This window comes from Andrena cerasifolii, chromosome 15 (genome assembly GCF_050908995.1).
Source record: "Andrena cerasifolii isolate SP2316 chromosome 15, iyAndCera1_principal, whole genome shotgun sequence".
NCBI classification, from domain to species: domain Eukaryota; kingdom Metazoa; phylum Arthropoda; class Insecta; order Hymenoptera; family Andrenidae; genus Andrena; species Andrena cerasifolii.
In genome coordinates, this window is record NC_135132.1 from 6,742,686 (window position 1) to 7,019,123 (window position 276,438).

The 276,438-nt window shown below is 47.4% G+C and overlaps 25 protein-coding genes and 5 long non-coding RNA genes across 47 annotated transcripts; 14 read left to right on the plus strand and 16 right to left on the minus strand.

Annotated features, from left to right (window-relative positions):
- Positions 1-11,301: 11,301 nt before the first annotated feature.
- Positions 11,302-14,368, plus strand: Dila (centrosomal protein dilatory). Its single transcript, XM_076827724.1, has 10 exons — positions 11,302-11,744; positions 11,818-11,914; positions 11,998-12,100; positions 12,425-12,863; positions 12,936-13,153; positions 13,215-13,374; positions 13,436-13,692; positions 13,757-13,928; positions 13,986-14,149; positions 14,220-14,368. The coding sequence occupies exons 1-10, from the start codon at positions 11,463-11,465 to the stop codon at positions 14,356-14,358; spliced, it is 2,031 nt and encodes a 676-aa protein (XP_076683839.1). The 5' UTR covers positions 11,302-11,462; the 3' UTR covers positions 14,359-14,368.
- 128up (GTP-binding protein 128up) lies at positions 14,368-17,431 on the minus strand. The gene is made up of 8 exons (XM_076827732.1): positions 17,191-17,431; positions 16,949-17,114; positions 16,744-16,874; positions 16,433-16,672; positions 15,392-15,560; positions 15,200-15,329; positions 15,003-15,125; positions 14,368-14,770 (listed from the first exon to the last, which is right to left on the minus strand). Exons 1-8 carry the CDS (start codon positions 17,230-17,232, stop codon positions 14,668-14,670), a joined length of 1,104 nt encoding a protein of 367 aa, XP_076683847.1. The 5' UTR covers positions 17,233-17,431; the 3' UTR covers positions 14,368-14,667.
- Positions 17,432-18,548: 1,117 nt separating this feature from the next.
- Arp8 (Actin-related protein 8) lies at positions 18,549-22,206 on the plus strand. Of its 3 annotated transcripts, none has more exons than XM_076827726.1 (9): positions 18,549-18,573; positions 19,210-19,324; positions 19,394-19,561; positions 19,622-20,113; positions 20,177-20,521; positions 21,076-21,222; positions 21,286-21,505; positions 21,568-21,696; positions 21,768-22,206. In XM_076827726.1, the coding sequence occupies exons 2-9, from the start codon at positions 19,295-19,297 to the stop codon at positions 21,938-21,940; spliced, it is 1,704 nt and encodes a 567-aa protein (XP_076683841.1). In that variant the 5' UTR covers positions 18,549-18,573; positions 19,210-19,294; the 3' UTR covers positions 21,941-22,206. The 3 variants fall into 3 exon arrangements, with proteins under 3 accessions (XP_076683841.1, XP_076683840.1, XP_076683842.1); XM_076827725.1 differs by lacking the exon at positions 18,549-18,573 and adding an exon at positions 18,636-18,955; XM_076827727.1 differs by lacking the exons at positions 18,549-18,573; positions 19,210-19,324 and having other exon boundaries at positions 19,420-19,561; positions 19,619-20,113.
- Positions 22,176-23,384, minus strand: LOC143376941 (uncharacterized). Its single transcript, XM_076827745.1, has 5 exons — positions 23,235-23,384; positions 22,778-23,168; positions 22,573-22,708; positions 22,444-22,500; positions 22,176-22,381 (listed from the first exon to the last, which is right to left on the minus strand). The coding sequence occupies exons 2-5, from the start codon at positions 23,113-23,115 to the stop codon at positions 22,229-22,231; spliced, it is 684 nt and encodes a 227-aa protein (XP_076683860.1). The 5' UTR covers positions 23,116-23,168; positions 23,235-23,384; the 3' UTR covers positions 22,176-22,228.
- Positions 23,385-24,719: 1,335 nt separating this feature from the next.
- On the plus strand, positions 24,720-26,516 carry Gem2 (Gemin 2). 3 transcript variants are annotated; one of them, XM_076827741.1, is made up of 6 exons: positions 24,720-24,865; positions 24,937-25,190; positions 25,256-25,340; positions 25,571-25,729; positions 25,791-26,075; positions 26,375-26,516. In XM_076827741.1, the coding sequence occupies exons 2-6, from the start codon at positions 25,084-25,086 to the stop codon at positions 26,465-26,467; spliced, it is 729 nt and encodes a 242-aa protein (XP_076683856.1). In that variant the 5' UTR covers positions 24,720-24,865; positions 24,937-25,083; the 3' UTR covers positions 26,468-26,516. The 3 variants fall into 3 exon arrangements, with proteins under 3 accessions (XP_076683856.1, XP_076683857.1, XP_076683855.1); XM_076827742.1 differs by having other exon boundaries at positions 24,721-24,865; positions 24,991-25,190; XM_076827740.1 differs by having other exon boundaries at positions 24,743-25,190.
- LOC143376943 (ubiquitin-like protein 4A) lies at positions 26,168-27,722 on the minus strand. The gene is made up of 3 exons (XM_076827747.1): positions 27,358-27,722; positions 27,052-27,157; positions 26,168-26,982 (listed from the first exon to the last, which is right to left on the minus strand). The coding sequence occupies exons 1-3, from the start codon at positions 27,403-27,405 to the stop codon at positions 26,684-26,686; spliced, it is 453 nt and encodes a 150-aa protein (XP_076683862.1). The 5' UTR covers positions 27,406-27,722; the 3' UTR covers positions 26,168-26,683.
- Positions 27,723-27,824: 102 nt separating this feature from the next.
- On the plus strand, positions 27,825-30,261 carry LOC143376934 (ribonuclease H2 subunit A). Its single transcript, XM_076827734.1, has 2 exons — positions 27,825-28,127; positions 29,003-30,261. Exons 1-2 carry the CDS (start codon positions 27,978-27,980, stop codon positions 29,846-29,848), a joined length of 996 nt encoding a protein of 331 aa, XP_076683849.1. The 5' UTR covers positions 27,825-27,977; the 3' UTR covers positions 29,849-30,261.
- LOC143376937 (uncharacterized) lies at positions 28,861-138,655 on the minus strand. 2 transcript variants are annotated; one of them, XM_076827739.1, is made up of 6 exons: positions 138,493-138,655; positions 35,272-35,477; positions 34,719-34,854; positions 32,576-32,715; positions 31,841-32,108; positions 28,861-31,087 (listed from the first exon to the last, which is right to left on the minus strand). In XM_076827739.1, exons 1-6 carry the CDS (start codon positions 138,497-138,499, stop codon positions 31,020-31,022), a joined length of 825 nt encoding a protein of 274 aa, XP_076683854.1. In that variant the 5' UTR covers positions 138,500-138,655; the 3' UTR covers positions 28,861-31,019. The 2 variants fall into 2 exon arrangements, with proteins under 2 accessions (XP_076683854.1, XP_076683853.1); XM_076827738.1 differs by lacking the exon at positions 138,493-138,655 and adding an exon at positions 76,851-77,249.
- On the plus strand, positions 117,644-138,421 carry LOC143376936 (uncharacterized). The gene is made up of 6 exons (XM_076827737.1): positions 117,644-118,154; positions 132,618-132,823; positions 132,886-133,021; positions 133,105-133,238; positions 133,440-133,707; positions 134,994-138,421. Exons 1-6 carry the CDS (start codon positions 118,064-118,066, stop codon positions 135,065-135,067), a joined length of 909 nt encoding a protein of 302 aa, XP_076683852.1. The 5' UTR covers positions 117,644-118,063; the 3' UTR covers positions 135,068-138,421.
- Positions 138,656-139,285: 630 nt separating the features above from the next.
- On the plus strand, positions 139,286-140,727 carry LOC143376935 (nucleoporin NUP35-like). Of its 2 annotated transcripts, none has more exons than XM_076827736.1 (3): positions 139,286-139,423; positions 139,583-139,690; positions 139,766-140,727. In XM_076827736.1, exons 2-3 carry the CDS (start codon positions 139,583-139,585, stop codon positions 140,615-140,617), a joined length of 960 nt encoding a protein of 319 aa, XP_076683851.1. In that variant the 5' UTR covers positions 139,286-139,423; the 3' UTR covers positions 140,618-140,727. The 2 variants fall into 2 exon arrangements, with proteins under 2 accessions (XP_076683851.1, XP_076683850.1); XM_076827735.1 differs by having other exon boundaries at positions 139,310-139,465.
- Positions 140,650-144,279, minus strand: Hou (GID complex subunit 8 homolog protein Houki). 2 transcript variants are annotated; one of them, XR_013087202.1, is made up of 5 exons: positions 144,020-144,279; positions 143,816-143,940; positions 143,306-143,700; positions 141,255-142,364; positions 140,650-141,214 (listed from the first exon to the last, which is right to left on the minus strand). XR_013087202.1 is itself a non-coding variant. In XM_076827743.1 (4 exons), exons 2-4 carry the CDS (start codon positions 143,934-143,936, stop codon positions 142,188-142,190), a joined length of 693 nt encoding a protein of 230 aa, XP_076683858.1. In that variant the 5' UTR covers positions 143,937-143,940; positions 144,020-144,279; the 3' UTR covers positions 140,650-142,187. The 2 variants fall into 2 exon arrangements, 1 of the variants encoding a protein (XP_076683858.1); XM_076827743.1 differs by having other exon boundaries at positions 140,650-142,364.
- Positions 144,280-144,962: 683 nt separating this feature from the next.
- Positions 144,963-145,958, minus strand: LOC143376944 (uncharacterized). The gene is made up of 3 exons (XR_013087203.1): positions 145,765-145,958; positions 145,578-145,654; positions 144,963-145,157 (listed from the first exon to the last, which is right to left on the minus strand). It is a non-coding gene; the product is annotated as an uncharacterized LOC143376944 (long non-coding RNA).
- An 18-nt stretch (positions 145,959-145,976) lies between these two features.
- Positions 145,977-148,809, plus strand: Hyx (cell division cycle 73 hyrax). Its single transcript, XM_076827730.1, has 4 exons — positions 145,977-146,137; positions 146,503-147,770; positions 148,216-148,357; positions 148,443-148,809. Exons 1-4 carry the CDS (start codon positions 146,007-146,009, stop codon positions 148,477-148,479), a joined length of 1,578 nt encoding a protein of 525 aa, XP_076683845.1. The 5' UTR covers positions 145,977-146,006; the 3' UTR covers positions 148,480-148,809.
- A 126-nt stretch (positions 148,810-148,935) lies between these two features.
- Positions 148,936-153,112, minus strand: LOC143376933 (doublesex- and mab-3-related transcription factor A2). Its single transcript, XM_076827733.1, has 3 exons — positions 152,313-153,112; positions 150,993-151,226; positions 148,936-150,607 (listed from the first exon to the last, which is right to left on the minus strand). The coding sequence occupies exons 1-3, from the start codon at positions 152,514-152,516 to the stop codon at positions 149,975-149,977; spliced, it is 1,071 nt and encodes a 356-aa protein (XP_076683848.1). The 5' UTR covers positions 152,517-153,112; the 3' UTR covers positions 148,936-149,974.
- Positions 153,113-153,486: 374 nt separating this feature from the next.
- LOC143377348 (GTP-binding protein Di-Ras2) lies at positions 153,487-162,362 on the minus strand. Of its 2 annotated transcripts, XR_013087299.1 has the most exons (5): positions 161,693-162,362; positions 160,544-160,760; positions 158,262-158,480; positions 157,436-157,965; positions 153,487-157,346 (listed from the first exon to the last, which is right to left on the minus strand). XR_013087299.1 is itself a non-coding variant. In XM_076828525.1 (4 exons), the coding sequence occupies exons 2-4, from the start codon at positions 160,679-160,681 to the stop codon at positions 157,732-157,734; spliced, it is 591 nt and encodes a 196-aa protein (XP_076684640.1). In that variant the 5' UTR covers positions 160,682-160,760; positions 161,693-162,362; the 3' UTR covers positions 153,487-157,731. The 2 variants fall into 2 exon arrangements, 1 of the variants encoding a protein (XP_076684640.1); XM_076828525.1 differs by having other exon boundaries at positions 153,487-157,965.
- A 153-nt stretch (positions 162,363-162,515) lies between these two features.
- Positions 162,516-163,476, minus strand: LOC143377349 (ARL14 effector protein). The gene is made up of 3 exons (XM_076828526.1): positions 163,149-163,476; positions 162,810-163,075; positions 162,516-162,744 (listed from the first exon to the last, which is right to left on the minus strand). The coding sequence occupies exons 1-3, from the start codon at positions 163,227-163,229 to the stop codon at positions 162,660-162,662; spliced, it is 432 nt and encodes a 143-aa protein (XP_076684641.1). The 5' UTR covers positions 163,230-163,476; the 3' UTR covers positions 162,516-162,659.
- Positions 163,477-164,614: 1,138 nt separating this feature from the next.
- On the plus strand, positions 164,615-170,213 carry Kz (putative ATP-dependent RNA helicase kurz). Its single transcript, XM_076828523.1, has 15 exons — positions 164,615-164,850; positions 164,917-165,096; positions 165,168-165,461; positions 165,992-166,597; positions 166,662-167,013; positions 167,087-167,321; positions 167,384-167,570; positions 167,844-168,076; positions 168,140-168,606; positions 168,666-168,855; positions 168,920-169,060; positions 169,130-169,333; positions 169,576-169,794; positions 169,858-169,955; positions 170,029-170,213. Exons 1-15 carry the CDS (start codon positions 164,776-164,778, stop codon positions 170,106-170,108), a joined length of 3,561 nt encoding a protein of 1,186 aa, XP_076684638.1. The 5' UTR covers positions 164,615-164,775; the 3' UTR covers positions 170,109-170,213.
- Positions 170,214-171,181: 968 nt separating this feature from the next.
- Positions 171,182-173,127, minus strand: LOC143377347 (thioredoxin-related transmembrane protein 2 homolog). Its single transcript, XM_076828524.1, has 5 exons — positions 172,460-173,127; positions 172,209-172,389; positions 171,953-172,139; positions 171,691-171,886; positions 171,182-171,617 (listed from the first exon to the last, which is right to left on the minus strand). Exons 1-5 carry the CDS (start codon positions 172,601-172,603, stop codon positions 171,519-171,521), a joined length of 807 nt encoding a protein of 268 aa, XP_076684639.1. The 5' UTR covers positions 172,604-173,127; the 3' UTR covers positions 171,182-171,518.
- A 1,095-nt stretch (positions 173,128-174,222) lies between these two features.
- On the plus strand, positions 174,223-179,945 carry Rrp5 (Ribosomal RNA Processing 5). The gene is made up of 6 exons (XM_076828316.1): positions 174,223-174,348; positions 174,492-174,554; positions 174,622-175,180; positions 175,917-179,096; positions 179,173-179,338; positions 179,762-179,945. The coding sequence occupies exons 2-6, from the start codon at positions 174,492-174,494 to the stop codon at positions 179,928-179,930; spliced, it is 4,137 nt and encodes a 1,378-aa protein (XP_076684431.1). The 5' UTR covers positions 174,223-174,348; the 3' UTR covers positions 179,931-179,945.
- Positions 179,946-180,327: 382 nt separating this feature from the next.
- On the plus strand, positions 180,328-196,356 carry LOC143377259 (uncharacterized). 6 transcript variants are annotated; one of them, XM_076828317.1, is made up of 8 exons: positions 180,328-180,521; positions 186,531-186,893; positions 187,350-187,433; positions 190,784-192,170; positions 194,051-194,146; positions 194,216-194,568; positions 194,648-194,973; positions 195,080-196,356. In XM_076828317.1, the coding sequence occupies exons 2-8, from the start codon at positions 186,607-186,609 to the stop codon at positions 195,394-195,396; spliced, it is 2,850 nt and encodes a 949-aa protein (XP_076684432.1). In that variant the 5' UTR covers positions 180,328-180,521; positions 186,531-186,606; the 3' UTR covers positions 195,397-196,356. The 6 variants fall into 6 exon arrangements, with proteins under 6 accessions (XP_076684432.1, XP_076684437.1, XP_076684435.1 ...); XM_076828322.1 differs by having other exon boundaries at positions 180,329-180,521; positions 190,784-191,621; XM_076828319.1 differs by lacking the exon at positions 180,328-180,521 and adding an exon at positions 180,528-180,922 and having other exon boundaries at positions 186,534-186,893.
- A 15,178-nt stretch (positions 196,357-211,534) lies between these two features.
- LOC143377149 (uncharacterized) lies at positions 211,535-213,281 on the minus strand. The gene is made up of 3 exons (XR_013087250.1): positions 212,831-213,281; positions 212,043-212,751; positions 211,535-211,981 (listed from the first exon to the last, which is right to left on the minus strand). It is a non-coding gene; the product is annotated as an uncharacterized LOC143377149 (long non-coding RNA).
- Positions 213,282-236,016: 22,735 nt separating this feature from the next.
- Positions 236,017-238,749, minus strand: Ets97d (DNA-binding protein Ets97D). 2 transcript variants are annotated; one of them, XM_076827622.1, is made up of 6 exons: positions 238,477-238,749; positions 237,978-238,275; positions 237,759-237,867; positions 237,608-237,684; positions 236,773-237,007; positions 236,017-236,710 (listed from the first exon to the last, which is right to left on the minus strand). In XM_076827622.1, the coding sequence occupies exons 1-6, from the start codon at positions 238,512-238,514 to the stop codon at positions 236,193-236,195; spliced, it is 1,275 nt and encodes a 424-aa protein (XP_076683737.1). In that variant the 5' UTR covers positions 238,515-238,749; the 3' UTR covers positions 236,017-236,192. The 2 variants fall into 2 exon arrangements, with proteins under 2 accessions (XP_076683737.1, XP_076683736.1); XM_076827621.1 differs by having other exon boundaries at positions 237,759-237,906; positions 238,477-238,744.
- A 455-nt stretch (positions 238,750-239,204) lies between these two features.
- LOC143376836 (uncharacterized) lies at positions 239,205-240,821 on the plus strand. The gene is made up of 3 exons (XR_013087175.1): positions 239,205-240,188; positions 240,563-240,625; positions 240,711-240,821. It is a non-coding gene; the product is annotated as an uncharacterized LOC143376836 (long non-coding RNA).
- Positions 240,822-242,723: 1,902 nt separating this feature from the next.
- LOC143376834 (uncharacterized) lies at positions 242,724-245,868 on the minus strand. The gene is made up of 4 exons (XM_076827568.1): positions 245,586-245,868; positions 243,390-245,475; positions 243,111-243,312; positions 242,724-243,028 (listed from the first exon to the last, which is right to left on the minus strand). Exons 2-4 carry the CDS (start codon positions 245,349-245,351, stop codon positions 242,751-242,753), a joined length of 2,442 nt encoding a protein of 813 aa, XP_076683683.1. The 5' UTR covers positions 245,352-245,475; positions 245,586-245,868; the 3' UTR covers positions 242,724-242,750.
- A 1,981-nt stretch (positions 245,869-247,849) lies between these two features.
- LOC143376915 (solute carrier family 35 member E1 homolog) lies at positions 247,850-249,835 on the plus strand. The gene is made up of 3 exons (XM_076827705.1): positions 247,850-248,334; positions 248,821-249,029; positions 249,127-249,835. Exons 1-3 carry the CDS (start codon positions 248,007-248,009, stop codon positions 249,628-249,630), a joined length of 1,041 nt encoding a protein of 346 aa, XP_076683820.1. The 5' UTR covers positions 247,850-248,006; the 3' UTR covers positions 249,631-249,835.
- Positions 249,836-250,513: 678 nt separating this feature from the next.
- Positions 250,514-254,583, minus strand: Grip (Glutamate receptor interacting protein). 2 transcript variants are annotated; one of them, XM_076827699.1, is made up of 5 exons: positions 253,342-254,583; positions 252,431-252,954; positions 252,029-252,348; positions 251,020-251,238; positions 250,514-250,944 (listed from the first exon to the last, which is right to left on the minus strand). In XM_076827699.1, the coding sequence occupies exons 1-5, from the start codon at positions 253,862-253,864 to the stop codon at positions 250,626-250,628; spliced, it is 1,905 nt and encodes a 634-aa protein (XP_076683814.1). In that variant the 5' UTR covers positions 253,865-254,583; the 3' UTR covers positions 250,514-250,625. The 2 variants fall into 2 exon arrangements, with proteins under 2 accessions (XP_076683814.1, XP_076683816.1); XM_076827701.1 differs by having other exon boundaries at positions 251,020-251,229; positions 253,342-254,579.
- LOC143376919 (uncharacterized) lies at positions 251,228-251,624 on the plus strand. Its single transcript, XR_013087199.1, has 2 exons — positions 251,228-251,559; positions 251,595-251,624. It is a non-coding gene; the product is annotated as an uncharacterized LOC143376919 (long non-coding RNA).
- A 1,436-nt stretch (positions 254,584-256,019) lies between the features above and the next one.
- Positions 256,020-267,776, minus strand: LOC143376910 (uncharacterized). Of its 2 annotated transcripts, XM_076827693.1 has the most exons (7): positions 267,520-267,776; positions 261,011-264,369; positions 259,618-259,719; positions 258,661-258,794; positions 257,229-257,723; positions 256,804-257,058; positions 256,020-256,733 (listed from the first exon to the last, which is right to left on the minus strand). In XM_076827693.1, exons 1-7 carry the CDS (start codon positions 267,600-267,602, stop codon positions 256,527-256,529), a joined length of 4,635 nt encoding a protein of 1,544 aa, XP_076683808.1. In that variant the 5' UTR covers positions 267,603-267,776; the 3' UTR covers positions 256,020-256,526. The 2 variants fall into 2 exon arrangements, with proteins under 2 accessions (XP_076683808.1, XP_076683809.1); XM_076827694.1 differs by lacking the exon at positions 259,618-259,719.
- Positions 267,777-267,950: 174 nt separating this feature from the next.
- On the plus strand, positions 267,951-273,549 carry LOC143376918 (uncharacterized). Its single transcript, XR_013087198.1, has 2 exons — positions 267,951-271,333; positions 271,392-273,549. It is a non-coding gene; the product is annotated as an uncharacterized LOC143376918 (long non-coding RNA).
- On the minus strand, positions 273,117-275,817 carry Ranbp3 (ran-binding protein 3). 2 transcript variants are annotated; one of them, XM_076827703.1, is made up of 5 exons: positions 275,668-275,817; positions 275,354-275,434; positions 274,949-275,029; positions 274,190-274,878; positions 273,117-274,106 (listed from the first exon to the last, which is right to left on the minus strand). In XM_076827703.1, exons 1-5 carry the CDS (start codon positions 275,681-275,683, stop codon positions 273,795-273,797), a joined length of 1,179 nt encoding a protein of 392 aa, XP_076683818.1. In that variant the 5' UTR covers positions 275,684-275,817; the 3' UTR covers positions 273,117-273,794. The 2 variants fall into 2 exon arrangements, with proteins under 2 accessions (XP_076683818.1, XP_076683819.1); XM_076827704.1 differs by lacking the exon at positions 275,354-275,434 and having other exon boundaries at positions 275,668-275,704.
- Positions 275,818-276,438: the final 621 nt, after the last annotated feature.

Consider the following 276,438-nt stretch of genomic DNA (forward strand, 5'->3'; position numbering starts at 1 on the left):
ACATCCACTCTATTTTCCGCTCCCTTCCCCACATAACCCACTCATTTTTCCATTTCTGCCTCATCCCCCTTAGTCCCTCAAAACTTTGCATTTGCATCGACTAACTGCGCGGCTATGCACCGTTCCCCTTCATCAGCATCGTCATTGTCCCTCCAGAGCCCCTCACAGTAGCTCCATCCTCGTCAGTTCCCTTTATCTTGGTCCCACAGATTCTGTATTGCCCCACCCATGCTCCCAAGTGGTCTCCGTCCCGTTTCTTTAATGCCTTTCATGCTCTCTGTCCCCCTCTTTGCATCACTGCCTCTATTCCTTTCGGCCCCCCTCCTTTGGTCCCTTGGAACCAACGTCTATCTCTGTCTTCATCAGCCAGCCCCGTTTCCTAACCCATCTCCCTCTGGTCTTCTGGTCGTTAGACTCTGTCCTTGTCGGTCTAACCTGATCTGGTGACCTCTCTCTGTCGCTGCATTCATTCCTCTATCCTCTCCCTCGCTCTTATCCCGTATCATCTTTTACCTTTATTTCCTATTTGCACTCTCCCTCTCGCTTCCCTGCGACGCTCTTTCCACCCCTCCCCCCCCCCATGTTCCTCCTCGGCGCATTAAATTGTGCTGATTGATACATTCTCATCGCTGCGCATTTCCTCCTTCCTCCCTGGACAACTGGTTCTGTTTCGCCGGCCTACTTTAGGGGGAATTCGTCTGCCGAACCACTCTGAACCAGTCAAACTGATCGATAAAAGAAAGTAGAGAAAATTCAGAAGCTTGGCAGCAACTGTGTGCTCCTCTACCCGATTTGACGAGTTTGCGGAAAGTGGAGCTAATCAGTTTGGCTTCTTTGAGGCTCAGTTACTACTTCAGTAGTCCCTCATGCGTCTCTGACTCTGTCCTTTCTGTTATGAGGCCCTTCCACATGTAAGCCAAAGTTGAATGTTAGGTTAGAGTAGAACTTCAGACCGTCTCCAACATCATTGGAAACTATCTTGCATTAGAAATTCAATTGCAAAGGAACTGCAGTGTGTAAAATAGTATCTACACTCCCATTAGCTCCCTCTAATCAACCTCTACATCCCGTTTACAAATTTCCGTACAGTTAGGTCTACCACGAGCCCGCATATATTTCACAGGAATACTTGCGAACCAGATGTGCGGCCCATTACCCATAACCTCTAACATTTCTGTAGTCGCTCAAACGGTGAGCAAATTGCTCTGCAGGAACGACAGATCCCTTAAGGTCACTGCTACGCTCACGTGGTTCAAGGACTCCGCGATTATGACCGGTTCAAGATTGACGGGGCCCTGAAGTGTTCAGAAGCGAGAGCTTGTCTCTAGGTCTCAGATAATCCTCCCGATGCAAGCGATCCAACGGGCGATAATCTCGCCCATATATAATTCATAGAACCATAGGGTCGGCTGCGTATAATGCAGTAGTTGACTGCACTATCGACCGTGTGCAACCGTTGCACCGCGTCGCGGCGTCGTGACGTCACAGCCACTAATGCCCGAGTTACATAAACCCCCATTGCGTGCACACTCTCTCTCTCTCCTTCTCGCTCTCCGCCACTCGACTCGTACTCGCCTATCGCCCCCTCTTCCTCTCCCTACGCGCACTTCACGCCGCGGCCTAAGAACTTGCCTCCGGAGCGTCCTAACTCCTTCAGAGGCAAGAAAAAATAGACACCAGATACCAGTCGAAGCCATCCAACGGCAAATTCTCCACGCGCACCCACGTCTCGAGTGTCGGAAAGCATTCCGCAATCAAAATACAGAGCCATCTATGAGAAAGCAGAAGTTTAAGGAAGCTTCACGTTCCGGACACTGTGTCGATGATCGACACACACTTTCTACTGTGAATGAAGTTGAAGTAGCCTACAGGAACAGTCCTCGAAAATCCAAGGCCCGTCAGAGTTTAGTCGAACGATCCGCGAAAGGATTTCACCCGATCCTAATTAGAATCGCCGAACGGCGCGTGATCCTAGACCTGCGGACGCTAATGGATCCACCATTCTGTGTTGGAATCGATTGCAGCTAATGGCCACGCTGGTTCAAGGCAAGCCGCTATAAATTTCTGAGAAGCACGGGCATTTATAGCATGAAAAACCCGCGTGGCACGGCAAGGGTCAACCTGATGCAACATGTACGACGAGGACACGCGAAATGTGAGGTTACCGAGCGGCGTGCAACAGCATTTCCACCGCAAGGTGGAATAAGTGTGGCGTTCCACCGCCAAGTACCTACACACTTTGTCGCTTCAAGTACCGGTTGACAACACGGTCGTCAAGCTATAGCAACATTCTCATTCATTAGGGCGAAACCGTGTCCTTCGTCGAGTCTCCTTCAAGCCATCTTACACACTGGGGAACTGTCTTATAGACGTCCACTTGCCCCCTCTCTCTCTCTCTTGCCTCTTTAATTATACAGGTTGGTATATAGGTAGATATACAGGTTGCAACGAATTCGCGGCTTCAAGAGGTTATGTGACTGGCGTTAACGTGACTATAACTGTGAATGGTGAAAATCGCGAGGGCAATTAGTCAACCTCGCGACGATAATAATCTGTAGGTGCTCGGAGTTATTCTCTAATTATATATCAAGTCGTTTGACTTGTCTGGGTTAGGTGGTACTTTCGCTCGCTTTTTAATTGGTAATATGGTGGTATAGGATCGTTGTATGTGCACGAGGATGATTGTGAAAGGAAAATTGTGATTTGTGAATTGAAAATTGTAGTTTTGTTAAATATTAATTGAGTAATGAATAACGATGGCGAAGTATGTAGTTCTAATTAGTGATCCGGCTTACGGAATTCTACGGTTGGCGAGAGGTTAAGTTTTTGAATTATTTATTTCCGTTGTCTACGCTAATGGTTTTATTAAAATTTAATAAGAACTGTAATATTCAATCCCTTGGATCCACTTTATAAATTTTCACAGGAATAATTGTCAATTTAGCGGGAAACAGAATTCAAGAGCCATATCGAATACTTAATATTTGATTTACCAAAAAGTGGAGAGCAACAGGAATAAGTGGTAAAACTCTTTCTCCTGCCGAATTTGTTGGAATGGACTTTTCCAAAGTTACGAAAATTTGTCACGTTCTACTTGCAAGTCTAGTTGCTTATTAAATGCAAAACGACGCGGTGCAATGATGTGCTTAAGGAAACTCATTATTTCCGCAAAAGGAAAAAGAAAAATTCAAGTGGAAAAGGTCAAATGTAACGACCTCATCGAGCCAGTCGTTTCGTGATATAATTCGAGTCCTGACTTTAAGGCTGGCTCACAGGCCTCGTAAACTTGCACCGTAATTACGCGCGCGCGCGATAAAGCGAGACTTAAAATATACAATGAACCATGACAAACAGTTGAGCAGCACGAACTAGGAACGAGCGATATGCATCAAATATGTTCACTATTTTTCGAATAAAAGCTTCATGAGTGAAATCGCAATCGACTTTCTTTTCATTAAGAACTGGATTAACTAAAAATTGAGGTAGAATCAAGATTCTTAGGGGCATACCAGAATTTTGAAGATATGAAATGTAGTATTGGATTTTTTACTGGGTACTAGTATGTCAGTGACTCTGCACACGATAGAATATTAAATGTATGAAGTATATTTTAGGCATTGAGAGCAAAAACGGACTAACCCACATTCAAAAAATTTTTTTTCCAATTTTATATGATTAGTACAACTTATTAAAATACACTATTGCTACTAACTTAATTTCGCAAAAAATGTGGGTTAGTCTTTTTTGCTCTTAATGCCTAATTTCAAATGGGGTGCTGGAACTGTGATATGACTTTAAATTTAATTTGCCAATCAAATCAGTATAGTGAAGTGTTTGATGTAAAAAGTGGTATTTTTTAAGAACTAGTTTATGTGTTTTTAGAATAAAGACGGTTTTCCTTTTATAGTGGCCAAGTTATCGACGCAAACACGGAACGAAAAATGGAACGTTGCGCTATCTGACAGAGAGTGGCTGACATTGTCAAAGTATATTGGAACGTGAATTTTCATGTGCAGACAAAAAAATGAATTCCCTGTACTACCAACTTTTAAATGAAGTCAGAGTTACTGAAAATCTGAAATCAACTTTGTTAGTGTAATACTAAATCGCACATGTAGTGCCCGATGCTAAATATCCTAAGTTTCATCGATTACCATTTGTTGGCATGTTACGCTCGACATTATCGACTAAGAATCATGGGCGTCCGGGGGGGGGGGGCGGTGCAAAAGGCCCCCCTGGTTTTTGAGAGAAACTGATCTTTATTAAGTTTATACTAAAAAAGAGAATATTTTTAAATTTGTAATTAAATTGGCACTAATAAAATGGGTTAAAAAAAGCAAGAGGGGTATAATTTTCTTTACCATCATCCCAAAGTTTCCCCCCTCCCCTTGAAAAAAAGTCTCCAGACGCCCTTGCTTAAAATTGAAGAAGGCCACAATAACAGACGAGGTATAGACGACGAAGTATAAGATAGACCACGCAATGTAACCACAGACGAGGTATAGAATAGACCTATCAAGCAATGTATTTTTGTGTCGCCGGTTTAGGGGGTCCTAGGACCCCGTTGCTATTTTAGTGTCGCATGCAACGTTACCGGTGAAGTCTCAAAACAGATTGTAACGCTACGCGTGGTAGGAACTAGAATTAAGCACGAGTAAAACTAGTTTATGTTTTGAGAGTCAATGCCCGCGATTTACAAATGTTTCTGTTAGAGTAACAATTTAAAAATCGTCTTATGAACATATTTCGTTCAACGGAAAAGAACGGAGGAAAAAAATAAAACGATATCACATTCGTCTTTTAACCTTGTTGTCCTATTCCGGTTTATTTAACGCAAAACAAATTTATTTAACATACAAATTTATATGAACAACAACATTATTTGTGGAAGACATGCTTTCATGATGTAACGTGGAATACCTCGCAAAGGAATTGTAACTTTGTATATTTCAATAAAATGCTGAAGCAGAGAGGACTTTAATAATTGTGAATAACTCACCAGTTCCAGTATCTCGCTGAAATATTCCAACTTGCACTTATTCTTCCATTTTAACACTATATTCGTATTCTGGGGTTCGGTAGGAACAATCGAACAACATTTTAAGTTACATATTTTATTCTTACATTCTACCATAGTATTGCAAGTTAAAGAAATTCTTATATACGACTAGAATATTTGACAATCGCAGCCATCGGCTCGGATCTCACCGACTACCAGGTCTCACCGCGAGAAGGTTGCTGCGCTTGGAGACCCGTAGAGAGATAGATGGAATTTTTGTGTCGCCGGTTTAGGGGGTCCTAGGACCCCGTTGCTATTTTAGTGTCGCATGCAACGTTACCGGTGAAGTCTCAAAACAGATTGTAACGCTACGCGTGGTAGGAACTAGAATTAAGCACGAGTAAAACTAGTTTATGTTTTGAGAGTCAATGCCCGCGATTTACAAATGTTTCTGTTAGAGTAACAATTTAAAAATCGTCTTATGAACATATTTCGTTCAACGGAAAAGAACGGAGGAAAAAAATAAAACGATATCACATTCGTCTTTTAACCTTGTTGTCCTATTCCGGTTTATTTAACGCAAAACAAATTTATTTAACATACAAATTTATATGAACAACAACATTATTTGTGGAAGACATGCTTTCATGATGTAACGTGGAATACCTCGCAAAGGAATTGTAACTTTGTATATTTCAATAAAATGCTGAAGCAGAGAGGACTTTAATAATTGTGAAAAACTCACCAGTTCCAGTATCTCGCTGAAATATTCCAACTTGCACTTATTCTTCCATTTTAACACTATATTCGTATTCTGGGGTTCGGTAGGAACAATCGAACAACATTTTAAGTTACATATTTTATTCTTACATTCTACCATAGTATTGCAAGTTAAAGAAATTCTTATATACGACTAGAATATTTGACAATCGCAGCCATCATCTCGGATCTCACCGACTACCAGGTCTCACCGCGAGAAGGTTGCTGCGCTTGGAGACCCGTAGAGAGATAGATGGAATTTTTGTGTCGCCGGTTTAGGGGGTCCTAGGACCCCGTTGCTATTTTAGTGTCGCATGCAACGTTACCGGTGAAGTCTCAAAACAGATTGTAACGCTACGCGTGGTAGGAACTAGAATTAAGCACGAGTAAAACTAGTTTATGTTTTGAGAGTCAATGCCCGCGATTTACAAATGTTTCTGTTAGAGTAACAATTTAAAAATCGCCTTATGAACATATTTCGTTCAACGGAAAAGAACGGAGGAAAAAAATAAAACGATATCACATTCGTCTTTTAACCTTGTTGTCCTATTCCGGTTTATTTAACGCAAAACAAATTTATTTAACATACAAATTTATATGAACAACAACATTATTTGTGGAAGACATGCTTTCATGATGTAACGTGGAATACCTCGCAAAGGAATTGTAACTTTGTATATTTCAATAAAATGCTGAAGCAGAGAGGACTTTAAAAATTGTGAAAAACTCACCAGTTCCAGTATCTCGCTGAAATATTCCAACTTGCACTTATTCTTCCATTTTAACACTATATTCGTATTCTGGGGTTCGGTAGGAACAATCGAACAACATTTTAAGTTACATATTTTATTCTTACATTCTACCATAGTATTGCAAGTTAAAGAAATTCTTATATACGACTAGAATATTTGACAATCGCAGCCATCGGCTCGGATCTCACCGACTATCAGGTCTCACCGCGAGGAGAATGCTGCGCTTGGAGACCCGTAGAGAGATAGATGGAATCAAAGTTCCATCGATCTCCCTGTACATGAAGCCTACTAAACCAAAGAGATGGATGGAAACAAAGTTCCATCGATCCCTTCGGTTTAGATATAGAATCTAGGGAACTGCCAAGCAATCACTCGATTAAAAGAAATTCAGGAAAGAAGGAAAGGCGAAGGGTAAGCGTGAAACAAGTATTGCACGGCGCAGTTCCTACCACCCTGCTGTCCAAGTCGAAAGGGAAAAGCGCTCGGCGCCTCCCAGACGATTCCTGTTGCTCCGATGCGACTCGTCAGGAGCAAACACTTGACCTGACTCAAGCCGTCCAACACGGAGATTGGGTAATCGAACCGGGTGACTTACGCAGGCAGTGTACCAAAAGGTGCACCCCCTACGCCCGAAACTTTTCCCTTTGGACAAGAACACCAAGGGATGAAACTGATCCACCCATACCGATTCCATGCTCAGTCACTTGCTTCCGCAAACGGAAGCAGCGGTAACCTCCTCATCGCAGATGAGGAGCCAATAAACGAACATCAAAGTTAATGATTTAGTGACTGCTTGGCAATTTTACATGGGACCTTAAATACTTCATACTATAATAAATTAGCCTAGGCTTCCTTAGATATCTTCTTTCACTATCACTTTTCACTATCACTTTTCACTATCACTTTTCACTATCACTTTTCACTATCACTTTTCACTATCACTTTTCACTATCACTTTTCACTATCACTTTTCACTATCACTTTTCACTATCACTTTTCACTATCACTTTTCACTATCACTTTTCACTATCACTTTTCACTATCACTTTTCACTATCACTTTTCACTATCACTTTTCACTATCACTTTTCACTATCACTTTTCACTATCACTTTTCACTATCACTTTTCACTATCACTTTTCACTATCACTTTTCACTATCACTTTTCACTATCACTTTTCACTATCACTTTTCACTATCACTTTTCACTATCACTTTTCACTATCACTTTTCACTATCACTTTTCACTATCACTTTTCACTATCACTTTTCACTATCACTTTTCACTATCACTTTTCACTATCACTTTTCACTATCACTTTTCACTATCACTTTTCACTATCACTTTTCACTATCACTTTTCACTATCACTTTTCACTATCACTTTTCACTATCACTTTTCACTATCACTTTTCACTATCACTTTTCACTATCACTTTTCACTATCACTTTTCACTATCACTTTTCACTATCACTTTTCACTATCACTTTTCACTATCACTTTTCACTATCACTTTTCACTATCACTTTTCACTATCACTTTTCACTATCACTTTTCACTATCACTTTTCACTATCACTTTTCACTATCACTTTTCACTATCACTTTTCACTATCACTTTTCACTATCACTTTTTAAATATATCGTGTTATTAACTCCATTCCCCGAGTAACGGTGAACCTGAAAAGCTGAACCAATCAACTACTATATGTTAGTAACGGTGTGGTCGGCCTGGAAAGAAATTAAGGAAAAGCTTATTGAGTTGGAGACGATCGAGATAATTTCGACCAACAGTAGAGCACGCACGAGCATGCAAAACCACCGCAGAGATAAGTACTTGAAGGAAAGAGCAGAGAATGTAGACCCATCGATGAGATGCATGACAGAGTGACAGAAGTCACAAAAAACCATCGAAGACATAGACGAGATGAAATGAATCAGGGAAAACCATCGAAGACATCGACGAGATGATATGAATCAGGGAAAACCATCGAAGACATCGACGAGATCAAATGAATCAGAGAAAACCATCGAAGAAATTCACGAAAATGAAATAAATCATTTAAACCCATCGAAGAAATGCATCAAATAAAATAAATCATGCAAACCAATCGAAGAAATACACAAAATAGAACGACTCGCGCAAAATTCTCGAAAGTATGCATGGAAATAGGACAGATGATGGAAAACGACCGAAGAAATCAGATTTGACATTCGCAAAACAATAAAATTTTAAATGACTTACCGAACTCCAAAATTTCATCAGCACCAAGCGAATAAACGAACCCAGGCCAGAGGGGCGAGAGGCTGGCGGAAGAACCAGGGTTGAAATCCTGACCAGGTCCCCAGCAAGTTCAGCAGTTCCGAATGGTCCACGTGGCTTGGCAGCTCCGGGTGGAGGGGGAGGAAGAACCAGGTCCCCAGGAAGTCCAGTGGATCTAGGTGGCTCGGCAGCTCCAGGGGGGAGGGGGAGGAAGAACCAGGGTTGAAGCCCTGACCAGGTCCCCAGGAAGTCCAGTGGATCCAGGTGGTTCGGCAGCTCCAGGGTTCCCGGAGGTCCTTCAAACCCGGAGGACCGACGACGACTGAGTACATGAAGATCTGTGAGCTCCTTATGTAGACTTCGAGGAATGATGTCCCCCGATCAAAACAAGGTCGACGGTTAATTACTGTTGGAAATTACTCCGCAGAGGTTGAAAATAAATGTTATTGTATAGATAGACAATACACAGTGTGTCCACGTATTAATGTTAGTTGGTTATATATAAAAGTATACAAGAAAAAAGAAACTTTAAGAGACGGAACGCGATCTGCACGGTTTGGTCACAATTTTCAGACTGGCTACGGTCGTCACCTTATGCCCCGGTCAAGACCCTTCGCCCCTCTTCTCCAGAAAAAGAGAAACGCAGCCCCTTAGTTCTAACACTGAGACTCGTTGAACTCCAACAGTTACAATTGCGAAATCCAGCGAATTCTTCGGCAAAAATGGATTTTCGGCTAAAATATCCATTCCAGTGGCTATTGCTGTGACAAATAATGTTAACAACATTTACACTAACCGCCCAGTATAAATTATTATTAACTATAATCGATAGAACTCGAGATATCAAGCAATTTGTAACATTTGGCCTTGGATTTGCAAATGATTTTCTGCGCCGACTGAATTCTCTTTTATTCTCAATGTTTAATCGTTCGATACATTAATGTTAATGCTTGTACATATCACGTAGTATTATTTATAATGTATAAATACGTTTTAGTTGAACTTAGTGTAAGTGAATAGTTGCAGGAATATTTGGAGAAATATGAGTGAGATACTTGTTTCTCACCCTTAGTTACTAACATCGGCGAAGTATAGGCTAAAACGATAGACCTATCACCTTATGGGAATTCGCGTTCACATCACTAACACGTAGAGGCACGGTACTCTATGAAACACTTTTTGGCAGGCACAGGCACTGACTCTACAATCGCATTGCACACGATTACAAAATCATTTTCTGTTTTTAAACATCCATCAGTTTCTGAAAAAGTCTTCTAAGTAACGGGTATATCTGAATGGAATCCTGTTAAATTAAAAGGCCTCCCACATGGTCCAGTAATCGATGAAATTGATGCGCGAATTGAGAAATCACGAGATAATATGCACTATGCCATGCACACACTTCACTGAACCGATGAATTTCTCAGGGCTAGACAAACTTTTATTTCACAATGCGGGTTTCAAAAGTAACTCGATTTGCAGTTGCATCCATGCACCACAAGACACTCATGCATCATGCAACTTTCTGCGAGACTTTTAAAATTAGATTTTACTGTAAATTTCAGTGTTGGCGGTAAACTAATATTAGGGGCAAATGGAATCCAATTATTATTACTTCACTGGAATGATTAAACAGTGCATTAGAAACTTGTGGGAATATCAGTAACAGCGTGAATTTTTAATACTTTTTTCGGCGTACGATACGTGAAAGGGTTCGCAAGGGTACGCAAAATGGATTTTCGGAGAGAAACCCGCGTGAGTCGTTGACCAACCGAGCCAAAGCATACCGTAACAAAAGCCTACCCTCTTATGTCAAACTCTCTCTCTAAACAAGTCACACGTATACAAGTACGCGCAACACCTTTCAGCATTTCAACACATTTCAGAGTAGTTGCTGAGTTGGACGCTGTTCATGAACAGAGGTCGCTAAATTCAGTCCTGAAATTATGGGTCGGTAACACAGATTGGGTGGCGACACGAAGTCCTATAAGGTGATGGGTCTATTCTATACCTCGTCTGTGATGTAACTTTGTATCACACGCTCGGGTGGACTAGCGAGCCTCCTTATCATTTTCGTGTCGCACCCAACGTTATCGATTCAGTCTAAAATTAGATTACAATGCTACGAGTGGTAAGAATTAAAATTAAATGTTACCGAAAACATTTAAGCATCGACGAAGTATACCTGGTCTGTGGCACGGTGATTATTTGTTTTAAGAGGTTAGCCCTATATTGCGTCGGTAAGGTAGGGAATGACATTAAAATGACAAAAAATTATGTTCTGAATCGCCGAAAATCCTCCTCCAAACATTTCTATGCAAAATGAAAATATTTGTAAAATGTTATCCGAATCAGAGCATGGACGTTTTCGGAAATTTAGCCGGGCCCCTATCGTAGGCAATCCCAACATATGGTCCCAGGGGTGGATTTGTGTATAGGGTAAATTGGCTGCAAACTTTGGGCGATAGAAATTGAAAAAGATTTAAACTCACAAGCTTACTACACTCGTCAAATCTCCGCTTCCCTCCTACATTGCCCCATGGTTAGTTTGGAAACAGCTGCCGGCTGTTTCGCATTCGTCACGTTGGTGTTGCCATGGCGACCGTAACACGTAAACGCATTATAAAATAACAGCCAGGAATCCCAGGCAGAAACGTTCGGCACGTAATCGAAAGCGCGAGGATCGAGTATGATCAACATCAGCCACCCGAAGATACACGGGAAACCCCCCGTCAACAGACCCTCTCCCGCAAAAGATCAGCATGCTTCAATGAAGCAGCATGGAATCGCAGTGGAGAGTACCGTCCCCAAAAACGGATATATCGACAGTAACGCGGCGGAGGCGGAGAAAGCAGACTACAATCAAAACATCATCGAATCGACCACCTGCTCGTTCGAGCAACTCTGTAGCATGATTAGCGACCTGGAGAAGAACATTACCAGCGGAATGCCTGAGCTGGATCGGTTGCAGGTTCGAGGCAGGACATGTCGCTAGGTCTGCCGTACCGAGGAGAGAAATTTACCTCTGTGTCTGTCCACTGTAGCTAGAGCCGGAGAGAGACGACTCGAGAGGGAAGCATGGATCGAATGGGGGGACGACTTACGACGACATAATGTCCTTTTTAGCGAAACTCGAAGAGGGTACCTGGCAGCAATTTTATTGGTATATTAGAGTCTTCGTCGGCTATTTCTCTCGTCTATATTAATCCCTTTGAACCCGACAGGTTCCCTGGACGAGACGAAGGTGAACGTGCCCGAGGTAGACGCCGCGATGCTTCAGGAGATGCTCAGTAATTCCCAAGCGTTGCCTTGCATTGGCTACGACAGGTGAGAAATCTGCGCTCGAGTATCCAGAGGTGGATTCGGAGATTTCGCGCACCTAGGCTAACAAGCACCCCTTTTCGTGAAATATTAATATTCCTAATTTAAGAAAGTTGAGACGATTTTAAAAATAATTCCATGTGGCAACTCACTTTATTGCTAATTTGCTAGATGAAGAACGAAGTGAATTATTTTTAAAGTCTCTGCGTTCAAACCTTTTTCAATTTATTTCGCGGGAAATTCGCAGCCTACTTAGCCTCCATACAAATCCACCCTTGCATGTATCGTATATATATCCGGCGACCCTGTGAAAGTCTCTTTCGTGTCCAGCATTGTCGAAGTGGAAAATGCGCCTCTCGCGTTTAAAGAGGATCTGATCACCGCGCGGCTGCAGCTGGAAGAAAAGAGCGCGGCTGTAACGCTTCTGAAGGAGCAGCTAAAGTCCGAGAGGAAGCTGGCGTGCGAGAAGCTGGAGGCTCAGCGGAAGAGCAACGCGTCCAAGTCGCAGGCGCAGGAGGACAAGTACAAAGTTATCGTGAAGAGACACCAGAAGTTCATCGAGCAGCTGATCTCGGAGAAGACCGATCTGACCGAGAAGTGCAACTCGCTCGCCGAGAGGGTCAAGGAGATCGAGATGAAGATGCAGAGGGACTTGAAGGCCGCCGCGGACAGGCACTCGGTGGAGTTGCAGAGGGCGAAAGAGCACTACGCCGCGGCTGAGAAGATCAAGAGGGAGCGGTGGATAGAGGCTAGAACGACGAGGATCAAGGTCTCTGTCGCGAAGGGAGCTCTGTTCATGGCTGTGTTAAGCAAACCTCTAGACCTTCGATAACGCTTTAAGGAGATGACGGTGAAGGGTCTGGAGCCCGAGCTGCGGCAGATGATGGGGCAGCACGCCGAGGAGGTTCAGAACCTGAGGAACGTGCACATGAAGGAGCTGCAGGACGCGGAATTGCGGATAATACGCCGGTCGAACCAGCAGCTGGAGCAACTGCGACTGGAGCTCTCGGCCAGCCACGAAAGGATGTTGGCTAGCGAGAAGAATATCTTGTGGACCAGGTGCAGGGCGATCTTTACAACCACGTTCTAAGAACGATTTTTAAAGCTCAGGCTTCTTCAGGTACAAGGAGAAGTTGGCGGAGCAGGAGAGTCAGTTTAAAGAGCGAGAAATACAGCTCGTGGGCGAGATGCAGTGCGACAGGGAGAAGTTTGGTAAAGAACAAGCGAAGCGGGACGTTGAAAGGGAAGCCGCGTCGCAGCGGATGCACCTGCAGTATCAGGTAGAATTGGGATTGGAAGCTTGCCGGTGTAAGTGTCGATCTAAGAGGCCTGGGGTTTTAGCAACAAGCGGAGGCTCTGAGGCAACAGCACTCCGCTGAGAAGAAGACTCTGCAGGAGTCACTGAAGGCAGAATGGGAGGCTTGGCTGGCAGACTACAAGAGGCAACAGAGTCAGAAGGTTGGGCAAGCAGAGAGCAGGATACGAGACGAGTGTAGGAGAGAAAGGGATCGACAGATCGAGCTGGCCATCGAACGCCTCGAGAAAGATTCCAGGGACTCGAAGCTGAGCCTTCAGCAGAATTTCGATTGCAAACTGAGGTAGCTAAAGTGGCTGTAAGGCGCTAAATTCGTGTGATTCCCTGGTACAGCCTCGTTGTTCTAGATCTTTGAGAGAGAAGCTCGAGACGGACTTGCAAACTGCGATCGATAACGAACAGTTTCATAAAGGTAAGTCAATGCAAGCGAAGGAAAAGCTCGACAGAGCGGAAGCTGAATTGCAGAAGCTGGAGAACAGACTGCAGGAGTGTGTGTCCGACTTGAGGAATGCAAATGAGGTAGAGTATCGCGCGAACGCTTCTCAGAGGATCCGGGATAAGAGGAAAGAGTTTCAGGTGATCGAACGGTTAAGCGAAGAACGGGACAGCGCTAAGAAATTGGCGAGGAAAGAAATCGAAGCGGAGAAAAGGGAACTCGAGGAGAAGATCGCCTCGCTTTACCAAGAGATCACTCAAAATAATGCAAGCAAAGACACCTCGATGGCTCAGCTGCATAGCAGGTCCTATATCAATTTCTGCCGAGTACGATTGCTTCTTCTGCTTATATTCGTAATTGCTTTTGCGTTTCAGAATTAAACTGATCATGACGCAGAAGGTTCTAACGATAAAGAACCTCACCAAAGACTTAAACGACACGAAGTCCAAGTGCGAACACTTGGAGAAGTTAGTGGATCAACAAAGAAGGGAGTATATCTTGAAGGGCGTATAACGCGATGCGTTTCGGTTATGAGTTTTATTCTTTCTTCCTTGTGCGCTCAGTTTCATGCAGAAGACAGTGTCCTCGAACGTTTGCGCAGCTTTTAAGTAATTTATACACGATAGAAAACTAATTTCCAACCACTCATTCGTACTTACATTCCTCCGATACGTGTAACGAGAGGCTTCTCGTGTTGCTTTTGCCGCGCATTCGGTGTTAAAATGAAAACGTTGCGTGTTCGTAACAAGCAGAGGGGAAACCGATCGAGTGCCGATATCCTTAATCGTAAAAGATCGTTTTCGTGCGGAACTTCGAGTAGAATTACACTTTCTTCACAATCTGCACTACGTCCTCGTCGCACAGCACGTGATCCTTCCCTACTTTTTGCGGCTGATGCTTGACGGACTGTCCCCACACAAGAGCGCTGAAAGCAATCAATGAAACAACGTTTTAGAGCCAGTAGAAGCCCCGTTTCACACATTCACGGCACGGCCCCGTTTTCGCGGTAAAAAATGCGAAGATCATATAGAAGCTTTCCGTCTATGCGGCGACGGCAAGTGTGAAAGATCTCGTTCCTTTTACCGTATAAACGGTGCCGTGCCGCAAATGTGTGAAACGCGCTAACGATTTAATTCCAAGCCAGAAAGGAACCTTACTATTTAAACTCCTTCGCAATGGACCGATGAAGTTTATTGCAGAAATCCTCGACGGTTCGCTTCTCTCGGTTCAACACCACAGGAGAACTGTAATCCGGAAGCTGGCCCTTCGGTTTGGTATAGCTGCGGCATAACACAGCAGACTAATTAAATCGAGAATACGTATATAAGCGAGGTCGATCGTTCCGGGGACTTACATTCTGACCAGCTGCAGATAGTCCCACATTTTTTCCAGCAGATCGTCGAAGTTCCATTTGTGATGAGCAGAAATAGGCACACAGTGCGGTATTTTGTAAATAATGTCTAACTCCTCGATACTGATCTGATCTGAAGCCGAGAAGAGAGACTTAGCTCCAGGTTGTCATCGGGAAATCGAACCGAATAATTACCTATTTTGTTGAGCAAGTAAATACACGGTACGTAAACGCGATTCCCCTCGATAACGTCGATGAGATCGTCGGAAGTGGCGTCGTATCTCAAAGTGATATCCGCGTTGTGGATTCTGTACTCGGACAGGATGGTTTTAACAGTTTCTAAGTCGAGCTCCGACTGCAGGCACTGAAGATAAACGAAAGCTAGCGACGTAACGCCGAACAAGCCGAATCGCGCGTTAGCCCGAGAGCTGGCTACATAGGGGTCAACGTGACTCAATGCAGTCGGACGGTTAAACGGGTAAAATTTCTAGCGCAATAACGTCATTCTTGCAGTTCTGAAATTTCATATACTTATTGTTTACGCATTTAACCCCTGGGCCTACAGCATCGAGTGAGACTCGTGGTCTCCCGATCGGGTCAAAGATGGAAAGCACGAGCGCGACTCGTGGTACGTCGATCGGGCGAAACGTAACCACCAAGGGTCAGGCTCGAGGTTAGTAAATACTACGACTCAACTTTTCGCCGATGTCTTTTCATCTCAGTTATTACTGGCCGCATACACGTGTATTTACTTTGTTGCAACTGCGTAACGGAACTCAGACGTGTGCGATTGACAACTTCGGACGCTGAGCCGAACCGTGAAATAGCTCGACGCGTGGCTCGCCGCTGGTCCTGATTTGGTGCCGGCGGTCGGAATTTAAACGGTAGGCCAAGGGGTTAACGAATGATATGCAAAATGGCAGACCTCCAAGTGGAGGATAAGACCTTGGCAGACGTCGATGAGAAGCGCGATAGGTGGCTTGCGCGCTAGTGCAAGGAAGAAGTATACATCTGTTTCTCCCTTGCACTAGTGGGACCGCCGCCGCAGCGAGCCGCGCATTGGAAGTCCCAGCTTTAGTTCCCCGGACTGACGCGGCAGACCAGCGATTTCGTGTTCGGCAACACTAATCCAACATTTTTAAATAAGAACTGTGACTGCATTGAGTCACGTTTGACCCTTATGTAGCCAGCTCCTAGACTATGTAGTTTTATTCATTGTTCCCGTTACTCAATTACCGTGGTCTGAAAATTCACGCCACCTTTATCCTTCTTTCTGAAGGTAATGTTTGGCGGCTGCTTGTTCAATCGCAGCCCGAAGCCTTCCAATTCGTGCTCGATCAACCTTTTGTGTCCGAGTGGTTTCAATACATCCAGAACGATGAATATTAAACTACAGGTTCTCGCGACCGCTATAACTTGTCTTCCGCGACCTTTACCGTCTTTGGCACCTTCTATGATACCTGGAAGATCCAGCAGCTGAAAGAGAAGAGGAATATTCACGAAAGTGCTCGGTACGCATTCCTACGTAAGGAGACGAGTCAAGGGACCTGTATCTTCGCGCCCTTGTACTTTATACACCCTGGAACAGTAGTGAGGGTCGTGAATTCGTAGGCCGCTACTTCCGAGTAGACCCCGGCCAGGGTGCTCAGTAGCGTAGATTTACCCACGGATGGGAAGCCTGCAATTGTCATCGAAACAAAGTTAAAAAGGGCTGGCTCGCTATAGTTTAAGACTCTGTATTCCGACGCGTACCGACAAACCCTATTCTAGCATCGCCAGTCTTAGCCACCTCGAAGCCCTGCTCGCCGCCGCCTCCGCCGCCTTTGGGGGTTATAAGCTCCCTCCTCAGTTTGGCCAGCTTGGCTTTCAACAAGCCCAAGTGACCGGAGGTGGCTTTGTTCTTCTGAGTGCGAGCCATCTGTTGAAAAAAGGATCTTGCGAATAAATGCGCGCAAGGTAATTGTGGATGATTCCGGCGACAGAAGAAAGGTTACCTCGGCTTCGATAGAAGCTATTTTCTCCAGTATCGTGCTCATCTTGGATTAACGAAGTTCCAGCGACGCTCTTTAATATAAATATGTTCGAGATACGTCCTTACTGAGATCTCTCACTTTCTTCCATCACAGATTTCCGTGCGAATAATTCGCTACGCACTCTTCCACGTGCTAACAAGTTAAAAGCACATGTTACCCGCAGATCGAAGCGACAGAATGGCCCTGTAATTTTTAGCCGCGAAACAAGCCTCTGACTTAAAGCTAGTTCTCAAATATTTAATTTAACGCACATAAAATGAAAAAGGAGATATAAAACCGAGAAGAAGGGGACGGTGGAGAATGAAGACGGAAGACAAAATAAAGATACACATAGGAAATACGGTTAAACAAGTAGACGGAAAGACTGATATGTAATGTAATGTGATATAGAACCTAGAAGGGGCTGTGAGATAATAAGTATTGAATAGAATGTTGGAGCTGCGATAATAGCGAAGAAAAAGAAATATTTCTTTCTCGATGCTTTTATCGTTGGTCATCTATGTAGTCGTCTCGCTCTGATCGTTTATCGCAGCTCCAACATAAACGTACCCTTAGAAAGGGAGGGTAGTTATAGTGGGGATGGGAACAGGGCGCAATGTGGGGAATTATGAAAAAGAATTGGTGGACGAATGAATGTGATAAAATAATTGTATTTAGAAATAAGTATAAGAGACTAGATTATAGGTTGTTGGGCAGAATAAGTTTGTGGGGTTATTTCCCCACTCTACATTACTATGAATGAGTGCAGCGTGAATTCGGCGTACAGTAGGATTCTGACTCAAAAGAAATGACTCGTGGTTTTAGGAGGTAGAAATAATGAAAATATATATTTTATCATTTACAAACTAATACTCAAGACGCTATACGTGGCGTTCCTTTTACATCTCTATATAGCGTTCTCTAGAATCTTCTTCTTCAATGGTCAACCCCGTCTATCTAGGTGGTAAACCTGACGTGGCGACGGCGTGCTTCGCACGTCGCTAGGCTGGGCGCCACAAATTATGACTTGGAATGCCATCTTACAGACTGTAAATTAACCTGTAAGAAAACAATAAACCTAAACCTAAAGCGGTTCCGAAGCTCTGGCTTTAAATATCCGAGGGAAACTCGGTCGGATTTAATTCGTTTAATTATGATTCGATGGAATGTTTTATCAGCAGTTGCAAATGCAATTCGGGACTCGATTAAATCGGATGCAAACGTTGGCACTGCAACTTTGACTCGACTATAGCGAATAATAATGAATTATAATGAATAATATGAATTAATGAAATACCAATGTGTCTGGGTTAAACAAAAAGGTTATTACATTCGAGGAGCTCAGGCTCAGAGGAAATGCAATAGGTACTCCTTTTCTGGAAAAACTTTTTTGCACCGTAAATTTATATTCATCGAAAGCGCGTATCAAATAACAGGCCAAAATATCAATTTTGAGTTTAGGAATCTATCCATTGAAAAGCTATATTATAGACTCGGAAATTTGAACATATTTTCTAACCTCTAATGTGACCAACTACTTAAGTATATTTACGTATTTATATACCGTAACACGATAATTCTTCTAAAAAGTAAAACAGCAATGCTCGAATTCAATGTGAGAGGTGTTTGGAAAATTTTTAATCGATGCATAAGATCTGCGACGCAAGGCGGCCGCAAAAATATCTAAATAAATCAAACCTAACCTCATTTATCTTTCTAAAACCTACATATTGAAAAAATAAACACAGTGGGTATTTAAATACATAATATATAGAAAAACATTTCTTTTCGAAATCTAAAAAACGGTATTTTTACAAAATACTTTTATTAATTTTTAAAAACAGCCATCTCTCGCCTCAAAACGAAAACATTCCTAACCTCAAAATTGGTATCGCTAAACTCTATTTCGACTCAAATAAAAGGTTTCCCAGAGGAAAAGTTACACATATTGCAATTGCTTTCGTTAATCCGTGACAATAGCATTTCATTTATAAATTTCAGATTTCATTTCCAAATCGGGGACCTGATGGACGAAAGAAGCGTGTAAGCTCGCAGTTTGTAAAGTAGCACAAGGGCCCACGTAATCATGCCAGTGTTTCAAGAATCATGCGCCGAGGTAATGTTCGAATGCCTATATCAAACAACCAAGCTGGCGCGACTGTGACGAGTGCCATTTAAATTTCAGCAAATCCAGGCGCAGACGATCGTCATCATCCACCCTGGCTCGATGTATCTCAGAATGGGTCGAGCGTCCGACCTGAATCCGTGCACTATATTGAACGCCGTTGCGAGGAGACGCTTATTCGGAGGCTTAGAGTACAAAGACAGTTTGCTACCACCCACCGTCCCACGAGTAAGCTCTCGCGTCGTCAACGTCCCGCCAAAGATGTCTCATTCCTGTTATTTTTAGTAGACGAAAGAGCTGACACAGGCAATGGAAGAATCTCGCCTCCAAGTGTCCCACACCTTGCAGTCCTGCCTTCAGTCGGACGGCAGGAGGAGGTACGCTACGCCTCCTCAGCAAATCGCCGCTTTCAATCGGAGATCGAACCCGGAGGTGTCGTCGCCTTGCAGCGTGGAATGGATAAGGACCGACAAGGATATAGTCGTCGGCGACGACATATTATCGCTGAACCCAGAGGATAATTTCAACGTCCACTTCCCGTACAAGAGAGGAGAGCTTAACGTACACTCGTCGCCCGGCGGCAGCTTGCGAGCCGTCATGGCTGACTTGAAGACTATTTGGGAGTACGTGCTCGCGGAGAAGATGGATATCCCTCTGAGGGACTTGAAGCATTACAGAGCCGTCCTCATTATACCGGACATCTACAACAGGCAGTACCTGAAGGAACTAACGACGCTGATGCTCTGCGACATTGGGTTCGGAGCCTGCTTTCTGCTACAGGTTGGTAGATGTCGAGGGAAAGTTTGAAGATGCGAGGTGCGAACTGTTTTGATTCTTCGGCAGGATCACGTGGCAGCCACGTTCGGCGCGGGCTTAGGGTACGCGTGCGTCGTTGACGTGGGCGATCAGAAAACGTCAGTATCTTGCGTGGAGGATGGGATCTCCCACAGAAACACCAGAGTGCGCATGGATTACGGGGGAGGAGATATCACACAGACGTTCTTTTGGCTGCTTCAGAAATGCGCCTTCCCGTACAAAAGCTGCGAGCCTGCTAACAAGCTCGACGCGCTACTGTTGAACCAACTGAAAAAAGACTTCTGTCACGTCGATTTAAACATATGCGGCTCCCAGGAAAAGACGTTCGTCGTTAGGAAGCCCAAGCAACAAACGGAGAAGTATACTCTTCAGGTATAGCCTCCTCCACGGTATCGTAGATCGATTAAGGAACGCTGGTTTAGGACCCTGAAAACACGGTGATTTTTAAGAATTATTTCCTCAACAAATATAAAGCGAATCTTTCCAAAACTTTAAGGGTGTTTTACTGTATATTCAAGTAAAGAAGTTCAAGTTTAGAAAACGTGGTTTCGAGAAAAACGCGATTAAAGTTTTCGACCGTATACCTATATCTGCGCGACACGCATCTGTTACGTCAGCTGTATCTATGAAGCTTCTTCGAATTTCTGTCTGCAACTTTGGGAATAAGAATTAGAAAATAAAAAAAAATCGATTTTTTCAGCGTCCTAAACCAGATTTATGGGCTAAAAACAGCAAAATTTAGGATTTTTTTAAAGAAACTATCATTTCGATTGATCTGAAATTTGAACCATGTTTTTATGCATCCTTGAAGAAGTTGCAGTTCTTTGTATTCATATTTAATAATTAATATACGAGTGTAGCTCTGTCCTGGTTCATCTGAAATAAAAAATTCGACTAAATTTAAGTTAACTGAGTGTTCCCCTTAGGTCGGCGACGAATGTTTAGTAGCGCCGCTGAGTTTGTTTCAACCGGAGTTATTCAAGGTGACTGGGACTCATACCGTGCACATACAGAAGAGATCGATGGGGGACCCGGAAGATCCGCACGATGAGAACTACTTACGGGAAACGAGCGTAAGTACGCGGAACGCCTTCGTCTACTTACATTCCCACCACTGTTAGGTTACTTTCCCGTAGAGGAGAGGCATGAAAGAGAACCTGGAGCAAACGTCCGAGATGCAGGAAGAAGCGATCGCTCCAACGGCCGGAGCGGAAGAAGAGGTAGTCGTGGATGCCGTTGACTCGGCTCCGATTACCTTGTCGAATCGCGATCTCGATGCACCGCGTGACTTCGTGGTGGGCCCCCAGCAGCTTCTGGGCCTGGATCACGCTGTGCTGCAGAGTATCGATCGTTGCCGTACGTGTCTAATTGATCGCGATTGAAGCGGGTAAGGTGAATTTATCGTTCCTGTTTTACAGCCACGGAAGATTTGAAGCGGAAGATGTACAGCTGCGTACTCGTCGTCGGCTCGGGCATGAAGTTCCAAGGTATTGGAATGTGGCTGCACAATCGGATCTCTCTTCAAATTCCCTACATGTACAGAGCTGGTACGTGTACTTGTGTACTGTACTCTTCATCCAGCGACAGATATCGAAGTGTTGCTTTCTATTCATTGCAGAGCAACTCGACATCATTACGCAACCTAAGGAAATGGATCCCGGCATGACAGCGTGGAAGGGTGCCGCGATATTGAGTTGCTTAGAGTCCGCCCAGGAATTGTGGATCGGGCGGCAAGAGTGGGAACGTATCGGTGTCCGAGTGTTGAGAGAGAGAGCGCCGTTCATGTGGTGAAGTTTCAAGGAACCAAAGAGTATTATGAGGCCGTTCGTCCGAGCAACGGCGTCAATCAACCCTCGTCAACTCAATTTTTTTCCCGTTAATCTCTTAAGAAAAATCTGACGAATTTTCTCGAGTTACATCCGCGAAGTTTTTCGGGGACGAGCGGCCTCAATGTAATTCGAAAGAAACATCTCTCCCGCGCATCTCGTCCACTTGTACGAGTGCGCATATAAAATTCAGGGCTTCGTTTTAAAAATATAAATATCAGTTTTACTATACATGTACAGTTCTCATAGTATCTCATAACATATCCATCAACCTAACTTTAGACTTATCATTCCTGTGAAGCACGGCAATGTCGGCTTCGACCAAAAAATTTACGAAATCAAAGACGTTCGGCGTGACGTCCACGTACAAATCATTTCCACCCTTCCGGTATGCGGACGTCAGTGACTAAAAACGTATGTATCTAACTGTATTCTCAAAAGAATCTCACCGAGGCATTCGATACTTACCGCTAAGAAGTCTTTGAAGTCCTGGTTCTCCGGGAAAAGCGTGTCCACCACGATGAACTATGAACATAAGCGGAACTGCAATAAACGAAATGCACGCGAAGCGCTATTGAACTTGCGCATTTGTTATACCAGATCCTCCTTCACGTCCTGGAACATCTTTTTCGCTATGAGATGCTCCTTGGCGTAGGTTGTATTCGCTACCAACTCAGCAGCGCCCGTGCAAGCTTCCTTCATCTTCTCGAGGCCCATCTTCTTCTTCTCCAAGCTGGAACAAACATAGCGGATGCTACACGATCAAAGCGGAGTGCTCCGACACGCCTATCTCTCTACGCACTAGGATATGTCTTCGTTAATGTCCTCAAGGTGTGCCTTGGTCTTCTCAAAAAGCTGCTGCGCGTTCCGCACTTCCTCCTCCAGCTCTCTCAAAGCTTCGACGTGCAGGTCGGAGGTTTCCGGGACAGGGTAATCTCTGGGCACCTCCTTCAGGACTTGATTCAGTAAACACTGGCGCATCCTCTGTTGCTTGCTCTGTGTTTCCTCGGGGGTAACGGATCTGCTCACAGCGACTGGACCGCTGTTCAATATCACAGCTACCAGATCATCTAATTCTTGCTGGCGCTCTCTTTGCGTGTCTTGCAGCGCTGCAAACGCATCCTCCAAAGTGTACTCCATCTCTCTACTTTCAGAGCGACAGAGCTAGAGCTGTTCGATAATAAGTCTTGGACCTAGAATGCATAGTGCAAGTAGAAATTAGACTCCACGTTAACCATACGCAGATAAATAAAGCTTACCTGAAGACAGTGAATTGGTAAATTCTGTGGTTGTAAGGACAAACGCTGTATGTCACATGTTTCCGGGGTTCACAGCGATTAATTGCAGTGAATGGAGGGGGAAACACCTACAGGAGTGATGGTAATGTGTGCGTGAATTGGCGCCAACGCGAAGCCAGCCACGGCCAATCAGTGTTGCCAGAAAATAGGTTGTCGACGCTGATTGGCCGCAGCTGGCTTCGCGTTGGCGCTGGCGTCAGTTCATGCACACATTACCATCACTCCTGTAGGTGTTTCCCCCTCCATTCACTGCAATTAATCGCTGTTAACCCTGCATGTTTCCACTTTCGAGATATTGTCGTTTAAAGTTCTAAACATCAATTTTTAATTTATTTGCAATGTTTCCTTGTTTTTTTTTACGACATGAACGTATAGTTCCTTCACTTCGCACAATATTCAATATTCATAAGTAAATACATAAATCCTGTATTCTACAGCTAAATTATGCATGGACTCAAATTTTTTGAAATTGTGACGGGTCGTTTTCCCTTACAGCCACAGAATTGTTTGTTATTATTAACCTTTATCGCTGTTTGGCGGGTGGCGCGAAACTCTGCTGCCGCCTGGCGGCCGTACAGTGAACTGAGCCTGGCTTCCATTTTGACCAGGAAATTCTGAAAAGTCAGCAGGGTCGCAGGATTACCGAGGAGGTGTTAGAGAGAGAGGGGGATAGTGTACGAGAAGCGCAGAGATAGGGCCGAGCTTGCCGGAGAAAGAGGGGTGTAGTGTGCGACAAGGAGGGAGACAGAAACATGGCGTAGCGCTTGTAAATTAACGAATCTCTCGCTTTCTCCGTTTAACTATACCGAAAATCCGCACAACTATCGTATAAAAAACTAACCAACAGTCTATCCTTCAAGATCTACTCTAAAAGTTCACATAATATTCGCAGAAACTGAGAAATTCGTTAATTTTCATTCGGCAAACATATTTCTATCCCCCTCCTTGTCGGATAACTACACCCCTCTCTCTCGCACACCTCCTCGTTTATTGGTAAAGGAAACTACCACCACGGGAATGGTGGCGCTAGTGTGGCGCAACAAATTTCAACGACGCAGATATACATTTTACTACATGTTTATATGGAACCAGTAGCATAAAAGTTTCTTTAAAAGTTATTTCTTACAGTAAAAATTTTGACAATACATTTAGACACAATATTGAAATATGTAAAAGTATGGAATGTGGACAATTTTACTTGCTCCACTTTTTGGCACTTTTATGAAAACTTAAATTGAGATCATTGTTCATGGTAACGTTACAATTTGCTACACAACATTTTTTTCTGCATACAGTTCGTCGATGCTGTAAAAATTATATAGTAGACCGCAATAAATTGTATACCTGCGTCGGCCATTACTATTAGTTCGCGTACCAACCGCTAGTGTCGCATACTAATGTTCTACACCCAATCCTGCGAGCCGGCTAACATTTCGAAATTTCCTGGTCAAAATGGAAGCCAGGCTCAGTTCGCCGAACGGCCGCCAGGCGGCTACAGACTTTCGCGCTACATGTCAAACGGTATTTATATCCGATTAATCTCTCCTCATGGTACGCAATATCCAATTTTCAATAGAATGCTCGTCACAAAGGTGTGTAAGCAACATTTAATCCGCCGCTAGCCTTATCACCTTTAAATACACTTACGTGCTTTCCTCCACAGTTCCCTTCGAACTGACCGCCGCTGGCCTTCGCAAATACGCGTCTTAACCTTCAGAGATGTTGACCATGATTCTGGGTACCCGTTGAACAGTGGAAGGGATACTAACAACAAGCCGTTCACTGTCTCAACGTAACATTCGTCCACGCGATGACTGACTACTTGAGAGCGCCCGCTTTCTCAGTCGGCGAGATCGACGCAAATGTTAACTTGTCCCTGCCGCCCGCCTCCGGGGAAGAGTACATCAAAAGGGTGGTGTAAGTAAACGAGCGAATTCGCAGCGGTGCGAGGATTAATTTAATTTCAAGCTACTTTATCGCAGAATAGAAGCACGACAATGCGCGGACATCGTGGTAGCCGACATCGATCAGAAGCGATTGAAAAACCCGACGATCGACGTCGAACCTGTAAGTTTCTGCATCGTTCTGCAGCCTCTCGCGAAGCGGCGCGCTTGTTAACCAAACGAAGTATGAAACGTTCGTAGAGTGTTTAGCGGAACTTCGCCGAGTGTATTCCGCTGCTGTCGGAAGGAATCTTACGCGATCGTAGATCCGCGATTACGTAGCGGAATACACTGACGAGGTTTGACGAAACATTTTAGGAACGTCCGACGTAATAATGAGACCAATGCGCCAAGTTATCAGGATGCGTGGAGGCGCCGTCATGGCTCAGCCCTACACTCGACTGGCAGCTGTGCCAGGTCTCAGATTTCTCCCACGTCCGATTGTACATAAGCCAGTTGAAGAATGAAATTCTAACAGCGAAGCGCAAGTGGAGACCCACGAAAATCGACCTGGTGGGTATACAAGCATTCAGAGGGCGAGCATTTACCCGCTGTTAACTTCTCGCGCTTGCAGCCGAGCATGGACGACGAGAAAGGTTGGATCACGTTCTGTTCGAATCGAGAAGATAGGACAAAGATCCTCCCAACGCTGAACACGGTGTTCTGCTTGAACCAGCCGATGGTGGAGCAAGTACTGGAGTACTTGGCCGAGCATGTCGCCGTGCAGAAGAAGATCGAATACGAGCTCGGCCAGTGGATTTACGCGCTGCTGGTCGTTCTGGAGATGCCCTTGACTCCGGACGTGTGCTCCTGGCTGCGCACTTTGGCCCGAACGTGCTCGGTGATTCGCGCAAGCTCGGTAATGCCCGGCGTCGAACTATACGTACCGTAGACACAGCGACGAAAAGTTCAGCTCGCTTTATCGGCTGTGAAGCAAGGAACACACGCAGCTTTTATTTTTTAACAAATCAATTTTATTCCATAAATGTGTATTAAACTTGCCATTCACATAGGTCTGAGAATGATTTCGGAAAGTAGTCTGAAAGGAAGATAAATAAAGCCGGGATTCATATTAAAAGATACAAAAAGTCGTTCGGCTGAACTTTTCCTACGGGACCTCCGCGCCGAGGTGTTTAATTTCGCTCGCTCTGCTTGCAGGAGAACTTAGAGCTACAGGAAACGAGGGCGCTGAATCTGTTTATATGCCTAGTCGCGAGATACTTCCGCCAGCTGGACTTGGCAGACCCTTAGCGGCCGGCTACCATTGTACGCTCGTCTGTTTTAATAAAATTGCTCGTTGCATAAGTTTCCTCCCTCGACGGAGCGCCCTCTCCCACCCACCCCCCCCCTCTCGCGCTTGAAATGTACTACCGGTCACGGGGGTGTACAATGAGGCAACGGTTTAATTAAATAAAAGTGTATTACAATAATCGAAATAAGCAGAAGTAGGAGAAAATCAAAGTGTCCTTAAGCTATGTTCTCTTGGTCCTGGAGCAGTGCTGTCGCTAATCGTTCTAAATCGTCATAACTAAGGTTGTTCACTTTGTTCTTTAGGTCTTTTATCAACTCGTTTACTATCGACTGTGTCTCGGACTCCGTGTAATAATGCCTCAGAACTTTAGAGATCTCATCGCGCAGGAGATGCGTGCCCGACTTTCGCAGCGCGGACTTCTCTTTGCTAGACCCTTCCTCCGACTTCTTAATCACCAGCAGGTTCAGCTTGCTGCCATCCTTGATCCCCGGGTAGAAGCTCAACGGGTTCTCGTCTGAAACGTTAAATTACAATCGAAGCGATCAGAAACTCGGGCCGAGCTTCCTCTCGCGGGGATCCTTACCAGCGAGCGTCTTGCCCGTGAGCAAGAGTTTCTGTTGTGGAACATCTATGCCCAGAAGATCGCTGACTTTGTGCTTCAGCTGCAAAACTGTCTCCGAGGGCATCATCTGCGGACAGAAGAACCACTTGTTAAGAGGAATTAAAGAGAGACTCGCGTGGTAAGCCGCGGACGGAAGAAGGTTCGAGAAGCACCGCGATGCGTCAGCGAGATAAATCCGTTACGCGACGTTCCCGTAGGAAATCGAAGGGGGAGAGGACGGCGGGGGGGGGCGACGGAATGTGCATCGGGCGACGAAGGGCTACTCACGTCAACAACACATTCTTTTCCTTGCAGCTTCTTTACGATCACTTTCATGTTGCGACGTGCTCGGGGAGCGGTCTGCGGAACGGCACGAGAGCGTGAGAATCAAATTCCTCGCGGGTACAGGGCCTCGAACGACACCGATAAGAGCTCGGGCATTTTCTTTGCGAGGTTATGTTGTATTTCGCGACGGCACAGAGATATCGGTACTACAGCACGGCGTCATCAACTATTTTCACCGAGGGCACGCGTATGCGGGCACACATGCACACAGGTAGCCAGGAATCCTTGGACTGGCAGCGCAGAGGTCGATACCGGAACGCTCGTTTATCGATAGGCCACTCGCTATTCAGATCTTTCCTCCACGAGCCGCTCGATCCTCCGGGTATCTTGGTTCTCTACGAGCTGATAGCACCTCCGCCGATGGGTCCCTCGTGCAATCGAGAGAAAACGATCGAATACGATGTTTATTTCCGCGGACCGTAGAGAATCGCCAGCGGCTGGTCGATACAGGCGCGACCTATCGATACGCGCGCCTTCGGTTTTTGGCGGTTAGTCCGAACGGTGACGTTTGCGGAGGAGGTTAGGTTTCGTCGGTTTCAGGTTCGAGAAAACACAAGAGCATCATGGAGAGCCAGAGGGAAATCGCGGGGGAGGCTGATTCAGAGACGAGTTGCAATAATCTGGAGGAAGATACGCGGATAACCTGCAGGGGAGAGCTGACTCCGTATTTCCGGGCTTGGGATAATGCCGTTAATAAAGTTCATTTGTCGGAGGTATGGCGAAAAAAATGGGGATGCAATTGGTTAGTTGCAGCAGCGAGGTTCTGCTTCCTTACTCGGCGCTCGCTTCGATTATTTCGTGACCTGAGAATTAATGACGCGATTGGAGGTTAAAAGGTTGGATGCATTATGGGTAATGATGGGATCCGACGCACTTCGAACCGCTTCGAATCTGTCGTGACTAATTCGAAGCACTTCGAACATGATTCGAAGCTTAAAACTCTTGAAAATAAGTATTGAGTCTTGATTGGTCTTGAAAGTCTTGAAACTCTTGTGCTTCAAAGTCTCGGTAGGTTTTGTACCTGTATGTACGTCCGTCGCCGACTCGCAGGACAATAAGTAATAAATCGCAACCCTGGCGAGTTCTTGGCAACCAGATGGTCACTTTCAAGACTTTCAAGACCTATGAAGACTGAGAACTTAAAAAGACTTTTAAAAGTTTTAAGCTTGGAATTATATTTAAAGTGCTTCAAAATTTTCGTCCTATATATAGATTTGAAGCGCTTCAAAGTGCTTCGGATCCCATCGCTAATTATAAGCTTGACTTGTTAAGGATCAAGGATGCATAAGGAATGGTTCTGACGCAGCACGCGGTTGTCAGATGGCTGTGCAGCTTTCGGAGTTCTGATTTAGGGACAATCTTGATGTAGCATGTGAAGCTATGTAGGAGACTCTATTGCTAAAGAGCAATGTGTAGTCTATAGTATGGGAGTATAGAGTAAACTGGTTACAAATAAACATCGTTTAATCAGAAGCCATTGATTCCCACCGTAATACACTTTAAAGTAATCTGTTTTCCAAACGAACGAGATACCTAACTCTAGCGCCGCATCTTCCTGGAGCGTTGAACAGTTTGGATTTCCATTTAGGTACCGCAGATATGCAAGGACAAGCCGTGCCAGCTTGGCATAGACGAGGCTGGACGGGGCCCGGTCCTGGGACCCATGGTTTATGGGGTTTCTTACGCACCTGTGTCTGAAAAGCAGCTTCTCGTGGACCTGGGCTGCGCCGACTCCAAGAGCCTGACGGAGGAGAAGAGGGACGCTATTTTCGACGAGATTTGCAAGCACGGCGATCGGATGGGATGGGCCGTGGACGTGATATCCCCTAACGTTATCGCGAACTGTATGTACCGTCGCAGCAAAACGTCCCTGAACGAGGTGTCTATGATCTCGGCGATCGAGCTGGCTAAGCTGGTGATCGAGGCTGGCGCACGCATCACGGAGATCTACGTGGACACCGTAGGCAGGCCGGAGAAGTATCAGGCCAGGCTGGAGCAGATATTCCCGGACTTGAAGGTGGTGGTCGCTAAGAAGGCGGACTCGACGTACCCTATCGTCAGCGCAGCCAGCATCTGCGCCAAGGTGTCGCGCGACCACGCGATACGGGCGTGGCAGTTCCGCGAGGGTTCGATCAAGTCGGAATACGGAAGCGGCTACCCGAACGATCCCGAGACGAAGAAATGGCTGCCGGAGAACGTGGACCCCGTGTTCGGGTTCCCGCGCATCGTCAGGTTCAGCTGGGCCACCGCTGAGAAGGTCCTGGATTCGCGGGCCCTGCCGGTCGAGTGGGAGGATGTGGAAGATGCGGCGAATCCTGGGGAGCAGAAGATTTCCAGCTTCTTCGCCAGATCGCCTGCGAAGAGTTGCCAGCCGCAGAGGCAGCGGCACCCTTTCTTCAGCGAGAGATGCCTCTTCAGTACTTCCGCCTTATGATGCCCTTATCTTAATACATAAATAAATCGAGATCTCCACGAATGGCACGCGCGTCGCGAAGATTACAGAGACCCGTCTCTCTCGTTCGTCGCTTTATTATCAGAACGTTAAGTTAAAGATAAAAGTCGGTTCGATTTTATGTACATATGTACAGAGTGCTCTTACAGATATGTATACCGTACGGTTCGTACACAAAGTGGCGGCAGTACACGAAGATGCCTCTACACACCCTATGCCTCACTTGTAATTAACAATTAGGAATGTTACAGCGCGAAATGTTCTTTGGTAAACAGACGCCGCTCACGCACACACGCACACGCTCACGCACAGCTCACGCAATAACTCTAGATTAATAACATATCTTTGAGGCTGATTAATAGCGACTAGATTGATAAAAGCTACGATGAAAGAGAGCATTCTTTCTCACTGGGCTGAACCTTCCTCGTTCTCCCTCGAATGGACGATAGAAACACTCGTGTACAATTAGATATAAATATGCTAGGCATTCGATCTCGCGCTCTCTGTCAGACAGGCATCAAAGTGAATAAGTACTCATTCGCACGTGCTCGAGATCCCCTTAACAGTAAGAAGATTGAAGGAGAGGAAAAGAATGTACGCAGATTCGAAAGCCTCGTATCCTCGAACGCCGGATGCGTTTCGACGTTTTCCACGATAGACTTATAAATTTTACCTGCCCATTGGATTGTACCAACGACTGAATAAAAACTTTGAAACAACCACGATCGATCCAGTTCCCGCGAAGTCGATCCATAAGTTTGTGCGGTACGTGTGTGCTCGCGGCACGTACGTAGTCTTCAGTGGTAGTACAGTGGATTAGGAGAGCGGCGCGTAATGGGCCGGACAGGATGGTAGATTAAAACGTTATCGAAGATACGCGCAGACTTATGGATGAACCCAGTACTTAAGAATTTACACGTCCCTCCACCGCTAACACCCTAACTGTCGTATGTACTCCGTTAAGTATATTCTGACTCTTGTCTATGTCCTCGCCCTACCTCCACTAACTGCGATTATAAAAAATAGAAACAACACGGTTAATTTAGTACACAGTGATCTCCGCAAGACTCTCGGTTTGTTCTTTGTTTTTCCAGGAGGCCTGAAATGGATGAGCACGAAGGACTGGGCGTCCACGGTGTGTGACCCCCTTTCCTTATCGCAGTATCAATAGACTGGTGATCATCGGCAAGATGCAGGGTGCCAGCGTGCCGCTTCCGCTTCCTGCAACCAACAAATTATCTCCTCGGTAATTTCGGCTGACGAGAAGGAACGAGGTGCGCCGGAGGGAGAGCTCCGGGCGAAAAATCAGGACATATCGCGGCTCTAATTCGATCGATATTGGCGAGGGAATTGCTTCAGCAGCTGCACGGGGTGCCTGACATTTGTTGGCCATGCAACGTAAGTCAGCAAATTGTCGGCAAACGAACAAAGACGATACGTGTCGACGCCGCTACGTGCCGCCGACACGCCGTCACAGTTTTTCCAACGATATTCCGCTGAATCCACCTGGAAGGCTAGTTCTTTCCCCTCCGCGTCGATATCACGCCGACGATTAATCTTTCACGGCCGCGAGATATTCGAACCTCGGGGAGAAGAGGGCTGCTGCTTGCAGGCAGAGGTTCACGGTGCTATATTCTCTCGCGGAGTCCAAAAAAGAGGAATAAGGAAGCATACAGGAGGGAGCCTGATTCTTCAATTAGAAAATAACTCGGGCAGCTTCGTTTCTGAGAAGCCTCGCATGAAACTGAAATCTCTCGACTCGCTTGTGGATGGATTTTAAAGAAAGTGTTGAGAACCACTGGCAACGAGACGTCGCCGCCAAGTGCCGAGTACTCGAGCGACCTTCAGGGAACAGAGGCTCGGACGATAAGAGCGTAATTCTACATAGTCGACGCATTTCGCCTACGAAGAATCACCCCCCTCGCGGCGCTCCCGCGAATCACCCGTAGCTATATCCAATTTTTACTTTGTTACCTCCTAAGATATGTTCCGCGTGCGTGTGGCCTTGCGCCCTTGTCTCCCTGCTCTCCATTACCGGCATTTTGAGGGGCCTTTCACCCTCTATGCTGAGCTCGTTCGATTTCCAATAGACGGTCGCTATCGTGGCCAGGCATTTGATCTTCAAGTCTCCCCTCTTGAAGTGCTTCGTACGCAGACGGAACTCCAGACCGAGCACGGCCGTCTCCAGACCCTCGCGATCCACCTCGGTGATGTGGGGCCCCCTCAAGTATTGCGTGTCGACCTGATATGCAACGAAAAACCGCTGCACCTCACGTACCTGGCTACAGCGCCGCGCGTCTAGCCGCGGACACTTCCTCCCCCTCACTTTTTGCGCGTGCGGGGGACGAGTTTGCAGTTGGACGTGGATAAGCGAGGCGTAGCGGATAAGTTACAACGCCGTCACCCTTTCCGTCTCCTCCCGTGGGAGTCTAGAGTTCGGGGCGGCGAAGGTGCGGACGAGGAGGGAAATGCTAACTTATTAATAGAAGGGCGCCGGGGATAAGGAACCGGCAGGAAATTGCTCTAAACAACTACTTGGCCGGGCGTCGTTCTCTTACGTCGATAATAGAGGAGCCGTTGATCAGCGGAGGGGGTTTAATTATAGGGTGCAGGGAAGGGAAACGTGACTCGGTTTTCCCACGGAATTTCATGGCTGGTGACAAGTTGAAATGTTACCACGGCCAGCCTCGTTCCGCGTAAGTCACTTACAGGCTCCCCGTTGATGAACCAGCTGAGCATGGCAGCTGGCTTCGACTTCGCCGAAGTGCAATTGAACCGCACCACGTCACCGACCTGATAACGATGCCTCCCCGGCCGCCCGGTGATAACGGGGCCGTCTTCCGGCAGGGCTGAAAGTTTTCACGATTCATTCAACGACGCTCCTTTGGGTAAGTGCTCGCCTTCGGAAAGGGAGACTTGTGGGGCCTGGGAAGGCGCTATCGGAGTTAAGGCGCGCTCCCACGGCGGGGCTTATAGGCTCGTCAAAAATCGGTTTACCGACCGCGAAGCGGAAAACCAGAGGGCAGTGTTTTCTAACCTTTTTCGAGTCGCGATCCCCTCTTATAATATTCAAACAACCTGCGACCTCCTCACCATATAAGGTAAAGTAAATTTAATAAGGTAAAGAAAACGTATTAAAAATAGGTATTTCAGAATATAATTCTAACTTAATAATATTATAAATAGAACTAAAAAACGTGGCGACCCACTTGAGGCACGAACCACCGGTTGAGAACCACTGCCATAGGCTGGTCTAAGCTGAGTCCCCTGAGCGCCGTGGAATCGCACCTTTACTGTCATAGACGAGTGTAAGTCAATTTTTACTCCAAGCTTAAACAGTTTCTTTTTTCTTCCTTTTGGCGGATTAAAGTTAAAAATGCAAGTTTCTTTTAATGCATACGTTCTCAACTTTCACGTCCAAAATTTAACACCTGATTTTACATAGCACTTTAAATATTCCAAGTGTTTTCCTGCAAAACTAATAATTCTGACTTATACTCGTTTGCCCGCCCACGAGAGATATGCTAACGCCGACTGCTTTACGGGGTTGCACCACTTTGGAGACCCGAGGAGTGAGGTTAACTTTGCAATTTCTGTGAGGGGAAAAGTACATTTCTATTTGGGATTTTAATAATACACACTTTTGACAGTATATGGAAAAATATAAACATTGCAAAAACACATTTCAGTGAGGACGTAGGTGGCGTTAAAAATATGCCGTTCGAATACCTGGTCGACAGAATTTCTCCACTTTCACGTATCCGAAATAAAGAAGCCAATCATATTTTTAAACTAGATGCTTGTCGCTATGGTATGACGTAGAGGATTTGAAAAATATTGCGACTTTGGGTTCTGACACGAGGTTGAATGAAAAGGTTAACAAATTTTGACAGGTCTTTGTGTATAAAAACCGCTCGTGAATAAAAAAAAAATCCCGGTGGTAGTGCGATAGACAATGCATTTTTGCATAACCGCGCGAAATTTGAAGGCCCTACGACAGTCTGATGTCGAGTTACGCTGTCAACCAGGTCAACAAGTGTTTTCAAGAGAAACGCGTTTAAAGCTCGTCGGGCATATTTACGCTCGTCGCTTTATGGGCCATATTTCTCTTATTATAACGAATTTTCCAGTGGGACCTTTTCCACATTGTTTTTAAAGCTGCAAACCAGGGGAGGGGATCTTGTGACCCTTAGGTCCTTAAATTCGGCCTGTCGACTGAACCCAAATTTACAGAACAAACCCTTTTATTTTCATTCATACATTTCTGTTCGTCAAATGACCTCCAAGCTGCAAACAAACATTCAAATGCTTCCCAACAAAAAGCTGACACAACAAACTCATTAAAAGATTAATTAACTTTCATCTTAACAAAAATAGTTTTCATTTTTTGATATTATTAATAGCAGTTAGATTCTTACAACATAATGTAGTACATTCTGCACAATGCGGCATTATTTGATTACAGCTAAATTAATGGGAGTTTGATCATGAAAACGTTCCCCACCCCTGGCGCAAACTATAATTTCATGGGAAATATCTGTTTCCGATCTCGTGAAACTGTCAAGGTGGTGTAAATACCTCTTGAGTTGGGTGCAAAAGGGGCAGTGCCTCCCCTGGTTTTTGAAAAAATGGCTTATTTTTCAAAACTGATCTTTAAGAAGTTTACGCTGACAAAGGAAATATTTTTAATTTTGTAATTAAATTGGCACTACGAAATGGGTTGACAAAGCAAGAGGGGTATTTTTTTTTTACTGTCATCCCAAAGTCTCCGGGTGCCTTTGCTCTTAACGAAAGCATCCACCCCATTTAAAGGGCAAGATCTACAGCGAGGGATTCGCAGACGATTTCTTACCTACTACCAGCATGTCCGAGTGATCAGATACCGTCTGGAAGGACGGCGCCTCGGCTGACACCTCGCATCTGTATCTTCCCGTGCTCATTAGGTTCACGGAATAGAGGACGACCGATCTCTCCGTGGAATTGTGAATCTGGAAAAGAAACGGAGGAGGCCTCCCTCAAGTACCCCGGCCAATTAACCCTGCGCAATTAACCCGGCCGACCAGCGTTCCCCGAATCCAGTTGGCTATCCGTGCCGCTACCCCGCCGTTCCATGAGCGACTGATTGCTATTGATGCGTTTCGTCGCGAGGATTCATGGAAGCGCGTGGACCGCCGGGGACGGGAGCGCGACGCGATCAGCCGCGTGGCTCGTTTGATATCTGCCCGCTCTATACCATTTCCTCCAGCTGTGGCCGGGAAAGTGGGGCCGGAGCGGGCCGGAAACGAGCCGGTCGCGGGGCCGGGCAGGGAGGGCGAAGAGGGCAGCGCTCTTTAAATAGCGAAAGCTGGCGCATTGGCGCGAGCCTGCGAGGAAAGAAGAGGATCGATATAGCAGGTGATTCTTACGTTGGCGGTGACACCTGGCAGCTGGAAGACGAGCACGGGAGGCATGTCCTGCGGCACGTATCGGTAGAACTCGTTCCCGTCTTTGTACCACTTCACCGAGTACAGTGTCTCGCCGTCCAGGTTGAAGTTGCACTCGAGCCTGATGTTCTGGCCGCGGACCACGTGCTGGGGGACCACCAGCTCCAGCATCCTCAGGGCATCCGCGTCTGCAACGGCGGATCGATCAAGGTTTTCGGCGAGCCGAAGGCGGGCAGGCCCACCCCGGGTGGACCTGCTTTCAACGGGGCGTCATCGCCGGGTCCCTGATTGGGAATTTCGCGTGATCCCCGGGCGCGAGAATGCCCCGCTAATTACGCGCTGCCGAGGATACCGTTAGCAAACTGTAATTATCGCGAGTAATTAGCTGTTTTCCAGGCTCCAGCTAAACAGTGATTGCCGTTTCTGCTGCGATCGGGTTCTGCGATTAAGCGCGCGGCGATTTCGCTTCGCTTTGATTTCGAGCTGGCGAAGAATTGGGGAGCGGAGACTTTTTAGCGTCGGTTACCGCTGCTGGCGTCGAGTCGGCGGAATCGGAGGGAAGTTAACGGCGCACAGTGGTCCGAATCGCCGAAAACGTGATAAAAAATCCTTATGTTCACGTTTCACCCTTTATCGTTATGAAGATGGTCTTGATGACGTAATTAACTTCAAATAACGTAATCAAATCAGACAGTACTGTTAAACAAAACATAACATTGTTTTATCGACACCCCCCCCCCCTACAAGGCTTAGTTTTAATCTAATAAAAATTTTGACCTCGGAATCAGATTCTGCGACCCCAAAAAACCCTGGAATGACCATCTTCATAATGATAAAGGGTGAAACGTGAACGTGAGGATTTTTTCTCACGTTTTCGGCGATTCGGACCACTGTGCGGCGGCGTCTGCGACAAAGGGAATTATCTCGGCCCACACTGAGACCGAGGATCTTTACGACTTCGCGAATCCATCACTTCCGATGACAGGCTTGTCCCCTCGCCGCCAGAAGAATGTTTTTCAGCTGCGACAGTGGGGGAGGGGGGGAGCAAAGTTTGCGCCAACTAGTCCCTGTTTCACCGAGTTATCCATTGTGAATTCCGCCTTTCAAACGTCGCGGAATCGCGCGAGGGTGGCTGAATTAAAAAATGGGGGAGGAAGGGAAGAAAGTGGCTCTCCTCGGAAGATAAGGGTGCGGAGGGTGGCGGGGAGGCACCGGAATATGTATCTGGCTTGGAAAAGCCGCGAGGGAGAGGAAAAAGTCTTGTTCCAGCGATTGTCGTGGCCCGTGTGATTCACAGCTGCAAAAACCGATCCAATTATTCCGTGAACGCCCGCGGGAGCCGAGCGGAGGGGGTGGTTTTATCGGCGCGGTTCCGCTTCTGGCGCATCGACCGGTGCATCCACCCCGCATCTGTACAGCGGCGCGGCGGTACGAGGGGAATTCCTCTGTTAAGGTGAATGTCCCAATTTCTGCTCGTGTCCCCATTTCTGCTCATTTCGTATATTTTTTTTTTATTATTATAAGCGTCACGTTTGTACTACAGTTACAACAAAATAGCTCTAAATTATTTGAACATTTACGCGAGCGTTGCACGAGCTTGGCACTATTGGTATTCGATAATTGGGCGGAAAATAGCTTTTGCGGTAAAAGTTCTTATTCAATAACAAAAACATATACCGCATTGTGCTCTGGATGTAGATTTTTTTACTATTCTTGATTGTTTTAAGTAGAGAGCAGGTTTAGGGTCAAGTGAATCATCGTCGTGTCCGCATTTCAGTAGAAACTCACCTTAATTTTAGCAACATAACCTCACAATTCAATATATGCTGTAACCTCTATTTCTATTCGAAAGCATTTTATTTTTTGTTTATCATTATTTTATGCTTTAATGTTGGGTTATGAAACATCTCCATAAAAGATGTAACTTAATTTAACCCGAAAAGGCAACACATTGTGCGAGCAGAAATTGGTACAAATGGTGAGAAGGAATACGTACATCGCTATTTTTCGTGAGCAGAAACACGGACATTTAAAGCATTATATTTAATTACAAATTACTAGTAGTTAAACATCTTGAAATATCTTTCTTAAATAGCTTTCGACTGGTTGGTTTGTTATTAAAGAATTAATCAATTACTCTGCAAATTTTGATCACAAACAAATTTTTTACACCTGCTTTCTGACGAGTAACCTCTTAAATGAGCAGAAATTGGGGCATTCACCTTACGCTCGCAGCTCGCGGGGAATCGCGGCATTGTTTCCGCGGCTGATGCGCGACAGAAATCTCCTTGCCAGCGTGCTCGTTCGTTTTTCCTTCCCCTTTCAGTGTCAGGGCGAGCGGAATAATTGCAGGGAAGGGGAGCGCTCTGCGAGTGGTTCTGCAAATTGTTCTGGACCTTGCGTGGCGAAATCGACGAGCCGGTGAATATCAGGAGGAATCTGCAGCGATACCTCGCGAATCCACCGCGAGATGGCGTCTCGACCGGTCTCGCTCTCTCGCAAGTGCTCGCTCATGTGCCGATTCATATATATACAAGTTTCAACATACTTTTTAACGACAGGTCCAGAACGAACGCATAAGACTGATTATAAGACTGATCATGTGTACACAATTAGGTCTTGTGGAACAAAAAAGGAAAAACAAACTAATTTGGTTTATTTATAGTAATATATTTTCTAAAACCCGACTCTGCCATAAATAAACAATCTACAAAACGAAAAGAAGAACGAACGCAATCTTCCTTGTTGTCTATCCTGACGGCCTACCTAAAACAGTTCCACGTACGTGTCTCTCTCTCTCTACAAATCTCCTCATCGAATTCCACCGCCTCTCTCTCCTCGAGGCCAACAGCGGGATCCGCTCTCCACTCTGGGGCGTATTTTTAAAATCCCCGAGGATGTTTCCCGAGCAAATATTTCCCCCCACCCCACCGGGGCTGGATGTCGCTTGTTACCTCGCGTTGGGGGTTGCTTCGCCCCGACAAAGAGGGGTTGCTTTTCGCCGGGGTCCGGGGTCGAAGAAAAGGAATCGCGGCGGGGTTACCGGGGGTGTTGTCCGAGGAAGATAGCGGACGGGACGGGTTATTAAAGGAGGCAGAAAGGTAAGGGAGAACGATAAGAAAGGGGGGCGCGTGGGACGTGAATGGGCGATGTAAATGGCGCGGCCGAGGAGCGTGAAAGAGGAGAAAGGGGGAGGGAGACCGTGATAAGTGTGAAGACGACGGACCGAGAGAATGAAAGAGAGATAAGAAGGCTCGATAACGAGAGCGTTGCGAGTGAAAAGAGGGGGCGAGATTAGAAAAGGAATCTAAAAACGCGCGCGGATCCTCCGCCTCGCATTCCAATTTACCAACCCCCGCGATCCAGAAACACGGCATCGCGTAAGCGTGTTCTGCCGGTACAAAACTCCCACTTGCCGAGCATAAAGCGGAGTACAGTCTTCTCCTCGGATTATTGAAATGCTTTTTTCCCCGGATTATCGGGCAAGACCTACCCACCCCATAGTTTTGCTTCCTTGCTGCGATCGAGGGCCTGGCAGTCCCCGGTAGGCCGCCCGTTAACTGCCGAGAGCAATAAAACTATTGGGGCCAGGTAAAATACCCAGTACCGAAAAATAAAATGTTCATGTTTTTGATAAATGTTCATGGATTTTTTATGGCTTCTCGCTACGTTCACTAAATACATAATATATATTTGCTTACTTATTTATAATAATTTTTAAACAATTTGGTTACACAGAGCAATCTATGGTTGTAATATGTTGTGATTTCTTTTACTGTAAAATTCTGTACAATCGTTACAAGAATCTTAGAACTTATATAGAACCTAAAAAAATAAAAGTTATAGAGCTATATAGGAACCGTAACTTATACTTATATAGTCTGATATTTAGGTTCTTTATAACGGTTATTCCGAATAAAGGTTCTTCATAATTCTTTCAGTCAGAACCTTTATACAATAGTTTGAAACAGTTATTTTCGAAACCTATTCAATCCCTGATCAAGTCTCCTTGTCAGACAGTTCGAGCTTGTGTCCTGACAAGGGTCAATTCATTAGGTGCTAACTACTTCCACCGCCCCGGTTTATAGAGAAATCCCCGATCCCAAATATTCCTCGATAATCCGGGGAAGACAGTATATCGCAGCCCTTGGAACGAAAACACTTCGCCGCTCGTTGGAGCCCACCCCTGTTTCTCCGTCAAACAACGCCCATCTCCGACCCGGCCAATCCATCAGCTAAAGGAAATGAGCGGGTAGAAAAGGTTTTCCCTGGTCGGTACGACTGCGGAGAGATCTCCCAAGTCGATTCTTTCCCTCGACCCTGGGACAGAGACCTTCCCGCCCAACAAAAGCCTCCCCCCATCAGAGAACAACCCCCTGTCCTCCACGCGGCAAGAAGTCGCTGGCGGAACGTCGTGCGGCTGAAAGGCCTACAGCGGTGGATGTGGGGCGGGTTCGCGGGAGTCGCAGCCGGGGCGGGGTAACGAATAACGAGCGCACGAGGTCTGAGAAGAGCGAGAGCGCCGCGGATATGATTCATTCCCGGCGCGTTACGAATGATAACCCATGCATATTGAACGGCAGGGGGTCTGATTTGTTCCCGTGAGTCAGTGGTTGCACGCGTCCCGGCGCCTGCACCGCGTCACGTCCCCGTCGGCCCTCCCGGCCCTGTATTGGTGGCCGCGCGGCGATGAATAAGCGCGCACACGGCCCGCTTTTATCGGGCGGGATCGGCGCCGGGTACTTTAACTTCCAAAGAGAATCGGGCGCTGGCTTCCAAAGTCGACGTCGCGTTAATTAGGTCGACGACGTCGTCGCCTTCCTCGTCCACCCCCGCCCGATATTCCTCTCGATAATGAACGCGAAGCAATTTCGATTTGCCTGGTAAACCGGGAGCCGCGCCGAAATTCTCCTAATTAAGCCTCTAATGGCACGTATTGTGCGCGTACGCGCGCCGCAGTGGGTCAGATTTTTCATGCCCAACCCCCCACTCTCGCGATCTTTATTGTCCCCTTTATCGCGCACGGAGCGAGCGCCGGGGGAGCGTGAATTATTCAGCCCGAGACCTCCTCCAACTTTCTCGGTCCTCGCTCCTGACTCCGGGCTGAGCCGTTTCGCCGACGGGGTCGCGGATCATCCCCATCTCTCCCTCTCTCTTGAATAAATGTATCGCAGGGGTCGCGGGGAGGACGAGCGCGTAACGCGTGTTCCGTTTCGGTTAATGAATCGCGGAATACCCTCTTTGGCCGTCGGGGATTAATTCTCAGCGAATTAATTCGAAGAAAGCGAGTTTGCGCGAGCGCCAGGGGCCGCGGACAGGGTGCCTTTGAGGACGGAGTCGTCGCCAGGCGAAACTTCTGTCTGGTCTAATTAGGATGATCTGTATTTAATCGAGAGCCCCGGGTCGTGCAAAGGCAAACCGACCGGAGTGTCGCTCCCCCCCCGATATTTCGGGCGCGGAGGGTCCCTTTTGACCCGAAACTAAGTCCCGATGCTTGGCAAACCCACCCCTTGTAGATCTCTTCAGCTACTTCTCGAATGCGTCCACTGGAACACCAATTGGGCCAGTTATGCAGAAGGCTACCACGCCTCAATGAACTGAAGCTGAGTAAAGTTAGTTTGAGGATTTTAATTGTTAACGAAAAGTAGCTTTATTTCTACTGGGTGTATTTTAATTCTTGTTATTGTTTCGCAATGTTTTTTAATGGCTTATGCCTAGTCAATTGGCGAAAAAGAGTGCGATTTTCAGGAATTTTTTGTGGAATATCTACTGTATATTTTTTTTATAACTAATCGCTTATTTTAAAATTACATGTGTACTGCAACTCTCGGTAATTTTGTTATAGAAAAATATTGAAAGATGGACAAATAACAGCCATTCTCGCGGAAGCTGTTTTGAGACGATTTCTCTGAGGCGGATCGTCTAAAATTAAAAATTCAAAAAGATTCTGTTAATATATGGTTGAATTCAGTAGATGAACCAAGGGTTTTTCAAAAAGTCGATTTTTGACAAAATGGCGGTCGTTTTAAGGTAGCATTCCGGTTAGCGATTAAATAATTATGGTTATGAAATAAAACTTTTTCCTATTTATTAAACTATATTTCTACAGTAAATAGAAAATATAAAAGTAATAAAATTATTGCTATTAAAACGCTTTTGAAAGCGATCTTGATGACATGTTTAAAAACTTCAGCTGTTAGACTTATCTGAGCCCAAAAATCCAAACAGATTCTTGATCAGTAAGACTGTCGCTATCGCTCGGACTATAATTATTGATTTATCTTCAAAATTAGCACAACGGCGGGGCGAAATGGAAGAAGAAGGTTTTCAGCTGTTTTCTATTGCTATTTTCGATTTTAAAAGTAGGTTAGACTCAATGAAAATACTTGTTTGTAGTCCCTACGAGAGTCATAGGGGTGCAGAATAAGCAGTAAAAGTTATAAAGCAATCGGTTCGATAGATTTTAGGATTGTATTTTCACGGCTGTGAAAAAATGCCGTTCCGAGAAAAACGCGTTCAAAGTTTTCATTTATAGAACCCTCGCCTCGCGCTCCCGGTACAGCGGTTTCCGAAATAGGCTGTTATTCGTTCATTCTTTAATGTTTTTCTACAACAAAAATACTGGGAGTTGCTGCATATATGTACTGTTAAAATACGCGAATAGTTGTACAAAAATATACAGTAGATATTCCACAAAAAATTCCCGAGTATCGCGCTCTTCTTCGCCAGCTGAGTAGGCATAATCCCTCAATGGGTTATGTAATAGTGAGTAGTACAATTAATATTTTAAATTTACCGTGGCTTTTGTTTCTTAAGCCCAAAGAGTAGGGTTGCTAATTCTTTGCAAAATAAAGCTCCCGAAATTATGATATCCGTGGTGTGTTTAACTAATTTTTCTGCCAATTTTGTGACCAAGGTGGACCAACTAGCCGCGCCAAGTAGCTACGAGCGGGCATGTCGCGGCTGCTATTCCGCAGGAAGACCCATTAGCCGGTCTGCGATTCCGAGTCCGGCGATGCTAATCCGCGGGAGGCTTTAAAGCGACCAGACAGCGATATCAGCGCGAACCAGAGAGAGAAATGCACCTTGGGGAGACAATTGGATCTCTCTCGCGGAGGAAGCCCTTTCGCAGGGTCTAATGCGAAATGGAGAGGGCAGGGTGAAGCTGCGCCGGCGAAGAAGAGCGAGAGAGACGGGGGAGGGAATCTCGCAGGTGTCATCGCCGATGATCCCTGCCCCTCGGCCTGGTGTCTGGACAGTCGCTTAATTTCGCCCTGCCCCCGGTATTGCTTTACGGCGGAAATCGTACACCCGCGGGCATAAACGAAGCCAGCTATCTGCTACCTGCTCGTTGCCCATCGTGGAAAGGGCAAACGGTGTCGTGTGTCGAGCAGTTGCGGGGGTCGCGACCCCGATGACAAAGAAACACACACGCGACACCCCTTCCCCCCCGCCAGGGGCCAGTGCTCTTCAACCTGGTCACCGTGGCGCTGTACCACAGCTGATAAACCCTCCACGGTGTCGCCGGACTCGGGATTGAAAGAGCCGAGGAGAGACAAAGGGAGAGACCCTCCCGGGGCTGGGGAATAAAGCACTCGAGCCGCCCGCTCCCCAGAAGCGCAATAAACATCGCGGAAGGAGAAAAATAGATCATCCCCCCGGGTTTCACGCGGCGCCAATTAACAGCTTCCTCGAAGGAGTCCGCGGGAGGGTTCTGACACCCACGGGTCTCTGACGCAATTAGCAGCCCCTAATTGTCGTAGCGGCAGCCGCAGGCCGTTGGCAGGTTGGGAGGCACTGATCGGCGGATGAGGCGGCTGGAGTATCGATGGGGGAAACCATAAGTCGGGGGGAAAAACGAGAGAAGCACCTCCGGGACCTTTCTGCCCCTCCGTGGACTCGTCTCGCGCGCCCTTGGGTCACGCGTGCCCCTCATCCCGCAAAAACGAGACGTTTTAATAATAGTAATAAAGGGCGGAAGGGTCGTCGGTTTCCTTTCGTCGGCGGGATCGATGACGGTGCCTCGTCCGGGCCATCATGATTTATGGGAGCACCCTCGTGAGTGCGCACTTCCCGGGCCAAATAAACAGGTACGATGGGGTGCAAATGAATGGGCTGCTTCTAGGCTGGTGTTTTCGGCGACTCTGGGGTTTGCTTCCCAAACAGGGATTACGCTGATCCTCCCCTTTGTGCCGGCGGCTTCTGCTCGCCCCTGACGTATCGACTCGCGGTGTAATACAACGAGGCACAAAGACGCTCTTCTTGCTCTCTAATCGCGAGCATTGCGCCCGGCTGGAGAACGGGCTCCTTCCCAGGCTGAGAATAGGCTTCCACGATTAAATAAGGGGAATAAAGGCGGCCGAGTATAAATATAAAAATTGCAGCCGGGGTTTAATTAAATAATGCCCGGGAAATTTATTGCGCGGCGCGATTCGATACCGACCCTTGTAAAGGGGATGCAGAATCCGAGGGAAGGGAGAAAACGGACGCGGCCCGGGGGAAAAAAGCAACGCGGATCGAACCGGCGGATTTGCCTGGCTTAAGTCTATTTTCCATATTTATTCGCATTGAAACGCGCGACAATCGCGCACGCTGCTACCCCCTTTTCTTTATTCCTGTTCCCTTGCAACCCAGCCAGCAAGCTTGGAAAAAGTCGAACGGAGCGATTAACGACGGCACTGGAGCGGAGCATACCGATTAAGTAGCAGGAACAAAAATTGTGGGGCATCTCGAAATGCGGCACTAAGTCCTTTTACAAAAATATCGCCATACTGCACATTTCTTTTACAGGTAGGTGATCGCACATTTGGGGCATAATGCAGCATGATTGTTTTTTATATTCATTAATTTTTAACGCCACTGCGCGGTTTTGAAGAGGACAACCTCGAAATTCTTCAGAACTAGTATTATTATTTATAGTTTTGTTGTTTGCTGGTAACATTCACTCTTATAAGTCCAGGATTTACCAGTGTATCTTAATATATAAAGCAGAAAATATTTGTGTCTTTGTCTGTCGCCTAAAAAACATTCGAACGGTAAACTCAGGGGGGGGTCTCGAAATTTCTCCCAGCTCATTCACAAAAAAGATAAATAAATAAAAAAACGTTTTTTTTTTATAAAATCAGAATCAAAATTCAGGGTGAAAAGCTGAGTAGCAAAAGCTAGTATTGCATACGTCGAGCAGGTGTGGATGGATCTTGACAAATTTGATCGCATCCGGGGCATAGTAATATGCACACGGGGTACACATCAATCTGCAACAACAATTGGTAACCGTACGATCATTCTAACATATATGTACGAGGTAATCCACTTCTCTAGCGAGAAAGCGCACGAAAGCTTTGCCATCTGGTGGTGACATCACGGTACTGCTACAGGTGAGGTATCGCGCGGGCCGAATATGCGCATGCGCGCGCGATACCTCGCCCGCAGCAGTACCGTGATGTCACCACCAGATGGCAAAGCTTTTCGTGCGCTTTCTCGCTAGAGAAATGGATTACCGCGTACATATATGTTAGAATGATCGTACGATTACCAATTGTTGTTGCAGATTGATGTGTACCCCGTGTGGATGTTACCGGATAAGATCGGTTCAATCGGTCTTGAGTTTTCCACGAACATAAAAATGGGCTCTCTCTTTATACAATAGTATAGATTTTGAACGAGAGTTCAGTGTTCTTACTGGTCGCATTGGAAATGGCGAAAGCTTGCTTTTAAGGTACAGGAAAAATTGGATGCTACTAGGGTTTTTAAAAACCAGGTTTAAAAACTGCTTTTTATTTATAAATTTGTAAAATTTGAAAATCGGTGTTTAAATTTAAAAACTATTAAATTTGATATGATTTCAAGCATTCCCCAAAAATTTATTTACAAGTACAGTTAAATAAACAAATTTCATTAATTAGTCTGTGTCAAGAAGACCACTAATATAGGTCCCAACTGAATGAAATGAAAAAATAACCGATAAATATATGATTTCAGTCAGAAAATGTTTACTGCTGCGTTTCGACCCGAAATGTCCCACTGTTCTCGCAAACAGAGTTGTCCAGACTCGTCGAGATTTGCAACAGTGCTGCCAATCCCGGTAAAAAAAATATCGAAAATGTTTTTCACTTTGAACTTTGAAGCTAAGTGCTTTTTTAATATGATACGTTTAAAACGTAGACGTATGTAACTCATTATAATGAGTTAATGTTTTTTAAAATGAGGAAGGTAGGGAAGCAGTGAGAGAAGAATGGAATTATTTATTTTTCATTTCCATTATCCGGGGGAATAATAAAGATCAGGGTCAATGGTATACTTTTGCCCATTTGGCCATTATTATCGCAGCACCAAACCCTAGCTAATAATAAAACCAAGCTAATAATGAAATCTGCATTTAACGACGCAACGTCCTGCAAATGGGGCCACGAGATTCTTTGGCAATTTGGCGGGGGGAGCACACCATTCGCAGATTCTGCTACCAACATAAAAAGTTGGAACGTACAAATTATAATCAGCGTAATTAACATTCAGTCGCCGAGCTCGTATAAGCGTGTATCTGAATATTAAATTACACTGAAATTGTTCTAAATAGTAGATATAATATTTTAAAATCTATGAATCCTGCGGTTGGGCAGGTTGAGTCCAATCAAAATCCGCAGAATTTCAAACCAATATCGGCCATCAGGATCCAGTTACTCGGATTTGTAATTGTTTTAGGAAATCTGATTATTATTTGTATACTATATTTTCATTATTATTTGTGTTCACTTATTTGTTATATACGTTAACAAAGTTAAACGTTAAGACTAGTATTAAGTTAGCTTCTAGTCAGTTTTAGTTAGCCTTTGCAGGCAAAATTCACTCGAAAGGGGTGAATTTAACCCCTGAAAATTCGGCTATTTTTCGATTTCGTGTTATAACTCGCGAACTGTAAGAGATAGAAAAAAATTTCAAGACCAAAGTCACCTCTTTTAATTACATCTTTCGTTTGGTAAACAAATTATTTTACAGTTCACGAGTTATAACCCGAAATCGGAAAATAACCGGATTTCAGGGGTCAGTTACTCCCCCTTTACAGTAAATTTGAGCAGCAAACAAAAATTGCGTTGTAATCAGGAGGAAATTCCCTACACATTCACAAAGATTCAGAATTTTTCGAATTTTCGATTTCGGGACCTTCCCTTGTAAGAGGTGGCATATTACAGTGTTTCCTACAAATGCAATCAATTTCTTCACGACTTTGGACTACATTAATTCAAAACCCACAAAATTTTCTGATGCAATTGTATTTTTATAAATGCCGTAATAAAGACGTTTTATAATTATTATTATAAAACTCACCCAAATTTTGATAAATCGCCGAGCCTGGCAACTCTGCAGAAAACTCATACCGAGAATACCAAACGACCAGTGTATTTCACAACAGAAGACACCCCAATAATGTAAATACAGTTGTGTACAAGGTGCACATGGTCCAGCGATGACCCACTTGGCCAGAGGCGCATCAACCCCCGAACGACAAAAACGTAGCTGGCTTTTCGAGCAACCAGTTGATACGCCTCATCCCGAAATAGCCACCCTCATCCCCAGATACGGTGTGTCGGAATTGCTGCTTTTTATTCGACATTATCGCCGAACGCCCGAGGGTCCCGGTGAATCGCAGAGGCGGGGAGAAGGGGCGTCGGCTGAGTCACGTCTTTTTTTTTTCCCCCCACCCCATAAGGGAAGTATCGAGTGAGTCATTTATACCGCGATAAAAATCGCGGGGATAATAAATGTTGCAGGGAGAGCCGCGACTTAGTATCGTACGCGACCGATCGAAATCGCTATTCCAGCGCGAAAACCACCCCCAGCGCGTTCGTGTGCGTGCGTACGTGTACCGCGGGGGGGTGGTGCTTTTAAGGCTAGCGCACGCTCGCGATAAACTCGGGCGTAATGGACGACGACGGTTCACTTGCTAGCGGGTTAACCTGCCGGAATTTCGGTCGGCTGCCCGCGTATTCATGGGGCAGCGAGTCGCCCGGGCGGGGTGGCATTCTTCCCGTGGACCAGCGTCGCACCGCGGCCGCGAAGACGACACAAATTTCTCATCCGTCGCACGTCCCGGCGTCTCCGCCGGGACGTCTCGCGGTAATAACGGGGGGAGGCTTCGCGTCGCGTGCCTCGCGCCGTTTAAACGGTGACGAGTAATAAAGGGCGTCGCGGGGGTGACAGGTGGAGGGTCGTCGACACGCGGGACGTGTCCTCCGTGGGATTTCGAAATATCTGGAGAACCCCTGTCTTCCTTGAGCCGCATTCTGCGTCTGCCGGAAGAATTCCACTAGACCCGCTCGTATTTCAGAAGGGAAACGGGGGTGAAACGTTTCCGCGCCACCCCGCCGAGGGAATCGAGTCACGGCGGGGGCACGCGGATCACGATTTCGCATTCCGGGGCCATAATTAACTCTTTAAGGAACATTTCACCGTGACTTGCGATTCTTTCAAATCTTTCAGGAATTTTTTTATGGACTTAATGAAAGATTTTTATGTCCAACTTTTTACTGGCATAGTTGTTAGGGTAAAGTAGCCGAATATGACGACCTCTCCTAATATGAGACCCCAGCTTATGGAGATAGGGAGGCTACGGAGTACTTAACTCTTGAATGTTCTAGTGTAGTTGTTGTTTTGTCCGCACAGTGGCGTTGTAAGCAGTTAAGGGTCTTGGGCAAGCACATACTTCTGAAAATTGATTTTTTTCCCTATATACTCGTTACACTGTGGCAATGGGTGAAGTCGAATTCGAGATACCGTGGTCGCCAATTCCTAAAACACCGTTTTGATAAAACAGTTTTGCAAACAGTTCTCGCGAAGAAAATTCTACTTGCACTTAATCAGCCACGCGGGGTCCGCAATAAAAATCTTTCATTAAGGGGAGGTACCGGTCTAAAAGACGATTTTTTTTTTATTTCATTTTTCGAATTTCAACCTTTTAGGAATGCGTGTTTAAAAGGATTTGTTGAAATTCGTAAAATTCCCGAAGTTATAGGCATTTGAGTAGCGGCAAATGCATGGGTAACACCCGGCCACTCGGCACTCACGTAAAACTTTAAAAGCGTTTTTCTCGAAACAGTGTTCTCAAAACGGTGGGACCTTTATCTCCAAAAGTTATTATCCGATTCGACTGAAACTTTTTTTACATTGAAGAATATAGTTCTGGCTAGGAGGGAAAGCAGAAAAAAATACAAAAAATTGAAAATTTATAATTTTCAAAGGCGTTGAAAGGGCGAAAAATATAGGGGGAAAGTGATTTCAAACTTCAAGTGTCGTTATTTTCTTAAAAAATGTAATTTTTGTATATTTTTTTCTGGTATCCCCCCTAGCCAGAAATATATTCTTCAAAATAAAAAAAGTTTCAGTCGAATTGGATAATAAACTTTTGGGGATACAGGTCCCACCGATTTGGATGAATTTTTTGACGCCTTAACTTTAACGACTCCCCAGTGCCGTCTGTAACGATTAATTATAAAACAAAAAATATATTTCTATAAACTAAGACATGCTTAATACAATGCAAAAAGTTCCATTAAATTATATATAGTAGTTTTCCTTTAATTAATTCCTAAAGATCACCTATTTTTTGGGGGCTCTAGACCTGAACCTCCCCTTAAGTCCATAAAAAAAAGTCCTGAGAAAGGTTAAGAAATCGTATGTCAAAGTAGAATACCCCCTTAACCGTGCAATTAGTTCGCGAGTGCAGTAAGGTACTCCGGCGGGGTTGCGCGTCCGCTTCTACGTTGGGATAACGCTTCATATGCGAGGTGTTAAAGGCTGATGGGATAAACGAGCGGCGTGCTCGTTCGCGAACGAGATCTGGCTGTGGGTATCCGTCGCCATCTTGGAAGCTGGCTTCGCGAAAACCTGCGGCGCAATTCCACCCCTTTCTTAGCCTCCTGACTGGAAGAACGGGTGGAAACAAAGTGCCCCGGGGAGTTTCTTCGGGCCGGCTTTCCATGCAATTACGCTCCAATTAATCCAGCAACACGGCCGGGGGGGAAGATTGTTTCGAGCTGGCGCAACAGCCCTCGAAGTCGTTCGAGGCGCCGAAGATTTTCTGTCGATGCACCCAGGGGAACGGCCAGAGCCACTTAAGATCAGCCCTGGCGGAGGGATCGATTTAAATGTCAAATTAAACTCGACTGCGAAACCGTCTTATCGGCTGATCCCCTTAAGCGGACATTTAAATCTCCTGGCAGCGCTGGTATCGGGGCAGCTGGCTGGGTCCAATTGTTCGGCTGGCCGTCCGTTGTTAGCTCTTAATCGTGCAGTTCGATGGCTGGCACGACTCTAAATCCCTCCGACTGGGGGAATTAAACCGCGACGTTTCCTTGGGAGACCGATCGAGCAGCTTCCACCCTCAGCAACTTTTATCACGGACAGTGTCTGGCGAATGCGAATTCCGTGGATCTCTGACTGCAACTTTTTCCCGCCCGTGGCGCCACCAGCGCGTGTGCCACTTGTCAGCATTATTTTAAAATATTTTATACGTTCGACCTTTGGTTGTCACTTTAATTTCGACATCAACAGTCAGCAAAGCTACGCGCGCTAGTGGCGCCCTCTGCGCCAAGCTTTGCGCGAGCTTCTCCCTTCCCGAGTAATGGGACAGTTTGGAGTTCTTGGACTCCGTTTTGACAGAGTTTCCTTCTGCGGACAGCATATCGATATCGGAAATCAAAGGCGCGTCCTCAGAGGGAAAAGAAGCAGCGAACGGGTGCTCATAGAGCGGTGCAAACACGGGGTGGGTGGGCAGGATCCTCATCGCTAGCGAGAGGGAATCGCTGGCTGGTAACGGGATTCAAACGAAGCGACGGTCCTCGGCAGGACCAAGGAGCCTGGGGGGATCGATATAGCGCGGACGGAGGCGGCCAGGATCAAACAGACGGTGTAATGGAATAGTCTCTTTTGTTTTTCCTCGGTCCGTCCGCGGGCGTCGAGGCGGAAAAGCTTTGCCGGCTGCCTGGGAAACACCGGGTCCGGTCGGTTTAATTACCGATCCGATTGCGGGACTGCGCTGGGATCTCCTCTGGCCGCTGGCCCGACGTGCCAACGTCGCTGTTGGATCCTCTGTCCGGGGCGAGGGTGGGTGGGTGGAACGGTTGAGGGGTGAAAAAAGTCGATCGAGCGCCGGGGAACGGATTAAACGAGGCTGAGAGGGAGGGCGGTCGGAGAAGGGGCCACTGTAAATAGATACGTGGCGGCGAGAAGCGGCATTCTTTCCCATCGACGAGGGAGTCGAGCCTGGACCAGAGCTGGGGGTGAGTGCAGCTCTCCTGCGGTTGATTTTCGGGGTTGTCGGCTCGCGTTCCTGGGTGGGCGACAAGCTGCTTGGCTCTCCGCTCTGGAAGCGTTTTGGCAGGGCTACTGCCGACGGATGTTGCATATGCGGGGTCATACATTCGCTTCGTCTTGACCGACACACCACCACCGTCTTTTGTTTTTCCGGGCGAGACGAAGCGAAGTGCGGAAAGGAACAGTTCCATTCGTGCCTGCGAGTTGTTCTTATATCCTAAATACTATATAATATAATCTATACTAGTATTAAGGAACACAGTCTCATATTATTTAACCTAAATATCCCATGCACGCAATGGGGTCTGGACTAGACTATACCCACGCGAAGTTTTTCTCAAGTACCACCTTATATATATTTTATACGTCCGGAACCGCCGTGCCAGGGCGAGAAAGGGTTGAGGAGGACTCGGACATACATAACCCGTAATCCCTAAGGCCGGTTAAGTGCAATGGAGTACTTTACTTTACTACAACTCCTCTTCTGTGCAGAGGCAGGGGGGGATTGACGTTTTAAGGTGAAGTTCCACGGCGCGAGCCATTGAACGGTTCCCGCTCGCCGAGCCACGCGCCGTGGAGCTTCACCTTTAAGGATCTAGAAGGAACCGAAGAGAGGTGCTTTTTTTCGTCTCGGGACCGTCAGCTAGACTTCATGGGTACTGCTACAGCCGCCGGACCCTGCCCCAACCGCACAGGGGCCGAGTGGAATAAACTTGGAACTTGTATATATACGAATGAGACTGGGACCTGTCACTTTCGAGAAAGAGCTTGAGAGGTTAGACCTCTGGTGGCGCTGGCGCACACTAACAGTCGCGATCCCACGGTGAGGCTGGTACGTGACACCCATCATCCCTCAATTCTTGCACCGTGAGTCCTCACTACTCTACTATCCTATCAGCTAAAATCAACGGGAACCCATCAGCGAGACACCCCTCAGAGGGAAGCTCAGAAGAAAAAGCTTTCTGGTACCAATTTCTCCGAGGACAGCCAGTGGCAGTGGCCTCCACCCGATGTCCATTCCCCCGCGAGACGACCGGCGCCGTAGAAAGGAAACCCTAGACCTCACTAACAGGTTGAAAGAACAGAAGTCGGGGAAAAGTGATCGAGTCGGAAACAATTTTCCCCCGCTGATGAAATCTCGCGTTTCCACGGGTCGAGCGATGGTTCGTCGACCCGTATGGCGGACCTCCTAATTCGATTCCGCGCTCGCCCCTGCAGCGCGGCCGGCGGGGAAGGAAATTCCGGCTGGCGAGCGATAAGTTTCGCGGATGCAACGTATCCGGTGATTTGGCATTGTTTGAGCGGTGATTCCGCCGTCAATGGGTGCACGCAGGTAGAACGACACATAACGCTGCTCTTCCGTCCCTGTCTTCGTCGATTTCCGATCGATCCTCATTGTCCAGCCACTCCAACCTTCGACGGTCCCTCTGGCTCATTTTTTTCCACGTGGATTAATTTAGAGTTGGGCCCCTTTCGAGACAAGATTACAGACTTCGTGAACACCCATTACTCAGCAAGATCAATCATCGCCTCGAATCCTCTGTCAGCATTCAGTCTCCGTAACGAAGTTACCATAGCCGTCCTGAGTGTGCTTCATTAGTCTACCCACCTTGAACTTTTCTCTTGGCCAATAAAACTGGCCTTCCACTGGAGTCCTCTGCTACCAGAGCGAACCTTTAATCGCAGAATCGGCACGAACGATGCAGCGGGTTTTTCTTGAGGAAATCTCGCGGCCTCCGGCCACAACGCGCTGCCGGGCGTGTCAGTGAATCCCCGTCTCTCGTCTCTTCACCGCGTAGTCTCTCGGATGCTGTAAGATATTCCGAGCGTCCTTCCCAAGTCTGAATGCGTAATACCGGTGGAAAGCGCAATTAGAGTGGGAACGTCGTGAATAAATAATAGCGAGTAGCCAGCCGAGAGAATTTCATCGCTGGAGCGGCTGTTGTGATAGAGGAGAGCTGGGGGAGAGGTTCCTCGATCCTTGAGAGGAAGGAAACGGGACCAGAAGACCGTCTGGCCAATGATACGAAGCACCGAGCAATAAATGAACTTTTCTGTCCCCCAAGTGGCTTGAATATTTAAAAGCCGCTGAATAAACCGAAGCTGGTTAGCTGAAGCTTCGAAAGATGGCGAAAATACCTGTTTCCCTTCCGCGTTACGCGCGCGAGGATTAAACGCTTTGAGCCGGGTGGAGCTTCCTTGTAGCGAGCGTGATTAATAACCTTTGCCATTTGGTTAATGGAAAGTGTAGCTTGGAGGAGACTCTCGAGGGCGATATTTCACAGCTTTCGTTTACTCTCATTCTCTTGTGGCAATGGAAAGAGCGCCTGGCTAAAGAAATATGCGGGTAAGTGGCACGGAAAAGTGGTGGCGAAGAGTGGCCAGTGAAGTTGGCAGCACTGGCGGAGTAGCTGCTCGCGGATGGTAGGCCTGAACTCGATTTCTCTGCACCAGCTGTCCCAGTTTTGTAGGAATAAGTTTTACAGTTCCTTCGTATTTGCGGGAGCCACGAAAAAAATGGGCCTAGGGCGACGGGGCTCGAACCCGCGACGCACAGGTTCTCTGCTTACTGGGCAGCCGCCTAACCAACTTCGAGCATCCTTTTCGGGAACTTCCTGATTCCACATTTTCCACTAACATTAAGGTGAATCTCACAATTCTTGGACATTTAAGGCACGGAGGAAACACGTTGAAGAATTTTTCAAGTGTATAAGTCGATTTATATAAAAACGATTTTGCAATTTATCTTAGCAGTTTGGACGTTTTCTAGGGGAATTAAATAAAATAACAAACACAATAGTTTTTTCTTTTGGCATATTTCTTTTGTATAAGTACTTCATGCAAATCAGTAAACAAGATTGAGTAAAAAGAGTCTATTATTGAATGATTAATTTTAAGGTTATGTTCGCATAAGAAAAAGCACTTAGAGATGGTTTAGCAAATCAGATAAGAGCAATACTAAAATGGTGTAAACCGGGAGAGTCCACGAACATTAATTTTATTTACGAATTTTGTAAAAATTTTGTTACAACTTTACTAAGAAAAATATGTATATGAATAAATTTTATTAAATATTTGAATAATTGTATAAAACAGTTCTTTTCTGGATAAAGCAAATATTAAATGCGATGATCATGATTATTTGCACTAGCAGTGGCGGATTTAACATAGCGGTCGATGTGCAGTTGCCACCTGGGCCCCTGCACAGAGGGCCCTATCTTAAAAAAAAAATCATAATTATATCCAAAGTATATTTTTTCCTGTATTATTACAGTGATCCTATTTTTAGTAAACTACCGCTTTATTTTCCCGAAAAATGGGCCCCTGTTCAGAAGGCCCCCTAGGGCCCTGTCTTAAAAAAATTAAGATTTTATTCAAAAACTTTTCTGTACACTTACCCCCTTTTAGCAAACTACCTCTTCATTTTCCCGAAAAATGGGCCCCTCAGAATTTTTGCCACCTGGGCCTTTTTTCTTAAATCCGCCACTGTGCACTAGTATCTAAGTACTGTGACGTGTCCAGGTATCGGGACATTTACCATATTACACGCTCGGACTATAGTCCAGAATATCGTCTGATTTCCATTGACGACGAAGGGAATACTAGTTGCAGACGTGTCATTTACAAGACACCACCCCTTGCGCGGTGCTACCGCCGCGTCCCAGTTGCCGGGGACAGTGTCTGGTAGCAATTGGGAATCAGTTAGCTCGCAAACAATACTGATTCACTGGAAAGTGGCGGTTGGGAGCCTGACGGGGATGCGACCCTCGAGTCTATCCTGTTTCACTGGCTACCTAGTACTCCATGCAAATACAATTATTCGATCCAGACAGGCTCATAAAAAAACGAATCGAGTCCTCGTCAGATCTATTGCATCCAGAACCGATTTGCCGGTGGCAAAAAAATAGTCAGCGAAGCTCCGCTATTAAAACCTACCGTCCCCTTTTGTTCGGGCGAGCCAACAAGCCCGCGATGCACGCGAATTGCGGCGGGCACCCGGTGCTCCGGTTGGTAGATCTCCGTGTTGAAGAGCGCTACAGAGTAAAACCCCCGGCGAACTTTTAACGACGATAATTGCTTCGCTAAATTTTTCCGCCCGTCGTAGTCACCCTCCCGCTTTTTTTCCGGAGGTGGTCCCGAAAAAGGGAGCTCGCTCGTTTATCCGCCGAAGTGAGCTCGACGAGAAAGCCGTCGTAAATATCCAAAAGACGACCACCCATCACCCTGCGACTCCAGCCATCCCGAGCGATCGATCCACCCCCCCGGGGGCCACCGTCGAAATCGAAGCTCGATCCCTCCGCCACCCCGAAACTTCATAACCCGGGCTGGATATTTACCAGGGAATATTTCACGACGATAATCGAGATACGCCCGAGATTCTGATCGAAACGTGGTCGAGGGCCGCGAACAATGGTGTTCCGAATTTATTGGCAGCCACGGTTAATCCCTTCGAATGAGACCGCGACAAAGAGGCGGAAGATTCCCGGCACCGGGAATTAATTTATTCCTAGGCTCCAGTTGATTGGAAAAATCGCATCGACGGATGGATATTGCGGAGATCGGAGAGTTCTAAGAGACTCGGGAGACCACCTCCCAGGATCCAAACCCGGCCAATTAGCTAATTGATTTCTGCTTCTCCGGGTAACATTTCTTCAGCCGCGCACCCTCCAAACTTGCCACGCCGCTTCAAAGCGGATATCAGCTTTGGAAGACAGTTGCGATAGCCCCCATTGATATCGAACCCTCCTCCTCCGCGCTAATCATCCCTGTCGAGACGCATGCCTGACCAAAGGACCTTGCCAGATCGAAGCAGAGCGACCTCCGTTTCCAAGCTCGCCCGTGTTTCGCGCGGGCCGCCCATTCCTTACGGTTTATCGAGAATTCTCCAGCCAGCGGGGATTTACGAGCCGCGTTTTTTCCCAGACCCAATCAGTGGACGTTTTGCTTCACAGCCGCGTTTTATAGGCGAGCTAGTGGCCCGCTTTCGTTTGAATTTTTTCCCATCGATCGCCGCCGGGAAGAAAGGAGTCGGCCCAACGGCGCGGGCCGGACGAATAAACGGCCGTAAGCTGTCGTTAATTAATCACCCCGCCAGCTACCCGGCTAGCCGCTCTACACCGGGTTATTCGGAATTGAACCTGAGCCGCGGAGAAAGTGGCGACCCGCCCTGGAAATCGCCAACTCGATGGGAGTCCTTCCTGGGCTGACCCCCGCTTTATTTATCCGGACCAAGTAGCTCGCCGGGCGACACACACGGCGAACTTCCGGGATCGCGGTTCGTTTGCACGATAAATACGACGCGCCGAGATGCCCGGCCAAAGGGAACCGATGCCAACTCTGTCGCGCAAATATTGGCGCCCGTGTTAAACGTGCGTGCCGGTCGACGGCGACGACGTCGGGGCCTCCTCCTCTCCGCCCTCGCAGGGTCTCTTCAGTGCGGAGGAGCCACGAGGGGCAGGGGTTTATTTATGCGAGGACAAACCCTTCGGTTGTCGGGTTCCTCCCTGCGCGGGAGAATGATGATGATGCGGATAAACGGGCTCGAGTGGATCTGGGTTAGGTTTGCAGCGAGTCTAGACGGGGTCTGGGTTAGGTCTGAGCGACTGCTCCCAAGATCTTCATCAGGACTTACGCGCGATTCGGTTCAGAGCGCGCGGAAAAGCCAGTCGAGTGCCAGAAATGGCCCTTTCCGTTCTCTGGAGCGACGAGCGCATCCCCGCGTAAATAACTAAAGAAGACACTAGCAGTCGCGACGGATAACCCGGTCGGGGCCTCGGCTCGGGTTTAAATAATCCCGAGGTGCTCGATGTCCCTGTCTTACACAGGCACTTGCGCCAAGAGTTCCCGGTGGAAGTTGGCTAATTTAAGGGACCGGGGTATCTCAAAAATTTTCCGGGCAGTTTAATCGAGCGGCGATCGCTGGCAGTACCCCCCGGCCCAGGCACGTCCAGCCGCTGCTCCCTCGGCACCCTTTCACGCGCGGCCAAAGTTTCGCGGAACGATGACTGATGCGCCGTCGCAACTTCTATGGGTTGTCGGATTTTTTTTAAACTCTTAAGAAGCTTTCTGTGTCGAGTCCTCGGATCGACTGGCCGGGAAATTGATTCGCCTTACTTTTCTTCTACTCTTTCAGCCTCTTAAAGGGAAGGAAATGCTGCGTTCTATCGACTCGAATCCAACCTCCTCTCGCTTTCCGGCAGAGGAGATGGCCTGTTCTTTTGCCAGAATGCCATGTAAATATTATTATATCGGAGAGTTTGAAATATAAAAGTTTATTAGCTTCCCTGTGATATTATGCAGTTGTATTTGTTCCCATACTCTACCGTAATTTTTTATTAGTCTTCAACAAACTGGTATTCCAAATATACTGTACTTCCTCTATGAAGATAGAATTACATTCTGAAATACCTGTTTTTAATGGGTTTTCTTTACTTTATTAATTTTACCTTAACTTTGTGATGGGACATTCCACGCGAAATCGGACACTTTTTGCTGAAATTTGAATATGTTGTAGTCTTTAGGGATAGATAAACATATCTCGAAGGATCTTTGACAATTTTGGAAAATGTCGATTTTACAGCTTTGATGTGACAAATATAGTAAGGATTCTAAAGATTAGAACAATATTCCAATGAACATCCATTAGAACAGAATTCCATTAGAACAACATTATGCGGCATTCTTATCTTGAGTGACTTTCCTTGTGTTGATAATAATAGAACTGAAAATTTATTATTTTGTTTCAGTATGTTGCCCTATTGAGACTTGAAAAAAATATTAAAATAATGTAAACCAATTACTAATTTACTGTTTCTTTTTTTCTGATATCTAATTTGCATATAACCTTCATGTTATGAAGAATGCAGAAAAATTTATTGAACCTTGTTTGTTTACCGATGAACTAAAATTTAATTTTCTCGATAAAGCTGTTTTGTGACATCCCCTTACCCTTCAAACATAGTACCTATCATTTTTCCAAAAGCAACCTCCACCCACACAGCTCACAGTCCCACAACCCTCCACTATCACCAAACACTTGCTCCCGCAATCAGGAAAAGATCTACGTCCCACGATCCATCTGCCAGCAAAGCCACACGCTTATTTCGTGTGGGAAAGCCTGGAAAGGCGACGGCGGCTGCTAGTACACCCCGCGCGGTCCTCCCAGGCTACCCCTTCTCGCAGATAAAATCCTCTAATGGCGGGGACGTGAATTTCTTCATTACGAATCCCCTTGGCGGCCTGTTATTAGAGGAATTCATTAGGCGCCGGTTTCCATAAGCGCGTTATCGGGCCATCTGCAATTAGGGGCGGGCATTTGCATCGCAGAAGCAGCTGCTCCCGCGGGCGGCCAGCGGATACATCGCGATCGAATGCTCACGCGCGTCCTGGCGCTCAAGAATTCCGCGCGGGCCTCGATGTCCGCGGGAACAATCTCTCCAAGGGTCACGCACACGGTGTCCGGTTGTCGTTTCGACGGTGTACCGGGAACGTCACCGGAAACGGCGATTGAGTGGGCGTCGATAAGCCAACGTTTCACCTGCAACCGGCTCCGTGGAAAGCGGCGTTCCCTAGCTGCGTGTGGCCGGCACCTTTCGCGCGGCCAATGGGAGGTTAGATTGCGGATATCTAGCTGACTCCGTTGTGGGAATCCTTCGTCAAAGCCTCCAGTGCTCGTGCAAGTAGCAACGCGGAGATTCCGCGATAGAATCTGAATTTTCACTGAATGTTAGGCGATGCTGGGAGGGGTTGAACGGGTTTCGGTGATGAGAAACCTGTCGCGATGCTTCCATCAACTTGTGCTTCGCAGCTGGTGTTATTACTTGTTATACAGTGTTATCGTAGGATCTACACGAAATGGGAACTCGCTCCTCGAATCCTGACCCGCTGCAGGCAAACGCAGTGATTTCTACAGCCGGCGAATCACCGTTCCTAGCTACCACCCCTCCCTCCCTTTGTTATTCCAGCTATTTCTCTCGTGATTTTTCGCGGCACGACCTGTGGAGCCTGTGTTATTCTAGCGAGGACTTTGAGGGGCCATTTAATTACACTCTTATTGAATAACTGCGGGGGTTTAAAGATGGTGTTTTTTTTTTTATTGTTTTCCTGTGTACACTGCCACTCGTGATACACAGAATGGCGCGTTTCTAGCTATTGCTGCTTATACTGTTTCAACGAACTATATAGTCAATTTTTTACCCCCACTCTTTTTTTCTCTCCAATTCTCGGGTTTTCCAGACCCATATCCTTTTAATACTTATACGGTGGGGTAGCACACAATCACCCAATCATCCATAGGGTCCCAGCAGCAAGCGGCGCTCCAGGAGAAAAACGGTCACCCATCCCTGTCCCGAACGCCGCGCCTCATGCTTAACGTCGGTGATCGAATGAGAACCGGTGTATCTATCACTCCATCGTAATTTGTGTTAGTAGGGACGTGGCTTAAGGAGCCATGTGATTCCCAGCGCAGTGGCGCAGCCAGAGGGGGGCCAAGGGGCACTGGGAACCCTCGAAAAGAAAGGAAAAAAGAGATTAATGTGACCACGACTGAAGTGACTCGAAAGCTTTGTAAAAGGAAAGAAAACTGGATTTTATTCTATAAATAAATTTTTATAATTGCCTAATGAATTTAATATTTTTCTCCGCTCAACTCGGCTCCCCCGAAAGTTATGTCCTGAGTGCGTCACTGCCCCAGCGTGAACGGGGCATAACGCTGCAGACGAGCTGTGGGAAACTCCGATATCTCGGGACGGCGAGGAAATTAAGGGATAAAGAGGCGATCTCCGGGCTCACCTTTTGTCGCGTAATATTTTCCGATAGGTAGCGGAAGTATTGAAAGTAAATGTTCGGGAAATAGAGAGACGAGGTGTGCTGATAAGCGGGTGAGGCGGGATATACAGGAGCGAGCAAATCCGGCGGGCAGAACTTTGTCAATATCTCTGCCTCGCTCGTGGCTGACGAAACGAAGGGAAATGGTGAAGTGAATTAGACTTGCCAACCGCACTGTAATATATAGTATTATACCTACTATATTCTTGTCTAGTGTACTGTTAGAACAAGATATAAAAATTCTACAATTTTTGTGGTCGTTTTAATGTAGTTTTATTTTGTACCACTTTCCTCTGAAAAATACTATATTTTTTTATCACCTTTGGCCTTAAAGTAGATACTATACCTATTTTCGCGCGAAAAAGTTAGCAACCCAAAACTGAATTCTGCGTTAAAAGAGGATCTATTTCCACGACTTTTTTTTTAATATTATTAAATTGGAATTATATTCTGAAATACATATTTTCAATGTGGTTTCTTTACTTTATTAAATTTACTTTACTTTATATGCGGAGGGGGGTTGTCGCAGGTTATTTGAATATTATAATAGGGAATTGCGACTCAAAAAAAGGTTGGGAACCACTGATCTGTACAAATTACTCATTTCAGAGAATTGTGCAGTGGTTTATTACAGTTTCTTCGACAGCAGTGACACTACTTTTGGAAGAGCCTGTACCCAACCCCGTGAGACTTAACGCCGTAATGCCTCGGTGGAAGCGATACAGCAGAGAAGTCGTGAGAATGATTTCCAGCAGGATTCGTGACCAGCCTAATCGACGTCGCGCCCACCCTTTGGCTGGGTTATTAAAAAACGAAAGGCGAGCTTCGGTACAGGGTCAATAAAGGGGCGTGGTGCGTTAAGGTCGCGAGGGAAAAAAAAAAGAGAGGAGAATGAGAAATCGCTGGAGGAGAGTTTATCGGCCACTCGTGTTGTTCCTCGGTGTAGCCCTTCAGGCTCGAATTTGGGCCCCGGTCACGCCAATGTCCTGGCCCGCGACGACAAATCGCTGGTCGCCACGCGAGAGCACTATCGAGATGATGAAGGCGGCGACCTTTCATTAGCGCCGACACCGAGATAATTCTCGCTGAGGGTTGTAGGGCTGGGCGTAGATTGCAGGCTACGCATAAGGCCGGCGATTGTTTTCAGGTGTTTAGACAGGGGGGAATGTGTGGCGCGTTGTGAGTTAATCGATGGGGGATATTGAAACAGGCCACGTAGCAGGTGGACACTTCCCTGAAGAATTGACTTTGACGCTGTCTTTAATAAATAATGTCCTCATAGATCCTCAATTTCTAAGAAATTAATGTGGGATAGAATCCATATAAGAGGCAACTTTGAATAACAGATCTCGCAGAGTCGACTTTGGCGCAGTTGGTTAGGCGGCTACGCAACGGATCCGAAGATCGCGGGTTCGAGTCCCGACTCCCGAGGTCCATTTTTTTCCGTGAGTTCCACAAATAAATTTGTAGGAATCATAAATCCCATTCGCACATTAAAAAGAATGGGATGTCAATTTGAATGCACCCTCATAAAACTACCCCAAAAAAGGAGTCCACAGCGGAGTTATTGTATTCTGAGAGTCCGGCCATCAACCAAAACCATCGACAGGCCTCGGCATATTTGAAAACTGGCCAGGAAACGCAGTAGTACTCCACATCATGGCGGCCTATTCGTCCAAACCCCCCCATTCATCACCATTTTACGAGGCCACCACTCACTTAACGAATTATGAGCCATCAGGCTCCATTCGTTGTCATTAGGAGGGCCATATTCTGCTAATACTTGGCCTAAGTACACGCGGCGGAGTGTCTCGACACGATTATCGATGGCGGCCTAATGAACGGGCCTAACGAGCGGCTAATTAACGCCTAAGCATCCTATCTGCTGCTCCCTCTCTCCACTGTCGATATCCACCCCTCCGCGATCCCGGCTCAGAGACGCAGAAAAACGCTCGACGTGTTCGCCCGGGACGGCGCGGGGGTGAGGAAGAGCGGGCGGTCGGAAAAAAAGGAGGAGAGCTACCGTCGCGATATTGCGAACCTGACAAAGAAGCTCGGGGGAGGAGATTTCTAAAGATTTCAATGGCCGTGGAAAAAGGGGGAGAGGACGTTTTAGCGCTGGAAGGCTGCCGGTATTTCGATATTTGCAGAAAACGAGACAAAAAACGGAAGCGTATTTAAAAGCACGCGGGCTCGCCCCGCTCGAATAAATCGCCCGGGGGACAAAGGCGCGGGCGGATCGAATGGCGGGCGTTCGTACACGTTGGAACACGATTGAATCGGCGACGGTAATCGATTGTAATGCCCGCGATGCGCGGGCCGATGAGGCGGAATCGCGTCCACCGGGTAAGATACCGGACACCCTGCGCTCGATGCGAGAATTTATGGCCCCTTAAGCGACCCGGATCTAAAAATCTGCCAGACGAAATCGATTACTCGAATGCCACGCGAGATTCGCCGGGCGCACCCCAATTGCTTTCGAACGCATAATACACGATTCACTCGGGTCTGCTCGAGAGAAAATGGGGGGGCAGGAGGGGTAAGACTCCGAAAAAGGAAAACGACGCGTGTCGCATCGTCGATGACGCGCTCGCGAGTCATTGTTCGACGGAAATAATAGCCGCGGGGGGTGGCGACGTTTTCCAAATCCAGGAAAATAATTAAAGCCTGGACGAGGGGTGTAGAGCTTGGGTGATCGAAGCTGGAGGAGAGAAAAAATAGTGAGAGAGCACAAGACAGAGAAACGAGATTTTCCATCGCGCGTGTGCTCGCGCGGGTGGGCGGGTGCTTCTTCGTTATCATCCTCGCTCCTATTTCGTGATCCACATTTTATTCCGGCGAGCTCGCGCAGAGATGTAAATTTGCATTATCCTCCCTTGCACGCCCCCCCCCCCCGCTTCTTGCAACCCTCTGCCACCTGTCCGGCGTGATGGTAAATATTAAATTTAAAAAAACAGACAAATTCCCCATGGCCACTCGCCGTGAGAAACTCGTGATTTATTTTAATACCGTTTTCCACGGGATCACGGTAATACGTTTCGCAATATCGCCTGAATAATGCTTGGCGTTATCGCGGCCGGCGATGACGATGCATCGGCGCGATGCGCTTTTTCTCATTAGCGTTAAAACACGCGTTCATTTTATACATCCGCGGAGCTCTCGACGTTTCGAGGGCCGCTCGGGAGGAGCGGCTTTTCCGCCCCCCCCTCCCCCGGCCCTCCACCGGCCGCGGGGTTGAACAGGAAGTTTCTTCTAATGGCGCTGCCGGGAAAATTGCGCGCCGACAACTCTGCCGAGCGGCGCTGACAATTTCTCCGGGGGGTGAAAGTTCGGAGGACCCTTGCGAGAGCGCGCGCTTTGCTCGGCTCTTTGAATCGGCTGCCGGTGATTGATTACTGATGGCCTCGCGGATTTCGAGGGGTGGTTTCTTCCCGAAGTTTCGGCTCGATTTACGGGGCAATCCTAATGTAGGGTAATTCCGGGAGAGATGGACAACGGAGATGTAGAAAGGTGGTATGAATTTCCTACCAGTGTTTTCATATTTTTTTACTTGAATAAGAATTAAAAAGGGGGTAATTCTTGTTTAATGTGCAATGCTTTTCTGGTACGTTTCTGAATTTTTCAATGTTCTGGAATCTGGAGGATAAATATTGTTAAATTTTTTTTAAGCAAAAAAACGATTTTGGATGAACTCTTATTGCTGCAAATTATTTTTAAGCATGTTGACACTTTAAATGTCGACTTTCAAGAATTTTTGAATCTCAGAATTTTTGAGACTCAATTTAACAAATAGTTTTTAAATAACAACTAGTTGAAAATTGGCAGGGTCAAATTGACCCAGAGTGACAACCGAGGGTTAAATATGATAAGGTTAATAATAAACTGTAGGTTTTGTCAATTATACACTGACTAGTTGCGCGTGGCTTGTGGTTGCTTTTACAGTGGGTGGTCAAATTATTATACTCAAAACATCTTCGTCAATCTTTGGGATCATTTTAAAATGCATTTAATGCGATTAAAAAAATCTTTCTTAGCTTTCCAAAACACTCATGAAAATTTATCTACGATCATGAGTTCGCAAGTTATAGGTGTTCAAAGTGAAAAGTACCTTTTTTCCTTTGATCGCGAATAACTCGGCCAATAAGAATCATACAACGAAACCAAAAAATAATTATAATTATATCTTATAATTATTTTTATATATGTAGGTACATATGTATATAGTACATAAGTTGTAGGTATATTTGATTATAGGTATACAATAAACAATTGACCCTTGAAACTTGAATTTGTCTTGCTTTACAGCTCCAAAAAATTAACAGCGATACAAAGTTTCTACAAGTCGAATTTTCGTTTGTTGAACCTCGCTTACTAGAAAACTCGATAAGCCGAAATCTCTAGAATTCAAATATTTTTTCTCTTCCCTTAAGATCCGAGTTATCGAGGTTCGACTGTATTAAATTAGGACTGTTCTCCTTCTTCTAATTATTATTGTACACTATTCTCCATACGTTACGTTTTTATTAAATAAAATAAATAAACCGAGTACACTGTCAGTAATTTGGACCCTATCTACTTGAATTTTTACCCTATCTATTTGATTTTTTTTTATTTACTTTCATCTAGCTGACCCGTTACCCAGTTTCACCGGGCAATTAACTACGCTGTTCCCAAAATAAATATCCTACAATCTAATCTGTGACGTTTACAATATATATTCAAAATTTCATGGAAATCCGTTTAGCAGTTTAGGGGTGAAAGCAGGACAAACCGACAAAGAGAAACGTTTCACTTTTATACATTAGTAAGAATAAATTCAGTAAATGGTGAAAATAGCCAAATCCTGCCCTGGGAAAGAGCCTCTACTTTCCCCCCTGATATTCCAAATCTGGGCCGAGCGTAGGAGAGGGCCGTGACAGAAATGAGACAGCATAACAGGGGCAGATGAAACGGATCGCGGATCCGCAGTGATTAGGTGACGTGTGTCAAAGGGCTGGGCCGGATGGCGTATGGAAACGTCCCAGCGTTACCAGTTAATCTGGCCAACCGGCGCGCACCCCCCGCCCCCGATCCCGGCCACCCCCTGGCCGCGGGGGAGGGGGTGGCGCAATTATCCCGGGCGATATTACTTTTACGATTATAAATTCCATTAATATATCAGGGCCGTTATAATGCCGTTAAAATCGCGCTAATAAATTGCCCGGCAAAGCTGACCATTAGCGTGTTGCTGGTTTTATCGACAACGTTTGCCTCTGCGGCTAGGCCCGACCTGCCGCGTTCGCTCGCGATGCAACCGATCCTCCCCGAGCGAGAGTATCGCGACCGTCCGATCCGAAACGCGAGCCGGAAAAGTTCCCGGCGTCCCGGCTGGAAAGGGGATTTTTCAAGCCGCGGGATTTTCCCGAAGGCCTCGAGATTATTCGCGTAATTCCCGCCGGGGCTTCGGGACGATCGGCGGAAGAAAATAAGCGCGAGTATGTAGCCTGCTTCGACGGGGTTGGTTTTGTTATTCCGCAACGGCTAATGGACCCAGTATTTTCTCTGCCCGCCACTTCTACCTCTCCGTCTTCCTTTTTTTAATGAAAATTCATACGCGCCTGGCGGCGCCGCTGCCGCAATTTGTCCGCCAGTTTCCGCGGATCAATAACCTACTTTTCTGATTAATATATATCGTGTGTGTGTGCACCGAGCCCCGTGCGATTGTCGAGTGCTCGAGAAGGGCGCAACTTGCACCGCGAGAAGATTCCGCAGCTGTTATCGAGGGTTGAAATTGACGCGGAGAGGGATCATCCCGTTTCCACCTTTTACCTACTTGTCATCCAACTTCCACGTTCCGAGGAGCCAGTGAATTTACAACAGAGTTGATAATCTTTGAATAAAAATCTCGAATGAAATTTATTTAGGGGAGACCGGGGCAAAGTGGGACGAAAAATGTTTGAAGTCGAATAAAATTTTTCCCTTTCAATGAAAATGTGTGGAAATAGATTTATAATATAATTTGAACATTATTATTGATAAATGACGAATATCGATACTTAAAATGAACTTAAAGTATATTAAAATACAACTTGAAAAGAAAATGCAAAATCGACCACTTTACCCCATTTTATTTAATTTATTCTTTAATTCATTTATTATTATTATTTTATTTATTTATTATTTTTAAATTTGTTTTTTATTTTTCTAATCTTTTTTTTAATTTTTAAAATTTAAAAAAAATTTTTTTTTAATTTTTTAAAATTATTATTTTTTTTAAAAAAATGATGGGGTAAAGTGAGCTACTCTCTGGGGTAAAGTGAGCAGAAATAAAATACGTGTTTTAATGAAGGATATAATTATAAAATCAACTTTATTAGAACTTTTAAACTATTTAAACTATTTTTTTTAAATATATTTCATTAATACAAGCTTAATGTCAATAATTTGTACTTTGTAACTTTGTACTTTGTGTTACTAACCTAAACTCATTTTCTTCTGAAAATGTGTTTTTAAAGGAACTTTGTTTACACGAACAGTCTGACATATTATAAATAAAACAAATGCACACATAATTTTTAATAAAATACGTACTTATAATATCTAAAAAAATTTAGATATCACTCGGGCATCTTTTCTTTGCAGCTCAGTTTACCCCGGTCACTCTGCCCCGAATGTGTAGGTACTCAGTGGAAAATTAATTATTTAATAACGTTAGGATTAATGTTTTCTCAAACGCGTGTACATGTATGTTTATAAGCTTGTTATAAACACGCAGAAAAAAATCGAGTTAAAATAACACATTTCAGACTCATTCATCCAAAAAGCTAAATTGAAAAAAAAAACAATTGGAAGCCTCCAAACCTTCATTTTTAATTTTTTAAATGAATTTCCATTTTTCGATACCTGAATGTGCATAATTATCATTGTCGTATTACATACATTTATTACGTCACCAAAATTTCTAAATACATTCTACTGTTAAAGAATAAATTAAGGAAGCTGATTTTACCCCGGGGTTCACTTTGCCCCGGTCCCCCCTACTTATTTAACGTGACCTACCCTTCGGTAGGAATAAAGATTTACTCGAACAATGCCCAACTCTGATTTAAGTGCAGCCTATTACAATAGCTGACGCGGCAGTCCTTAATGTGTCATAACTCGAAACGCGAGGCTTGCAGTTCCCCGCTCCGCGATCTAGATTCGCCCTCCGAAGATCAAAAACACCCCCGCGGGTGGCCGCACACCGCCTCCGCGACGTTTCTCCTGGAAATTACTCTTCGACGTGGGCAGCGAATTTTCTAACGAACTCGTCCCGGTCTGCCTCTGCAGCCTTAATCACGGGATATTACTTTCCACCCCCGTCCAGCGAGCCGCGGTATCGAACCTCCCCATATTCCCCCAGCTATCGAGCTCCCATCCGAGGGCGAGCCTCGCCGAAACACCGATTCTTTCGCGGCGGAACAGATGCAATCGAAGCTTCAAGGCACCCCCACCCCCGCGGCCTGCCTCCGCTTTTGGAGCCGCGCGAGAAAACGCGCTGAGAGGGTCCGGGCGCTTTTTATACAGTGGAGCTGTCTGCCTGTCCGCCGCGGTCTGCGTTTCCTCCGAATCGGCACGGGGCTGCCAACCCCTCGACTTACTTCCGTGTTTGGAGAATAAACGGGTGGGTGGAAGGGCCAGTGGCCACCACGGGCACGTGCCGCACGCGCACGTGCGCCAATGAGTGTTGTAAATATTTTCTTGGAACCAGCCCTTCGAACCTCTCCTCGCGGTTTCAAGCGGAGATTTAAAGGCGGAGCGGTTTGTTTTTGTAATTAAGCCGTGGGTAACGGGAATCGCGCGGCTTTGGGGAAAAAGGCTCCTTGTGGTGGAGGGAGGAGTTGCGGGACTCGAGACGGGTGGAGGAAGGGTGAATTTCGTTTGTTAATGAACAGTGAAATTTGTAAACTCTGGGAACAAACACCCGCGCGGAATTTTATTGCTCGATGCAAGAAGTGGGCGGAAAGTGTTAAAAGTCAGCTTCGAGGAAAGTATCTGTCGACATTACGCAGTTGGGGATTTTTTGTGCGAAGTGAAGTTGCTGTAAAACTGTATATAAAGGCGGATTCAGGCACGACGAGTAATTTAGTCGAGGGCGAGGAATTTAGTAACTTACTATTGTTAAACAGTTTTATTTTTACTAAACTGTTTGATGAAATTTTGGTGTCCACAGTAGGGCAGGCTTTGTTTGCATGTGTTGAAAATTTTTGTTTGTATTTCTTGGCTTTCATCCCCCAATATGGTGCCATTTTATGGAAAAATAGTCCCTGAAAAAGTTTATTGCAATCGGACGACGGGAAAGGGTGCCGACCAGACCTTAAGTTCATTAATGGTTTGAATTTGAACGATTTCTCAAAAACCGTAAGTCCTATCGAAATTTTGTTCAGATAATATTAAAAGAGCATTCAATTTTCTACAATTTTTGTATATATCATTTTTTCATGCTTCCAACTGTTTTTTAGATAATAGCGTTTGAATATAGAGAAATCCGCACTGCGCGCGTATAGACAGTACGTCGCGGCGCACAAGTGTTGTATATTCAAACGCTATTATCTAAAAAATGGTTGGAAACACGAAAAAATTATATAAACAGTAATTGTAGAAAATTGAATGCTCTTTTAATATTATTTGAACAAAATTTCGATTGGGCTTACCATTCTTTAGAAATCCTTCAAATTCAAACAATCGCTGAATTCTAAACTTTAAGGCCTGGTCGGCACCCTTTCCTGTTGCCCGATTGCAATAATCTTTTTCAGGGACTATTTTTTATGAAATGGGACCATGTTAGGGGGTGAGAGCAAAAGAAATCGCCGGTTGATAATAAGGGCCACACACGGTAAATTACTCAATTACTCGTTACTCGACTAAATTACTGGACGTGTCTGAATCAGCCTTAATATTTAAAAATTCGATATGTCTCTTTTTGGATGCATTATTACAATCCTAATTACGTAATAAATTAATCAGGGAAATTAATTCTAATTATACCTCCCCTCTCAGGCTTTTCTTGCATAAAATGGCGAAACATAGAAAAAATGTTGTGTTATATTTGAAAAAATATAGAGTATTGTAAAAACATATTCATGAAAATAGTCATAAATCGTGCCATGTTCATGTTGATGTATGTTTGGTTTAAAAGGGAAATTCGGTTATCCGGAAGTTACGATTTTTTCGACACTGTGTAGGTTTGCAGAGGACCTCAATAGGCAATTTTTCGTTTGTGCCCCTTTTCGATTATTCAGGGTGAAAACACCCCTTAAAGGTTTCGATTGAAGAGTCGGATGCGATAAGGGGACTAGCGCTCGAAAATGGGAAAAATTATTGTCTAAACGCTAAAAAAGATTGGAAAATTAAATATTGTTAAACTGTATTTTTAAAAATATAGTGTTGTAAAGCTGGTCACGCCACGCATTTTTTTTCTATTTACAGTTTGTTTATCCAATCATTACTATTCGAGCTAAAAATGATAAACAAAATATTTTGCTTAGACTGCTAAGTGGCACATTAGGTATACGCGGCTGCTGACTTGGTGGCGCGCGAGATTTATATATATCGCCATATCTTCCACAATTATTTATCAATCAGTGTGAAAATTTGTGAAACTCATCCTTGTATATTAAGGAAAAACTTTGTCGCTGTAAGTTACACGTACCTCAAAATTGCCTCGATACTTTTCAACGGCGAACTTTGAAAAACATGGGTTCTGTCAAGTACTACTTTTTAATGAAATATTATCCAATTTTTTAACACACAGGTTTCGTGCATACGCTTTACGGCTCCGCCAGAATTTCCTGAAATTACGTTTTAATTCTCATAACGATCCGTTAATATTTACTCGACTTATCGCAATTTCTGTTTGAAGAAATATTGACTTTGGACGCTGAACATTATTTTGTTTATAATTTTTAGCTCGAACAGTAATGCTTGGATAAACAAACTGTAAATACAAAAAATGTGTGTCATAACCAGCTTTACAACACTATATTTTTTAAAATACAGTTTAACACTTAATTCCCCAATATTTTCCAGCGTTTTTCTAGTGCCCATATTGCACCCCACTCTTCAACTCTTACAGCTTATTTAATGGCAACGTCCTCTCGTGCCATTAAAAGGAACCCCAAAGGGTTGTCATCCAGTTGAAAAAAAATAAACAAATACAACGCTTATTCCTGAAAACGTACCTATCAGGAAGTTCCAACAAATTTCCACAGTGCGCTAACAATAACACCTCCACTCCCCAATACGCGGCGCGTTAATTTCGAGGAGAGCGGAGGAGCCGCGGTGCGTGAAAAAAATTCGTTCCACGAAAACACAACGGCCATGATGACCGGATGTTAGGATAGTTGTCCCAAGGACGACGGGCGGTTAACAGCGGAGCGCCCGGCGTCGGTGTCTCGTGTTACGCGTAAATTGACTCATTTTCAATTAACGACGATTTTAAGCGATTAAAGCGGCCCGCTGCGGCACGCCCATGTATGACGAGGGCCATCTGCCGGCTGCGCTTCGGGCGCACGCGGTGCACCGTGACGCTGGAAAAATTTCACGCGTGTCTCTGGCGCAGCGGTTCCCAAATTCCCCCGCGCTCCGAACGAATTTCCGGAAACCCAAAAGGAAGCAAAACAGTCGAGCTCGAAGCTCGAGGAGCTTTTTCAGGTCGACTAACGTCGCAGGCTAAGGAACCATGCGCGACGCGGCGCAATTGGGACGCAAACTGAAATTTGTCGCTGGCACAAGGCGGAGTTTGAGAGCCACTGAGCCACAGAAATTCGTGGCCCATTCAGCGGCACACGCTCCAGCTCGTGGGTGTACACACCGCTTAAGCGTCATCAGATATGTTTAGGTAGCCCCTGCCAGTGGACCAGGTGAGGGTCAGAGGTGTCGCCATATGGGAAAAGTCCTGACGGTTTATTAATAATGGAAGCCTCGTCAGCTAGCGCGAAGCTGCGGAGCCTCCCGTTAGGTCACGTTCATTTGTCAGCCATTAAAAATTGATTTGGGAACACGTCGGTGCAGCAAAATTTGGCGCAGCGGAGGCTCGATGACAGCCCGTCAAACCGGACAGATAACCCGACAGGACTCTCGAACGGGGTGCGCGGACGCGATAGAAATGAAATGTCCCTTAACGCGAATAAATGGTAATTAAGGGACATTAAAGGCAGTCGAGTATCGCTATACACTCTGGTAAGCGGAATTGAGGACAGCTTCATTTCGAACAGTTTCTGAATTTCTGAGAAAAAAATTACTGCCAAGGAGGTGATATAATTAATAACAAAAATTACGGGTGTAATGATGTTAATACTAGCTTTAAAAAAAATTTAAAAGAAATTATTATTATATATTATTATTATTTTAATTATTATTAAAATTTAAAATAATAATAATAATTTCGAATAATTTCCAAATTCTATTTAATCCTTTCGCTGCGGATTTCGACTATAGTCCACGCATTAAAAAAAGGGAATCTCTTGAAAAAAAAATTTTTTTTGTATTCTAAAAAAGTTGAAAATTAGAAACTTTTTTTATTGATGTAAAATTGCCACTTTTCAAGAATCGTCCGGAAATTTAAAGACGCAGCGAAAGGGTTAAATAGAATTTGGAAATTATTCGAAATTATTATTATTATTATTTTGGAAATTATTATTATTTATTTTGTAATTTATTCGAAGTTGGTAAAAATAGTGCTGCAACGTCCCCAATTACTCTGAATCCAACGGAAAGAGCAACTGTTTGGCAATGCTGCGTGTACCGTGGATTTTCGGTGGCGAGCCCCGAGGGCTGTTTTCCCCCGCGACGAGGGTGTGCGCGTGGAACGGCTGGGTGCGTGCGGCGTGCAACTTCCACGAGGACTTTACGCGGCCATTACACGGCGACCCGTTGCACAGCCGCCCCTGCCACCTTCGACCACCGTAAGATAATTGTTCGTTCGGAGGGGGGTGGTGGAGTGTCAGGCACGCGGTCGCGTTAATGCCACGGCACGCGAAACGCCGGCGCTGCTCCCGGCTTATCGTGTCGAGGATCAATCCGAAATACGAGCTCCCGCGTCCCAATTCTCTCCATCGTCAGTTTCACCCTTCTCCTCTGCTCGTCTACTGTACACCCCTACCCTATTGCCACTCCCGAGGACCATTTCTCGCCCCATGATCACTTCTGGCTCTTCCGCCTTGGAAATCTCTCGTACCATGCGAAAACGGTGGGCAAAGCCGATTTTGCCAAGAGCACAAAGTGTATTCGAACGGACTTTAATCGCGTTACGGCAATTTCAATTCAGGTAAGGGAGGGGTGAAATGCCACCCGGAAACTCCGTTTTGCAAAGCGAATGAATATGTGTTCCTATGTTGCGATTAACCGCGGCGATGACGAGCGATTCATCGAGATCGCAGGTAGGGGGATCGATATATAGCGGCACTTGTTTTTCGCTATTATCGTTAATGCGATGTCGCGCGAGAGAAGCATCGGGCCGATGATGATGGCGCGGTTAATAACCAACCGGACGGTTTCATGGATTTTAATGGAATTGCGCGCGGAGAATGGAATATACGGCATCGGTCGAATGAATTCACTCCCTCCCCTCCCCCCGGCCACCCCGCTTCGGCGGGGCTGTGTTCGAAAGGGAATTGCGTTTTGAAAAGCGACACGCAGGAGAATTGCGCTATTTCAGGTCTGTGCTACTTTTATGTAGGCGAAAAAAACGAACTGAGGTCGACGGGATTCGAACCCTGACATCCCGTGGAGGCCTCGGATTACTGGGCGGCCGCCTTACCGACTGCCCCAAAGTCGACTGCCCCAAAGTCGACTCCCCGATGTCCACTTCTTTCCGAACTCTACAAATGGCTAGAGTTAGCATACGTCTACGAATAGGTTTTTAATACGACCGGGTATTCTTATTTCTGGATTTTTGACAGAATTCTAGGAATAAATCTGTGGCGGATTTAACAGGGCGGCTGATGAGCAGTTGCTTCCTGGCACAGAAGACCCCGCAGGGTCCCATCTTAAAAAAAAAAAAATTATGATCGAGTATAGGTGTCCGAACACTTCTCTTTATTTTCGTACTACTACACTTGACCCGTTTTAGTAAACGACCTCTTCATTTCCCCCCCAAATGGGCCCCTCAGAACGTTTGTCATCTGGGCCTTTTTTCTTAAATCCACCACTGGAAGAAATCAAGAATAATCGTAGGCTTTCCGGCCGAAGCGTTTTTTTGTCAAACCGTTTTTTTTGTGAACTCCAAACGTGAAATTTAGTCCCAAATCTATACCGATACCTCGGAAGCGATCAACACAGGTGTAATTGGTTCCGAATAAATACCAAAACACTTTTATGAATAACTCGAAAACTAGAGCCGAGCGGCGGTAACATGTATAGGAGAAAGTTGTTCAGAATGATGAACTTTACAACATATTTAAAGTTCATCAAAATCGGTTTGGTGTGCCCTCTTCTACGCATATAATTACCCATATGAGTTCTCAAATCGTACTGGTACGATTTAGGAAACATGATAAATTCATTTATAAATATCGATTTAAACTTTACAATAAATGTAATGTGTGCATAAAATGAATGTAAAATATTCTACGACCAACCCGATTTTAGAACAATACAAAAATACAGGATAAAGCTGCATTGTTAGATTATTATCAGCTAAAATAAATTGGTAGAAAGTTACATCAATAATCCCTGACTCTTTTAAATGTTTATAGCCCCCACAAAATAGGGTGTAAGCTCGAAAGCTTTTGTTTCTATTTCTCATTTCACATTTACTTGATATTTTTACCGTTACGTGTCGTTTATATTCATTAATTATTGAGAAATTCACGAGGTACGATTTAGGCGACCAGTATTTATTTATTATAGAAAATGAATTAAACAGACCTGCCGCGCATTAACGTTAAGCGCCGGTTCTTGAAAGACAAGTTTGTGCTCGAAAGAATGTCAACAACGTGACAGAACTTATTGTCTAAGTTGCACGGGCGGTCAATGGAATTATTCTCACCGAAAACAGAGTTGTGGCGTGACAGATGAAAAAGCGGAAATTTCTCGAGGTTCCTAGTTGGAACATTAAGTTTAAATAATTCTAAAATCTTAACCCTTCGTGGTCACACGGGGTGTATCGCACCCAAAGAGCAATTTTCGAGTTAAAATGTCGCGCCTTTACGACTTCCAAAGGGGATATATCCCAAAAAAAAAAAAATGAAAAAGAATAAAAAAATTTAAAAATTGCTTTCTTCCACAACTGTCAAAAATCGCCCATTTTCAACTACAAATTTTATCATATAAAAATTTACATTTCTAGAAAAAAACTATAAAGACCATGATTGTATAAGTATTACGAATATACAATTATCACTGAAAAGTTAAAAGCCTTAAAAATACGAAAATGGCAACTCAAAAAATGACGCTAGGGTACAGTGAACCCTGTGTGACCAATTTGTGATGATAAGAAGGTGTGACCACGAAGGATTATAAACAATGATATTGGCAACTCTCCCCTAAGCGCCAATCGCACCACAGGCCGTTCCCAAACGCCGAATGTTTTCTTCACTTCTACCTCTCTTCAGTGCCGGCGTGGGAGTTTGCGGGTCTCCTATATCTTGAACCACATTAGACCCAGGTTGAACCCCGTTCCACCTAACTCGTTTACGCACCGGATCCGCATTAAATCCAAGCCGGATCCGTTCGAGGAGATCCGTTATGCCTGATCGGAGCCGCTCAGCCCCCAATTACCCCGAAGCGGACTTGCCAAAGCCAGCGACGCTGCCCTAATCCAGCGGGCTTGCGCGAAGCAATTTTCCAGCGCCTCGGGGAACAATGAGCCATCCAGAACCAACAATCTCCCCCGAAACGCGCCATTAGAACGTTTAAAACGCGACGTCCCCCCCCCCCCCCCTCGCCAGACGTTGATCGCGGTCTGCCAGACGTTGGGGTGCCGCAGTTTCAGACGTCGCGGCGCGATAAAGGCGGTAATTGAACATTATTACGAGTCGTCTGTTGGCCCGCGCGGACTCCGTAATTCTTGAGGGGTCGGCGAACGGCAGGAAAAACGCGGCTGGTGTTGGGAAAATAAACGTAGGGGCGGGGAGGTTTCTCGTTTGCGTTTCTCATAAGCGGTGGGCCGCTGTTTCCCCCGAGACGGACCGTGAAGTGAGAAGAAAGCGGACCAGGTGGAGAGAGAGAGAGAGTTTTGCGACGAGAGGAGGTGTGTAGGTTACAGGGGATGGAGGACGCCTCTTTAATATTTGCCCCCTGCATCTCGCGGGCTCCTCCGCGGAAGATCGATGCGACTGTGACCTCTTTCTCCGGCCGAGCGTAAAATTAAATTATTATGATCGTTATCGTTAAGCAGTCGAGACGATCACCGGCGATCGCGCGTGTCAAAGCGCGCCTGCCGCGTCCCAGGAAAGGATGGGTGACCGCCGCTCTGCTTGCTGCTCCCTCTACACTTTTACAGCTTTGCGTTTGGAGAGATATGGCAGCTTTTCGCGCGGCAATTGGCCTGGCTCTCTTTGTAATGGAAGACGAGTGAGTGCGCTAGAGTTACGGCTCTAATTTCGACGTAATTGGCGCCGCCGGGAATGCTTCACGCAGCTGCCGCGGATCCACGAGGCCCGCGCAATTTTCACAACCGGGCGATTGGTATCCGAGTGAGTAGTTACACCCAGGTAAAGAACAACCTCTACCGCCGAAATTCCCTAGGCAAACTATACTAATTGTAATATTAATTGCAGGTGGGGTGATGGTACTACACTGTTGTATACCCGAGGCATGCGACGAGAACCCATAGCCGCCGGCGCAGCGTACTATAGTCGCAAAATAGTATGATAGTATAGTGTATCGCACGGCGATAATTGGAGTGTAATTCCGAGCACACATCCGCGTACTATAATCCCACAATATTCGACTGTATTACCAGCATATATCCCCAGCTCCGCGGAGGCTCGAGGAAGCCCGCTATCTCCACCCCCGAAAGGCTCCCTCGCGCTCGACTGAAATATCTGCGTGATCGGCAAGATTCCCCGAGCCCATCGAGGCGCATTCCCATCGAATTCCGAGCGGCTCGGGCGTAATCGATGCGACTCGAGGCCATCGCTGGCGCGCGAGCCGTTTCGCAGGAAGATCGCGCTACGAGATGCATAATTCTCCCGGGGGGCGCCATCAAATTATATTAATCCACTTCCATCAGGAAATTGGAGCTCGCTACGAACGCGGTCGGCGCGTGCTCTCCTCCACACTCCTCTGGCCCTCCCTCTGTATCGATCTAACCAGCCGATACGCTCTCCTTATCCCGCCGATCGAATCACGCCGCGAATATCCGCGCGATCTCGATCGGCCGTCGGGAGAGACGACTCGCGGAGGGAAACTGGCCGGAGAAAAAAAACCGAAAGCCGGGGTAGTAATTGGGTCAAAGAGCGGAGCCCCGGGGCTCGAGCCTCTCCTGCCGTGTCGTTGTTTATCCCGTATCGCGAAATGAGTTTCGGAACGAGCAACGTGGGAGCCAGGGGGGTTGCACAGCCGAGAGGATTGCTGGCGAGGATATCGCGAGATGCGGAGGAGACCGGGGAGCACAGTCACTTAGCCGTCACGAGCTTGCTCCGAGCGGAGCGCATCCCCTTCCTTCAGGAAGCGTAACACGCGTGCTCGGAGGTACTTCTGATTATTTATAGCAAAACCTAGGCATGACGTCTGTTAAAATGAGGATTGACGCGAGGGTGAGAATTTTTTTTCACATTTAGACAGGCTCCGAGGGTTATAGTACCTTGGAAGATCTTTAAGGCGGTGGTTTCTCCAGCCGCCAGGTGTTCGCGAAAGAAGGGTAGATCCATCAATTCAACGGAGCTCCGCGCAAAAAATAGAACGCGCTTAAAAGAACAGTATCGCAACTTCGCTATCCATTTACCCCTCGATCCAACTCCACTTCCTTCCAACCCATCCATCTACCGAGCGGACTAGCACAAGACTTGAAGGAACATCGCGATCCATAATGTATACCCAAGCCGCTGGAAACGCAGAAAAGAAACTCGGTTGGAAGTAAACGCAATCATCTTCCTGCGACCTGGATAGTCGAACCCTAACACACCGCCGGAAAGATTCGCCTATAATTCCCCGCCAACCGCTCGCAAGCACACCCCGCTCATGACTCTATAGTAGCCAAGTACCAGCAGAAAATTTCGCCAGCCCTCTGCCGCTGGTTATCGAACAAACGGGCGTCCCGAGTGCTGGCGGAATTTTTCATGCGGCCGGACGCACGCCACTCTCGCTGCGCGGCTGCCGCATAGGGTGACACAGCGCGTCCGTATTCCACCGTGCGGCAAAAACCGTTCTGCTGGCACGCGATTCCCCCCGGAGGAAGAGGAGCCGTCCCTCGGCCGTCGTCGAGTGTATATGCGCGGCTCTAAGGCACTAGCGTCACTCACCGTCGACGACGAGGCAGATGAGCAGCAGGCCCAGTCTCCAGTCCATGTTCGAGGGGGTGGCGGGCGAGCGCCAGGACGAACAACAAGTCCCAGAGTGCCCGCAGTAGTCACCAGTCACTGATCTCGCCGCGATAGCAAAGTCTCAGGGCGCGACGGGGGTCGCTCGTGTCTCACTGCACGCGGGGGTAGAGCCGAGGGCGGCCTGTCCGCGTCGGTGAAGGAGCAAAGGGAGGAGACCGGTCGGCCGCGGGGTCGAGGGGTCCGCCTGACTCCCCTTGACCTCCCTCACGAGGAATCGCACGCGTGAGGATCGCGCGAGAGGCACGCGTCGCGAGGAAACAGCCGCATTTGGCGGAACGGTGTGCGCCGCGCGGCGATCGCGTGTACAGTGCGCGAGTGCGGACCTGCCGCAGCCGATGGTAGAGGACGCCCTCGCGCTCCCCCCACCGCGCTGCCCAGTATAGGCTTCGCGGCGGCGAGGCACGAGCGCTGCCGGGAACCGCCGAGCGAACCCTGCGCGGCTGTGGAGGGGGAAACGGGAGCGTGGGTGGCCCAGGGGCGGCTGTTGCCGCGCTAGGGGCCCCCGAAATATATTTCGCCGCTGAATTGATCGATTTTAGATTACGGGAGCTCGCATCGCGGGACTGTGGCGCAGGGGACGAGGGGAGGTTTCGGCGAAAGGGAAAGGCGCGAGTAGTGATTGCGTTGGAAGGAATGGAGTGTCACTGATTAAGGGGTGGAGTATAATCACCCACTTTTTCTAATCGCTTTATCGCTCTACTTGCGGAGGAGGATCTTGTTTTCCTCGGGAGGGGGTCGTTAAGAGGGTAAATTGGAGGGCTTGTACTGGTAGTGCGCTTGTAATTGCTGAAGGCTGCTTTTTCTTGTCTTACTCTGGGAGGTGGTGTTTTCGAGAGGTTTGCAGGGACAGTCGTAACGATTACTTCGCCCTGTATTTAAAATACCCGTGGCCTGGTTGGCGGAGGGTGGAAAAATTCCGCGGCGAGTGGGGGCAAGTTTGTTTCCCCGCTGTTCGGACCTCTGTTATTTACCCTCAAACAAGAGAGCGCCACTCCTGATGAGTTAATTAGATTTTTGTTGCAGCGGAAAATTAAAACGCGGCGACTTCTACGCGGGGCTGCCACAACACTTGGCCAATTCTCTCCTGCTCTCCCGCTCGACAGTTTAACATTCTCTGCTCCGGCCAGCTTGAGGACAATCGAAAGGGGGCTTGAGGCATTTCCAGCGAGAAATTGTAACAACAGACTGGAACTGAATAAAACTAATAGGGTTTGTACAAAAAACAGGTTTTGAAAAAACCGGTTTTTGAATCCCACTACTCCCAAACAACCGGTTTAACCGGTTTCCGAATTTTCACGAAAAAAACATAATTAAAATGGTAAATAAATATTTCTACTTATTTTAAAAATATTCAGTTTCCTTAATATTTGTGGAATTACAAAAATATAACAAAATAAAATATACTTTATCTGTACAAAGCCAAGTAAATAAAAAAATTCAATTAACTAAAATCCGTACAAATCCGTACTATTCTTGAGTTCATATTTATGGATCTCTTTCAAATTTAAAACTCGGTTTTCGAATTTTACAAATGTATATATACAAACCGGGTTTTGAACCCGGTTTTTAAAAACCGACAAACCCTAAAAACTAATATTCTCTTCAAATGCCGACCATTTCCACAAAAATGAATATTTTGACAAATCGCTATGCATTTCTTATGAGCTACGCACGTACTTATATGTATTCGTTTTTAAAAACAACGACGTCTACTTTATGCACTAAATTGAACATTTACTCTTGTATTTTATTTAAACATATTATTTTTATAATAATAATAATTTACGCACCTATTGAATTTTAATCATTTCCATATAATTTTAATATTTTATTCTCACCGTGGCTCCCCTAGAGCAGTGTTTCCCAACCTTGGGCAACGTTTCCCCATGTTCTGCCGCACCCCTTCCTTCTCACTTTTACGACGATAATTGCGGAGAACGCGAGGCAGAGCACGATCCGTGAGAAAATCACTGGAGAGAGTCCATCCCCCCCGTGTTTAATCGGCAGATTACTCGGCCGAAATGTCGCGGAAGGAGGGACGGCCAGATAAACGCGTAAACAAACGGGATCGCGTTAAACCGTGGAAACCGCAATAACAAGCTGCCGCAGTTATCGTCGCGTGTGCATGCAATTATGAGCGCAACGGGGGTTGCGCTAGCTTCGTCCGCTCCGCGATTGCACTATCGCCGCGTGTTCGGCCCCTGGCACGCGAAAACGTCCGCCTGTAATTCCGGAGAAAGCCCCTTGCTTTACCCGAGAAACCCCTTCGCAGAGTTTAATCGACAGTGGCGTTGATCGATGATTAATTGACACCGGACAGCGGACGATAAATTCCGAAGTCCTGCCCGAGGACCGCGACAGGTCAGAAGTTCTAACAACTGAAAATAGGACGAGGTGGGGCAACGAGACGTCGAGATCCTCATTAAAGAAGACGGTAATTGTATAGGATCGATCCGCGAAGTCGAAGTCGAAGTGGAGACCACGCGGGTGACCTTCACCCGGTTCTAAAAGCCTCGAACAAGAGGGCGCGTGGAATTAAAATCCCAGAGGGTAGAAGCAAGCGGAATGGGCGCGCAATTAAGCAACAAAAAATATCATACCGCTACCGAATCCTCTGAGAAAGCGCGCGGAGCCTCTCGATGCGGCCCGAGCGCCTGGAAACAATCGAGAGGGAGGAAAAAGGCACCCCTCTAAATCTCGTCGAGCGGCGTACTCCCCGGCCAAAAAGCAACAGAAGGAAAGAGGAAAATAAAAGTGAAACCGAGAGGGTTTCACGGCCCACCCCTCCGCGCACCACCCCCCCCCCGGAGAAGCCGTGTTTCCCGGTGGCGGCGAAGGGTGGGCGATTCAAAAGGGGTGGAAAAATTGATTAAAGCCGTGGCAGGAGTCGCGGTGGCCGCGATTTTTCAACCGAGACGCGGGACAATGTGTCGCTATTTCGGCTGAAAAGCGACGGAGGAATCGGCGCGATAAATCTCCACCGGATGCTCCCGCAGGGGAGAAGCAGGGTTGCTCGGCCAAAGGACACGCGCCTGCGCCACTCTCGCCCGCATTTTCGCCGCGCGAAAACGCTTCTCGCCTCCATTAGCGACTGGTGAATATTATTTATCCGCTCGATTCGCTTTTCGTCCGGCCCCGACCGGGGGTAGCAGCCCCTTGGAGCAGCAGCGGACCTGGGTCGCCAGCCGCGGAGGCTGTCTAATGAAAATTCAACGCTCCTACCGTCATTTCAACCTAATTTCGCGATCGATGAAGGGGATGCTTGAGTCCTCTGGGCAACAAAGTGTCCCGCCCCGGAATTGTTTGAAGTTAGCAGTCTGCGGGGGCGGCCCAGAAAGGATAATAATTGCTCGCGGGAGCTGGTTGCGGGCGGGCCAGCAGAAAGGCGGTAATTGCGGGGCGCAAACACTTACCCCGTTGAACGTTCATTCTTTCGGGGTAATTACAATTTTTCCCCATTCAACTAAATAAGATAACTGCACGGGGTGCAGTTCACGCGTCGCTGAGCTCCCGGGGAAAGCAGCCGAGCTAATTCCTCACAGCACCCCGTAGGAACTTTCGATTCGAATGACAGCGGACGTTGACTGTGCGCTTGAATTTTTGCGCGACCCTTGACCCCGTTTGATAGCATCCATGGGATGCTCCGGCTGTGTTCTCGCCCCCGCGCCAACGGGGGGTGATCGCGGGAAGTGCAGTGTCGAGCAACTTGTCCAACCAATTAATCAGAATTAACGAGCTTCTGGGTTAGATGCGTCCGGAGGAGCCCTGCCGTAGTTGGGGATATTGCTTCCCCGCGGAGAAGGTACCGGAAAAATCCAGCGTCGTGAAAGTGGTTGGAGGTGATTTCTAACAGATTAATCATAATTGAGGGCGCTGTGACGAACGCGGGCACCCATTAAGGGGTTGCGCCACACTGAGACACTCCAAACAGCACCGAATTAGAGGATTCTTTTTGTGATAGTACGAGGTTGGAAATTATTTATATACCCCTTGCGTTTAGGGCATGGATTAATGGATGTATTTTATAAATATTGTAGAGATAGGTATATTAAAAAATGACCGAGTTGTGTGGTGGCACTTTTTTCAAATTCGCTGGCAGCGTCACTTGAACAATTTTTATTCGATTCACTTGAAGGGTTAATAGTATCTTCTGTTATTTTAGGCTTAAATTTTGGGCAAATTTTTCTAGTAAAACTGATATTATTTTCAAATGTTCACCATTTCCGCAAATATCAGGGTTTATATTTATTAAACCTTCAAGTGAATCGAATAAAAATTGTTCGAGTTACGCTGCCAGCTAATTTGAAAAGGAATATAAATATATATATATTCGTATTAAAAAACAACGAAGTTTACTTTATTTAGGCATTAAAGTGAACATACTTTTGTATTTTATTTCAATATAATATTTTTATGAATTTATATTTCTGTAATAATTTATTTACCTATTGAATTTTAATCGCTTGCATGTACTTTTAATATTTTATTCTGACTGTGACTCCCCTGGAGCAGTGTTTCCCAACCTTTTTTGAGTTGCAATCTCCTTTTATAATATTCAAATAACCTCTGACCCCCCCGTATAAGTTGAAGTAAAATTAACAAGGTAAATAAAACCCATTAAAAAGAGGTATTTCAGAATATAATTCTAACTTAACCCTCGTGTCAATTTGACAGTTTTCCCGTAAGAAATTATACTGTTCTATTATGTATGATTCGTGTAAAAAATCTAAGATGGAAATGTTAACTAATGAATTTGAATAAAAAAATAACGAAAAATAACTGTTTACCTTATCATTTCATCGATCTTATACCACTGTGTCAATTTGACACCGAGGGACAGATTCAGTTCGTGAAATGAGAAACAGATGAGGGTTAATAATATTTAAAAAAAAAACCCAAACCGTGGCAACCCTCAGAAAACACTTCGCTACCCACAGGTTGAGAATCACTGCCCTAGAGCTTGCTCTGGCTCCCCAAAAGTTGATTTTTGGCCTCTGACTCCCTCGAAATATTCTGTGACCCCCGGATGAGAACCACTGCCTTAATTGACCAACGAAGCCGTCATCTTTAACTTTCTCCTACACAATGACGTTCGATTTAAAAGCTACAAAACATTCCGGACGCAGTAGACACCCCCTTAGTCTCCAGAAAATTTAAAATCTAAAGTGATCCCTGCAACCCCCTGCACAACCTTCGCTTCCCACTTTCCTAGCGCCTCGACTATCCTCCGCGGGAAAAAAGGTATTCAAGGAGCCTCGTCCCCCGTAGCGTTCGACCTGAAAGGACCAATAAACCTTCCTGGAGAAGATCGAGAGCCGAATTCAGCCCGCCGCGCGGGTGGAGCGGACAAATAAGGGGGATGGAATCGCGAGGGGTAATACACGATAAATCTCCCGTGATACTGCTACGAGGACGGGCAGGACACGGTTCATCCTGGAAAGAAGGCATGCGCGCGACGAGCCCTCTTGCAAGCGTTGCAACCCTCTTCAACCCTTGCGCAGGGAGGGCGGCGAGTTCCCGCGGACCCCGGCCGGGTGGATAGGAAGGAAAAAGAAAGGAGCGGAGCGGGAACAAAACTGCCGCGCATTAATCCTTTTATCGCGCTGGCATGAATGTTTGTAATGGCGACGAACGCTCGTCGAGGGCTGTTTGTACTTTTAATAAAGCGATATTTTTCCGCGAGGGATGCTCGACAAATTCGTCCAGTCCTCGCGGCGTTTCTGGAAGCGACGTTGCATTCGAAGGGGCGCTATAAACGAACATTTCCCAACATCTTGATGAATTGCAATAGTAGGTATAGCACAGTGACTCTCAACCTAGGGGTCGCGAAGTGTTTTCTGGGGGGTTGCCACGGTTTCTTGGATTTTTTTTTTTTTTAAACGTTATTAAGTTAGAATTGTATACTGAAATACTTCTTTTTAATGTGTTTTATTTACATAAGTAATTTTACGTTGTCTTATATAAGGGAGGGGGTGGCGCAGGTTTTTTGAATATTATAATAGGAGATCGTGACTGGAAAATGGTTTGGAAATACTGGTAAAGGGTAAGGGACTAAAATTACAACCCACGAAAGTTTTTTTTTACCACTTATCCAAAATCAAATCAATTTTGTAATCTGAAAAAATTAGTATGGGTAGTTAGTTTGAAAACTTAGTAACGAAGCTTTGTAATTAATTTTTTATAAAAGTTCGCACACACAAATAAAAAAATATGTATTCTAAAAGAATGTGTTTTTATATTGTTAAAAAAATGTTCCCAAATTCATCTCAGAATCGCGAAAATTCCCTGAATTTTCGACCTTATTCTGCGATCTTTAAACGTTTGTAACTCGGAGCAACGTTAACCGATTTTCATGAAATTTTAAGCACGTATACAACTTACTGCGATCTACAAACGCTTTTTTTTAATTTTCATTACAAGCTCACAAAAAAAAGTTTAAAAATCGACCTTTACTATTCTTTTCGCTATTCCAACCAAATACATTTTTTTTCAAAACGACGAAACGCGTCAGTTAGCAAACTAATCCTTCTAGCTTCTCAAAGAAAACTCAAGTCGTTTGGACGAATTCTAAAAAAGTTATGCGATTTTAAAAAATGTCCGAATATTAATGCGAGTCACTGTATTACCGTCGAAATTGTAGTGCAAGAAAATAATTATTTTTTAGTGCACTTTTAGTAAAATCGTTTAACATAAAACGTTTTTTTTTTATATAGTTTTCTTCCCCCTAGACGTCCCTCAATAATTGCTTGCCACGTCGAAAACATAGGATCCACCTAGCGGACGAAACTCGGCACAGTGCCATTTTCGAATATAATTGCCGGTTGCAGTGGATAAATGACAGAACGAGATCGTCACTTCGGAATATAAAAATAGAAGGCGAACTATCTACCTCTCTGCATGTGAACAGAAATAAATGGTACCAATTACATAGCTTAAATACTGAAATACGACTTCAAATATAAAAAAAAAAAAATCACACCGCAGCAGAAATAAATTTGAATGCTCCGAAATGACTTATTTCTTCAGCCGGTAGCCGGATGGGACACTTAACAATAGAAATTGACCAGGGGACCAAAGAGTGACCCAAGAAATAGCCCTTTTTGGGTCCCACGATTTTGGAACTGAATTTTGTGCCAAATGATGAGCTTATGGTGAGACATCAATCACTCGAAATTTTCAAGTTGAGGTGACAATTAATTTCTGACATATGAGAGGTGAAAGAAGTGAAAATTCATTAACGCGTCAGCCCACACGCTTCGATGTATAAACCTTTATGTCGTTCCGATAATTTAAACAATTATTATATATATATTATATATATATAACGAATTTGAACTTAGATTTTCAAAATTCACGAAAACAAAAATCAAGAAATATAAATGTCTGTGTAGCAGGTGCGTTTTTAATATATCGTCCACAATGTTGAATCGGCCACTTGATTTTTTCTTCGTGAATTTTGAAAATCTAAGAATTTTCACTTCCTTCACCCCTCATATCTCAGAAACTAATTGTCACCTCAACTTGAAAATTTATCACAATTGATATCTCATCATAAGCTATCATTAGCCACCAAATTCAGTTGCAAAATCGTGGGGCCCAAAAAGGGCCTGAAAAAGGGCCTCATTTCGGGGTCACTCTTTGGCCCTCACCGAAATTACTTCGAAATTACTACGAATCATTTCACAAAGCTGCACAATTGTTTACCGCTCGATAACTCCGCGCAAGGCCAACCCACGGAGAGCACGGATCTGCAATTACTGTTTAATAAATGATTTAACAAGTTCCCTCGCGAATCTGATTTTCATCTGGATTATGCAGTTGTAAATTGCCAGGACGGTGGTTCGTTCTTCAATCGCAGCCGCGGTTGCCGCCGGTTTGTTTATCGATTCGGTGTAACGACGTTTCAATATTTATAAAGTATCGATTCCAAGAGCGACGGCGTTAATGGGCGTCCGAGCCGACGAGGAATTAATAGAGCAATTCGTCGTTCCCGCCAATTTCACCAGCGCCCCGCGGAATATCGTTACCGTACGCTTTGCTTCGTCTATCCGCAGCAACAAACTCGGCGGAGTTAGAGTAACACGTCAGCCGAGGGGTAGCGAAGTACCGCGCGGCTTCTTCGACTCGCCGCAGCTCAGGAACCAAGACCGGTGGCTGCCACGTCCGTCCGACCTCTTCACCCCCAGAAATTTTCGAAACGCTGCCCCAGAGTTTCCTCGAGGCTCCATCGCGGTGGGGTTGCGCGTAAAAATTAATCGAACGGCACACTTGCGGCCCCAGGCGCTCGGCCGCCCCTGGCGCGGGGGTGGCTGATGCACGGGCCAGCTTCGCCGCCTGTCGCCCACCCCTGGAGTCGGGGCGAAAAGTTAGGCGACGACAAAAAGAAGCGGCCGCGCCGGCGGACTTAATGAGAAATAATTGAGTTAAGGCGAGTTATTTTAAGCGGAAAAGTTGGCGGCCCGAGCAAACCGATTGGGCGGTCGGGTTAACTCCAGAGAAAAAAGGAGCCGCGCGACGCGAGGAGTTAACCGATCGATCGGATCGAACGTCGCCGCGCACTGCTCGCCGATGAAATTTGACGGAATTAACGCGACCGGTCCGCGGCCGTGTTCCCTTAATGGACGGTTAATTCCCTACCCACCCTGCACTGTTCATTGAGTTATGGGCGCCCGGGAGGGCCGCAGCGCTCGCCACGCGGGCACGGAACCTCGGAATGCGAGGGGGTTGGTTTTTAGAAACGATAAGGACTCGTGAAGTTTTCAAATTTCAACTGCTGCGTTGGTGGTGGTCCTTGTCAAGAGATTTTGTAATTCATTATTTCTCGAGAGATACTGCTTTTCTCGAGAAACTTAAGTCTAGGGAATCGCGAACGTATAAACGCGTCTACAATTTATAATAAATGTTAGTTGGAATATTAGAACATTTATGAATTATAATAGAAAATCTTAGTAGAGGAGATTAGACTTTATTGACTGGAGAAGGTGCTCTTAAATTCTTATGTAAGAATTTTATAAAATTACAAAAATAAGGGACAAAAACTTTTACGAAAAGAAGAGACAAAACTATTGTATAATAGTTTTAAAATCTTATATAGTTTATAAAATACTCGCATAGGTAACTCAGAATTTTTTAAAAAATATTCAAAAGAGGCGTTTTGTTTTTTCATTTAATATTCAAGATGTATGAAAGGGAAAAACAAAATCTGAGGAAGGTGAATGTCACAATTTTTGCTCATTTAAGAGGCAACTCGTCACAAAGAAGGTGTAAAAAATTTGTTTGTGATGAAAATTTGCAGAGTAATTGATTAATTCTTTAATAATAAATCAACCAATTGAAAAAGTATTTAAGGAAGATATTTCGAGATGTTTAACTATTAGTAATTTGTAATTAAATATATAATGCTGTAATTAAATAAATGTTTAAATAATTTAGAATTATTTTGTTGCAACTATAGTAGAAGTGTAACGCATATAATAGTAAGAAATATACGAAATGAGCAGAAATGGGGACATCAGCAGAAATTGGGACATTCACCTTAGCTACTTTTCGGAAAATATAACAAAAACCATGATTCTCCTGAAAATACTGAAAAACTTACGAATCCTCAAAATGAAGAATTGCCATTAAGATAACAATTAGAGTTAGCAATCGCAGAGAGCCTCGAAGAGTTTAGTATCGACCAAGAAGAAGATAAATTCCGGAGTTTAACAAAGGAATTTCATATTTTTCAATTCACTGGAAGAAGGACACACAAATTACCATAACTTTTGGAGGAAATAAATTTTTCCACTACTACAGATTTTATCACAAAAAAAGGAACGAAATAGATTAAAAGCCTATTTTAAAAAAAAATGTAATGTTTCGCTTTGCACAATTTTTGTATTAAATAAATAAATTTATCAATTATATTTAATATCTGTTTTTCATTTATAAAAGTTTTGTGCAAATTAGACAGGAATGAAGAATTGGATAAAGTTTTCTTGTGTTTTTGATAAATATTATCAACATTATGCCAAAAATATAATTTTTGCAATATTCTTTTCAATTTCTCGAGAATTCTCAAAAAGTATGATCTGATTGCTGATTTCCCGAGGAAGAAAAAATATCAAGGTATCAGGAACACAGTGCGTAGGTAGAGGGTTGCCAAATTATTATACTCAAAAAAATTTCGTCAAAATCTGTGAAAGTCGTGGCTGTAATTAAAGTAACAATGCATGAATGATATTGTTTTTTCATTTATTGATTAGCTACAAATATCAATTATTACATATAAGACAGAAATAGTAGAGAATATCATCAGAGTATGGCAGAGCACTGCAAACCTGCAGGAAGTAGCCACAGCATGCATTGAAAGCATGCCACGCCGAATCCAAGCCAATAAAAGCTAAAAGCGGAGTCACCAAAATATTGAGTAATTGTATTTCTCGTACAATATAGTCTTAAACCTATATAAATATATTTAGTTTGCATTCTTAATATATATATATACTAGTATTAAAAAATAATACATATTATCACATTTAAAACGAGACATCCATTTTATTCCATCCCTTAAAATTATAAAATATAAACCTTTTTGTTTGAGTATAATAAGTTGGCCACCCACTGTAGAGTCCTCTGTTTTGCGAGCACCGAGGTCATTCTCCTAGGATTCATGAATGTTTCAGAGTTAGAGTGAACTAATATTAGAACTACTAATACCAGTCGAAACGACTGGTTTTAAATTGTTATCTAAAATAAATTGCTCATGACTTTGCATTTCGGATATTTTTTTAATCATTTTTGTTGCAATATCTACAGAATTCTCAATTTATCTCCCGCTCACCCTCACGCTTTTCAAAGTTACATACATGCTATACCTGGATATACCGCTACCTGTTATTTGGACATTTTTTTTCGTTAGATAGAATGTCGGCAAATACGGCGGAAAATTCGAATAAACGGAACTGGTGTGAAATTTGATATTGCAGAAATAATAAAACCAGTAATACTTGCGATAGATGGAAAAAAAATATGTTTGCTGGAAATATACATGCAAAAAGGCCTCTGCCTTCCTCCATTTGTAAAAATTGTTTTCGGTAATAATAAATATACCATTTCCAAACCTTTGTGGTCACGCGGGGTGTATCGCACCCTAGGAGATGTCGTTGCCAATATTTCTGTAAATTCGTAGAGCTTAATAATAAAATTTAAAAATTAGGTGAATTTTAACAACAAAAAAAAAGAAAATATCACTTTTATCCACAACTATTTTTTTTAACAAGAGTTAAAAGATTCAAAAATACAAAAATGGTAACTAAATATTTTTAGTTACTAAATATTTGTAGTTACTCAACATTTTTAGTTACTAAATATTTTTAGTTACTAAATATTTTTAGTTACCCTTTTTGTATTTTTGAATCTTAGAACTCTTGTTAAAAAAATAGTTGTGGATAAAAGTGATATTACCTTTTTTTGTTGTTAAAATTCACCTAATTTTTAAATGCTGAGGTGCAGTGCACCCCTTGTGCCCAATTTGTGATTCTAAGGTGTGACCACGAAGAACTAAGAAGGGAATATCCCGAACCCGAAAATTCCAAAAATTCTGAAACTTTGTGAATATGTAGGGAATTTCCTCCTGATTTTAACCCAATTTTTGTTTGCTGCCCAAATTCACTCGAAGGGGGTGAAATTAACCCCTGAATATTCAGCTATTTTCCGATTTTGTGTTATAACTCGCGAAGTATAAGAGATAGAAAAAAAGTTTCAAGACAAAATTTACTTCTTTTAATTAGATCTATCACTTGGTAAAAAAAATTATTTTACAGTTCACGAGTTATAACACAAAATCGGAAAATAACCGGATTTTCCGAGGTCAATTACATCACCTTAGAGTGAATTTGGGCAGCAAACAAAAATTGGATTGTAATCATGAGGAAATTTCCTACATATTCACAAAGTTTCCGAATTTTTTGAATTTCGAATTTCTTGAAAAAAGTGTATTTCCACGTAGCATAAATATGTATAACATTACATACATACTCTTTAACAATATAAAAATTAAAAAAAAAGAATAAACGTTTATTTTCCACGCATAACATATTTTATAAGTAATAACCACTCATCTTCACTGTTCTGGTAGAAATAGGCATCCATTAATTGTCAATAGTTCTACCGTTAATTATCCGACGCTTCGAAGTCGGAGCTGCCGCCAAACAGCCGCGTTATTTAAAATCAGCAGCCCGGATCGACGGGGCGAGACATTCGCGAAGCTGCTGGTCCGTTTCGCTCGCATCAATTGCCGGCTAATTGTCGAGAATAATTAATGTTTTATTCCAGAGCGGTCGCGAGGGGCGCCCTGCGCGCAACACGTGGACGCGCGAGGCAACAACAATAGGCTCCGGCGTTAATTAATCGAGCCGTCCGCTCGTTTATTCGATAAACATTTGTCGAATCAACGGCGCCGATGCCCGCGGCAAGGGGCATGAATTAATCATGATCGGTCGCGGGGCTTCCTCGAGACGTCACGCGGAAATCATGAACGTCCACTTAATTAATCGTCGGGTGTCGATATCGCGAGGGATGTTGGGAGGAGGATTCCGAGGGACCCAAGACCCCTGCGCGACGCGCGCCGAAGCGCGTCCACCCCCCCGGCAGGGTAAGAATTGAAATCCAACCCCTCCGGAAGATCTGGGAGGTCCGGGGGTCGCGGCTAATGACAAACGGCGAAGATACTTTTCGCGAAACGATCGTGGGGGGGCGAGGGCCAGCTGGTGGAACGTGCCGTGCATCGATAGCGTAACGATCGCGTGCTCATTATCCTAGCAGGGCGGCCGGGCCGTATGTTGCGCATTCCGGCCGCCAACAGGACTCCATATTTATGCCGGCGGCCGGCCATATGCGTTTAAATACCTTGTACGTTACACGGGCACGTGTGTGCAAACGCGCTATCAAAACGGAACGCTCCGAATCCGTGTGCTACGTGACTGGCCCCGGCAAACAGCCGCTAACCCCTAATTGCTTCTAGGGGGTTGCGATTTTTCCCCCGGTCTTCCTTCCAGACACAGGGCCGAGTGGCGTGTCGACGAAATTTTTGGGGAGCTCGCTGTGGGTCCTGTCGCTTTGAAAACTGGGTTGGACCCGGAATTATGGAATTTTGTTGGGGAATGATTATATGTGTATCTCTGCATGGGGGCGGGAGAACGAGGGTGGGTTGAAATGCTTAGTTTCCAGGAACAGTGGCGGATTTAACGGGTTACCGAAAAGGTAACAGGAGGCCGAAAAGAGGCGAATGTTTGTGAATTTTTTTTGAAAAAGTGGAAGCATATATTTTTGCAGAACTTTTTGCATTTCAAAGAGCAACGTTTCAAGAACATTTAGTATTTTTTTGGTAGAAAAATATGTAAGTTTACAATGAAATTAAAAGCGACATCCAAGAAGCGTTTTTAAAAAGTTGTTTTGGGGTGAGCACTGCCATTCGGAACCGGATTATCGAAAATCAAAAAACAAAAAAGATTTCCTTAGTGTATTAATGTGTCCTTTGATTCACGGACGGAATTTCCCAAATATTAATTCTAAACAAAATGGCGGCTATTTAAAGTGAAGTCCGCGTGATTTTTGCGCTAAAACATTAAATAACCGCCATTTTGTTTTAAATTAAAATTTGGGAAATTCCCTCCGTGAATTAGAGGATACATTAATGTGCTAAGGAAATCTTTTTTGTTTTTTGATTTTAGATAATCTGGTTCCGAATGGCAGTCCTCACCCCACAACAACTTTTTAAAAAGGCTTCTTGGATGTCGCTTGTAATTTTATTATAAACGTAAATATTTTTCTACCAAAAAATTACCAAATGTTCTTTAAATGTTGCTCTTTAAAATGCAAAAAGTTGTGCAAAAATATATGCTTCCGCTTTTTCAAAAAAAAATCACAAACATTCGCCTCTTTTCGGCCTCCTGACTAGGTATAACCTCGAGGAAAAAGGCCCAAATGGCAAAAGTTTTGAGGGGGACATGTTTGGGAAAATGAAAAGGTAGCTTACTAAAAACGCCCTAGGTGTAGTAGTACAGGAAAAAATACAGTGCTTGGATAAAATCATAATTTTTTGAGAATGGGCCCTGGCGCGGCCTTCTGGGCCTTAAATCCGCCACTGGAATACCGCGAACCCGCACTCACCGACTGCAACGCAACTTTTTGGATTTATAGAGTGCCTCAAGGCAAGACCAACGATATATTTCATTCGTGTTCAATCGCCCTTTAAGGGTGTGAAAACTAACCTCAAAATCAAATAACCATTCCCACATTCTCGCATATAACTCCTAATGTACAGGGGACAGAAAAAAATTTCAAACAAAAGTTTAATGGTACAATAACCGTTGCAAACTTGCGTTAACGAAATTTGGAAAACAGTTCACGAAAAAAATACCTGTCCGAGAAAAATATTTCAAAATATTTGCTATGACGATCTCCAATAAAAAAAAAAATCGAGAGAGAAGTGATATTGGTACTACTGAAACCATAAGCAAAATACAGTAATGTAGAAAATAATACCATAGGTACTTACCCCCTTTTTATCAAAATTTCACTTATTCAAAACCCATTTCGTATCCGACAATTTTACCATTTCCACTTTAAATTCGTCACCAATGACCTCGAAAACACTTACACTAATTTTCATGCGATTCAAAAGACGCCTTCATATATCCACTACGTTTCCCAGATTTTGTGCCATTGTGCGCCTCGCTTTCCGAAATTTTACGACATTTAGCGTCATTTTCGCCCCACTCTAATTCCAGGAGCGCTCCATCAAATTATCCCCGCGGAATCGACGAAGCCAATAACGTTTTACGCCCGTCCGAGGCCGACGTCCTGGATATTCGATAAAATATTTGTACGAATATCAGAAAGTGTACCAGCGGCGATATTTTCCTGGCTGCCGGGGAATCCCGCCGAGATGGCCGAGGCTTTCCCGCGCCCCGGCAAATTTCCTCCTCGCCCGCGATAAAGAATAAGCGAGCCTCGAGCCCTGCTGCTAGTTCGATTAAACAATTAAATACGCGGCCGAGGATTAAAAAACGGCCCCGTTTGTGAATTCGTCGGGCGACGCCGTCTCGGATATTCAGACGCTGTCGAATAAAAGGGGATATCGAAGCGTTTCGCGGGGCGGTTTTGGCGACGGATGCTCGGGGGTGGAACGCCCCGAGCAGGCAAGGCGTGTCTAAATAGAGACAGAGGCCGCGTTTTGTGATTCTACGAGCACTTTAAGGATCCTTTTACTGCGGCGCAATACTTTATACGTCTATTGCCCGTATATGGGCGCAGGTCGATTGAAAACGGCTCGCTCCCTCCCCCGGCGCTTTTATTTCCTACCCTCGTTTAGGCTCGCATCTCTCGGCGAGCCCGCATTTCGTACAATTACCCGGAAGGTCCATTCGTTCCATTTGAAAGATTGAAATTATTTTCGAAAACCCCCAAGCGCTGCGACCACCACCACCGCTGGAATATTCTCCCCTTCGTGGTCGATGGGGTGCTGTTGGCTTAAAAAAAAATTTGATATTTCACTCTAACCTGCCCGCCCAGAGGAATTCACCATTCTTCATGTTTGTCCAGAACTCCAGCGTCTTACAGAGGGGAGCTTGCTTGCCAAGTGGAATTCCCTGGCCTGCACGCTTCCCATAGTACGTATCGCGGGTCTGAATGGTGCGTTGCATAAGGAAGCCTGCAAGTGTTGCGTATTACCAGGGGAGGCGTTCCATGGTTTCGTCAGCATTGTCAATGGAAATATCCATCTCCGCGGGACAGTTTCGAATTGAATTCTACGCGGGTTGTGTTAGGGCGATCTTCCAGCAGCAACTCCGACGACAAGTAGACAGAGGTGCCCCGCGCGTGCCGATTAAGGGGTTACACCACTCTGGATTTGAAAAGTAGCAGCTATCTTGAAGATTTTTTTTTGGAGAATATGATAAAGAAAATTGAAATTTATAAGTAAGTATTTATTATACCACTATTGAAGATGAGACTTGAAACTTTGAGATGATTTTTTCAATTTAAGAATTTAATGGAATATGTAGGGATTTTTTAAAGTATGGTTTTTTGTGAAAATGGTGTAGTTTTGAAAAAGATATTATTTTTTACCGAAAAATTGAGTATAAAAGAATTAGGGCAGTTTTGAATATATCGCAAAACCGCTATATATTTCTTTAGATTGTTAAATTGATAAGATAATTGATAAGTTTCAAGCGAATCGGATGAAAATTGTAGGTTAGGTTACCCACGAAAAAGAAGCTTACGTGGATAGGTTACAGCGACGCCATTTTGTCTGAGGGAAACAGAATTTTTTTTTTGTGTACTTCAATAGTTGTATAATAAATGCTTAGTTATAGATTTTTAATTTTCTTTATCAGTTTCTCCCAAAAAATCTTAAAGGTAGCTGCAATTTCTCGAATCCTAAGTGGTGTAACCCACTAATTAAGGGGAGATTCGCGTGTAACAGTCATTGGATTAAATTCTTTTGTGATATAAGCAGGCATCTTTAAACTTTCAGAAAATATTTTATTTATGTCGATACTTCTTATTATTTATTAATTATTCTTGGATCTTGTCCACCTCTTCGACGATGTTACTCTTGTTGGAGGGATATGTGGCACCTATCACAGTCATCTGATTGCAAAACAAATAGAAGTTTCTTAAAGTTAGACAGTTTACGCTGGGATTGGTCCACTGTAAAAAAATAAATTAAAAAATTGAAAGAGTTATAGCGTTTGAAAGAAAAAGTAAGTTTTTTCCTTAAACAAATTTTTTATATTATTTTTTATATCGACGAAAAAAGTATTACAAATAAAAACTAAAATTAAAATTTTAGGTCCAGCACCAGGGTAAATTATTTAACTTTAAGAAAAAAATTTTTTTTTCACAATCAGGTGACTGTGACAGGGCCTACTAAATCCACCCTAATTAATAAATCACAAGAAGGATCGACATAAATAAAATATTTTCTGCAAGTTTAAAGATGCCTCCTTATATCCCAATAGGTTCAATGCCATATTAACAATAATTTTTCAAAAAAAAAAGTCATAAATTTCAGGGGTTGTTACACGAAAATCCCCCTTAAAGCGTGGATCGATGGTAACGGTGCGAAAGCCAGAGTGACCGATCCAGACGCCTGCGTCGATCGCAACCCTGGCAGAACAACTTTCCCCTATTTAACGCGCACCTCCTGCGGTCGCCTAACTCGATCATCCCCAGCGCTTTGCTCCAGAGCCTCCGCCCTCGAGAAACCCTCACCGATCTCTAAGAAACGCTGATTCACTGCTCCCCCGAAACAGCAAGCAGAAAGGAAAGATAATCGAAGGCGGAGTGGTTCGGCGGGAACCGCGGTCGACGAGAACGCACCACCCCGCGCGGCGGCTGGGCGGCCGGTGCGTCATTAAAGAGGAACAAAGCTCGTTGGGGATCGATACCGCGATTCTTCGATTGAATTCGAGCGACAGCGCCGAGTGACATGGCAGTTCTTCTCCACCGATAACACCGTCACCGTGGCCTAAAAGGGAACCAACCCACCCCCGCCCTGCACAACCCTCGCGGAGTTCGGCTCGCGAGGGGATGGAACCCCTGTTCCCTATCTGGCGTCTCAAACGTAATTACACGGAGGACTCGTGTCCTCCGACGAGCAGAAATCTTATCCACCCCCGGTCGCTAACGAGCAAAGCGACGGACCCTGTCCCGCCCCGCCCCCCCCCCCCTCCGTCGTCCTCCCTCGACCGAGGGAGAGGTTCCAAACAAAGGGGAGAACGTTAACAAAAGTTGACGCAAGAGAGGAACGGGGAAGAATGGTTGGAAAAAGGAGGAAAATAAGACAGAGGGGGGGGGAGGGAGGGGTGGCCAGGTCCAGTTCGAGGTGGCTGCATTTTCCGTCGCGAGGAGAACGCGAAGTGGGTCATCTCGGGGAGAAGTTCGTAAAAGCGTAAAACGCAAAAGGAAAACGACCAGGCAAGCCTCCGTTGCGGCGGGGAGGCGGTGGCAGGGAGGCTTGGGGGAGGAAGAGAGATACAGGGGTAGAGGGAGGCTCTACTGGGTGTATACTGGGAGATGATTTGAATAAAGTTTCCCGGCCGATCCCGGGGAGAGACCGTCGGGGACGAGCGCGACAAACAACCGGGACGACGGCACCCCCGAGGGAGGAGGAGGAGGCGTCCAGACGCGCCTACGCGGAATCCGTTTTTCGCCCCGTTGATTCGCGAGCTATCGATCATATCGTCCGCTTTGCCCGGCGTGCATCTGTCGTTATTGAAATCCGCGCTCGTTTGTCTTCCCGCGCTGAGTAATTACCGAACGCCTGTCGATGCGTTCCTCCTCCCGGCTACCCTCTGCTCTCCCACCCCAACCCCCTGTCGCGCTTTTCCCACAGGCGAGGAATCGGAAGCGATTTTTTTCCCTCTGGCCCGCGCGAGCGAGTGTCTCTTTGCCGCGCTCTCGCGGGGATGGTGGAGGGGGTGTGTTTCGGTAGAGGGCTGAAAGGGGAGAGTGCTCAGAGTTTTCGGAGGGTGGGGAAAAGATTTTCTGGGCGGTGGAGGGTTTTTGGAAGGAAGGAGAAGTATGAGTTGGTTCCTCGTTTAAACTCATTTTGTAGGCTTTAATTCAAAATTTATAATCGAAATTTAAAAATATATAGCTTGTTAGTGTGAATTTAATAACGATTAGGTTTTAAAAATAAAAGATTTTTCCTCGAGCCAGGAAGTCTAACTGTGTTGGATTATTATTATTTTCAAGACCCAAAGGTGATTCAACATTCTGGGAAACCTGAATATATTGAATATCCAGACAAAGAGCTGAGTCAAATTTTTACAACATTGTATTTCTCTTACTTTGTTATCAACCGTAATTTAAATAATTATTGAGATTCACTAATCTACAAAATTTAAGTTAATGAGTCTGATAGACATATACTTTGAAAATATAGAATAGAACTAGTATTTTCTATTAACTTTAAATAAATATTTGCATAAACAACTTGACACCAAAAGATAATAATGCGTCTTTTTCAAAAACAGTCCGTTGTCAATGAAGAGCTCCGTTCTGTGTGGTACTGTGTTCGAGAAAGACATTCTTTCCCAGCCGTAAAATAAAAATTAAAATATAAAATATAAATAGTTCACCTTCTTTAATAACCCATTTCCAATAAACTGCACCCCTTGCACCCCTTGCCACCCACCTACAGACGCCCATGTTTGCAGTTGAACCGAGAAGGTAGATATTCATAGCAGTGGGGTGGAGGAACTATGGAGCTGAAGGAATTTTTATGAGACCGGGGGTGGAGGGGGTGAAAGGCGAATAAAGAGGGCCGACAATTATCTGGAGCTGGGCATCTGCCGATTTTCTGGCCGTGACCCCTGCCGGACAAACGGCAGCTGCCTAATTCCCGAGGCAGAAGGACAGGAGAGGAGGCCCCGGCGTACGCGGAAAGTCAATTGGCAGTGGGGGTCACCGGGCCCAATTAACGTTATCCAGGATTTCGTAGATCTCATTAACGAGCCGCCGGGAGAGCCGGCCGAGGGATGTGTTTGTTCGCGGGGAGCGCAGGCATTGTCCTATTGCGAAATTAGGGAACGATTTTAGGGCGGGGGGTTCCGAGAGGTCCAATTGTTCGGCCATTTCGAGGGTAAATCTTCGAGAGAATAAAATTGCTGACACGCAGGGAGGGGGCACGAAGCGATCCTTCCGCGTGATTTTCATGATTTGTCCGCAGGGATATCCCTACCACCGGATGGATAGATAATTTAATCTTCTCCTCGATTTGTCACGCCGATATTATTTCGAAAAGAGACCGAAAGTAGATGACAGTTATTTTAAAAAAAATTATCGGGAAACGTCATTCAGAAAAAGGTTGTTCTAAAAATGAAGTATTCATTATTGCGTAATTTAACCCGGCAGTGCACAGGTGGACTTTTGAAACACAAGTATTCACGGGGGGTGCTCCTGCACCCCCAGTAAAAAGTACCACTGATTGACCACGATACAGAAAAATCTGTGTGTTTTCGACTCTTTATTAACACCCAAACAATACAGATCTAAGCGAACATTAACATTACTCCATAGTATACAGCAAAAATATTAATAAACGCACAATTTATTTATTTATTTAAATATACTGAATGCAAACAATGTATCTGTAAGCTAGACTGAGTGTTAGCCCCATTGCTAAAGAAACAACAGACGCCGATAAGATTTTCTACGGTTGGGGGTCCAGTAGACCCCCACGTGTGCACTGCCGGGTTAACCCATTCGCTGCGGTGCGCGAATATAGTCCACGCGTTGAAAAAATGTATTCTCTTGTACTGTGATACTCAGCAATTAATTTAATTAATGAAAGAAAAGTTTGAAATTAAAAACTCTTTATATTGATGTAAAATTAACACTTTTCAAGAATCGTCCGAAAATTTAAATACGCAGCGAAAGGGTTAAGGATGGCTGCTGACTTCAAAAGACACCGCTCAACGATTCAACTACCTCCCACAGCTAATTGCTCCCCAAGAAAACATCGCCGAACTACCGCCCGGATGTAAGAAAACCCTCCGACCAATTTTTTTTCCCCGAGCAACAACCCCCTGCTCGAAACCCTACCCCCAAAAAGCAGCCCTCGACTTAATTACCCCTCCGTCCCGTAAAAACCGCGAGTTACCCAGACCATTACCATTTAATCGCCGGAGCGAGCGGCGAGCGCGCTGCCCCGAACTTCCTCCCCGAAACAACCGACGCGTTGCTCAATTACTCCTCAAAAGAGCAGCGCGCGTTCCACGAGAATTGCCTCCCTCTCCGAAATGGTCAGCGCGCTAGCGTGCATCGCGATCTCGTTAGCCGCGCTTAATCGCGGCCGTGGGTCGATCGCGCGCGCTTTGGCAACTTCCTCGCTAGTGAGGCGCGTTTTTAGGCGCGTCGAAACGCTCCGGACCAGGGTCCGGAGACGGGGACGTCGGGTTTACGCCGGCTTTACGGTCGCGCGGGCGTTCACGGTGCCATTCGACCGAGGAGGGGACAAATTGAATGTATATAGCCACGTTGATGAGATCTTGAGTTCTCGAGGAACGCTTCCTTTCGCTTTTACAAATGAGAAAGGTGACTGCAAATTTGTCCACCCTTGACGCCAATTATAAAACATTATGTAACTACCCACTTCATACATTCCAAAAATGAAAAATTCGTGCGCAAACCATTGACACATGCGCACTCAAGCAAAACTGCAGTACATGCGCTGGTGGCGCCCTCTGCGCCGAGCTTGGCGCCATCTTTCCCATTCGCGTGAACCATGGTTCACCATTGAGCTCTGAACAAATTGGAAAGTGAGCAGAGCAATGGCGGCAGGTCCGAGAATGAGGGAAGATAACGGGTGAGCCTATCCCTGTCTTACAAACAGACTATATTGAGCTGTATGTATATAACTCAATGGCTATAAATGTGCAGTGCATAAAACATGACACAGATAGAGAGGGATAATAGGAAGAAGGATAGGTTCACCGCTTATCTTCTATTTCCCTCGGACCGCTGTCGCCTCTACTTCTTCCCACTGCTGTTCACTCCCCAGTTTGTTTAGAGCTCAATGCGGTTCACGCGAACCGTGGTTCACGCGCAAAATGGTTCACGCACACCAATGTTCACGCGCACCATGGTTTGCGCACACCAATGTTCACGCGTATCGATGTTCACGCGCATCGATGTTCACGCGCATCAATTGTTCACGCGCATCACTGTTCACGCACACCAATGTTCACGCTCATCAATGTTCACGCACACCAATGTTCACGCGCATCAATTGTTCACGCGCATCAGTGTTTACGCACACCAATGTTCACGCTCATCAATGTTCACGCGCATCAATGTTCACGCTCACCAATGTTCACGCGCATCGATGTTCACGCTCATCGATGTTCACGCACACCAATGTTCACGCGCATCAATGTTCACGCTCATCAATGTTCACGCGCATCGATGTTCACGCGCATCAATGTTCACGCGCACCAACGTTCACATATAAAAAGTTACTAGAAACGCCATCTTTGGGAACTAATATATGTTAAATGCAAACCACTATTACAGCAGTTACTATCACGTGATGAAAAACCAACGAAGAAAATAAATCTAACCTAACCTCAATGTGGCTTAGAAGAATAGATCGAGGTGTCTCAAAGTCGCACTAAGGCCGGTATTCATAGTCGCTACTTATTTTTAAGCAAATGCTTAAGCATGCGGCATCCTCTACTAACCTAGTAGCTAGTAAAGGATGCCGAATGCTTAAGCATTTGCTTAAAAATAAGCAGCGACTATGAATACCGGCCTAAGTCCCCTTCAAGCGGAATTCGAAACGCCGACAGTGGCGTCACCAGCAGAGACTCGTTTCGCGCGCAAGCAACAGACGCGAAAGTAGATTTAATCAGCCGATCAAAGAGGATCGTGAAATCAGCTGCACCAGTTTAAAACACTCGAAACGTCCCGCCATGAATTATTCAAACGGTGAAAAAAGAGTGACGGGGGGGAGGGGGCGGGGATAAATCTGCATCGCGGTCGAATCGCTGCAGCCAGAAAACGACGACGGAAACGATGGGCACGCCATTAACGCAGCTATACGACGCCCGATAATGCCGCGTTAATGTAGAACCCCCCGACCCCTCCCCCCCCCAACTCCACCCCCTCGCAACCAATTCGTCCGCGATTAAAACAACGCTTCGTCCCTTCATTTACGGCCAATTGCGCCGGATCGTCGACGGATTCCGTGGTTACGCCTGTTTCGTCGCGTATCCGCTTGTTTATCGCGTCCGACGAAATAAACCGATCCCTTCTGCCAGCTCGAGTTGGCCGCGCGGAGCGCAAACGGTCGGGCGACTAAAATTTCGGCTGTCAGGGGGTGTGCGCCGTTGTTCACTATTTTCTGAGGAAATTCTGCAGTCCGCTGGCGATCGATAACAACGCGCCCCTTTTTTGAAAAACTCACGGACTTTATTCTGGCGTCCCCTTCGATTCCTTCGGTTTTTGGACACGTTTTAGAGGGCCGAAAAAATATAAATACATGTCTCCTTATTTTCACCGGTTTGTATATTTAGGGGGTGAAACCACCCCTCAAAGATCATAAGAGGACCCACAAAAGTTCCTATTGTTACTTTTAGAATATTATAACAATTTAACAAACTTGATATAGAATCTAGCAAGGTGAGCATGAGCAAAGGGACCTCGTGACAAATTTTTTTGTTATTGTTTGCTAAACATCGCTCCTCATCAACTGAAACAGCAGTGTGGTGAAGTTCCGTGAAGTTTCAGATCTCTATCCTCTCGCTTAAGGATAATATAGGGGTAAAAGCCCTTAACCCTTCGTTGACACTCGGGGTGTGAGCTACTCATAAGCTGATTTTGAAGCTCCGCACCTTTTCCAATACCTACGTAGATTCTACGTAGAATATCGTGGATATTCGTGGAATATCTATATTTTTTCATTTATCGAAATAGCCTACCTTCTATATGCAAAATAAATACCTTTTTTTCAAACACGACTTACAAAATAGTTTTTTCACAAAATATTATATCTGAACAACAACTCTGTACATTTGCAGCTTCTATTATTAAAATTTCTAAAAATTACAATTTTTTGAAGATTTCCTTCGTTTTTTCTTGACATATGGTAATCTGGAATGTTTTTACAAAAGCTGTGACAAAAATTCAATTAAAAAACTATTGGAATACATTCTAGAGACCTTGAAATTGTTCCATGATTTTTTTTATAACGATTAGACTCTTTAGTTGAGAATGACAGTCGTTTAAAAATTGCCCTGAGTGTGGGCCACCCTGTATGTCAAAATTGATTGAAAAAGTGGTGTGTCAACGAAGGGTTAAATTTATCAATCTTTTTATCGGATACTACTCAAGGGGTTACACCTACGTAGTCAGGAGGCTCAAAAAATGCGAATGTTTGGGATTTTTTTTTGAAAAAGCGGAAGCATATATTTTGACAGAACTTTTTGCACATAAAAGAGCAACATTTAAAGAAAATTTGATAATTTTTTCGTACAAAAATTTGTACGTTTATAATAAAATTACCTGCGACATCCAAGAAGCCTTTTTAAAAACTCTATAAATTATTATTAATAGATTTATGGATTACACTGAACTAAATTAATTACTAATTCGATGAACCCCTAAATAATCAACATATTAATAAGTTCGAAAGCCAGAAAAAAAATCGTTAGTATATTAATGTATTCTCTAATTCCCAGAGGGACTTTCCCAAATATTAATTTAAAACAAAATGGCGGATATTTAAAGTTGAAGTCCTGATTTTTAAATAAAATTTTTTCGCGCAAATTTCAAGACTCCAGACCCTCTTTCCTCGATCCAGCACCCCCAAAAATCCGCCGGTCAGTGGGCCCCGAAAATGGGCCAGGCCGCTGGCCACCGCTCGCGCGACAGTAACGACGAAACGGTTCGGTTAACAGCCAGGCAGCCTGGAAGGAGGTCGCGGCCCGGGAAAAATACAGCGTTATCCGCGTATCTTCCGAACGGCGCCGATCGAATTCATGGAGCGACTCTCTGGAGAGAGCAGCCGTACGGAGGCGGAGGGGATGAACTCGATATACAGGGTGAGCGCGGCGGACTCAGCGGAGGGATGAGAAAGAAATCGCATCGACCCCTGTCGTCGGCGACGTTCGACGGCCCTCGATTCCGAAGGCGTCGGATACATCCCCTTGATTTACACGCCGGGGGTGGCGTTTGTCGCACCTTAATTTATTACGGGCCACGGCAAGGACAACGGGGGCGGGATAAGGGCCGATAAATATTTATGGAGAAATGCCGCGTTTCTGTATTCCCCAGCACGGGCCGACCCCGTGGAATCTCGGGGAGGGATGGTCGAGGAACGATTCTATTTCCGAGGAAATGTGGAAACGGTTCTGACACTGCACCCTTCTCCTCGGTGGCACCAGCTTCCAGCTGGAGACGTGGTGTAAATTTCGCCGGGAACGCGTTCCGCGCGAGGGTGGTTAATGGAAAGTGGACAAAGGGATGATTTTCAGGAAAGTGAAGCCGCGGAGGGCAGATGGTTTACCAGCTTTTCCACGCCGCCGTAACTCGGCAACTGAGGGCTGAACGCCTCCCGTTGGTGTAACATCCACTTCTTGCTTTTTCATGTAGATTCATCCTACAGTATTTTCACACCCCCGTCGCTCTAATGCCGCCGCCTTTCCCGCGAAGCGTTCGAGAGACGGTCCGGCACCTCGGGTGTTCGTCGCCTCCATTTTACGGAGTACCGAGGGCGGAGTACTTGTTGGCACCCCCGTAGACTAACGCCGAAATGGGATCAGATAAATCAATATCCCCCGGTGTCTCCCGCGACCGGAGGAATTTTCACGGCGATCATATTTATCTGATCAGCGGCCCCTGGCAAGCCGCGAGAACTGACGGTGGATAGAGGGAATCCTGGGCCGGGGAAACCGATTGAAATTAAAGTTCGATGAATCACGGAGGAGGGCTTCGCCGTGGGGTGTGCTCCCTTCCACGAAGGACGAGTGGCTGGCGCGCCGGGGGGTTGAATAAAAAATCGAATCACTGCGCCCCTCGATCGCACGCGAAACCTTGGTGGATGTAATAGGGGCTGTTTCACGGTGATCTGGCCAATGAGATTATCGCCGCGACATCTTTACCATACGTAACGCCGCGAGCCGCACGCACGAACGAAGGGAAAGAACGGCGCGAACGGCTAGGTTCCGCTGGGGAATCCAATCGCGTTACTTCTGTTATTCCTGCTCGTGGGCAAATGGAATGATTCATATTGGAAAGTAATGCTCGCTGGAGCTGCGTTCGGGCTCGATTCACGCCCGGCTCGAGGTCGGTTTAATTCCGGGTCTGATTAGAAATTAATTTTGATGGGGCAACTAGAGCACTAAAGCACTCATATTCAACCGCGACTGCGGAGGCTACCGGACCATCCCCGCGAAATGGTCCTCGTGAATGCATCAGCCGTTGAACAGGGATGAACGAACTTGTGACCAGTGGCGGGCTGGGATTAAACGCATTGGTTGCCAGGAGGCAGGGGCCCACCTACAATTTTATAAATTTTAGTGCGAAGGTTTGTTAGTTTATTATTTATTTATTATTATTATTAATGTACGGGGAAACACATAGTTTAGAAATTTCTATACAGTGAAATTACAGAGTCCGAGCACTAATATTTGTACAGTATTGAGTGTGAATAGGATTAGTCAGCAAGCATTTGAGGAACACCTAGGCATCACAGGCAACACAGCTGCTGCTGATACCCAGTTTTGTTACTCTGCGTGCATATGTAACGAGGTCCTTAAGGGGTTATACCTAGTCAGGCGGCCGAAAAGAGGCGGATATTTGTGATTTTTTTTTGAAGAAGCGGAAGCGTATAATTTTACAAAACTTTCTGCGTTTTAAAGAGCAACATTTAAGGATCATTTGGTAATTTTTTCGTAGAAAAATATTTAAGTTTATAATAAAATAACAGGCGACATCCAAGAAGCATTTTTAAAAATTTGGTTTTGCGGTGAGCATTGCCATTCGGAACCAGATTATCTCAAATCAAAAAACAAAAAAGATTTCGTTAGTATATTAACGTATCCTCAGGTCGACGGAGAGAATTTTCCGAAATATTAAATTTAAAACAAAATGGTGGCTATTTAAAGTTGAAATCCTGATTTTTTCGCGTAATTTTTGCAGGTATGCAATTACTAATTAAAAAATAAGCTACATATATTCAAGAGAATATCACTTTAAATTAAAACAAATTTTATAAGATAAATATTTTTATATTGTACCATTAAGAAATTATTTTATTTAAATTAAGATTCAAAGTATTAAAATGAAAACAAGTAATTAACTTTTCAAATCTTGTTTATAAGGGAAACTAGAATTTATATTTTAATAAGAAACATCGTTGGCATCATTCGATATAAGAGTGTAAAAAATAATTACCGAATTTTCCTGCACGCAGTAATTTGAAAATGATTAGCTTGAATTCGCTTGAGCAAAAGAAGGTGGAGTAAAAATTGTCGATATTTTCACCAAAATTATCGATACCTGTAGTTACTTGTGTTTGAAAAATATCGATACGTACAGTTACCGATAAATATCGCACATTGAAAATACCCTCAACCTCCGACCACGCCACGTTGACCGTCCTGTAGCCTCCTCAGCCATAGCGCAATAAACGCATCGCCGTCAGAAATCGCACTGACAACCGCATCCCGATTTCTGACGCATTCCGCGACGAAACCGACACGTCTATCTTCGCCCCGGCTCCGTCGCCGTTTCCCAGGCGAAATAAAACCCCATCCACGCCGATCACGGCCGTGCCTCCTCCCCCTGTATCGCCTGTAAACGAAATAGAGGGAAAAAAGGAGAGAGGGCAAGCAACTCCGTCCTCTCGTTAGCCGCGTTTGCCTTTCGGCGGTTGGCAAATTTGCTCTCGGACGATTCCGCAAATTTCCAGCGCCGACTAATGCACCGCTTGCCCCCTCGCTAACAGGAGGAGAAAAAAAAAATAGGCGATGAAAGGGGGAGGAAGCATCTCTCTTCAGAGACCTCGCGCTCGTTAATGTAGCCTACGCGAGTCAGTTCTCTGTTTAATCTCGATCGCGCGCGAGATTAAACGCGAGGGTCCTCGATCAACGATCAGGTCGTCCGCTGTGCAGCGCTACTACAACCGGGGCGGGCTCGTTCCCGTGGCAGAGGGCGCTCGACGCAGCGGCGAGCGTCGTGGAGGGGGGAAGTGTTCGTTCAGCGGAGGCTTTGTCTCGCGGATAAAAGGCCGCCCCGAACGCACGAGCCGCGCGAAACGATCAATTATACGCACGCGCGTGGCGTCGCTGTGTAATCGACCTGTCCATTCGATCATTACGCATTCTCCGCATTACACTCGCCGAAACGGGGCTCGCGTTACGTACAGCCGCGCGTTCCGGGTACCTGTTTGAGCTGCCGAAATAATTTCGCGACTGGGTAAGGTCGAGGTCGGCGGGACGACATCCCCGATGCGGGGGACGTCGCACCCCAGAAAGGGCAGAGGTAAACTGGACTGGTGATCAATTTTCGGAATTTCTGGACGAACTTAAACGTCGGGTACACTGGCTACGTTGTTCGAGTGCCTTGGGTAAATTTGGGTGGAGTACTTGTAGAATAGAAATATTACCATTGGCGTAGCGAAAGTGGGACAGGCTCAGGTGCACATGCAAAAGAAAGAAATTAGTGGTTCTTCGAAAATTAAATTAATTTATCACGAAATGAAGATAAATTAAATTGTGAAGTAATTCCGCATTACACGACACATTTTTATATTGACTCCTAACCTCGTATATAAATTCAGAATTTAGTTTCAATATTTATTGCCCCTCCCCGAATGAAATCCTAGCTACGCCCCTGAGTATTACCATTTGTACCTAGATTTCCCTATGAAAAATCATATTTTTAATTTTGACACTTAGAGAGTTTTTTACGAGGACTCTTCAGTTGCGGTTTGTAACATTTTCGACTTTCCAATTCGGTGGAAATGTCGAACAATCGTTGAATGGTGGAAATTTAGTTTTTTCTGCGGCCTCTCGAGTTGTTTTGCGTGGTTTCGATTCCAGCAATGGCCCTCGATTGGTTGTCGTCAGCCGCGAAAGGACGCCCGCGACTCTCCACATCTTCGAGGGCCTACTCGGTTACAGAATTTTTGGAACCAATGCTGCGCTGTAGGGCAAACTTGCCTGAAACGCACCCCTTAAGAACGAATGCTTATTGCATGAAAAACAACAGGAAAACTGAGTGGTAATCCATTCTTTATTAACAGAATAAAGAGTTTAGTACACTCAAACAATACAAAGTAATCGATTTATACTCACAGAAGAAATTTATTTTCAACATTTACCATATCTAATTATCTGTATTGAAAACAAAACGTGACTTACCACTTCTGTTGATGCTTTCCCAAGGAAAAATATTTGCTGCATCACCTGGAGTAGTCAGACTTTCTTCTAGACCCTCAGTTTTCGAAATAAATTCAGAAATAACTTACTGTTTCAACAGAAAAGACATTCGAAGTTGCAAATTAATAGTTCTTTTCAAAATGGAATTCCTCAAAAACTGAGGGCGACGCCAACAAACGGATTCCAAAGTCCAAAAAAAAAGTCAAATTTTGTCGAACCGTGTTATTTTTGATCATATCTCTCTCCTATATGTCAAAACGTCTTGGTTACTTATGCCTCATCGCTGGATTTTCCATTTATGTTGTATCGTTCACAAAATACTCTCATCTCATGTCCCGCCTTATCTCTACAATATTCTTCGCAATAATTTTTCTCACCATGCGCCTAATTCTCTTTCTACTCGACACCAAAGTCTCCTTTCCATACCGACACACTTTTAATCTAAATTTGAATCATCCTTTGCTAATATTTCGGCTCACTACTATAATTCCCCCCCACCTGATATTCGAGGTTTAAATTCGTTTCCTGATTTTAAATATAAAACTCGGCGATATATATAGTTACATTATGCGTCACAATAACTGTCTAGTTTCTTAATGTTAGTTAGTTTTTAGTCATTTGTTATTTATTTAGTTATGGTTAGGCTTCTAACAGTATTTTACTACACCCTCGCCATTTACTCCGCTTGTCTTTATGTATTATTTTCTTCTCTGAATGTGTAATAAAGACGAATATTAATAATAATAATAATAATTTTTGCGTCGATCTAAGCGAAGTGCCGGCAGTGGGTCACAGGCGACCCAGGTCGTGTTAGAAATGCCTCAGCCTTCCGCCTACTTAAACCGGCGAGTATTCCCACCGTTTCCACCCCGCCTAGGGAAGCCCCCGAGACCAGATGAATTTCTTACGAGTCCCAATCCGATCCGGGCGATCGTAACGTCCCCATAACCCATCCGCCGCGTTAGAGCCTGTCGATCTCACCCCGGGGCGAGCTTTTCAGCCGGAAGATCGCAGGCATCCACGGTATCCAGCCGTTTGCACAGAAAAACCAGCCAGTCGAAAGAAATATTAAGCGGGGGAGTGCGAGCGAGAGGTCGAATATCGATTTTCGGTCGCGCTAATAAATAAGCGCATGCGTCATGCGCCGCGTCTGCACGAGCTAGCCGGAGGAGTACGTGCTCCTCCAGTGGCTTCTTCGCACCTTTAAACGCTAAAAAAATCCCCCCCGCGGAACGTTCGGAGGGCGGGGAGGGGAGGAATGGATTCAGCCGCCGATTGCACCCTCCGCGATGGCCATTTCTCGGGACGTTGGATCTCCGAGTGCGGGCACCGTCGCCGAAATTCGTCGCAGCATCTTCGGCAGCCGCACGCGGCCGAGAGGGCTCCGCGAAAGGGTGGGAGGAGGGCGAAGGGTCAGGTTGAATGGAGCCGAACGGCTCGCAAGGGTCAAAGGTCAAAGTATCGCCGCGAACGATGCAACAATGTTCGCGGTGCTGTTGACCCGGCGCGCACCGTTATTGACGGCGATGCCCGCGGTGCCGTGGACGCGGCATAATATTATTTCACCCGGCCGTATTTGCAGTGCTGAGAACGGGGCTTAATATGGTAAACAGCCGGCCGCGTAATTAATGAAGAATATTCGGATTACCGAGGGGGTGGAGCCCGAGGGAAGAATGCCCAGGATAATATTGCCCCGAAGGGCTGCTGTTTGCACTATTGAGAACTGGACTTAATGTCGCGGGCAGGGTCGCCCGGTTCGTAATCAACGAATAATACTCGAATTATATCCTGCGCGAGCGTTGTGGACGCGGCATAACGCGGTCCTTAATTGTTTATCGATACCGCGGGGGTGGGATCGAGAAGAAAATGTTGCTTTCCTTCGTTTTGCCCCTGTTAGCCCATCAACCACCCTGTAGAACCTCGTCCTAGCTGCGACTGTGGTAGGTACATCAATCGATTCGAGCAACACGATTCCCTCGGCGAGCCTCCGTTTCGGAAAGAATGCGGCTCGGACGTCCGAGCGAGGGTCCATCCTTCGTCGGGCGTGCTCCCTGCCGCCCCTTCTCTCGGAGAGTCATCCCCACCCGGGATCGAATTACCCGCGCGAGATTCCTGCATAATTCACGGCGGAACGGAAATACTCGGCTGAAGGGTCGTTAGCATAGGTCGGAGAAAACTACGAGTCACCGTGTCGGGAGCTTCGATAAATAAGGAAGCAGTTCGGTGGTCGGAGAGGCACGTTCCGCGACGTAAAGGCGCACTATACAGTCGCGCCACGTACGGAGCCGCGAATACGCGCGCCTGTGAGAGGGGGTTGGGGGGGGGGGATTGAGCACCGTGACTTCGGGGGATGAAATTCATCGTGACGCGTGCAACTGGTACCCCAATTACAGGACGAGGGTCGTTAGTCGTGGCTGCTCTCTCTGCCCCTCTCACCCTCGTCTCGGCCTTGCACACACTCCCACCCCTCTGAATATTTGAAAGTGTCGCTGAGGGGGCGGCGATTAGGAGACCGAGGTCTAACCCGGGTACGATGATCGAGGAGAACCTACGTTTAATTGTTTGCGAAGAAGACTGGGGTGGGAGGAACGAGAGTCAACCCTTGGATCCCCTCCCTTCGAAAGATTTGTACAGCTTGCGGGGGTTGCGTGTATCATCTGGACCGTGAATCTGTCCGATAAGAGCCCTTTAACGTGTAATAACCCGCTCCCGCGGTGGATGGAACATCTTTCGAGGATAATTTTGATAACGTCCCCGTGGGGAGGGCCCGATAAGGATCTGGATGGCACGATAGGACAAGGGTTGCGTGGACGATTCCGAGGCTAATGGCGGTTCGAGAACGTTCTTCGGGGTGAAAGTGGAATTAATTCCGCTTTCATGGGGATGACCGTGGTGCTTTACTGTTTGCGGGGAATGGAGTTCTGGGGATGAGAAAGTAGCTAATTTGTCGCTGGGTTCTGATTTGAATCGTTGATGGATCAAATCCGCACTGAGTGTGACTTAACTTAACACCGTCGCTGCGTACTTCAACAATTTTTTTAATGAATCGTTTTGTTCAACCACGCACCATTCTTTCAAAAGACAGTATTTTTTAATTTTCTCCTGTACTTCCCGAGATTATATTATATAGAACTCACAAATTTTCGGGTTTTTGGGCTAGGTCAAAAATTGAAGGAGAAACCATTCCGGCCAAGCAACGCTGTTTTTTAGAAGAAGTTTTTTTTGCTGAGCTGTGGCGCCGCTAGTTTGTATTAAAAAAAAAATTTAATTGTGGTTATGTTTCGAGGGGTGTAGAATAAAGGCCTTTTAACAGATTTTGTATTCCATTCATTATACTCGCATAAAAAATTCTCAAAATCAGACTGCTTTTCCGGGCTCTAGAGTGACATTACCCCTTAAATTTTGGGCAGACTCTTGGACAGCGGCAATTTTAGAGGAATAGGAATTGTTTTTAATTTTCCGAGGAATCAACAGTCGACCAGATGAATTGGAGAACATTGCTGAGTATTATTATTAAGCGTCTTTATGGCACAATACAAAATTAAGGATAGGAAAGAGAAAAAAAGAAATCAAAGAAAAAAATAACTTAAAAATTAGTTAGAAATTAATAAAAAAAAAACAACTTCGTCAAAAATGCATAAAAACGTGGTCCAAATTTCAAATGAATCGAATGGCAATTTTTTTAGAAAGTAAAAAAAATCGTTTAACTTAAATTTTTCTTATACCTGTCTTTTATTATTTACTTTTTAGTGTCGAAATTTTGATTTGTGATTATATGCTGGTCTCATGACGATTTAATTGATTTGATTTGTGGTTACAGGCAGATTTCAAGTGATTTGGATTTGTGGTTATGGATTATAATTATTAATAACTTACTTAATTTCCACCCCCTCGGTTTTTTTCATAATTTTGTATTGTCATAACTACGCATGCCTGCAAAGTTTTAAGACAATTAGATAGATGGAAGTGGCTTAAAATTGAGCCTCCGCATTGAAGCTGAAAATAATTTAAAAATTCCCAAATTTTCCTATGTTTCAGCCCCAAAAATAGGATTCCGCCTTAACGCGTCCCTTGACTAAATTCGAATACCGCAGCGAAAGAGTCACCTCTCGCTCGCGCCTAATCTGGACGAGATCTGGAAGACACTCAGGGTGTGTCTGACTTATCATTGACCCACACTACTGCAGCCTATCCCACAACCGCCCCCGCCCCTGTTCCAGCGAAACAACCGCCGCGAAGAATCCGCACCAGTATTCTAAACGTTTGATGGTGGGTAGAATTCTCGGAGCAGTGAATGCTGGCCCCCAACAAGGCAATCTCTGGGGCGAGAGTCGGGAAAGGCTACCCTCTGAGCGCGCATCGCCCCAGCGAGCGAACGAGACACGATCCGTTACTCACGATCTCGCGAATTCTATTACCCGTGACTCTCTCTCCTATCCGAGAGGAATGCCAGGGTAGCGGAACGAACGGTCGCTCGCGTCCAATCCGAGCGCCCCCGCAACACCCCCTCAATTCCGTGAATTCCCGTTGCAGGGGGTGTCGGAGATAAGGAGGAGCCCTTAACGATCGCGAGAACGATCCCTGCCCGTTATCATTCTCGCAACAAGTGGCGCGCAGGGGACACGAAATCCCAGCCCCGCAGGGACCCAGGCCGCTTTATAGAACGCCTCGAAGGGGCACGACCGCTAGCCGAGGGGGTGCACCCTCGATTCTCCCGATTACGAACGATTTATACGATACCGACCACAGGAATCACGCTGGTTCCACGATCTCGGAAATGTCCACAGCGAACTGGTGACGCTTCTACCAATTCAACCCCCCACCCCCTTCCCCCTCCAGTGGCAGTTACGGCTGACCGGGGGAGGGGGAGAGACAGTGGACGGAACTGACAAGGAACACACTTCTGCCAGCGTTTAGTAGCAACACCTATCTATATTAGGGTGGCTCTTATTTTCGACTTTTAAATTTTCATGGCGCCACCCCCCAGAATAGTTCCAAATAATGAAAAAGAAATCTGTGTAAAGTTTGAGCCCGATCGGATAAAGGGAAAAGGTGTCCCTGGGTCCTTGAACATTTAAATAATTATTTAACAGCTGACAAAGTCGATTTTATGTAATAGCCTCCAAGTTATTGATTACATAACAAAATGTATCAAACAAAAATTGTAGGTCCAGACAAGGAGCATCTTTTATGTTGTATTACTTTTTCTGCTGCGACAAACGGTTTTAAAAAAAAATCCGACAAACTGGAAAATAAATTTGACTTTTTTTTTCAAATTTTGAAACTTTAAATCCTTCTCCAACACTTTTTATTTATAAAGACGAAAAAGGTTGTAATTTTTCTTTTCGAGGACTATCTTTTAAACATTTAAGGAGAGGAGCATATATCGAGATATGTCAAAGAGATAAAAAAAAATTTGTTATATTTTTAGTGTTTGATACGTCACGAATGTTTCCTGAAAATTTGGGACCGAAATTCACAAAATATCGAAGATATAGACATCAGAAGTGAGGTATTCAAATTCATTTTTCTAGAAATCGTGATTTTCAACTTGAACTTGGAGGATATTATATAAAATCAACTTTGTGAGCTGTTAAATAATTATTTAAATGTTCAAAGGCCCAGGGGCACCTTTTCTCTTTATCCGATCAGGCTCAAACTTTACACAAATTTTTTGTATTATTTGGAACTATTCTGGGAGGTGTCGCGAAGAAAATCTTGAGAAAAAAATTCACCTAGAGTAAATAGGTAAGAGCCACCCTAATCTGTACTTACATAATCATTGTGTCACTGATTCATCACCGTCCAGCCCAAACCGCTGCCCCTAGAAACACGAAATTCGGGGAGTACCTATATCCCTTTTACGTCATAGATGCTAGATAAGAAGGGATTTCTGAAATTCCACCCCTAAGGGGGTGAAAAGAGTTAAAGTGTGATTTCACCGATTCCTCAAAATCCCTTAGGTCCAATTAAATATTAACTTGCTTTTTACTTCGAAAGATTACCCACACGAATGCCTGAAAACTAATCACAGGACTTTGCCCTAATCAACCCCTAAGAGGGTGGTGAAAAGCGGTGAGATGTCTTTTCACGGAGTCTATAAAATCTCTCATTTTGCTAGTTAGTTTACATTTTTCTGACCTTTGCGACATATAGGTACGTACTGTCCACCTACTAATATAATAAAAAAAAATCTGTGCGATTCCATCATCAATTGAATAGTGTTCCTCGTGAGCAGCAAAGGAAGAGGGAGCACGTAACAGTTCCACGACAACCCTCGTTACAGTAATTCCATTTTCGAGGGGCGGAAACTCGAAGGGCAGGGTCGGCGAATGTTGCCCAGCTTCGGGAGGATCCCAAAGACCTGGCAGGTGGGAGGGTGCGAACCAGGAGCCTCTGCTTCGACGGCTTTATCTCGATAATCTGCTCGCCATCGGCCCCGTAGAGGAGAGCGCGACGGTGCAGGGACGAAGAGCCTGTCCGTGAGCCGATCTGCGCAATTAAGCTAATAACCGGACTAATTAAAAATTAGCGCCAATTATCCGCTCGAGTCGGTTTATTCGTCAGCGGGCCCCACTCGTCTCCAGGCTGACGGGATAGAATTGGGGATTTTTAGGCGATGGCTGCAGCGCGAAGTCGAAGGAAATTCGGGCGTAATTGAAGCGCGCGGTTCCGGCGAAGCGCGGTGAGGAAAATGAAGGACAGGCGACGGCAGGACGGTTAATCGACGGTCGACTGGAAAGATTCGCGCGTCGTTTTTAATCCCGCGAAGCTGCGGGAGGATCGATGGCCGTGGGCCGGCGATATTCCCTCGTTTCGGTGTTCAGAGAAATTAGTTTCGGAATATCATAGCCGTCGCGAGGAGGAATCTATCGGTGGAGTATCCTGAGAAAACGAAAGGAAATCTGGTTCAGGAGCGTCGGAATATAGTCCGACGATCCTGACGGTTGGTCGCTCGGCCTGGAGAGCAACCGAAGCGATCGTTTTCGGTCGGGAACCTGGCGAACTTCGGCTATGAAGTCTCTGGACCGAAACAGTGCGGTAAACTGCGCTTGTATCGACGGAACGGGCGTTGTTTACCTGCTATTGGGAAACCGTTCGCGCTGTTTGAAAGAGCTAATTAAAATGGACAACTTCGGTTGGGAAGATTTTTCAAAATAACGCACCGGGGCAGAGCTACGGTGGGTTGAATCGGGAGGTTTGCGCGCCCTCCGGCTCCGCCTCTGCTGCGGCCCGCGTTTTGGGTCTCGATTATCTCGAAACTGAAGCCCTCCCCGGTTAAACTTCCCTGAACATTTTCGACGCGTTTTTTAGCGCTCTACCAGATCCACCTATAGTATCTCCTCGAAGTAATATCGCCTCCCTGAAACAGCAGCAGTTTGCATTTAGCGCTGGCCCGCGGGTGTCGATCGATTAAGGTGATTACCGCCCCGCGCCGAAATACCCACGCGTACGCGCGAAAATAATATTTTCCCGGGGGGTGGATAAATTCATTAGGTCGGGAATAAATTCCCCGGGCCGGAATGAAGTTAAACGCGGGGGGCGAAGTTCCTGGAGATTACTTATAGCATTATGTGCTCGGGACTTTCGTCCCAGTCGTCTCCGTCCCCGTGGATGCGGGAAAAACGGACGATAACGAGGAACTCGGTCCCGAGAACGGTCTCGGGCGAACTTCTGTGTGTCTTCCGCCAGCTCCGCGAACAACGGGAATTAACGAGCCGGGAATGGGCGTCCAGCGGGCTTCTTCTAGAAGCGAGGATCGGTTAATTGCGGCGCGACGCGAGGAGATCTCGGGGCTGATCGCCGGGGGGGGGGGGGTGGTGGAAGGGACATATTCGAGCCGAGGGGTGGCTGCCGGATTTATGCACTCGCGGGCCTTCGCCTCGATTACTCGCTGACCCGACACACTTGACCTTCTTCCCGGGCCGCGCGCGAGAAAAACGTGAGATAGGCGGGACGATAGCGGGAGAGTTAGTTGCCGATCGTCCAACAGCCGCGCGATACAGGCAAGCATTTTGCTTAGGCCAGGGAAGATTGATCAGCGATTCCACTCTGCCGTCAGCAAGCTGTACGTTAAGGGATCAAAGTGAAAGCTGCGCTCTGGAACGAGGGTGTCTTAACGAGGCCCGAGGATCTTTCGTCTCTGTGAAAGTGATCCTTCTTCTGTCCGAGGAGGCTCGCGTTTAGCAGGGATATAGAGCCGAGCAAACTGTACAACTTTCGTTCGGAGAGTTTTTCGAAACGACACTCGGATCAGAAGTTACGGACGATTGAAATCGGAGCGCACGTGCGAACAGCCCACCCCGGCGCTCGGAGCTATCGCCTCGATTATCTCGGAAGCTGAAGCTCCTGCGACGAAACTTCGCTGCACCTTTTCCACGTGTTTCTTCAAGACGAACCACCCCCACTTTTTAGTTTTCCGGAAATGCTATCCGTTCGAAAGTTACGCGCGAAAAACCCCGGCAACCGAGCGGTAATTCCCCCGGCGATCGAACGACCAGGCTACCGGTAGCTGAGGAATCGCGCCAATCCCGAGTTGCGTTTCGCGGAAGCGTCATCCGCTCCGAAACGCCCCGTGGCAGCTGGCGAAAATGTCGCGGAGTTTTGGGGCACCGTCTCTGTTTGCCCGGCGACGTTATTAAAATTACGCGCGGCCGAGCACGCGACCCCCGGCGCCGGGGAGTTTTAAGTTCGACGGGACTCCGTGAATAATGCGGGTGCAGGCGCGTTACGCGCGCCAGCGCGGCGTATCCGGGCGAGGCGGATGTCTACGGGGCTGGCAGGCGGGTAGCGAGCAAATCCCAGATAAGTACAGATATTATAGGCGTGGATATTACATGCAGCTCCGTGCTCGGATATATTCGCGTGATTTGTTGTATTTATCCCCCTCGCCCGCGCACCGCGCGCGAGAGGGCTGTTCACGCGGCATTAATTGGCTGCAGGGGAAGCGCGCGATGCGGCTTGCTGCCTTCGCTTCAGCCTGATAATATCCATGAAAACGGCGGGCAGATCGACCGCGTCGATTCGAAGAATCGAAAAGGGAGCCGCGCGCGTGGGGGATGATTTCTGTGGTTGCCAGGAAAAACGTGTCACAGTTTCAAAAAATTTTAGTTTTGGCAGTCATTTAGCTGTGGAATAGAGGATTTATGCATTCGTCAGAAAAAATGCTTGAAAACAAATTTTATATGTTCAAAAAAATAATGCACTTTAACAGAAGACCAACGTTCAATTCATACGCATTTGGCGAAATAGTGTGAGTCCACAAAATTTGGAGAATACGAAGATTTTTTACTTTAAAGTGTTGTTAATCTAGTTAAGTAACTGATTATTGTACAATGCGATCCTTCATGCCATGTGAGCTTCAAAAGCTTTTTTTTTATCTTAAGGGGTCGTGCTCAGTCAGGAGGCCGAAAAAGGGTGGTCTTTGGAAATTTTTTACTCAAAAACTATAACACATTTCTCAAGAAATCTTTTTTCCTTTTAAGCATTGCATCTAGTACCGTGTATCGTAATTTTTTTATTTAAAAATATTTAGCAATAACTAAGTTAACATAAACTTTTAACTAAGTTAACATAAACTTTTAAACATAAAAGTACCTAATAAAAATTATTCCACTCAAAAAAAATCAAATTTTTGACCATTTATTTTGCAATTGTTCTAAACAAATGCCATGTTTTTAATAACGAAGCACTATTTAGAAATTTGAAAAAATGAGAATATTGTCCTATTTGTCCACTTTAAGGATCCGTTTTCAGAAATACGGGCACTTAAAAATTGGCCAAACGAAAATTAATTGAATGTGACGCTGCGTCGCCCACCACCGGCTGGCTGAGCAAAGTGAAGGAGCTGTACGTTTATGTCGTAAAAAGAAAACAATGGTATTTAGAACTTTAAACGGCAATACATATCTCAAAAGTGGAAACATGTGGCATGCGACGTTTTTCCTTACAACCGCAGATTTATTGCCTTCGTGATAGCGTAAACAGAGCCTCTTCGTCGTCCTGTCGAGGATGGAGACATACAATTAGAATACTCGGGAGTCTTTTAGACCTCCAAAAGCTGAAGAGACATTTTATGCATTAGCCTCCGAGATATCGGAGATATCCCTTGTTTTAATTTCGCGTCCAAATGGGGGTTGGCGAGCAGCAATTCCGAGTCGTCCCTGTTCCGTGGCCAGTGAATTAGGGTAGCTACATTATTTATACAGAGCATGTCCACTCGTGTCCAGGGCTCGGTATCCCTCGATCTTTCGCTTAATTAGAAATAATAGCGCTGTGGTCTACCTACAGGGTGTCCAATGGAAACATGCCCCGAGTCTCGCAGCTGAGGTCAAAGTATGAATACTTTGAGTCGCAGTGGCGGACCACGATACGCGCTCAGAGTAGCCTCCATTACTCGGTGGCCCACGGAGCCCAAGAGATTGCTGAAGATTCTGCAGCGTGATGACGATAAGATTGTTGACAAGTTTCTCCAACAAGGTATTCCAGTTCCTGTTACTCTACTTCGGAACAGTTTAGCTTCGTTCCACCTACACAGGGTGTCCCATCTGTCACGAGCTCCTACAGAGCCTCCACCCTCTAGGGTAACTCGAGGATCCCCCGAGCGCTCCATTACGCTGGCCCTTATTTTCAAACCGCGATTTCGTTTGCTCTCACCCCCTAATACGGTTCCATTTTATAAAGAAATAGTCCCTGAAAAAGATTATTGCAATCGCACGACAGGAAAGGGTGCCGACTAGGCCTTAAAGTTTAGAATTCGTCAATAGTTCGGATGCAAAGAATTTCTCAAAAATGGTAAGTCGTATCGAAATTTTGTTCAAACAATACTAAAAGAGCATACAATTCTCTACAATTATTGTATAAACAATTTTTTCGTGCTTCCAACCAATTTTTAGATAATCGCGTTTGAATATAGAGAAGTCCGCACTACGCGCGTATAGACAATACGTCACGTCGTACAAGTGGTACGCGCAAAGCGCAGATTTCAAACGCTATTATCTAAAAAATGGTTGGAAGTACGAAAAAATGATATACATAGTAATTGTAGAAAATTGAATGCTCTTTTAATATTGTCTGAACACAATTTCGATAGGGCTTACCATTTTTGAGAAATTCTTTAAATCCAAACTACTGATGAATTCTAACCTCTAAGGCCTAGTCGGCACCCTGTCCTGTTCTCCGATTGCAATAAACTTTTTCAGGGATTACTTTTTTATGAAATAGCACCGTTCTAGGTGGTAAGAGCAAAGAAATACAAAATAAATTTCGACACGTATAAATAAAGCTACCCTATTGCTCCATCTGGCCCCGCAACTAGGGCATCAGCGGACACCTTGCGAGATCCCTTGCCACGTCCACTCGACACCTGGTCAACTCGGATCCCGTTTCCCCGCTGGCTCCCCCGAGCCTCCCCTAATTCGCTGGGGCTTGCACGAATCCGCACGAGGACTGGTCCCAAAGAGGCGAGGGGCTGGGACCAGAAATCCGCATAATTCCTGGCGGAAGAGAGTCGCCCGGAGCGTGGCGTATTTCCCCCAATTTCGTTAGCGCCTGCACAGCCACACGCGCGGCCGACGCAGCGGGGGAGGCTCTCTCGCTCTCTCTGGCGCGGGGCGGCAGAGGAGGAGGGCGAGTTTTGCAGCGATCATCGACTTGGAGGACGGCGCAGTCGCCCAGGAGCCGAGTCGACTCGAAATCGCCCCTCGCTGCTCCCTGTTCCCGTGCTCCCAGCTACTCCTCCGCCCTCCACCCTTCGCCCTGCCGCCTCCGCGGCCGCCACCGCCGCGAAGGGAGCATCAGTGGTAGCGGCAGCAGCAGCGGCAGCGACACAAACGGCCACCTCCGCTGGTTCCCGCTGCTGGTGCGCGACTATGCCGCAGTAGCGGTCCTCGCCTCCTGGCTACTCTCTGCCCCCGTATAGATTTTCAATTAGTGCGACGGCGGAACGCGGAAAATAATGTGCTCAGCCGACAACACCTGCTGACCGTTCCTCTCCTGTCTCGCGAAGGTCGACCACCGCGTCGACGTAGGTGCCGCGATCGCGTCCGAGAAACTGCGGGACGGACACGGGCACGGGGTGAGGATCGATCCCCCTTCTCGAGCGTGTGCGTGGAGAGAGTACAGTGCTAACGCGGCGGACCTGGTCGACGATGCCTGGTCAGTGACGGGACCCCGAGCAGGGAATCGCGCGTGTCCATGGTCGATGGGACGAGGATGACGGCTGACGTGATACGTGGCACCCTGGTGTCCAGGCTGCTCGCGCTCCTCGCGTTCCTGCTTCACTCAGGTAGGCGCTGGATCAAGCTACTTCGCCTGCCGAGGTTAGCGTTCCTCAGGCTCCTAGCGGATTCACGGCTGACTGGTCACGCGACGAGCAGGACGTTTCCCTACGCCTGCAAGCGGCAACTCTTCTCGCGACCCCCATTTCCTTGGGGCAGTCTCCCTGACCCATCTGGTCGCTCAGCCGAGAATCATGTTCCTCTCGGCTCAGAGCCACAGCTTTGGCGCTTCCTACGCGGGGCTCCTAGTCTCTTTGCTTCGCCCCGCAAAGCTGTTCTCCGATAAACACTTGCCGCCCCACGATATTGGGATCGTCGGTGCCGGAACGATACCCGGCTGTTCGCATTGTTTGCACGTTTGCACGCTTCCGATCTACGCGTCTGCCAGGTGGACAATGGGCTCGTGGCACCCGAGCGGCATCGATCTCCGTCCCAAGCGTGCAATTTGCGTAATCTAGATGCCCTAAGTGCGACCGTCGTGCTTCTTCCACTAGGAAATCACTCGTCGGGCAAACACCGGGCTTCGATTCCACTTGGCCAACCGATTACGCCCCTCCAACCCGCTTTTATCAGCCCCTGGACAATCGGATCTACCCCGCGAACCACTCCTCCGTGAAAACTTTGGAGTTTCTCTCGATTTTACTCGGGATATTAGACTCCAAGTTGGACCCACTCCGTGCGTCTCCTTCATTTAGGTCATCTCAGGCCCAGCTTGGGTCAAGCTTCCATCCCCAAAAAATGTGCCGCGGCGGTGTGTCGTATCGCGAGAGCAGCGCGCTGTAAAAATAGTTGCCGCAACAAAATGGGCCACGGGCTCTGCCATTGTTCGCCGGCCTACCCCGGCCGTTAAACGAGCAAGCGAATTATTCCCAGGGAGGAACCGCTTCGAGGGTGTCCGCGGAATTAAAAGCCTACATTCCCGGCGCACCAATTTCCTCGGAGCCCGCGAGGAGAGCCGCAGTAATACGGTAACCAACAGACATTTAGATAGGATCCGCTTTGTCGAGGATAGAAATGGGATTCCCCGGGACGCGCGAGTCCTCGAGGATAAGCGGGCGACTGGATAAATTCCGGCCCCGAATAAAACTTTCCGCCGCGGAGATACCGTCTCGCGATATTCCGCGAACTTTCTGCCATTCGACGACCTACATCCGCGGCAGCGTTCAATCTCACCCTAACACCCTTCCGTAACACAGAATCGAGCCTGCCGCTGTTATTCGCTGTTCTCGAATTAATTGCCCGGGGGGCATTGATAAAGAATCCGATAGGCGCTGAGCGGAAGAAAGGCGGGCGCCGTTCGCTTAACAGAAGCCGAGCCAGCGTTCAGGCTGTCGCGGACCCAGAAATTAAGGGGAATTAGAGGGTACGGCGAAACCACCATTATCTACTTAAGGGGTCTTCCTAGTGTAACGGCTGAAAGAAACTTAATTTTTTAGGGATTTCAAAATAGAAACGAGTATTGCGCGTGTCGTTTTGCACGTTTGTTGCTTTAATCTATGAACTTTTACGGATATAAAAAAAAAAATTTGTTGGTCAAACACAAAATTCTAGAAGATTGGTATGTAATCTGTAGACGCGTGGCTATCGTCTGAACTAGCACAATGAAAAAATATTGAGAAACAAAGAAATGGTAATGTCTTAAAAATGTTTTTTCAATTTTAGCAAAAAAATTATGGTTTCGTTGACCGTGGTAATTTAATTTCGCAAATATTTGCAAAATTCTTGTTCGAGCGATAAAGTAACGAGTTCTGAGTATGCCTGATATATTTGAAGTGGAGCGGGACTTTTGGTTTTTTGGCTATCAGGTCTGGCATCCGGAAGGATATTGCTCTCTTCGCGGTGCCCCTGTTCCGTTACAAATTGATATCTTTACTTACAAATTTTGTTTTATAGTCTTGAAAGGTGATACAATAAAGCAGCAAAAGTACAAAATTCTGTTTTTAATTTCAGAAGAATTAATTAATTAATTTGTAGTCAGTAGACTCTTTACCCATTTGTGGGTACACAAGGAAATAAGTTGAAAATCTGCTTAACCGCCTTTATTATACACATCTTAAGTCATTTCAAGCTATTTTTCCTTTTCTTTCTTTTTTTCGAAATGGCACTTTAGGCGCGCTTTTCTGGGAACCACGGTTTCCAAATTGGTTCGAAGCATAACTTAAACAAATTTTATTCGGTTCACTGGAATTTTTTACAGTAGCCTCTAAACTGCATTCTCCATAAAAATACAATTTTGCTGAATTTCGCCCATTGCAACGCAAAAAGAAAAAAAAAGCAACTATGTATTAATCTAACGCAATATGATGGTGTAATAAAGACGTATTATTATTAATATACGTCCACCATCACGTCCATTTTCAGCTTGAAAGCTGCTCTTAACATTAAAAGTTTCAACAAAACGTAAAATCAATAGTTTGGAGTCTACCATAAGAATTTCAAGTGAATCGAATACAATTTGTTTAAGTTATGCTGCAATCCAATTTGAAAAACGTGGTTCCAAGAAAAACGCGTTTAAAGTGCCATTTTGAAAAAAAAAAACACAAAAACAAAAATAGCTTGAAACTACTTAAGGTGTGTCTAATAATTGCGGTTAAACACCTTTTCGACTTATTTCTTTGTTTACCCACAAACAATTGCCAAAGGTACACTACGTTTTTGTGCCGCTACAGTGTTGTTGAGCGTGAAAAATACAATTATTGAATTCGAAGCGTTTCCTGGGCCTGTGCTTCGTCAATCCGCACGTGGCAAAACACTTGAGCCGACCGTCCGGGCCTAAAATCTTGGGACGTAACTATTTACCAGCGGTGCCGTGAAATATGGGCTATTGGGCCGAGTCAAGACCGCGTATCTCTAGACGACATAAACAAACGGAGTCGCGCCGTTCGATGCGATTTCGTGGAACTCAGTTTCCCTTTCCGGTGCGTTTCGTCGCCCAATGCCACAATCATTTACAGCCAATAGGCAATAGTCTACCACCTCTTATTTTTTAAGACACACCCCTGCAAGGGCTTTCAAAGGCTTGGTAGAGCCTGAATGCAACTTGGAAAACCAGATCGAACAAAACCTCTGTACTATCATCATCGACAGAATTGCATTCAGCATTCTGAGACACTACCAGCGCACATTATAACTTTACCAAAATTCAAGTGTACAAGTATTTTCATTCAATTTTATCAGAATATATTTTAAGTGTTACGTTGTTACGCGCTACAGTGTCAGTTTGATTTCACCACTGTCCTTCCACATACCTCAATCACCGTTCAATTAGTGAACTCTTGCGGTGGAAAAAACCGCAAGGAATGTGACATTGTGTCGTCGGAGTCTTACAACCTCCAAAGAACAAGTCGACATTTTGGCCACAACATTTTGGTCCTTCGAGCCGGATACAAGTGCCTGGAGAGCCTTGATTCGCGCCTATCTGTACAACATATCCAGTGCTGTGGGAAGGACAGCATACGTCATCGCTGAGGAGCCCAGCAACCAGAGAAAGGGACTCGGCAGATCACCTCATCGTCAAGGGACCCAGCAGCTGAGGGACAACGACACCAGGTCGTTGCATCCTCGCATAACTCATCGGCGTCAGGAGCGATACCTGAGCACCAGGGGTCGGCGGAACCAGCATCACAGCTGTGCCGAATCTACGGCACGGACAGCGTCGAGAGCCAACATCGAGGACGTTGTTACCAGCCTCATTCGCATCGCCTATCATTGACAAGCCGTGTGGACCACCGGAGACTGCGACCACGTAAGTCGCATTCAGTTGTTGTTTGTGAGTCACCTATCAAACTAGTCCTATTATCTCATTCCCGTGTATCTATCGCGGTAAAATCTCGCCATGGCACCGAGCTTGGAAGAACGCCAGAAAACCTTAAAGTTGAAACGTGAAGCATTCAAATTAGAATTAGAAACCTTTCAACTACTGATAGACAGTACCGAAGCTGGAGATTCGGGCAGTCAAATTCAGGTGCATTTTGACGACCTCGAAAGTGAGTATATGTCGTTCAATAAGGCGCAAGCGGAGTTAGATTCCGCGGACACCACCGGGGAATTAATGCGCGAAAGAATAGCTCTCAAATCCGCGTTCATTACATGTAAAGCACGCGCGATGGATATTTTGAATAAACTCAAACATAGTCAGCAGACTGGAAGTGCGTTGGGTGTCGAGTCACTAAGTTTACGCGCGTCGCCACAATCGGCCATGGAGTCTATCGATAAAGACGTATACTTGCCGAAAATCAATTTGCCAACCTTTGCTGGAGCATACGGGGAGTGGCCTGGATTTTCCGATCAGTTTCACTCTTCGATACACGAAAACACACGCATTACTGAGTCCAAGAAACTACTATATCTTCGTTCGTGTTTAAAGGGTGAAGCAGCGAAAGCCATAGAGTCTGTAGGAAATTCCGCGGCCAATTACAGGGTTGCCTGGGGCCTTTTAGAGAAACGGTATAATCAACCAGCTACCATTGTAACTAATCACTTGAGGGCAATCGTTGACGTACCGTTGTTGCAAAAGCCATCGTATCAGGATTTTAGAACGTTTCTTAACAGCATGGAGGCTCATTACCGCGCGTTGCAAGCTCTGCAGCAGCCTAGTGCCGATACCGTACTTGTTCATTTGATAGTGTCTAAATTAGATGAAGAATCCGCCCTGAAGTGGAAGGAGCGCATGCGTGGCATTGCGTTTCCTAGTGTAGACGAGTTATTTGATTTTTTGCATGATCGGTATCAGACGATCGAACCCATCGGAGGGGGGGAACCCGCTGCTGGGGCTTCTGCCGTGGCTTCTGCCGTGGCTCCTGCTGTGGCACCTGCTACCAAAGCTCAGGGAACGGTTCGAAACCGTCAAGGTTTCCAAAATTCTAATAAACCTGCAGTAAGGGAATTACGATCAATTAGGCAAGTTCATTCTACCCAGAACGTGATATTATGCGGTTTTTGTCGAGAGCCACATTTTTCGCAAAATTGCAGCAAACTCTTAAGTCTTTCTGTGCCAGAAAGATCAAAATTAGTGAAGGAAAACCATCTTTGTTTTAACTGCTTACGGCCAAACCATTCGGTGAAGGACTGTCAGGCAAGTACCTGCCGACGATGTCATAAACGGCATCACACTCTATTGCACGTAGACCCTACCCCCGTACCTTCAGCTGTACAGGTAAACAATACCTGTTCGGTAATAAATGCTCGGCCGACGGTAATTTTGTGTACGGCGGTCATCGACATTGTAGACGGATTCGGGAAAACACACAAATGCAGGGTGCTATTAGATTCATGCGCCGAATCGCATTTTCTGTCGGAAAGAATGTGCAGGCAACTCAATCTACCCACAGAAGCAGTAAATATACCTCTTTGTGGCACAAACGCTATGCAGTCGGCTAGCACTAAAGTCACTCGAGCACAAATTAAATCGCGAAACTCTCGTTATTCAGAAAATGTAACATTTTTGATAGTTCGGGAAGTTTCACAACCGTTACCTCATGACTTGATTGACAGACAAACGTTGAAGATTCCGGTGGGGATACATTTAGCAGATCCAGATTTCCATATGACCGGTAACATAGATGGAATTCTTGGTGGTCAATTCTTCTGGGACTTGATGTGCATTGGCCGAATAGTTCTCGCGAATCAATGCACTAAATTACAAAAAACTCAACTCGGTTGGATAGTGGTTGGGCATGTACCAGATCAACCATCAACTCAATCAGCTACTTGCAATTTGACGCTTAGCGATCTTCAATCGGACATGCACAAATTTTGGAACCTTGAGGAATGCCCGTCCGTTAAATTGTTGTCTCCCGAAGAACAAGCGTGTGAAACTCACTATACTTCCAATACGATTCGCGACGCAGTGACCGGTCGATACACAGTTGGCCTTCCTTTTAACGATCAGAAGGAGAAGCTGGGTGAATCACGTCAAATAGCAGTGAATCGATTTCTGTCTTTAGAACGATCTCTTAATAAACGTCACGCTATCAAGGTTCAGTATGTCGAATTCCTTAAGGAGTACGAACGGTTAGGACATATGACAGAAGTTACGGACGAGAGCACCGAAGGTATCTATCTGCCTCATCATCCAGTGGTCAAAGACAGTAGCCTGACCACAAAGGTCAGAGTGGTGTTTGATGCATCGGCGCGTTCATCATCCGGTGTGTCGTTGAATGAGACTTTAATGGTGGGACCGACGATCCAAGATGATCTGGTCAGTATAATCACGCGGTTTCGGTTACATAAATACGTGCTAACCGCCGATATCGCAAAAATGTATCGGCAAGTCGATTTGCGCGCTGTAGATCGGAAATACCAAAGGATCCTATGGCGTGAGAACTCTAACCAACCGATAAAAACGTACGAATTGAATACGGTGACGTACGGGACGGCGTCAGCTCCCTTTTTAGCTGTCAGAACTCTTCACCAATTAGCGCACGACGAGATTGGCAATCATCCAATAGCTGCAAGCGCGTTTCTTAGAGACTTTTATGTTGACGACGTGCTTACGGGAGCGGATTCATTTGACGAGGCTATGTTGCTTAGAAATGAGTTGATTCGGTTAGCCGCGAAGGGAGGATTTCAACTTCGGCAGTGGGTATCAAATGAACCGCGTTTGCTCGAATCATTCCTGGATGCTAGTGTCCATGACCACATGGTGTTAGACGCGTCTGATGACAAAAAGACGCTGGGGTTGTATTGGAAGGCTGAACGGGATGTTCTGGGGTACACCATTAAGCAGGTAGAACCTTTACAGAAGGTCACCAAACGAACCATTTTATCACGCATTGCCCAACTCTTCGACCCTTTGGGGTTACTAGGCCCTGTTATTGTGCAGGCTAAGATTTTGATGCAAAATCTCTGGAAATGCAACCTCGACTGGGACGAGTCGGTCCCAGTAGACATTTATGGGGCATGGGTCAATTTTCAGTCACAATTGCCTTTAATACAGAGCGTTCATATTCCTAGGCGCGTTATTTCCGATGGTCACACACATTTGCAGCTACACGGATTTTGCGATGCTAGTGAACAAGCGTACGGTGCTTGCATATATATTCGCTCGACGCGTGACGGTCAAGGGTACAGCGCACAACTCGTTTCTTCAAAATCAAAAGTTGCACCTTTAAAAACTCAATCATTGCCGCGATTGGAATTGTGCGGTGCGGTATTGCTGATCAAATTATACAACATAATTATCAAAGCCATAAACCTTTCATTTGAAAAAGTAGTGTTTTGGTCGGATTCGACGATCACGCTGCAATGGATACGTACTGCACCGCATACGCTCAAGACGTTTGTTGCAAATAGAGTTAGCCAGATACAGCAGCATAGTGCTCCAAGTCAGTGGTTGCATGTGCCTTCAGAACACAACGCTGCAGATATATTATCACGGGGGTCCAACATCCAAGACTTTCTTATGGCCACTAGTTGGTTCACCGGACCCCGTTGGCTATCTCAGTCAGAAGACACTTGGCCGCATTATGACATGCAGCCGATAGACATTCCCGAGAAACGAAAGGTTGTGGTGTTACACGCAACGACCAATGCAGAGGTTCAATTGTTGGAGAAATTTTCTTCATTTATACTTTTACAACGCGTTATAGCGTATTGTCTTAGATTTTATTACAATGTCTGTCATAAGCCGAAGCGTGGAGGGCCTCTCACTACGAATGAGTTAACACAAGCACATTTTAGAATAATACGGTTACTTCAGAGATTGGTATTTACGAAGGAAATTCACGATCTTTCCAATAGTGAAATTACTAAATGCGGAACTCGATTCACCGCATTAGGTCCATTTTTGGATGAAGATGGACTTTTGAGAGTAGGTGGGAGATTGAAGCATGCACTACTGCCTTATTCAGTTAAACATCCCTTATTATTACCTCAAAACCACTTCCTTACGGAGTTAATAATCCGGGAAATTCATGTAAAACACGGTCACATTGGGGCGCGAGGCACGTTGCACGCGGTGCGTCAGAAATATTGGCCTGTTAACGGTATGATAACGGTCAAGTCTGTTCTTCGGAAATGTATTACGTGTCATAAACTCACGGCCATAGTTCCTCAATATCCAATTGGCCAACTTCCGAGGGACAGAGTTGTATTGAACCGACCGTTTTTGGTGACGGGGGTTGATTACTGCGGTCCGTTTCTCATAAAGGAAAAGAAGCTTCGAAATACAAAGAAAGTCAAAACTTATGTGGCAGTGTTCGTGTGCTTCAGCACTAAGGCAGTGCATTTAGAACTCGTTAGTGACATGACGTCGGACGCCTTTCTTGCTGCATTGAAGCGGTTTTTTGCTAGACGAGGGAAGTGTACCGATTTGTATAGTGACAATGGAACTAATTTCATTGGTGCAAGCCGCGAATTGCAAAGGATACATAATGCAATTCTTGTTCAGGATCCTAAGGATCACTTTCAAAAATATTTATCGGAGCAAAACGTTCGTTGGCACTTTATTCCTCCGCGTGCTCCCCATTTCGGTGGATTATGGGAAGCTGCAGTCAGGTCAATGAAACATCATCTCATGCGTATTGTGGGAAACGCTGTGCTCACGTTCGAGGGGTTCACAACATGTCTCGCGGAAATCGAAGCAATTCTTAATTCTCGACCGCTAACTCCATTATCATCTGACCCGAACGACCTCAGTCCACTAACTCCTGGTCATTTCCTGATAGGTGACTCGTTAACGAGCACTCCTGAGTGCGATCTTACAAGTGTCAAAACAGGTCGACTCTCATCTTGGCAACACATCCAGCAACTTCGACAGCATTTTTGGTCAAGATGGTATAAGGAATACCTGAATGAGCTGATCGTCAGGAAGAAATGGCATGATGGACGAACGACCCAGATCACGGAGGGAATGCTGGTCGTCTTGAAGGAAGACAACACACCTCCATTATGTTGGCCTATGGGACGAATTGTCGCTACTCATCCTGGTGAGGATGGTGTTGTTCGAGTGGCGACTGTGAGAACTTTAACCGGGGATTACAAGCGGAGCGTTAAGAGATTAAGTCCCTTACCTGTAAATGATGATTGAGACATTACCTTTGATTACTAGTCTGTAGAACATTATGTAACCGTAGTTGATAATCAATTATCCTTAGTCGGTCTGAATGATCGGGTTTTTAGTTATCACTCTATATATGCTTTAATATATGCTTTAATGTATGCTTCACATATATAATGGTTTGTTCAACGTATGCACGATTTTTGCACTGAGTCGTATTGTGTGTGGAGGCTAATTCTAGTACACGTAGAACCGGGAAAGGGTATTCGGGTTCATTGGAAAGCATTGTTTGTATGTACGCGTTTTCTACAGGTTATTGAACGTGGCCGTTCAAGAGGGGGCGGCATGTTGAGCGTGAAAAATACAATTATTGAATTCGAAGCGTTTCCTGGGCCTGTGCTTCGTCAATCCGCACGTGGCAAAACACTTGAGCCGACCGTCCGGGCCTAAAATCTTGGGACGTAACTATTTACCAGCGGTGCCGTGAAATATGGGCTATTGGGCCGAGTCAAGACCGCGTATCTCTAGACGACATAAACAAACGGAGTCGCGCCGTTCGATGCGATTTCGTGGAACTCAGTTTCCCTTTCCGGTGCGTTTCGTCGCCCAATGCCACAATCATTTACAGCCAATAGGCAATAGTCTACCACCTCTTATTTTTTAAGACACACCCCTGCAAGGGCTTTCAAAGGCTTGGTAGAGCCTGAATGCAACTTGGAAAACCAGATCGAACAAAACCTCTGTACTATCATCATCGACAGAATTGCATTCAGCATTCTGAGACACTACCAGCGCACATTATAACTTTACCAAAATTCAAGTGTACAAGTATTTTCATTCAATTTTATCAGAATATATTTTAAGTGTTACGTTGTTACGCGCTACAGTGTCAGTTTGATTTCACCACTGTCCTTCCACATACCTCAATCACCGTTCAATTAGTGAACTCTTGCGGTGGAAAAAACCGCAAGGAGTGTGACATTGTGTCGTCGGAGTCTTACAACCTCCAAAGAACAAGTCGACATTTTGGCCACAACAAGTGTTACCCCTTAAAAGCGCCCGCCGTTCGGGGTGCCCTCTGAAAAACGCAATCGGGCCGCGAGGTATAATCAGCTTGTTCAGAGAATTAGGAAGGGGGGCTGTATTGTTTTATTTCGAGCGAGTCGCGAATCTTTATTGGAAATTGAGCCAATTAGAGTATCTGGAATTAACGACCTATCGTAACACCGTTTCGCGAGGCTACTGGCGACGGTTACGTGGTCGTTCCCATTTTTAAACGAACGTGACATCACGGCCTGCCCTGGCCGCTTTACGCGCCCGTATATCTGCTCGTTTCCTTGATTGGGACTGCTCCGAGGAGCGGTTAACTGGCGACGGGTGGAGGCTCGCGTGACGCCTGGAAAAAGTGTGTCCGGAGCTATCGTTTCCTCATCGAGAGCGAGCGTCGCGGGGCTGCATACTCGCGGGACGGTGCTCGAAATTGCCGCGACTTTGGGATGACATACCATGACGAGGTAATTAGATTTTGAGATGGAGCCGCGTCCAGAATACAGTAAATTCTCGTTATAAGCTCACTTCGACTATGCGTTGTATGGTCGGTCGCTATTCCCACGATTTCTTGGAAACCTTGAAAGAAAGGGTCCCCCCTCTCTCTCGCTCTCTGGTTCTCTCATTCTGGACCGAAGTATTCCACGAAATGGGGGGACTAGAGTTTGAATTATCCGAATATTCAAATAATTCGGATAGTTTCATCTAATCTTCAAATCTCAAGTTCGAATTCTCTGGTATTTGAATCTCCAGTTCGAATTCTCTGGTATTCGAATCTGAAGTTCGAATTCTCTGGTATTCGAATCTCAAGTTCGAATTCTCTGGTATTCGAATCTCAAGTTCGAATTCTCTGGAATTCGAATCTCAAGTTCGAATTCTCTGGAATTCGAATCTCAAGTTCGAATTCTCTGCAATTTGAATCTCAAGTTCGAATTCTCTGGTATTCGAATCTGAAGTTCGAATTCTCTGGAATTCGAATCTGAAGTTCGAATTCTCTGCAATTCGAATCTCAAGTTCGAATTCTCTGGTATTTGAATCTCAAGTTCGAATTCTCTGTAATTCGAATCTCAAGTTCGAATTCTCGGGTATTCGAATATGTAGATTATTCGAATCTCAAGTTCGAATTCTCAGGTATTCGAATATCAAATTCGAATTCTCTGGTATTCGAATATTCGAATGTCAAGTTCGAATTCTCAGGTATTCGAATATTCGAATCTCAAGTTCGAATTCTCTGGTATTCGAATATTCGAATCTCAAGTTCGAATTCTCAGGTATTCGAATATATAAATTATTCGAATCTCAAGTTCGAATTCTCTGGTATTCGAATCCCAAGTTCGAATTCTCAGGTATTCGAATCTCAAGTTCGAATTCTCAGGTATTCGAACATACAGATTATTCGACTATTCGTTACAGCCCTAATAGTGGCGCGCACACGACGTAGAGTTAAACTGCACTCACAGCGCGAGGTTCCCAAGTCCACACTCCTTCTGGTAGGCCTACCCCCGCTCCGCCTGGCAGATCCCTCGTAGCAGATTGCCGCTGTTTAAGCTCTCCTCGGGACAAAATTTTATTCCCAGCAGCAGGCGACGCCTCTAAATTCCCTGCAACGACTGCGTGGCAGAAAATTCGATAATTCGAGGCTGGGCGAAAAAATACCGCCCGAGCACGCGAGCTGGAAATTAACGGTCGCGGCGCAGTTGTAGCCGTTTAATTCGCGGCATAAGCGCGGGCGGCGATAATACGGTCGGCAAATAATCAGGGTATATATCCGGCTGCTGATTAACCTCCCATCTCGACAGGTCCGTCCAGCCCCCGTCCGATTGCCTTTAATTAAATCGACCGTGTCCGTGTCCGTCACGAGCACGTGCGGGGGAGGCGGCCGCGTCGCGCAGTGTCGCCGGGCGTCCTACCCTCTCGACAACCCGGCAAGATACAACAACCGGCGAGCGCGAGCGTTTCATTAACGACCAGCCCGCCGCGAGAATCGCCCCTCGGCGCTCCGAAATTGGCCGCGTTTAAGAATTGAATGCCCTCCCGCGGAAAATGGCACGACGTCCTCCACTATCCCTGCTAATAATCTCGCCCGGGAGACGGGACAGGAGCGGCGCGTCTCAGATCCTCTTATGAAGGACTTTCAGCGACGTCTCCAAGAGTCCGGTTAATACCGTTTTATTGGCAGCTTCAATATTTTATTAGCTATTTCGGAAGACTCTTCTGCCTCGGGAGGAGTTAATGGCGTCTTATAAATGGGCTCGGAGGGCCCGATCTCTTCCATACGGTGCCAAGCTTCCCGTCGTCCATTTTAGAAGCGCGAAATATTGATCTTCAACGCGGCAAGATACGTTTTGCCGTATATATATATATATGGAGCGGCCGGGGGAGAGCGCTTCCGATAAATGTAACCGGGGCTGACGAGACTTATCCAAAAATACGACAACAGGTACGGCCTGGCCGAGATAGGATGTTACAAATCTCGTCTGCAACGGCGCAAGGCGTCGATCCGCGGATTTATGATCCCCGCAGACTATGCGCCAGATTCCTACCGCTCGAAATAGAATTCTAAAGGGCACCATCCGCGATACGATCCTTCCGCATTTCGCCAGGAATCAGAATCCGACTTCCAGCGCAGGTGACCGACATCCGCGCCGAGCAGTCTAAGTCGGTTCGGAAAATTTCGGTGTCCGAAATTCCCGGCCGAAACCGGCCAGCGAATGCTGGTGGAGGTTTCGTTTGAGATCCCGCGGAACGAGTTCTATCGGGGTGAAATCGGCTGGCTGTTACGCGCGAATTCGAGGGCAGCGATGGGAGGGACGGGGGCCATTAATTAAGCCCACTCGAAAAACTGCAACTGCGCGCGGGAGTGGTGTTTAGTGCGCCCGTACGCGTTGTGAACAATCGCGGGATAATGGTGGATAGGAATAATAGAAAATAAAAGGGGGAGGGTTGAGCCCCCGGTACGGTTTTAACACTTGACGCTCGCCGCTTTTGCAATTTACATCGTCGAATCGGCTGAATATCGACTGGAAATCGCTGATTTTCCGCCCCCTCGACGGCGCGCATTCTGGGAGGCTCGATGGAGCATCGATGAACGGAAATTCGCTAATTCCGTGCCGCTGACGACGATACAATTTAATTGTTCCCTATCGTTTCCAATAACGTCCGCCCCGCTCTCTCTCTCTCTCCCCCTCGCTTATTCCCGCTGCCTGCCCTCTGTGTTTAAAGGTGAAGTCGATTGGAATTGCAGAAAATGCCCGATTAACTGCCGCCGGCCTACTGCTGCAGTTTTCCGTTCCCGCGATTGTCGTCGCGAGTATTCCTGCTCGACCGGATAATTTTAAGAAGCTTAAGTCGTAAGAGGATTAGAATACAGTTGGCAGAGTAGTTACAGACGTTCGCCCGGCATCGCCGTTCCCTGTTTAGCGAAAACGCCGGGACCTGGGATCGCCGGTTCGGCTCCGCGAGATGGAGCTTCGGTCGGTTCGGATGACCGAAACGGAATGCCTAAGTTGACGAACGCCGCGCGGGTAGAGTGGCCCAGATTCGCTTGCGTTTAAGAGGTTAGGTCACCTTGGAGGCCCGAAAATCATATCTCAATTTGGGAATTTTTTTCGGGCGAAATTAGAAAGTAAATGAAGAAACTTTTTTAGGGGCTATGTTCTACGTGCCATATGGCGTATAAAAAAATTGTAACTATTTTTTTTTAACAAAATGGCGTTGCTGGCGCTGTTCCATTCTTGCCGTATAATTTGACGTAAGATAAAAACCGAAAATTTTCATTATTTACAGGATATTTAATACAGAAGTACATAGCGATTTATCGAAATATTAAATTGTGTCTAAAATTGCCTGCAGCAAAAATAGTGAATCGTAAAATCCGTACGTATTTCTGTAGGAAATCGATTAGAGAAAATGCTATAAAAATTTCAAGCGAATCGATAAAAAATTGTTCAAGTCACGCTGCCAGCCATCCTGATAAAAAAGTGACGACACATAACTCGGCCATTCTCTAATACCTCTGTACAACATTTAGACAACAAATTCATTAATTCATGCCCCAATCTTAAGCAGCATAGAAATAACCAAACTCGTAGTATCGTAAAAAAATTCGTCTAAATAGTTTGGTGCTGTTTTGAGCGACTAAGGGTGGCGTAACCGCTTAAGGAGGGATTCTCGCGTAACAGCCCCCGAAAATGATTTTTTCTTTAACAAACTACTGTTATTATTGCATTAAACTCAATTGGGATATAAGGAGGCATCCTTAAACTTGCAGAAAATATTTTTTTTTATGCCGAACCTGCTTATTATCGACCAACAGTTTTTTCAAAAAGAATTCTTAACTATCAGTTACTTTTGAGGCTGTTAGACGATAATCCCCCCTTAACGAACCAAAGAGTCTCGTCGAAGGTACAAGCGGGGTGGTTTCCAGGTATCCTGGCCCTTCGGATGACCGCGCTCCAGATACCGCAGCACGTGGTGCTGAACGAGACGGTTCGAATGCAGTGCAACTTCAACCTGGACAAGGAGCTGCTGTACTCGGTGAAGTGGTACAAGGACGGCCACGAGTTTTATCGCTACGTGCCTAGGGACGTGCCCACTGTGCAGACGTTCAGCGTGCCCGGGGTGAACGTGAACGTGAGTCCCGGAAGCCTCACCGACTATGTCGCGATTGTCAACCGCGGCTCCTCCGCTTTCAGATACACAACTCCACGGAGAGGTCGGTGGTGCTGAGCAACGTGAACCTGACCAGCTCGGGGAGGTACAGGTGCGAGGTGTCCGCGGAGGCCCCAGCCTTCCAAACAGTGTCTGACCACGCGGACATGATCGTAGTCGGTAAGGGAGAGTTTGCGAGTCGCGAGCCCAGAGGGAGGGTGAGCCTGACGAATTAGCGACGAGGAAATTGCCATTCATTTCAGTTCTGCCCGACGAAGGGCCACGAATAACGGGCGGCAGGTCCCGCTACCAGGTGGGGGAGATCGTTCGTATGAACTGCACGTCCGCACCCTCGAAACCAGCCGCCCTATTGACTTGGTTCATCAACGGCGACCCGGTAAGCAGCCAGCAATAAAGCCCAACGGCTTCCATATCGCCTCGGTAACCATCGAAAGGGGCCGTTCATTTTCAATCGGTTATAGCGCACCTTCGTCCTCGCCAGGGTGTGGAGACTTTAAGGGATTCCTAGCTCTTTAGAAGCTACCTCCGCAGATTTCGCTTAAAGAACTCTTATGAAAACAATCGAACTGCGTTTCAGGCCGATACTCAGTACCTGAAGGGGCCCCACATCACCGCCGTGGACGAAAAGGGGCTGGAGACCGCGGTGCTGGGCTTGGAGTTCCGCGTCGCCAACAAACACTTCAAACGGGGCGACATGAAGCTCAAGTGCTTGGCCACAATAGCCACTGTCTACCTGCAGAGCAACGAGGAGAGCGTCGAAGGAGACGAGAGGATCCTGAAAGCGCCCGTAATGGAGAGCCGCGAGACCAGGGCGCAGAGCCACACTCGTAACGATTTAACGAATGGTAAACTACCCCTCCGCTATCTATCCCCTAAATTCTAACCTTTGGTTGTTCTGTTCGCCATCCTATTGAACAGGCGCGGTTTCATTTACCAGCGGGCAAAAATCCCGCGAAATTCGTGGACGAGGGAGGGCGCACCCCGCGCGCAAATAAATCCAGTAAACTGATTTCGTTAAGGGGCTAATTGGATCGCGATTAAACGCGCGGCTCGGTCCCGTCACCCGTGCGATAAATAATTCGCCGTTTGATAACGCATTAAATCGCGATTAACGCCGCCGGGGTGGGATGAAACCGCAGCACGGGGGAGATTAACCCGCGTATCGTGTGAAAAACCAAGTCAACTGGCCCCGGCAAGAACGCTCGTTTGCACGCTGTAAAACACGAAAGCGAGCCCGATAAGAACCCTTTCGGCTAGCGGGAAAATCGTAACACGCCGTTATCGCTGATTCGATCGGGGCGAAGCAGTTCGAGAAAAGGGGCTTCTCGTAAACAGAATCGTTATTCCTAACGACAAACAGCGAGAGTCTTCATGCACAGTTCGATGCACGAGCTAGCCCCAAGTCGAATTAGGGGCGTCGAGTGGGGTGGGTGGTTGGTTTTCTTTTTCCTGGAGAAGCGGAATTTGCCTATCGATAACGGTTATTTCTGGGGTAGGTAGTATAATTCGAGTGGTGTGTTTCTGGTCTATTTCGGGAGCCATTCAGGCGGAAATATTTCCCTACGGAATTAAATTAACATCGACTCGGTTGTAGTAGTATTAGTCCAGGAATTTCTATTTATCGTTGAGTACACACCCATTATTAGTAGCGACTACTACTACACTACTATAATAGCAAATCGAGAAACTCTTTTTTTTTGTTGCTTCGCGAAAGAGGTCACCCAGTTGTGGGAATCTCCTTAAGCAATAGTATTCTTTCTTAATTCAAATGGGGCCATTTTGATGCTGGGGGGAGAGGAAGAAGTAGGCGAGAGGTGTGCGGTTGAAGGACAGAAAAGGAGAGAAAGGAAGATGCGTTTCGCCCAGGGCCTGGCTAGACGCGGGGACGTTAGGAGGTAGAACGAAACTTGTATATATACGAACCGGTAGTTGAGGGAGCGCTTGCGAGAAAGCGGGATCGGTAGAAACGCCATCTAGCGGCGAGCACGGAGGTATCGTTACAGCGTTGTTACTGAAGGACAATACTTGGACTGCTAATTATAAGAAATTCTGGTGGTATCAAGAAGCTCTGATGTTTGGTCGATTTACCGAAGGAAATTAGAATTTTAATGCTGTTAATTCGTTGTTGCAGGAAGCCAGATTGCAACGACATTAAAGTGGATGGTCGTCGTGTCGATGATCACGTGGATCGTCCTGGCGCGATAATAACGAAACACTCTTTTTCACGTTGCTTCCTAAGAGCGTAAAACGACTACGTTTAGGAGATTCGTTCCCATGGTATCTAATAATAATTTTTAAGCCGCGTAATCGTAATTAAATATCATCATATCGATAACACATGGTTAAGGCTGACGCCCAACCGATGGACGTCGACGTACCAAACAGTGGCGGATCCATAAAATATCCTTTTCTTTTCTCGGTGCAACTAAACCATAAATATTAATCTTGGTCGATTAATTGATAATATACTTTACGTTCCCCGGCGCGATGTGAATTTATAACACTTGGTACTTTCGATGGAGCTCTCTTGTTTCTGTTTCGCAGGTAGGAATGCTCAAAGCAGGGTTGGGCATTAATGAAATAAGAAATTATTTAAATAACAAATCAAATAAAAGTTACTTTAACTTTAGATGATTTCAGGAATAAAGTTGATTTATTTATTAACTTTATTCGAGATATGACGAATAACTTTTGGAACATTTATTCGACAGTTTTATTTAAATAAAATGTTTGCCCGTCTCTGGCTCAAAGTGGCTTCAGTCTTTTAAGAGAAACGAGGCACTCGGGAACTTAAACTTTCCCGGAGAAAGAATCAGCTTTCATGGATCCACCATTGGTAATAAACCAAAGTATGTTCTAGGCTCTAAATGTATTCTCGCGTGGAGAAAAAAAAGTCTCGTTTACAACATATCCGTGGAATTAAAGGGAGAAGAGAAATTGCAAGCAAAAAACAGATAAAGACAGAGAGAGAGAGAGAGAGAGAGAGAGAGAGAGAGAGAGAGAGGAGAATGAGGAACAGAGGAAGCGTGAATCCGTCTCTCCATGCATATGTGTTAGGTCGTCCAAAAGATCACAGAGTTCTTGTTGCTTTCCCACCCACTGATATACATATATACATATTATTTTTTACTAAGATTTTATAAGAGTACTTCCAGTTTCATGGCATATCATTTTTTACGGTTTAATGGAAAGATCTATGGAAAGCTTCCTTTCCCACAAGAACCTACGATTGTTTTGTACAAGCGCAACGGAAAGCAATCACGAACAATATTCTGATAGTTAGTTTCATGAACCAGCTGCTGGGTATCCATCGCTTCGAGCAAACTATTATGGATTCATTGGGATTCGTGTAAATGAAGTATTCGTTGAAATATCGTGGCTTTAAAAAAAGATTTGCACGCAGTACAGTGCTGAGATTTGAAATGAAATTCATCGGAGGCTAAAGAATATTAAGTAGGGTTAGGTTCGAAGTTAATTTTTAAATTCTCGAAACTCGACGCCCGAAGGTATGTAAAAACTCTTGAAATTCTCGAAACTGGGGAAAGTGCTGATTCTCAAATTTTTGTTTAAAGTTTTTGCATAAAGCTCTTTTCACGATTCTTTGTTTACTGATTTTATATTTTTTCGTATCTGGGTTTCCAAAGTTTCGAATCACGAAAGAGGTGCAAAGTTTCGAGCTCTCGAAACTCGAAACTGGAGTTTCAGAGGGGTTCCGAGCTCTCGAAATAGGAAACTTGGGTTTTAGAGGGGTTTCGGGGGGGGGTTCGAGCTCTCGAAACTCGAAACTTGGGTTTTAGAGGGGTTTCGAGAGCTCGAAACTCGAAACTTGGGTTTTAGAGGGGTTTCGAGCTCTCGAAACTCGAAACTTGGGTTTTAGAGGGGTTTCGAGCTCTCGAAACTCGAAACTTGGGTTTTAGAGGGGTTTCGAGCTCTCGAAACTCGAAACTTGGGTTTTAGAGGGGTTTCGAGCTCTCGAAACTCGGAACTTGGGTTCGAGAAACCCATCCTTAATGTTAAGCAATCAAAACGCAACACTTAGAAGTAATTACTTTATAACGTAGCGATAATAAAGTTGTGTATAGTGATGAATCATCGCGGCAATATGCCTGAAATGTTCGGTTCCCTGAAAGGAATTATATTTCCTTACGATCAATTCTCTCTTTGACTACAAATGGAGCATTAATTTTCGTCAACACGTTATGACGCTGTTTACACAACTGAAGCACAAAGCGTTGGTGTAATCGTCTCGTATAATTTAAATAATTCTTACGTATCTTTTTCTAAGTAATTTAAATATCGTTAAAAAAAAACTAGAATTCCTTCAAACGATACCCAGCGCTGACTTAAAGCTGCATCTCGCAACGTAAATCTCAGCTACAATCAGGGGCGGGTTTGTACAAAGGCTACAGCCTAGGGCGCCGAACTTTGAGCGCAAGAAATTCGAAAGAGATTTAAACGCAGAGGCTTGAGACATCTTTAAAAACAGTTCGCTTTTTCTTCGTCTAGCAAATTAGCAATAACTCGCACACGAGTTGTCGTATTGAATTAACTTTAAAACTGTCTCAACTCCTTTAAATTAAAATATTTGATGATCGTTAGCCTGGGGGCGCCAAATCTCCAAATCCGCCCCTGGCTACAATGATATTCAGGAGTGTATATTTTTAACTAGATTTTTATATTCAACGATCATGCGACTCAATCGTGTCCGCGTCCTAATTTCTCCATGTAACGTGATCGAAATACTCCTGTGCTAACTCGTCTCCCGCGAACACGCTCGTTTAAGTCCGAGGAATTGAGAATGGCGACGGAAGAGGCGCGCCTCGAGACGGAGATGTTAAAAAGGAACGTTTCGAAACGGGTAATAATATACTATAAGAGTGTGTCGTGTCGATGTTTTACGCGTTCGTTGCATGTTTGTGTAAAAGTTTTCATTCGCGACGTTGACCCGGGGCCCCGGAGACGTTGGCGCGCCCCTGGGGAATTGTAAATCGCACGCTCCCTTCGTTTCAAGTGGCTCTTTCTTGTGAAATTGTTAGGAAACACCATTGAAACGAACTGTACGACGTTTTACCTTCTTTTCCAAAGATAAGAACGTAGCCCGAATGATATTTCCAGGTTACAGAACAGCTGTGTTTATATAAGTTGTCTTCCCGAGCGAAACAATTCCACAAGAAAGATCGTTTCTTAAATATCGTTGGCAATGCCGTTGCTTACTGCTGGGATTCTATTCGTTACTCCATCTACCTTCCGTTACACGTACTGAAACCGAAAGCGCGCCAAATTCGAAGGCGCCAGCTGCCGACTCGAAGCGCCACTTAAATTGCTTCCTAATTGTTTTCCCTTTCTTTAAGTGCGCTTCGGGCAGCGGCGGACTTCGAGCGAGGCGCGATTAAAAGACGAAAGAAAGGGAAACGAAAGCAGAATCGCGGCGCTCGATACCTCAAGCTGAAACACGCAGCGTATCGTGATCCCAGTACTTTGTCGTATATCACATAAGCGTTTACGAGATTGTAAATATGTACATAATTTTCATCGTTATTAAAATTCAATATTATAATACCCCATCTGTCGCTCTCTTTTCCTTTCACCGCGCAAGCATGACGGGAAAACAACGAAAGACAATCACTCACCGAACATCGTGCGATTTCCCGCGCTTAAAGTTGCCAAGACGACCACAGCGTCCCAGAATGGTCCAGAAACACCACGTACAAATTGTGCATACTTTATTTCGCGACGAAAATCGAAACACCAACGCGGACTACACTCGCGACCGACAATTGAATAACACGGCGGTTTAAAAGGAAGTAAACAAAACGCGGAGCACCTTCGTTTCCGAACTCGCAACTACGACGCGTCACGTGACTCTCACTCACTCGCGCCATCTGCAATGGAAATTCGACTGCAAATGGAGATGAAATTAAATGTTTCTCATCCTTCGCGTTTGTACACGTCATCCTAGTAGCTAGTAAAGGATGCCGAATGCTTAAGCATCTGCTTAAGAATAGGTTAGGTTAGGTTTCTTTTTCCCTTTGATATAGTTACATTTATACCCTATACCAAACGTGGCATTTCAAGATAACTTATTTAGCCCAACGAACTTTAGACCCTCTTCAATTTTTCTCTCTCCATTCAAACAGACCCCCTCTCACTCTCTCGCGCATTGTTATAAACGCAGTTATCACGATCCATACGTACAAAATAAAAAACAAAAATATGAAAATATAAGTGTACCCTATCTTACAGTAGAGCAGTGTAACAAAAATAAAATATCTCACTGACGTTTCAACATCTTAGCGCATTATATCATATAATCTACTTGTATTATATCACATTTCAAATTTGCTTAAGAAAAAGTAGCGACTATGAATACCGGCCATAATGTCGTCTGTTACATTTAATTTCATAAACTGCCAAACCGGCGTCCAGAGACCGTGCCGCCAACTGGTGGCGGAGATCCAATGTTCCACGTTATTTAAATATCTATCAAACGTTCGAACGGCTGTGAATATTTGAATTCGATAAACTGTGTTCGTACGCTGTAGAATTTTTTAAGTAAAAATAGTACGTGGTAACAAGCGTTCATCGATCCTCGATGAATTTATCGTTCGTATATATACCTTAAGAAATTTTATGTTTATAACCTCAAAACCTCAATTGTCAATATATCTTTAAACAATCTCGCGCTACCTGTAACTTTACTACAACCATACGATTATCCAGATGGAGCCGATGACGCTGGGATCCCCCGTAGGAAGCCCCGTCCAGACGCCCGGGACCCCAGGAGCCTCTGCGTACCTCCCAAGCTTCCTTTTAGGGGACACTACAACGGTAAACTCAGCTCGCACTCCGTCGCGTAACGTTCCGCGTCATCGTCCCCGAATAACATTACCCTCGTTCTTCCAGCCAGCCAAATTGAACCTGACGAACCCGCAAGACACCCCGAAGCAGTTGCACATGGGCCACGGGAGCCTGACGTCCCCGCTGTTGCATTATGGTACCCCGGACTACAGAACCAACCGGCAGAAAGCTGTATTCGGCAGCGCTAACACGCCGAACACGTCGCAGATAGTCACGGAGAGCCACACCGGTGGGCCGCCAACCAGAGGCCTATTCGATAGCCTGGACACTTCGCAAGTGACGTCGCCGTATATATCGGCCGCCAATCAGAGCATCTCGTGCAACCAATCTAGGCTTCTAATGAACTCGATGAACAACTCCGTGTTCACCGATAATTCACTCAGCGGGAATGCAAACGAGTCCCAGGGTCTTCTGCAATGGGTGACCATTTTCGGCTTCCCACCGAGCGACACTAACACCGTCCTCTCTCACATCTCGAGCAGAGTTCGCATAGTGGACAAGCATCCAGCCCCGCATCCGACGAGCAATTGGATACACTTGAAGTGCGCCTCGGAGCAAGAGGCGCAGAGAGCACTGGCGTGCAACGGGAACATTGTTTCTGGGTCTATCATGATCGGAGTAATTCCGTGCACGGACGAGGGCGTGATACTGGGAGCTGATAAAGAGAATCGCTCGAAGCTGAACGGGAACGTGAAGTCGTTCTCGAATTTGGGAAGGATGAATCAGTCCCCCGAGTATAGCACCCCGCGCACGCCGATTAGAATACAGAATGCTAGGCCCTTGGCGGCTGGCTACAACCAGCACCTTAGCCCCCAGTCGGTCAGGTCGCCGGAGAATGTGCCGCAGAAGTCGACGGGGCTGGTTTCGAAAGCGATGGAATATGTGTTCGGATGGTAGCCTTCGGCGGAGGGAATTGTAAATGTTGCTGGTTAATGACAAATATTATTTAATATGTAATTCTGCTGATGTCTTTATAAAAATTGGATACAATACAAACGTGAATCATTCGAGAGAGGAATATTTAACGATCCTACAATGTTACTTATCGTATTTTCACTACATCGATAGTATGAAATATAAATCTTTATAAACATCAAATAAGTATCACACGACGTTCCCTCTAAGCTAAATTTCTGATATATTTCTCGTCCTCTACTCTACGCCAGAGTTGGGCATGAGGCGAATAAAATCAAGTTGTTCGAGAATAACGAATAATTTTGCTCTCGAATAACTTCGCTTTAAGGTGCGCATCGACTTTGCGAGGATTGCCCGCGAGGCACGTCTCGCGGAGTGGAGAGTCTGGAGACTACCTCGGCGTGATCACTTTGTGCAAAGTGAAAAGGAACGGGGAATCCACTCCACCAGGCGTGCCTCGCGAGGAAGCCTCGCAAAGTCGATACCCTGCTTTAAGGAAGGCTCTCACTACGCCTCGCCTCGGTTCGGCGAAACTTCGGCTCGCGTCGGCTCGGTTTTCCGTACCTGAAGTTATCTGGGCTTCCTCGGTTCATGTGTTTGGTCAGATGCTCAGAAAAACTCTTCCTGTGCAGTCGTCAATTAAGTAGGCTCACACTACGCCTCATCTCGCCTCTCTTCCTCAAAATATTCTCGAGGAAGAATCCGCGGCTCGGAGTCGCGCCGGGGCGAGGCTTAGTGTGAGTCAAATTCTCAAACTACATGAGAAAAGCATAGGAAGAATGAAATGAGCCGAGGCGAGGCGTAGTGAGAGCCTGCCTTTATTCGAGATCAGTGGCGGATTTAACAGGGCGGCCGATGAGCAGTTGCCACCTGGGCCCCTACTCAGAAGGCCCCCCTAGGGCCCTGTCTTCAAAAAAAAAAATTATGATTTTATCCAAACACTATATTTTTTTTCTATACTTTTCTGTACACTTACCCCCTTTTAGTAAACTACCTTCTCATTTTCCCGAAAAAGTGGGCCCCTCAAAACGTTTGCCACCTGGGCCTTTTTCTTAAATCCGCCACTGTTCGAGATAATTCGAATAATGCCCGACTCTGCTCTACGCTATCGTATTAAGTTCCTACACTGTATTTAGCCTTATCATTAAGAAGTTGTAAAAGTACTAGGGCGGTGTTGAACCACGTGTATTGCACAGATATCAATTGAAATGGTCCGTTTCTTAACATACTTAAGAAATATCAGTAAACTTTCGCAAGCTTGCTACAAACTTGTACCTCTGATCGTGCCGTTATACGCTCTGATCTATGCTGTTCATAATTAGCGCGCTCCTCCCTAATTTGACTGTAACGCATGATCGAAATTTTATACACGCTTTCCCGTAGAAAATAAACAATCGTTATCATTCAAATTGGATTATATTAAAACGCTCGAGTCGCTATTCCTCCTCCTATATCCTGTTCACATGTAAAACACTAATTATAGTACAATCACACATTGTTTGCTCATGCTAATAAATAAATTCATATCGTCCCACAGAGCGTCCGGCGAAATTTACTTCGGACTTTCGATGGTAGCACTACCTAAATCAGTCATTTTCGGGTACTTCACTTTCTTCTTATCCAGCTCGTCCTGCACCCACAGTATCATCTTCAGCACGTGATTTAGCCGCGGACTAGTGGGCTCTCTGTGCTCCATTTTCAATATGGCTGCGTTCAGCTCGCTTGCTATCTACAGTTTTGTAAAAAATTCAGAACGCGACGTACGCATTATTAGTAAACCATTTTTTTTTTTAAACACCCGAAAATAGTAAAATTATTAATTTTCACTCGTTAGTTGATTCTGCAAATAGGCAGTTGAAACTTTGGCTGTACTTCCGAAAGGGACGGTGGCCGATCGAGATGAAACTTGGTAGGTATTACGAGGGGTGTGGAAAAACCCCAAATATAAAATTTTAGCTTTGGCAATTAATGCGTTAAAAAGATACAGGGGTTATTGTGCATAAAAGCCGATTTTTTCGGTACACCTTGCCCATTTTTTTTCATCACTTTACCACGGTCCCCCCTCTTAACAATATTTCTGTTGACTTAAGCATGGTAGCGAACCGATGTGAGTTTGGGGATGCTAAAAATGAGCCTGTAGTTACAAAATTTCAAAAATAAAAAATAGGGGCCCGGAAGGGTTCCCGGGTAGGGGGGCCTGCATCAACGTCAAAAAAATTTCCCCCCAAAAAAATGAACAATAAATTTTTATTAATATTTCGAAAACTAATAAATACCCGAAGCTACAATTTTAGATTTAGGGTCCACATCCCGTCCCCCTCCCCACTCCACCCCCCCCAAACCTCATCTCGATCGGCCACCGGTCCCTTTCGGAATAATATCCGAAACTTTAAATGGAAATAATACCGTTGCAATTCCAACTGCTCAGAATCTTTTCCAGCAGACACAAGTTGCTAAAAATCGAACATTTATTAAGGCGCATTTACAAATTCTTCCCACCACAATAAAAAAAAAATTAGGAACTGCTGGTCTACCCTTAACAAATTCGCTAAAAATAGACGCTGCATATTTTACGTCCATAAACATCCGCAGTCTAATTAATAGTTACAAAGCCAAACGCCGCTAGATACAGGAATTCGAAGATGAAAGGAGATGCTGACCAACTATTACCTTCTGCCTGTGCGTGGGATGTAGAAGATCGCTGAATGGGCTCTTGTGAGGTTCGTCAAATGCGAGCAGTGCCAGAGTACGCTCCAGTTCGCACAGGATGTTATCGTCAGATTCTCCAGCCTCGCTGAGGCGATCCTGAGCGAACTGGAGCGCCTCCTCGATTCTGCCTGTGCGGATCAGCTCGATGAGATGCAGCTGCTGCAGATGGAAGTACAGGTATCTGTCGTTGTCGAGCAGCTCCGGATGCAGCTGGTTCACGAGGTCGGTGGCCTCCTGAATGCGTCCGTTCTGGATAGCGTCCCTGATACGGATCCTATCGTCCAACGAACTCAACTCCACTGTCGGCTCCACTCCAGACTCCTGCTGGAACTTCTCCGCAGCCTCCTTCAACCCCTCTGCGCGGCGCGAATCGGTGGCACCAGGAACGTTCGAAACAGAAATTCGGGACTAGTACAATACGGATTCCGGGTTAGGAAGCTATCGTATAATGCCGCTGAAGGCGGAGCTGACCTGTGACGAAGTAATTCATGATCAAATTGTTCATCGCGACGCGCTGCGTGTGGGAGTTCTCCTCCAGCTTGGCCACCCACTCATCCTTCGATATATTGTCTTGTTTGTCCGGGAAGCTCATTGTCCTTCGGCAATTAGCATCGATGGTTACGATAAGTAATTATTAACCGAGGAAACAAGGATACAGATTCGATCGGGCGCTACCTTTCAGGAATAGGCTCCTTGGGCCGTTTGACACAACAGCTGATCCCTTATCAGCGCCCGTAAATAAGGCAGCTACGCAGAAAGTCTTAACCACCGTCGAAAACTTCGGCCGATCGGGGTGGAAGCTGAGACTGCTCCGTCGTCGCGAAGGACCAACTTCGAAAGCTGGACTCGGTGAAAGCTGTTCTGGAAACCCGACGAGCTTATTCCCTTAAAAGCTGTGCACAAACCGATCCCTTAAGCATTGACACGAGCGCCGTTTCACGGCGATTTATTCCGTCACAGCCGACTCTAGTACTAGCCGTGCTGAAGGTAAAATGGCAACACCGCGAGAGTGCGCGAGAGTTCGGCTTTGATATACCTAACCCAACCTACCGTATCAGCCTCCCACTACCCACCGGCTACAGTCTCCCTCTACCGACCTTTTGGTTTCCCGTCTATCTTTCAAATATTTATATTAATGTAAAACTGAAATCCTCTAATTATCAGAATCAGAGCAATAATGCAGGTGTTTTATTTATTTATATTAACCCTACAGATCCTTATTTCTGCGTGTAACACATTTATTTAATACAATCTGAAGCATTTTTGGACATTTTGTCTTACATGTACAGGGGCGGATTTGGGATTTTCGGAAAGTGTTTTTTTTTTTGTATCAATTTATCATATTTTTTCTCATATTGCTAAGTTAAAATGAGTATTTTTTCCTTGATAATGCCACGGCATTGGTGTGTACCAAATTGCAAGGGAAATTATGATACTACTTTAAAAGATAATAATTACAATTCTATATGTTTATTCCCCAAAGATGAGGAATTACCGAAAAAATAAATGGTTGCTATTCCTCGTATAAATTGGACACCGACAAAATATTCTGCCGGTTGTGGATGATTCCATTAAAATTTACATATCCAGTTATGGGTCCCATTCTGTTGCTAAAAAGTTAAATTGCAATATATGTATAGATCATTAATTGTGGAGGATAAAGGTAAAACTGCAGGCAATGTATATTTTGATCACTTCCAAAGAGGGGGCCTTTCTGTTCCCACTGAAGAAGTAATAACCTCATTTATTCATATGTATACAATAATGGAAGCCATAATAAATTATGGTAATTTGGAATCTCAACTTTTGCAATCTGAAAATCATAAACATATTTTATGTAAGTTAATATATATTAGTATTCAATCAGATATACATTATTTAGCATTTTCAGATACACGCATTTGTGGTCAAGCTTACCACAGTATTTTGTTTAAATTATTATCAATTTTTTCAAATATTTTATTAAACGATTATGTGAAAACCGTAAATAATAGCCAGTTGGAAATGTGTGCAGACATCACTTCTAAAAATCGTAAATTAAAAACTTTCAATAGGAATTTGAGGAAATTTTCCACAATTATAATACTGTCCTCTACCACGATTTTATAATTAACTGCATAATTGTTCCTTTCGATAGCTAATTATGCTAACCTCTTTTCCACGGACACTTAACCTCTTTGGCTTCGTACCAAATAATTTTGTGTATTTCAAGTCTCTATTAACTGATACATACCTTTATCAATTTTAAATCCTTCAATTTGGTTCAAAGATGGCTTTATCTTGTTTCACACTTATATTTTCTTGAAATCTCTGCAAATACTTCAAATATAATGCATCACAACACCAAACTATCCCGAGAGTCCACAAAATATATACTACGTTTATAAATATTAGTATACTACTGTATTACTTCTACTTACTGTAGTTGTGATATTTATGTATTGCTTATACATAATTAATAAAAAATACGGTATATTAGTATAATTTTATATCACAAAATAACGTTAATTATAATGCTGAGTACAAAACTCTACTATTCAAAATAGGACTCCCGATCCTCACATGAGCGGTGTTGCCACGTTGTATAGCACGGCTAGTCGGGCTGTGATTCCGTTTATTCACTCGGCTAGCCACCCGCGAGGTGGAGCGGCAGTTTGCGATCATGGCGGACCCGTTGAGCTTGCTGCGCCAATACAATGTTAATAAAAAGGAGATAATCGAACGCGAGAACCAGATAATTTTCGGAGAGTTCTCCTGGCCGAAAAATGTGAAGACTAACTACCTGACATACGGGTGAGTCCGCGGTCCCCGGATCCACGATTAATCCCCACAGCTGTAACCTTCAATGACTCCATTAGCTCGCTGGACCAACTCCCCGCTGCCGCGCGTGAAATGATAAACAATCGAAGGAAATCGCCCACCACCAATCTCGGAACCGATTTGTCCATTTCAAAAGCCTCGAATTTAACGTCTCGGAAAATGAAAACATTCTCAGCAACCCCCTACCTTTTCCTCCTTGCCTTTCATACCGCTCCAAATTGCGCGCCCTATCTAGGTTTTTTTATATAGTTACGAGCTTGTAGATTAAGGAATACCGACCTTATGTTTATGCTTGTAATTCTGTAACGCACAAAATCTTAGAATGTGATTACCCGTAGGTCCGGCAAGGAAGGAACGCCGAAGGAGTACTACACCCTCGAGTGCCTCTTATTCTTACTCAAGCATGTGCAGCTCACGCATCCGGTGTACGTGCGGCAGGCGGCTGCGGAGAATATTCCAGTGGTACGTCGGCCGGACAGGAAAGACTTGCTGGCGTATCTCAACGGGGAGACGGCCACGTCGGCCGCCATAGATAAATCTGCGCCTTTGGAGATCCCCACGCAGGTGAAGAGGACCGCGGAGGATGGGCTGGAGAGTGGGTCGTCGAAGAAGCCGCGTTACGAAGAGACCCACGTTCAGAAAGTGAAGGAGCAGCTTGCGGCCAGGCTGGACGCCCCTAAGGAGTCCTCTGTTACGGTGGACAACATCAAGTCTCTTTCAGAGGCGATGTCTGTGGAGAAGATCGCTGCCATCAAGGCGAAGCGTCTGGCGAAGAAACGTACGACGATCAAGGAGAACGATGATATCGGGATGGGGTCCGACTTGCGCGTTATCTTAATGGACGTGGACGATACTAAGGACATTGTCTCCAGGGAAAGGCAGTGGAGGACGCGCGCGACTATCCTGCAGAGCAGCGGGAAGATATTCGCGAAGAACATATTCGCGATACTTCAGAGCATCAAAGCCCGCGAGGAGGGCAGGCAGAAGGGTCCGGCTGCTCCGACTCCGATGGTCACCCCTCGCTCGACGCCGATGCGCCCGTTGCCGCAGCCGGCTGTGTATAATCGTTACGACCAGGAGAGATTCATCAGGCAGAAGGAAGAGACAGAGGGTTTCAAAATCGATACCATGGGTACCTACCACGGCATGACCTTGAAATCCGTGACGGAAGGCACCAATCCGGCTGTGAGGAAGCCACCGAGCAACCCTTCCACGACTCCCAGCTCCGGGTTGCTGCCTACGTCCGCGGCCAAGCTTACTCCTCAGCAAGCGGCGCAGAACAAGCGGCCCAGCAGGACACCCATCATCATCATTCCCAGCGCGAACACGTCGCTGATCACGATGTACAACTCCAAGGACATACTTCAGGATCTGAAGTACGTCAGCAACGAAGAGAAGCGCTCGCAAGGCAGCAAGCGCGAGAACGAGGTCCTTCTGCAGCGTCGCAAGGAAGGAGGGCTCACGGTCCCGTACAGGGTGGTGGACAATCCGCAGAAACTCACGAACGCGGACTGGGAAAGGGTTGTCGCTGTATTCGTGATGGGACCGGCTTGGCAGTTCAAGGGATGGCCCTTCGATGGGAACCCTGTCGAAATCTTCTCGAAAAGTACGGTTATTTCTGGATTAACGACGATTAAGGGCTGTATAATGCGATTCAGTTCAATGACCTTGGGGTAGCGTTTACGACTGGTTTAGATTCTCGCAATCACTACCGGAATGTAACTCCGGAATACGCGTCGATAATTCAGAACCCTAGACGCAAGCACGCTCTGTCGAATGGTCCAACACAAATTCCTGAGGCTGGCCTCGAGGGCTACTGGTAACTCACGAGGCCAGCCTCAGGAAGTAACGGCTATTGTGACCCAGGCCCCTCTTTCAGTCTAAGGTACCCGGAATTAATTGCTTAGCCGACTTTCCGTACGATTGTTACCTGCGTAGATGCGAAATATGTTGAAGCTAGTAGACTGTTTTATTTCTCCTTGTATTATTTGCGATGTTTCTGCATTCTAAAGGGTTTCCCGTTGATAATAACAACATTTCTACTTTCACAGTTTGCGCGTTTCACTTAAAGTACGACGAGATGAGGTTGGACGCGAACGTAGCTCGCTGGGCGGTCACAGTGATCGAATTGAGTCGGACAAAAAGACACTTGGACCGGGCTGCGCTGATGGTATTCTGGGAACATCTTGACAAGTATGTATTGGACAACGGAGAGATACTAACACGATTTTACAATGTATGACGCGTTACCTGACTCCGCCCGTTTCAATTTCTGCAGGCATATGATTAAGAACAAGCCACACCTTCGATTTTAAATTGCATTTCGTTGCGAACGATGGAAAGCCATTACTGGGCGCACGATTTTCGCTGGGAACTGATAGAAGCCTGTACATACTACCAAGGAGAGTAACATCCATGTACATACAAGCATGAAATGCGAGAATATAGCCTGTGCGACCCTTTCTGAAGGACGTGCCTGTTTGTTAAGCGGTCAGCCACTATTATTAAAGATACAGAGTATGCGGTGTTTGGTACATTCGTAACGTATACGTACCAAAAAAGAAAAGGGGGAAAAGAAATGTTATTCATGTTTCGTGAAGCGTTTATTAAAAAACCAAATAAAGATGAATAAGTAATATCCTGTACACGTTGTTTCATTCATCTGCGCCCACAGTTTCAACGCTGCGACGGGGCTGTTCAGGGACGAGACTTGAAGATCTCCAGGAATGGGATTACGTTTCTCGGCACGGTGTCAAGTCCCTTGGAATTCGAAGCACGACGGGGGCTCCCTAGGGGAGCCGCGGTGTGGTTTTCTCTGCCGAAAACCGTAGCCAAAGCAAACCGCTTCCGGGCATCGACAGTTGCCCGGCGATATACGCTCTGTTTGTACAGACAATCGAATCTTTCTAACTCGATTGCTGCCGCTCTATTAGTTTAACGGCTACGCGATAGCCGCTTCTGAAACTTTATATCCCGCTTTCGGGAAAAACATTCTCGCTGCGGGAATACACGAGGAAGATATCTCTTTTGTATGCTCAAGGGCTGCGTTATTTATCAGGCTGATGTAAATAACGTATAAATAGCCGGGGTATTTATGAGCTTGTCTTTCCTGTCATGCTTTAATAATTATAATCACTTTGCAGCTGGACATTTAATTTTCCATTGTGATCTGAGGGTGGTCTGAGACTTAGGATTAATTGCGCACACCTTCGTTCTCCCTCGGACTGCACGCAAGCAATGCCAGGAATATTGGGACACGAGGACGCAAAGATTGCTGGTAAAAGTGAGGGGAAAAAAAACATGCCAGCGGACCCGCACAAGTTTGACGGTCACCAAGGACTATTCTAACAGGTTTTGTTTCACGCTCGACGATCAAAGGTCAATTAGCAGCGGGAGAAGCATGGAACAGGAGCAAGTGATGCGTGTGCACGTAGCGCACGCTTCGCTTGGCCCGACTCGTTGCTCTGAACTTTGAAGATTAAGCTCTGCCGATCACGGGAACTACCTTGCCTGGTATCAGCATCGCGTGGGGCCCGTTCAAGCCCACGTGGAAATTTCACACACGATAGCGCCAATAACGTTCAAGATTCGTGCATTTAATGGCCTTCGATCGAACCAGCCTTATCTCATTCGCGAATGAAAAATCTTGATGCACGCGACAGACACGTGTGGTGTCTGGTCGCACGCGATCGATCCATTCGCGTCGAATATTTCAAGACGAGGGTGGAGGTGGACCAACCTAGCGAAGCTAGAAGACATCTATCAGGGTGAGAAAACGGTGAAAATCTCCACGAGGTACTTGTCGCTAACTTAAGGGAACTTGTAGGTGCACTGGGTGCAATTGGGCTGCACGCAGGGCAGGACAGGTGGCAGGTGAAGGAAGCTAGGCCTCGGCGGAAGGTGCTCCGCGACCTGGGCGTAGACGTGGTCCCTCAGCTGCTGCTGTACCCCGGAGTTGAAGTAGTTGTTGTACTGAACGTTCAGGGCCAAGCTCTCCTGGTCGTGTTGGCCGGCGTTCTTCAGGGGCAGCGTGGCGCAGGTCGCTGTGTCTGGCACGAGGCTCTTCGGGAACTGGTCCGGCACGATGTTGAAGAGGCAGTAGCCATCCCCATAGAGGCTCCTGGACAGGCTGGAGTAGATCGGAGCCAGCATTGTGCCCGCGATCTGCTCGCCTGGCCTGGCCTCGCCGATGGCCTGCGGCGGCCTGAAAGCTGAGCCATAGGCGCCAGAGTTGATGCCGAAGCTGTCGCTGGCGAAGTACTCGATCGCCTTCAGCAGGTCCTGGCCGCACCTCTGCAGCACCAGCTGCAGCACGGACAGCTTCGTGTTGGGGAAAAGGCGCGCCAGGGTCTCTACAGAGGTCTGCGACACGCTGCTCTCCTTCGCGCTGTCTGGGCTGCTGAATATCGGGCTCTTGTACTTGGGGATGCTCTCGTTGATCGCCTGTGGAGCAGAGTTTCAGAGAGGGGAAGATAAAGGCAGCTTTAAGACGATATTTGAAACAAATGGGGGATCATGGAGAGGAGGAATTATTTTTTATGATTTTTATTAGGGAGCCATATTACCCTCCCTTTTGTAAGAGCGCCGAAAATGACATTTTGTCATAATATATGTTAAATTCAATTAAATTATTTTTCTACTGTTTCCACCTTTTATCACACACAACCCTATTAGTTTACCTACAGTTTTAGCAAAACTTTTAAACGATTTAAATTATGAATCAGATTTTAGGAAGATATATAAAACTGGGGGGCCATATTACCACCCCTTCCTCTATTTATTTTGTGTGGTGGAATATGCTCCTAAATTAACTCCCTGCGATACCTACCGAAGACTCTTGAGCCTGCCCCTTGGAAGAAGAGTTCTTGGGGTCCTCGGGCACCTCGGCGTCCTCTTCCTGAGGATTATCAGCCTCCCCGGTGCCGTCCACTGGCTTAGGCTCGGTCACCGACATTCCAAAGATCTTCCCCGGCGGTAGTCGACTCAGCTTCTGTCCAGTCGCCACTTTGGCCATCTTGAGGGCTATGGCGTCCTCGGCCGCTTGCTGTCTCTTCAGGGCCACCTTCGCCGACGCACAACAAGCATGTGAAGCACGCGAGATCCCCGGTCAATGAAAAACGAAGCCGAGACCCTATCATGACTCCGCTCCCAATTTATAAATGGACCCACCGCTTAGCCCGATACTGCATATGTGTTTTCTTAGCGTCCAATGTCAATAGAGATACATATGGGACCATTTGGCACGCGTTATTCCCGGCTGGACCACCCACTATATCGTTTCACGTCGCCGGGATCATCGAGGAAGCCTGACAGGGGGGCACTCCTTTTAGATTTTACGTCTTCTCGAGGAAACAAGGTGAAGTAACCGGACCGCGGGACAGAATGGGGCCTCTGGCCAATCGCTTGGGATACAATTAAACGCCTCTGCTCCGCAGGAAAGACGGCAAGGAAGAAGCGAGATCTCCAGCCGTAAATCTACAGCTGCCGTCGGCTTTAGGCGCCAAGGTTCTCCCCAGCTATTTCGCGAGTGCGCCGCTGACAAACGTTTGCATCGAGCACCGAACGCCACCCTCGGTGGACACAGTATCGAGTGTCATAATGTCTATACAAACAGAAATGAAACGCTACACCGAGCGTTAATGGATTTAATTCCTGCCCCCGAGCCACCCCTTTGATCGACTTTCCCCCAAGCACCTAGCCGACGGAGGCACAAGTGCGACGAATGAAAGTGAATATCTCTTTGTATTGGCTCCCTTTGTCGTCGGGGAAAATCATCGATGCGGTTTGCCCGGCGAAACAAAGGGCGATTGGGCGAGGAAGAGTGCGGCACCCCCGGGTGGAAAATAACAGGGGAGGGGGGGGGGGCGACGAATCGGCAGCGTTAAATATCGAGGGTGATCCGATTGAACGAGGCGCGCGGGAAATTGACCTTTCTTCTATTCCTCTCCACCTGTTTGCGGCGGAGCAATAGGAGTCGATGAATCTGCACGCCTCGTTAAGCCTGGCCGATGGGTCCGTTGTTTGTTCAACTGTTGCACATGCATCGATACGTTTTCTACAATTTTTTTCAGTACAGTACAAAGGTGGTAGAACACTTAATCGCAATTACTGGTAGCTATTCGAAGGGATTCTCCCCTCGGAGCCTTACCTGAGCAGCCATCACCCTCTGCCTCTCCGCTATCAGGGAGCATTTCGGGCAGAGACACTCGCGGTACCGGCACTCCCTTTTGTGGCCCCTCAGCCAGGAGATCAAGCCGTGGTTCCTGCAGCGGGCACACTTTGGTCTCCTCTGCTTCGTCTCGCCCTCTTCATCCGCGCTCCCCGACTTGCTCTTGCTCTTCCCGCGCAGCATCCTCCTGGAAGACCGTTCAGGCGATCGCGGCTGCTTCCCCCATTGAATCCTCCCTGCGACGCGCTGAAGACGGGAGCACCGCGGATTAACAAGTCCTCGGACGATTGTTGATCTCGCACTGAGCGATCGCCTCTCGGGAAGAGATCTCCGCGGCAGTTTTGGATTCCTCTCCGGCGGTGACGCGATTGGCCCCCCCCGGAGGAGCGACGCGAGCCGGCTCTACGTGACTCCAGCATCCCCTCTGGAGAAGCGGCAAGACAAACATCCACCGGACCACCCTTCCGCGACGATTGGCTCCGCGGTGTTTGTTCTTTCGCCAGGTCGCTCCTCCCCGGCGACTTCGCCTCTGGCTACGCGGCCCCGCTGCCGCCGACACTTCGGAGACGGCCGAAGTAACGGGAGGAGGTCCACGCGGTCGTTGGGAGGCTTGGTGGACGCGAAGAGCAGAACCCGAATCCTCTTCAAGTCCTCGGCTTTGCTTCACCTTAAGAGGGGCTTCGAAGGTTCCAAACTTAAAAGAAAGAAACAAAAGCGTCAGGGGCGATAGGAATGTGAATAAAAATGAGGGGAACCTAATAAATACTTAGTCAACTAAAAATTACAACCCTTACCCCACGCAGAACTGTAACAGACATGTCCTTTCTATTTAAGATCATTAATACTGAAATTAATTCTTCTGTACTGCTGGAACTGATGCGCCAGAAAAAGGCCACCTTTTATATCCTGCAAATTCAAATCAAAATATAGATTATAAGTTTTCTAGCTCGACTTTTTTTCTGGTAGTACTTCCTCTTTTAAGGGGTAGTTATTCAGACTATCGTGTCAAGAAAACCCTGTCACTTAACTATGCTTTGTATTAGGCTCCGCCTGTTTATTTTCAGTAATAATAATAACATTAAGAAACGAGGAATAGTACTCGCGGCGGGGGTGGTCGGGAGCGGTAGTGGCGTGGAAGCAAGAACACCGCGGCTGCCAAGAATCAAGATTGTATAATTCCCAGTTTAATCTTTTGTCACGAGTACAGATTCGTAGCCGGTTAACGATTCGAGTGGGTAATAAGAATGGAACGAGCCATCGCAACAATAAATCATTCAATCATACTCTCTCTCTCTCCCTCACTCTTGTTTCATTAAATATTCTCTTTTTAAACGCTCTCTCCCGTCGTTCCAAACGCACTCCCGCGAGTATATACCGTGGAACGCGCAGCCATGATATGTGATTCCTTCGTTTTCTCCGACAAACGACCGATCAAAGACGGGGCGACTACCCTCGCGACCTCATGGCAATCGAGCTTGTACTCCTCCCCGACGGATGATACGAATACGCCGCTGATATGATGAATTCGTTGATAAGTTCAATGGCTGTGACTCCCTGCGTCCCCCGCCTTTGACGAACCCGTGTTTTCTTTACTCCGTTAATCCTTAAAAACTCCTCCTTTCGCGTATCGATCTGCAGGAAGCGAGGCTGGCAAGCATGCTCGGCGGTGATGGTCGTTACAATCCGTCGTCTTCTCTCGTCGCGGACCAACGAGGACACGGGTTAAGAGAAGTGTGTGTTCGGTTTTTCCTTTTTCATTTTTAAAATCGATCACTTAACAACAAGCTTAAGCCTAAGTAAACTCCATAAATAACGGACAACGTAATTTCTGGCACGGACGACCCCTCTCCCCCTCCCTCCCCCGGCCGGGAGCCGTTTACCCGAGGACCAGGACGAGTCGACGCTGCTTCGCCTCCGAAGCACCGAGGCGGACGCGATCGCGATCCACCAATCCGCTCCCCAGCGATCAGAGGCTTCGGGAACGTCGCCCGCTGGGCCTCGAGTAACCCCGGCACCGAAATATCATTGTACACCGGACGTTTCTGGACACGCAATGAAAAAATACAGCGCTTTCTAATATCGTTCGAGATCTTCGTGGTCGTGCGTGCCGCGGCTGTCGGTACGCGACGCGATAAAAAAATTGTGCTCTCGATGTTCGGCCCGGCGAGTAGTCAGGCGCTCGCCGGGCGCGCGGCCGATCTGCCGCTTGCGCGCGATAGATCGCCGCGATGGACGAGGACGAAGCGTTCGCCGGCTGCGCGCGGCCGATCCGGGCGGGAGGGGCTCCCGTCCGGGCGGCTTGGCGCGAAGCGGGACGTTGAGGTCGGTCGCTGGCGGGCCGTGGCCGCCGGGGGGTAGAAAACGAGGCGGCGTTTCGCGAAACCGTGAAGGCGGGCACAAAAGTCCGTAAAAGTTAGAAAAATGGAATTTGCGCGTTGAGAGAGATAAAAAGACGTCGAAAAAGTGGAGGAGGATGCGCCACGGCCCCGTCGAGCGGCTCGATTGAAACTTAACGATCGCAGAGGTCTGTGATGGCGCGAGAGGAACCGGAGGTCGATCCGCCGCCGCGCGGAAGAAGCTCACGATTCGCCTTGATCACACCGATTGGCCCCGAGAAAAAATCAGAGGATACGCTTTCGTCGATTTCTAACTGGTACGTGTGCGTGTGATATGTGAACGTGTATGTTTTTGTGCATTTTGTTCTCTTTCTCTGTCACTCTCTCTCTCTCTCTCTCTCTCGCTCTCTCTCTCGCTCAGCTTGTCTCCCTTTCGCTCTTCTCTCAGCATGCCGAGGGTCGATTTCATAAGGTCAGACTCGCCTTTGACTAGACTCTATTTAACCTTGCCTCTAAATATATAACAGTGGATATACGTATATGTACACATACATTCATACACAGATACGCGGGTGCACGTGCGCGCGTCTTTGTGTGCACGCATCAGGTTGCCGAGGAACTCAGGCTTGATGGATTACTAACGTGTTGTCCCTTTAAAGAACATCGATGGGCTTTTCCATAGGCACGGGCGGCCCTCTAAGGCTGCAATTTTTTCGATAAAGCGGCACCCTGATCGGTTCCGCAACAATCTGACGCTGCAACCGAGCGGCGCGGTCTTGTCACGCCTCGACTCGAATATAGAAAATCTTATGTACAATTTACGCCTAGGAGTTACGGTCTCTATCGAGCTTCAAAGAAATCGCTCCTGTAAAAAGATTCGCACGAGCCAGATCACGGCGACGATCCTGAACGACCTTGCCGGTTTTAGCGCAGCGCCCGAGCTTCCGTTCAGGGTCCCTTAAAGTCGAGTTTCCCAGCCGCGATCGGCGGCCACCGGCGGTCCCACTAGCGCAACGGAGAAACAGATGCATACTTCTCCATAGCGCTAGTGGGGCCGGCGCCGGCCCCCGATCGCGGCTAGGAAACTCGACCTTTAGACTCCAGGCGAAGCGAACCTCCGAAGGATGGGTTTGCTCCTCGACCCAAGTGCGTTTAGGAAGGCGCAAAGCGCGCCGCGGAGTCTAGGGAACCTTCGAGGAACATGAAACCGGCCCACGTTTCGTAGAAAGTGCACGCACGTATCTGTTTACCAACGATCTTGCCCGCACGCTCAACAATCGCCTAGGATATAGCATGTCCTTCGAAACGAACGTTCCGCAAAACAACCGCTAGCGCTCGGTGGTTCGTAATAATATTAAATGTAATCGTAATAATCGTAGGGATGACGTTTCAGCACGGTAATTCGTCCCTTAAAGCTATCACGAAGTCGAACGTTGGCCGGGAGTGGACAGACCCGCGAGACGGATTCCACGCGTGGCGACAAACTGGCTGCAGCCGTGATTCGTTGATAGTCACAAGAGAAAGCAACCGAAGAAGAGTGGTCTGAATGCTATCAGCCAGGTGTCGGGGCTTTCATCTGTCCACTCGTGCCTTACAGAAGAAAAGTATCGCGATTCGCGAGGCTGAGAGTTGGGCGAACTGTTGGAGCTGGTCGGCAGACCTTTCCCAGTAATCCCTCGTCTAGGACAGGGCATCTAGGCGCGCAACACCCGTCTAACGCTTAATGTAGACCGAGGTACCTAGTCTAGAACGGGATACTTACTCTAGATACCTAGCAGCTACCTAATACCTGGTCTAGGACAAGGTATCTATGCACTAGGGCACCAAGTACCATTCCAATATCTAGACACAGTTACTGTCCAGACTAAATGGGAGCATCCGCAGGATCGAGCGACCCTGATAGAGAACGGAAGGTCCTCCGACCGACTCAGCGCCAACGTTGACCCAAACTGCCTCCGAGCGGAAACCGCCGCGGAAAAGCGAGCCTCTCGCGACGATCCCCTCTAATTAGCGTCTCCTCGCGGGCACTGGCGCGCCCGCGGTCTACGTGTGCACGGCGCACAGAAGGGGGACACTAAAATCTGGGTCAGAACGCGGGAAACGCGTGTGCCTAATGAACCTGTGTACGTGAGCCTTCGTGCAGGCGTGTATCTGTGTGTTCTGCGCGCCAGTGTGCGTGTGCGTGTGTCTCTGTGTGTTTCCGACGAGTAATAGATCCTAATTAGCGTCGTTAAAAAAACCTTACAACTATTCAACAAAAACCAATCTCGTAACAACTTTTATCTAGCTTCGTCGTTTCTCGCTCGCCTGTTCGCCACTCGTTCCCCCGTTTCCGCGGCCAGCTCGCCGGTTCCCCTCGCGAGGAGCAGCGCGACATAACCCTACTAGCCGCGAAGATTTTCGTGAAAGAGCGAGAGGATCGTTGAACGTGCTCGGCGTCCCTCCTTATTAGATACGTGGTCGACTTTGTACTGGTTGCTCTTTCAGGAAAATCCACTGGTTCGTCGGCCGCGAGATGGGCGATCGGATTGGCCGATCTCCGCTGGGAACGGTCGCGCCACTAGCGTTCGTCAAGCTCGGGACAGCTGGGACGACGCGAAAATGGCCGACGCGATCTGCCGTTTGCGATCGGGCCGTACGCGTGCGGGACGAACGATCGCCGTTGGTCTCGTGGAACCTAGGAAGCGGACCGAGTACATCGCTCTGTATCAAAATTAAAAAATCTATCGACAGTATAGAGTACGTTTCGGTTAGAAAGAGGTGTACCGGGTGCTTCTAATGCTCCATGCTGGGTCCTCCAGCGACAACAATGGGCTTCCCCCGCCATTGTTGAGGGGTTCCGAGCCGTAAGAGCAACCTTCGTAACGATTAAGGAGCATCGGATGCACTCTGTCGCGGCTACCCGAGGTCCTCCTACTCTATCCAGCGATTACACCGAGACCAGGATGGACAACGCCACGTGGGGTCTGAAGAACGAGCGACGAACGTTGCCGGTGTCGAGTACAGGGAGTAGTGAACGCCGCCTGGCCGACGCCCTGGCGATTATGGATCCTCACTACCAGTTACATGACAGCGCATTTCTCCTTCAGGCTGATGGCGTTGTTGCTCTGCACCGGCTGCAGCGACACCGTCCGGTTCTTCTCGAGCATCAGCAGGTCCCGGAACAGGGCGTTCACGTTGTGGTTCGTCTTCGCCGAGGTCTCCAGGAAACCGCAGCCCCAGTTCGCCGCCTCGGCAGCGCCCTCGCTCAGCGACACCTCCCGCACGGATGGACTCTCGTCGCACTTGTTCCCAACCTGTTGGGAAAGCCAAGGAACCGTTGCAGGGGTCCGTACACACTCCGCGGGCTGTAATCAGCTGGGCGATTAGCTCATCGGCTGGGGAACGGGGAAGAGAGGATCTAAATAGATTCCGTGGGAAGGGCCATGCGTGGGTTTCAAGCGGGCACTCGAATCGAGCCCAGAGGGGCTTAACGCGTATTAGGAGTTATATGCTCCCTGTAGTACGCGAAGAGATCGAGGAGGTCTCTGAGGTCTAAAGTCTAGAGACTGGCGGAGGGAAAGTGAGACCACTGAAATATGGCGGGTCTTACCAGCATTATGGGTATCTGCGATATCTCCTGTCCCTTGAGCTCCCTAATAATGGCCCAGATCGGTCGTAGCTCCTCGAGGCTTTGCCGCGAGCACACCGAGTACACCAGGATGAAGGCGTGACCTTTGCTTATGGAAAGCCGCTGCATCGCGGGAAACTGATGGGACCCCGTTGTGTCCGTGATTTGGAGCGTGCATATATTTTTATTGCAGCTTATAACCTGAAATACAGGAACGGTATCGTGTCCTGCCTCGTCCCGCCGTCACGCTTCTCGTCCGGCACACAGCACGGATCACAACAGTTTCGCCGACGAAGCACTAGCGACAGAATGCCCAGTAATTGGCGATTCTCTCCGCGAATTACTGGACGCTCTGCGCGCTCGCGAAGCTTCTTTGATTGCTTCAAAGCGCTTGCCAGTGGCATCGCACCGATCGGTAAGTGGATAGGTTAAGCTTCCGCCGCATCGATCGATCGTTCGAACAATCGCGCGATCGATATCGCAGATCACCTGAATTATCCACTAATTACCCGGTCGATGTCACTTTCATTGGTAAAGAAGATTATTTTATTAATGTTTCTTAGTTGTTTCTACTCCCCAGTGCAGCACAGCTTTTAAAATAAAGGAACGTGGAGGAAACGGAGTAGCATTGTCTTTTTCTCTTCACCCTTGTGTCTATCGAGATAAAAGACTCTAGTTCATCTGAAATCGATTGAAATAATTTATCGACGATCGATACTCGCGATCCGATAATCGGGGAAACCCACGCGCTAGAGATTTCTTTCGATATTCGAAGCGCGTCGTTAACAATTCACGAGTTAAACGTATTTAAATTAATCGAAACCCGCGGGGATTTGAAATGCAAATAAAGCTCGCCGAGAAGACCGACCGTTTGCTGGCGATTTAATCCCACGCGAATCTCGCGATTACACAGCGAGATAATAGCGGAAAGATGAACGATTAGAGCGATGATCTTGCATCATGTATGAATCATCGGTAAAATGTCAGCAGTTTACGTCACGGTTGTCCCTGCTACCTATCGCATCTGTGAAATCCATTGGCCGATACATGACGCACCTATACTACTCGCGTCGCCGGCTCGTCCAATTCTACGCTACTTGTTCCATTAATTATCGGCACTCGCGATCGTTTCGATATCAGTGCCCCGTTTCAAGCGTAATAATAGAACCTGCATTGACGATTCCCTTTGCAAAACTAAATCGAAAACGGCAACTAGCACAACTACATAAAGTAAAAGCCAGCGACGCCAAAGTCTTGGGAATTGCATACGTACGTTAGGGTGGCCCTTATTTTCAACATGCGATTTTTTTTTCTCTCACCCCCTAATATGGTTCCATTTCATGAAAAAATAGTCCCTGAAAAAGATTATTGCAATCGGACAACAGGAAAGGGTGCCAACCTTAAAATTTAGAATTCAGCAATAGTTTGAATTTAAAGAATTTTTCAAAAATGGTAAGCCCTATCGAAATTTTGTTGAAATAACATTAAAAGAGCATTAAATTTTCTACAATTACTGTATATACAATTGTTTCGTGCCTCCAACCATTTTTTAGATAATAGCGTTTGAATATACAGAGGTCGGCACTACGCGCGTATAGACAATACGTCACGCCGTACAAGTGGTACGCGCAAAGCGCGGACCTCTCTATATTCAAACGCTATTATCTAAAAACTGGTTGGAGGCACGAAAAAAATATATATACAGTAATTGTAGGAAATTGAATGCTCTTTTAGTATTATTTGAACAAAATTTCGATAGGGCTTACCATTTTTGAAAAATTCTTTAATTTCAAACTATTGATGAATTTTAAACTTTAAGACCTGGTCGGCACCCTTTCCTGTTGTCCGATTGCAATAATCTTCTTCAGGAACTATTTTTTCATGAAATGGAACCATATTGGGGGGTGAGAGCAAAGAAATACGAAAGAAAAAATTCGGCACGTATAAATAAGGGCCACTAGGCGTCGAAAGCGGCTTCCCTTCGGAAATTTGGCAACGTTGCATGTCACTAGGCATAACTCAGTGGTTCTAGTGACATGCGACGTTGGCAAATTTCCGAAGGGAAGCCGGTTTTGACGCCTAGCGTACATAGATCCAATTTCATAGATAGCATTTTCAACGTCAATTTTCTCGACAACGAAATGGGACATTCGCGGGGAAAGCTGTTACTCTGCACTTTCGACTTACTTTTCCTCGCGTCGCGCGCGAGGAAACTCTCTACAGCCAGGAGCGTTCAGTCGCTCAAGTCCGCGTGCTGGGCTTACCTGTCTGTAAGTGTCCTCAATGGTGGGTATGTAGGACTCGCGGAAGGTCCCTTTCACGAAACGCAGTACAAGAGAGCTTTTACCAACGCCGCCCGCTCCGAACACCACCACCCGGTAGTCGTTGCTCTGCTCCGGCATCCTGACATCTGCCGTCCCGACGCTGTTAACCCCCGCCAATCGGGGTCCCTTCTGAGAGATCCTTTAACCGTCGGCCGATCTGTCGCACAGAATGAGAAAACGCGATCGTTAACACCTACGCCTCGTTACTTGGCGAAAAGGTCGCGGCGACCCTCCGCGGCTCTGCAAGAGGGTTATTTCTCGCACCCCTGCCAGCAACTGTTTACACTGACCCAGCAGCAGCGATGTTTCCGAGTTCAGCAAGCAACGAAACCACTTTGAATATCCGCGGAGTTTAACAGAGCAGTTGTCTCCCTTGTAGGTCAAAGTTTACGCCTTAATCACTGGCTAAATGATTTTACGGGCACAGCAATATTCAAAGTGGCTCGGAGCTTTGCGCTGCTAAGCCGCCGCTACAGGCTTTCGATCTTAAGACTCATTGTAAATAGGCGTCCGCGGAGACGCTACACGTGTTTGTCTTCCTCTCGAAACAAGTGCAGGGTATCGGGACAAGGGATTAAGACCTGTTGCTAAAGCTTGGCACACAGCTAAATCCATTGAAACCCTTCGCCCGGTGGGCGGAAAAACGACGCCCCGATACCTGCCACTTCACAATCCTCTTGTGACCTATAATCACACACCTATACATATATGAATTCAACAAGTGATATTCGAAAGCCCTTGTCAGACGGGAAACAATGTCCCAGCACAATGCTCGCCACCCCAGCGATTCCATTCAATGAAAAGTGTCGGGCCGCCCGGAAAACCGACCCGAGAGACTGTCTTCGAAGTCCGGAGGCCCGTGCATTAATCTAGAATCGAGGACCGAGAGCGGATCACTTTCTACGGCTAGAGGAAAACAATCAACACGACCGGCGGAGGGTGGACGGTCTAAACACCGACGACGGGAGCCCCGAACCACGACCACGGTTAAACGCCGACGCGTCACGAGTCGCATCGGGCGATAAGATCGCATTGACCCATGCTGATGCGTCGCGGAGGGTCTACAAACGATAAAGCGTCTCCGCGAACCTGGTCGAGCAGCGTACACCACTCGCGGGCCTTCCCTTCTCCAGGTGATCCACCTGGACCAGCGGGCGACCGTTCAGCACCTCGAGGAGTCACCGTGCGCCGCGCGCCTGCACCGTCAGGCCGCTGGTCGCTAGTAAACCCCAGGTGAATCGCTGCGCGGACTGTCAGGGTTGGAAAGCGACACCCCTGGCGAGTGCAACGTGCCAGAAGGGAGCTTCCCTCGAGCCGGGTGTTCTTCTTCAGCGTGCGTTCCCGGCGGTGTCCAGCAGTGGTTTGACCCAGCAGGTCGACGATGGTGGCCACGATTAATCGGCGTCGGCGGACGGACGGTGCGCTCGATTCCCACCGGTCACTGGTGAAGCATACTCGCCACTCTCCAGGTGCTCGGCTGCGTGAACTTTGACGGCGATCTCGAAGGGAAACGAGGCGCACGCCCTCCGCACCGGAGCTCGCCCCACTCTCCGCCAACGCTAGCTGCGCGTGTGTGCGCGCGTGTATGCGCGCTAGGTGGGTGCGCACTACGCCAAAAGTGCCGGGGAAAATCAATAGCCCCTCCGTGTACGGTGCACACGCACGTGCACACCGCGCGGCAGCTCCTAATCGGTTTGAATCTATCCTACTCTACGGGACTCCTCTTCTCGAACCTCGCCGCTGGCTCGATTTCAGAGCTCCGGTGTATTAACTCGCCTAGGTGCGCCTGTCTTCGACTAACAGCCTCAACTGCCAACTACCGCTTCCCCTACAAGACGCTGCATTTGCATTAGTAGGTCCCGCCGCGGGGGCCTTATTTGGTAGTGCTCGATTGCGGAAACGAAGGAAAGGATACAAAATACTCGTGTAACTTTATTGCGTTTCCAGTCGGGCTAAGACAATTCCTTACGTCCTAATCATCCTACGTCTATGCGTACAGCACAGCCAGTTAGGTTCTTCTAGAAATAGCGTGATCACCTTTACCTTCCGAGGCTGCTTAGGCCTCTTTTAACACTGGGTTTCTTATGACGATGTCGCTGCCCTCGTTCTCGATCGATTCATAGATCCACTTGCGAGTATTCCTGGGGGAGAAGTTCATATTTCAGATTTTGAGAATGGAAATACTTTGAGTACTCCGATAACAAACCTGCATTCGTGGCCGCACTTCGGAGAGGAGCACTTCGGGCAGGGAAAGTGGCATCCGGCGCAGTTCAAATTTAAGCAGTCGCAGAGATCGTCGCCGGTCTGCATGTAAACCCCATTCTCGTTGTACAAGGCGTGCCGCTTGTGACCCTGGTACAAGCGCCTGTGGAGCTTGCGCTTCTCCCTCTCGCTGTGCTCCGGATCGAAGTTTCTGAGGAACTTCTTGGTCACGCTGTCTACGCCTCGCTGTCGCGGGCCTCGAGTGTTCCTCTGGAAGACGGGTAAGGTGAGGCGTGGGTATTTGGAAATCGAGGACTGCGCCGATGCATCGTGGAAAACTTACTCGCTCTGCGCGGGGCGGCGTCTCTAGATTTGCGAGCGTATTGTCACTGGAAGACGTGTTTCCTCCATCCATAATTATCATAACAGAGCTGTGCAGTGATTGTGGTTAAAACAACATAGCCTTCAAATTCCAGAACCTCGGGGCCTATTTGCAACGACGCGTCTACTTGTCACGTGCGCATTATTTGCGTTTCGCAGTAGGAAACGAGATTGTTACGATAGCTTCATTGGGAAATGGAATAGGAACTTTTGTGGTTAATTACTTTCGAGTTCCAATTGTCCACAGCACTACTCGAGAACTCTACTTGAGAACTCATCAAAACAAACCGAAGAACGCTCTGAATGGCAACACGTGTGGTGTAGGTAATGTAGGTTGTGTAGGTAATGTAGATAATTTAGGAATTAAGAAGTTAGTCACTTTCAAATAATTATTGGATTATTTACTGTAGAATACATGCGAACTTTTCCTCTGGGAAACCTTTTTTTCCAACGAAAATTTATATGGATCGAAAGTACGCATCAAATAACACGCAAAAATAACAATTTTGAGTTTAGGAATCTATTCGTTGAAAAAAAAGTATCTATTCAAATTGAAGCATAATAGTTGGTCACATTAGGGGTTAGAATATACGTCAAAATTTCACAGTCCCTTTTACTTAATAACATTTTCCTGAATAGATTCCTAAACTCAAAATTGTTATTTCTGTTTGATACGTGCTTTCGATCCATATAAATTTTCGGTGAAAAAAAAGGTTTCCCAGAGGAAAAGATTACCCTACCATACTATTCTACCTGTAAGGAAGAAATATAAAAGACGGTAATATAATGCTTCTGCTTTATTTTCATGTTTTCATCAAGAAAATATATTTCTTCTACATGCTCAGTTAATAACTACGTACGTTGGGCAGTGCCGGAGTGCAGAAGGTGCCAGCCGCACCTGCGCAGCTGTAGGCCGTTTATTATATGTAAAATTTTGTTTAATAAGACTAATAATCAAAACTTTTATGATGATTATTAATTGTATCATTTCTCTTCTCATTTATTATTTTTTTTAAATTACCCAACGCTGATTTTCGAGATAAATATTCATAGGTACAGCCCATTTTCACGAAAATACGCAAAAATCGAAAAAATCAAGGCCCTATATTATTTAAACAAAATCGAAATCGGCAAAATGTTGACTTAACCCCTCCCCCAATTTCACGAGGACTACAACGTAATTAAATTAATAATAGGGCGGCAATATTGTTTAAAATCCTTGAATGCAGGACAGCGTGGGATCATCCGCCCTCGACCCCACCTCTAAATATGCTCTGTCCGTTTGCTTTTCACAGTTTAACGACGTTTATTAATTAGTAAAGAAACTATGATATAAAAATATTCCCCTCTGTTATCGACGATCGGTGCACCGGAGCCGTCGATAACTCTTGTATTCCGAATAAAAAAGATCAGATGTCTCTTTCTGGCCGCACTTGCAGCGTTGCAGCACGTGTTCGGGATCAACATACCCCGCAGGAGTACCCGCGTCCGAATATGAAAACAATTGGCGTTTACAAAGATTCGAATTTTATAAAAAACAGAACCGGGTATATAGATTTACTTTTTTAAGTTCCGAGACAAATATAAAAATGGGCAAGAAGAAACACAATTGGAAAGCGAGGAACGATGCAGAGGTTGAAATTGACAACTCCGCAGCCAAGAAGGTATTTTCCCTAAACACCTATAATTGCACCAGTAGATCAATTTCGCGAAACTTTGTTCCCTCGCAGATCACTTTGGACATCAAACATCGTGCGGAGGATTACGACAAATGCAACGCGCTGGTTCTTCCCAGCGAGAAGAGGAAGACGAAGAGCAAAGCTAAGAACGTGGCCGTAACGCAACTGTTGTCTAAGAAACGAAGGAAGCAATTGGAGAAAGTCGTGGAGAAGAAACAGAAGAAATTACGCGTGAGCTACTTGCTACGAATAACTGTTCGCATTTTAACCGACCATCTGAAACGTATTTAATTTGTAAACAGAGGGCCAAACTTTTCGAAGAGCTGGCACAAGTGCAAGCACCTCGGGAGGAACTGAGGCAGTATGTATCTATAACGAGCGTCCAAACTAAGGGCTTGAAACGTCACTTCAGGGAGGCTGAAATGCCAGCAAAAGAATACAGGGCGAAAAGAAACGAGGAACACGAAGACGATGGTACGGAAGTACCTATAAACGCCATCAAAGGCGGGAAGAAAAGCAGGCTGGCGATCTTACAACAGGAGAGGGACGGGAACAAGGAACAGACTGTGTCTGATCCGAATGTTGTTGGGTTTGATGTGAGTTACTAATGAAACTGAAGCGGTAATTATTTAGAAGTTTTCCATCCTCGCCGATTACAATGATTTCTGAATATGTTATCAAGATCAAGATTCTGAACAACTTTCTCCTATACATGTTACCGCCGCACGACCTTCGTTCTCGAGATATTTGCGAAAAACTTCTGTTGATTTATTTCGACGCAACGCATTCCACTTTCCAACTTGCCTCAGGTATTAGTATTGGTTGGGGCTAGATTAGTGCGGGGGGCGCGTAAACGTGGAATTCCTAGCGTCGGAATATCGTGCACACCAGCGGACAACGGCGGCGTGATGGTCGATCATGCATAACTCCTATATTTATTATTAAAAATTAATAAAAAAAAAAACTACAACTTCTTCAAAGATGCATAAAAACATGGTCCAAATTTCAGATTTTTCGAATCGCTAGTTTCTTAAAAAAAAATCTAAAATTTCGCTATGTTTTAGCCCGAAGAATAGGATTCCCCCTTACCTAAGGAGGGCAGAATACTAATGAGTACATATTCCAGGAATCCAGCGAGAGTGAATCGCAGTCGGATAGCGAGGGCGATGAATCCGATCGGGAGGAGAATGCGTCTCCCTCGGAAAATGACGCTCCCGTTCAGACGGAGAATAAAGCGGAAGAGACTCCGGGGAATCCAGCTTTGGACGTAAGCGATGCGACGAAGAGTAAGACTGAAGAAACATCACCTGTTGCTGCAAGGAGTGAGGAGCCACGGAAGCCAGCGGATAAGAAGCCCGCTGTGTTCGTAGCGTTGCAGAGGGACCTGGAGATCCAAGCAGCCAGATTGAAGCTACCGGTTGTAGCGGAGGAGCAAGTTATCGTGGAAGCGATAAATGAGAATCCTGTTGTAATAGTGACTGGTGAGACGGGAAGCGGTAAGACTACTCAGGTGCCGCAATTCCTGTACGAAGCTGGTTACGCTAGAGAGAAATTGATTGGAGTCACCGAGCCCAGAAGAGTGGCCGCTATGTCGATGAGTAAACGCGTGGGCGAGGAAATGAACCTCACGGGGGACGAAGTTTCTTATTTGATCCGCTTCGAGGGGAACACCACGCCGGAGACGAAAATCAAATTCATGACGGACGGCGTTCTGTTGAAAGAAGTACAAAGTGTACGTAATTACTTGGGCGAATTAAAGCGAACGAATCTGCAACTAACGATAATGAATTTTTCAGGATTTCCTACTCACGAAGTACTCCGTAATTATTCTGGACGAGGCACACGAGCGGAGCGTGTACACGGATATTTTGATAGGTTTATTGTCGCGGATAGTACCGCTGCGGAACAAGAGGAACAACCCGCTGAAGCTTGTAATAATGTCTGCCACCTTGAGGATAGACGAATTCGTAGAGAACAGTAAATTGTTTAAAGTAAAGCCGCCAGTGCTAAGGGTGGAGTCTCGGCAATTCCCTGTGACGATACACTTCAATCGGCGAACTAGCCCTAACTATGTCGCTGACGCTTTGAAAAAGGCAGTAAAGATACACACTCGCCTTCCGGACGGTGGGATTTTAATATTTCTAACAGGTAAAGCTTTCGTCGCTCTGAATCGCGTATATCCGGCAGGCAAGTGTTAAAACTGTGGTTGATAAAAATCCAGGGCAACGGGAGGTAAATTATGTGGTACGTAAGCTGCGCAAGGCTTTCCCTATCAGGAACAAGGATACGGAAAAGCCAAAGAAATCAGGGGAAGATAAAGACTCGGAGAAAGAGCAGGACGCTTCGGATAAGAGTGGCGACGACTCCGAGGACGACTTCCGTTGCAAGGAAGCCGTACGCCGCAGCAAGATGCGGCAGAAGAAGCAAATCGAATTACCAAATATCAATCTCGACGAGTACGTAGGATCTACGCGAGTTCCTCTGCAGATATTCTTAATAAAACGTCTGTAATTTACAGTTACTCCGTGGTTCCCGCCGACGACACGCACGAGGACTTAATTGGCGCAGAGGACGACGAGGAGCTGTTGTTAGACGAGAACGAGGACGAGGACGACGATGCGATAGATTTGAAGGATTGTGCGAACGCGCAATCGATGTGGGTGTTACCTCTGTACTCGCTGTTGCCGAGTTACAAGCAAGCAAGGGTAAATGAAAGTTTATAGACAGTGTTAAGAGGTTATGTTTACCTATAGGGTCTGAAAACACAAGTGTTTTCGGGATTTTTTTTTTAAACTTGAAGACTTTTTTAAATAAACCGTTGTATATTCGAAAGTATATATTTTAAAGATCTTGTAGTTTTTTGCAATGCGGTATGGTAGCTTTGACCTGGTTCATCAGAAATAAAAAATTCGACAAAATTTAGTTAGTATATTAGATTATCGTTAAACGATCGAGAATTAAGATGTTCCCATTTGCAGGTGTTCGACCAACCCCCAGAAGGCTGCCGTTTATGCGTAGTGTCTACGAACGTAGCGGAAACTTCTCTGACTATACCGAACGTAAAATACGTGGTAGACTGTGGCCGCTGTAAGACAAGAATGTACGACAAGGTAACTGGGGTCAGCACGTATCGGGTCTGCTACACCAGCAAGGCTTCCGCTAATCAGCGTGCAGGGAGAGCCGGCAGAACTGGCCCCGGCCACTGTTACAGGTATTCATTAATTCACGCATCCTCAAGTGCGATGAAGATAAACTAACGAGCGTTGCTCCCCAGGCTATATTCTTCGGCGGTGTTCAACGACCAGTTCGAGCAGTTCAGCCAGTCGGAAATTCAGAGGAAACCCGTGGACGACTTGCTGTTGCAAATGAAGGTGATGAAAATCGATAAGGTTGTGAACTTCCCGTTCCCAACGCCTCCAGACATGGTACAATTAAAAACGGCCGAGAAGCGGCTGTTGATCCTCGGTGCCTTGTCTCAGCCCTCCGATAAAGAAGGCTCTTACAGCGCGAAGGTCACGCCGCTTGGCCACAGCATCGCCGCGTTCCCTGTTGCCCCGCGTTACGGGAAGATGCTGGCTCTGTCGCACCAGCACGATCTCCTGCAGTACACTGTGTGCATGGTCGCCGCGCTTTCCGTTCAAGAAGTTCTGGTGGAGGCATTCGACACGGACGGCGGTTCTAAGAACAAGTGGCTGCAGATGCGACGCTTCTGGGCCGGAGCAGGGAACAGCTTGCTTCTTGGTGGGTCAGTTTGGTAACGGCAGCGCGAGCAGCGACGTTAACGCGTATTCTCTGCGAAGGTGATCCGATGGTGTTGATAAGAGCTGTGGGAGCAGCGGAGTACGCGGGGACTAAGGGGAAGCTTATTTCCTTTTGCGAGGGGCATGGCTTGCGGCATAAGGCGATAGTGGAGATTAGGAAGCTTCGGCAGCAGCTCACGAATGAAATTAATTTGAACGTGCAGGATCTAGATCTCACCATTGATCCGCAGTATGTATTAGATAGCGTGCTCTACCATCGAGAATTATTTCCCTCACCTCGACTATGAATCTAGAATGAAACCACCGATCGACACCCAAGCCAAGCTGCTGCGGCAGATAGTTCTCGCTGGAATGGCTGACCAGGTCGCGAGGAAAGTAATGCCTGACGAAATCAACGAAGACCAAGACAAGGCCAAATGGAGATACGCTTATAAGTAGGCTTTGGAACTTTTCTTTTTAACACGGATATCTCCGGCATACAAAAGTACACGTCTCCTCTTTAGGACTTTGGATATGGAGGATCCAGTATTCATGCACTCCTCGTGCGTCCTCCGAAAAACCCGTCCCGAGTGGGTGGTTTATCAAGAAGTATACGAAACGAATAAAATGTACATGCGCGGGGTCACAGCCATAGAACCAGAATGGTTGCCTAAGTTTGCCCCGTCCTTGTGCCAGCTTGGCGAAGCTTTGACTGATCCACCACCATGGTTTGTCGTACAGTTATAATTCCTTTGCTTCAAACTGGGGGTGGGTTCGAACCTAATTTTCAAATCCGAAACTCTCGAAACTTGATGTGCTGCTTCTGTTTTGTTAGTTTAACAACTGAATCTATATTTTTATTATCAGGGTTTCGAGTGTTTCGAATCCAGAAAAAGTGCAAAATGGGTTTCGAGGTTTCTTCGAGGTAAATATTTTAAATTGTCCGTCTATATTGCGGATGTTAATGCAGGTACGACGAAGGGACTGGAAAAGTTATGTGCAACATAAAAGGAACTGTAGGGAGAGCCGGTTGGGAACTACCAGTAATGCAGATGGAGCATCCACTATCCGTGGAAGGAGTGAAACGGTTCGCGTGTTTCTTTTTAGAAGGAAAAGTCTGTCCGAAGCTGAAGAAGTTTGTCCCTACGCTGCTGTCTACGCCGCAGAGCATTAACAAGACCTGGGCCAAGTAAGTGCTCCGCATCCCATACCGCTAAATAATAATAGAAACTTAACCAGCGTGTGGCTTTAGATTGATACCGCGAACACAAGAAATGACGCAGCTGCTGCTGTCTCGTGGAATTATGTCGAAAGAGAAGTTGCTGGAAACTTGGGAGACTGACAGGAGTTGTAAGTATATGCTTCTTTATATATATGCGAGTTACACAACTAGACGAACTACAAGAAAAATGATTAATTTCAGTTCTTCTGACGGCCTACCAAAAATGGCTACCAGAATCGGCTCACGGGAAAGTCACAGTCATTTGGCCACCTGTGCGATAAACTGTATCTGCACCTGAATTATGTACCCACTCCCGTGCTTTGTATATACATATCCGAAATTTGTAATATATCGAAATTTGATACGGCGCACGATACACAATTAAAGCCTTACAAGGGAACATATCGAATCCGTACACGCCGATTCTGATGAGACTGCAGATTTACAGAATATTTTTCAATATTCTGCAAATCTGCAGTCTCATCAAAATCAGGGTGTACGAGTTCGATGTATTCCCTCGTAAGATAAGCGTATTCTTCAACAACCGCTTTATTTAAATGCCACTGCAAGGTCGCGCACGAGTCATGTGTAACGCACAGAGGTGTACGAGAACCTGAAAATGTCGGGTCGGAACGAGAATTTTTCTCGGGATCGGGACGGGTTCCCGAGGGTTTCCGGATTCGTATTATTAGAGCTGACTCTGCCCTCATTAGTTAAAATATCCTATCTAGTATTTCGAAACATCCGAGAAAACTGAAGTTTTAGCATTTTCTTTCTGCCATTCTTATAAAGAAATAAATAAATTAGACCGTTTCTAGATCTCTACGAAGCACGTGGGGTTTTCTAATTTCCTTAAAAGGTAAAAGACGCGTGGAACTTCAAATATTTCAATACTTGAAAAATGGAAAAATGCTAGATAGGACATTTTAACTAAGGAGGGCAGGACTGATGTTTGTACTTCGGGAAATCAACAATGTCTGTACACTTTTTCTTACGATGCGTTAAATGTGTAATGTCGTATTCATTAACCGGGTCCTTCGAATTTTCGGGAATCCCGACTCTCTTGAGAATTCCGACTCTCGAGAATCCCGGACATTCTCGGGAACCCAACCCAACCTGACCCGACCTGTCCCGATCTCGAGAATCCCGGACATTCTCGGGAATCCCGAGATTTTCGGAAACCCAACCCAACCCGACCCGACCTGTCCCGATCTCGAGAATTCCGGACATTCTCGGGAACCCGAACCGACCCGACCTGTCCCGATCTCGAGAATCCCGAAATTTTCGGATTCTCGCACACCTAACGCAACTAGAAGCTACACTTCGCTGTGGACAAATATATTAATCATGCGGAAACATTTAGGCGCGTAAATCATACGGCACTTTAATGTCAGCCGACGTCAGTAACATTCGTAACAATATCTACCGTTCAACGAATCAATGCCTTACCCTACGCTACTGTCCGATAACTGCTAACAGAACACAGTGGTGCATAAAATGCTTCGTGAGGGTAAAAGGTACAATGAAATATTTACAGACCTTCGTATTCCGGTATAAATTAAAATTTGCGCGAGACAGTGGTATCACTAAACGTCCATTCTACACAGTAGAAGTTATCTTCGATCGAAAGTTGTTGGCAGTGCTATGAGAGTCGGTAACATCTTCAACAAATGCCTAGAGGCCTGGATCGCTCATTCAGCCTTCACCGCCTTCCTCTCCCTTTTCTTGATCGGATTCTTCTTGCACTCTTTGTAAAGATTGTTCAGGTCGAACGCTGCCTTTATATTATCCTACCGAATAACACGCTACCCTTAATACTGGCAAAACACATCTAGAAATCTAGAAACACGTAATCCCACGTACCAACGAGAAAAGGAACTTGACCAGCTTCCCTTTATGATCCGCGTACGGGCGCCTCAGCATCTCTTTACCGTCTTTGAACAGAATCAAGGTGGGAAGCTGCTTGCTGGTGCTAGCGTCACTGATATGGTACTTCGCCCCCGCATCCGGGTACCTTCCAATGTCGACCTTCCCGAATTTCAAGTTCTCCAAAGCGAATCTGAAATTTTCCATAAATCATCCCCAAGAAAGGCTACGCAAATAACACGAAGCAAGCGCAACCCACTGTGCGGAGAGCTCCGAGAATATCGGAGCGAAGTTGACGCAAGCTGGGTTCCATGCCGTGTAAAACGCGACCAGCCAAACGACTCTGGTGTCGCGCTGCAGCTCTTCCTGCAATCCGTTGGCGCTTCGCAGGTAAATTACGTTCTCCGGGCCTTGGTACGTTGGCTCGGGGAATAGCAGACCGCATACTGTAATTAAAACGTCGGGTAACAAGCTTCGTCGGTCGGAGACCTTCGCGCTATCGAGAAGGCACGTACGAATGAAGACGATGGCGAACAGTATGCCCATACGAATGTCGGCGTAGAACCAGAGGATAAGGTTGGCGACTTTGGTGTAGACGAAGCTGGACGACAAGTAGTTGATCATCGTAACGCTGCCGGTTTTCCGCGTCCTTATCATTATGACTATCATGAGGAAGAACAGGATCTCGGTCTCCCTCTGGAATAGAGGAACCCTTTGTAACGTGACCCGGATTGACGGACACCCCCTGCGAACATTACTGACTTACCCCATCGAGTTCGCACTCGGCTTGGGCGAATACGTAATTGCAGACAATCGGCACGCGTTTCGAGACGATGTACGAGACGCTTAGTAAAATGTTTATCAAATAGTAGGGCTTCAACAGGAGCCTCAAGTCTTTTTTAAAAGGCATCTTCCGGAGACAAATGTGGCCAGGTTATAGTGGCGACGAAAGGCGAACCCCGATTGCAGGAGTCTCGACGAGAATCCGCGAGAGTTATTTGATTGAACTTTTGGAATCGTTGTTTATAGTTCAGAGGAGTTTGGTATTTGTTTATTGTGGAATACAGGCAGAGGAACGTTCTACTATATCGATTGCGAATTGATCATGCCAACGAACCCTTCCATGTTTATTCCCGCTGCGAAATCGCTATCAGGATTATCGTGTGCGATCAATATTTGTGATATAGAATTTCACGAGGCGGAGGTGGGTGTAAAGAAGACAGCTTTAGAGGCCGAGAGGTCGTCGGTGGACGAAGTAATTCGGGAACCTCATTGGCCGGCAAATTGTAGTTAATTCTTTAAGTGCCGTGGGCGTTTATGAGCGATTAGACAGTTTAGTTCGAGAGGTGCATGCGTCATGCGGCGAACGCTCATAGGCGTTGGAAGAGCACGGCTAGCAAATGCAGCTGTGGGATTTCCGCACGCTGCTTGAGAAATGAGGGATTAAATATATTCGGAGGGTAAAGTAAATTTCTTTCGCGCGATCGGTACTTCAGTTTGGGTAATGTCACGACGCAGGCTCGGATTAAAGGTCTGGGCTAGGGAGGGCTGCAGCCCTGGGCCCCACTTTGCAGGGGGCCCTGTTCTAACCCTTCAGTTCAAAACGATTAGCTCACTTTGTCTTCATTAGAAATGTTCCACAACTTTCAATTTTATGTTTTTATTTTAAATTTTCATTATTTAAACCTCCTTTATATCTATTTAAATTTTTATAATTTTGAGAATTATATATTTTTAGACAGATCTACGGTACACCGCGGGAACACCTAGCTAACCTAGTAGTTAGTAAAGGATGCCGAATGCTTAAACCCGAATAGGACAGCAAGGTTAAAAGGCATATGTATTCTTGTTTTGTTGTGATCCTTTTTTCTCGGTCGTTGCACGGAATACGTTTATAAAACGATCTTTAAATTGTTACGCTAACAGAATCATTTGTAAATCGCGGGTTTCGAATGACCTATTTTATACTTCTTGAATTCTAATTCCTACCACACGTAGCGTTACAATCTATTTCGAGGCTTCATCGGTAACGTTGCATGCGACACAAAAATGGTAAGGGAGTTCTAGGACCCCCCCAAACCGGTGACAGGAAAATGCATTGTTTGTTAGGTCTATCCTATATCTCGTCTGTGATCTCTGCTTCGGGTCCCAGAGTTAGGAGCGATGCCGCCGCGAGAGGCGTCGTGACTTAGAAGGCATATACATATGTGTTAATGAGATTGTGTAGTAGACATTTGAATGGTATTACTGGGCTTGCCAGGAAAATCCTACGCGTAATGGAGGGGGAACATGCACGCAAGCGCGTGATGACGCTGTCATTTGACTGAACCTTGGCGTCGATTGGTTGACGTCACGGGGTCATCACATGCGTGGCGTGTTCCCCTTGCACTACAAGTAGGAATTCCAGGCCTGTATATGTATGCAAATGCCTTTACAACAGTTACGAAATCTGCCGGCCGCTAGAAGAACTAGGACGAAAAAGTCACAAATTCTGGATAGGAGTCGGAACACCTGTCTATTACACCGTGGTCTATGCTCATACTAGGGTCCATGCCCAAAAATTCAACAAATGCGAGTGTAACCTGTAACCGCGCAGGAGACCATGTTGGAGGCTAACACGTTTCCCCCAAACACAATATCCTGAAAACCGTGAAGGTAGATTCGAAACATTATAATCTTTCAAAAGACTCATACATCGCACTTGCTTATCACACCAGCGCCGTGTCATCCGACAATCTCAGCAACATTTCAATGTCCGCCAGTGCCAGTGTATAATACCGAAATAAATGTTTTCGCAGATGACGTTAAAGAATTTTCCACGAGGCGGGAAGAAGCTCCAAGAGAAGAAATCCTCGGATTTGGTAAATTTCTCATATACGAATCCGCGAGCAATGTTCCGCGATCAATAATACACTTTTGTTCCAACAGCTATTTAAAAGACACGATAAACCGGTTAGAAAGAGCCGCGAGAAGGACAAGGGGAGGAGAACCGACAAAGAAGAAACAACCTTCGTCGCCAACACTGCTGAACGATTATCGTACGCGACGATATGCGAGGGTTTGACAATATTAGGCTGCATTTTCGAAGTAACGGAATACGATCTGATCGTATCCCTCCCAGGCGGCACGTTGGGTCGTGTCCAGGTGACCGATATAAGCGAGGCGTACACAAATCTGCTGCAAAGTTTAATAGAATCCGAGGACAACCGGCCGAACGAATTCAAGCCGTTACCTGAGCTGTATTCCCCCGGGGAGTACGTCGTATGCAGCGTGAAGAGTATACGGCCCGAGGAAAAGTGGCAGATTGCTTTGTCCCTCGAGCCCCGTCTGGTAAACCAGAATCTGAGCATCGGCCACTTGAGTAACGGCTGCAAAATAGCGTGCACCGTTAGCAGCGTAGAGGACCACGGCTACGTCGTAGACACAGGTTTAACGAATGTACGGGCATTCGTACCTGCCAAGAAGGGTAGCAGCGAGAAACCACTGCGTGAGTAAACTTCCAAGCAGAGTTGGGCATTAATCGAATAAATTTTTATTCGAATGAACTCGAATAAAAATTTCGAATAAAGTGAAGTTACTCGAGAATAACGAATAAATAATTAGTCGACTAAATTTGTATTCGCGAGTTATAACGCAAAATCGGAATAGTTGAACTTTCAGGGGTTAATTTCATCCCCTTCGAGTGAATTTGGGCAGCAAACAAAAATTGCGTTCTAATCAGGAGGAAATTCCCTATATATTCACAAAGTTTCAGAATTTTTTGAATTTTCGGGTTCGGGATCTTCCCTTGTAAGCGACACGAATAAGCGGGGGTCAGAACCCGAGTCGCTCCGGTCGGACCGAGAGGGGTATCATGAGGCAAGGGGAACACTTTTCGAGTGTACACGGCGTCAAAACGGCTTCCCTTCGGAAATTTGTCAACGTTGCATGTCACTAGGCATAACTCAGCGGTTCTAGTGATATGCAACGTTGCCAAATTTCGGAAGGGAAGCCGACTCTGGCGTCTAGTATACCTACTCGAGCCGAAGCGGCTTATTCGTGACGCTTAGTCGCCACGGCGGTCTTCCGAATAACGAGGAACGAATAACTTCACTGTATTCGAAATTTTTAGTCGAAGGTTAGTCGAAGAACAATTTAGCCGAATAATGCTCAACTCTGCTTCCAACTATCTGTACTTTACGAAACTAAGGATTAAAAAGTGACTGGTGCTTATTGCTTTTCAGACCCAGGCAAGCAAGTCTTTTGCCATGTACAGGAGATTAAAACGAGAGACAATACATCGACCATCACACTGTCCACGAAAAAGAAATACGTGAAAGCGATAAACGATCTTGACATCACGTCGTTAGACAGCCTGATGCCGGGAACAAAATTCGATCTGAATGTTAAAAAGGTCCTCGCTAACGGGCTCTCCGTCTCGTTCGGAGAGAGCTGCGTGGGCTACGTGAATCAATTATACTTGGACGAACCTTTGTCTACTTATTCGAAGGGGATGCAAATTATCGGCACTCTGCTGTACATTTTGCCGACCGTGAAGTTCGGATACTTTAGTTTAATAATAGGAAAGCGCAAAGACGAGACTGTCAGACTAGGCGATTTTATAGAAGAAGCTACTGCGTTGTTCAGGGAATCCGGGGGAGTTGTGCTGCGGTTAACCGACAGTGGAGTACGCGGGTTCCTTCCGTTGAAGAGAACGAACGTCGATTTCGACAGGATCGTTGAGAAATTCGCGCCCGGTAGCAAGCACAAGTGCAGAGTGCTGTCGTACAATTGGATGGACGGGACCTACGTCTGCACTATGCAGCGCGCGTTGATGGAGCAGAAATATTTCACGCTGTCGGACTTCAAGCCCGGCGACTTGGCGAACGTGAAAGTCACGAGCGTCAACGCGAGCGAGGGCTTCGTGAACGTTCAAGTTGGTAAAGTTAAGGGGCACGTCGCGTCGGAGCACGTGTCCGACGCGGGTAAGAGCGGTCTGAGGAGATTGAAGGCCGATATGGATGTGGAGGGAAGAGTTTTAGCCGTGAGTAACGAGCGCAACAGGGTATACTTCACTTTGAAGAACTCACTGATAACGAGCGAGTTGCCTGTTCTAAGCGACATAGGGCAAGCGAAGCGCGGGTCCAAGCACCACGGCACCGTCGTGCAGATAAACAAAAACGGTTTGCTGGTGAAATTCTTTGGCGACGTTAAAGGCTGGGTGCCCCGCACCGCGTTGAGCAAAGAAGCCTCCGCGGTGAATTGGAATTATTCCACTGGGCAGACAGTGCTGGTGAAGATCGAATCGGTGGATGAGAACCTGAAGAAGATAATGCTAAGTGTAGCTACTATGGACGCGAAGCAGGAAGAAAGTATATTCTCCATCGGGGAGCGTGTCCATGGAACGATCACAGACTCGTCTACTCAAGGCGTGTACTTGAGGATCAGCAAAAACGACGGGCAAAGCGTGAGCACAGGGTTCCTGCCCGCGGGCCACATGTCGCCCTGCATGGAGACCGCTGCTTTACTGGCGTCCAAGTGCATCCCTGGAGACACCCTCTCCGCGCTGGTGTTCGCCACAACTTCCAGCTTAATTCTGACGAGAACCTTCGTGCCGGAGGAGAAGTACAGGGACTTTGAGCAGCTGCAAATAGGAGACACTATACCGTGCTCGGTTAGAGACATAGAGCCGGACGGCGTGAGAGTTATTCTACCTGTTACCGGATGCCACCCGTTTGGATATGTTTCTTACAGTAACGTCAGCAATTTCACTCTGTTGCACACGAATCAGATTGTGTTTGCGAAGATCATCTCGATTAATAAGAGAGAGAAGCGGCTGAGCTTGACACTGTCGTTGAAGAAAATATACGACGAGCTCACTGACGCTAGGAACGGGATGATGTCAGCGGTGGACGGGCTTAGGTTGCACTTTAATAAGCTGGCGGAATTAGAGGGAAACCCGTTCTACGAGAATAGACCTATATCGGCGGTGAAATTGGGCCAGAGGGTTACCGGTAAGGTGGAGAAGGTTACGAATGGCGGTCTTGTGGTGCAATTGGGAAATAGCTTGTTGGGTACGGTGAGTAAGGATCATTATTCTGGGAAGCCAGAAGTGGGAGCCACTGTATCCGGTATAATTATGTGGAAGAATTACGCGCAGGAGCTTGTCGAACTGACTATGTTGCCTTCGGTGATGAGGGGCATAAGTGCGAAGCAGAACAAGCAGTTGAACCTTGCCGATGGGAAACTGCTGAGAGGTAGGATTGTAATGGTGACGGATTGGTTTATTTTAATTCTGTTGAAAGGACACGGCAGAGGCTCTTTAGCAGCAATGCCCGTTCGACGCCACATGAACGATATCCAACCAGATCTGTCGCCCTATGCTGTCCATTCGAAGATTAGGTGCTACCTTATATTGGACGCCAAGGAATCGGATATCGCGCCTATCTGTATGGTGAAGTCTGCTTTCGAGGCGAAGCGCAGTGGGAAAGCGAAGCAGAGCAAGGCAGCTTTGAAAAGGAAGAATACGCTTGAAGAAAACGAGGCGCCTACGAAGAAGGTGAAAACTGAGAGGACTGAGTCGAAGGATAAAGCTGTTAATAAAAAGCAAGCGGCGGAGGCTAAGCAGAAGGAGAAGAAATTGAAGATTGTTAAAAAGGAGGCGGACGCGAAGCCAGTGATAAATTACATCGACGACGCGAACGACAATGCCGATGATTTGAATGACCATGAAAAGCCGAGGATATCTGCGTGCGGGTTCTTCTGGGACGACAAACGCGATTTAGATCTTCTTAAAATTGAGGAAATTTCCAGCGAGAGCGAGGAGGAAACGGGAGGTCAGCCGAGGCAGAAGAAGAAGAAGTTAAGCGCTGGCGAGCGCCGGGAGCAGGAGAGGCAAAAGGAGCGCGAGATTCGTCAAAGGGAGGAAGCTTTAGCTAGCAATCAATTGCCAAATTCTGTAGACCAGTTTGACAGATTGGTCTTAGGGAGCCCAGACAGCTCGATAATTTGGCTGCAATACATGGCTTATCATTTGCAAACGACAGAGATCGAGAAAGCAAGAGCAGTCGCCAGGAGGGCCGTTAAGACGATCAATTTCAGAGAAGAGAACGAGAGGCTGAACGTGTGGAACGCTTGGTTAAATTTAGAGTCCAAGTTTGGCACCCCGGAGTCTTTGAAGGACGTTTTACAAGAAGCGGTGAGGACCAACGATTCGCTGAACATTTACAATCACATGCTGACGGTGCACGTCGAGGCTGGTCGGCAGGCGGAATTGGAGAAGATAATCAACGCCATGGTTGGGAAGTTCAAGCAGAATCCTCAAGTGTGGATAGACTGCGGCGCAGCGTTATTGAAAATGGGTTTGAAGGATAGATCTAGGCGCATAATGCAGAGAGGTCTGCAGTCCTTGCCAGTATCCGAGCGTACGTATATTGAAAGAAGCGTGCAGTTGCAGTAGAGTAAGAGCATTGTGATTCTAACATACATTTTTATACGCAGATGTGAACTTAATGACGAGGTTCGCAATGTTAGAGAACAAGTTTGGAGACAGGGGTAGAGCGCAGACTTTGTTTGAGCAGATACTGAGCTCCTACCCTAAGCGCGTGGATATATGGTCGTGCTACGTGGACTCGTTAACCAAGTCAGACGACATAGACATCGCAAGGTAAGAATTCTTTCGCGGTAGAGTACTCGGAGTGCCCGTACCATGCAGTGGCGGATTTAAGAAAAAAGGCCCAGGTGGCAAACGTTCTGAGGGGCCCATTTCTTCGGGGATATGAAAAGGTGGTTTACTAAAAACGGGCTCAATGTAATAATACAGAAAAGAATATAGTTTGGATAAAATTATAATTTCTTTTTTTAAGGACGGGGCCTTAGGGGGGCCTTATGGGCAGGGGCCCATTTTTCGGGTATATAAATAGGTAGTTTACTAAAAACAGGCTCAGTGTAATAATACAGAAAAAAATATAGTTTGGATAAAATCATGTTTTTGTAAGGCCGGGGGCCTTCTGAGCAGGGGTCCAGGCGGCAACTGCTCATCGGCCGCCGTGTTAAATCCGCCTCTGGTACCAAATTGTCGTGTTCGCAGGAAAGTGCTGGAGAGAGCAGTTGTCCAGACATTACCGACGAGGAGGATGAAGACCCTGTTCAAGAAGTTCATCAGCTTCGAGGAACAGCATGGTACCGAGGAGAGTGTTGCCCGCGTCAAGCAGATGGCTGTTGACTACGTAGAGAACCAATGTAATAAAGAGAACTGACTAATTTGAATAGAACCAGCAGAGAATAAATTCTTTTCTACGTACGCGCGGTGTGCTGCACCCAAGTTCGAGCTGGAGCAAAGTTCAGTATTCCAATGACACTTCGCTTTGATAATCCGAACTTGAAATCAGTTCGCTCGACCGCGACCGAGTATGATCTCAAATGTCCATTAATAAGATCATTTCCTTTATCAGCTACGATCGTTATCGCGGATTACGTGTAATAAGTAATTCGCCGGACAGCGGAGAATTGCGATCGAGATGTAAAGCTGTGGAGTGGATTCGATTTGGAAAAGTTTTCGCGGCATCGCTGCCATTGGCGGATGGGAGAGGGCGCGTCGACGCGGTGTGGTGGCAACACTGTCGGCGCCGTTCCACCCTAGGGACGGCATTTTCATTTTCGTGTGCGCTAGCGCAGAATGCGGTAGTCGCGGAAGCGATGACTGTCAACGCGGAAATCGGGGAAACTTGTGATCGCCATATTGTTTGCACGCACGTTGCGCTGGCGAAGTCAGGGCAGTGGTGATAATCCCGCGGTGTTTGCAAGTGATTCGCGTTTGGCCACGGGAGAGAGGAAGTGTCAGGAGAAAGGTAAATAAGCGTGGATCGGGGTGGGCCGTCGCGTAAGGATTAGTCTATCGGGTAACGGTGATCGACGGTAAACGTGAGGGAAATCGATCCGTGGCCCTCTCCCGAGCATCTCGTACGCCGCGTTGTGCGACCATCGTCTCGCATCGGGGCCGCATCCGATGTGAGATACCCGAGAGTAGCGGTCGCGGTGACGTCACCGACAGTTCCGAGGGATGGCTGGGTGCCTCTCCTCCCTGTTCCGTTCCCGTAACCAGCCGCCGTGGGTTCCCCGCGTACGAGCCGCCTCGTAACGCCGACGTTTGGACATAAATCGACCTGTAGTAGACTTCCCCCACCCCCATTCGCGACGATATCGAATGAAACCAAGCTCTCTGCCTTCTTTCGGACGCATCGGGACGTGAGTAACCTTGCCATTTATCCATTTTCTTTCTGTGAATGACTCCCGCGACCTGTGTGCGCCTGTGAATCACTTATTCTCCCTGAAACACCGCCCCCCTAGCGGTTTTCAACTTTGGAACGCGAGAAATGCCAGAGGCCGTCCGAATCACCGCGTCTCTCTTTCTCTTTCCTTCCTACCTCTCCATCTGTCGCTCCCCTCCCTTCCGCCCCCCTCCGCACACGCTCGATGCCTCTGTCTCCTTTCCCCTCCGGGCCTCGCGAGCACCGGGGTTAGGTTACGAATCGGAGCAGCTCGATAAAAATATTCAAAGAATCGAGAAACGCTTTCGCGTGGCAATTTTCGTCTCGGGAAGGGGGGATCGCGTGGCGCGAATCCAATTAAAGGTCTCGGGTAAATGAAGGATCGAAGGATAACAGAGCCGTGTTCGATCGTTCATAACGGGTGCCTGACAGTTTCTCAGCAGCGACGAAACTCGTGCTTCGCGAGATGACCGCTTAATTGCCGCCCGTTGCGGACGCGCCTTTCGAGTGAATCGATAGCTGCATAGGTTATGGTCGTAGCTTCTCGGCATTTGGATGTCGCGGAAAGTAATTTCACTAATGCCTCGCGCATCTCGCTTGCCAATGAATTGATCCACGGCGGAGAGCAAGGGAGACGCGCCAGGTCACGTGACCGAAAGTTTCTAGCGCTGCATTAACCGTTTAAGATCGCCATTGGGAAGGAACCCCCCCACCCGCGAAGCTTTTTCGCGGGAATGCGGCGCGTGTCTGGGATCTGCGAAGCTGACAAACAAACCGCGACTCTCGCTATAGGTTTTTCTCTCCGTTCCCCCGTGTTTTCACAGTTGCCGCCAGTGAACACGAAATTCCTCGCCCGTCCCCGGTCCTCCGCCGCGTCACGTGACCAGATCGAATTACGGCTTTCGGCGCGTTTCCATGGAAGTGATGGATTGCCGCCTTAAAATTAGCCAGCGTCGTTCGCTGTCATTACCTTACGTAATGCGACAGATCACGTTGCGCACGAGCGCGCGCGTGCTTCTGACATGAGTTCGAAAGTGACACGGGAGCCGTTACAGAGTGAATCGATCTCGTTAATCTCGTTACGGGTGCAGTTGCACGCGGGGCACACCGGGCCACCAGTCAACGTGATTCCACGTGCTTGCTCCTGCACTCCTATCGCGCGTCCAATCTCCTTCGAACGTCGGCCATGTTTGTCCGGAAGGAAATGCGGCCGTTTCGATGATCGCGACGCCTTTCTCTATCCATTCAAGTCCCTTCCTGGCACTTCTCTCCCCATTGGCTAGATTCTACTACCCTCGATTATCATTTCGAATAAAAGCGACAATAAGCCAGCTATTCTATAGTGTATTCGCAGACGCTTCCGTGGCTGTAATTCAAATGAAACGATGATGAAAAAAAGGGAGACCTTTCACCTCGCTTTGCTTGCGTAAACACGTTGCCTGGCCTCAGGGGATCCACGCGCGTGTATCGATCTCTGCGACACGAGCGACGCATTAATTAAACGTTTCTTACCTCGTGGCCTAGGGTCATTCTCGCAAGCGATCTTGATCCGTAGCTCGGACTGATCTAAACATACATTCTACTTTCACGCCGGCTGATGCGTCGATCGTGGAAAGGTCGTCCCAAGGAATCCGCCTGCCGGCGATTACCTATCGCTGGATCGGTTGCGTAATTCCAATTATCCTCCTCGCGTTATTACATAAGCCGCGTTATTCACTTCGCCTCAGATGGAGCGTAAGAGAGATGGCTCGTAATTCGTTGCGAACCACACGCAGCGGCCGCTCTTCGTTATTTATCGCGTTCCGCTTCTTGCCCCCGTGGAAATCGGAAAAAAAAACCGCTTGCCAAAGGACTAGTCATCTATTTGCATCGGCGCTGCCTCGCTGTAAACAGCCGGAGATATAGTGCCTATCCGAGTTATAGTGACTTAGGTGTGAAGTCCCTCAGCGGGGCCTTACCCGACACCCTGCTGGGTACTGGCCGCTAAACGTGCCCCCCCCCCCTCTACCTCTTGCAGGACCGTATTTAGAGAAGACCAGGACAGAATCGGGGCCCTAACAGATAATAAAACAGAAATTGAATATACGGTTTATTATTATTAAAATTATTAAAAGACATCAATTAAGCTTTGCTACTGGCTATTAAAAATTGTCTCATATTAAATACAAATACATTTTAGTAAGGTACATGTACTGCATTAGAACAGTAGTGGAGACTTTATGAATCAATACAATAATTAATCAAAGCTTAACTGATGTCTTTTAATAATGATAAACCGTATCTGCAATTTCTGTTTTATTTTCTGTTAGGGCCCCGGTTTTGTCCTGGTCTTCTCTAAATACAGTCCTGCGAGAGGTAGTAGGGGGGGGGGGCCCGTTTAGCGGCTAGACCCCGCTGAGGGACTTCCCACCTAAGTCACTATATCTCGGGTAGGCACTATACTTCGCATATGTAATTGACAATTTGCTAGTTCATCTGCCGCGAAATCCAAGACGCCGCGATCCTCGCGTCCGTTCTGCGCGTCTGACTCCGGTGAAAACTGGGACGCCTGCCAGACTATGGGGGGAAAAACCGAAACGCGGCTGCTTTCTTGACGCCAGGTATTTGGCAAGCTCGCGGGTATACCCCCCTCGGGCGGTGCGCGCGTGATTTTTACGCCACCGTTAATACCAAGCGCCGCCTTCGAGCGTGCTTCGGCAGTTCCTAAATCGTCGAACTCGAGCCTCGTCGCTCTCAAGTGGCCCCGTTAATTGCGCAACGGAGCTTATCCTATCGCGCGAGGATTACAGCCAAGTGTTCGCCAGGCATTATGTATTGATTAAATTCGGAACCGTGGGTAGTATCTTTCCATCCGAGTCGCGGGTTTACCTCGGCCGATTGACTCGCATGTACCTGCTGAGTTACATCACACGCTTCCGATGCACGGACCCGGAGTCTTAGTCACTGCCTTGTTCACCCGGGGCGACTGAGTCTGTCGTGCTAGGCGAGTCCTTCCGCCTTGAGATTTTGAGACTAAGCTGAAGCCACAAGACGCGTGTTAGCCACCAGCACATTTTCCTCTCCCAAGGTCAGCCCGTTCCTTTTTTTAACTCGACCCACAGACCTTTGGCATTTCTTCGTTTGGTGCCCACGCTCGCCCCGGAATCCCGTCGCGTCGCAGCCTGGAGTGCACGGTAGCGCGGGAATCCGGCCGGCGCCCCCGCGGCGGAGGGAATCGATATCCGGTTGATCGCGGTAACGCAATGCGGCCCCGCTAGTCACCCATGGCGGAGAGGGTTCGGTTCCCTCCGGGGCCAGGAGCCTCCGCGGCTAGGCTTCACGCGGGAAAGGGGGACAAGGTGAAGTAGCGCGCTCGAGCTGCAAGGTCAGCGCGAGGTCAGGACTAAAGCTGGAGCTTCGGTGGCGCGTCGCTTCCTCTTGTTCTCCTTCCGAGCAGCGCGGGATAACGCTCCGTGCGCCGCTATCGATCTACAGTCGCATCGGGAAGTCAGTTGACACTCTTTAAAATCGCATAACTTTTTTAAAATTGGTCCAAACGACTTGGTTTTTTTTTTTAGAAGTTAGTGGAATTAGTTTTCTAGGCGACGTGGTCTGTCGTTATGAAAAAAATTGCAACTGATCGGAATAGCGAAGGTCGTTTTTTTTCAAATTTTTTTTCTGAGCCTGTAATGAAAATTGAAAATCGCGAAATTCCCGAAATCAGCGATTTTCGCTCTTATTCTGCGATCTTTAAACGCGCGTAGCTCAGAGCAACGTTAACCGATTTAGATGAAATTTTCAGCACGTATACAGCTTGCTTCATTCTACAAACGGATTTTTTGAATTTTCATTACCGGCTCAGAAAAAAAATTTGCAAAAAACGACCTTCGCTATTTTCATCGCTATTCCGATCAGTTGCAATTTTTTTCATAACGACGGATGGCGTCACCTAGAAAACTAATTCCACTAGCTTCTAAAAAAAACCTCGAGTCGTTTGGACCAATTTTAAAAAAGTTATGCGATTTTAAAGAGTGTCAACTTACTTTCCGATGCGACTGCACCTGCGTAGCGGCCAGGTGTCCCTACGACGCCGAGCACTTGCAATAATTAAACACGCTGGAATTACTTAATCGCTAAGTACCGATTAGACGTTCTGGGAAATAGACGTAGGCACTCGCGGGGTAATGGTCTGGATTAGTCTGGATCAGTCTGGATCGTCTACTGGTCGGGTGTAACTCGTACGTAGAGTCCAGAGGTCTGCAACGGGCGGGTATACCGCGGGTCAACTCGCCCGTTACTCGGCCGTCTGTCGATTCACCCGATCCGCCCGTGCCTGCGGCGAGCAAGTCGGGCAGCGGTGACTTCTGTCCACGCGAAGCGCCCGAGTCACCCGAACGCCCGAGTGTCCCGATCGCCGGAGACGCCCGAGACACCCGAACGCCGGAGACGCCCGAGTCACCCGAACGCCCGAGAGTCCCGAACGCCGGAGACGGCCGAGTCACCCGAAACGGTCAGCAGTCGTGACGTCACCACACGTATCCGACTCGTTCTTGCCCGTGACTGGTGACTGTTCGGGAGCCTCGGGCTGTTAGAAGTCAACAATGGCCCGACTCATCGACCGCACAGTGGTCTGCATTGCTGGTCTAGCGGGACAAAAGTCCAAAATCATGAAACATCCATAATGAATGAATCTTGATCATACCACAAGCTACCGAGGCAGAGATATCGCAATGATATGGTATGCAACTTTATACGTATTTCATAAAAGTAATGATCGGCGAATCTGATGATTTAAGTACGACTTTTGTCCCGCTAGATTGTTACTGGACTGACCACTGTGTGTCGGGTGGGTTAGGCGCGGGTTACGCGGGTTAGTGAAAGTTCGGGACCGAGCGATTTGGGCGCATCGAGGTACAGTATTTCCTCGTTAACGGCTCGCTGGTCGGGACCAGCGATGAGCCCATATCGTGAACAGAGCCCTAATTCCGAGTGTTCGTTTCTCGCTTCTTTCTGGCCGAAGGGGGGGGGGGAGCGAGATGGAACACTGCGTGCGCGGCGAGCATGCGCGATGGTCGCGCACGCACAGGACAGAGTGTCAGGCGTCCGAAAGACGGAGCGAGACAAAACATCAACGCGTCGTCTGTCTCGTACCGTCCTCGCTCGCTCTCGTTGCATCTCGCTCTCGTCTTCGCCAGACAAGAGTGAGACAGAAGTGGTGGGGATAACGAAAAGTCCTTATCGTGTACACCAAACCGAGCCCTTAACGAGGAAATACTGTACAGTCGGGTGACGGACGGGTTTGATCTGGGTTGCAGGGCTCTGACGTAACTCTGGAGGGGGAGGGGGATGTTTTGCAGCCACCAGAGTGTTCCGGAATCGTCTTTACCTTCGGCGACCTTGCCGATCTGTTATTTGCGAGCCACGTCGCGGAGGAAGTCCTCGCGTGAAAGCTTGATATCCGCTTGGGAAATTGAATTCCACGATCTCCACGGTCCACCCAGAACCCTCCTCAGTCCACCTCCACGTCCGCAGGCACTCCCACGCTTAGAGATAGGCGTCGCTCGGCGGACGCGATAACTGACCAAGGTCTCGAAAATTGTTGGGATTCAGGAGGCCTCTAGAGAAGAAAGCAAAGGCACGGAAATAGAGGGAGACGGAGGATCGAGAGACTGGTGACCCGGGTGCAATGTCGTATCACCGTGGGGGCCAGGCGGGCGCCGTAGCAGTGTCGTACAGCACCAGCCCCATGGCGCCGCACTCTCCCAGCAGGCGGTGCTCGACCGGTAGCAGCGGCACCAGCGGCTCCACTATCGGCACCTCCACCTCCAAGCTGAGCACCTACCGGTCCGCCGGCTCCTCGTCGATCCTCGACCGGCCGGCCAACTTCTACTCGTCGTCGTCGTCGTCGGGCAGCTCGGGCTATCGTTCCAACTATACGTCCGAGTACAGGCGACCCTACTGCCCGTCAGGCAGGTGAGTGTTGCGTTGCATTCCCATCCCGCCCCGTGCCGGGACTCTACTTGGACGCCAGGGATCGGCAGTCACGCTCGGGCCACTAGGGACACGCGGAAGCACGAGGGCCCGCCCCGCTCGGTGTTAGAGGAGTGGGATGAGAAGCGACCAATGCAGGCCCGGCGCCTTAGCGAAAGCTCCTGCCACTGTCGATACACCTCCATTGACTGATCGCGGGAGACTGTGCGCCCTCCATTCAGCTCCTGCGCTCGCTTTTGCCTCGATCGTGTTCCCCGTCGAGCCACCGGGAACCAGCGCAGCTAGCTTGTTATTCGAGGCTTCTGGACGCCAGCTGTTCGCTCGCCGCATCTCTCGCAGAGACGGGCGAGCAGCGGTGGTTAGCGCGCTGCCGATCCCAGGCTCCTCGAGCAGATAGCGATAGACGATTAAATTGCTCATCCTCGATCGGCCCTACAGTTTCTACTCGTCAACGGCCACGGGCACGAGCATCCGCAGGAACTACGTGTCGGTGTACAGCCGGTCTCGCTGCTCACCCACAAGGTGAGCAATCCCCGCCGAGGGGTGGCGGAAGGCGCGGGGTCGCGCTCTGTTGGCACGCGACCGCCCCGATAAGTGTCACTGGCTCCGGGCGGCGTCTTCCCCCGCGCCTGATAACGGCCCGTGTTTTCTCTAACGCTTGGCCCCCTTCTTTCCTTAACAATTCAACCGTCGAGCGTGTCTCGCGTTCACCAGCAGCGCGGACATCCGTCGTCAGCACTGTCGTCACGGCGCGAACAGAATTCCTGAAAGGCCAAAAATAGCGGCCGCCACCATCGATTCCTGAGACCCCTAATTATAGCCACGCGCTCGGCAAAGCGTTAAGGTACATACAGACCGGGCAACGATCCGCTCGGGCGCAAGTCACCGTTGGCCACTTGTATCCGAAGGAGTTGGGGGTAAGTTGACGGTGACAGAGCGACGTCGATCGAGCGCTTAACGTGTAGTGCCTCTACGAGCTATAGTGACTTAGGCGTGGGGCCTCTCAGCGGGCTCTTAACCGATACCCTGCTGGGTATGGGCCCCTAAACGTGGCCTCCTACTACCTCTTGCAGGACTGTGCTTAGGGATGACCAGGACAAAACCGGGGCCCTAAAGACTCAGTAATATAATTTCGATTTTAATAAAATAAAAAAGACATTGAAGAAATTGATTATCAGTATTAAAATACATCAATTAAGCTTTGCTACTGGCATTTAAAATTTGTCTCGTTGTCAGCACATGTTAAATAAAAATCCATTGTAGTAAGGTACATGTACTGCATTAGAACAGTTGTAATATAAATTATTTTATATTAACAACTTATTTTAAATTAAAGTCACTGCATGTCTTGAAGTAATGTTGAAGACTTTAGGACCCCAGTTTTGTCCTGGTCTTCCCTAAACACAGTCCTGCAAGAGGTAGTAGTGGGGGCACGTTTAGCGGCCCGTACCCAGCAGGGTATCGGTTAAGAGCTCGCTGGGTACCTCACACCTAAGTCACTATAGCTCGTAGAGGCACTATAAGTCTAGCGCCACCACATGGGAGGACGTTCCATGGGCGAACAACATTAATTTCGAGCTAAGCTACACGATTTCTAGGGGCCGTTTGAAGGAAGGGACCTGAGCGGACCTTTGCTTGGGGGGTTTTCATGGTTGTCACCGGATACGCGTATCCGGCGGTCGCTGCCAAGTCTGTACGTACCTTTAGGAAGACGCTGAGTGTTGCTCCAAGCCAGGCTGGGCCGGGGTGGTCCACGTGCCGCGGACAGGAACACTCTCTCTCGTCATCGATCCCCCTTCTCTCACGCTAATCACTCGCGTGACGTTCCCCAGGGAACCAACTTCTCCCAGCCGCTCCCTGCTGTCTAGAACGTTTATAAATACCCGGTCACGGGCAACAGGTACGCACCTGTGCCCCGGCGACGCTCCTCGACGATCACGTTCGCGATGATCCAATTACGAGGCCCCGATTTCTGTCTTCTCGGCTGCTTCTAACCTGTCAGCAAAGGTCCCAGCGGCGGTGGCCGCGATGGAAACACAGGTTCTCGTTCGACCATCGAAGTTCAGGGGATAGGCCACCTTGGTCAGGTCAAGAAATATCGCATTTTTTGGAAATTTATTTTCAAGTGACAAACACACTTTTATCGATAAAAAATTGTCATTGAAGATAGCGACATCTTTGAATAATAGCTATCGAATATGCAAAAATCCTGAAACCAATTTTCGAAAATTTTGAGGGTAATCTACCCCCTTAAAGGCGGGATCTCCCAACTGCGACAGGTCAGGGTTCAAATAGTGCAATGGAGAAGTATACATCTGTTTCTGCCTTGCACTAGTGGGGTCGCTGCCGGCCACTGCGGCCTGCCGCAGCTAGGAGATTCCGCGTTGAAGCATCACGAGCGGCGTTTTTAGGAAAGATGGGTGACCGTTTTTCTCCTGCCTGAGCCGCTTGCTGCTGGGACTCTATGAAGTCTGAGGTTCCCTTGGTTTGCGAATATGTATAAATTCGTGACCCTTTAAGCCTCTTCACTGTATATAGTAAAATTCCTCACGATGTTCCTCCCTTCTTCGAGCCACACAAGGTGTCTTCCAGCTTCCTTAGCCGGTTCCGGCCCCCTTTCTCTGTGGTGGTTTCGTTGGTTTCTAAGCTCATTCCATCTTGCAAGGCAAAAATTGCTGCTATAGAGGAAACTCTGAAGCGCAGCGCGGCATTGGACCGTACTGCCACACTACCATCTGGTCCGTCAGCGAAGGTCGAGGTCAGGAGTAAATGGATCCGTACCCCAGCAACAACTCCTCCCCCACACTCTGGATTCTTGACCGCGCGCTCGCCACCCATGGCTGAGGACCGTCGCGATCCAGGCCCAGGGCCACTTTCACGGTCCCTCGTTCCCGCGAGTCTGTCTGGACCCGCGAAAGCAGTCAATTCGCGAAAGAAAGTGAGCAGCATCAGGCGGCCGAAGACCTTGACCCCGGTGGAGCCTCCTCCGTACAGCGAGAGAGATCACTTTCTCCCGAAACCCCCGACGATCCACGACGCTGCTGCAACGATCACGCCCGATCCACCCCCACTCGGTCTCCCTCTCTCGCACCGCCGCGGTGTATTTAAATATCCTGGTGCCGTTTCCAAATCCAACGTATGCGAACGGTGTCGCGCGTCTGATTTAGTAACCTCCAAACCCCGAAGAGGAGGATGGTTCTGGCCGGCAAGTAGGCCAGCGACATCGACTTGACCGCCGCCAGAACCTCCCAGCGACACCTTCCCACCTTCTCGACCGCCAGCAGAGGATCGCTCTCGCGTCTAACCACCCGACTCTTCCTCTTTATTCTTCCCTCGCGTGGCCTGGATAGTCCTAGCGCAACTGAAACAGTTTCACCCCGTTCGAGTCCACCCTAGGGTCAGGACCCGGAGGCTCTTTTAACCCGGCTGAAATCCTGTTACCGAAGGAGCTTCCACCCCAAGCTGGCACCTCCGCCAGGCGGCTCTTCGTCGCGGTTCCGTTGCCACGATCGCTGGTTCAAGTCTTCGATTCCTATATATAGTTCGCCCCACTATCGTTTACCGTGCATCGAATAAGTGGACCCCGAATGACGAGACCGCTGCGTCGCGACCCTCGCTGCTCCCATCCGCCTGTTCTGTCGCACCAACGCTAGAAAACGCGCGCCCGTCCCCCGCGGTCTCAGGCATCAGCTCTCAGCCGCTTGCTAGGTGTGTGTTAGCATGAGCGTGGATATGTTTACGCGGGTTGTTTCGTGGATGCCCGCGGCGATTGCGTAAGCCGCGAATGAGAGGAGGAGGGCAGCCCTTGGCCGCTGGCCCAGCCGAATGAGAAACGGCGTTCGCGCAATATTCACATCGGACGAACTTTGCAGGTCAGTCTCGTCGTCGGCGTACAGCGGGACGGGTAGCAGCGGTGCTGGGAGCACGAATGTGACAGCGAACGGCACCAGCAGCAGCGGCGGTAGATACGGCTTGTCGGCGTCGTCGTCCTCGTCGAGCATCTCGCTGTCCTCGAGGGACAGGGGCCAGGAATCCTCGTCCTCCAGACAGCTCGAGCCATCGACCACCACCGCAGCGGACATTATCAGCTGGTACTCGCCGTCCGGTTACGTGCCCAACATCCGGCAGGCTACAGGCGGAGGCGGACACCAGTGGAGGCACCATTCCACCGGCTCCTCGTTGACTGAGCTGTTTGGGGGCGACGAGCGCGAAGTCGATCGCACCAGGGATCGGCCCGAGTCCTCTCTGTCCTCGACCTCGTCGTCCTCATTGTCGTCTTCCGCCGCCGTCAGCGGCGCACTCTGGTCGAGGTCGAAGCGAAGGCCACTGTCCAGCAGCACGGTGCTCACCAGCGGGCATGTACGCGCGGAGAGCGCCGCGTCCCCTGGCGAGGTAACGATCGACGAGCGCGGCACCGCCCGCGACCTAGACGAGAACGAGGACGATGACGACGCGGACGACGCGAACGACGAGAACGACGGCAACACCGACGACGAGAACGACGGGAACGACGATAACACCGACGACGATCAGCACAACAACAACAGCAATGGGAACAGCTGCAGCGCCGAGGACGCATGCGGCTACGGGATTAACAACAACGACGACGCGGACGTTGACGCTGACGGTGACGCCGACTCGGACGACTCGGACGACAACCTGAACAACCGCCATCACCACCAGCAACGGGCCGCCCATCGAACCGACGAGGTCTCTCCCGCTAAGCGTAACCTCCTCTCGCCCGTCGTACCCGGTGGTGCTGGCGGTGCTAGTTTGATTGGTGTTAAGCTCGATCTGCTCACTAACCTAGCCACTAATCCGAGTAACACCGAACTGCTGATCAATAACAACGACCAGGACGAGCTCAGCCGATCGGAGGAGGACGTGGAGCTAGAGGACACCAGCTCCGACGAGGTAATACGCGGCATCAACGAGGCGATAGCGTTCCTCCAGGGTGGTCGGGCCGGGGACCAGGAGATTCTGGAGGACGGCGAGAAGGAGCAACGGAACGGCTCCGGCTCGTACGATATCGATCAGACAGGGTACGGGGGCGGCGGCACGTCGCCCGTCTTGCAGAACGGCGTGGCTGGACGACCATCCGGTACCTATGGGGACGACCCATCCGCACCATCCACCTCGAGGAGGTCCGACGGCCATTTCTCAGGGAGCACGAACGCTGCCGGCAATCTCACATCCTCGTCGCCCACTGCACCGTCCACGGCGCACCAGAGCCTCTACCGCGCGGTGGCCGATCAGTTCGTGAGTGTCCTAGCATTACCCGCCAGTTATTCCACGTCAGGGGACTAGCTTATAGAGTACTGCCTGCTATGCGCACCTGCGCCCCATATATCAGGCCTGCTAGGAACGTGGACGCGTGTTCCAAGAAGCGACGTGCACATGCCACGCGGCATCACGGGCTCAGGTGTATCGGATTTCAGTCAAGGCTCTCTTTTAGTGCCTGCGCCACTTCTCTTCGGCGACTGTCCTGAAACACGCGAACACCCGTTCGTAGTGTCTTCTTCTTCGTCACCCGCTCTTAATAGCGTCGCTCCAAGTAGCATCCTCGTGGCAGGGAATACGGGACGATCATGTTGGGCGGCATTTGGGAGCCCTGTCGCTTTCTCGGTCCACGGAAAGTTCAGTGGCTCCTGTGGAGGCTTCGCTGGTAGGGATAGACACAGGTCGAAAGGTCCTCTGCGTTAGCTTCTACCGAGTTCGGCTCACCCGTTACGAAACAGTTCCGCGTCGAGGCCCTCGAGCGTTTTCTCTGACTAGTCACTTGGACGGATAGTCGCCGTTGCTGCCATGTATTAATAGACCAGAGCTCTCTCACCGGGGGGACCGAGAAGTGCGGTCAACCGATCTCTCATAACATAACGGTACCTCGTGGCGAAATGGCCTGTGTGTGCGCGCGCGCGCGCACGTTTACACCGATTCCCGATAGCGCGGTGGTTAGCGAGCCCGCAGCCCGTTTCTAGCCCCCCAGTGATCGCGAATCGTTCACGTGGCGCGTACCGGCTAGGATTGGCCGAGAGGAGCCAGCCAGCGTGCCAGTTTAGCGGAGTGTGGTCAGAGTAGGGTCGGGACGTCCACGCGGAGCATAAGGGGAGCTGTCCGGCCGCGGAGACTTTCCTTCTGCCGCAGTGAATTGATAGGCTGCGATGCCTTCGCCTTTGTCTGGACGCGCGGTGGTCGCTGAGGCTGGTCCCTGTTGCTTCTTCCATCTGATCGGCGGCAGAAGGCTCGACGGTAGTTGAAGCCGCTAGGTGACCAAGTTACGCAGTGTAAACTGGCTTACGCCCAAGTGATAGGCTGGGGGTTGTGGTTCGTGTGGGTGGTGATCACTCTGCTGTTCGTTTACGCGTTCCTGCTGGGCGTAGCGACACCTCTGACGCCTCAGAAGCACCGTCGCGCCGCTTCCGGTGCTCTAACCGTACAGTTTGGTGATTCCGCGACGTACGCGCGCGCTCCTCCGCAGCCTCCGGCCAGTCGTACGAAGGTGAGTGCACGAAGCGTGCGCCTTGGTGGCCTGTAAACAGGCGGAGAAGCGTGTCCCCCTCCCAGGCGTCGCTAGCGGCGATGACGTCGGCGTTATGCACCGCTTCTATTTCTCGGCTGTTCGATGCCTTAGATATTTACACTGTCTTCCCCGTCCTCAATCTATTCTGCTGGGCGTACTTTCTGCTCGGAACTATCCACACGCTGAGGTCGAACGCAGCCAGAACCGTACGTACTGCGTGGCGTTTTCCTTAACCCAGAGCTAACCCGCGGTTGTGTTGCTGAATGTGAGCGCTAGGAGAGTCCTTTCGACCCGACTGACTGTGCCGAGAGCGAGCCTAGGTTGAACGTAGCCTGCCTAAGCGTAAACCTAACCGATGCTAGTCTGAGCCAGATAGCGCTGTGTGGAGCTTCTTTTGTGCCGCCCATTAATGTTACAAACACCTGGAAGTGTCCGTCCCTGTTGCAGCGAGCACCACGTAACACGCAAAGTAGTTGGCCACTAAAGAAACGTAACATGTCGTGCTTTTGCGAACGAACGCGACAGTATCCGACAGTCCCCGGACCCTGTAGACACGTAGAACCCTAGAAGCCAGCGCGCGTACCCTGGAAAATAGACTGACATTGGATTTCTATTCCAGGAAGGGAGCCCGACAAACAAAGCGGCGCGCAATAGGCTACAGGCGCATCGCGACGAACGATGCGGACTAAACGGGTTGCGGAACATTGGAAATACAGTGAGTATCGTTGTTCACTATCTTCCTCTGATCTTTGCGGATCTTATTTCAACTCTTCCTCCTGCGCAGTGTTTCATGAACAGCGTGATCCAATGCCTGAGCAACACGAGACCGTTGCTGGAGTATCTGTTGAACGAGCAGTACCTGGCGGACATAAACACCACCACGTCCAGCATGAAGGGAGCCCTCATCAAGGCGTTCAGCCAGGTGATCCACGAGCTGTGGGAGGTGGGCGGTGATCACGTGGTGAACACGACGGCGCTCAAGTCCCAGATACAGAGATTCGCGCCGCGCTTCATGGGGTACAGCCAGCAGGACGCCCAGGAGTTCCTCAGATACTTGCTCGAGGGCCTGCACGAGGACGTGAACAGGGTGACGGTGAAGCCACAGCCGATACACACGGATATTCCAGAGATGTACACGTAAGGGAGCGTTGTTTAAGCTATGCGCGACCTAGAGCACAGTTGGTCTGCGTACTGACGTGAATTTCTGTTTAAACAGGGACAGCCAGAAGGCCGTGGAGAGCTGGAAACGCTACCTCCGCAGCGAGGACAGTATGATAGTGGACGTGTTCGTCGGTCAGTTACGCTCGTCGTTGCACTGCACCGCCTGCGACCACGTGTCGGTGACCCTGGACCCGGTCTGGGACCTGAGTCTGCCGATACCAGCCAGAAGCGGGACGGTGAAGTTGAGCCAGTGCCTGGAGCACTTCACTCGGGAGGAGGTGCTGGACGGTGACGAGAAGCCGACCTGCTCCAAGTGCCAGATGAGGCGGAAGTGTACCAAAAGCTTCAGCATACAAAAGTTCCCGAAGATCCTCGTTATTCGTATCCTTTTCAAACGCCTCGCTGCTTCTCTTTTCGTTTGTAGGCCTGGGCGTGTATTTACATGCCAGATATGTACGGTAGGCTTCCTTAACGTGTCGTGTTACAGACTTGAAACGTTTCTCCCCCATGGAACGATTCCGCGGCAAGCTAAGCGTGATGGTGGACTTCCCATTGACGGGTTTGGATCTCAGTGCCTTTGCCGCCCCCAGAGTACCGGGCTGTACATACAATTTGTACGGCGTGGCGAACCACTCGGGCACCACGTACTCCGGCCACTACACAGCGTACTGCAAGCACCCGTACTCGGGGGAGTGGCACGAGTACAATGACAGCCGGGTGTCCGTGGTCCCGGCGCGGTCGGTCGTTTCCAGCGAGGCCTACGTACTGTTTTACGAGCAGCAGCCTCACAGCTCCCACTTGTAACCTTACGCCCATGCCTAGAGTTCGAACGACCATCTTGCCTCTCGATACCTCAGTCCAGCATAGTATAATGGAGAAATGAAAATACTACTTTATCGTGCGGTATTGAAAAGCGACTAAACACTGGAACGACAGGGGCCCGCGCGGGAGCCGGGTCGGGTCGGGTCGTTCTCGTCGAGCAGAAACGCGGGACGTGCGTGTGCGTGTGTGTGTATTGTGTGACATTGGCGATAATCATGCGAGCCCTCGAGCCGATTCCTTTTTCTTCGGTTTTCTTCGGGTAGAAAGATCCGCGGCCGGGTAGAGCCGCACCTCTGCTTCGGCGTCTGTTCAGCGACCGGATGCTTTCGTGCATTTCCAAGGGAGAACATTTCTGAAACTCGAGCCGTGAGACCGTCGACGAGGATCCTTTGATCATCGCGCCAACTTCTCTGTCGATTTGAATTTGTTTCTTATTTCTTCTCTTCTTCTTCGTCTATGTTCAGTTTTTCTTCTTCTTTTCTCCTCTTTTTTTTTTCTAACGAGATGTACTCGGTTAACCGTTCGTTTCAGGGACGGGACTCGCCAGACGCGAAAAGACATGTACACTTTGGTATTTGAAGAAAAACGAAGAGTTTAAACCATGACTTCGCCAAAGATCACGTATACGGAATAAAGCGCTTCGGATGTCTAGTTACTTTTGAATAGAACGATAATAGTAACAACGTCTATCCTCACTCTTCACTGAACACCTGGCAATCTACAGCTATTTACTTTTGTAAAATATTTTGTTTAATAATATATCACAGTCAAGAGTTATTTATTTAATTTATGGAAAGAGAGAAAACTGATGAATATTAATATATTCGATATTGACGAATATAATATATATATATATATATAAATATATAAATATATTATTATACGTATTACATACCAATAAAAGTAACAAAGATTAAGGTGAGAAAAAACTAATGAATGAAATTGTCTTTCTTTGCCGTAGACTCGACGAAAATTTCACGTCGCGTACTCTTCTATCCCCGCTGCCACGATCAATCAATTAACCGTATCAGCCAGCCATTAAAAAGACCATAGACCAAAGATACCGGCAAAAAAACTGCAGAAAATTCTTTATCGTACCAATCCGCTTCAAACGCGACATCGTGCCCGGCAAAACTATCGTTCGAATGCGTCGTTTCCCCGAAATTACGAATTGGTTTTAAGCAGTATGTTCAATTGAATAAACATCTCCAAAAACGAAAACACTCGACAAATCTATTGGTATTAATAAAGTTACTACGTTGCAGAAAGTTTCTTACCACTCTGAGACGCCTCGGTTCCCGCTGAAGCGTAAAAGCACGTTAAAGCGGAATAACCAATAAAGTCCCCCCGATGTGTTCGTAATTAAACGTACGGCACTGATCACTAATTCCAGGAGAAATACACCGACAACTAGAGCTAGACCTACGCTGGACACAATTAATCCGTCCCGCATAATTGCCATTATTATTAGAATCCAGCAAAGCCATAAATTCTCAACAAACTACAGAATTCAGGCTCGAAGAGAACTCTATCCCGTACGTACGTACATACTTACACAGCTACACAATGGCGGTTAAAAGGAAATAACTGCGCAGACGCGATAACGGTCGCCTCCATCTTGCAACCAACGGTCGGTGGATTTTCCGTGCGCAAACACTTAGAAGGTTTGCTCGACAGATGGCGACGCTGCGCTGGTTCGTCTAGCTGCCACGCATGCCGCTGAAAAGAATAGAATCGTCGTCTGGTCGCCGGCTCGTGCACTTCGTTTCCCCTTTGCACGTACACGCGTCGGCCGCCGCGGTGTGCGTCGGCCGTGCACACGCACACATGCGCGTGCCCCCCGGGGGGTAGAATTTCTAAATCCCTCGTTGGTTCTCTCCCGCGGTACGGACCGGGTTTTTGCGATACTCGCCAGACTGCAGTCCCTGTGCCGCGGGCTCGCGACTAGACACGCGGGGAAGTGGTGTTTTCAGATAGTTACGTGATGATCGGTCAGTGCGGGCCGGCGGGACACGGGTATCGACCACCCGCGACAACTTCCCGGCTCTTCGAATAAACAAACACGGCCCCGGCTCGGCACGTCCGCGAGTGATCGTTACGTATAGTGGCGGTTCACCGTCCGATCGTCGGGACGGCTCGATAGTTTCGCGATTCCAGGGCTCCGTGGGAGGGAACTCGGGCACTGTAGCGATGGGAACGAGCCGCCAGCGCGATCGCCCACGAAATGCATAATCTTTCCGTTAGAATCTCGACTGGTTACCGCCGGGGCGATCGCGTATCAGTCCCTTCGCTGCCTCCGGCTGTTGAATTTCGTGTATGCCTCTCTCTCTCTCACCCCCCCTCTTCCACCCTCCCTCCCTCTGCTCGCATCACGATGTCTGCCCCGTGTAACTTCAGTTGATCGCGATTCGAATACGAGTGAAGATCGCGGAGTGTAATGTTCACCGTGCGTTCTCGCGAAAGCCGAGGATCTTTTGGCGCGTGTTGTTCGGCGGGGGCCCGGTGCTCTCGCGGCACGTACCTGGCCCCCGTCGTCGAGGCAGAGGGACACACGACGTCGCTGGCCGAAGGAACGAGAGAAGGCACCGGGTGTGCGTGAGGGCAGTGATCTCTCAGGGAGCGGCGACCTGACGTACGAACCAGCGAACGAACGGTGTCCGATAGATACAGGATATACAGGGCGTCCATTAAATCGTAGCCCAGGCAGGGCCGACCGGCGAATGAGAACTGGTGGAATAGCAATTCCTCCGCTCGGTCCCGTGAGTCTCGAGAAACATTATTCCGCCTCGCCGAGTCTGTTTGCCTATCGACACATGCCAGGCGCTTGACGTTCTCTACGATACCAGCCGGCCGACGTTGTCATTGTCTGCGGAGTAGCTCCTCGGCCCGGTGCTGTTTGTTTATTGCTAGGAATAGAATCGTCCTGGCGGAGTGACTTTCCAGCCCGAGGCACTATCTCCGACACCCCGATATGGTAATCTCGAGGAATAAACAACCCGATAGGCAACCGTCCTCGACTTATTCGCGCGAACCCGACGGCACTTCACGGTCCGCTTTCTCGAGAGCCGGGGGGCCGAGCCGGGAAACTTTGGCCTCTGTGTTTTCATCGCTCGTGGACACCCTGTGCATCCGTAGATCGGTACGTTCCCTCCTCCCGCCGTCATGCCGCCCCTCGATGGATTTCTACGTCTCGAGCGGGACCACGGCACACAGCCACGTTCCTGACAACGAGGTAAAGATCAGAATTCGCACTTCCGTCGCGCTTCGAGCGGCGGCCGCTTCCGGCACCGTTGTTCGCCAGCAATGGGATCAAGTTCGTTAGGCTGCGCGAGAATCCAAATCGATTCGAGCGGCGCTCGTTGGATCGAACGTTTCTTGCGTTTCCTGGGGAATTGCTAGTAAAGAGGCGGAAGATAATGGGCAGTGATTCCTTCACCTGCATCGTCTTGATCCCATTCGCGGCAATGACATCGCGGCAATTTATTATTTATCTCGGCCGAATCCGCGAATCTCTCGGCGTCGTTGCCAGATGGCGGTAGCCGAATTGGACGGTGCGCCTCTTTTTTTCTCGAAAATGATAACGAACTCGATCGGGAAGCCCACGCAACGCTTTCTGACGTAACTCGTCTCGCCGTTGCGCGCGAGGTTATGTTGAAGTTGAATTGCAATCGTGCGCGACGCGTCATGCGCAGTGTCGTACGTGGCCAACGTATTTTTTTTTTGTCACACTGCCGTTTTTGCGCCGCGTGCAGCCGGCAACATTCCTTTTTACCAGCGGATTTCGTAGTTCCATCATGGCGACCGTCCCTTCGACCACTATTCCACCTCCACCTCGAGCCTTAATATGGCAAATAGAGGCTGACTCGGTGATGCAGCACCGTTTCGTGCGATTTAAAATCATGTCGAGGCTTGCAGGCAGCTCTATTATACCCCAGGTTTAATACAGGCTCGTCCATCTCGACCAGTTGGACGGTTCGCGTTTCAAAGCAATCTCCACGTGTGCCTGATGCGTTGCCAGAAGGGATCGGTAGACGTCGTGGTCCTTCATCGTCCAACTTTTCCTCTACCCCTCCCCCGTCGGCGCACGGGGCGGGGCCCACGCCAGTGCATCGAAAGAGAAATTTTTCCAGCGGTTGTTGGCCCAACCCCACGGATACGTAGGGTGTTTCCCACATGAATGGCAGAGTGGCAGAGGCACGGTGCAGGCAAGCTGCAGCCCAGCGCTGCAGTAGGCCTGTGGGCCAAGGTTCTCTCTCCCTTTTTCTTCCTCCCCTACTCTCCTTCCCTCTGTTCTTTTTCACTCTCCTCTTTGTCTTCGGTGTTCTCTTTATCCACGGCCACTTTTACAGACGGCACATTTTCATCCTTCGATCCGGCACCACCGTCCCGTCATATTTTCGGCCACCGTTCCCGTTTTCCCACAGCCGGCCAAGTGTCGGAGGAGGATCGCGGACACCATTTTGCAACCGCGCCGTCCCGATCCTTCCCTTTTCATCGTTTTTCCTCTGGGCGGAGTCTTTCACTTTGATCCGAGCCCTATGATCTATCGAGCCGATGCACGCGCCGCAGTCGCGTCGAGCGGCGTTGTTGCCATTTTCTACGAGAAGTGCAACGGACGGACCACCCTGTATGCGCCGATGTATTCAAGTTTCTTTCAATTGTTTAGCCCGACACGTCTTAATTCCCGGATGCAGATGCACCGGTGCTCCCTCCAACGGGGCCTCCTTTTTAAGGCCCTCCCGAGGCTGACAGGCGTGGCCCTTTCCCTTCGAGTTTTTCATGAGGAACCACCTGGCCTTCCATTGGCCGCTACCTAAATGAGAATTTTTCCGACATGGCTTTTCAGCCCGACCCTCTCTCCGTAGGTACCGTTAAGGAACTAGTTTATGATCAGTTTAGAGGGCTTCCCGGTTTAATATTTATTTTTAACCTAATAAAACTTTAAACCATAGACTTTTTTACACTAAAAGATGAATTAATGTTTAAACTTTAAGGAAAAATTTTTAATACGTTGAAAATAAGTGCAATTTAATTATTTATTAGGTATGGAATATTAAGGTTCACTAGGAACTAGTTTTTGATCATCTAAAATACATGGGAACTAATTTTTTGATCAGAAAGCCACACTAATTAAAAAGAAAGTACAAAATAAACTTATTTTTAGTATTATACTATCTATTTTTTTTTTTTAATTATATAATGTCTTAACTTATTTTTTATTCAAGTGATCAAAAATTAGTTCCACAAGAAAAAATTGGAACTAAATAATGTTCACTGACTTTTCAAGCAAAGTGATACATATAATACTAAAATTCTTGCTCTACATTGTAAAGTAAACTATTATAAGCAAAATGGTGATCTCTTACTTCGAACAGTGGCGTTCAACAGGGGCTTCCTTCAAGTGGGCTACCTTACACATTTATTTTCACGAAAACTAACAATCCTAACTGCTTTCATATACAACACATATATTTTTGAATTATCAATTTTTATGTTAGTAATTATTTCAAACAATTATTTATTGACATAAACTTAAAAGAACGATTTATTTCATGAACTGATCAAAAATTAGTGCCTGATCAAGAACTAGTTCCTTAACGGTATATTTGGTCAATGTCGAATCACGCTCACCGCGATTCATCCGTTCTCTACTCAAGCAAATCCTATTTTTGGGGCTAGAAACATAGCAAAATTTGGAAATTTTTTGTGAAGCAACTAGCAATTTGGTTCTTCTGAAACTTGGATTACGTTTTTATGCATCTTTGACGAAGTTTCAGTTTTTTTTTATTAACCCTTTGTGGTCACATAGGGTGTATCGCACCCTAAGAGCATTTCCAAGTTAAAATGTCGCGCCTTACGACTTCCAAAGGGGATTTATCGCAAAAAATAAAAATAAATTAAAAAATCCCTTTTTTCGTCTAGAGCGTCTGAAAACTTTTTCCAGGTGGGAGGGAACTTTGGGATGATGGTAAAGAAAAATATACCCCTCTTGCTTTTTTAACCCATTTTATAGTGCCCATTCAATTAAATATTTTAAACTGAAAATTAAAAATATTCCATTTTTAATATGAACTTAATAAAGATCAGTTTTCAAAAAGATGCGCTTTATCTCAAAGCCAGGGGGTGAGGCAACTGCCCCTTTTGCACCCCCTGCGGACGCCCATATTTACACATTTTATCATATCAAAATTGACATTTCTAGAAAAAGACCATTAGACCATGATTGTATAAGTATTACGAATGTACATTCATCGCTGAAAAGTTAAAAGATTCAAAAATACGAGAATGGTAACTCAAAAAATGACGTTGGGGTGCAGTGAACACCGTGTGACCAATTTGTGATTATAAGAAGGTGTGACCACGAAGGGTAAATTTTCAATAATAAATATAAAAGTTAACTTTTAATAATAAATATAAAAGTTAATTTTTAATAATAAATACAGAAATTAATTTTTAATAATAAATACAGAAATTAATTTTTAATAATAAATATAGAAGTTAATTTTTAATAATAAATATAGAAGTTAATTTTAAATAATAAATATAGAAGTTAATTTTTAATAATAAACATAGAAGTTAATTTTTAATAATAAACATAGAAGTTAATTTTCAATAATAAATATAGAAGTTAATTTTTAATAATAAATATAGAAGTTAATTTTTAATAATAAATATACAAGTTAATTTTTAATAATAAATATAGAAGTTAATTTTTAATAATAAATACAGAAGTTAATTTTTAGTAATAAATACAGAAGTTAATTTTTAATAATAAATATACAAGTTTTACTATGCTTTTAGCCCCAAATTCCCCTCAAATCGTCGTTGAACGTCCGACTCGAGGGATTCGAATTTCGCTATAAGAGGGACTGCAGGTCTCCAACACAGTGAATCCCCGTGTCGGAGCCGCGTGGCCGAGAAAAACAGAGCTATTCTACCGCGATGGAGGCTCACAAAGGCGCGTTCGCGCGTCCATGGGAGTCGCGATGCACACGCGCGCACCTGCACCGTCCGTTGCGCAGGTGTGCATGCTCTTTCCTCCGTTAAGCGTTGCTCGTGGAAGAGCCGCGTTTTTCTAGCTACCGCTGGCACACAGCTGTACACAGATTCGCTGGAATCGGCCTGCCCTCTTCCAGAATCTAGACAAAGAGGAGCGGCGCGACCTCAGAATTTGACGCGGCAGGCCGGCATCGCTACTTGCATCTCTCTTCCCTTCTTCGTTCCTCGGGGGGGGGGGGGGGACGCGCGCGTACACAGGCACGTGGGACGTCTGTCTGCAGCTAGGTTGAGGTTGCCTGAGGCCGCTTCTCGTCGTCTCTGGCTCGTCTAGTCGCGCCAAGGTGCATGGCTCCAGCCCCCGTAGTCTGCGGGCGAACGTTCGTGCACGCGCGAACACGAATGCCAGCCTATAGACGCGGAGAGGCGAGCCTGAAGGGGGAGCGGACGGGGCCGCATGCATTCAACCGGTATTGCTGCACGTACGCGCGCGCATAGAAGGCCCGCGAGGCTACCTACACCGTCGGCGGTCCGGCGAGTAATACGAATTCCCTGCCCTTCCGCTGACCCATCTGTTTGGTCAGCGATCGCTGAGAACGCGGAGGAGAACACCGAGCGAAACGGAGAATCGCCGTGGAAGACGACGAAGGACGAGACGCAGCTGGGCGACGGTCGCGGAGGCACGGTGGTTTTGCCCCTGACGCGCGCAACCGCTGCGTTGGATCGTAATTTTGCGAGGAGCTCGCCGCTGCTCCAGAGAGAAACTTTGGAATCGCACCCTGTCTGGGGAAGGACCAAGGGATACTTAAGAGGATGGAAACAGAGGCTACGCGAAAGGGAGATAAATAGAGGGTCGAGAGAGGGGAAGGGAGAGAGAGAGAGAAAGAGAGAGAGAGAGAGAGAGGTTCCTTTGCGTCCGCGGGGCTTCGGTGTCAACAGGTTTTATTTTTGCCCCGCGAAAAGGCCAAGGTCCTCTCCTGCCCCTACCGCCGTGCATACCCAAGTCCCCTGCCCGCGCCCAGACCCCTTGCCCCTCCGACGAACCGACTCCCCTCCATCGTGTCGTCTACGTCTCCTCGACAAGTGGGGAGACTCCCAGGGGATGCAACGAAGAACCTTCTGGATTAATGCCCGTGCCTCGGGAGAGTCTGCTGTTCGGCCCCGAACATTCTGCTGGAAGCTGGAACCGCCGCAAGTCCGATAACTTCCTAACCTCCTTCCCCGCTGGGGCCCCGTATCACCTCTCCACACAGTTGCCTCGCCGATCATCGGAGAGCAGCGTTACACAGGCTGAATTGATCCAGTCGGTTCAGTTTGGGCCCGCTCCGCTCTCGGAGGGCACGCAGGCTAGCTGGATGAGAACCCGTTCGCGTCCGAAGTAGAAGCGGCGTGCCCCCGATCACCTCGGGATGCCTCCTCCCGAGAAGCGTGCCCTGTTGCGGGGCACCTTGTGGCAGCCACGATAACGCATGCCCGAAGGGGTGGTCGGCGATAAATTCGCGAAGGGAGCGGAGCGAGTGCAGCCTCCCGTGCGCTCGCAGGCAGGAAGATCGGCTCGTCGAGACGATCGGCCCTCGGGCGGGGGTGGCGAGGGCAGCAACCGACCGGGGAACGGGGGAGGAGGCCAGAGAACTGGCGGCTGGGGGACGGAGAGATGGCAGGAGGTTACACGCGAGAGAAGAAAAAAAAAACGGTAGAAAACACGCGAGAGCTGTGTGGAAGGGGGGGGGGGGTGCACGACAAAGAGGGGCGAGCAGGAGGGAGCATAATGTATAGCGTCGGCCGAGCGGAGAGGGAGAGGGACAGACGGCGGTGCAAGTATACGGGGCAGAGAAAAAGAAGAGGAGATGAAACGACGTGGCAGAAAAGAGAACGAGTGGTCTAGCTGCGCGGCTCGAGAGGGAGAATCGAATGAGACACGAGTAGCGATGGGTTCAAGGCGTTGCGGGACACTCCGGCGACGTATGCTCGAACCCTCCGTCCACGGAGGACAAAGGACCGTCGGTATGGTGGGGGCAGGGTGTCGCTACGTTCAATCGCGCAGCTACAAAATAAACGCCGAGCTGTAAAACGGCAGCGGCTCTTCCGAAAGCACCGAGACGCAGCACGCTGAGATTCCACAGGCCTCCCGAAACGTCCCACGTCCCTGTGGCCAATAATCAAGCCCGTCCGAGTTCGAGATCGTTCGATATTGCTCGGGAACTCGCAACAGGCGAGCCCGCAGCGCCCATCGCTAGCCGGAGGTACACAGACACCGGCTGTCCAGGAGGAGGGAGAAGGAGGCTCGGAGCTGCGCGCGCGCGTCGGACAGGGACAGGTAGACGATCGGAGAAGAGGGGATCGACCGCGTCGGGGCGTCGGGAGGAGGGGGGTGGCGTTCGTGGACGCCGAGAGGGGGGAAAGCGGAAGGGGGGCGGAGAGCGTAGAGTGCAGCGGCCTGGCCGCCTATACTCCGCGCGAGTATAGGCGGTCCGGCTAGGCTAGAGTCCGCGTATAATGTATTCTCGAATATCGTGCACTCTCTCGTGATCAATATAAGCTCCGACTCGGCCCGGAGATGCACGAAGACCCACCTCCTCCTTCCTCGGCCCGCCCGGACGATGTTTTTTCGTGCGGAGTGCAACGCACGCTGGATCGCGAGAACTGCACTCGCTCCCCCCCCCCCCTGCCTCTCGCTCTGGCTCCCCCCCCCACGTCCCCTCGACCGCTCTTTCTCCCTCTACCGCGCAGTCCCCTTCCCTTCGCACGCTCGCTCGCTTGCTCTTTCGTCCTCGATTATCCGTGACAGTGTCGAAGCAACAGAGATCGGCGGCGGGGGGGGGGGGGAGGGGAGGGGAGGGGAATGAATATTACTATATAGGTTGGTGCGTATGAAATGTCGTTTTTCTGCCGTTTGGAGTTTCGTGCACGCCAGCTTGACACAGTCCTCGGCGCGGATTCTCCGGCTCGGGGGAACGCGACGATCCAATCTCCGTGCTCCCGCTTGTGCATCCACAGTTCGGCGTCCTCCTAGAGCAGCTGTCGCGCGGGGCAGTTTAAATCCTCCGTTTAGCGAGCAGGATCACCGCACGGCCGATTGATTTCGAAGCGGGGATCGCGCGCTCGATACCATGGCGTCATATAATTACTCGAGGATCGGGGACGCTCGAAACAGGCGCGAGGAACAATGGCCCCCGTCCGTTGCACCGAGGCGTGATCGACTACTCGGCCGGCGCACAGTGGGACAAACTGCTCCCTTTTGTGTCGAAATCGCACAGCTTTTCGTAGGAGTAAGATAGAGGGATGAATCTTTTTCAAGGTTGAAGCTAAGATCTTGCGGAACATGGGAAAAATATTGAGAATGTATGACAAAGAAATTTTGACCTTGAAAATCTATGTCAAACTTGATATTTTCGAGAAAAAATTCGGTTTCTCCGTTATAACGCGTGGTTGTAGTTTTTGCTTGACTTGTTATGCGTCATTTCGTCTGGATTTTGATGCGCTGCATTCAAATCTGTTCGCAGAAATTATCTAGGCCTTCAGGATTCAATGAAAAATGCGGTTTAAGGGACGCTCGGCGACCCGGAAATTCAGAAAATTATGAAACTCGGAGTGCAAGTAGAGCAGTAATCTCCTGTTTTCTACTTAAAAAAATTAAAAGTAGTAAAAGAATCTACACCCAGAGCAGAGTACGGTATCTGTTTTTGTTATTACATAAGAACTTTTACTTCTAAAACTATTTTTTTCCCAATCATCGAATACCATTGGTGGCGCTGTTCCTTAGCACAACCAGCTAGAACACGGTCGAAAAATCATGAGTCTCTCGTTTTAAAAGTTTTTCGTCAATATCTCTCACCATTCTCTAAATATTCCACGGAAAAGAAAATTTTGCATTTTTTTTCAAGGTATGATATCACCCCCAAAAATTGCATTATGACACCAACAAAAAGAGGGTTGCGTTACGGATGAACTACTCTACTTGCGCACCGAGTTTCATAATTTTTAGAATTTCCGCGTTGCCGAACATCCCTTGTGAGCGTAACCCCTTAAATCGCATTTTACTTCGAATTCCGAAGGCCTAGACAAATTCTGCGAACAGATTCGAATTAAATACGTCAAAATCTATAGGAACCGATGTATAACGCGCAAAGAAAAAACTTAAACCACGCGTTATAACGAAAAACCCGAAATTGTCTTCAAAAATGTCAACTTTGACGTAGACTTTCAAGGTCAAAATTCGTTTGTCAAATATCCTCAATATTTTTCCCTTATTCCGCAGCATCTTAGCTTTACCCTAAAAAAAGATTCACCCCTCTACCTCGTTCCTATCAAAAGTTCTACGATTTCTACCCGAAAAGGAGCAGTTCGTCCCACCGTGCGGCGGCTCGGACCCCCGAAAACGTTGCCGGCTCGATTGAGCGATATCCACTCATACGAACGCGAAGTTCGAGCTCACACTCGGCGAACACCTTGGCCGACACCTCTCGCCCCGGCCGTGCTTATTGACTCCCGGCTGCTTCGCCGCAGCCCCTTGATCAACGTTTCGAGAGTAATGAAGCCTGTGACGACAAATATTTAACATACTCGGCGGCCAGGCTCACGGCGTACACCGCTTTATGATCCCTCGCCACCGTGATCTTCACGGGCAATTAATCTCTCCTCGATCGGGATTCACGGCGGGCTTCCTCGACGTATCCAGCGCCTCGATCCTTCCCTTTCAATCTCGGCCGGTTCCCTTTCCGTTTCGAGATCGAGGCACCGCGCCGTAGAGCGAACGGAACAGCGGCCAGGGAGAGAAAGAAAATTGCTAGAGACTGGCCCGCGCGGCGTGCACGTTCCAGAAAACTGGCCGCCATGTCGGCCCTGCCGCCCCCACCACGGGCCGCACGTATACGCGACCAGCTACGAGATATCGTCCGTTGCACTTTTCAAGCTCTCGCGTGAACGCTCCGTGCGCGCGCGCGCGCGCGCCCGTGCTGCACGAGTCGGTGTGCTCGCGCGCGCACCGTCCAGCCCGTACGCCAGCACTCTCGAGACCGTGAGAGGAGAGACTGGTCCGTCCGGCGTGCAGCGAAATAAAATCGTTAAGTGACAGTCGGTTGTTGCACACCGGGTCAACCCCGAGGGCCCTACGAAGCAGGCCCCGAAATCTTCCACGTGCTCTTTGGGACTCCAGTGATCGCCGATCGAGACTAAATTACTTACGCCTAACGCGGATCTCTAAGAAGTTTCCAGTTAGTTAGGCGGAGCCCTCCCCCACCGTTCTCCGCCCAAGTCCCCGAATCAGTAATCGCCTGTCACGCTCGAGCTCTCGCCACGAACCAAACTGGTTCGCCCCGTCCGAGGGAAACCGAAACGATCGAGTAACGTTCTGGGACGTCGCGGTCTCGGGGCTCCCCCGACGTCGCAGTTTCGACCTACAATGCAGCGATTAGCGCGCCGATTAACGAGTTACTCGAACGCGGAGGCGGGTCGACGCTGGCTTCTCGTTCGACCGAGATCCGTTCGCTCCGTGCTGTTTTACCTTGGAGGGGCCGTGTAAGTCGCCGGGAGTGATACAGAAGTCGCGGTTGAGAATTAGGCAGGGTCGCGATGCCGTCGCGGCCGGGGATTTTCGACGCGGCCGATTTTCTAAGTCGACCTTAGGTGGGAGGCCCCCTACCGGCCGCTGCGGCGAGCCGGCGACGCCATTGGCGAGCGGCAACGTCGCACAGTGGGGAAATCTTGCGATTTTATGGCTGAAACTACAGGAATGAAATTTTTTAATTTTACAAATTTAATACAAATGTCAGTTGAAGAAGTATATTCATTTTCGTGGTCGAAACCTTAAAACTTATTTTTAATATATTAAATTCGGCAGTTTTACGTTCTGATGTAGGAGAAATTAAATTATCCGAAAAATAGCACTTACAAAAATTATGGACGATAAGATTTTTTTATTATTTACATTTGTACAGTTTGTTCTTTGTTAGAGCATGCCTCTGCTATAGTGCAGCAGGGCATAGCAGAAGGGTTGTCGCTTCTGACGATAAACAAACATACGTAATACAAACAATCAGACAGAGGATCGAAGCTGAATGAAATCGTTTAAAAAAGAATAAGAAGGTTTGTAATGTATAACATGCGAACCAGTCTCGGTCACAGTTGTGTCGTATGTTAGACAAGACACACTGGGTCGTGTTTAAAACAAATGCATATAATTACAAGATTTGCAACTATTAGCAATTAATAATTGCATTTATAGAATGAAAATAGTCGAACGTAAAATAGGAATGAAAATCATTGCAGGATATTATGGGATTAGATAACTGTTTTATGTATTGAAAATTGATTCTTATATGAAAAGATTTTGCTCCATAGAATTACATAATTGTGATGTAACTAGTTCCTAGATATCAGTTTATTGGTATGTAATTGTTTGTTTGCTCGTTAACACCTTTAAGAGTGTATATAGCACACCATATGAGCAAGATTTAATTTTGAATTTCGAGGGTTGTAGATATGTTTACAACCGTCAACGGTATTCACCCTTTTCCACCTTCTAAAAGCAGATGCGTTGTTCACGGTTCACCTTAGTCTTATTCCAACCGACTCGCGAGTCACACGTTGTGCCAGAGCACGGTGACTTTTTTCCAATAGCATACGCAGTATTTTATATATGTTTTTAACTTTCCTTGAAGATGATCTAAACCAAGATCGAAACGTCGGAAACTAATATATATATATAATTAATTGCAAAATAGCTTTGATGTATTATTTTAATTTATTTAATTTATTAAAATAATAATTTTAATTTATTAAAATAATAATAATTGTTTTAATCTGACCGATCCAGTGCGCCGATACAATTGTAGTTAAGTTTTACGTTCGAAATTTAGTTAATTTATAATTCTTCTATGAAAAGATTATTTCTAAAACACTACTTCAAAAATTGTATAAATTACATATTAAAAACCGAAACATAATAATTTTGAGGACAGAAAGGTATCTTCCGCGCCACCAGGAATTGAATCCATGCCCTCAAATTATTTTCAGATCTTTGGATAACACAATATAAGTGTGTTAAAGCAACCTGACAATCTAAATTAATTCTTTTCGATCGGTCTAACCTTGCATGAACATAAACATTCGCGAGTATACACGAGCTTTGTATTAAACCATTTAACAGTAAAATTGTTGGCATTCGATGCTCATACTAGTTCTTCAATTGACATTTGCATTAATTTTGTCGAATCGAGAAATTTATTTTTGTGGTTTTGGCCATAAAATCGCGAAGTTTCCCCACTGTGCGTCGGCCGCGCGGCCCGTGGGAGGGGCGACAGCGAGACTATAGCGAGGAGGAGTGGGGTCGACGATCCCCCGCTGGTTACGCCACTGGCACTGAATTTCGCACGGGCAAACCAGAGCTGGCGAAACAGAGACGGAGCGCGACGGACCGAAGGGGGTGAGAGAGCAAAGACAGAAAAGAGAGAGAGAGCGAGAGAGAGAGAGAGAGAGAGAGAGAGAGAGAGCGTAGCCGCGCGCGCTTCTGTGTCTGTGCGTGTACGAAGGAGAGGAACAGAGGGAGAGAGAGAGTGAGAGAGAGAAGGCAGAGCCATGTGCGCTCGAGACAGTCTCGACTCTCCGCAACTATACAGGAACATTCGGCTCTCCTTCGCGCCGAATTCATGCTAGCGTGTATAAGTACGTTTACCCTGTCGAGCCTCCTTCTACCCTTCGTCCAGGCAACCTCTCCGCTCTCAGCCACCCTCACCTCTCCACCCAACCCCCCCCCCTCTCTCTCTTCCCTCAACTTTCCACCCCCGCGGAAAAGCAAATTCTCTCCGTGTCACTGAACCCGGCCGTCTGACCCCGTCGTTCGGTTTTTCCGCACGAGGTACCTCGACCTCGTCCGGAAGTAGGATGAGCAGAAACCTCCTCCCCGCGGCTCTCCTATCAGCAACCCCTTCGCGCGGCCTTCCCTAGACAATCGCCTGGGATCTAGCCCTGCTCCTCCGCCGAACAGACGCCCGGCCAGCCGCGAGTGCAACGCCGAGATCTCTGGGAGGACCGAGCGGGCCGCCATGTTTTCTTCTCGGCTGCGTCTTTCCTGCAAGACCTTGCGCCGTGGGCCCGGAGCGCCTTCCCAGAGCCTCCTTGGCGCACGAGTGAACGCAGGACGCTGAAGAACTGTATCGCGACAGGCCTCCGGTACCCCGGGCCAGTTACATCCGCGGTGGTTTCCACCCTGAAAAGATTCAGGGAGCCGGATGACGCGACCCCCGACGCGTCTGGGCCACGAATGCATCCCCGCGGCCGATGATCGCCGCGACGGAGGTGCAAGGCCTCGCTCCGGCCGTTTCGCTCGTTCCTCCGTTCCTCCCGTCCGCGTTCCACCGTCCCGTCGCCGGCTCGCCCGCTCGCTCAGCCGGCGTCCCACGGCACGCAGTCTGTCGCTGTCACCGAGCAAGCTCGCGTCTCGCGCAGTCACCGCGCCGGCAACCTCGCGCGACAACACCGCTACGGCACGTTTCCAATCGAGCCGCAGCCGCCAGCCGACGATAACCGCGTCGAAGTGATCCCCCGTTATCGACGGCCCCCAGCTGTGGCCGCCGAGTACCGCTTCGCGGTTCCTCGGGGACAGTGGAACCCTATTTCCGTTCCGTTTCCCTTCTTCCGAGGGGTTATTTAAGACCCGGAGGCTCCGTCCGCGCCGGCAGAGTTCCTTGCCCTCTCGAGAGCCCCCAGCCTCCCCCCGAACCACCTACAGCCCGATCGCGGGGTACCAACCTCCGCTCTCCTATCGCCGCTCGCAGAGATGCGCTTCCAGTTGCATTCTCCCCCGAAAAACTGCCCCCTCCCTCCGCCGAACCCCTCCTCCGACCTCCGTGCACCACGGTGGGGGAGATCCTCCGGCTAGAAATTTTCCGGACCCGAGCTCTCCCCCGAAAGCGTGCCGCCCGCGGATGTGACACAGGGGGATCGTGTTCGGTCGCTACGCGTCACGCGGGTGTACCACGAGTGTGCTCTGTGCGTCGTTGACACGTCTTCTGTGAGCTGTTCTGTGCGTTCAGTGCCACCCCTAGGACGGCCCCCCCCCCCTGGATAACCATGGGAGTACCCTGGCCACGGCGCTCGCGTGGAATTACGTTCGGAGGCGCGCAGCTTTTCAGGAGTAAGTGGTAGAAAAAGTCCGAAGCGCGACAGTATTCGCACGGTAAACGCTAGAAACGAATCACGGGGGGTTAACGAGACACCCCCCTCTCCCCGGACGCCTGGCATCGCGTCCTGCCGCGTTTCCCTGCGGTCGATGGTTCGCGATATCGTTTTTCATTGCCCGCGGTCACCGCGGCGCACTGATAGCCAGGCTATCCCCGCATTCGATAATAAACGATCGGCGCCAATTACATTAGCCTCCTCCGTCTCCGTGGCCCGCTGCACGTGGTACCAACCGACGCGCCTGAATCCTCGAGGCTTCTCCTCTCGCGGGGCCGGCTTGCCTCTCCGCCACACCTCCACGCTGCTCTCTACGGCTCCCTCGAATCCTGCGGATGGTTTCTTCCTCTTTTGCGAAGAGAGATCGATACTCTTGTGCATCCTCCTCCTCCGCCCCCTAGAAACAGCAATTCCGTTACCGTGGATCTTGAAACGCGCCTAGGATCGCGTGTACCTACGTTTCCTCCGAGTGGAATGAAGCTTGTCACCCAAGAGGGACGCGAGCTTGAATGACCGATGGAGTATACGTACTGGATGTGCTCACCGCACGCGAAGCCGCCTCGGCCGCGGAGAAAGCACGCGAGTGGTCGACGCTTCTGTGGGCGAGATCCTCGGCGAAAGAGGAAGGAAGTATTTTTCGCCGCGGAGCGATAAAATTAACCTTAACCTCTCGCTGGATACGTGCATACGGCCCCCGGGGTCAATGACATTCCCTGTTGTTTCGTTTCCCCTCTCCGCGCATGCGCGCGATTTGACAGGTCCCCGAGGCGAGTGAAGATGTTTCTAAGAGAAATACGCGCACGCCAATGTCCTTTGTCCCCCCCTCTCCCGCCGCGTCGCTTCTCGAACCGATCCTCTTCCCTTCACGGCCATTCTAATTAGCAGACGCGATTGCAGCCCGACGTTCCCGTAATTACACGCCGCGAGAGATTGCACAGTAACGCTCGAGAACGTGACTCGCCCGTTGCCACGGCCGGATCCGCTGCGCGCCCGGCCCGTGGTAGAAGCGAAACGGAATGCACCGCTTCTGGGCCGCGAAACGTCGAATATTCCAGTTTCAGCGTTCCCTCGGAATGATCGGCTCGGACGAGGCTCAGCGGCGGCCGTGATATTCCACTGTCCGGCCCTCTCGCCGTATCGCAAGGGGCATTGGCACTGCTTTGTTTTCTAGAAACAAGCGCAGAGCTATATTCCTCGACCGCCGTGTCCGCGAATCGTGAATGAGATAACAAAGGAGACGTTGTACCGGCGAGCAGCGGCGTAGATATAGTAGGGAAATTTATTACCGCGGCCTCGACTTATCTTCCGCCGCGAATGACGGCGATTGCTGCTTCCTAACCTCACAATCGCCGGCTCTCCCCGCCTGGGATACTTAAATAAACTCGCTCGTGCCGCGTGAATTCCGAGCTGACGATCAACGAAGCGACGAGCCTCGCGCCCGAGAACCACGATTCCACTTCGGTCGCAGGCCGCGAGCGCCGCCGTGAACTACAGTGAATTCCTGGCGCAGTTTTGCGGTTAGATTCACTTTTACCGTATTTACTCTGCCGACGCACGGTCGGCGTGCCGGCGCACGCGTTTCGCTTCGCCCCGTTTGCTTTTCCGTTCTCTCTCGACTTTTTCTTTTTTTTTTTGTTCCTCTCGCCGGTCACGTGGCGTGCATAGATCGATCGAACGGACGGGCGGACACAAACAGAGGGAGGGAATAAAAGGCCCGACTTGGAGGACTGATAAACGCGCGGGAATTGGAGATTTATCGTTGTACTCTTGGCACTCGAGGGCGCGTCGTCGCTCGGCCTCGATAACTTATCGGCGGCGATTGTTGTTTCGAGGGAAAAAAGGAACTAGCTGCACTTGTCTCCGCGTGCTCTTTTGGCGCACCGAGCGCCCTCCCGCCACGAGTGCGTTTGTTCCGCGAAACTAGCGTCCGTCTTCGCTCAGTAAACCATAGAGCATTCCTCCGAGACAGATATGCAAACGTACCTTGGCAATTATCGAGGAGAACCGGGCGGCAGTGATGCTCGCGGAATGCGGTAGCGTGTGAAACTTCGGGAAAGAAGGTTCCGAGGAAGGGACAGAGAGCCGAAAAAAAACATCGGCCACCGAGATCAATACCTGAGCGGTGCAATGCACTCGCGCGCTCCTCGTTGCAGCGCGATTGTTCGCCAGCCGGGAAGCGTGCGCTGCCAAGAACGCTGGGCTGGAGGAGCTCGCGATAAACTGGGAAAAGCGAAAGTGAGCGCCTCGGTGTTTATTCGTAGAACAAGCCTGCTCCTAATTGGATTCATTGAGACCGAGGAACAAAGGGTGTCCTCTGCTAGAGGAGTCGCGGAAAGCGGAATGGATCCCCCTCTCTCTCTCTCTCTCTCTCTCTCTCGACATTCTTTAATTCAGATCGCGATCTCACCGGGGTTGTTGACGCCCAGCTGGCGCGTCGTCGCGAAAGAACCGGCGAGGACACGCGGAGAGGCCGAGCGCGGGTGGTAGAACACGGAAGCGGGAACTAGTTCCGGCCAAGATCAATACCTAAGTTGTGCAACAGACTGTCTGGCGCAAGCCTTGTGCCTTGCGTGCGGCTCCGTGCGCGCTGCAACCGGTGCAACGTGCAATGCCACGATTTGCTCGCGTCACGGACACACGCACATGCCCCGGCCCTCATCTAGTCGGCTATTGGCTAGGTCAGTGCGATTGGTATTAACGCTCCGCGGCCCTTCCGCTCGCCTGTCCCTCGTTCCAAGCGAAATCGCGCCCGCACGCTCGCGTGCCGAATAATTCTCGGAACGGCCACAACTGAAGTCAACGTTTCCAAACTGCTGCGACGGCGGCCGGCCCCCCCTCCCCCCTCCCGGCCCCTTCCACGCGCTACCGTCGCCGTGATAGATTCCTCCGCGGGATTATTTACGACCGTGCGCGTAGCTCTTTTTACCGCATCGTTGAACCGTAAAATGTGTACGTGCCGCTGCGAGATTGCGGCGTCGGGGCCGTGATTTTTACTTATCCCGGCGAGCTCGCCTAATAAAATCATTTTTCTCCGGCCGAGGGTATCAATCCCACGCTGGCTGTAAAAGCCCGGGACTGGCGGAAGGATCGGGGAAGACGTAGTAAATCGTCCATCCGTCGGCAAGGTAACAGGAAAAGGAGCAAGATAAAGGAAACAATGGCGAATGATAATGCGCCATGAGTCAGGGCATGGACTCTCGAATAGAAGATAATAGGGAGTCGCGTAACGTGTGTTTGCCGGCAGGAAGTAGGCTTCTGTGCCCCAAGTAGATTCTCAGGAGCAGTGGCGTTTTTAAGAAAATGGCCCCGGGTGGCAAACGCGCTAGGACACCCTGTGTAGGGGAGAAAGGGGTAAAATGAGCTTCCTTAATTTGTTCTTTAACAATAGAATATGTTTACAAATTTTGCTGGCGTAATAAATGTATGTAATATAAGAATGACAATTATGATAATTATGAAAAATGTAAATTCATTTAAAAAATTTGAAATTAATTTTTAGAGACTTCCGATTGGTTTTCTTTGCCATTTAGCTTTTCGGATAAATCAGTCATATGTGTTATTTTAACTCCAAATTTTTTCTGCGTGTTTAAAACAAGCTTATAAACATACACGTGCACGCGTTTGCGAAAACATTATTCCTAACATTATTAAATAATTAATTTTCCACTGAGTACATATTCGGGGTAAAGTGACCGAGGTAAATTGAGCTGCAAATGGCTGCTAAGGACCGATGCGCAAGTGATGTGCGCAATATCCTAACCTGTCAGCTGGCTAGAAAACCACGCGGCGCGGTGGAACAGAAACTAACCCAAAAGAATGAAAAATCTGTCACAGTTTTTGACAACCACGGTGCCAAAAAGCCAGAAGCTGCCGTGCTAAACATGTCATTCCAGCGCAAGAGGTTAATATTTACCTATATCCTTAATTAAAGTTCTTATTTTGTTGCATCTCACTTTATCCCGGATAGGAGTTCACTTTACCCCACACATGGGTTAGGGGTAAAGTGATACCACTTGCATCATTTCTTTCAAGTTGAATTTTAAAATACTCTAAGTTTATTTTAAGTATTGCTATTCGTCATTTATCAACAGTAATGTTTAAATTATATCATAAATCTGTTTCCACGCATTTTTATTGAAAAGGAATAATTTTATTCGACCTCAAACTTTTTCGGGCTCACTTCACCCCGGTCTCCCCTACACAACAGAATTGCAAATAAATTTACGCGAGTCTGATATGGAAATTATGGGAAATAAAATATAGCGTTTGGAGAGAATCATAATTTTTTTAAATAAGGCCCCTGGGTGGGCCCTCAGGGGCCCAAGCTGCAATTTCCTTACGAATCTGGTTTGCTGTCTGGCAGGGGTCAAGCTGGGAATCTACTCAAGCTAAGTTTTAAAACGTTAGCTTCAATAAATCCTTGTGGTACCGTTTCCATCAAAAGCTAAGCTACGGTGTGCTATGTTTGTCATTCTTTATAGCACAGCTTAGCTTCCAGGTGGATCCCCGGCTTCAGAGCCATTCTTAGACCGTCCGTGTCTCAGCGAGAGTAGCAGGCTCCTGCAAGACGGCCATGGCGGGCTGACATTGGCAGTGAGCCCCGATCTCTCGGCGTAGAGTTACACCTGCTGACCAAGTACTGCCTAGGTCAGACGTAATTAAAGCTACTCGACAGGTACTCCGAGATACCGGCGCGATAATTGGCACCGATACGCGATACCGTTCAAGGACGTCGTTGATTCATCGCGGCCCGTCGCACTTAACGGTCCCTGACGAGTTAAACCGCGGCTTCTTTCCCCTCGCTCTGGAAACGCGGCGCTGTGCTCTTCGGCGTCGCGCGTTGCGGGTGAGAATTTTAGGCTCAGGTGTTTAGTTGGGAAGATAGATGGCGCTCCGTTAGTTTGGTTGTTAGAGTATGTTCACTTGGAGAATAATAGTCGCCGGCGCTTCGCAGCGCAGTGGTTAAAGCGCTGGCCTGGTAAACGAGAGGTCCCGGGTTCGATTCCCGGTCCAGGCAAACCGATCGACTGACGTTTTTTCTCCTGCACTTAGACTCCTAGGCCAACGAGAGGGTGCTTGGAGACTGTCCAAGAGGCACGCGTTGGAAACCTATCTATATAATAGCGTTTGAGATGAAAAAGAAGTGTTCTCTATTGGCAAGCTGTTGAATCCCTGATTCTCGAGTGCAGATGCGCTTGCAGGGCAGGATATAAATAAGCACGATAACACACGCCTGCAACATTGCGAGCGCGTGTTCTTCGTAGGACGATAAACTTTCTTCCATCGGTCCCCGTCGTTCCGAAGCGAGATAATTCTCAATATCGAACGACGCGCCATTTTCATGTACGTCCATCGGTTCGATGCGGGAACAGCTGGGCCCCGCGGTCTCGTTGCTGTACCGCGCATTCCTCGTTTCTGATAAGATTATCAAATTGCGCTGGTGAAGGTCGCGCGAGAAGTAGCAGGTGGTGATCTGGGACCAATCTTGCGGCGGTAATAGGTTCAAGGAGGTAACGAAGGCGACGGGTCCGGGTGTATATCAAACGGTTCAATGAGGATATTAATTTATCGAATCAAAGGGGGCACAGCTAGATGACCTTGCTCACGGCCAAAGGGGAATCCTATTTTTTGGGGGGAAAAATATAGCAAAGGGGATTTTTTTTAAGAAACTAGCGATTCGATTCGTCTGAAGTTTGATATGGACCATATTTTTTATGCATTTTTGAAGAAGGTGCAGCTTTTTTTTATTCACTCGCGTTGCGCAAATTTCGTCGTCCGCTAGTGTGCACTATATTTACAGTGGCGTGCAAAAGTATTCGGCCCACCTTTAAAACAGAATCACTTTTTTAAAATTGGTCCAAACGACTTGGGTTTTTTTTTGAGGAGGTAGAAGCAGTTTTCGGCCGAAATGTTTGTAGCTCATAGCTGCGTTAACCTACTTGGATGAAATTTTCAGCAGCTTACTTATATCTACGAAAGGCAGTTTTTAAATTTTCATTAAGGGCTCAGATAAAAAAGTTTATTATTTTTTTCGCTATTCCGACCAGTTGCAACTTTTTTCAAAACAACGAAACACGTTACTTAGCAAACTAATCCTTCTAGCTTCTCAAAAAAACTCAAGTCGGTGGGACCAATTTTAAACAGGTTAATTTATTTTAAAGGGTGGTCGAATACTTTTGCACGCCACTGTATCTTCCCAGTAATCTGAAACAGAAAAATGAGCCGGCGTTTTACTTTACACGCATGTAGCTTCAGTTTGGTGGACTAGAATAAAACAAAAGAATTTCTTAAGGAGGGTGGTGAGTGTTCAAACTGAAAGGTCCGAACCTTTAATTGTTGCAATTTTCTTATGTAACAAAAGAAGTACATATCTTACCGTATAACTCGTATATTTGTTATTAAAAATGGATAAAAAAGAACCTGCGACTTTTAAAAAAAAACAATCCCAAACTGTGCTGTGCCTTTAGCCCAAAAAATAAGATTCCCCTTAAGGGGTTATGCCTACCTGAAGGTCTGAAAACACAAGTATTTTCAGGATTTTTTTTTAACAAACTTGAAGAGTTTTTTAAATAACCTTATATGTATTCGAAAGTGTACATGTTAAACTACTTGTGGCAATTTTTCCGATGGAAAATATAAATAAATAAAAAAAATATCAGCGATCTCCCTGCAGCGATTTTTTTTTCAGTAGTTTGCGGTGACCACTATAATTCTAACCCAGTTCATCTGAAATAAAGAATTCGCGGGAATTTAGTTAGTACATTGGATTATCTTGTCCTTGATCGTTCATTATCCCAAAATATTAATTTGCTTCAAAATAGCGGCTTCCCATAGCAAAAGTATCGATTTTCACTACAGAATCGCGCTCATGTTTCACCACTTTTCATCTGTAAAATAAATACTACGCAACGTTAACGAAAAAGCCACGATTTAGGACAAGATAATCTAACATACAAACTAAATTTAGTCAAATGTTTTATTTCTGTTGAACCAGGTCAAAGCTACAGTGATCACCGTAATAAAAAAAAACGCTGCCGGAAGATCGCTCATAATTCCATTATTTATTTACATATCGCATTGCAAAAAAAACTACAAGAACTTTAAAATATATACTTTCGAATATACAACCGTTCATTTAAAAACTTCTTTAAATTCACAAAAAAAAAAATCCCGAAAATAGAGTTTTCAGACCATGCAGGTAGGCATAACCCCTTAAGGCGAATTTACACGGTGGGTGTGCGTCGCGAACGATGCAAACCCCGGCGAAAGGTGTACAGATCGTTTCATCTGCATTTCATGCAGACTGAGCAAAGTAGAGGCAGTCCGCACGAATCATCCCCGACGTACATCCAAACGCAAAATTTAAATCCGCCTTTACACGGTGTCAGAGCCCCGTCGGTGGTCCTCCTGGTTCACGCCGGGTTATCGAGCAGTCGGGGATCTCCGTTAAATCTTGGGCATTCTGTGGAATATCGTATCGAACGGCCCCGGAGGCCAGCAACCCGCGGTCGTCTACACTCGAGTCGAGCAGGACCTGCAATTCGTGAGCGGAGAGAGAGAGAGAGGGGGGAGGGGAGAGGGAGAGAGTGCACGCAGCTCGATCTAGCCAGTCTCTACAGCTCTCTCTAGTAGAACGCGTGCCAGTGATTGGTCGGTTTGCTCTATGCGGTGGGCGGAGATAGGCGTATGGGAGTACTAAATCCAGCTATGGTGTCCCTTTTTTTCTATCCCTTTCTCGTGCCCCCTCCACCGTCGCCGTCTCCCCTCCAGCGACGTTTCATTCACTCCTTCTCCCTCTCCGCGCGGCTCTCTCTCTCTCTCTCCCCCTCGCTCTCGCCGTGCACGCTCGGTGCCCCCCGCTCGGAGCTTTCCAGCGATTCGCCCTCGGCGGCGTGCAGTTCCTCGAATGCCTGAAAACTCCGCGGGCGAATGCCCTCCTACGCGCCCTCCCAATCCTAGATCCGATTCAAGAAAACTCCGCGGGCACACCTGGCCGAGGCGACCGTCCCGATAATCACGGGCCAGCGCTGCCTGCCCGCAAACCCGTCCCGGGGCGTTGCGAGCGCCCAGCGCTGTGCAGACGGCGCACGGAAGAGGGAGTGCAGTGCGATGCACCGCCGCCGGTCCAGCGGCCGGCCACGGCGCTGGGGCCGAGTGCAACTCGAGGGCAGGTCCTTTTTCCTTCGGCCGCGGCTCTCGTTCCCGCAGGACAGGATTGACCAGTTCTCCGCCGGCCCGAGCTCGCCGGGATATTCAAATGCGCCGGGCCAATGTCTCTCCGCCTTTCCTCCGGCCCACGGCCCCTTTGTTTCTCCCGTGCGAGGCCTCTATTTATTTTACGAAAAAAATAGATCGATGGGCAGGCTTGCCGCGGACCAGCGCCGCCGCGGCGTCCAAGATGGAGGCGAGGTGCACGGGACGCTCCACCTGTTCCGAACGAGGGGGAAGGTCGATTCGTTTTCAACGGGTTAAATCGATTATCGTTTCCCCAGTCGGCGACCTTATTTCCGCCGGCACAGGCCGCGCCTCCGCGGCACACTATTAGCTGCCGCGCGCTGTGGACGCTCATTAAGGCTCGTCCATAGAAACTGCCTTAAGGGGGAATACTACTTTATCAACTAAAAACATAGGAACATTTGCGAATTTTTTTTTAACAACCTAGCGATTCGATTCGTCTGAAATTTGGACACTGTTTTTATGCATCTTCGAAGAAGTTGCTGTTTTTTTTTTATTCGTTTTTAATAATAAATATAGGAGTTATGCGTCACACAGCGTAAAACTCGTCGTCCGCTGGTGTGCATGATATTTAGCTTCCAGTTAATTTGAAACAGAAAAATGAAACTGCGTTGTACTTTGTACGTATGTAGCTTGAATTTGATGCACCAGACTACTGCTAAGTTCTGTGCTTCTTTTGTTACGTCAGAAAATTGGCTAGCAAAAATTAAAGGTTCAGACCATTCAGTTTGAAAACTCCAGACTGTTCAATAAATTTGTTTGTTCTTTGCTGGGTCGTGAATTTCAAGCTACATATTTATAAGATAAAACGCCGCATCATTTTACTGTTTCAGATTAACTGGGAGATAAATATGATGCTCACCAACGGACGACGAATTTTGCGCGGTGTGGTGGTCGAGCATGCATAATTACAATATTTGTGGTTAAATATTAATATAAAAAAACCTACAGCTTCTTCAAAGATGCATCAAAACATGGTCCAAATTTCAGATGAATCGAATCGCTGGTTTCTTAAAGAAAAAATCCCAAAGTTTGCTATGTTTTTAGCCCAAAGAATAGGATTCCCCCTTAAGGGGTCGGACGTAAAAAAGAACGTCATTTTCGGAATTTTTTTGTGAAAAATGTGATGTATGTTTCTCTCAACTATTTCCTTATTTTTCAAGTACAAATATTCGGCTACTCTCAGTAATTTTGTCATAGGAAAATATTTAAAAAATGAACGAATAACAGCCACTCTCGCGGACGCTGTTTTATAAAGGCGACCACGATTTCTCCGAGTCGGGTCACCTGAAATCGAAAAGTGAAGAAGATTTTTCAAAAAAAGTTTCCACACAAAATGACGGCCGTTTAACCCTTCGCTGCGTATTTAAATTTTCAACGAAATGTGTCAATTCTACATCGATAAAAAAAAAAGTTTTTAATTTTCAATTTTTTATTTTTTCGGAAAACATTGCTGAGTATCACAGTGCAAGAGAATACATTTTTTTACTGCGTGGACTGTAGTTGAACACCGCAGCGAAAGGGTCAACGCAAAATTATGATCTTTCGATGTCTGAATTGTCGTTTCTCGTGAATTAAAAATAGGGTTTTCATCGAAAACAAAAATCCTTCGTTCACGCGCCAGATAAACTCATGTACTATAGTCTGATTTTCGAGAGTTGACACCTGAGGCGGGTCCCTCGGACGGAGCGTGGCTTAAGGGGGAACCAATGGTACGCTGCGGATTGCGTGCGGCGTTGCCACGTTTTGCGGCAGATCGGCTGTCTTTGTCTATCTTCAGGCGTAATTGCGTTACTCCTATCTTGGCGGGAACTTCCCTCCTGCGGCAGTTCCTTCATCCATTCCGCAATGAAGTATTATGCAGTCGCGCTTAGTTTTACATTGATCTTTAGTTTTAGCTTTTAAAATTCGTTGGCTTTTAGTAGTATTACTTGAAGAATATACCTTCATGTGGCAATACATGCTGTGCTACTTTATGCGATAAAAATTAAATTGCTACAGTTGTACGAGACACTTGAACAGTACACAATGATTAAATAGTAAGCGAACCATGCGAAGCCCTATGATTAATCGACGGTTGCAGAAATCTTTATACCTGCAACAATGTCGACTTGTCGCTATCTTAGGGGTTCTCTTCATTCTATTTAATATAAGAACGTAACGTAAATTTGGGTTCAACCTTAGCACACTATTTAAATAACTGTTAACATTCCAGTATTTATAATACATTTATTTATATCGCATGAAATAGTATATCATACATTTTTATACAGGGTGCTTCAGCTAGGGTTCCTTCTCTAGAATGCTTTCTCGAGAATTTCTCGGGATATTTTATAATTGCTTATTTCTTGTTTCTAGAGAAATACTATAATTTCTCGAGAAACTTAAGTTTGGGAAAAATATTATAAATCTCATTTATTTTCGTGTATGAATGTATTACTAGTTAATCGCGAGCGTATAAGCAGATCTACGATTTATAATACATCTTATTAATAATATTAAAACCTATATGAATTCCAATTGAAAATCACAGTACAGGAGATTGGATATTATTGACTGCTGAAGGTGCTCTTAAATTCTTATTTAAAAATTTAGAAAAATTGTATACTGAATTAAGTAGCTAATGAGTTTCTTGTGGCTATTAAAGAAGAAATATAGAAAAGAGGAGATGAGACTATTTTATCGCGTATACAATTTTTGCATGATCCAGAATTTCTTCCAAAAGGGTCAAAAGACGCATTTTTTCATTTAACAGCCGAGATAAAACGTCATAATATAATCATAAAATATAACAGTAACAGATTTTGCCACAGAAAAGAAATAGATAAAAATAAATTTTAAAACCAAAAAGTAATGTTTCACTTTGTAAGAATTTTGTATTATATTTAATGAAAAATAGATATTAAATATAATTAGTAAATTTATTTATTAATCAATAAATTGGTAATTGTATTTATTTATTAATAAATTTACCAGTTATATTTAATATCTATTTTTTCATTTACATAAGTTTTGTATAAATTAGACAGGAATAATCATTTAGTTAAAGTTCTCTTGTGTTTTCGATAAATATTATCAACATTATTCCAAAAATATAATTCCTGCAATATTTTCTTCAATTTCTCGAGAATTCTCAAGCAATCTGACCTCATTTCCGATTCCTCGAGAAAAAAAAATATAGAGAAATCAGGAACACTAGCTTCAGCTAACTTTGTCACTTGAAATATTTCTGCTGTATTGAAAATTTCATAAAAATGTTTCCTACAAAAGTTACATAGTTTTATGAGTATTGGCGTATAGTAATAATAATCGTATTCTGTTGGAAGGGGTTAATGAGATGAAACTTCGCTTTTTTAAATTTTCGTAAAACATCTTTAACGATCTTCTTGTTGTAGATCCTTGAATTCATATTAAAATTGGCCTTCGTATCTCATTAATCCCCCCCGAGAGACTGAAACTATTGTCACTATACGTCAGCTCCCACAAACCTATGTAACTTCTGTAGGAAACATTTCAATGAAATTTTCAATATACCATAAACATTTCAAGTGATAAAATTAGGTGAAACACCCCATACATATACGAGGGTGCATTCTTCAAGTTGTCCGCCATTCATTCTGTGTTCCGCTTACCTTCCGCATTCCCCAATAAGATTCGGCACAGGTATCTGTGCACTACGTAAACCACGCACAGTGGTCCGTCTTATTGACCACCTAGCCGGACAAAAGTCCAAAATCATGACCCCTTCGTTCGTTTGAAATGAATCCTTGTCATCGCCCAAGCTACTGAGAATTTTGCAAAGAGTTTATTTCCACAAGTTATATACATTTTTTTAACTCTTTTCAAAATTTTGTTAACAGAAGTTCGTAGCGCTTATTGCACCATTAAACTTTTGTTTGAAACATTTTTTTCTGTCTGCCGTACTTTGAGAGTTAAACGCGAAAAAGTGGAAGCGCCAATTCGACTTTGAGGTTAGTTTTCCCCCGCTTAAAGGACGATAGGGCCCAACTGAAAAACACCGTTGTTCTTGTTTTGAGTCGCTCTAAAAACCCACAAAGTTGCGTTGCAATCGGTGAGTCCGGGTTCGCGTTGTTCCCTCGTGAGTAGTACCTACTATAACAAGTAGTTACTACTCAGTTTCTTTTCGGCTGTGAGCCGAACTTGCTCCGTCTATCTCTGGCGGATTAAAAGGGCCGAAGATAGCGGCGCAAGAGCTACCTACAGCGCGCCGTTCGTGGCGATCGAATCGCTTATAGAGGGAGCGGTGTGTAAGTGCACACGCTCGCGTGCAGCCCCATTATGCAGCCACATGTGCACGAATTGCAAGCGAGCCTCGATCGTGTTGCTATGGGGACGTTTCCCTTCGTTCTCTTCCTCTTTGCTCCGATTCTCCTCTCCTCCCGGCTGCTCGCCGCAGATTCGCTTCCCGAGGAAAGCCCGTCTTCTGGGGCACAGCCCAGAGTCGGGGGGGGTTCCCATTCGCTAATGGGCGCCCGGCACTGTCAGCGAGCTCCGAGGCTGCGAGCGAAAACGAGGAGGCCCCCAGAAATCGAAAGTACGCTGTCCCCCTCCCCCCCTCCCCCCACCCCTGCATCGGCAAGCGCGGGCCCCGTCAGACGCAGCGCGCATGCAAATAAAACGGGAGCCACACGGGCGGTTCATCTCGCCGCGTCTCCAACCGTGACATCCGGTGAATATGAAGCGCGCATTCTTTCAGAAATTTCCATCGGCTTGGGGGCCGCGCGAATCAGGCCTGGGAACTGTCCCATCGTAATCCACGCGGCCCCTGGAGCACGGGGAACCCAAGGGGAGCGCCCCGGGGGCGATTAGAACGCCGGGAGCGCCGCCAAGTGGTTGGACTTGACACTACTTAGGTACCATTTTCTGGAGCACGCGAGGCGCTCGAATAGGTGATTTTTGTGAATTTTTTACGGGAAGAGGTTGTGACATATACTAAAACAGTTTCTTGGATTTTGGCGACACACTCTTTAGGGTGCTAGAAATAATTTTTGTTTCGTGCTTTCGACCTTGAGGCATTTTCTAAGGTGGCGTTTAGTCCAACGGTGCCAAAAATGGCAGGCATGGAACTTACTCGCGGGATCTTGTGAAATTAATGATCGACAAAATTTCTTAAGGTTTATAATTACGCTAGGTGAGTATAGTGATCGGAAAATGTGTTCCGCGTTTTCTATTGGTCGACGCAATTTGGGTCTAAACCGAAAGTAGAGAGAGCAAGGGACTGTAAGAAAAGAAAGAGACAGAAATACTGATAGAAAGAGACAGAAATACTGACAAAAAGAGAGAGAGTGTTGGAGAAGAAAAGGGAAAAACACTGCAATGGGCGCTGCCATCTAGCGGCACCGCCGAGTAATCCTTAGGTTAGGTTTGCTTTCTTCTATGGCTGCCAGTTAGTGCGTACATTTTTTGTTCTTGGTGCCTTCGATTATTACTTTTGTACAAAGATATTTTCTTTCGAAATATACATTTATCTCCATCAGAAAGAAATACTCATAGAAAGAGAGAGATAAACGTTTAGGTTATGTTGTTTCCGGTTTTGCTCCAAAATGGCTGCGGTTATACCGATCGCTCCCTAGAGGATCACTAGATAAGTACCGCGGAGGGCGCCGCCTCGCGGTGACTTTTTTAAAACTGGGATGATTAATCGAATGTATGAGGTTGAATATAGTAGGGAAAGGAATGAGGGCGAAATTAGCGGAAGTTTTAAATGCTTGAAATTAATTAAAGGGCAAATTTCAATATTGGGAATAAATTAATATAAATATTTGTTACTTGGTGATGTTTGTTTAATAATCTGAATATTATCCCCCATCCCTCAAGTTGCGGGTATGAATACCTACTGTGAATTCATTCGGTTGCTGCACAACTCGTTAAACAACAAATTGCAAAATGCATATTTCACATTTGAATCTTAAACATTTGCCGCCCGTATACTCCCAATATTTGAAAAAAATCCGAGAGATGGCGCGAGCTCTCCGCGCCGAAGATACTTAGCTATGTAGCTCTTCTGTCGCGGCAGAAAATTAAAAACTACGACGATTGGTGCCTATTTGAGGGAAACAGTGGAAAAAGGGGTAATTTTACGAGTAAATATGCGGATAAAAAAAAAACCCGTGGTTCGAATTTTACGTTAGAGTATCTCGCGATAGCGAGTCCAATTGCGAATCAAATGCCACAAGGTTTTTTTCAATCGTATCAGTAGATCTTCTGAAATCGAGGTTAACGTTCAGGCATCTCTTTTCGACAGCGCTGCACTAAGCGGCCTAAGCGCCACCTAAGAAAATGCAAACCGAAAACACGAGACAAAATTTTTTTTGTACCCTAACGAGTGTATTAATAAAAGCCAAAAACATTTTGTAGGATATTTTATAACCTGTTCCTGTAAAAAAATCATAAAAATCACATATATACTTTACGTTTGATCCTATTATATGGGTTAAGAACGTAGCAAAATTTGAGAATTTTTTTTGGAGAATCTAGCGATTCGATTCACCTGAAATTTGGACCATGTTTTTAAGCATCCTTGAGGAAGTTGCAGTTTTTTTTTTATTAATTTGTGTGTTCATATATTGTTTCTAGCCCCAAAAATAGGACCCCCTCCCTTTCAGAGGGTATTCTGTTCTAGCGCGCGAGTTTTATGACCATTTCTCAGAATTTCGGTTAAGATTTTAGGGAAAAACTTTGTGTACTCCACTTACTTTGATTGCCCATAAAAAAATCTGAAAACTGGTCATGGAACTCGCGCGCTAGACCAGAATACCTCCTTAAGGGGTTACATACCTACGTTCTCGGTGTCTAATAATTGATCACCTTTGGGATTTTTTCCCTCGAGAGGTGTGAAATAAATCAACAATTTTTTAATTGTACCTTATTCCTTGGACCTTTATTCATATAAAAAAAATTATTTTACACACTTTTGTCACATATTGCCGTTCGTTTTCTGCGGTTGCAGCATCCTCTGCACCAAGCAGGGAGTCTCCTTATCAGCGTGATAACTTCAACAATTTACAACCTTTTTTAATGAACTTTGCGTTCATCAATACACAACGACATTCTCTAAAGCCCACCGGGCCAAATTTCGAAATTTTAAAAAACTGAAAAAATTATGCCATTTTGAATAAACCACTCGATTTTTCGTCTACAATTTCTTACTTTAAACGAAAAAAAATATATTAAAAATATAAAAAATGGCCATAGAAAAAAGGTTGTAAATTGGTGTATTTATAATGCTGACAAGTTGGGCCCCTGCGTTAAATTGCAAACGTCAATATATAACAAGACTGTATCAAAAAATTTGTTCATATAAATAAATCTCCCAGGAACAAGACACAATCATCAACTTTCCAATATATTTCACACCTCTCAAGGAAAAAAAACTCCCAAACCTGGTAAATTATTAGTCGCCGAGGACGTACGTAATCCCTTAAGCCTTCTGCCGCCCTCGAACTCGATGATCGCGCGGATTAATTGCCTTTCTCCAGAGGTCGAAACTATGAGGAATCCCCATCTTGCACTTTGCTCGCGAACTCGAGCGGAAAGCTGCTCCGACAAAGGGCCCTCGGTTCATTGTCATCGCGCAATCATCGGAGGTGATTCTCTGCCGCACAGAGAGAGAGAGAGAGGTAGCCCCGTGTTTCCTTCAGCTTGCATACTTTCCCAACGCGCGATGCCTTATCCCTGGCGATGCAGCTCGCGATACACCATTGCTCGCGGGACAATCCACGTTCCTGGGAGTGCGATCGCTTTCTGGGGCGTCTTGCGATCGATTTTTATACGGTCCCATTGATTATAGGGTCGCGCGGGTGACCCTAGGAACTTGCTAGCCTGTCGCTGAAGATCCGGAGCCAAGCTCGGGGCATCCGTCGCTAGAGATTCGTATAAAACTGACTGGCGGGGGATCCAGCGATGGGTTCCCCAGAGAATCAGCGGCAGGCCTCGCTGAAAGCGTCGGCAGCTCCTCCCGGGGTGGGCCGCTTTGTTTATACGCGGGGGAACAATGGACATTTATCAGAACATGTGTCGCGGTTCGCGTCCACCGGACGCGGCGACCGTTCCGTCGACGTTAATTAACTACCAATCCGCGCTGCTGGAATGCCGCTAGGCGGAGTTCAGGCCCAGATCGCCCGGGAAGGGCCCCGGGATCTTTGGGTACGTTTACGTTGGAGTTTTACCATTTTATAGCTCTGCGATGGAATTAGGGGTTGCAAATTTACCGATTTAATTCAATTACCTGTAATTCGGTAAAAGTACCAATCGAAACTGGTTTATCGGTAATTTACTGGTATTGAAAATGTAAGAGTGAACGTTATAAAAAACTTTTTTTTTAAGTCTAATGGAGCATTGTAAAAATTACACGCAAATGAAAGTATTCTGAACTTAAAATATAAAATGATTAACACAAAATAGATATATTTGTATAACTAATAGCAATATTTATTAATGTGGATTTTCACCACGAAAACAATGAAAAGAATCTTAACTTACATACGAAATTAAATATTTTTTATTTGACAATTCTTTTTAACAAATAAGCGCGAAAAATATAATTTGTCTAAATTTTCGTCTCCTGAACGCGACCTAATTTTTTTACAAAATAATCCAGGCACTTGACCCGGCCCCAGAAGGCCTCCCTCAAGGGTCGATTTTCAAAAAACAATAATTATGATTTTATCCAAACACTGTACTTTAATTTCTGCAGATACTACTAGACTTGAATCGTTTTTAGTGAACTACCTTAAGCTGGGGGAACATTGGAAAGTAGGGGGTGACATTGGCATCTACTAAAAAGGAAAAGGAAAAAAATTGTATGCATTTTCACACTTGTAGTACAATCAAAAACGATGCAACGTTACAATAGAACACATAAACAAATTTAAAAATGTTAATTAAAAAAATAAAAAAAGAGATTGCCTTGAACACAAAAAGAGACAAATTTAAGTGTTAATGTAAGTTCAGATGTGGTAAAACTTTAGCTGTTTGGTGCTATTTATATATTTTGCAGGTATTTAACATGCATTAAAGAAGGAAACGGAAACAATTTTATGCATTTTGACAATTGCAGTGCAATCACGAAAGATGCAATGGTGTGCTAGGATACTTAAAGCAAATGTAAAAATGTTAAATTTTATATTGTATAGAAAAATGTTCCAAAACCAAGCCAGTGTTCCCCCAGTTTTTGGTAACTCATCATTTTCCCGAAAAAATGGGCCCGTCGGAACGTTTACCACCTGGCCCATTTCCCTTAAATCTTCCACTGGTCACCGCGTCTAAATTTTGCTACGGAAACTTTCTCCAAGGATGCATATTATTAGTTGAACCTCTGCTGCTACTGCTTACGTAAAACAAAATAAAAATTTCAACGTTTGCCACCCTTAAAAAATGAAAACCAAAAGGAAATAGGGAAAGCCTGAAGTAGCCATTTTGAGAGGGAGTGTTAAATTAACTGAGTTGTAATTAACTCGAGGATAATTATAATTCCCCTTCAGAATCGCTCGTGTTTAAATGGTTCGTCGTTGCGAAACCGTACTATTATTACAGCTTCACTGTAAACACCCCAAAGAAAGATATTTTTCAGAAGCTTTCGTCGCAGTCTGATAGACGCTCTTTAGTTTCTATCGCAACTCCAACATAAAAGTACACTAAAGGTCTTTTTTTAATTTGTTTATTTAGCCATAGAAAATACATGACAATTTTATAAATGTGCACTAGGCATAAACACAGCCGAATTGGCACCTCGTGTCTATAACAACTTACCCTAAGTCTCACATGAGCGCTCGTGCTGAAAAAATAAAGCAACTTTTTTTGTAAGAGCTAGTTTGTACTGTGATTACTTTCTTTATCTTTTGATGACAGAGCAATTGTGTTTTGATTTCCCTGGAAAAATTGGCTTCAAACCAGGGAGGTCACTTACACTAAACCTGACACCTTAGCAAACTAGGCAGTGCATCTTATTTATTTCTTTTTACGCGGTGACTCCATTGTTTACAATATTAAAAAAAATATATATATTACAGTGAATGGGAATATAAACCAGAGAAGCACAGAAAACAAAATAAAAATTATCTGCTAACGACAATAACAAGCAGACTTTGAAAGAAATTATTTATCGTATCCTACCATAGAGAACTTTAAGGGATCACTGTGACACCCTGATAAACTTTTTTTTGTCACAAAAAGAATGTGTTTACTAAATTGAAGTTTTTTTCTATTTATTAATACGTGCTTTGGGAGTACAAAATTATTTTTTTCATATTTTTTTAATGCTTGCTTGCGCCGAAACAGGTGGGTGTAATATACGCTGAAAAGTAAAAGACGTAGTCGATGCTGCGTTGTCGATTTTGGAGGAACTGTGTATCTGAAACGGAAGGACCAAAATTATTTATAATCAGTACGACTGTCGCTATAGCAGGGGTTAAGATTAATTAGATCGACGAAGAATTAACAAACTGGCGGACGTCTAAAGTTGACCTATCGAAATTAGCTAATTTGTTTAATCATTCCGCGACGCAAAGGGTGAGAAAAAAAAGCAACAAGCTTCCAAACAACGGTACTTTTTTACTTTTTTGTTAAACCTAAACACATCAATGTTCCGTGCAGAAATGTCTACAGAATCTGTCATAATTATTCGCCAAAGTACAAATTCTGCAAATTGGTTCCGTAAGGGTAGGTATAGGTGCTGCGACGGGTCGACTAGGTCCATTAAAATTGACAAGCTAAGTAGCTTTTTAATTCATATATCAGTGTACAAGCTTCAATAAAAAACAACCGTCAGCCACGACTCTTCTAATTTCAAGAGTTTGGATATTAGGGTGGAACGAAATAATAGGTGCAAAATATTATTTTTTATTATTCACGACTTCTAATAGTGGGCAGAAGTTGCCTTTTATAATGTTATTTAAGCTGCGAAAGTTTGATCTGGATCAACAAATTTTTTTAGTTGCCGCAAGCCATTCAAAAGTCACACAATCGGTAAATATGAATTTTTGAATGCTTTGCAGCCCCTCAAGAAATTTGTTCACCAAGATCAAACTTTCACATCATAAATAACTGTATAAAAAGCAACTTTTGCGCACTATTTGAAGTCATAAATAATAAAAAAATATTTTGCCGCCATATTTCGTTGCACCCTATTGGATATCCAGACACTGCACCAGCCACCTACAGTCGCCACATAGTTTGTCCCTTTTTATGCGCATCAAAACGAATCTCCCAGAAGGACCTACTTACCTATCTACTATAATTCGAATCCTCTACGCGTCCCTAACCAGCCAGCTGGGCACGCGGCTTGGAGCTAGCTTTCCCCAAAGCCGATTTGGCGTAAGATTTCAAAAATACCCCGGGCAGTTTCGTCCCTCGTATATGCAGTTCATTCACACGGCCGTGTCTCGCTAAATATAATATGGCGGTGACCCCGGGTCCTCCACAGTCGACTCCCCCTCCCCGTGACCCTCCTGATTCTCCCTCCCCTACCCCCTCGATGCTTCCCTAATTCAACGCCCCTGTGATTACGTCTCTGCCCCCGCCGCTAGCCCCCCCCCCCCACCCCCCATGTTGCTTCCCTTCCATACTTCGCTCCTCTATTCCCTTCTTCTCCTCTCCCGTCGCCTTGATCTCGACTTCCTTTTCTTCTCCCTTCGTCTCCCCCCCCCCCTCCCCCCGCGTCTCCTCCTATCACCAGCTTTCCATTCTTCGCGCCGCGAGAAAAACTGAGCGAGAAGAGGGCACCCGGATCCTCTTATCTCTCCCCCGCTACACTTTCACGGTTGTTCCAATCGCGGCCTGGACCTCTTGCGACCCACCTTGTACCCCCCTCCCCCCTCCTCCTCCTCCTCCTCCTGTCGCCTTTCCAGCCGCCCGACGAGCAGAATGTCCCGAACGCTTCGTCGATTTCCTGCTGCTCCCCGCGATCGTCACGGCCGTCCGAGTTATTCTTCTTTTTTTCGCGATAGCGGCCGAGGAGACGAGTCTTCCTCGCCTGCTCCAGCCTTAAGGTCCGTCCACAGCGCGAAGTCTCCTGTACACTGGGCGCGGAAATTTAGAAATGGAGATTCGTATTTGTATTTGTATTTTTTGTTTTCCTGTGTGTTTCTAACACACAGGATGGCGTTTCAAGCATTTCGCGAAATGGAGATTCGAGCTTGGTAATTGTGGATATTCACAGCTGGCCCACTTTGCAACAGAGGCTGAAGGCGCAGGGTAAAGGACCCAATTACTGACACCTAACCGATTACTGTCACCTTAAGCTATTTTACTTAAAATAACGAATAAGTAAACTATAGTTTATGTAATCTATGGTATAGATTATAGGTTGAAGGCGTAGGGTAAAGGACCCAATTACTGACACCTAACCGATTACTGTTACCTTAAGCTATTTTACTTAAAATAACGAATAAGTAAACTATGGTGTATATAGTCTATGGTATAGATTATAGGTTGAAGGCGTAGGGTAAAGGACCCAATTACTGACACCTAACCAATTACTGTCACCTTAAGCTATTTTACTTAAAATAACGAGTAAGTAAACTATAGTGTATGTAATCTATGGTATAGATTATAGGTTGAGTTACATAATCCTTTTTGTGTATGACTTTACAACGTTTTAAGTAAAATAGCTTAAGGTGACAGTAATTGGTTAGGTGTCAGTAATTGGGTCCTATAGCCTAGTTGCCGATTGGTGGCCGGCTGAGCAGAGGCGCGAGGCGAAATAATCGGTAAGACCCGTGGTCCCGCGGCATAATCGATCAGTTGGAAACGGTGCCTCACATCTAGTGTTGGCTAGAACCGTGATTTGTGAATCACGAGTGATCCAATCACGTTCGTTCCCAATCACGGTGATTTTTCACAGTTATTCGCGAATTTCCTGATCTGATTGGTGCAGGCAGAACAGTGATTCGCGATTTTGGCGATCTGATTGGTGCAGGCAGAACAGTGATTCGCGATTTTGGCGATCTGATTGGTGCAGGCAGAACAGTGATTCGCGATTTGCGTGATCTGATTGGTGGAAAGCATAACTGCCCTTTGCACGCGCCACATAACCTCAATTTCTAATTTTTCTTGAAACACTCTCAAGCCCTCACTGTGCTTATAGAATCTCAGTTGTATATTTTGAACCAATGTAATCGTTCTTGATCTATTTAAATTAACGAATATTTCTTCACTTTAGTTAAAACGTACAATGTATATGTGAATATTTTAGCCAATCACATCGGTGCGTGCACACATTGACTACTTATGAATGCGTATACTAAGTATATATTCGCTGAATTAGCACGCTTTGACTGCAACACAAGCTATATTGAAGTATTTTATAAAAAATAATTCAGTCAAGGTGAAGAATTACGATCACAGTGAACAATTCACTCAAGTTAAAAAAAATCACGATCACGGTCGTGGTTTAACCTCATTGACGACCGTGATCGTGATTCTGCGATCACTGTGATAAATCACTGTTAGTGATTTTGCACTCCATCCCTGCTCACATCCCTTAGGGCCGCGCGAGGAGCAGCCGTGGCGGAGGGCATTCAACTGTCTACGGGCAGGGGATTTCTACAACGCCCGGAGTCTACCTACTCCTCTTATATTCTTCTTGCTCCTCTCCTATCCGCGTCTCTTCCTCGCCCTCTTCGTCCTCCCCGCCTCGCAAGGATCCCCCCCCGGCCTTCTTTTTCTCTATGCCCTTCTTGATCCCTGCAGCGGCCCGGCCCGCCCGGCCGGGGGCCCCGCGTGAGAAACTCTCGCGCCGGCCACCCTTGGGATTATGCGAAATTTCGCGTCGATAGCCGACGAGATAGCCCCGCCGGGCGAGGGAAACGTTGCGGCCCGAGCGCGTCGCCTCTCCGTAGCGGTCACCTCTCGCGCGCGTACTTCCTGCCGTTTACTCGCGACGCTCGATCTTCCTCGGCTCCGCGCGGTCCGCAGCGATCCCGCGAGTGTCGCCCGAGTATAGCCGAGCCGAGGACGGCTGGCTGCTCAAGGCCAGCTCGACCGGCACCGCCGCTCCCCCCACCGCTCCGCCCGCCGTGTCCCCCCTCCGCGCCGCGCGCAATTAGCCGATCTCGCGGGGCGGTCAATCCCGGAGACTCGTGTATTGAAGCGACGTGAAAGAGGCCGAGGGAGACGCTGGTCTCCGAGATAATTGTTGTGTTCCTCGGCGATTAGCGGAGTTTTCAAGTGGCCCTTTGTCTGGTTTCAGGTGCAGCTGAAGCCTCGTCGGAGGCGCGGCAGCGGCCGAGGCGAGGGAGCGGGGATCATCGCGGACCGATCCGGAGACCCGAGCCGTTATTAGCTATACTTGATGATACTAACCCGTAGATCCGAACTTGTGGGCTTTTTTATATGTATACCGCAAGCTCCTATCTACCGGTACATGTAGTCAGGCCAGCATTTAAGCTTTTCGACGGAACTACCCACTCCCCCCCCCCCCCCTCCTTCACACCCCTCTGCCCCCGCCGCACGCACACACGCACGCATTGTGTGCCCGCGACACTTCCGGTTGTCAACGGATAGACTTCTTACCGAGTAATTTTCTCGATCGAGCGGGCCGGGTCGGAATGAGAGAGAGAGAGAGAGATGGAGAGAGAGAGAGAGAGTGTGCGAGAGTGCGAGTGTAAAAAGGGAGAGAGCAGAATAGCTCGAGGAAAGAGCAGTGCCTGCCATAATTATGCAGTGGATCGTCATTTCCACTTCCGGTCCAGCCGGCGATTAATCGCGAGTGATCTGCTCTCTCCGCGAAACCGACGTGCGAGCGTCAGGCTCGAGTCACGAGCGATTTTGACAATGCCGCGATCTATTTGACCACGCACCTTCGCGTCGAGCGTTTTCCTTGGTCTAGGCACAGTTCGTCGCCCGAGTCGAACGAGTTCGTTAGCGTCGTGCGAGTAGTAAATCGCGGCGCGAACGTGCGCAACAGCGTTATTAAACGTTGCCCGCCTGAGAAATGCACGGACGTGGGGGAGGACCGTGGAAGAGGCGCCATTAGCGACGACGCCTGGGTGAGGTAGTAGGTTGTATAGTAGGGAATGGAAATTCGCGTGATACGAAGTCCACTGTACAACTTGCTAACTTTCCCGGTCGTCGACGCCCCAACGATGCATCCTTCGGAAAGCTTTGTCCTTGCGGAGGGCGCGGGTAGAAGCAGGAACGAGAGAGACCCGCGTACTCTGCCCCGCGCAGCGTGGAGATAGCTTAGAGCAAGGATTAAGGTAATCTAGGCATTCAACTCCCGCCGAACAGCAACAATAATTGTACGGAAGCATTCCTGTAATATCGCACCCTTCGCGGCCTGATTTACCATCTCGCGATTATCGCTCGCGTTCCGATTCACTTATCCTCGGTGGAAACGCGGCGAGGATAAACGCGGCTTCTCCAGCTGGCCGCCAGGGGGCCACGAGCGGCAGCACCGCGCTCGTAAGTTTCCCACCATCCGGTTCATCTGCCGAGCCCCTACGGTTTTGAATTCTCCCGCGGCCAGGTGCCTCGCTTTTCCGAGTTGAATGTGCTTCGCTGGACGTCGATCGCGGAGAAATGTCCAAGGTAATTGTAAAACTCCAGAACCTAGCTTAAGATTCAGCGTTACCGCGTAGGTAGAGCTAGAATGGAGTGTATGCTAGATCGCGACCGGTACGAGGTGGTGGATCCTCTTGAGAGCGACGGCGGGGTGAGACGTGGAAAGGGAGCGTGACTGCGGGAGAGAATGAGATGAGAGAAAGGGCAATGGCGGGCGGGCTGATTGTAAAGCCTGCCGCGTCGCCGGTCCCCTGAGACCCTAACTTGTGACGTCGCGACCGATATCTCACAGGCTAGATTCTCTGGTATTGGCGATGAGTGCTGCCTTTTGCCGATCAAAAGTCAGTCCTAGCATCAGAGATAGAGACACGGCCGGAAACGAGGAGGTTAAAGGGTTCCACTGCACCTCGGGATGTCGTAGTATCTCCTGTGACCGCGTAGAGCTGCTATGTAACAGAACCGTGCGTGGTACTTTCTACAAATACATCCTTCGGTCAGCATTCACCACCTAGCGTAACATTACTGCGAACCACGTGCTGTATATAAAGTATGCGATGCGTGAATTGTTAGGTATTTCGCGCTACTTTAAATTCACGTATACGGCAGGCCCCTGGCTAATGATCGTTAAACTGTCGCGCCTCCCGCAGATGAATAAAAGAAAGCGTAGACTCTGACTTGTATGTAATCTCTGTATTTCGATGTGAATTCGATTGTCTCAACAATAATGAAAATTCCGTTTCTCCCGTCTATCCAATGTTGTATAATCTCCTCTAAATATGTACAAATGATCGATGGAAATAGCTGAGAGGGTACGATAAAGATCGCTGTCACAATAGAAAAATAGCACTCCATCAAAAGTATCTTCTGCCCTCCTCCACTAGCCGGCTCAACTCCGCGGCCGAGTAGCCCAGAACCTGCTTCAAGTCGCAGACGAATTTGTACACGAACCGCTTCCCGTGGACTTTCGAGATCATGTCCCCGTCGTAGTAATAGCGCAGCGCGCGGCTCAATTTCTCGTAATTCATCGACGGCTTGTTCTTGCGGGCTCCCCAAAGCTGCGCCACCGCTTCCGGCTGGTTCAGCTTGAATTCCCCCTCGGTCCCCACCCACTGGATAGCTCCCCGGTGCTCCCGGTCGGTTAACAGCTCCAACAGAAATTGCCACAGCTGTATCTGCCCGCTGTTAACCGAACGGCTGGACGTTGCTATCGTGATCGGCGTGGAGTCGATATTTTCCAGGGGGACGCTGACCACGCGGGTCTGCTGGCTCACCACCGGTTTCGCTTTCGCGGGCTTCTGGCTTCGAACCTTGATGGACTTGTCCACGTTGTTCTCGGTAGGCGACGCCGGCGGATCTTTCTGTACAACAGCTGCGAAAGATCGGCTTGATGAAATACTTTCCCGCGGAAATAAACCGACAGTTGGAACTTACCAACAAATTTACACTTCCGGAGCAGCTCCAAGTGAGTCCAGAACACCTCGCCTGGATCCAGAGGCACTTTGGCCTGGAACTCTTCCAGGGTCAGATTGCACAGCTGCTGGCCCGTGATATTCCAGTCGGCCAATCTCACGGAAGCCAGATTAAACTGCCTCACGGCCCACTGAAGCCAATGCTTCACGTGGGTCTGCGTCCACTCCTTAGGATCAGCTGGAATTTTTAACCGTTCCTGCGAACGGAGATACTTATAAAGCCACTGCATAGTTTCATTCTGAAGAAGCTTAAAACAGGCTTCGGAATTAAGTGAACTTGGCGGCCGATTTTCAGAGGTAACAACAGAGTTCCACATCGTCCCACGATTGTCGATATGTTTGTTTTGTCAACGCGCCACGTGCGGTTCACGTGGTACAGGCCTGAAGCGTTGTCTCTGAAAATCGACCGCCAAGTTCACTTTGTAATAGGCAACCGGCATTGAGGGTGGTATTCTCAGTCGCTACTTATTCTTAAGCAAATGCTTAAGCATGCGGCATCCTCTACTAATCTAGTAGCTAGTAAAGAATACCGAATCATTAAGCATTTGCTTAAGAATAAGTAGCGACTGAGAATACCGCCCTTAGGCAACGGCCCATGGTGCGCGATGAGGCTCATAGGTGGCGGCGTCCATTTATGAGGAGTTCGGAAGACAAGAACCGCGGAGAGTCGGCGTAGCAAACGTGGTGGCAAACGCGACTGAGATCAACACGCGGACGGCTCGGGTTCGATTCCCGGCGCTGTGGCCCTCATTTTCCGACTCCTACAACTTAATTCTCAAGCCTGGCTGAAAACATACCTGCTCCTTCTTGTACTGGGGATCGACCATCCACCTTATAACGTTCCTTTTACTGTCTTCATTGACCGGTGTGGACGCTGAAGAGAAAGCCGTATATTAAAACGATTTAAAGACACCAGCAATAAAGGCGATAGATCTTAAACTGTATTACTATTCTCCGCCAGTTCGATGTAATCTTCAGCAGGCTTCAGAACATCCACTATATTAATACGCCTCTGAGTAGTCTTTATCTGGACGTTCACTTGAACCAATCCCTCTCCCTGTACACATTGATCAACCAAGTTTTTGTGACTCTCTAACTGAAAAAACATGGAAGGGTACTTTGCTACTGAACTTACATCGGCCGCATTGCATAGCAATGTCGATTTACCATTTGCGCGTCTTGCAGCCAAAACGAATAATCGGTCAGCTCGACCCCGAGCCTCTGCTCCAGGAGGTTCCTCAACGTGGACAGAGGCTCTCTTATGTCCATGTGCTGCATCAGTACGCCTTCGTTGCAGTCCTCCCCGTTCGCAGCCGCCTCTAACGCGAAGCTTGGCTCTACTTCCAGGTCCGAGCTCTCCTGCTGCAGCTGAGCCATTATATCATCCTCCTGCGATAATATAGCCTCGGGCTCCATTTTGATGCGCTTTATCATGGCATAGTCGGAATCGTCGTCTGTGTCGAAGCTGTTCGAAGTAAACAAAACGCTGCTTATTATAATGAACGCCACGAGCCACAGTACGAGAAACATCTGAATAATTTCAATTGCGCCGTTGGTATTTTGAAAGTCACAGTTAGAGGCGCGACACAATTAAACGACATCCCGATTATAGCAACAAACGCGCATAAGTTTCGCTGGCGTTGAGGAGCGTTAGAGGTAGGCTGACCTTTTGTCCGAACTTTTCCGTCTGCCTCCCAGATCCATGAGAACTAATCGTAATTGTTAAGCTTTCTCTGAGGTAAAATTAGCCAGATTTAACCTTCACGAGAGATTGAACGCTCGTCACACGGAACTCGCAGACATTTTGTAACAGGTGTATGTAACCAGAAGCTGCGAGTTCCATAGACGCACCGACGACTTAGGTTCGAAAGACGAAAGTCCCCTTTTAATGTAAAATGCTACCACATTAATGTTTAATGAATTGCATTGAAATGAAGCTTGTGCATTAAGAATCCAAGCCGATGCTCGAAATAGATTATTTGATTATTATGTGGTGAAGCATGGTTCTGTAAATGCAACGGGGCTTTTAGAAATTGCCGCTAGAGGGCTGCGAACGGCACCCGATTCTCGCAAGCGGTTGCACTGCCGCGACTGATTGCATTTGGAGGGAATCCTGTTGACGCCCGTGATGCGTCTGATTTTTAATGATGAAAGGAATTAAGGAACTGTTCCGGTTTAGAGCCCATAAATCTTTAGGAATTAATTAAAGGAAAACTACTACGTACAATGTAATGGGACTTTTTGCATTGTATTAAGTATGTCTTGAACTATAGAAACAAAATGTTTTGCTTTATAATTAATCATTTTAAACAGCACTGGGAAGTCGTTAAAGTCGAGGCGACAAAAAATTCATCCAAAACGGTGTAATCTGTAGCACCTAAACCATTGGTCTGAAATAAAAAACATGTCGACTGTCGCTACCGCTATCATTTACTCGTCGCACGGCTGTTCCAACCTAACCTGAAACTTATTTCATTAATATTTCATCGCGCCTGCAATATTTTCTGAATGTAAAGGCATTTTTCTTATGTAAACCGCATATAAGCTTCCGAAGAAGACCAAATTCAATAAAATCGGTCCACGCATGACAGAGATATCGTAATATTATCCCATGGATCTGTGAGAAACGGTAAGATTTTTCTTCCCCTGATTCTTCTTCTCCAATAAATTTTTCGTCGACATAATACGTATATACGCGTTACATGCACACCTTGAACCAAAACGAAACTAAGTACACATGTTCGTTCTTCGTTCGTCGACTCTCGGGATTATTCGGCAGGGATCGTCGTCCGTCATTGTACACATCATGACCTGCCAAGTATCAAATAAGGTAAGTTGTCCAAATTTTAAATGTCACGAGTTTTTACAATACATAGCAGACTGAATTATTGTCTCAGTTAACAAGGTAAGTGGCCAAAATTTTTTAATAAATTTTTTATTTAGAGTGGCAAACTTGGAAGTTGTCCAGAGAAGGTTCGACAGAGAAGCATCTACTTTCGCATAAGTTTCGGGAAATTTGTAGCATGCATGTACAAAATAATATATTGTAACAAATTGCATTGCATTTAAATCGTCAGATATTTTTATACCAGCAATTTACAGTTTTTTTGTAAAGGTTATAGAAATGAAGAGGACGCACAGGATTTGGATAAAAATGAAGGGAACGCACATGCTTGGATAGAAATGAAGGGGATGCACTGGCTTGGAGGTTGTCTGGAGAAGATTAGATAGACAGAGCATCTTGTTTGACACAAGTTTCTTGAAATTTGTCAAATAAGCTAAATCGCCAAAATTTGTTAAAAGACATAGCATTAAGAATAAAGAAAATTATGGCAGACTGCTTGCTGCAATGTAGAGCAAGACGCATTAGTGAAGAAAGTACGCTGAAAACACATCTCCCTTGATGCTTTTCAATTTTTTGCGAAAGACATTCGTAATACTTTAATAAAATCCACAGTAGTTGCTACACTATTCATTCATTTTAATAGTTTCCCATTAACAATATTTCAATTCACCAATAAAAATATTGAATCTCTTCGTTCGTTTCCGCTAAATTACCATTACCATTTGTTAAATTTCCTGCAACAAGACTTTCTACCATATGCTCTCACCTCCTTCGGACACATTATGTAGTCTCTACACTCACTTTAACAGAAGGCCACTCTATTTGTATATAATTTCTATACAAGTAAGTTCTACGTTAAGTTGTATATAACTAAAATGTGGCTTTTTATATATATATATATTTACAGATAATCGAAGCAGAAGATGATGCAGTGTAATCTACGTCAGACTATGTACACACAAATTTGCAGGTAGGGTTTTCCATACGCAATTATTCATTCAATGATCTTGACATATAAGCACGTGTAATGCAGACGAAGAGAATTATTTCAACAGCTGAAAGAGAAAGTACCCCTGCTGTACGAGCAAATGAAATCCCCATAAAAAACTTCAAAAAAATAAAAAAAAATACGCCAAGTACATGAAAAAGTCGAGGACTGAAAAGAGTATTATCAAATCAAATAAATCACAAAAGATAGAAGATAATAATAAATATAATATTAAAAATTACCTGAAGTCATTCCCTACTATGCAAATTATCTTTGTAAAAAGAAGTGAGATCCCCATAAAAAACTTCAAAAAAGTAAAAAAATTACGCCAAGTACATGAAAAAGTCGAGGACGAAAAAGAGTATCACAAAAAAATAGAAGGTAATAATAATTACAATATAAAAAAAGATGTGAAATCAAATTGAGCTGCAAGTACATATTAATCATACATTCCATTACTCGTAACGCGGACATTTTAATCCCATCAAAAAGAATCCCATTTAAAAACATTGTCATACATTAATAGCTTTACAAAATTATTGAGATACAAAAATTGCGCCAATTATAACAATTGCTATTTATACGAAGAAAAAAAATGTATTAAATAATATTAAGCAGATATATTTTTATACAAATATTTTAATACGAATAAATATTTTATTCAAAATACTTGGCGCTGCGCCCCGAATTGGTGTTGCTAAACTGAATAAATATGTATAATTTGCATTAATCTTTTTCTCTCTTTTTGTTGTGTAAATTTTTAATACTATATAAGCCAATTATCATTTTTTCGGTTTTGCAGCATATTCTTCAAAATAAAAAGTGTCAGTCGAATTGGATAATAAATTTTCGAGATATAAGTTCCACCGATTTTAAGAACACTGTTTCGAGAAAAACGCGTTTAAAGTTTTACGTGAGCGCCGAGTGTTTCCCATGCATTTGCCGCTACTCAAATGCCTATAACTTCAGGAACTTTACGAATTTCAAAAAATCCTTTTAAACACGTATTCTTAAAAGGCTGAACATTCGAAAAGTGAAATAAAAAAAAATCGATATTTAGACCGGAAGCTCCCCTTAATTCCTTGCTGTTTAAACTTTAGGACGTTCGATATGGGAAAGAGAATTCGTTACGCGATCTTAGTTTCAATATACGATATTTATTCAAATGCATTTGACGTCATAACTAAGAGCATTAAATAACTATCTCCTAATTACGAACGATGGTTATGTACTTCCATGTACATACGCTGTATTATTTTACATCAAAATTAACAATGATATATTTTACAAATTATTTATACAATCCGCGTTGCTCCGTTCGATTACTTAAATTTCATTCAAGCTTGCGAATCGTGAAAAAATTCAAAGAAGGGCTGCACAATGATCTACAGTATCTTAACAATTCTTATCTATAATTAAAATTATCTTCTGTCTTACTAAACAATACTGCGCAAGAGACGCTTCAATGAAAATAACACTAGATAAATAATAACGATGCAATACAAACGCCATCAAAATTATAAAAAAAAAAAATTAACGAAACGTGAATTTATGCTGGAGATTTATTCGAGACTGAATTACCACGTTTGACGAGTGAAGTCTGATTAAACCTGCAACACGATTCTCATAAATTCCTTCCGTTCATACCTAAGTACAATCAATAGATTGTAGTTACAGTATTTCTTGATTCTTCTTATATACCTATACAAGACTGTCTCGAGATTAAAATATCAAATATTCGAGGGATTAGTCATCGTGATGTTTCGTAGTGTAAATAGTTGTTCCCTGAAGCTGTCCAGTGTACTATTGCCAGATGAGAAGAAGAACGACTACCCACAGGCTGAAATATCAGGGGCAAGGGGAATCGCCCGCTCGCTCCACCCAATTCCTTGCAACAAAGTCCACCGCGTAATGCTGAACGCGAACGAAACAAATCACATCCCGCGGATATGGACAGCCGCTAAGAACCTAATAGTGATATTTCTTAAAGGGGACAGGGTGGAGCGAGCGGGCGATTCCCCTTGCCCCTGTGACATTTCAGCTTGTGGGCGGTCGTTCTTCTTCTCATCTGGAAATAGTGCTTGAAAGTAACAAAGCGCAAGCAGAGTTAAGATACGATTTGCTTCAACGCAGATTTCAACGCTAAGCTTTTAGAATCGTCCACTAAACACAGAACAGACTGCCCAGTGAAGTTCGGCAGGTTCGCTATGGCACCGTATTCGAGCAGCTTCTGCGCGATCGTTATGCGATTGTGCTCGAGAGCGTGGAAAAAGGCAGTTCTGCCTGAACGATTGTCCCTTAAATTTACATCCGCTCCAGCCTCTACTAAGGCGCTAGCTCCTTCCAAGTTACCGTGCAACACGCAGTAATGTAAAGGAGCGAGTCCTGCAAAGAGAGCACGTGCACTGAGAACATTTCTCTACGAATCAACGGATGTCTGTTCTACTCGACCAAGTGGATCACATACCTGCCGAGTCCACTTGGTTCAGCAGCTTGGAGTCAGTGACATGTATCAGAAGGTCTGGCAATAACGGGGAGGACAGTTTGCTGGCCAAAAGCACTGCGGAATCGTGTAAAAGTTCTGTCGAGACTGGCTTTGCCCCAGCTTGCAACAGCACGTGCACTAGTTCTCTGGACGCTTTCGACTTAACTGCTAGCTCCAGACACGACTAGAAAGGAATTAGATTTCCCATAGAATCCAAACACATTTGGCATCGAGTGTAAGATAAAAATATAATATCCTTACCATCCTGTCTTCAGTCAATACGTCGATGCTTATTTTCGAGGCGTTCAGTACCAACAACAGCCTTTGCACTTCGTTCAGATTGTTCTGCTCCACTGCCCTATGTATGTTTAGCAGTCCCTTCTCATCCGGCTGCTGAATACCTTCCACGTCCTTCTGCAGCTGGAAAGCAACTTTTTTATACAACGAGTGTGGCGTCGATAATATTTGGTTCACCTTGCTAGCCTCTGTGCTTGCACTGAAAAGCTCATTCAGGCAATCTATGCCAATGTCGTCCTCCATGTAAGTCATGGGACTCAGCATCGGGAATAGATCAATGTTATCGAGATAGTTACTCCGTTTAACGCCGGGCTGCGCGGACCTCTCCGCGTTAACCGGAGTGCTCGAACTCGAGCGCACCGTTTGCTTTATCCTCTCCAGCGCGGGCGCGTCTTTCTTGACTAATACGAAACTCTCCAGGTCGAGAAGCCCGAACACGTCGGTTTGAACTTGAGAATCGTGGACCGTTCTTTGCTCTTCAGGGGGAATGATCGGAACTTGTTTCGCTATACCTATACCACAATCGGCGAGGGCTTGCAACGCTTTCGATCGAAGATCCTCGTCCTTAACGCTGATCAATGCTTCTTTAATTATGTCCCAGTGTTGCGACAGTTTCTCTTTCTCGGACGAGATAGCTGCCGTGTCTTCAACATTATTTGTACTGCTAATGGTGTTCTGAATGCTCGAATCCTTCTTCTGCGCGTTCCGACTACTACCCGTTCCCTCGTTCGAAGAAGAAACCGGTTCGGTATGTATATTTTTCCTAGGCGCGGGACACAGAGTATATTCTCTTCTCAGAGTGTTACTGCTATTCGTCGTCGCTGTTGTATTTCCATCGCCGGTTGCGATACAGTTCGGCGGGTTTACTTTATTCTGGTTATCCTGAATAATCGTAGAAGGCTCTTTTGCCACCGCGGAATTCATCAGAGCCGCCTGAATACGCTCTATGGTCTCGTTGAGTCTCGCGCTGCTCGAAGTTTTGCTACTTTTCACTTTCTTCTCCTCTATCGCTTTGCTCTGGGCGTCAGCCGAATTCCCGTGGCTGCTATTTACATTCCTAGACAATTTAAAGAGATCCTTAACGTTAATGTTGTTTCTCGGTATCATCAGCTTCTCGCACTTTACTACCGGAAATTTAGACTTCACCAGCTGCCAGTGTTCGCTCTCAATGTTCAACGTGCTTACTTTATTAACGATCTCTCGCGCATTCTCTCTGGACTTAAGCTTCTCTGAATCATCCGTCTTACTCATAAGTAAATTCCTATTTTTCGCAGCGTCTACTTGCGTCAAAGTGTTCGAGGCTTTCCCGCATTTCAGAGCGTGATCACTCATGCATAGAATAGTCTCCTTCCTCATCAGTTTTCTATTCTGCGCAATTCTATCTTGATCAGGTACGGTCGACGGTCTGGATGAAGTTAACGGCCTCTGTAGCAACTTCTCGATACTACTGCCGCTAGGCACTTTCTTGGGACTAGGCGAAGACCCTTTTCTGTCTTGTCGCAAAGTGGACGATGCGTCTGCTCCTTCGGGAGGCAAAATCGAAAACTTTACTAGTTTGTTTATTTTGGTAATAAAGCTGGATTTGCTCAAGACACCGGTTATCGGGTCCAACACGTCGTCTTCAGACAGAATCCTCACGTTAATCTCCCCCAGGTCTTTGCCATCCTGCGATCTTATCCTCAGCTTCTTTACAGCGCTCATGACCGAGGCCTCGTTACTCGCTTTATCTGAAACATTTCTAAGCACGCATGTAGGATTGGTGGGGTTTGCCGGGCTTTTCCCATTGGCCACAGTAGGCCTGGGTGCAGGGGCCATGCTTGGGAACTGCTGAGGTAATTTGAACTCCCGCCTACATTCCGTTACTGGGAACTCGATGTGCTTTAAATATCGCGTCTTTTTAGCCGGAGGCTGAGACAGAGACTCCATTTATTTGCCACCTTTTTCCGGGGTCTCAACACTCGAACGGCTGCAACCACAGCGACCCCGCGTCACACGGAAAGGGGAACGCAAGATTCACAACGTCACGCCGTGAAACATGCTGCACTTAACCCTGCAATCAAGTAAACATTGATAACGTTAATTCCACCTTGGCGCGGGGGCCTTGAACCACCGTGTCCGCGTCTCCGCGCGTCCAACGATGGGGTAAACGTTTCAACCTACCAATGCACAACTTTTATTCGAAAATGGAGTACCGCACGCGAACGGAGCAGGAATCACCGCGTTGCCTTTGCTGAGCGGGACATCCCTATGTTCGACATTCACTGCCACCTATTTCGCACTACAAAAACTTCATTTTGACTACGACGACGCCCGGGAAAATGTGATCCGTGGACTTGCTTTCCGGGATCACGGTGGCCAATTACAGAGAAATGAAAGTTACGAGAAATGTCTTCGGGTAATTATGGAGCTTTAAAGGAACTAGCTAGCTTGCGGATTACGGGCTAGTGTTTCGCAATAAATGAAGGGAATAGAGGTAAGATAAACTTGATATGAGATGGTCAGCTTTTGTGAGTTGCCTGTATTATCGACAATTATGAGGACAGCTAGAGTTTTTCGATTCTTGTGTACTAGTTACGTCCGTTGCGATGACGACCAATGGCTGCGTTCAGCCGACAAAACCGGTGAGTTTTCTCACTAGATTTTACTCGCATTGACCATGAACGTGCAAGTTCAGAGTAAAATCTAGTGAGATCACTCACCGGTTATGTCGGCTGAACGCAGCCAATGAAGTCACGAAGGCGATGGTTAGGGCTTGGTTATTGGTCGAGGCGTTACATCCGGTGATACAATTTATCCGCGATGTTCTGGAATAAATTAATTTTGTGGCTGGTAGCGATGACTTTTCACAGTAAAAGTTTCCGTCCTGGAGTCGATGTGACTATACGGGCGCTGTAGGGATATTATTGACCACAGGTATATTAATTTGAGACCACTGTTAATTAACAAAGAGTTCAAATGGTTCGAGAAAGATTGAAGATAAGGTGTCTAACCCATACCGCTCCCAATGTTCGACTGGGTTCGACTGATCGCTATGTGGGCTCCTGGCGCGGACCTTTGGGAACCGTCGTCTCTCGCGCCGTACAGGATGTTTGTACAAGAACCCTTGCGCTGCAATTGTAGCGCGATGCATCGTCATCGAAATTCGATGCGTCGCCGATATCGGCGGTGGCCAGGCTAAACACCTGGTCGTAACGAGCCGGCATACTTGTTGCACGTGTCGCCACATTTGTATCAAGTATATTGTACTTCCCAGTCGGTAATAAGTTATTACTAATAACCTAGATATCTAACGAATTACAGATTGTCTAAACATTCTCTACATAATTTCGGAGATACATCTTAAATATAATTCTGTGACAACACCCAGAGATAATTGTTGTACAGATCTTACTCAAAATTGCTTAATTATTCACGATTTATTTAATTCATAGCCACGTTCTTCGGCGATTTATTAGTTCCCTAGCATTAATTGATGCACATTTAGAGTTTGCTCGTAAAATATGGATCTTTAAAAATCCTAAACAATGCTCTTTAAGTATATTTTTCAGAGCAGTGAATTCCATGCTTTTCCTGATGAACAGTTGTCGAATTTATCGACCGTGAGGCGCTGTAGCCGCCTGGCGGCCAAACGGCGAACTAAGCCTGGCGTCCATTTTGACCACGAAATTCTGAAAAGTTAGGGTGCGTTCCGATTCACGCAGTGAGTGCATAGATCGCAGCGCAGTCGCTCGCATTCATCGTTCCGTTTCGTTACTGCGGTTCATGCGTTCTTGAAAACGGAACGCTTTTTCCTGCGTTTCAAGCATTGAGCTATAAAAATAATAGTGATAATGAAATCAGCAGCTGTGATTCGTGCGATGAAAGCGAAAATGAAGATGATATTAACTTGTCATTTAGAATCGGAAATATTATACATATCATTAATTGTAAACAGAACGCGCGGAGAGGTTATGTTTGCCTGAAAATTGACAGATTATGTAAAACGTGTCACTCCGGGATATTCGAGAACAATATTCGAAGAACATTTTCGGTACGTAATTAATACTTATTACTTATGATTATACATTTGTATTAAAAAAAAACATGAGATAAAGTTTCTTCAAAATAGTAACGTAGAAAAGTGGCATGCGGCATCCTCTACAAGTCAACGAAGTTAGTAGAGGATGCCGTATGCTTAAGACGATCTTAAGAATAAGCAACGACTGAGGATACCGCCCTTTATCCTCATACACATCATCTCTCTAATCCATATCTCAATAATAATAACTCCTTCGAGCAACATCCAGCCCACCCAATCGATTCAAATTTAGCGCGCAAACTTCCCTCTCCCGGGGAACGTTAAAACCCGTTTCGAACTGTGCGCCACGTGTTCGCTCGGGCGGCAGTGCGCGTGCGCGGCGCGGTTTCGAAAGCGCGCCGACTTGGCGGGTAGGGGGAACTTCAGTCTCCCTCGAACCTCAGTCGCGGGTGTGTGTTCGCGTATCCGTGCCCGGAGATTGGTTGATATCCCGAGTAGTTTTACACTTTTACCGGTGCTGGTGCACGGCTCGAGGGGCGACCCGCGTGATTCCACGCACAACGATGGACGACCGCCGCAACAACCGGGAAGTGCTCACGGTGGTGTTTCTGTGCGTGCTCTGGTACGTTATATCCAGCAGCAGCAATGTGGTCGGCAAGATGCTGCTCTCGGACTTCCCCTACCCGATGACAGTGACCATGGTCCAGTTAACCTCCATCACCATCTACTCGGGCCCGTTCTTCAACCTGTGGGGCGTCCGAAAGTACGCGTCGGACATCCCGTGGGGCTACTACCTGCGGCTGATCGTGCCGCTGGCGCTGGGCAAATTCCTGGCGAACGTGTTCAGCCACGTCAGCATCTGGAAGGTTCCCGTCTCGTACGCTCATACTGGTATGAAATAACGCTACTCCGACTGTCACGTGTACACCTTAAAAATAACGCAGCGCGACCTTCCCGCGCTTCCAACTCTCTCGTCGCGATAACCATCGCCAGATATCGCGCCCGCTTCCAATCGCTACCAGCACTTCCGTGTGCTTCAAGCTTTATCCGATCTCGCGTTTAACGACAGGCTTCGAAATAATCCTCTTCCCATACGATACTTACAAAGCCGCTGATAAGATATGCTATAGTCTGATTCTCGAAAGATGAGACCCGAGGTGGGTTCCTCGGACGGAGGGTGGTTAAGGAGGAACCAATGGTATGCTACGCCGCACGAAATCCGTAGCGTACGCCAAACCCGCCTCAGGTCTCAACTCTTAAAAATTAGACTATAATGCTTTCCCTTGAAACAGTAATTATAGTTTACTCGCAGGAGCCCGCTGCGATTCGCCAGGTGCAGAAACTCTGTGTACTAATTGAATTTTGGCTCTGTCCCAGTGAAGGCTACAATGCCCTTCTTCACGGTGTTCCTCTCGAGGGTAATACTCAGGGAGAAACAGACCTGGAAGGTGTACCTTAGTCTGGTCCCAATCGTCGTCGGCGTGGCTGTCGCCACGCTCACCGAGCTGAGTTTCAATATGGTCGGCCTGCTGAGTGCCCTGGCGTCTACGATGGCATTCTCCTTGCAGAATATCTATTCGAAGAAGGTGATGATATTCTATTCCGAGCCTAGCTTGCAAGATAACGCAGTGGAGTTAGGCGGCTGCGAATTGTCTACCTAACGCTCGGCTCTGAACTTCCCAGGTGCTGCACGACACGGGGATACACCACCTGAGGCTTCTACATGTACTGGGTCGCCTGGCGCTGATCCTCTTCTCTCCCGTGTGGCTGCTGCACGACTTGAGGCTGTTAATGTACGATCCAAGTACCGGCGGATCCGCTGATCTAAGTTACTACATATTAGGCTTGCTGTTCTTCGACGGTATACTGAACTGGCTTCAAAATATCATAGCATTCTCTGTACTGTCTATTGTCACGCCCCTGACGTACGCGGTGGCCAGTGCCAGCAAGCGTATATTCGTCATCGCGGTGACGCTGTTCGTGCTTGGGAACCCGGTGACGTGGATGAACATGCTGGGTATGACACTGGCCATCGTTGGGGTGCTCTATTACAACAAGGCGAAGTACGATCAGCGGCAGGAGAAGGAGACAGCTCTTCCGCAGCATTACGACAAGAATCGTAATGGCAGCAGTTCCTTTATGGCGAACGGATGGGCTGGCAAGAAGCAGCAATTATTTGCAGTTTAGCCGGAATTTTTAGACCTTTTTTTTTCTATCGACAAGCGTACGTGAATTTGCTCCGCGGGAACGCGACGGTTCAGTCGCGCGAGTGCGGGTTATTTAATATTAAGAATGTAAAGAGAGAGGAGTAGTGCGTTGACTAGAACATTGCGGTATGTCGCGTGGAATGTACAGATCAAAACTCATGCGATGATAAAAGTATTTATATATATATATATATATATATTTTATTAATATTAATTATTCCGCACAAAGGTGTAACTCGCCCGCGGGCTTCGTTTCGTGTTTTATCGTTTTCATTTTAGCCTAGGAATTTTACGTTGACGTCGATGCCGTTTTTCACGACGATAGACCTGCTGGCTGGGTGGGACACCGTCGAAATACGTTAGCGCTCGCGGCTGATTGCTGGGTCAATCAGCGCTGACGAGCCGATCAGTCTCTGATCCGCCGACATTCCTGTTATATAAATCCGGTTGGAGTCGCGTTGAACTGTACGCGCGATACTCGATATCGAGCGGCGTTCGCATTAGTATTGATTAGGTATTAAATTATGACTTCCTCGGCTGTTAGCCTGCTACAAGAGAAAGGATCCCCTCGGTGCTCGCGCGATCGCGTTATCTTGATGCTACTGGGTCGAGTGTCGCGATTCGATTTCGCGAGCTCTTGGATTACCACTTTGACCCTCCATGAACGAGTGTCCCCTGAACAATAGATCTGTAATCACCCCCCCCCCCCCTCTAACAGCCATTGTTCCAATTAGTCCCCTCGCGCAGACTGTATTGGCGTAGTTCGTCTAGGATGGCCGGATAGATTCATGGAGGGTCGAGCACGCGTAGCGAATGCTGAGTCGTGGTGTGCGTGAACTGTGTGCAGGAGAAGATGTTCTAGCTAAAAGCAATCTATACATTTATTTTTATAAATAAAATACAGGTGTGTGTAGAAAAATATACCAGATACATTCACCGGCCGTGTCAGTACCGTGTCGCTCTGATCCCATTGCCCTACAGTGTCTTCATTATGTTAGACGGGGACATCGGTCTGGCTATGGTCAGGTCCAAGCGCGAGCCAGCTGCCGCGATCAGCGGGACGGCTAGGCAACAGTCGCAGTCCTCTGTGCTGGCCTCGTTCACCCGCAGAATCCTGTCGTAAGGCCGCAGAACACCGTCGCACGGGCCGCCGGGTCTCAAGCGATTTATGTAGACTCCCCGCTCGTACAAGCCGTCCGACACCGAGAACCCGAAGTCCTCGTAGACCGGGTCCTTGTGCAGAGAAACGTGCACGATCTGCTGCGGCCTGTCCTGGTTGCTGCGCTCCTGCGGCCTGGGCAGTCGGGCAAATCAGATGCTTTGCGAGGAAAGCCGACATCATCTAACAGTGTATTTTCTCTCTGTTTACCCAGGATAAGGCGGCATCGGAAGATCCAGCTGGCCACTGTCCACGGAAGCTGTGTCCCAGAGCCTCAGAATCTCCGGACCTGCTCCACTGTTCTCTCCTAATTCACCCCAAGAATCCACCGCACTGTCCACGCTTGGAAGGCTCTCCCTCGCCGGCCGCAGAATAGCAGTAGGGTATTGTTGGCCCGTTTCACTTCCTATGCTCGAATCCCTGCAATCACTTCCATGAGATCTAGAGTCCCTTGCGTCGTTCCCGCTTTCTCTGTCCATTCACCCTTCAGTGACGCGGTTAATTACACCGCTGCGACTCCTTCAAGTATAAAGGTAGACTCTCACTACGCCTCGCCTCGGCTCATTTTATTCTTCCTATGCTTTTCTTATGTATTTTGACAATTTCACTCACACTGAGCCTCGCCTCGTCTCGGCGCGACTCCGAGCCGCGGATTCTTCCTTGAGAATGTTTTAGGGAAGAAAGGCGAGGCGTAGTGTGAGTGGATGCAATGCCACCGCTTTCGGTGACCGCTAAAAGAGGAAGGAAGAGGTTCTCTGAGCAATTGACCAAACACATGAACCGAGGCAAGCTCAGATAACTTCAGGTACGGAAAACCCGAGGCAGCGCGAGCCTAGATGTGAGTGCGAAAAGAAGTTGCGCCGAGGCGAAGCGAGTGAAAGTCTACCTTAACATTTGAGAGCCTCGTTGCGGGCAACATTGATAAGGGACCAGCAGTCGAATAAAGGATTTCTCAGTCGCAAGTGGAAGTGCTTAACATTGAGGTATTGAGAGCAAAAACGGACTAACCCACATTTTTTGTTGCGAAATTGAGTTAGTAGCAATAATGTATTCCAACAGACTATACTAATCATATAAAATAGGAGAAATTAATTTTTTATCAATGTGGGTTAGTCCGTGTTTTATTCCGAAGATGATCCTCCGGAGCAGTTCTAACGTTACGTAGCACTGAAGGGTGAATGTACGATCCACTTGTCCGCGTTTGTAGCCTGCCAGTCACCTGGTCTCCGCGTTAGGGTCCGGTTTCCTCACGGTCAAAGCGACGACCGAGCTGCCAGGTCGATGCAGCAGCTGCGCCGCTTGCCTGAGGTCGCCAGGGTCCAGTTTTTGCGCGTCTATCGCCAGCAGCCTATCCCCGGGCGCCAGACTGCCCGTCCTATAAGCCAGCGACCCTTTCCGAACCTCTGTGATAATCAGATCCTCGTTCACCGTTAGCCCCACGTCCGGCTGGCCGCCTACAGGTCTAGCTACTCTTACGGTGAAGACTCCTGAGCTAGGAACAACCGGTCCACCGACCTTGTACTCCGTCACCAACTCGATCTAGTAAACATAGAGACAGTAAATTATTCCAGAGCGACTTGGAGAGGCTGCAAATGATGAATCGAAGAAGAAAGACGCTCACCACTTGGGAAGCTTCCAGTATACCGTTCACTTCCGTCGGCTGCAAGTCCCTCAAGATCCTGCGATTGATAGCGAGCACCTTATCCCCGGGAAGCAGTACCCCGCTGCGTTCAGCGGGACCTCCAGCCTCGAGCAGGCTCACCAGGTAGTTGAGGCGATCCTCCGCGGGCTTGAGGGCCAAGCCGAAGCCCTTGTGATCGGGCCTGAGGACCACGGTCAAGCTTTCCTTCGTCTGGAGGGTCTGGCTGGAGGTCTGCTGTGCCTGTGGCTGCGCCCTCCTCTTCACCGTCCTCTGGGAGGCACTGGGCGGTCTAGGCAGGATCTGCAGCCTGGCTATGCGCGAGCTGTCGAAGTTGTTCCTCAATAATTTCGCCGCCGTCGCTGCGTCTTGAACCGGCGTCTCGTCGACGGCCAGTAGCTTGTCCCCTGGCTGTAGAGCGCCGCAGCGATCCGCGGTGCTCGCCGGCCGGAGGCTCTCGATGTAGACTCCGTTCGCAGTCTCTCTGACGGTTAAGCCTAGCTCCCCTGTAATCACACACCGTCAAAGTTAATTTACATCGCGAGATACTTAAGCCTCTGACAGTTCGTTAGCCAGCGCCGAGTGTTTACAGAGACCCAGCGGATCTCCGCGGTTCTGGGGCGCTCTAACGAGACTCGGGGTTCGGTAATTAGGGGTCAAAAATAGACGCTTAACCCTTTGCACTCGGTTCTTGGAAGTGCAACGGTGCCGGCCAGCTGAACTCGTACTTTAAACATTGGGGAGTGGGTAAAATTACTTCGGCCAGCTTTATTTATCGGGAGAAGCCTGTTAGCACTTCTGTGAGGGGAGCTGAAGCGATTTAACAGAGTTAGCTTAGTCATCGCTGAGCTAACTGAAGAAACTAAAGAAACGAATGCGACCAAGTGGATTACCCGATTGTCCCCGCTCGATTTGCACCAGAAGTGGGCCAGAGGTAGCAGCCCTAGCCTCGTCCATGTTAGCAACGTCGTACTCGATAGTTAGCGAAGCAACTGGAGCGTCCGAGCTCCTTCTGAGGGCTCTCTGAGCCTCGGCCAGGGTCAGGCCCCTGAGCTCAGTGTCGTCGACGGCCAGCAGCCTGTCCCCGGGCCTGACCCTTCCTTCCTTCGCGGCTGGCCCGTCAGACTTCACTCCAGTGACGACCAGTGCCCTGGAGACTCCACCTCTGAGGGTCACGCCGAGGCTACCACCCTCTCGCTCCACCCTGACCTGGGCCACCTTAGAGGAGACGCTGGACGGGCCCGAGACGGGGCCGTCCTGGTCGTCCAGCAGCAGAAAGCTGTGCGGATGGTAGGACTGTGGAGACATCTCGTCCGCCCTTGTCGAGTCTGAGCTGGCTGAGGTGGCCACGCTTCCTGGCCTAGCACGGTTCTTGTGCGAGCGCATGGTCGTCAGTCTCAGCGAGCTGAACATCATCGACGGCCCTTAGATACGATTAACAACGATCGGCGGCACGTCCTCTGGAGCCTGGGATCAGCATCGACTGCTGGGATGTGTCCTCTGCTTCGGTTCCTGCTCTCCATCCCCTGGTGATGCTACGTGCCCACGCAGCCTGTCCAGCAAGACGGAACACCGTTGGCACTCGACGCCGACTGACCGAAGCTCGTCGACATTTATTTTAGGAAGCCAGACTTTTTCCGTTTATTTCAAGAGGCTCCGCTGGAAGTTTCGCAGGGAACTAGTGGGAGTGTCGTCGATTGCCAGCGACACTTGGAAGAATAATCCCAAGGAGGATTACACACACACACGCGGCCGCGCACAGACGGGCCGGGAGCTGGCCGACGAAGCACAGGGTCGCGGTTGCACGAGCAGTCGCGTTGACAATCGAGGATCTCGTTTTGCTCGCGAGGTAAACAGCGCGGTCGGCGCCTTTGTTCGCGGATCCTGTGCGGTGAACAGCGGCTCTTGCCCGGCGAGACTCTCGGGGAACTGAGCGGCGGGGAACTGTAACGAGTGGCGATGCTTCTCAAAAATAGCTCGTCGATGTAGGGCCGCACTCGGCGTGCAGACGCGGATATCTATTTATACCGGCGGCACCCTCGCGAGTCGCGCGGACGCGGCCGCGGCCCTGAGGGCGCCCCGCAGTCGCTGCACCGTCAAATAAGTCTGCACTTCTCGTTAAAACCTTAGGCGATCGGAGCGCGGGCACGTCTGAAGCGTACTCGCGCTTAATTTAACGAGCCGCAGAGGAACGGGGGATCCTCCTTTTATTTTTAATGGACAGCGACGTCCGAACGGGACTGGAGGAGTGTTTGCACCCAGGAGGCGACGTTTAACCACCTAACGGACGGTGGTCCTCGCTGGGAACCATGTGCTGGGTTTGGCCCGCGATTTCGGGACCGCACGTGGGTGGTATGAATTTGAAGGTGACAGTAAACAGTGTTCTTCTGCAATAGTAATTTTGTTTTGGTGTTTTAGACCACCCAGGTCTGAAAGGTTTCCCTGGAATAAGGCAGTTTGGAAAAAATCAGCCTCGTAATTGGACAAGAGCGAGTGGAAGATGCGCCGCTGGTAGTCAGCTAACGGTGGGGAGCACGAAGACGCGGATTCAGGGTCCATTGACCGATCCTCTCATCTCTTCAGTTTTTGCGACCTCTTCCAACAGCCTCTCCCATCTAAATCTCTCCCCGTTTCAATTCCAAGCTGTTTAGCCTCCCGATCCGTCTTCTCGCTTCCTCCTCGGGCTCCCTTCCTCTGCTAGATGCGATCTCCGCTTCGCAGAAGCCGGCTCGCGCGAGCACCTTCTATCATTCATCATCCTTTGACCTTTCGCTCGCTCGCGCAGAGACTCTATTGATCTTCCGCTCCTCGGTCGCTGCGCGGCTTGCTAATGGTCTAGCGCCTAGTCTAAGGAAATCGACAGATTAGGAGAGTAGCTGCGCGAGAAATTCAAAGCATGGTGAATAGTTAGAGATAAGGGCTCCTGCGTTCCTCGAGGGGTAATTGATCTTTGGCCGCGTGGATATGGTTCAATTGGATCAATTACCCGGTTAATCGCTCCATTAGCTGCCGCTTTTTGCCCAATTTACGGGCCTGCCTTGCGGCCAGCGCCTCTGCTCGATATCCGCCGCTGGTAAGCATCGCAAGCAGCCGTCAAGCTTCGTCAGAGATCTCCGCGGCATGGAGATCTGCCTGGAGGAGGTCTCGACGACTTTTATCCGCGCACTGGCTCGCGTGGTGGTTTGCCAATTCCTCGGCGTGCTAAAGTTAGCGTGCAGTCAGCGCGGAGCCAAGTGCGCGACTGGGAAAGAGAGATGGAGGAGGGAGAGAGCGAGGGCGATGGAAATAGGAAAAAGGCAGGAAAAACGGGGAGCAAGGTAGAAAGTTTAGGACGAGGAGAAGGAAAGTGAGCAAATGGACAGTCCCTTGCGAAAAAGGACCCGGACGACCACAGGAAGAAGGAAAACACTCGAGACAGCGTCCGTCGTGGCCAAAATAATGAGCCTCTTCGAGTATTAATAACCCGACCGCGGTAACGCTAGCTGATGGCCGGGTAATTACGCGTCTCTGAAATTTGCACGCTCCACGGGTGTCTTCCGGTTGTGGAAATAACTGGTAGGCCGAGCCGATACACGTTGTCCATTCTTTTATTTGAAACATCATTTTACTTTACTTCATTCTATGACTTAAAAAAGAGAGAATACAGGGGAGACGAGTACTTTGCGCGGCGAAGGTTCACATACAAAAGGCACAGTGCACCTAGCAAAATGGCTTCCGAAGATCTGGAGCCTCCTCTATATCCCGCCGAAGACTAGTCTAACTGCTCTATCAGCGCAGCCTCCGCGCTCAGAGGAGCGCGGTGCGCTGCGGTCGCTGTGGCCTGACTCGTCGCGAGTGCAGGGGCTTGAGGAACATCGGCACGGCTCGGCGAGCTCACAGAGCCGCTTACCCCGGCTAATGGTGCCCACCGTCGAACAAGCGTCACTTGTGGCGACTCGTGGGTGTTATCCGTCCTCGCTCCCCTCGGAGCGGGAGGGTGGCCCCCTGGCGAGGGGAACGAGGCCCCGGTGGGCACTCAGGCGACCATCGGTACCGTGAAGAGGACACGTCGGACTGCTAGACGTCCTCCGGTGCTCGTTCAGTCTGTCGCGTTCGGATTCGTGTAGGAGAAGCCTCTGAAGACACCCTGGTCGATAGACGTGAGGATCTGGTCGGGCACCGGTGACAATCGCGGCCTCTCCGCGGTGAACGCTGTGTCGAAGTACCTGGTGTCCAGAGTGTGGTCCAGGGCTGGCTTAAAGGGTGACTCCAGCTGCCTCCTCTCTAGCCTGTCCCACGGCAATTGCTGAAGAAGCGGAAGGCTTTCGTTAGATCAACAGCTGGAGAGTCGAGGAATGCTGCGAGGTGCTACGTACCTGGAAGAATGCGTGCAAGGCTATCTCGTGGCCGGGCAGCCTCTTGCCGGCGTCCTTCTCCAGAAGGCAGACCAGCACGTCCGTGGCTTCTTGGCTGAGGTAGCGCGGTATGAACGGTCGTTCGTTGCATATACTCCAAAATAGCTCGTCCTCGTCGCAGCCGGAGAACGGCGACTGTCCCGTCAGCATCTCGTAGAGCAGCACGCCGTACGACCACCAGTCCACCGCCTGATTGTATTTCAATCCCTTTATGATCTGCAATGCGGAAACGGACGGTGGCTAACACCAGCAAACTGTCGTTTTTTGGAGCACCGAGTTGACTCAGCCTTTGTGGCCGGCCAACTTTTAATGCTTTAAATTTAGAATGCGGACCCCGCTTCGAAGCCCGCATCTAGCACACGCGGATCGGTGCCTCGGGGGCCTACCTCAGGGGCCATGTAGTCAGGCGTGCCGCAGAACGTGTCTGCGGTCCTGTCGAGGAAGATCTGCAGCTTGCACATCCCGAAGTCCGCGATCCGGATGTGCCCCTCGAAGTCCAGCAGCACGTTGTCCAGCTTCAGGTCCCTATAGACTATGCCCTTTTTGTGAAGGAAGTTCAAGCCGGACCAGATCTCCGCGGCGTAGAAGCGCGCCCGCGGCTCCACGAACCGGCCGGACTTCTGTATGTGGAACATCAGGTCGCCGCCGTTCAGGTACTCCATCACGAAGAACAGGTGCGAGTCGGTCTGGAAGGTGCAGAACAGGTGGCAGAGGTACGGATGCCGGGTTGCGAGAGTCAGCACCTTCCTCTCGATCAGGGTGCACTCGACGTCGTCGTCCTCCAGCACCACGTCCTTCTTCAGGCACTTCACCGCGTAGACGCACTCCGTGCCGCGCAGCTCCGCCAGCAACACCTTGCCGAAGCTCCCTTTCCCTAGGACCTGGACAGATTCCAAGAGGATTAAGATTCTTCGCCTCTGGAAGCTGAGAAGAGGACTGGGATTCGTTTTGCGACAAAGGAAACGGTCGTTCTCCTAGCTGCGCGCTAGGAGCGGGCAGGCTAAATAGATTTAAGAAGGGAGGGCGCGCGGCTGAAAGGGCTAAAACGGAAAGTTCAAGCGTCGAGGAGCGAGAGAGTGCCGCACGTGAGAGCACCTCTGCCCCGTTAAAAATAATGCGTTGCGTGGCGCTAATTCGGGTGATCTATTTGCGTGTCGGCCCGCGACAGAATCGACTCCGTTTCAAACATTCTCGCGAATACGAGGCCCGCTGCTTGGCAAAAATCATCTCCGCGGTCCGCGAGAATCACTGGCTTCTCCTCACCGCGGATCAACAAAGTTTTGGCATCGGCCGAGCCTCGTCATCGATCGTAAACTTGAAAATCGAACCGACGATTCTGCGAGTATGCCCCGTGAATCACGGTCCTCTCGCACACGTGTCGCAAGCGCACGTGATTAGCACCCGACGGTCGAGCCAGCTAGTGGCTCGAGGAAGCTCGTAAATTCCGGGGCAGCTGTAGCCGCAGGTAGTTAAGAAGCGAACGGCTTCTGCTAACGAAAGTCTCCGCGACCTCTCCGGTTCTCGGTACCAGCGTTTCCACCGCTTTTTCCTTTGGAGGATCGCCGCCTTTTGATCTCCGCTCTGCCAAGGTTCCGCGAAGTTGTTTGGAATCTAAGCAGCCTCCTTCGGGGAAGCCGTCTCGGTAAATTAACAGAAAGGCGGGCGGTATTGTCCTCCCCCGACTCGAGCGCGAGAAGGCCGAGGAGGACTCCTCGCCGTCACGCTGGCGGATAATTCGAGCGTGGAAGCTTGGCAGAGGACGGTAACGCGCAGCACGCGAAACCGTTAACGAGCTTCTCGCGGCAACGTGAGACTCACTTTTAGGAAGTTGAAGTCCGTCACGGCGTATTTCTTGAATCTTGGCAAGTTCGTCGCTGGCGGGGTGATCCTGCCGCTGGGGAAGTGGTCCGATGAATCCGAGTTCCTCTGGGTGTCCGAGGATTGCGAGGGTGCTGGGAAATTTCACCACAAATCGTTCATTAATCCATATATCAGTTGCAATCGTTTCGATTAAGGCTCTCAATCTGTTTAAAACTTGAGCGGAGTTTCAATCAATTTCAGGGGTGGTTAGGTGTTAGTCTTTGGACAGCCTAGACGCAATCTCTGAGTAAAGGTTGGTTCAGACACGTCGAGTAGTTTAGTAAAACAATGGTAAATTACTAAATTACCCTAGGTGTCTGCTATTGTAAGCTACTATGTTTTACTCTGGTACCATTTTTGGGACATCCACGCAGAGCAGGACTGTCATGTCCAACACACTCACGTCACACCTGAGTCCCTAACCTAGCATCGAAGGGGGACCAACGTAACTTTACTCGAGATCCTCCGTTGCTTGTGAGGGCCCCAAGGTTGTGGCTCCTCCGCCAGCACTTGGTCCCCCGTTTCCTCGTGCAATCCCGATTAATAATCGCATTAATCGTGGAGCCGCCTCTGGCACGTGGAAGTGAAACTCCGCCGCGTGATTTTGGCCGGGTGACATTTCTCGAAAATAGAGGTGACGCGGGGTCCACGGCAGTCGATGTAATGGATCGATCGTGGGACAGGTAGAATCGCGGTAGTACCGATTTAAACCCGATCTTTTTATCGAAATTACTTATCGGCCCGCGGGCGGATTTATGACAGTCCACTCGCTTCGCAAAGCTTAAAATTCCCCGAAGACGCGTGACTTAACGAAAAGGATCTGCGTCGTTTGCGGGAATTTTAGAGCAGACGGAGCTCGGACCAAGAGCGCAATTCCAATTCTCGACGAGTTACCTACTCGAGCATTCCACTCACCCCTCTTGAGCGACTGCAGAGCCTCCGCTACGAGCTTCTGGTTCAGCCCGCAAAGGTTCCCCGTGAGCTTTTCGCACTTCTTGTGACAGACCATGTCGCAATCTGTTTCAACATTCGCCAGATTCATCGATACCATTCGTATAATTATGAGCACACCTCTGATGCGCCTTGAGGCGGGCCCCTCGGCAGCTGTCGACCAGCGCAACACTAATTGGAAACGTTCTTCCAACACCTAGGCAAACGCTCGTCTAACCTGCGCCGCGTAAAACCACTGATCCCTCATCGGCAGCCCCCGCGCTCCTTTCTCTACCGGCACCAGCTAAATTTATCTCAAAAGTCTCGTTTGCACCATCGCCCATCCGCGGCTGCATTATGAAGCCTTGGAATATTGTTATGAAACCGCGTCGCGCCTTATAAATAGGCCACACGTCGTTCACGCTCGCGTGCATGTGCGTCAGAATAGGGTGCACGTCGTATGCCCATTTCTGGCGGGGCATTTACGCAACTGCGTTGGGATCGATGGTCGATAAGCCGGTCCATGTTGCAGTAGGACGCGGCGCTACCATTCACCGTCTCTTCCTGTAAACAAGCCGGCGGACGGTGCCGTTGACACCGCGGCAACGACCTTACGCAACAGAGAAACACGCGACGATGTCGGATCGAGGATGCCACTGGACGTGGAAGAATGACGCGGGGATTACATCATCTAGAATCTCGATCCTACCAGATCGGTATGGGACTTTCCGAGAGATTCGAAGCTTCCACTGTGGCTTACGTTTCATTCCTCTAGGATAACCGGTATTATCCAGATAAATTCTACTCGCGGTTCGATAATGCTAGCAGTCCCTCGAGGGAAAGAGCGAAGAATGCATGTATACCTCGCGAGCAAGATCAGGCGACGCGGTTGGAAGCCGTCCAACAGAAGTTCCTTTTTGCGTTACTTGTCAGAAACGTTGGACGGTGTCGAACGATGACGGACGTTAATGCCAGTCAGGCGTAGCGAGTGAGATTTTTTAGCAGAGAAGCAAGAACATGACAAGGGTCCATGCAAAGAGGCGGAACGCTAAAAGAGGTTAGTCGGTGTTAAGCCGCAAGTTTACGCCACCAGGTGCTCGCATCCAAAGTCCACGCTTCAATCGTGTTAGCAGGAATCGACGCTGGTCCCAATATCGATGTAGAACGTCGGGACGCAGCGTCTTTAGCGAGACCTGTTTACGAGATCCGCCCACGCTGCGAAGAGCAGTAAATTCGTGAGGAATGTGTCAGATCGCGTAAACAGAGGCCCAAGGTGAGGAGAGGAGTACACAGAGCAGGTGCGATTACGCAACGGTACACCGACGTGTCGGACACTGAGCAAGCACACGAAATAATACTGCGTTGGTGGGACAAGTACTCGATATCCTCGGCGAGCCGTCGAAGCCGGAGTCGTTGCTCCTGGTCGAGTTCATCCTCTTGTCGGGGTCGTCGTCCAGCTCCGTGCAGGTGGAGCCGCTGCTCTCCGTGGTGGCGGTACTGTTGGTGCTGTTGGTGCTTCCCGTGCTGTCGCTGCTCACCGACGGCGTCCTCGAGTGATGCTTCCGCCTTTTAATCTTGGCTCTGCGAACCTTGGAGAGATCCCTGGGTGTCGCTGTGAGCAGCGCGGACGGCGTGGTATAGAACATCCTGATGAGGTCGATGGGCTTCGGCGCTGGGGCGGTCTTCGGGCTGGCCTTCGACTTGGACTCCGGCGGCTTCAGGCTCTCCTGAGCCTTGGGCGAGCCCTTCTTCGACTCCTTCGAGTCCTTGCTGCTGTCTTTGCTACCGGAGGCTTTCTTCGTGGTCGAGGATTTCTTCTTCCTCACCACTTTCTTCTTTTTCGAGGACTCCGGGCTGCTCTCGAGGCTGCCGGCCGCGCTGGCGTCCTTTGAGGGGACCGGAGTCACGTCCTTCTCTGCGCCGTCCATGTTGGTCAGGTCGCTGTGCTTGCTCCACTTGGAGATCTTCGGCAGGCTACTCTCCGCCCACTCATTGGTGGGTGTCTTGGGCTCCTCGTCGTCCTCCAGTATCTGAGAGTCGGACCTGGTGGGCGTTGGCGTCTCGATAATGTTAATAACTGGGACTTCGAGGGTCGGCGTGGACACTTCGGAGACTGGCGCAGAGTTGTCCGGGGTACTAGCGACGGATTTCCCAGAAATTGTGGAGGCTGATGAGTCCTGTCGTCTCGGAGGAGCCTTTTTGATCGTCGAGTACGCGTCGGTGGGTGCTGCGCCGATCGTTATCGACAAGTTCTTCTTCTTCTTCAGCGCCTTCTTCGGCGCTGCCTCGACGGATTCCTCAGCCACGGTGACATCCTCGACCCCCGCTGCCGCAGCGGACAGGCTTATTTTAGCATCAGTCTCTTTTTTCTCCTCCAGCTCCTTCAGCTTAGGCTCATCCACCCCATTACGAGTCTCCGCGCTCTTTGACCCGGCGAAGCCGAATCCTTTGCTCACCACCTTCGCTACTCTCGGGCTCTCCGGTCCCTGGATCTCGCTCCAGAAGTCAATCGACTCCGTAGATGTGCTCTTGGACAGGCTCCCACTCTCTCCGTTCAATCCCTCCATCAGTTTCACCGACTGCATCTTGCTCGACAGACCTTCCTCGGGGATCGCTCCGACGGACGCGCACTGTTTCGTAGACCCCTGGCTAGTCTTTGCCTTGGAATCCACACCGATGGCCCTGTCGATCGTGACACCACTCTCCGGAGGGTTGGCCTTGGTCACCTTGGTTCTCCAGGGGACCTTCGGCTCCTTGTCAATTTTGGAGACAGTCAGCTTCTCCTCCACCTTGATCTCAGCCTTCTTGGGAGCCACACTGGCGAGCGGAGACCTCGCACCTTCGTCGCTCTTCCTCGGCAGCTTCTCGAAACTCGCGCCCTTCACCTCGTCGCGCTTAGCGTCCTCAGCTGGAGCTTTCTCTGCGTCCTCGAGCGAATCCTCCCGCTTCTCACTACCGGGGCCCTTGAAGAAGGTCGTCTTCGCCACGAGCGTTGTCGAAGTTGCGTCACTGGCGTCCCTCTCCACTGATGGGTTATCGGCGCTCGGGGTGCCCCCGATCGGCTCCACGCCGCTTGGCCCGCTCGGCACGCCCCACGAGGAAGCGCTCGCCAAGGTCACGGCTTTGCTCACCTTGTTTCCCGGCAACGGACTTGCCACGTCCTCGTCACCCTCGTTTTTCCTCGGCTTTGCCAGGTACACCGCGTCTCGTAATGAAAGCTTTGGCGCTTCTACGGCATTATTTCCATCCGCAGTAATTTTAGACGCTTTTGGCAGCCCCTCCGCGGCCGACGCTAGCGCTACGCTCGCGCTGTTTTCGCTCGGCAGCGGGTCAACAGCTAGCGTCGCGCCGCCCTCCTCGATCCTCCCCGCCGAGGCTTCCTTTCTGGGTCTCGGGGGCTCTGGCCTCCTTTCTGCCTCCTCTATCTTCAGCGTGGAGGCTGCCTCGGGCTTAGCCGCCTCCGAAACCACCTTGCTCGCTGGCGCAACCTTGCTCGGCTTCAGGGAGTCCGGTAGCTTCCGCGGCTCCTCTTTCTGGGCCGCCTGCTTCGTCTCCTTTTTCACGCCGTTGGTCATCGCTTCGAGCTTCTTCAGGGGTTCGGTCTTCGCGGTCTCCGGCGGCGTCCGCACCGTGAAGTGCACGCTGTTCCGCGTGGTGTCCTTCACGTACGGCCTCTTCACGGGCAGCACGACCTCAGTTTCGGGCTCATCCTCCCTGGCGACCTTGAGCACGCCTAGCTTCCTGGGTACAGGGATCCTGACACTCTCCCTGAATTGCTCCACGCTCGGTTTTCTCTCAGCATCGGCGCCGTTCACCCATATGGTGGAGAAGTCCCCGACACTGTTGCTGGCCTCGACCTTGAACATCTGCGGCTGCGAGTTCTTCCCATCCTCCTCGTTTTCCTCCACCTCAGCCTCCCTCTGAGACTCCACAGACACGTCGCTGGAGGTGCTGGACCTACGCTCTCTAGGGTTCTCGTCGTCAGCAGGCGGCGGCGGCTTCTCAACGGGTTTCTTCTTTTTCTTCACCTTCTTCAGCGTCTTCCTCACCTTCTGCGCCGCCGGGTCCTCCTCGCCCTGGGACACAGAGTCCCCGTCCTGGGGCCTGAAGAACCCGGGCCCGTTCTTCAACGACCCAGTGGTCCCTTTCTTGATCAGAGTTCCCCGGCGGACCTCGTTCTCGATCTCCGCCTGCTCCTCAGCGACCAGAGTGTCCAGCACCTTCGCCTGCACCTGAGCGTACGCCACCTCCCGCTCCAGCTGCTCCGGGTCCAGCTGGATGTCCGCGGAGGACCTGCGCCTCGTGAACCTCCTGGTTATCTTCGTCTTCACCTGCTGCAGGTCCTGATCCTCCTCTTTTCCCAGGCTGACCTGGTGGAACAGCTGCACGTGCTGCTCCGCCTCTTCCTGCTTCTTGTCCTTGATGAGGAACTTCTCCACTAGTAGCTCGCCCACGGACTTCTCGTGCCTCTCGTTGTGCTGGCGCAGCGCCGGGTTGTCCTTCAGGGCCTGCGACCGGATCTTGATGGTGGGTCTGTCGCGGCGCAGCCGGTTACGCTGGCGGCTCCCTTCCCCGGTGAGGATCCTCGGCGTCGAGACGTCGATGTCCGCGGTGTCGACCACGCGACGGGGCCGCGCGGCCACCGTCACCGGCGAGTAGCGGCGCAGAGTGCTCAGCGGCGACTCGGAGATCGTCGACAGGTGCGGGGAGAACCGCGACAACGGCGCGTGGAAGCTTCTACGCGGAGAATCGGATCAGTCGCGCCACCCGAGTCAAGTGCAAGACTGTTTCTTACGGGATTCTCGGACTTCCGGGGATCTCGGGACATTTTAGGGGACTCGAGGAACTTGCCATTTAGGGGTTAGGTCAGTTATAGTAATTTTCAGCGATTTTTTTTTTAGGGAGATAATGAAATAAATATTTTTTTACAAACTGTACAAATGTAGTTTTCGTTCCACGTTTTGAAGTTTTTCTACACATTTTTTTTATAATCTCTTAACCCTTCGTTGCACAACTTCTTTGATTGTGGAAAAAATACATTTTTAGACTCGTGCGAGTGATAATAATAAGAGAAAAATAATAACAAAAAATATTTGTATTTTTTTATTTTTCCACTTTTCCGCCATTACGATTATTATTACTCGCGGAATTACAACGTTCAACGCGATCCATTTAATGTTTAGACACTAGGATATGTATCATACACGATAAAGTAGTTACATCACACTACATGCTAGTTACAACAAAAAAATTAAAAAGAAAAAATTGGTTGCATATTCTCAAAAGTATGCAACAAAGGGTTAAGACATTGTACCTAAAGTAACCAAAGGTAGGTAATAAAAATTTTATATGAAAACTGTAAATTATTCCTGCAAAAAAATCCTCCTTAAAATATTTATAGTACAACTTGTAATATTTCATCTGAAACTTTATTTAAAAAATTGCCAACAATGAGGAGACTACTTTGCGCCTTAGACAGCTGCCTAATTTTGTTTATAGGGACAAGCCTGGCATGGCCGCGGGTAAAGAGCTTGCGGAAGCTTCCTTTCTTGCCCGCCGTCGAGTGCAGCGCGCAGGGAAAAGAGAAGATATTAGATTCTCAGAGTTGGATACCGTCCTCATTTTCCCATCCCGCGCATCGAAGTTCGAGTGATTGTTTAGCCAGGAGATGGCTTCATAGCCGATTTCGGCCGCATCGCCTCAATGCCAGCCGCTTGTTTTCGCGTTGCAGAAGGGAAGGAACACTTGTTAAGCGCGCCGCTGATCCCAATGCCTCTCGATTTGGCCCGGCCATGGTCGCGGATGATTGACAGGCTCCGATTCATGAATCGAATCTTGCCGCTCGCGCGATGACAAACGGACGGCTAATGGGTACACGTGTCGCCCCGTGACCGATCTTGACACGGAATGGAAACGATCGCGGGGACGCGTTCGAACCTCAGCGATCTATTAACGATATCCGATCGATTCTTCGCCGTCCAGAGTGGGTCACTTCGAATCTCAGCCGTTTAATGCAAATGGGATGTAAATAAAAAAAACTTCATTACTGAATAAAACTCCTGCACAAAACAGAATGAAGATTAAGCTCTGTGGTGTTGAAACAGATGGGCAAAAAATCGACTTACATCACTTCTGCATTAAGGGGTTAGCCTACTGTGACAAATAAAAATAAAAGGCTTTTTTCGGACACAGAGTAAAAATTTAATCAATTTGCGGTTTGGCACTTTATTTGAGCACATTATAAAGTATTAAAATCCATTGCAAAAACATTAAAAAGTTGAATACATTAAACGTGGGACGACTGCGCGTAAGTTATAGCTTTTCGCCAACAGCCACGCGGTGTGCACAATTTCTCGGGTTCTAATGATCCGATTGCAATAAAAATTTATATACATATTCGTCGTAACAGTTATTAGGTGTCGCTTTTTGTAATATCAGTTATTTATTGTAAATTCTAAACAAATTTAGTAAAAAATTTCTGCAGAAAGTCGCAAAGAATGTTCAGACACTTGCCATTAAATTCATTTCTGATAAATTAACAAAAACGAAAGGTCATCACCTAGGAAATGCATTATAATTAATGAAAAATATTCGCTTTTTTATCTCAGATACTCTTAGAAAGCACAATCGTGTTCCCCGACTGGCTGTTCGCGAAAATCACTAACTCACGCATACTCGTCTCACGGTTAACATATTCAACTTTTTAATGTTTTCGCAGTAGATTTTATAAGTTCATAATATGTACAAATAAAGTGCCAAACCGCAAATTGATTGAATTTTTACTCTGCGTCCGAAAAAAGCCTTTTATTTTTATCTGTCACAGTGGGTTAACCCTTTCAGACCCACTTCCGCAAAATTAAGTTTCTCGCGCCGGTCTCAAGATTAGGGGTTGTAACCTGCGAACGTTTTTTTCTAAAATGTAGTGCGTCGTTAACGCCTCAATTCTTGTATCACAAGGCCCCCAATTTCCGAACTAAATAGACGTTGCTCGAGTCGCGAGGAGCAGATATACCGTCCTCCCCGAATTTTGTAAGAAAATTCCGGGGGTGTTGGTCCCTCGCTTATCCATCAGCGGCGCGCGACAGTTCCTCGCGTCCCGCCCCCACTTTCGCCACCCTCGAGCGTTTACCATGAATCTCCGCGGGCGTCGGCGTAATTGCGGAGTATGCGTGGAATATTTTTTGGCAGTGCAGCGGGGCTGGTAGCGGCTCTATCACGTGGAAATCGCGCGTCCAGCCTCTCCGTGGCCGGCTATTTTTACGCCGATATATTCTCGATGACTCGCCCCGTTCCTTGTTCGCGGTCCCTTCCGATTTATCTGCGCCCCGACGAATTAATCGCCGCGTTACGTTTTACTAATGAGTTACCAGCTTTGACGGATCGTATGTCATATCCGCTCGCTTGCCAAGATCCTGAATAAACGCGCGCGCGGCCGTTCTAATTATGAGAGACTTTGTGCGGGATCGGTCCCGCTGAATTCCCATTTACAAGCGAGCCGCGAGAATCGCGGTTTCTATTCCCGTTCGGCGAGAAGGAAAGAAGCTTCCACACGGAGGGACGTCACTTTCTGTGATGCACGCGAGGGTGAAGGGAAGAAAGAAGGCACTCCTCGGTTATTTCGGTTCCGCGCGCTGGACAAAGGCTTGGTCCGGAAAATTGACACTAATGTCTTTGAGAAACACTGAGGATGCAAATGGGAAAGCTAAGAGAAACGAAGCTTGGCTAACTTCGCTGGCGCTTTGTTAGCAAAAGAATTAACTCTAATCTCCGCTGGATCTCGTTTCAGGAGAAATAATTTCAACCCCAATGAAGCCAGAAGGCCAACGAACCCAGCCACCTTCAGAAGAAGGAGGAAGATGTGGAAGAAGGGAACGAGAGGACTCTTACCTAGGCGTGCCAGTCATAAGCGAGCTGTGGGTGGCGAAGGGACCCCCATAGTAGTATGGCAGGCCCTCCCCGTAGTACGGCATGGTGCGCGCGCTAAGTGTCCTATCCAACTGGGTTCACCAGCGCCCGTGGACGCTCGATTGCCGCGGGAAACGCGAGGCTTGGAGGCGGACGAGCGTGCTCGCCTCTCTCGGCTGCGACTGGTCGCGGTGCGGATCGCCGGCGAGCACGTTCCCCCAGGTGTTCGAGGAGCGGTTACTCGCGCGCTCAGGGAGCCAACACCAACTGAGTTCTAAGCCAGCGACCCGGTGTAATAATAGAAGTCTAGTGCACGAGGCTTCCTACCGTCTAACTATACTAGCTGGACTCTAATAACCCGTGCAGTCTCCTCCGCCACCTCCCGGCACGAATGCCCGCGGGAGCCGCGGTGCCCGCGTGACTCACCTTTAGGGGGGTGGCTTTCTCGAAACGAGGGAAACGGGAGCTTGGGCTGGCTGAAGGACTCGTTCTCTGGTTACGCGAGTCCGGGAGCAAGTGACCCCGCGAGTCGCTTTTATTCAGGTGTCTGGGAATTTTCCAGAGCTTTTGGGGGATGCTTGGGCATGCGATCGAGCAGCGAGCATGCATGCAGAGGCACACAGACACACAGCCACAAGCAAATGCTTGGGTTCCCGTTGCCACGTCGAGTCCTGCGCGATGACCAGCCGCTTCGCGGTTGTTTTGCGGTGAAACTTAGCCCGAGGCGCGCGCCAAGTGATTATTTCCCTGCTCCCTATTGTTGCCTGTTCAGAGAAACTTGGAAATAGACGGCGTGTGGACGGCGGATGCTATTTTCGGGGGGACAGACAAGTTGATGCGCGAAACGGGCAGATTTGCGGATAAACTCTGAGTCAAACCTTGGTGATCTCTCCGCTGCTGAGGGCGCATCAGAGGTGCGTAGAAGCGTGAGAAAACGGTGGAACTACGTGGTTCTACTTACCATCGCAGCGCAAGCCTTGGCGGAACAGGCCGTACAACATGGAGCCGCAGTGGTCGCAAAATGTGGGCGACATGAATGTGTGAGGCCTGAACCTGTGAGGCACATCTACCTTGAAACGCTCCCGCAAGTACTGCCATTGAACAAGTACCAACAGAATTAGAACGATTCTGCGGGCGACTTAGCGTAGCAGAGAAAGCGACTTCAACTAGCAAGGTCTGAGAAATCGGTGAGATTTTATCTCGAGCGAAGGAAGGAGCTAATAGGGTGTGCAGTTTCTGGTGGGACGCTGCTGAAACTCTACGCTTCCTGCTGAGCAGGAGCTTCGAACTCGCGCGAGAAGAGTTTTAAACTCTAAATAAGTTTGCTAAAGATGTCGTCTTGTTCACCGCGATGGGAACCAGCAGAGGCGACTGTAAATCCGTGGTTTCCAGTGTTTTCCGGTCGAGCCCCCAGTCTGGGGAGCTTCGACCGAGGAAAACCACGGCTAGCCTGTTCTAGCGGGCCTTCCAGAGGCATTTCAAATGGCGCTGAGGCAGATTTATCCACCCCGGCGGGTGGGGAACTCTCTCAGGGCACTTACTATCGTGTTCTCCGACTCCCTGCCGCTCTCGGGACACTTGGTCAGCAGCTTGTCGTGGCACTTCTTGTGCACCGCCGTTTGGCAGGCTGAAAGCACGTAGATGGAATTATTAATAGAGCGTGGAAACGATACCGGATGAAAGATAGATTCTGCGATCTGATATTCACCTTGGCACTGGTACCCCTGCTTCCCGAAGCCCCTGCGACAGAAAGCACGCGTTGGATTATTAATTAGCTGAACTGCGTTGCGGTCGATCCCTGACAAACGCTGGCTCTTGGCTTGCGCAAGCTTGAAACGCTGTCGCGTCGCTTTTTCATGATTAATCGCTGATAAAGCGCGAGCTCGCGGAATTGGACGCGTCTCAGAGGGACAATAATGGCCACCACTTCTTCGTGGATGGCTTTGCCGACTGGACCACAGTTCGTTGGAAGGTTATCTCCACTTAAGGGGGTACACGGGTATTTCGGGGTCAAAAAATCGGGATTTCTTTTTCGATTGTTTATGATAACCACAAAAAGATTTCATTGAAAAATTCTTATTGATATTTGTTGTATACCTCCGTGAGTTTTTATTAAAAATTTTCGACCGAGCTCCACTTTGTGGAGAAGAGTGTTTTGTAGGTTCAGTTAAAATTTCAATAAAAAAGATCGAACTGTTCCCGAGCTACGATGTTCACAGTTTTAACGCGTGCATTGCGCAGCGCCCTCTTCGACGCTTTGTAATTCCTTTAAATTCTAATATTTTTCAGGTTTCCTGGTCTTAAAATACGTGTTATATCCACAATGAAGTATTGTAAAACGTGCAAATGGTATGAGTTATTAGTCGTCCTTCAATCCAACCACCCAAAAGGAACCGTTTATTTTAGCCGCCTAATACCCGTGTACTCCCTTAACTCAGAACGAAATGGAAACGCAAATGGAAATTAAGTAGTAGTCTCAGTTAGGTATAGTCCCTGTCCTAAAGAAGAAATTGGATTTTGGATATAGCTCTACTACCAACACACGCCACAGACCATTTTTGCTCAGTTTTGTCGTCGAGTCCATTTCTGAGTTAAGCGGATAATAACCCCTTTTATAGGTGTACCAAGAGCAATATAAAGGTGGGTTTGCAATTCCCACATATTTATCGCAATCACGGAAAAAATCGTCCTCGGGTTGCGGGGCTCGAACACGCGATCTTCGAATCCGCTGCGTACTGGGCGGCCGCCTAATCAACTCCGCCAAACTCAGCTCCCTCTAATGGGAGATTCCGGATCCCACATATAGTGACTTCTCCCAGCCCCACTTAGGGTACTCGTTATTACTTAGTACACCTAAAAACTGGGAACAGTTGCTGAAAGATTCATTCTCTGAAGTCTAATCGGCAAAACCTGTCCGCGGAGAGGTTATGTCTGCCGCGTGGAGCAGCAATTACCATAGAAAGTCCTTGCAGAATGCGCAGAAGGTCGGCTGCCTGAAGAACTTTGCCACCAGCTTGTGTCCCCGTACCACGTGCACCTTGTTGTGCTTCACAGCGCCTCTTCTCCTGGTGATGGCGCCCCCGACGTTGTTCTCGCGCGACGGCGACGTGGACGCGGCTGCGACGTCCCTCCGCGGCACCCTGGTCTTGTAAACATAAGCCTTCCCCGTGGACGTGGTGGGCGGCAGGTCCGCGGGGTTCAGTATAGGCACCCTCGTCCTGCAACCGCGAGCGAATATAAATCGTTCACCGTTAATTAACCAGAGGATCCATTGTCATCCTCCGCGGGTAACATCACTACCTACCAGTTGGCTCACCTGTATGTGTAGCCCTCCGCGCCCAGGCGAGGCTGCGGACTCTTCCTGTCCATGGACTTCCGGCCGCCGGCAGCCGAACCGCCACCAGCGTTGCGCCTCTTCGCGTGGGACCCACCAGTGAACATCATCCTGCGGCCGATTCACTCAGCTGGTCATCCCAACCACCACGAATTCAATGTACTTCCGCGGCACCAGCGAGCTCCCGAGCCTCCGGATTCGCTAGCTCTTCAGCTTTCTGGCAAGCAACACTCGACACCACGCGTAACGTCCGAAGAATGTCCACCCGTCAGCCAGCGACATCATCTTACCAGTGATCGGGCGCATGGTCGCCCTGGCGGAGGCTTATCGGCTCCAGTTTCTAGGGAGCAGAGAAAGAACGCGTAGCTCGGCGAGTGGAAAGTGTCGGGAAGGTACGAGCGTTGTCGAAGCTGCGGCACCAGAGGAATCATAAAGAGACAAGACAACTGGCGATCCTCGGCAGTGAGTCAATAATTGGCAAGCAGTCTCTCCCCAGCCTTGACAACCGTCTCGGAAAAAGCCGCAGACTATCGAAAACCCACGCTTCCGGTTGAAGCCGCTGCTTCGTCTGATCGGCGAGCGCCCTCCCCTCGCCACTGACGAATTCGAGGAGTGACTAATGCAGGGAGGAGGAAGTCCACCTTCGGGGGTCCCCCCCCCCTGGGAGTATGCAAATGGAGGAGAATGGCGACCGCTGTACGTTCTCGGGATCGAGAGGTTCATCCACGTCGATCGAGGCCTCAGGCACGATCCATTGCCTCGCCAGGGACGTTCCGCGAGCAAAAGGTAGTGCCAGAGATGTTCAAACGTCAGCTACGCAATTCGGCTTGCTTCAGCTCCTCTCCAATGCCACGCACCGGGGAGCTTCTTCGCTCTTCTCGGGCCTCCGGACACAGGTAACCCACGGGATCCCGTCACTTCGTTGAGTCAAGGCCCTTGGAGGGACCGAGGGATGTTGACGAACACGGGGACCGGATTTTCACGCCTAAAACGTTGTAGGTTTGCACGAAACTCTCGAATCTATAAATATCAGCCTGTTGAATGCCGCCCGCCATGCATCGGTGCTCCTAGCGCCGCTCGCGGCAAATATTCCAAACCAACGCTGTCGACCGCGTTTTCCAGCCTGGAAAAGCCACTTTGCCGCGTGGCCCTTTCTAGGGAAGCTTGTAACATGCAGAAGCATGAAATGTTGAGCTTGCCTCCATTAACGTGTTGTAATGAATTTTCTGACGAATGAGATACTGAGCACAGTTCAGAGGCACGCGAAATTTATTTATTTATTTATTACCTTTTACGGGTAGGCCCCATTACTTACAAAGTGAAGAAGTAACAAAACAATCATTACCGCGCACGAGAAATAACCCATCAAACCCCGAGAACAGTATTCAAAGAACAAACAGAATACCACAATAAAGCAAAACTAGAAAATACTTTTCCGACTGAACGAGTAACCTTTCACGTAATCGTCATAACTTCCCATTAATAGTTCTAAGCAGTTCAGACCTAAAGACACTGACGTTCCGTGCAAGAAAATCTATCTCCTCATTATAATTGTTCGCCAAAGTACAAATTCTGCAAATTTGATCCGTAGCACTGAAACGCGATGAGTATAACGAAGGTCTGATGAGTTTAGGTGCTCTGACTTGTCGAGTAGGCCCATTAAAATTGACCAGCGAAATCAAGGAAATGCGTGCTTACTGTGTTGCTAGCAGAACGTCGCCATTAAGCAGGGCAGGAAGGTTTTATTGTAAATCGTATTGCGGTGACTCGATTCCTCGTCTTAAGAAATTAAAGAAATTCTGGTAGGATTGAGGTTAGAAAGGGTAAGGTAGGATGTCTTCGAAAGCTTTTTTTATGCAAACGTTTGTATTTTCTTTCTGTAATTAACGATGTGTACAGTGAAGTTGTTTCTGTATGCAGTAAAGTACAGAGAAACGTAGTTATTACACGTGATCGTATCGTGGATAGCGTTAAGTAATATTCTTCTTCGGTTACTGCGCATCACGTACAGACGATTGTGACTCGCTCCTCGGTTGCTCGTTTATTATGCGACGAACGGGGAGCGTCCTGTGATAAATATTGCTAAGCGAAACAAGAGAGGAGCCGCATCGAACACAGCCATTCGACTTTCACCGACGCACGAGATACGACGAGGGAACTGGCCGTGGTTCCTCCTGGCGCTATTTACAACTAAAGTACAAGTACAAGTAGTTACAGGGTTCGATCGTACAGTAATGGCGATTCCTTTTTGTGCTCGCGAGACAATCTTAAATATTTCCTCGTTACTTGGGCGCGCACATCGAGCTGTTGCCTTCGTTCACGGCACAACTACATCAATTCAAGGGAAACGAACAGTAACGTCACTTAAAATCCGTCCATATCCGTACGCGCTGGCCGACAAGCAATGAAACGTCCAGATCGACACGAACAGCGCTGCCATAAAAATTGAAGTGATCCTCACGGAGACCGATCCTCGAAACTAAAACGCTACTCTGCTGTATTCTCCTTTTATACAATACCTCTATGATCCTCCCTGTATTTATATATTATGCTATTATCAAAATTCTCTCTACCTAGCGTTTAAATGACTCGCGTATAACGCATATTTAAAAAAAAAAAAAAACACACTGCTCGAATTCCGTGTAAAAGAAGAATATCAATTAGGAATGATTACAAAACGAGGCTTCGTAACTTGCGAAATCAGATAAATGATCCAATAGCCGGCGCGAGAGGGCTACGACTTCCTTTTCCGTTGTCCGACTACTCGCGGAGGGAAGGCACGAATCGTAGCCGTTCTATCGCGCGCGTGTACTAGACAAGGCCTGATGATGCTCCTCCAAAAAGAGTTCCTCGACTTTTCTCACGCGTTAGCGACTTCTCGGTAACAAAGAGCAAACGTCTCGCGGGGATGGTTGATCGGTCGTCAGTGATCGGTCGCCAGTTTCTTCGGTTGGCGTTCCTGCGCCCGCTTCAGCCGCTGCTGCAGCAGACTGTGCAGCTGCTCGATCTCCTTAGGGGCCGCCTGCACGATGAAGATCCTTATGTCCCCGTGAACGTCCATTGCCGTTAGTCTCAGGGACTTGGGGGCGGCTCGCTCCGCGGTCATCCCAGGCCACACTTTCGTGTTCAGGATTAATCTCTGTGTCCCCGCGGTCCGACCCACCAGGCGGGACTCCTCGTCCCGATCGTTCAGCCGCAACGTACCCCTTCCTCTCTCTTGCCAGCCGCCACTAGCCTGCAACACAGAATACAAACGCTTCGTCAAATCGAACAGCTTCCCGCGCATCGATTTAACAGTGGTGCGTGTCCCGCGCGCACCTTGTCGAACGCGAATAGTTTACAGTTGATCTGGAGGACGTTCGTCTCTCCTTCCTCGCCGGTCAGCGGCGTTACTTGACTGTACTTTCTTTTGTTCGCGCGGTTCGCCTCCTCCAGCTCCTGCGCCGCCTGCGTTAACGTTAGACCCGGTCTAGCCGTGGTGCGACACGCCGCGGGGGCGTTCGAGAACAGCAGCTCCGTGGAGCCGTTCTCGTTGGTGCTCTCCTCCTTCTCCTCGCTCTCCGCGTTCTCCGAGCTCTCCGTGTCGTTCGCCACCATCACGCGCTCCTTTAAGTTCTGCCCGAACACGAAGCTGGGCTCCGAGTCGCAGGGCGTCACCGAATTATTTACACTATTATTCTCGCTATCCTTCGTGCTCGCGCCCAGCGGTAGAAACGTAGGCTTCGCCTCCTCCGCCGCCTTCTCCTCGCTACTCGCCTCCTTCGCCTCGACCTTATTATTCTTGTTCGTACACTCAGTCTTCTCCACCACGGCACTGTCCGTGACTTTCGAAAACGGGTTCTGAAACTTGGCCGGCTGCAACACCGTCTTGCTCGCCGGCTGACTATTCGCTACTGCTCCCAACTGCGAGGGCCTCAGTATCGACGACTTTGTTTTGTTAGTTAGGGAGTTCGAGAAGTCGTTTCCACCGAACGGGTTGCCAAACTTCGCCATGGTCAGCACAGGATCTACACAAAGCGCACACGTTATTACCAGATCGACGAGAGCGTACTTCCATTAACAAATCGATCGACGTACAATTTGTTTTGTTAACCGTTTTGTTCGAACTCGACGACGATTCCTGACTGTTGTTCTCCGAAGACTGGCTGTCCATTTTCTCTGAAATTATTACGAAAAGTAAATTGCACGGGGTGGTTTCCCGAGCTCGAGTCTATGCGATCTATTCCCACTGATAAAGCGAGTGGAGCGGTCACCCACTTTATCGCCACCCTGTACAGTGATACAAGCGATGCTGAATGCTCGTGCATCATAACCTCGAAAGCATTCGACGCAGAATTATCCGAGCGAACGAGGATCGCTCGCGCTGCACTTCGCTGTCGCGAAAAAAGTAGACGGAGTATATCGCAAATAGAGGAGCACTGTGCAAAGAGGTTGCGAGAAAAAGCTGCGCATTTGGAACGAAAAGCAACATTGTGCATTTACCGTTGGTGGAATTTCTAGGCGGGTCCTGCGGCGGATCTACCTTTAAAATATACGACGGCTTGCCCGTTTCTTCTGTACTCTCTAAAGGAAGCATGAAACAAACAATTGGAATGATTGTCAAACAATGTTACTCCGCTCATCTGTCCGACACTCGCGAGCGAATACTACGGGATATAATTCGGCAAAGGGCACAGAATCTACGCGAGAACCGCGGAGGGTTTATTCTCCACGAGACCCTCGATCGTCGATCTACGCGGCCTTACATGATTTATCCACAGTTTATTATTATGCGAGAGGAAAATCACAAAACGCACCCTTGCAGTCCGCCATTTTTTACGTGGAAGTGGTTACACTCGCCCGTGCCGCCATCTAACTGTATTTTTTGGAAACAAAAAAAAAATGTCCGCGAGCGTGCAGACGCGTTCCGCGCCGGGGGTTCTCAACTTGGTCGATAGGAGCCCCCGGAGTCGATAAGTTCCATTTCGCGATTAGCTTCTCGTATTTTTTCTCGTCGTTCCCGAGGGACTCAATAACCCACTTCTTTTGTTTTATCTACTTTCACAGGGCTTTGAAAAAGATTGCGGCTAGTCAGACGCAGCGCTACGTCAGAGTATTGCGGACGAGCGAAGATTAGTTTGCATTTGTTTATTGGTTTCGTAAATCTCGCACTCCGAGATTTAACGGGGCGGCTGATGAGCAGTTGCTACCTAGGCCCCCGCACAGAGGGCCCCGGCAGGGCTCGGTTAAGTTTTTTGGGGCCCAGAGCTTCAAACTTTTAAGAGCCCCCGTGAATGGAAAGGTTTGGTAAAAAAATTTAAACAATAACGAGTTTAAATTCTCGTCATAATTCTCGTATAACGAGAATTTACTGTAATTGCGTGCGAAATTTCAAATGGGATACCTGGAAATATGTGGATATGTTTAAAAATATATAATTCTCAAAAATTATAAAAATTTAAATTGTTATCATAGAGGAGGTTTAAACAGTGACATTTTAAAATAAAAATATATAATTGGAAGTTGTGGAACTCATAGACAATTTATTTGATACAACATTTCCAATGAAGACAGAATGAACAAACCGT

Excerpts from the sequence above, each read along its gene's own strand:
- Dila (XM_076827724.1), top strand. The coding sequence starts at position 11,463 with ATGATCAACATCAGCCACCCGAAGATACACGGGAAACCCCCCGTCAAC. Across the intron at positions 13,154-13,214 it reads AAGAATATCTTGTGGACCAG|GTACAAGGAGAAGTTGGCGG; the intron begins GTGCAGGGCGAT and ends AGGCTTCTTCAG. Across the intron at positions 14,150-14,219 it reads ATGGCTCAGCTGCATAGCAG|AATTAAACTGATCATGACGC; the intron begins GTCCTATATCAA and ends TTTGCGTTTCAG.
- 128up (XM_076827732.1), bottom strand. The coding sequence starts at position 17,232 with ATGAGCACGATACTGGAGAAAATAGCTTCTATCGAAGCCGAG. Across the intron at positions 16,875-16,948 it reads TGCTAGAATAGGGTTTGTCG|GCTTCCCATCCGTGGGTAAA; the intron begins GTACGCGTCGGA and ends TGACAATTGCAG. Across the intron at positions 15,330-15,391 it reads TTACTTGCTCAACAAAATAG|ATCAGATCAGTATCGAGGAG; the intron begins GTAATTATTCGG and ends TCTCGGCTTCAG.
- Arp8 (XM_076827726.1), top strand. The coding sequence starts at position 19,295 with ATGCCAGTGTTTCAAGAATCATGCGCCGAG. Across the intron at positions 19,562-19,621 it reads TACCACCCACCGTCCCACGA|ACGAAAGAGCTGACACAGGC; the intron begins GTAAGCTCTCGC and ends TATTTTTAGTAG. Across the intron at positions 21,697-21,767 it reads TCCCTACATGTACAGAGCTG|AGCAACTCGACATCATTACG; the intron begins GTACGTGTACTT and ends TATTCATTGCAG.
- LOC143376941 (XM_076827745.1), bottom strand. The coding sequence starts at position 23,115 with ATGGAGTACACTTTGGAGGATGCGTTTGCAGCGCTGCAAGACACGCAA. Across the intron at positions 22,709-22,777 it reads ATTAACGAAGACATATCCTA|CTTGGAGAAGAAGAAGATGG; the intron begins GTGCGTAGAGAG and ends TGTTTGTTCCAG. Across the intron at positions 22,501-22,572 it reads AGGACGTGAAGGAGGATCTG|TTCATCGTGGTGGACACGCT; the intron begins GTATAACAAATG and ends TTATGTTCATAG.
- Gem2 (XM_076827741.1), top strand. The coding sequence starts at position 25,084 with ATGACTGACTACTTGAGAGCGCCCGCTTTCTCAGTCGGCGAGATCGAC. Across the intron at positions 25,341-25,570 it reads CGACGATCGACGTCGAACCT|TTATCAGGATGCGTGGAGGC; the intron begins GTAAGTTTCTGC and ends CAATGCGCCAAG. Across the intron at positions 25,730-25,790 it reads GACCCACGAAAATCGACCTG|CCGAGCATGGACGACGAGAA; the intron begins GTGGGTATACAA and ends TCGCGCTTGCAG.
- LOC143376943 (XM_076827747.1), bottom strand. The coding sequence starts at position 27,405 with ATGAAAGTGATCGTAAAGAAGCTGCAAGGAAAAGAATGTGTTGTTGAC. Across the intron at positions 27,158-27,357 it reads GAAAAGAATGTGTTGTTGAC|ATGATGCCCTCGGAGACAGT; the intron begins GTGAGTAGCCCT and ends TTCTGTCCGCAG. Across the intron at positions 26,983-27,051 it reads CACGGGCAAGACGCTCGCTG|ACGAGAACCCGTTGAGCTTC; the intron begins GTAAGGATCCCC and ends TTAACGTTTCAG.
- LOC143376934 (XM_076827734.1), top strand. The coding sequence starts at position 27,978 with ATGGAGAGCCAGAGGGAAATCGCGGGGGAGGCTGATTCAGAGACGAGT. Across the intron at positions 28,128-29,002 it reads ATAAAGTTCATTTGTCGGAG|GTACCGCAGATATGCAAGGA; the intron begins GTATGGCGAAAA and ends ATTTCCATTTAG.
- LOC143376937 (XM_076827738.1), bottom strand. The coding sequence starts at position 76,896 with ATGGACTGGAGACTGGGCCTGCTGCTCATCTGCCTCGTCGTCGACG. Across the intron at positions 34,855-35,271 it reads TGCCAGGTGTCACCGCCAAC|ATTCACAATTCCACGGAGAG; the intron begins GTAAGAATCACC and ends TTTCTTTTCCAG. Across the intron at positions 31,088-31,840 it reads CGCGGAACATATCTTAGGAG|GAAGCGGAAGCGGCACGCTG; the intron begins GTAACAAAGTAA and ends TGTTGGTTGCAG.
- LOC143376936 (XM_076827737.1), top strand. The coding sequence starts at position 118,064 with ATGGTCGATGGGACGAGGATGACGGCTGACGTGATACGTGGCACCCTG. Across the intron at positions 132,824-132,885 it reads TGCCCGGGGTGAACGTGAAC|ATACACAACTCCACGGAGAG; the intron begins GTGAGTCCCGGA and ends CTCCGCTTTCAG. Across the intron at positions 133,708-134,993 it reads TCGTAACGATTTAACGAATG|GAAGCCAGATTGCAACGACA; the intron begins GTAAACTACCCC and ends TCGTTGTTGCAG.
- LOC143376935 (XM_076827736.1), top strand. The coding sequence starts at position 139,583 with ATGGAGCCGATGACGCTGGGATCCCCCGTAGGAAGCCCCGTCCAGACG. Across the intron at positions 139,691-139,765 it reads TTTTAGGGGACACTACAACG|CCAGCCAAATTGAACCTGAC; the intron begins GTAAACTCAGCT and ends TCGTTCTTCCAG.
- Hou (XM_076827743.1), bottom strand. The coding sequence starts at position 143,936 with ATGAGCTTCCCGGACAAACAAGACAATATATCGAAGGATGAGTGGGTG. Across the intron at positions 143,701-143,815 it reads CATGAATTACTTCGTCACAG|AGGGGTTGAAGGAGGCTGCG; the intron begins GTCAGCTCCGCC and ends CGCGCCGCGCAG. Across the intron at positions 142,365-143,305 it reads ATCCCACGCACAGGCAGAAG|ATAGCAAGCGAGCTGAACGC; the intron begins GTAATAGTTGGT and ends ACAAAACTGTAG.
- Hyx (XM_076827730.1), top strand. The coding sequence starts at position 146,007 with ATGGCGGACCCGTTGAGCTTGCTGCGCCAATACAATGTTAATAAAAAG. Across the intron at positions 147,771-148,215 it reads TGTCGAAATCTTCTCGAAAA|TTTGCGCGTTTCACTTAAAG; the intron begins GTACGGTTATTT and ends CTACTTTCACAG. Across the intron at positions 148,358-148,442 it reads TTCTGGGAACATCTTGACAA|GCATATGATTAAGAACAAGC; the intron begins GTATGTATTGGA and ends CAATTTCTGCAG.
- LOC143376933 (XM_076827733.1), bottom strand. The coding sequence starts at position 152,516 with ATGCTGCGCGGGAAGAGCAAGAGCAAGTCGGGGAGCGCGGATGAAGAG. Across the intron at positions 151,227-152,312 it reads AGAGGGTGATGGCTGCTCAG|GTGGCCCTGAAGAGACAGCA; the intron begins GTAAGGCTCCGA and ends GCGTCGGCGAAG. Across the intron at positions 150,608-150,992 it reads GGCAGGCTCAAGAGTCTTCG|GCGATCAACGAGAGCATCCC; the intron begins GTAGGTATCGCA and ends TCTGCTCCACAG.
- LOC143377348 (XM_076828525.1), bottom strand. The coding sequence starts at position 160,681 with ATGCCGGAGCAGAGCAACGACTACCGGGTGGTGGTGTTCGGAGCGGGC. Across the intron at positions 158,481-160,543 it reads TTGAGGACACTTACAGACAG|GTTATAAGCTGCAATAAAAA; the intron begins GTAAGCCCAGCA and ends CCTGTATTTCAG. Across the intron at positions 157,966-158,261 it reads CGCAGATACCCATAATGCTG|GTTGGGAACAAGTGCGACGA; the intron begins GTAAGACCCGCC and ends CTTTCCCAACAG.
- LOC143377349 (XM_076828526.1), bottom strand. The coding sequence starts at position 163,229 with ATGATAATTATGGATGGAGGAAACACGTCTTCCAGTGACAATACGCTC. Across the intron at positions 163,076-163,148 it reads CGCCGCCCCGCGCAGAGCGA|AGGAACACTCGAGGCCCGCG; the intron begins GTAAGTTTTCCA and ends CCCGTCTTCCAG. Across the intron at positions 162,745-162,809 it reads AAGTGCGGCCACGAATGCAG|GAATACTCGCAAGTGGATCT; the intron begins GTTTGTTATCGG and ends CTTCTCCCCCAG.
- Kz (XM_076828523.1), top strand. The coding sequence starts at position 164,776 with ATGGGCAAGAAGAAACACAATTGGAAAGCGAGGAACGATGCAGAGGTT. Across the intron at positions 168,607-168,665 it reads AGGGAACAGCTTGCTTCTTG|GTGATCCGATGGTGTTGATA; the intron begins GTGGGTCAGTTT and ends TTCTCTGCGAAG. Across the intron at positions 169,795-169,857 it reads ATTAACAAGACCTGGGCCAA|ATTGATACCGCGAACACAAG; the intron begins GTAAGTGCTCCG and ends GTGTGGCTTTAG.
- LOC143377347 (XM_076828524.1), bottom strand. The coding sequence starts at position 172,603 with ATGCCTTTTAAAAAAGACTTGAGGCTCCTGTTGAAGCCCTACTATTTG. Across the intron at positions 172,390-172,459 it reads CCGAGTGCGAACTCGATGGG|AGGGAGACCGAGATCCTGTT; the intron begins GTAAGTCAGTAA and ends CCTCTATTCCAG. Across the intron at positions 171,887-171,952 it reads TTCTCGGAGCTCTCCGCACA|ATTCGCTTTGGAGAACTTGA; the intron begins GTGGGTTGCGCT and ends GGAAAATTTCAG.
- Rrp5 (XM_076828316.1), top strand. The coding sequence starts at position 174,492 with ATGACGTTAAAGAATTTTCCACGAGGCGGGAAGAAGCTCCAAGAGAAG. Across the intron at positions 179,097-179,172 it reads GTCCTTGCCAGTATCCGAGC|ATGTGAACTTAATGACGAGG; the intron begins GTACGTATATTG and ends TTTTATACGCAG. Across the intron at positions 179,339-179,761 it reads GACGACATAGACATCGCAAG|GAAAGTGCTGGAGAGAGCAG; the intron begins GTAAGAATTCTT and ends TCGTGTTCGCAG.
- LOC143377259 (XM_076828317.1), top strand. The coding sequence starts at position 186,607 with ATGTCGTATCACCGTGGGGGCCAGGCGGGCGCCGTAGCAGTGTCGTAC. Across the intron at positions 186,894-187,349 it reads CCCTACTGCCCGTCAGGCAG|TTTCTACTCGTCAACGGCCA; the intron begins GTGAGTGTTGCG and ends TCGGCCCTACAG. Across the intron at positions 194,974-195,079 it reads CCCGAAGATCCTCGTTATTC|ACTTGAAACGTTTCTCCCCC; the intron begins GTATCCTTTTCA and ends GTCGTGTTACAG.
- Ets97d (XM_076827621.1), bottom strand. The coding sequence starts at position 238,514 with ATGGATCTGGGAGGCAGACGGAAAAGTTCGGACAAAAG. Across the intron at positions 238,276-238,476 it reads CGGAAAAGTTCGGACAAAAG|CTTCGACACAGACGACGATT; the intron begins GTCAGCCTACCT and ends TACTTCGAACAG. Across the intron at positions 237,008-237,607 it reads CCCAGTACAAGAAGGAGCAG|GAACGGTTAAAAATTCCAGC; the intron begins GTATGTTTTCAG and ends CTCCGTTCGCAG.
- LOC143376834 (XM_076827568.1), bottom strand. The coding sequence starts at position 245,351 with ATGGAGTCTCTGTCTCAGCCTCCGGCTAAAAAGACGCGATATTTAAAG. Across the intron at positions 243,313-243,389 it reads TATTGACTGAAGACAGGATG|TCGTGTCTGGAGCTAGCAGT; the intron begins GTAAGGATATTA and ends ATTCCTTTCTAG. Across the intron at positions 243,029-243,110 it reads GAACCAAGTGGACTCGGCAG|GACTCGCTCCTTTACATTAC; the intron begins GTATGTGATCCA and ends CTCTCTTTGCAG.
- LOC143376915 (XM_076827705.1), top strand. The coding sequence starts at position 248,007 with ATGGACGACCGCCGCAACAACCGGGAAGTGCTCACGGTGGTGTTTCTG. Across the intron at positions 248,335-248,820 it reads CGTCTCGTACGCTCATACTG|TGAAGGCTACAATGCCCTTC; the intron begins GTATGAAATAAC and ends GCTCTGTCCCAG. Across the intron at positions 249,030-249,126 it reads AGAATATCTATTCGAAGAAG|GTGCTGCACGACACGGGGAT; the intron begins GTGATGATATTC and ends TGAACTTCCCAG.
- Grip (XM_076827699.1), bottom strand. The coding sequence starts at position 253,864 with ATGATGTTCAGCTCGCTGAGACTGACGACCATGCGCTCGCACAAGAAC. Across the intron at positions 252,955-253,341 it reads AATCGAGCGGGGACAATCGG|GGGAGCTAGGCTTAACCGTC; the intron begins GTAATCCACTTG and ends GTGTGATTACAG. Across the intron at positions 250,945-251,019 it reads CCGATGCCGCCTTATCCTGG|GCCGCAGGAGCGCAGCAACC; the intron begins GTAAACAGAGAG and ends CCGACTGCCCAG.
- LOC143376910 (XM_076827693.1), bottom strand. The coding sequence starts at position 267,602 with ATGCCGTACTACGGGGAGGGCCTGCCATACTACTATGGGGGTCCCTTC. Across the intron at positions 264,370-267,519 it reads CTTATGACTGGCACGCCTAG|AAGCTTCCACGCGCCGTTGT; the intron begins GTAAGAGTCCTC and ends TTCTCCGCGTAG. Across the intron at positions 259,720-261,010 it reads CGGCTCGCCGAGGATATCGA|ATTGCGACATGGTCTGTCAC; the intron begins GTACTTGTCCCA and ends ATGTTGAAACAG.
- Ranbp3 (XM_076827703.1), bottom strand. Across the intron at positions 275,030-275,353 it reads GCCTAGAAATTCCACCAACG|AGAAAATGGACAGCCAGTCT; the intron begins GTAAATGCACAA and ends TAATAATTTCAG. Across the intron at positions 274,107-274,189 it reads AACTATTCGCGTTCGACAAG|GCTAGTGGCGGCTGGCAAGA; the intron begins GTGCGCGCGGGA and ends TCTGTGTTGCAG.